The sequence below is a fragment of the Lissotriton vulgaris genome, chromosome 8 (assembly GCF_964263255.1).
Source record: "Lissotriton vulgaris chromosome 8, aLisVul1.2, whole genome shotgun sequence".
NCBI classification, from domain to species: domain Eukaryota; kingdom Metazoa; phylum Chordata; class Amphibia; order Caudata; family Salamandridae; genus Lissotriton; species Lissotriton vulgaris.
Genome location: NC_141696.1, coordinates 1,552,454,216 through 1,552,742,573, shown reverse-complemented (window position 1 = coordinate 1,552,742,573; position 288,358 = coordinate 1,552,454,216). Strand labels below are relative to the sequence as shown.

The following is a 288,358-nucleotide window of genomic DNA, read 5'->3' as shown; positions in this document are numbered from 1 at the left end:
TGCGTGTTAAAGGCTGCGCTGAAAAGGCATGCGTGGTAAAGGTTGCGTTGAAAAGGCATGCGTGGTAAAGGCTGCGTTGAAAAGGCATGCGTAGTAAAGGCTGCGCTGAAAAGGCATGCGTGGTAAAGGCTGCGTTGAAAAGGCATGCATGGTAAAGGCTGCGTTGTAAAGGCTTGCGTGGTAAAGGCTGCGTTGAAAAGGCATTCGTGGTAAAGGCTGCGTTGAAAAGGCATGCGTGTTAAAGGCTGGGCTGAAAAGGCATGCGTGGTAAAGGCTGCGTTGAAAAGGCATGCATGGTAAAGGCTGCGTTGTAAAGGCTTGCGTGGTAAAGGCTGCGTTGAAAAGGCATGCGTGGTAAAGGCTGCATTGAAAAGGCATGCATGGTAAAGGCTGCGTTGAAAAGGCATGCATCGTAAAGGCTGCGTTGAAAAGGCATGCATGGTAAAGGTTGCATTGAAAAGGCATGCGTGGTAAAGTCTGCGTTGAAAAGGCATGCATGGTAAAGGCTGCGTTGAAAAGGCATGTGTGGTAAAGGCTGCGTTGAAAAGGCATGCATGGTAAAGGCTGCGTTGAAAAGGCATGCATCGTAAAGGCTGCGTTGAAAAGGCATGCATGGTAACGGTTGCATTGAAAAGGCATGCGTGGTAAAGGCTGCGTTAAAAAGGCATGCGTGGTAAAGGCTGCATTGACAAGGCATGCGTGTTAAAGGCTGCGTTGAAAAGGCATGCATGGTAACGGCTGCGCTGAAAAGGCATGCATGGTAAAGGTTGCGTTTGAAAAGGCATGAATGATAAAGGCTGCGTTGAAAAGGCAGGTGTGGTAAAGGCTGCGTTAAAAAGGCATGCGTGGTAAAGGCTGCATTGACAAGGCATGCGTGTTAAAGGCTGCGTTGAAAAGGCATGCATGGTAACGGCTGCGCTGAAAAGGCATGCATGGTAAAGGCTGCGTTGAAAAGGCATGCGTGGTAAAGGCTGTGTTGAAAAGGCATGCGTGGTAAAGGTTGCGTTGAAAAGGCATGCGTGGTAAAGGTTGCGTTGAAAAGGCAGACGTGGTAAAGGCTGCATTGAATAGGCTTGCGTGGTAAAGGCTGCGTTGAAAAGGCAGACGTGGTAAAGGCTGCATTGAAAAGGCAGACGTGGTAAAGGCTGGCAATGAAAAGGCAGGCGTGGTAAAGGCTGCGTTGAAAAGGCATGCGTGTTAAAGGCTGCGCTGAAAAGGCATGCGTGGTAAAGGTTGCGTTGAAAAGGCATGCGTGGTAAAGGCTGCGTTGAAAAGGCATGCGTAGTAAAGGCTGTGCTGAAAAGGCATGCGTGGTAAAGGCTGCGTTGAAAAGGCATGCATGGTAAAGGCTGCGTTGTAAAGGCTTGCGTGGTAAAGGCTGCGTTGAAAAGGCATTCGTGGTAAAGGCTGCGTTGAAAAGGCATGCGTGTTAAAGGCTGGGCTGAAAAGGCATGCGTGGTAAAGGCTGCGTTGAAAAGGCATGCATGGTAAAGGCTGCGTTGTAAAGGCTTGCGTGGTAAAGGCTGCGTTGAAAAGGCATGCGTGTTAAAGGCTGCGTTGAAAAGGCATGCATGGTAACGGCTGCGCTGAAAAGGCATGCGTTTTAAAGGCTGCGTTTGAAAAGGCATGAATGATAAAGGCTGCGTTGAAAAGGCAGGTGTGGTAAAGGCTGCGTTGAAAAGGCATGTGTGGTAAAGGCGGCGTTGAAAAAGCATGCGTGGTAAAGGCTACGTTGAAAAGGCATGCGTGGTAAAGGCTTTGTTGAAAAGGCACGCGCGGTAAAGGCTGCATTGAAAAGGCATGCATTGTAAAGGATGCATTGAATAGGCACGCGTGATAAGGCTGCATTGAAAAGGCATGCATGGTAAAGGCTCAGTTGAAAAGGCCTGCATGGTAAAGGTTGCATTGAAAAGGCATGCATGGTAAAGGCTGCGTTGAAAAGGCATGCGTGTTAAAGGCTGCGTTGAAAAGGCACACGTGGTAAAGGCTGCATTGAAAAGGTATGCATGGTAAAGGCTGCGTTGAAAAGACATACGTGGTAAAGGCTACTTTGAAAATGCACGCGTAGTAAAGGCTGCGTTGAAAAGGCATACGTGGTAAAGGCTGCATTGAAAAGGTACGCGTGATAAAGGCTGCGTTGAAAGGCATGCATGGTAAAGGCTGCGTTGAAAAGACATACGTGGTAAAGGCTACATTGAAAATGCACGCGTAGTAAAGGCTGCATTGAAAAGGCATACGTGGTAAAGGCTGCGTTGAAAAGGCATGCATGGTAAAGGCTGCGTTGAAAAGACATACGTGGTAAAGGCTACATTGAAAATGCACTCGTAGTAAAGGCTGCATTGAAAAGGCATACGTGGTAAAGGCTGCGTTGAAAAGGCACACGTGGTAAAGGCTGCATTGAAAAGGTATGCATGGTAAAGGCTGCGTTGAAAAGACATACGTGGTAAAGGCTACTTTGAAAATGCACGCGTAGTAAAGGCTGCGTTGAAAAGGCATACGTGGTAAAGGCTGCGTTGAAAAGGCACACGTGGTAAAGGCTGCATTGAAAAGGTACGCGTGATAAAGGCTGCATTGAAAAGGCATATGTGGTAAAGGCTGTGTTGAAAAGGCATGCATGGTAAAGACTGGGTTGAAAAGGCATACGTGGTAAAGGCTACTTTGAAAAGGCATGAATGATAAAGGCTGCATTAAAAAGGCATGCGTGTTAAAGGCTACATTGAAAATGCACGCGTAGTAAAGGCTGCATTGAAAAGGCATACGTGGTAAAGGCTGCGTTGAAAAGGCACACGTGGTAAAGGCTGCGTTGAAAAGGCATGCATGGTAAAGGCTGCGTTGAAAAGACATACGTGGTAAAGGCTACTTTGAAAATGCACGCGTAGTAAAGGCTGCGTTGAAAAGGCATACGTGGTAAAGGCTGCGTTGAAAAGGCACACGTGGTAAAGGCTGCATTGAAAAGGTACGCGTGATAAAGGCTGCGTTGAAAAGGCATATGTGGTAAAGGCTGCGTTGAAAAGGCATGCATGGTAAAGACTGGGTTGAAAAGGCATACGTGGTAAAGGCTACTTTGAAAAGGCATGAATGATAAAGGCTGCATTAAAAAGGCATGCGTGTTAAAGGCTGCGTTGAAAAGGCATGCTTGATAACGGCTGAGTTGAAAAGGCATGCTTGATAACGGCTGAGTTGAAAAGGCTCGCGTGGTAAAGGCTGCATTGAAAAGGCATGCGTGTTAAAGGCTGCGTCGAAAAGGCATGCATGGTAAAGGGTGCATTGAAAAGGCATGCGTGTGAAAGGCTGCGTTGAAAAGGCATGTATGGTAAAGGCTTAGTTGAAAAGGCATGCATGGTAAAGGCTGTGTTAAAAAGGCATGCGTATTAAAGGCTGCGTTGAAAAGGCATGCGTGGTAAAGGCGGCGTTGAAAAGGCATGCATGGTAACGGCTGCGTTGAAAAGACATACGTGGTAAAGGCTGCGTTGAAAAGGCATGCATGGTAAAGGCTGCGCTGAAAAGACATGCGTGTTAAAGGCTGCGTTGAAAAGGCTTGCGTGGTAAAGGCTGCGTTGAAAAGGCATGCATGGTAACGGCTGCGTTGAAAAGACATACGTGGTAAAGGCTACGTTGAAAATGCACGCGTAGTAAAGGCTGCGTTGAAAAGGCATACATGGTAAAGGCTGCGTTGAAAAGGCACACGTGGTAAAGGCTGCGTTGAAAAGGCATGCATGGTAAAGGCTGCGTTGAAAAGACATACGTGGTAAAGGCTACGTTGAAAATGCACTCGTAGTAAAGGCTGCGTTGAAAAGGCATGCATGGTAAAGGCTGCATTGAAAAGGCACACGTGGTAAAGGCTGCATTGAAAAGGTATGCGTGATAAAGGCTGCGTTCAAAAGGCATATATGGTAAAGGCTGCGTTGAAAAGGCATGCGTGGTAAAGACTGGGTTGAAAAGGCATGTGTGTTAAAGGCTGCGTTGAAAAGGCATGCATGGTAAAGGCGGCGTTGAAAAGGCATGCATGGTAAAGGCTGTGTTGAAAAGGCATGCATGGTAAAGGCTGCGTTGAAAAGACATTCGTGGTAAAGGCTATGTTGAAAATGCACACGTAGTAAAGGCTGCGTTGAAAAGGCATACGTGGTAAAGGCTGCGTTGAAAAGGCATGCATGGTAAAGGCTGCGTTGAAAAGGCATGCATCGTAAAGGCTGCGTTGAAAAGGCATGCATGGTAAAGGTTGCATTGAAAAGGCATGCGTGGTAAAGTCTGCATTGAAAAGGCATGCATGGTAAAGGCTGCATTGAAAAGGCATGTGTGGTAAAGGCTGCGTTGAAAAGGCATGCATGGTAAAGGCTGCGTTGAAAAGGCATGCATCGTAAAGGCTGCGTTGAAAAGGCATGCATGGTAAAGGTTGCATTGAAAAGGCATGCGTGGTAAAGGCTGCGTTAAAAAGGCATGCGTGGTAAAGGCTGCATTGACAAGGCATGCGTGTTAAAGGCTGCGTTGAAAAGGCATGCATGGTAACGGCTGCGCTGAAAAGGCATGCATGGTAAAGGTTGCGTTTGAAAAGGCATGAATGATAAAGGCTGCGTTGAAAAGGCAGGTGTGGTAAAGGCTGCGTTAAAAAGGCATGCGTGGTAAAGGCTGCATTGACAAGGCATGCGTGTTAAAGGCTGCGTTGAAAAGGCATGCATGGTAACGGCTGCGCTGAAAAGGCATGCGTGTTAAAGGCTGCGTTTGAAAAGGCATGAATGATAAAGGCTGCGTTGAAAAGGCAGGTGTGGTAAAGGCTGCGTTGAAAAGGCATGTGTGGTAAAGGCGGCGTTGAAAAAGCATGCGTGGTAAAGGCTACGTTGAAAAGGCATGCGTGGTAAAGGCTTTGTTGAAAAGGCACGCGCGGTAAAGGCTGCATTGAAAAGGCATGCATTGTAAAGGATGCATTGAATAGGCACGCGTGATAAAGGCTGCATTGAAAAGGCCTGCATGGTAAAGGTTGCATTGAAAAGGCATGCATGGTAAAGGCTGCGTTGAAAAGGCATGCGTGTTAAAGGCTGCGCTGAAAAGGCATGCGTGGTAAAGGCTGCGTTGAAAAGGCATGCATGGTAACGGCTATGTTGAAAAGGCATGCGTGGTAAAGGTTGTGTTGAAAAGGCATGCATGGTAAAGGCTGTGTTGAAAAGGCATGCATGGTAAAGGCTGTGTTGAAAAGGCATGCATGGTAAAGGCTGTGTTGAAAAGGCATGCATGGTAAAGGCTGTGTTGAAAAGGCATGCGTGGTAAAGGCTGCATTGAAAAGGCATGCATGGTAAAGGCTGTGTTGAAAAGGCATGTGTGGTAAAGGCTTAGTTGAAAAGGCATGCGTGATAAAAGCTGCATTGAAAAGGCATGCGTGATAAAGGCTGCGTTATTAAGGCACGCGTGTTAAAGGCTGCGTTGAAAAGGCATGCATGGTAAAAGCTGCGTTGAAAAGGCATGCGTGGTAAAGGCTGTGTTGAAAAGGCATGCGTGTTAAAGGCTGCGCTGAAAAGGCATGCGTGGTAAAGGCTGCGTTGAAAAGGCACGTGTGGTAAAGGCTGCGTTGAAAAGGCATGCGTGGTAAAGGCTGCGTTGAAAAGGCATGTGTGGTAAAGGCTGCGTTGAAAAGGCATGCATGGTAAAGGCTGCGTTGAAAAGGCATGCGCGGTAAAGGCTGCGTTGAAAAGGCATGCGTGGTAAAGGCTGCATTGAAAAGGCATGCATGGTAAAGGCTGCGTTGAAAAGGCAGGCATGGTAAAGGCTGTGTTGAAAAGGCATGCATGGTAAAGGCTGCGTTGAAAAGGCATGCGTGGTAAAGGCTGCGTTGAAAAGGCATGCGTGGTAAAGGCTGTGTTGAAAAGGCATGCATGGTAAAGGCTGCGTTGAAAAGGCAGGCATGGTAAAGGCTGTGTTGAAAAGGCATGCATGGTAAAGGCTGCGTTGAAAAGGCATGCGTGGTAAAGGCTGTGTTGAAAAGGCATGCATGGTAAAGGCTGCGTTGAAAAGGCAGGCATGGTAAAGGCTGTGTTGAAAAGGCATGTGTGGTAAAGGCTGCGTTGAAAAGGCATGCATGGTAAAGGCTGCGTTGAAAAGGCAGGCATGGTAAAGGCTGTGTTGAAAAGGCATGCGTGGTAAAGGCTGCGTTGAAAAGGCACGCGCGGTAAAGGCTGCGTTGAAAAGGCACGTGTGGTAAAGGCTGCGTTGAAAAGGCAGGCATGGTAAAGGCTGTGTTGAAAAGGCATGCATGGTAAAGGCTGGGTTGAAAAGGCAGACGTGGTAAAGGCTGTGTTGAAAAGGCATGTGTGGTAAAGGCTGCGTTGAAAAGGCAGACGTGGTAAAGGCTGTGTTGAAAAGGCTTGCATGGTAAAGACTGCGTTGAAAAGGCATGTGTGGTAAAGGCTGCGTTGAAAAGGCAGACGTGGTAAAGACTGCATTGAATAGGCTTGCGTGGTAAAGGCTGCGTTGAAAAGGCATGCGTGGTAAAGGCTGCTTTGAAAAGGCTTGCGTGGTAAAGGCTGCGTTGAAAAGGCATGCATGGTAAAGGCTGCGTTGAAAAGGCATGCATGGTAAAGGCTGCGTTGAAAAGGCATGCATGGTAAAGGCTGTGTTGAAAAGGCATGCGTGGTAAAGGCTGCTTTGAAAAGGCAGGCATGGTAAAGGCTGTGTTGAAAAGGCATGCGTGGTAAAGGCTGCGTTGAAAAGGCATGCATGGTAAAGGCTGCGTTGAAAAGGCATGCATGGTAAAGGCTGTGTTGAAAAGGCATGCGTGGTAAAGGCTGCTTTGAAAAGGCAGGCATGGTAAAGGCTGTGTTGAAAAGGCATGCGCGGTAAAGGCTGCGTTGAAAAGGCATGCATGGTAAAGGCTGTGTTGAAAAGGCATGCGTGGTAAAGGCTGCGTTGAAAAGGCACGTGTTGTAAAGGCTGCGTTGAAAAGGCATGCGTGGTAAAGGCTGCGTTGAAAAGGCACGCGCGGTAAAGGCTGCGTTGAAAAGGCATGTGTGGTAAAGGCTGCGTTGAAAAGGCATGCATGGTAAAGGCTGCATTGAAAAGGCATGCGTGGTAAAGGCTGCGTTAAAAAGGCATGCGTGTTAAAGGCTGTGCTGAAAAGGCATGCGTGGTAAAGGTTGCGTTGAAAAGGCATGCGTGGTAAAGGTTGCGTTGAAAAGGCAGACGTGGTAAAGGCTGCATTGAATAGGCTTGCGTGGTAAAGGCTGCGTTGAAAAGGCAGACGTGGTAAAGGCTGCATTGAAAAGGCAGACGTGGTAAAGGCTGGCAATGAAAAGGCAGGCGTGGTAAAGGCTGCGTTGAAAAGGCATGCTTGTTAAAGGCTGCGCTGAAAAGGCATGCGTGGTAAAGGTTGCGTTGAAAAGGCATGCGTGGTAAAGGCTGCGTTGAAAAGGCATGCGTAGTAAAGGCTGCGCTGAAAAGGCATGCGTGGTAAAGGCTGCGTTGAAAAGGCATGCATGGTAAAGGCTGCATTGTAAAGGCTTGCGTGGTAAAGGCTGCGTTGAAAAGGCATTCGTGGTAAAGGCTGCGTTGAAAAGGCATGCGTGTTAAAGGCTGCGCTGAAAAGGCATGCGTGGTAAAGGCTGCGTTGAAAAGGCATGCATGGTAAAGGCTGCGTTGTAAAGGCTTGCGTGGTAAAGGCTGCGTTGAAAAGGCATTCAGGGTAAAGGCTGCGTTGAAACGGCATGCGTGGTAAAGGCTGCGTTGTAAAGGCTTGCGTGGTAAAGGCTGCGTTGAAAAGGCATTCGTGGTAAAGGCTGCGTTGAAAAGGCATGCGTGGTAAAGGCTGCGTTGAAAAGGCATGCATGGTAAAGGCTGCGTGGTAAAGGCTGCGTGGTAAAGGCTGCGTTGAAAAGGCTTGCGTGGTAAAGGCTGCGTTGAAAAGGCAGGCGTGGTAAAGGCTGCATTGAAAAAGCATGCGTAGTAAAGGCTGCGTTGAAAAGGCAGGCGTGGTAAAGTCTGAATTGAAAAGGCAGGCGTGGTAAAGGCTGCATTGAAAAGGCATTCATGGTAAAGGCTGCGTTGAAAAGGCAGGCGTGGTAAAGGCTGCATTGAAAAAGCATGCGTAGTAAAGGCTGCGTTGAAAAGGCAGGCGTGGTAAAGGCTGCATTGAAAAAGCATGCGTAGTAAAGTCTGCATTGAAAAGGCTTGCATGATAAAGGCTGCGTTGAAAAGGCAGGCGTGGTAAAGTCTGCATTGAAAAGGCAGGCGTGGTAAAGGCTGCATTGAAAAGGCATACATGGTAAAGGCTGCGTTGAAAAGGCATGCGTGGTAAAGGCTGCGTTGAAAAGGCATGCATGGTAAAGGCTGCGTTGTAAAGGCTTGCGTGGTAAAGGCTGCGCTGAAAAAGCATGCGTGGTAAAGGCTGCGTTGAAAAGGCATGCATGATAAAGGCTGCGTTGAAAAGGCATGCGTGATAAAGGCTGCGTTGAAAATTCTTGCGTGGTAAAGGCTGCATTGAAAAGGCATGCGTGGTAAAGGCTGCGTTGAAAAGGCATGCGTGTTAAAGGCTGCGCTGAAAAGGCATGCGTGGTAAAGGCTGCGTTGAAAAGGCATGCATGGTAAAGGCTGCGTTGTAAAGGCTTGCGTGGTAAAGGCTGCGTTGAAAAGGCATTCGTGGTAAAGGCTGCGTTGAAACGGCATGCATGGTAAAGGCTGTGTTGAAAAGGCATGCGTGGTAAAGGCTGCGTTGTAAAGGCTTGCGTGGTAAAGGCTGCGTTGAAAAGGCATTCGTGGTAAAGGCTGCGTTGAAAAGGCATGCGTGGTAAAGGCTGCGTTGAAAAGGCATGCATGGTAAAGGCTGCGTGGTAAAGGCTGCGTGGTAAAGGCTGCGTTGAAAAGGCTTGCGTGGTAAAGGCTGCGTTGAAAAGGCAGGCGTGGTAAAGGCTGCATTGAAAAAGCATGCGTAGTAAAGGCTGCGTTGAAAAGGCAGGCGTGGTAAAGTCTGCATTGAAAAGGCAGGCGTGGTAAAGGCTGCATTGAAAAGGCATACATGGTAAAGGCTGCGTTGAAAAGGCAGGCGTGGTAAAGGCTGCATTGAAAAAGCATGCGTAGTAAAGGCTGCGTTGAAAAGGCAGGCGTGGTAAAGGCTGCATTGAAAAAGCATGCGTAGTAAAGTCTGCATTGAAAAGGCTTGCATGATAAAGGCTGCGTTGAAAAGGCAGGCGTGGTAAAGTCTGCATTGAAAAGGCAGGCGTGGTAAAGGCTGCATTGAAAAGGCATACATGGTAAAGGCTGCGTTGAAAAGGCATGCGTGGTAAAGGCTGCGTTGAAAAGGCATGCATGGTAAAGGCTGCGTTGTAAAGGCTTGCGTGGTAAAGGCTGCGCTGAAAAAGCATGCGTGGTAAAGGCTGCGTTGAAAAGGCATGCATGATAAAGGCTGCGTTGAAAAGGCATGCGTGATAAAGGCTGCGTTGAAAATTCTTGCGTGGTAAAGGCTGCATTGAAAAGGCATGCGTGATAAAGGCTGCGTTGAAAATTCTTGCGTGGTAAAGGCTGCATTGAAAAGGCATGCGTGGTAAAGGCTGCGTTGAAAAGGCATGAGTGGTAAAGGCTGCGTTGAAAAGGCATGCGTGGTAAAGGCTGCATTGAAAAGGCATGCGTGGTAAAGGCTGTGTTGAAAAGGCATGCATGGTAAAGGCTGTGTTGAAAAGGCATGCGTGGTAAAGGCTGCGTTGAAAAGGCATGCATGGTAAAGGCTGCGTTGAAAAGGCATGCATGGTAAAGGCTGTGTTGAAAAGGCATGCGTGGTAAAGGCTGCTTTGAAAAGGCAGGCATGGTAAAGGCTGTGTTGAAAAGGCATGCGCGGTAAAGGCTGCGTTGAAAAGGCATGCATGGTAAAGGCTGTGTTGAAAAGGCATGCGTGGTAAAGGCTGCGTTGAAAAGGCACGTGTGGTAAAGGCTGCGTTGAAAAGGCATGCGTGGTAAAGGCTGCGTTGAAAAGGCACGCGCGGTAAAGGCTGCATTGAAAAGGCATGTGTGGTAAAGGCTGCGTTGAAAAGGCATGCATGGTAAAGGCTGCATTGAAAAGGCAGGCATGGTAAAGGCTGTGTTGAAAAGGCATGTGTGGTAAAGGCTGCGTTGAAAAGGCATGCATGGTAAAGGCTGCGTTGAAAAGGCAGGCATGGTAAAGGCTGTGTTGAAAAGGCATGCGTGGTAAAGGCTGCGTTGAAAAGGCACGTGCGGTAAAGGCTGCGTTGAAAAGGCATGTGTGGTAAAGGCTGCGTTGAAAAGGCTTGCATGGTAAAGGCTGCGTTGAAAAGGCAGGCATGGTAAAGGCTGTGTTGAAAAGGCATGTGTGGTAAAGGCTGCGTTGAAAAGGCATGCATGGTAAAGGCTGCGTTGAAAAGGCATGCGTGTTAAAGGCTGCGTTGAAAAGGCTTGCGTGGTAAAGGCTGCGTTGAAAAGGCATGCATGGTAACGGCTGCGTTGAGAAACCATGCCTGGTAAAGGCTGCTTTGAAAAGACATACGTGGTAAAGGCTGTGTTGAAAAGGCTTGCATGGTAAAGACTGCGTTGAAAAGGCATGGGTGGTAAAGGCATCGTTGAAAAGGCTGCGTGGTAAAGGCTGCGTTGAAAAGGCTTGCGTGGTAAAGGCTGCGTTGAAAAGGCATGCATGGTAACGGCTGCGTTGAAAAAGCATGGCTGGTAAAGGCTGCGTTGAAAAGACATACGTGGTAAAGGCTGTGTTGAAAAGGCTTGCATGGTAAAGACTGCGTTGAAAAGGCATGGGTGGTAAAGGCATCGTTGAAAAGGCTGCGTGGTAAAGGCTGTGTTGAAAAGGCATGTGTGGTAAAGGCTGCGTTGAAAAGGCACGTGCGGTAAAGGCTGCGTTGAAAAGGCATGTGTGGTAAAGGCTGCGTTGAAAAGGCTTGCATGGTAAAGGCTGCGTTGAAAAGGCAGGCATGGTAAAGGCTGTGTTGAAAAGGCATGTGTGGTAAAGGCTGCGTTGAAAAGGCATGCATGGTAAAGGCTGCGTTGAAAAGGCATGCGTGTTAAAGGCTGCGTTGAAAAGGCTTGCGTGGTAAAGGCTGCGTTGAAAAGGCATGCATGGTAACGGCTGCGTTGAGAAAGCATGCCTGGTAAAGGCTGCTTTGAAAAGACATACGTGGTAAAGGCTGTGTTGAAAAGGCTTGCATGGTAAAGACTGCGTTGAAAAGGCATGGGTGGTAAAGGCATCGTTGAAAAGGCTGCGTGGTAAAGGCTGCGTTGAAAAGGCTTGCGTGGTAAAGGCTGCGTTAAAAAGGCATGCATGGTAACGGCTGCGTTGAAAAAGCATGCCTGGTAAAGGCTGCGTTGAAAAGACATACGTGGTAAAGGCTGTGTTGAAAAGGCTTGCATGGTAAAGACTGCGTTGAAAAGGCATGGGTGGTAAAGGCATCTTTGAAAAGGCTGCGTGGTAAAGGCTGTGTTGAAAAGGCATGTGTGGTAAAGGCTGCGTTGAAAAGGCATGCATGGTAAAGGCTGCGTTGAAAAGGCATGCGTGTTAAAGGCTGCGTTGAAAAGGCTTGCGTGGTAAAGGCTGCGTTGAAAAGGCATGCATGGTAACGGCTGCGTTGAAAAAGCATGCCTGGTAAAGGCTGCGTTGAAAAGACATACGTGGTAAAGGCTGTGTTGAAAAGGCTTGCATGGTAAAGACTGCGTTGAAAAGGCATGGGTGGTAAAGGCATCGTTGAAAAGGCATCCATGGGAAAGGGTGCGTTGAAAAGGCTTGCGTGGTAAAGGCTGCGTTGAAAAGGCTTGCTTGATAAAGTCTGCTTTGAAAAGGCATGCATGGTAAAGGTTGCATTGAAAAGGCATGCGTGGTAAAGGCTGCGTTAAAAAGGCATGCGTGGTAAAGGCTGCATTGACAAGGCATGCGTGGTAAAGGCTGCGTTAAAAAGGCTTGCGTGGTAAAGGCTGCATTGAAAAGGCATGCGTGGTAAAGGTTGCATTGAAAAGGCATGCGTGGTAAAGGCTGCATTGAAAAGGCATGCATGGTAAAGGTTGCGTTGAAAAGGCAGACGTGGTAAAGGCTGCATTGAAAAGGCATGCGTAGTAAAGGCTGCGTTGAAAAGGCTTGCGTGGTAAAGGCTGCGTTGAAAAGGCAGACGTGGTAAAGGCTGCGTTGAAAAGGCATGCATGGTAAAGGTTGCATTGAAAAGGCATGCGTGGTAAAGGCTGCGTTAAAAAGGCATGCGTGGTAAAGGCTGCATTGACAAGGCATGCGTGTTAAAGGCTGCGCTGAAAAGGCATGCATGGTAAAGGTTGCGTTGAAAAGGCAGACGTGGTAAAGGCTGCATTGAAAAGGCATGCGTAGTAAAGGCTGCGTTGAAAAGGCTTGCGTGGTAAAGGCTGCGTTGAAAAGGCATGCGTGGTAAAGGTTGCGTTGAAAAGGCAGACGTGGTAAAGGCTGCATTGAAAAGGCATGCGTAGTAAAGGCTGTGTTGAAAAGGCTTGCGTGGTAAAGGCTGCGTTGAAAAGGCTTGCGTGGTAAAGGCTGCGTTGAAAAGGCATGCGTGGTAAAGGCTGCGTTAAAAAGGCATGCAAGGTAAAGGCTGCGTTGAAAAGGCATGCATGGTAAAGGCTGCGTTGAAAAGGCATGCATGGTAAAGGCTGTGTTGAAAAGGCATTCGTGGTAAAGGCTGCGTTGAAAAGGCATGCGTGGTAAAGGCTGCGTTGAAAAGGCATGCATGGTAAAGGCAGCGTTGAAAAGGCATGCGTAGTAAAGGCTGCGTTGAAAAGGATTGCGTGGTAAAGGCTGCGTTGAAAAGGCTTGCGTGGTAAAGGCTGCGTTGAAAAGGCATGCGTGATAAAGGCTGCGTTAAAAAGGCATGCATGGTAAAGGCTGCGTTGAAAAGGCATGCATGGTAAAGGCTGCGTTGAAAAGGCATGCATGGTAAAGGCTGTGTTGAAAAGGCAGGCATGGTAAAGGCTGTGTTGAAAAGGCAGACGTGGTAAAGGCTGCATTGAAAAGGCATGCGTAGTAAAGGCTGCGTTGAAAAGGCTTGCGTGGTAAAGGCTGCGTTGAAAAGGCATGCGTGGTAAAGGCTGCGTTGAAAAGGCATGCATGGTAAAGGCTGCGTTGTAAAGGCTTGCGTGGTAAAGGCTGCGTTGAAAAGGCATTCGTGGTAAAGGCTGCGTTGAAACGGCATGCGTGGTAAAGGCTGCGTGGTAAAGGCTGCGTTGAAAAGGCTTGCGTGGTAAAGGCTGCGTTGAAAAGGCAGGCGTGGTAAAGGCTGCATTGAAAAAGCATGCGTAGTAAAGGCTGCGTTGAAAAGGCAGGCGTGGTAAAGTCTGCATTGAAAAGGCAGGCATGGTAAAGGCTGCGTTGAAAAGGCAGGCGTGGTAGATCCTGCATTGAAAAGGCATGCGTGGTAAAGGCTGCATTGAAAAGGCAAGCATGGTAAAGGCTGCATTGAAAAGGCTTGCGTGGTAAAGGCTGCATTGAAAAGGCATGCGTAGTAAAGGCTGCGTTGAAAAGGCATGCATGGTAAAGGCTGCGTTGAAAAGGCATGCATGGTAAAGGCTGCGTTGAAAAGGCATACGTGGTAAAGGTTGCATTGAAAAGGCATGCGTGGTAAAGGCTGCATTGAAAAGGCATGCGTGGTAAAGGCTGCGTTGAAAAGGAATGCATGGTAAAGGTTGCATTGAAAAGGCATGCGTGGTAAAGGCTGCATTGAAAAGGCATGCATGGTAAAGGCTGCGTTGAAAAGGCATGCGTGGTAAAGGTTGCATTGAAATGGCGTGCGTGGTAAAGGCTGCATTGAAAAGGCATGCATGGTAAAGGCTGGGTTGAAAAGGCATGCATGGTAAAGGCTGCATTGAAAAGGCATGCATGGTAAAGGTTGCATTGAAATGGCATGCATGGTAAAGGCTGTGTTGAAAAGACATACGTGGTAAAGGCTGCGTTGCAAAGGCATGCATGGTGAAGGCTGCGTTGCAAAGGCATGCGTGGTAAAGGCTGCGTTAAATAGGCATGCATGGTAAAGGCTGTGTTGAAAAGACATACGTGGTAAAGGCTGCGTTGCAAAGGCATGCATGGTGAAGGCTGCGTTGAAAAGGCATGCATGGTAAAGGCTGTGTTGAAAAGACATACGTGGTAAAGGCTGCGTTGCAAAGGCATGCATGGTAAAGGCTGCATTGAAAAGGCATGCATGGTAAAGGCTGCATTGAAAAGGCATGCGTGGTAAAGGCTGCATTGAAAAGGCTTGCGTGGTAAAGGTTGCGTTGAAAAGGCATGCGTAGTAAAGGCTGCGTTGAAAAGGCATGTGTGGTAAAGGCTGCGTTGAAAATGCATGCGTGGTAAAGGCTGCATTGAAAATGCATGCGTGATAAAAGCTGCAATGAAAAGGCATGCGTGATGAAGGCTGCATTGAAAAGGCATGCGTGATTAAGGCTGTGTTGAAAAGGCTTGCGTGGAAAAGGCTGCGTTGAAAAGGCATGCGTGGTAAAGGCTGCGTTGAAAAGGCGTGCGTGGTAAAGGCTGCGTTGAAAAGGCTTGCGTGGTAAAGGCTCCATTGAAAAGGCATGCGCGGTAAAGGCTGCGTTGAAAAGGCATGCGTGGTAAAGGCTGCTTTGAAAAGGCAGACATGGTAAAGGCTGTGTTGAAAAGGCATGCGTGGTAAAGGCTGCGTTGAAAAGGCATGCATGGTAAAGGCTGCGTTGAAAAGGCATGCATGGTAAAGGCTGTGTTGAAAAGGCATGCGTGGTAAAGGCTGCTTTGAAAAGGCAGGCATGGTAAAGGCTGTGTTGAAAAGGCATGCGCGGTAAAGGCTGCGTTGAAAAGGCATGCATGGTAAAGGCTGTGTTGAAAAGGCATGCGTGGTAAAGGCTGCGTTGAAAAGGCACGTGTGGTAAAGGCTGCGTTGAAAAGGCATGCGTGGTAAAGGCTGCGTTGAAAAGGCACGCGCGGTAAAGGCTGCGTTGAAAAGGCATGTGTGGTAAAGGCTGCGTTGAAAAGGCATGCGTGGTAAAGGCTGCGTTGAAAAGGCACGCGCGGTAAAGGCTGCGTTGAAAAGGCATGTGTGGTAAAGGCTGCGTTGAAAAGGCATGCATGGTAAAGGCTGCATTGAAAAGGCATGCGTGGTAAAGGCTGCGTTAAAAAGGCATGCGTGTTAAAGGCTGCGCTGAAAAGGCATGCGTGGTAAAGGTTGCGTTGAAAAGGCATGCGTGGTAAAGGTTGCGTTGAAAAGGCAGACGTGGTAAAGGCTGCATTGAATAGGCTTGCGTGGTAAAGGCTGCGTTGAAAAGGCAGACGTGGTAAAGGCTGCATTGAAAAGGCAGACGTGGTAAAGGCTGGCAATGAAAAGGCAGGCATGGTAAAGGCTGCGTTGAAAAGGCATGCGTGTTAAAGGCTGCGCTGAAAAGGCATGCGTGGTAAAGGTTGCGTTGAAAAGGCATGCGTGGTAAAGGCTGCGTTGAAAAGGCATGCGTAGTAAAGGCTGCGCTGAAAAGGCATGCGTGGTAAAGGCTGCGTTGAAAAGGCATGCATGGTAAAGGCTGCGTTGTAAAGGCTTGAGTGGTAAAGGCTGCGTTGAAAAGGCATTCGTGGTAAAGGCTGCGTTGAAAAGGCATGCGTGTTAAAGGCTGCGCTGAAAAGGCATGCGTGGTAAAGGCTGCGTTGAAAAGGCATGCATGGTAAAGGCTGCGTTGTAAAGGCTTGCGTGGTAAAGGCTGCGTTGAAAAGGCATGCGTGGTAAAGGCTGCATTGAAAAGGCATGCATGGTAAAGGCTGCGTTGAAAAGGCAGGCATGGTAAAGGCTGTGTTGAAAAGGCATGCATGGTAAAGGCTGCGTTGAAAAGGCATGCGTGGTAAAGGCTGCGTTGAAAAGGCATGCGTGGTAAAGGCTGTGTTGAAAAGGCATGCATGGTAAAGGCTGCGTTGAAAAGGCAGGCATGGTAAAGGCTGTGTTGAAAAGGCATGCATGGTAAAGGCTGCGTTGAAAAGGCATGCGTGGTAAAGGCTGTGTTGAAAAGGCATGCATGGTAAAGGCTGCGTTGAAAAGGCAGGCATGGTAAAGGCTGTGTTGAAAAGGCATGTGTGGTAAAGGCTGCGTTGAAAAGGCATGCATGGTAAAGGCTGCGTTGAAAAGGCAGGCATGGTAAAGGCTGTGTTGAAAAGGCATGCGTGGTAAAGGCTGCGTTGAAAAGGCACGCGCGGTAAAGGCTGCGTTGAAAAGGCACGTGTGGTAAAGGCTGCGTTGAAAAGGCAGGCATGGTAAAGGCTGTGTTGAAAAGGCATGCATGGTAAAGGCTGGGTTGAAAAGGCAGACGTGGTAAAGGCTGTGTTGAAAAGGCATGTGTGGTAAAGGCTGCGTTGAAAAGGCAGACGTGGTAAAGGCTGTGTTGAAAAGGCTTGCATGGTAAAGACTGCGTTGAAAAGGCATGTGTGGTAAAGGCTGCGTTGAAAAGGCAGACGTGGTAAAGACTGCATTGAATAGGCTTGCGTGGTAAAGGCTGCGTTGAAAAGGCATGCGTGGTAAAGGCTGCTTTGAAAAGGCTTGCGTGGTAAAGGCTGCGTTGAAAAGGCATGCATGGTAAAGGCTGCGTTGAAAAGGCATGCATGGTAAAGGCTGCGTTGAAAAGGCATGCATGGTAAAGGCTGTGTTGAAAAGGCATGCGTGGTAAAGGCTGCTTTGAAAAGGCAGGCATGGTAAAGGCTGTGTTGAAAAGGCATGCGTGGTAAAGGCTGCATTGAAAAGGCATGCATGGTAAAGGCTGCGTTGAAAAGGCATGCATGGTAAAGGCTGTGTTGAAAAGGCATGCGTGGTAAAGGCTGCTTTGAAAAGGCAGGCATGGTAAAGGCTGTGTTGAAAAGGCATGCGCGGTAAAGGCTGCGTTGAAAAGGCATGCATGGTAAAGGCTGTGTTGAAAAGGCATGCGTGGTAAAGGCTGCGTTGAAAAGGCACGTGTGGTAAAGGCTGCGTTGAAAAGGCATGCGTGGTAAAGGCTGCGTTGAAAAGGCACGCGCGGTAAAGGCTGCGTTAAAAAGGCATGTGTGGTAAAGGCTGCGTTGAAAAGGCATGCATGGTAAAGGCTGCATTGAAAAGGCATGCGTGGTAAAGGCTGCGTTAAAAAGGCATGCGTGTTAAAGGCTGCGCTGAAAAGGCATGCGTGGTAAAGGTTGCGTTGAAAAGGCATGCGTGGTAAAGGTTGCGTTGAAAAGGCAGACGTGGTAAAGGCTGCATTGAATAGGCTTGTGTGGTAAAGGCTGCGTTGAAAAGGCAGACGTGGTAAAGGCTGCATTGAAAAGGCAGACGTGGTAAAGGCTGGCAATGAAAAGGCAGGCGTGGTAAAGGCTGCGTTGAAAAGGCATGCGTGTTAAAGGCTGCGCTGAAAAGGCATGCGTGGTAAAGGTTGCGTTGAAAAGGCATGCGTGGTAAAGGCTGCGTTGAAAAGGCATGCGTAGTAAAGGCTGCGCTGAAAAGGCATGCGTGGTAAAGGCTGCGTTGAAAAGGCATGCATGGTAAAGGCTGCGTTGTAAAGGCTTGCGTGGTAAAGGCTGCGTTGAAAAGGCATTCGTGGTAAAGGCTGCGTTGAAAAGGCATGCGTGTTAAAGGCTGCGCTGAAAAGGCATGCGTGGTAAAGGCTGCGTTGAAAAGGCATGCATGGTAAAGGCTGCGTTGTAAAGGCTTGCGTGGTAAAGGCTGCGTTGAAAAGGCATTCGTGGTAAAGGCTGCGTTGAAACGGCATGCATGGTAAAGGCTGTGTTGAAAAGGCATGCGTGGTAAAGGCTGCGTTGTAAAGGCTTGCGTGGTAAAGGCTGCGTTGAAAAGGCATTCGTGGTAAAGGCTGCGTTGAAAAGGCATGCGTGGTAAAGGCTGCGTTGAAAAGAAATGCATGGTAAAGGCTGCGTGGTAAAGGCTGCGTGGTAAAGGCTGCGTTGAAAAGGCTTGCGTGGTAAAGGCTGCGTTGAAAAGGCAGGCGTGGTAAAGGCTGCATTGAAAAAGCATGCGTAGTAAAGGCTGCGTTGAAAAGGCAGGCGTGGTAAAGTCTGCATTGAAAAGGCAGGCGTGGTAAAGGCTGCATTGAAAAGGCATACATGGTAAAGGCTGCGTTGAAAAGGCAGGCGTGGTAAAGGCTGCATTGAAAAAGCATGCGTAGTAAAGGCTGCGTTGAAAAGGCAGGCGTGGTAAAGGCTGCATTGAAAAAGAATGCGTAGTAAAGTCTGCATTGAAAAGGCTTGCATGATAAAGGCTGCGTTGAAAAGGCAGGCGTGGTAAAGTCTGCATTGAAAAGGCAGGCGTGGTAAATGCTGCATTGAAAAGGCATACATGGTAAAGGCTGCGTTGAAAAGGCATGCGTGGTAAAGGCTGCGTTGAAAAGGCATGCATGGTAAAGGCTGCGTTGTAAAGGCTTGCGTGGTAAAGGCTGCGCTGAAAAAGCATGCGTGGTAAAGGCTGCGTTGAAAAGGCATGCATGATAAAGGCTGCGTTGAAAAGGCATGCGTGATAAAGGCTGCGTTGAAAATTCTTGCGTGGTAAAGGCTGCATTGAAAAGGCATGCGTGATAAAGGCTGCGTTGAAAATTCTTGCGTGGTAAAGGCTGCATTGAAAAGGCATGCGTGGTAAAGGCTGCGTTGAAAAGGCATGAGTGGTAAAGGCTGCGTTGAAAAGGCATGCGTGGTAAAGGCTGCATTGAAAAGGCATGCGTGGTAAAGGCTGTGTTGAAAAGGCATGCATGGTAAAGGCTGTGTTGAAAAGGCATGCGTGGTAAAGGCTGCGTTGAAAAGGCATGCATGGTAAAGGCTGCGTTGAAAAGGCATGCATGGTAAAGGCTGTGTTGAAAAGGCATGCGTGGTAAAGGCTGCTTTGAAAAGGCAGGCATGGTAAAGGCTGTGTTGAAAAGGCATGCGCGGTAAAGGCTGCGTTGAAAAGGCATGCATGGTAAAGGCTGTGTTGAAAAGGCATGCGTGGTAAAGGCTGCGTTGAAAAGGCACGTGTGGTAAAGGCTGCGTTGAAAAGGCATGCGTGGTAAAGGCTGCGTTGAAAAGGCACGCGCGGTAAAGGCTGCGTTGAAAAGGCATGTGTGGTAAAGGCTGCGTTGAAAAGGCATGCATGGTAAAGGCTGCGTTGAAAAGGCAGGCATGGTAAAGGCTGTGTTGAAAAGGCATGTGTGGTAAAGGCTGTGTTGAAAAGGCATGCATGGTAAAGGCTGCGTTGAAAAGGCAGGCATGGTAAAGGCTGTGTTGAAAAGGCATGCGTGGTAAAGGCTGCGTTGAAAAGGCACGTGCGGTAAAGGCTGCGTTGAAAAGGCATGTGTGGTAAAGGCTGCGTTGAAAAGGCATGCATGGTAAAGGCTGCGTTGAAAAGGCAGGCATGGTAAAGGCTGTGTTGAAAAGGCATGTGTGGTAAAGGCTGCGTTGAAAAGGCATGCATGGTAAAGGCTGCGTTGAAAAGGCATGCGTGTTAAAGGCTGCGTTGAAAAGGCTTGCGTGGTAAAGGCTGCGTTGAAAAGGCATGCATGGTAACGGCTGCGTTGAGAAAGCATGCCTGGTAAAGGCTGCGTTGAAAAGACATACGTGGTAAAGGCTGTGTTGAAAAGGCTTGCACGGTAAAGACTGCGTTGAAAAGGCATGGGTGGTAAAGGCATCGTTGAAAAGGCTGCGTGGTAAAGGCTGCGTTGAAAAGGCTTGCGTGGTAAAGGCTGCGTTGAAAAGGCATGCATGGTAACGGCTGCGTTGAAAAAGCATGCCTGGTAAAGGCTGCGTTGAAAAGACATACGTGGTAAAGGCTGTGTTGAAAAGGCTTGCATGGTAAAGACTGCGTTGAAAAGGCATGGGTGGTAAAGGCATTGTTGAAAAGGCTGCGTGGTAAAGGCTGTGTTGAAAAGGCATGTGTGGTAAAGGCTGCGTTGAAAAGGCATGCATGGTAAAGGCTGCGTTGAAAAGGCATGCGTGTTAAAGGCTGCGTTGAAAAGGCTTGCGTGGTAAAGGCTGCGTTGAAAAGGCATGCATGGTAACGGCTGCGTTAAAAAAGCATGCCTGGTAAAGGCTGCGTTGAAAAGACATACGTGGTAAAGGCTGTGTTGAAAAGGCTTGCATGGTAAAGACTGCGTTGAAAAGGCATGGGTGGTAAAGGCATCGTTGAAAAGGCATGCATGGGAAAGGGTGCGTTGAAAAGGCTTGCGTGGTAAAGGCTGCGTTGAAAAGGCTTGCTTGATAAAGTCTGCTTTGAAAAGGCATGCATGGTAAAGTTTGCATTGAAAAGGCATGCGTGGTAAAGGCTGCGTTAAAAAGGCATGCGTGGTAAAGGCTGCATTGACAAGGCATGCGTGGTAAAGGCTGCGTTGAAAAGGCTTGCGTGGTAAAGGCTGCATTGAAAAGGCATGCGTGGTAAAGGTTGCATTGAAAAGGCATGCGTGGTAAAGGCTGCATTGAAAAGGCATGCATGGTAAAGGTTGCGTTGAAAAGGCAGACGTGGTAAAGGCTGCATTGAAAAGGCATGCGTAGTAAAGGCTGCGTTGAAAAGGCTTGCGTGGTAAAGGCTGCGTTGAAAAGGCAGACGTGGTAAAGGCTGCGTTGAAAAGGCATGCATGGTAAAGGTTGCATTGAAAAGGCATGCGTGGTAAAGGCTGCGTTAAAAAGGCATGCGTGGTAAAGGCTGCATTGACAAGGCATGCGTGTTAAAGGCTGCGCTGAAAAGGCATGCATGGTAAAGGTTGCGTTGAAAAGGCAGACGTGGTAAAGGCTGCATTAAAAAGGCATGCGTAGTAAAGGCTGCGTTGAAAAGGCTTGCGTGGTAAAGGCTGCGTTGAAAAGGCATGCGTGGTAAAGGTTGCGTTGAAAAGGCAGACGTGGTAAAGGCTGCATTGAAAAGGCATGCGTAGTAAAGGCTGCGTTGAAAAGGCTTGCGTGGTAAAGGCTGCGTTGAAAAGGCTTGCGTGGTAAAGGCTGCGTTGAAAAGGCATTCGTGGTAAAGGCTGCGTTGAAAAGGCATGCATGGTAAAGGCTGCGTTGAAAAGGCATGCATGGTAAAGGCTGTGTTGAAAAGGCATTTGTGGTAAAGGCTGCGTTGAAAAGGCATGCGTGGTAAAGGCTGCGTTGAAAAGGCATGCATGGTAAAGGCAGCGTTGAAAAGGCATGCGTAGTAAAGGCTGCGTTGAAAAGGCTTGCGTGGTAAAGGCTGCGTTGAAAAGGCTTGCGTGGTAAAGGCTGCGTTGAAAAGGCATGCGTGGTAAAGGCTGCGTTAAAAAGGCATGCATGGTAAAGGCTGCGTTGAAAAGGCATGCATGGTAAAGGCTGCGTTGAAAAGGCATGCATGGTAAAGGCTGTGTTGAAAAGGCAGGCATGGTAAAGGCTGTGTTGAAAAGGCAGACGTGGTAAAGGCTGCATTGAAAAGGCATGCGTAGTAAAGGCTGCGTTGAAAAGGCTTGCTTGGTAAAGGCTGCGTTGAAAAGGCATGCGTGGTAAAGGCTGCGTTGAAAAGGCATGCATGGTAAAGGCTGCGTTGTAAAGGCTTGCGTGGTAAAGGCTGCGTTGAAAAGGCATTCGTGGTAAAGGCTGCGTTGAAACGGCATGCGTGGTAAAGGCTGCGTGGTAAAGGCTGCGTTGAAAAGGCTTGCGTGGTAAAGGCTGCGTTGAAAAGGCAGGCGTGGTAAAGGCTGCATTGAAAAAGCATGCGTAGTAAAGGCTGCGTTGAAAAGGCAGGCGTGGTAAAGTCTGCATTGAAAAGGCAGGCATGGTAAAGGCTGCGTTGAAAAGGCAGGCGTGGTAAATCCTGCATTGAAAAGGCATGCGTGGTAAAGGCTGCATTGAAAAGGCAAGCATGGTAAAGGCTGCATTGAAAAGGCTTGCGTGGTAAAGGCTGCATTGAAAAGGCATGCGTAGTAAAGGCTGCGTTGAAAAGGCATGCATGGTTAAGGCTGCGTTGAAAAGGCATGCATGGTAAAGGCTGCGTTGAAAAGGCATGCGTGGTAAAGGTTGCATTGAAAAGGCATGCGTGGTAAAGGCTGCATTGAAAAGGCATGCGTGGTAAAGGCTGCGTTGAAAAGGAATGCATGGTAAAGGTTGCATTGAAAAGGCATGCGTGGTAAAGGCTGCATTGAAAAGGCATGCATGGTAAAGGCTGCGTTGAAAAGGCATGCGTGGTAAAGGTTGCATTGAAATGGCATGCGTGGTAAAGGCTGCATTGAAAAGGCATGCATGGTAAAGGCTGGGTTGAAAAGGCATGCATGGTAAAGGCTGCATTGAAAAGGCATGCATGGTAAAGGTTGCATTGAAATGGCATGCATGGTAAAGGCTGTGTTGAAAAGACATACGTGGTAAAGGCTGCGTTGCAAAGGCATGCATGGTGAAGGCTGCGTTGCAAAGGCATGCGTGGTAAAGGCTGCGTTAAATAGGCATGCATGGTAAAGGCTGTGTTGAAAAGACATACGTGGTAAAGGCTGCGTTGCAAAGGCATGCATGGTGAAGGCTGCGTTGAAAAGGCATGCATGGTAAAGGCTGTGTTGAAAAGACATACGTGGTAAAGGCTGCGTTGCAAAGGCATGCATGGTAAAGGCTGCATTGAAAAGGCATGCATGGTAAAGGCTGCATTGAAAAGGCATGCGTGGTAAAGGCTGCATTGAAAAGGCTTGCGTGGTAAAGGTTGCGTTGAAAAGGCATGCGTAGTAAAGGCTGCGTTGAAAAGGCATGTGTGGTAAAGGCTGCGTTGAAAATGCATGCGTGGTAAAGGCTGCATTGAAAATGCATGCGTGATAAAAGCTGCAATGAAAAGGCATGTGTGATGAAGGCTGCATTGAAAAGGCATGCGTGATTAAGGCTGTGTTGAAAAGGCTTGCGTGGAAAAGGCTGCGTTGAAAAGGCATGCGTGGTAAAGGCTGCGTTGAAAAGGCGTGCGTGGTAAAGGCTGCGTTGAAAAGGCTTTCGTGGTAAAGGCTCCATTGAAAAGGCATGCGCGGTAAAGGCTGCGTTGAAAAGGCATGCGTGGTAAAGGCTGCTTTGAAAAGGCAGGCATGGTAAAGGCTGTGTTGAAAAGGCATGCGTGGTAAAGGCTGCGTTGAAAAGGCATGCATGGTAAAGGCTGCGTTGAAAAGGCATGCATGGTAAAGGCTGTGTTGAAAAGGCATGCGTGGTAAAATCTGCTTTGAAAAGGCAGGCATGGTAAAGGCTGTGTTGAAAAGGCATGCGCGGTAAAGGCTGCGTTGAAAAGGCATGCATGGTAAAGGCTGTGTTGAAAAGGCATGCGTGGTAAAGGCTGCGTTGAAAAGGCACGTGTGGTAAAGGCTGCGTTGAAAAGGCATGCGTGGTAAAGGCTGCGTTGAAAAGGCACGCGCGGTAAAGGCTGCGTTGAAAAGGCATGTGTGGTAAAGGCTGCGTTGAAAAGGCATGCATGGTAAAGGCTGCATTGAAAAGGCATGCGTGGTAAAGGCTGCGTTAAAAAGGCATGCGTGTTAAAGGCTGCGCTGAAAAGGCATGCGTGGTAAAGGTTGCGTTGAAAAGGCATGCGTGGTAAAGGTTGCGTTGAAAAGGCAGACGTGGTAAAGGCTGCATTGAATAGGCTTGCATGGTAAAGGCTGCGTTGAAAAGGCAGACGTGGTAAAGGCTGCATTGAAAAGGCAGACGTGGTAAAGGCTGGCAATGAAAAGGCAGGCGTGGTAAAGGCTGCGTTGAAAAGGCATGCGTGTTAAAGGCTGCGCTGAAAAGGCATGCGTGGTAAAGGTTGCGTTGAAAAGGCATGCGTGGTAAAGGCTGCGTTGAAAAGGCATGCGTAGTAAAGGCTGCGCTGAAAAGGCATGCGTGGTAAAGGCTGCGTTGAAAAGGCATGCATGGTAAAGGCTGCGTTGTAAAGGCTTGCGTGGTAAAGGCTGCGTTGAAAAGGCATTCGTGGTAAAGGCTGCGTTGAAAAGGCATGCGTGTTAAAGGCTGCGCTGAAAAGGCATGCGTGGTAAAGGCTGCGTTGAAAAGGCATGCATGGTAAAGGCTGCGTTGTAAAGGCTTGCGTGGTAAAGGCTGCGTTGAAAAGGCATTCGTGGTAAAGGCTGCGTTGAAACGGCATGCATGGTAAAGGCTGTGTTGAAAAGGCATGCGTGGTAAAGGCTGCGTTGTAAAGGCTTGCGTGGTAAAGGCTGCGTTGAAAAGGCATTCGTGGTAAAGGCTGCGTTGAAAAGGCATGCGTGGTAAAGGCTGCGTTGAAAAGGCATGCATGGTAAAGGCTGCGTGGTAAAGGCTGCGTGGTAAAGGCTGCGTTGAAAAGGCTTGCGTGGTAAAGGCTGCGTTGAAAAGGCAGGCTAGGTAAAGGCTGCATTGAAAAAGCATGCGTAGTAAAGGCTGCGTTGAAAAGGCAGGCGTGGTAAAGTCTGCATTGAAAAGGCAGGCGTGGTAAAGGCTGCATTGAAAAAGCATACATGGTAAAGGCTGCGTTGAAAAGGCAGGCGTGGTAAAGGCTGCATTGAAAAAGCATGCGTAGTAAAGGCTGCGTTGAAAAGGCAGGCGTGGTAAAGGCTGCATTGAAAAAGCATGCGTAATAAAGTCTGCATTGAAAAGGCTTGCATGATAAAGGCTGCGTTGAAAAGGCAGGCGTGGTAAAGTCTGCATTGAAAAGGCAGGCGTGGTAAAGGCTGCATTGAAAAGGCATACATGGTAAAGGCTGCGTTGAAAAGGCATGCGTGGTAAAGGCTGCGTTGAAAAGGCATGCATGGTAAAGGCTGCGTAGTAAAGGCTTGCGTGGTAAAGGCTGCGCTGAAAAAGCATGCGTGGTAAAGGCTGCGTTGAAAAGGCATGCATGATAAAGGCTGCGTTGAAAAGGCATGCGTGATGAAGGCTGCGTTGAAAATTCTTGCGTGGTAAAGGCTGCATTGAAAAGGCATGCGTGATAAAGGCTGCGTTGAAAATTCTTGCGTGGTAAAGGCTGCATTGAAAAGGCATGCGTGGTAAAGGCTGCGTTGAAAAGGCATGCGTGGTAAAGGCTGCATTGAAAAGGCATGCGTGGTAAAGGCTGTGTTGAAAAGGCATGCGTGGTAAAGGCTGCGTTGAAAAGGCATGCATGGTAAAGGCTGCGTTGAAAAGGCATGCATGGTAAAGGCTGTGTTGAAAAGGCATGCGTGGTAAAGGCTGCTTTGAAAAGGCAGGCATGGTAAAGGCTGTGTTGAAAAGGCATGCGCGGTAAAGGCTGCGTTGAAAAGGCATGCATGGTAAAGGCTGCGTTGAAAAGGCACGCGCGGTAAAGGCTGCGTTGAAAAGGCATGTGTGGTAAAGGCTGCGTTGAAAAGGCATGCATGGTAAAGGCTGCGTTGAAAAGGCAGGCATGGTAAAGGCTGTGTTGAAAAGGCATGTGTGGTAAAGGCTGCGTTGAAAAGGCATGCATGGTAAAGGCTGCGTTGAAAAGGCATGCGTGTTAAAGGCTGCGTTGAAAAGGCTTGCGTGGTAAAGGCTGCGTTGAAAAGGCATGCATGGTAACGGCTGCGTTGAGAAAGCATGCCTGGTAAAGGCTGCGTTGAAAAGACATACGTGGTAAAGGCTGTGTTGAAAAGGCTTGCATGGTAAAGACTGCGTTGAAAAGGCATGGGTGGTAAAGGCATCGTTGAAAAGGCTGCGTGGTAAAGGCTGCGTTGAAAAGGCTTGCGTGGTAAAGGCTGCGTTGAAAAGGCATGCATGGTAACGGCTGCGTTGAAAAAGCATGCCTGGTAAAGGCTGCGTTGAAAAGACATACGTGGTAAAGGCTGTGTTGAAAAGGCTTGCATGGTAAAGACTGCGTTGAAAAGGCATGGGTGGTAAAGGCATCGTTGAAAAGGCTGCGTGGTAAAGGCTGTGTTGAAAAGGCATGTGTGGTAAAGGCTGCGTTGAAAAGGCATGCATGGTAAAGGCTGCGTTGAAAAGGCATGCGTGTTAAAGGCTGCGTTGAAAAGGCTTGCGTGGTAAAGGCTGCGTTGAAAAGGCATGCATGGTAACGGCTGCGTTGAAAAAGCATGCCTGGTAAAGGCTGCGTTGAAAAGACATACGTGGTAAAGGCTGTGTTGAAAAGGCTTGCATGGTAAAGACTGCGTTGAAAAGGCATGGGTGGTAAAGGCATCGTTGAAAAGGCATGCATGGGAAAGGGTGCGTTGAAAAGGCTTGCGTGGTAAAGGCTGCGTTGAAAAGGCTTGCTTGATAAAGTCTGCTTTGAAAAGGCATGCATGGTAAAGGTTGCATTGAAAAGGCATGCGTGGTAAAGGCTGCGTTAAAAAGGCATGCGTGGTAAAGGCTGCATTGACAAGGCATGCGTGGTAAAGGCTGCGTTGAAAAGGCTTGCGTGGTAAAGGCTGCATTGAAAAGGCATGCGTGGTAAAGGTTGCATTGAAAAGGCATGCGTGGTAAAGGCTGCATTGAAAAGGCATGCATGGTAAAGGTTGCGTTGAAAAGGCAGACGTGGTAAAGGCTGCATTGAAAAGGCATGCGTAGTAAAGGCTGCATTGAAAAGGCTTGCGTGGTAAAGGCTGCGTTGAAAAGGCAGACGTGGTAAAGGCTGCGTTGAAAAGGCATGCATGGTAAAGGTTGCATTGAAAAGGCATGCGTGGTAAAGGCTGCGTTAAAAAGGCATGCGTGGTAAAGGCTGCATTGACAAGGCATGCGTGTTAAAGGCTGCGCTGAAAAGGCATGCATGGTAAAGGTTGCGTTGAAAAGGCAGACGTGGTAAAGGCTGCATTGAAAAGGCATGCGTAGTAAAGGCTGCGTTGAAAAGGCTTGCGTGGTAAAGGCTGCGTTGAAAAGGCATGCGTGGTAAAGGTTGCGTTGAAAAGGCAGACGTGGTAAAGGCTGCATTGAAAAGGCATGCGTAGTAAAGGCTGTGTTGAAAAGGCTTGCGTGGTAAAGGCTGCGTTGAAAAGGCTTGCGTGGTTAAGGCTGCGTTGAAAAGGCATGCGTGGTAAAGGCTGCGTTAAAAAGGCATGCATGGTAAAGGCTGCGTTGAAAAGGCATGCATGGTAAAGGCTGCGTTGAAAAGGCATGCATGGTAAAGGCTGTGTTGAAAAGGCATTCGTGGTAAAGGCTGCGTTGAAAAGGCATGCGTGGTAAAGGCTGCGTTGAAAAGGCATGCATGGTAAAGGCAGCGTTGAAAAGGCATGCGTAGTAAAGGCTGCGTTGAAAAGGCTTGCGTGGTAAAGACTGCGTTGAAAAGGCTTGCGTAGTAAAGGCTGCGTTGAAAAGGCATGTGTGGTAAAGGCTGCGTTAAAAAGGCATGCATGGTAAAGGCTGCGTTGAAAAGGCATGCATGGTAAAGGCTGCGTTGAAAAGGCATGCATGGTAAAGGCTGTGTTGAAAAGGCAGGCATGGTAAAGGCTGTGTTGAAAAGGCAGACGTGGTAAAGGCTGCATTGAAAAGGCATGCGTAGTAAAGGCTGCGTTGAAAAGGCTTGCGTGGTAAAGGCTGCGTTGAAAAGGCATGCGTGGTAAAGGCTGCGTTGAAAAGGCATGCATGGTAAAGGCTGCGTTGTAAAGGCTTGCGTGGTAAAGGCTGCGTTGAAAAGGCATTCGTGGTAAAGGCTGCGTTGAAACGGCATGCGTGGTAAAGGCTGCGTGGTAAAGGCTGCGTTGAAAAGGCTTGCGTGGTAAAGGCTGCGTTGAAAAGGCAGGCGTGGTAAAGGCTGCATTGAAAAAGCATGCGTAGTAAAGGCTGCGTTGAAAAGGCAGGCGTGGTAAAGTCTGCATTGAAAAGGCAGGCATGGTAAAGGCTGCGTTGAAAAGGCAGGCGTGGTAAATCCTGCATTGAAAAGGCATGCGTGGTAAAGGCTGCATTGAAAAGGCAAGCATGGTAAAGGCTGCATTGAAAAGGCTTGCGTGGTAAAGGCTGCATTGAAAAGGCATGCGTAGTAAAGGCTGCGTTGAAAAGGCATGCATGGTAAAGGCTGCGTTGAAAAGGCATGCATGGTAAAGGCTGCGTTGAAAAGGCATGCGTGGTAAAGGTTGCATTGAAAAGGCATGCGTGGTAAAGGCTGCATTGAAAAGGCATGCGTGGTAAAGGCTGCGTTTAAAAGGAATGCATGGTAAAGGTTGCATTGAAAAGGCATGCGTGGTAAAGGCTGCATTGAAAAGGCATGCATGGTAAAGGCTGCGTTGAAAAGGCATGCGTGGTAAAGGTTGCATTGAAATGGCATGCGTGGTAAAGGCTGCATTGAAAAGGCATGCATGGTAAAGGCTGGGTTGAAAAGGCATGCATGGTAAAGGCTGCATTGAAAAGGCATGCGTGGTAAAGGCTGTGTTGAAAAGGCATGCGTGGTAAAGGCTGCGTTGAAAAGGCATGCATGGTAAAGGTTGCGTTAAAAAGGCATGCATGGTAAAGGTTGCGTTAAAAAGGCATGCGTGATAAAGGCTGCGTTGAAAAGGCATGCATGGTAAAGGCTGTATTGAAAAGGCATGTGTGGTAAAGGCTGCGTTGTAAAGGCTTGCGTGGTAAAGGCTGCGTTGCAAAGGCATGCATGGTAAAGGCTGCGTTGAAAAGGCATGCGTGGTAAAGGCTGCATTGAAAAGGCATGCGTGTTAAAGGCTGCACTGAAAAGGCATGCATGGTAAAGGCTGCGTTGAAAAGACACGCCCGGTAAAGGCTGTGTTGAAAAGGCATGCTTGGTAAAGGCTGCGTTGAAAAGGCATGCGTGGTAAAGGCTGTGTTGAAAAGGCATGCGTGGTAAAGGCTGCGTTGAAAAGGCATGCGTGGTAAAGGCTGCGTTGAAAAGGCATGCATGGTAAAGGCTGCGTTGAAAAGGCATGCTTGGTAAAGGCTGCATTGAAAAGGCATGCGTGGTAAAGGCTGCGTTGAAAAGGCATGCGTGGTAAAGGCTGCGTTGAAAAGGCATGCATGGTAAAGGCAGCGTTGAAAAAGCATGCGTGGTAAAGGCTGCATTGAAAAGGCATGCTTGGTAAAGGCTGCTTTGAAAAGGCATGCATGGTAAAGGCTGCGTTGAAAAGGCATGCGTGGTAAAGGCTGCATTGAAAAGGCATGCGTGGTAAAGGCTGCTTTGAAAAGGCAGGCATGGTAAAGGCTGTGTTGAAAAGGCATGCGTGGTAAAGGCTGTGTTGAAAAGACTTGCGTGGTAAAGGCTGCGTTGAAAAGGCATGCGTGATAAAGGCTGTGTTGAAAAGGCATGCATGGTAAAGGTGGCGTTGAAAAGGCATGCATGGTAAAGGCTGTGTTGAAAAGGCTTGCGTGGTAAAGGCTGCATTGAAAAGGCATGCGTGGTAAAGGCTGCATTGAAAAGTCTTGCATGGTAAAGGCTGCGTTGAAAAGGCATGCGTGATAAAGGCTGCGTTGAATAGGCATGCGTGATAAAGGCTGCGTTGAATAGGCATGCATGGTAAAGGCTGGGTTGAAAAGGCATGCGTGGTAAAGGCTGGGTTGAAAAGGCATGCATGGTAAAGGCTGGGTTGAAAAGGCATGCGTGGTAAAGGCTGCGTTGAATAGGCATGCATGGTAAAGGCTGCGTTGAAAAGGCATGTGTGGTAAAGGCTGCGTTGAAAAGGCATGCATGGTAAAGGCTGGGTTGAAAAGGCATGCGTGATAAAGGCTGCGTTGAATAGGCATGCATGGTAAAGGCTGCGTTGAAAAGGCATGTGTGGTAAAGGCTGCGTTGAAAAGGCATGCATGGTAAAGGCTGGGTTGAAAAGGCATGCGTGGTAAAGGCTGCGTTGAAAAGGCATGCATGGTAATGCATTGTTTTAATGTCACACAATCTTACTAGGGTAGTTACAGGTGATTGCATTGGAATCTTATCGAATATAGCTTCTTTGAGGATGTGCACCTTCACTGCTTTGTAATAAGTCTGATTCCCTATAATCAGTCGAATCACTTCCCAAATGTCAAAAGACATCACAGGTGGTTGTTCCATTGGATTTTCAGGAAAATTATTTCATAGCAGTTCATGTAACTGAAAACAGGTTTCACTTTAGGAGCTTGATATTAGTGAAAAGACAAAGCACAATTCTCACTTAACCTGGTCAACAGGTCTCCTCAAATGTCAAATGCCACTGCTTCACGTCATGCACCAACCCACTTGGTATTCAGTCGGGTAAGATCCACTTTCCCTAATGTTTCCATTCATGCTGCTATATTTATTTACTAGGAAAAACTAACAATTGCACAACCAAGTGTAAGAAGTGTAGTTGATATTCCACCAAACAGATTTGAAAACGAGAAACTAAAGGAAGGAAGGAATCCAAAAATAGTGTTAAAGCCACGCAGCAAGCCAGATCAAATTGTTTAAAAAATGTAAATTATGTATGTTGTGTTTTTTTTTAAATTCTTTTTATTAACATAAGAAAAAGAAAAGCATCAGGTGACATACATTGCTTTCACATTAATCAATTATACATTTCCATGTAGCAAAAATACTTTGAGGATAACATTAGGGATCACTGGGATTCCAACGCTACAGTTTCTTCTCCAACATTCGGTGGAGTACATATAGCCCCTCTGTATCCATTTCAAGCTCCCCAGATCTTCCCCCATTTCCCGCGGCGCCCCCTGGCGACCTCCATGGACCTTTCCCTGAACATGCACCAGTCTAGATCTTCCATCCACTTCCCAAATTGCGGCACCTGGCTGGCGCGCCACAACTGAGCTATGTTATGCTTGGCTATCATGCACGCCAGGGTCACCCATTGCTTCCTTTGTGAATTCAGATCAGTTGTCTCTCAGACATTTAGTACAGAACGTCGGGCCTCCACTACCAACTCCACCCCATCACATCTCAGATTTTTTCGTGAATCTTGACCCAATAGTTATGTATTGCCGCACAGTGCCACAGAACGTGCATGAACGTTCCAGTCTCTTCACATCCCCTCCGATATTCCCCGCTTTCCGCCAAACCCATATGTACCAACCGTGGACCTGTAATGTAGGTTCTGTGTAAAATCTTCAATTGCACCAATCTAAGTCGCATTTGGATGACTACTACTTCCGGGGAGGAAACCGCCTCTCTCTAATCTTCGTCGTCCAAAACTAGGCCATCCACGCCCCACTACTCCCTAATAGTTACCAGGGGATCCCCTATGTGATTAATCCGTTTTTTATATATCAGCGAGATAGTTTTTGCTGAAAGACGACCGACCAAGACCCAGTCCTCCAATGGGGAGGCTTCCGGAAGCACAGTATCTCTGGGAATATTTTCAAGCAGGGCGTGTCTGACCTGGAGGTATCGGTACCATTCGCACTCCTGCATTTGGTGTCTTTCCTGTAGGGCGGCAAATGTAAGGATCCCATCCTTCCCCCACACATCCTTAATCTGTGAGATCGCGATGAGGTCCCATCTATCAAAGCCCTTCGTTTTCCACAGGCTACCCAGTCTCTCCAAGCTCCACAGCGGGGTCGCCATTGTAAGCCTCCCTTCCCACTGAAGACATCGATTAGCGGCATGCCACTCTTGGATCGCATGCGCCGCTGGCCCGACGAGGGGAAACCGACCATTTATAGCGTACAGTGCCCTAGTGAAATCCCCCCCTGGCATCTGACTGCGGTCCATCGCATATCCGGGGTCCAGGGGAGACCCATAGATAGCGTGGTTTTTTGTCGTCAACTGGGAAGCACAATAGTATTTACGGAGGTCTGACAAACCGATCCCTCCGTCGTACCATGGAAGAGTAAGCTTGGAGAAAGCAATACGGGGTCTGCCCTCCCAGAGAAGCTGTCTCTGGAGGGACTCTATGTCTTAAAATACGAGGGGGGGCACCGGATCCATTGTGTTTTGGAGCGCATACAAGAATCGGGGAAGAGCCATAATTTTGAATAACACTGCTCGACTCAACAGGGAGAGCAGTAATGATTACCATCTCGCCACATCCCTGCGGAACCTGGCCAGTGGGGGCTCCAGGTTTTTCTCATATCTCAATTTTGGATCTTTGGTCACATATATGCCCAGATACCGAAAACCCACCGGCTCAATCCGTAATGGGCAGGAACTTGGAATAACTGGGGGGTCACCGCTATGGACAAAAAGCACAGATTTCACCCAATTAATGGCGAAACCAGAATATCTCCCAAATATGGCCAGGACGTCCATAAAATGTATCAGAGAGTCCCTGGGAGGGGTGAAATAGAGCAGGATGACATCTATGTAGAGTGAAATCTTGTCTTCCCACTCGGGCGTCCAGTGCAACCTACAAATCGATCGGTCCCAACGGACCCATGACGCCAGCGGCTCAAGCGCCATTGCAAATAGCAGTGGGAAAATGGGACACCCCTGTCGGGTGCCTTTTTCCAAAGGGAAGTCTGTGGATTTGTGGTTGTTCACCACAACCCTGGCAAGGGGCTGGCATACAAGAGACGGACCCAGCCGATAAATTCCTTACCAATACCCATCTTCCCCAGTACTGCAAACAAATAGGGCCATTCAACCCTATCGAAGGCCATGGTCGAATCTATTGACAACAGGACCACTGGTTCATGTATGCTCAACGCACCGCCCAGAATCCCATGCAGTCTCCGCAAATTGAGGGCTGTATTCCGGCGCGGCATAAAGCCAGACTGATCCGGGTGGACCAGGGTCGTAATGACCTTGACCAGCCTGGTCGCCAGCAATTTCACCAACACCTTGGGTTCAGTGTTGTGTAGTGAGTTTGGCCGGTAAGAAGAGCACACCGTTTTGGGCTTGCCATCTTTATGGATAACAATGATAATTGCTACTCGTTGGTCATATGGGAGCTTGCCCTTTTCTTTCCTTTCGACAAGTATGGCACGAAGAAACAGTGCTAACTTATTCGCATTAAGTTAATATAGCTCTATGGGGATTCCGTTCGGGCCAGAGGCCTTCCCAGAGTTTTTTTATTTATTTATTTTTTTTAATTTTTTTTTATTTTTATAAAGCGCGATAGTCACCCGGAGGTATCCCAGCGCTGAGGAACCCTGAATTCACCAAATCAGCGGAGCAAGAAACTGAGATAGGAAGAAAGGGAGGATGAAGGATCAGAGACAGGGGGGGGGGGGTGCACAGGTTAGGGAAAGAGATGGGTTTTTAACAGCTTCCTGAAGCGCAGGTATTGAGGTTCAAGTCGTAGGTTACGAGGAAGAGAATTCCAAAGGCGGGAGGCTTGTACCGAGAAACGTCTTCCTCCTGTTCGGGTTTTCCTGAATCTTGGGGTGTTGATAAGGTTTTCTGCATTGGAACGGAGGGATCTAGAGTTTCTGTAGGGGGTGACAAAATTACTGAGGACAGGAGGACCTTGGTTATGCAGCGTTTTGTGGACGAGACATAGGGCCTTAAATTTGACTCTCTCCCTTATGGGGAGCCAGTGGAGGAGTTTGAGAGCGGGTTTAGCAGATGATCTGGCCGGGGTGTTAGTAATGATCCGGGCGGCCGTGTTCTGAATTGTCTGCAGTTTAGTAAGGGTCGCTTCGGGGGCGCCCAGGTAAATCACATTACTATAGTCCAGCCTCGATATTATGAGACCTTGGACTAATAGTTTTTGGGATTTAGGGGGGAGAAGGGGCAGGAGAGTGAACACCCTAATAGCCTGCACCACCTCGTCATTCGTGAGGGGGGAGTCCATGTATTTCACGTCCTCCACCGAGAGTCTGGGCATTGGGATATCATGTATCATAGCCGCGTTTTCGGCCTCTGTATAGGTACCTGCTGACTTATATACTAATTTATAGTTAGCCGAGAACTCATCTGCTATCAGTTGTGGGTCTGTCACCTTTCCCGAACCCTCTGTCTGCAATTCTGGCACTAACCGTGATGCCCACTCCCCTTTCTCCAACCACACAATCAATTTTCCTGCCTTGTCGCCATGTTCATAGACCCTGCTCTGAGTGTCGGCAATCTGAACTTTAGCCCTATCCCTAGCCAGACTCCTATATTCATCTCGGAGAAGTCTCAGTCGGTGCAACCCCTCCTGGATGGCATCCTTTGAGACCTCCCCCTCCAATGCCATCAATTCTGCCTCTACTCCTATCACCTCTGCTCGACCCTTCCTCCTCCTCCCCGAGAACAGCGATAACACCTCCCCTCTGATGACCGTATTATACGCCTCCCACAGGGACTGCATCGACTCAACCGTCCCCACATTTTCCTGGAAGTATCGTTCCGTGATCTGTACCACGTCCTTCTTGGTGTCAAGGTCTTTCAAGTGCCATGCATTTATAGGGGCGATCCTACCCACATCTCTCTGTCCCAGCTCCACACTAAGCCAGACCGGGGAGTGATCGGAAATCCCCCTACCCAAATGTCGCACCTATCGAAGCCATGCCGCCTGCAATGCCGGCACCAAAACATAATCTATTCTTGAGAAGGAGTGATGTGCAGCAGAAGTGTGTGTATAGTGCACTCCACCTGGGTTCTTCAGTCTCCACCCATTTACAAGTTCAGTGGTTTCTACAAAATCCGACAACCACCTCTGAGACGGTGTCAAAATTCGGGCTGAGTGCCTATCTATTTCACCTTTCATCACCACGGTAAAATCCCCCCCCCACAACCAGCAGCCCAACACGCAAAGATAAAAAAAAATTGCACAGGTCCCGGGCGGTGTCGGTCTGCAGACCTGGCAGAACATACACGGACAGAAACGTCACAGTTCTACCCATGTGGCCTGAACAGTCAGTGGGAAGGAATTCCTGACTAGTATACCCACCCCCCCTAGACCCTGTGGTGAATCCAGCGTGCGCCGCTAACTTGTCTCCTCCCTTGCATAGCGCCATACAACGGTTACCAAACAGATGCGTCTCTTGCAACAGCACCACATCCGGGGAGTGTCTCCTAATCGTTTGACTAACCATCCCCCTTTCAATCTTGTCCCCTAGACCATTCACATCCCAACTGAGCGCGGTAATCCCCAAACCCTGTCTACCAGTAGACATAGTAATGGTAAATCATGTCAAGGTCACCTGATGCAAGAAAAAAACAAAGACATTGCCAACAGCTTTGCACAGAACAAAATCTCGATTACAAAAAAGCCCCTAAGTCTCAACCCCCCTCCCCCCTCCCTGCACCCCTGCATGTAGCATACGCTCATCCCCAACTAGCAGTGTGTCTGTCGCCCCAACACTAATCTAAAGGTAACTAAACGTAGAAAATAGAGGGAGGGCCCGAGCAAACCCTCCGTCCCCCGCCCCCTCCCACAAACTCTACCACTGTACAGGTCAATACACGGCATTTTTCTGTAATGGCACAGCATGACAGAGGAACCATTATTCCCCCAACCCTGATCTCAACGTACTGCCAGTAAAGCCCCTTGGTTGCCCCATTACATTAGGTTATTGTTCATCCTCTCCTCCTTGGTCACGGGTTTCTGACTCGGCCACATGCGTACTGTCCAACCAATCCGCTGCCACCTCAGGTTTATCAAAAAAACAGACCTTCCCATTGAGTTCCACCCAGAGGCGAGCAGGAAACATCATAGCATATTTCAGTCCCTTGTCCCTCAGTTCACCAGCAAGAAGCGCGGGCGCTGCTTTTGTACCATTTGCGTGAAGTCCGGAAAAAAAGAGAGAATGGCATTTTCATATTTCAAGGGGGGCCCCACAAGGGCCGCCTGGAGGATCACATCCCTATCTCGGAAGTTCAGGACCCTTGGAATGATAGGGTGGGGGGCGCCCCCGGCTTAGGCCTACCCCTCGGGACTCTGTGTGCACGCTTGACCGTGAAGAAATTGCAGAGGCCTTTAGGTTTAAGGTGGTTAAGAACAATGTTTTCAACAAATAGATCCGGTGTCAGGCCTTCGGATTTCTCGGACACCCCAAGAATACGGACGTTGTTGCGCCTGGCCCTCCCTTCATAATCATCAAGTATACGATCCGTGAAGACCCTCGAGGCCTTGAGATCCCGCACCTCCTGCTGCAACAGATTCACATCATCAATCAAGCTAGTCGTCTTAAGCTCCAGCGACTTCACCTTCTCACTTGCTTTTGTGAGGTCTGCCCTTTCAGCCCCATCTCAATCGTGGCAGTGTCAAGTTTGTTGTCAAAGGCCTCCATCTTCTGGATCAGTGTTGCCTGAACTCCATGTATGGCTACCATGAGTTCCGCCAAAGTTGGCTCTGTGGGGGCAAGAGAGACCTTCTCTCCTCCCGACACGGACTTTTTAGGCTCAACCAGGGATCCTTTAGTTACTGTGTAGCGATTCAACCTGTTGGATTGGATGTTCTTGGATCTCTTGGAGGTCCGAGGCTGAGACCTATCCGAGTCCGTCTTCGTCGCCATCACGTCAGCTTACCCTCGGGGGTCCTGTCCCAGTCAAACCCCGCACTTGAGGTCAAAGTCATAGGGCGGCCACCCACACTGCTGCCCACCAGCGATTGGCACCCCCGGGGTCTCTTCCCGGCCCCGTCCAGCCACACGCTCCAAGTCAATCTGGCCAAACACCACAACACCCCGGAAGGCGATCACAAGATCATTGGCTCCACACCACTGCCAGGTTTCCTATCCAGTCCCGTCGACCCGCCAATTCCGATGAGGTCGAGCCGCTCCACTTCGGATCTCCCCTGGCACTCAATGTCAGTAATTGACGTGCCACACTGTGACTCTCCTGTGGTGCGACTGCCCTCAGCGTAGACCTCTCTCTGTGCCCCTTCATTGCCCCGGGGAGGGGTGGGGAGGTAATCCACGGCTGTCCACTCTTCCTCAAGCCTGACGTGTCTCACTCTTCCCCGCCGGGCCAACACCTCCAGTAGGCAGCCCGCAGGCACTCCTCAACCACAACACCAGCAGCCTGTACGGCAGGGCAGCCAATTATGGCCCAGGGCAGTCCCGGCAGCTCCCCTCCTCTGCACCGCCACCAATGCGCCCTGCGTCAATTACGGGCCTGCACGCCGTTTCTCCATGGACCCTGCCACTCCCGAACTCCTCTGGGCCCTGTGGGCCCAACGCCCGGCTCTCGCACCGCTCCTGCGTGTCTCCACCCCTCCTTAGGGCTCTATGGGCTCACCTGCTGTCCCCAGGGCGCAGACCACCAAGTTCCAGGCCGGGCAGGTCGTCGTGAGACCGCGGCCCTAAATATTCACCTCACGGGGCAGAAACCAGTTCAATTGGGGGCTTCTTGGGCCGGGGAAAGCGTCTCGAGCGCCCGCGCCCCCACCATCCAGCCACGCCGTCAGTTGGTCTAAGCGGGGCTCCCCGGGCACTCAGAGGAATCGGCGTTGTTCACCTCGGGCCAGACCGGAGGCAGCCAGTCCACGGCCCCCGCCGATGGCACCCTCTAGGCGGCTGCCTAATTACTCGATTCCCCGGCTTCCGCGCCGGAGAAGGCCCAAAACTTTTGGTCGGTGTAGCACAGCCACCTGACCACAGAAACAGCTCAGGGCAGCACCGACAGACTCCGCGGGCATTCCGGAGCACGGGGCCAGGGCTTGGGCCCAGGATAGGCAACAGGATGTTAAGGGAAGGAACGGAGGTCGGCGGAGCCGAGTCCCTACGCAGCCATCTTGGTTGCTGGCTTGGTTCCTCCCCCTATGTCTGTTGTGTTTAAGGCATTAAATATTGGGTTTAATCCCTTAAGTATGACTGTCGGCCAATGGCCAACAGGCTCACTCCCTCCCCTGTCTGTCTGTCAGCCTTTGGTTAACAATGGGGGGCTATAAAGATCCCCCATATCGACTTTGGTCGGACCTCACCCTACAAAATTATTCAAGTGTAACTGGTCCTTATACAGCCTGACTCCGTAGTAAGGCCTCTACCATGCCGGATGCACCAACAGAGGCTTCATTGTCTTGTCAGCTCTAACTTCGAACTTGATAGTGCTGGTGAAAGAAATGGCGCTCTCCCCCTCCTTATGACGAGGAAGATTTTTACATGGACTTACAAGAGGCAAGTGGGCTTGATACCACCCTCCCGATACAGGGTCAGATTCACCAGTTGGGTCACCAACAGAGAAGAGTGCACCAGGTGCAGTAGTGTCAGAGTGGATAGCTGAGGTCACAAACTTCCAGCTGCCTTAGTTGCAGCCAAGACAAATGTACTCACAGATGTTTTGCAGCATGGGCCGGTCACGTATGAGCCCTAGCTTGAAAATTGAAGGCCCTGTCTGGCCCAGCATGGGGGGGGGGGGGGGGGGGCTGGGGCTTCATCAGAAAAGCTGGCTACACCCCAAATGAGGAAAACTGTTATGCTCCTCCTCCACAACTCGCTCCGCGAGACATGAGTTTGCCTTCAATTTGCACCTGAGGGGGGCAGAAAGTCCTCTACACACTAGTAAATTAAAAATTTCCCCAAAGGAAAACAAATGAGGGTGCACTTACCCTGGCATCAAGCCATACTCCTGTCCCAAAAGAGGCTATAGTCTCTTTCTGCCCCAGGGATGCAGATAGTAGGTTTGTCCCAATTGAGAAGGCTGCCCTAAATATGCCCCCCATGTCAGCCTTTGGTTAACAATGGGGGGGGCTATAAAGATCCCCCATATCGACTTTGGTCGGACCTCACCCTACAAATGTATTCAAGTGTAATGGGTCCTTATACAGCCTGACTCCGTAGCAAGGCCTCTACCATGCCGGTACCCCAACATTGTCTTGTCAGCTCTAACTTTGAACTTGATAGTGCTGGTGAAAGAAATGGCGCTCTCCCCCTCCTTATGACGAGGAAGATTTTTACATGGACTTACAAGAGGCAAGTGGGCTTGATACCACCCTCCCGATACAGGGTCAGATTCACCAGTTGGGTCACTAACAGAGAAGAGTGCACCAGGTGCAGTAGTGGGATGTACGTCGTTACAACGCATGCTGTTAGAAGAGAAATCTTAGGGTCGGCCGAGCAAGGGGGAGAGGCCTCCAGGCCAGGGCCCTCTCCTAGGATCGTACAGCCGAGCAACCACCCCCCTACAGATGGACGCCACACAAAGATAGGTTCTCAACACTTTTATCAGTACTTTTAGGCAGGTTATCGTAACGATACAGAAGGAACAGGATTTAGGGATCCTCTTAAACTTAGTCTCTGTGGGAAGGGGGTAGCGGGACAGTCTTGGTACCAGTCTGGTACAGGGATATCTTGCGCACAGCTCTCAATCCTCGAGCTGGAGGGTTCTTCGGTATGGGCCGCGGCAGCGCCAGCAGGACTCCAAGGATGGTTTCACGAAGATGGGCCGCGGCAGCGCCAGCAGGACTCCAAGGATGGTTTCACGAAGATGGGCCGTGGCAGCGCCAGCAGGACTCCAAGGATAGCTTCACAAAGATGGGCCGCGGCAGCGCCAGCAGGACTCCAAGGATGGTTTCATGAAGATGGGCTGCGGCAGCGCCAGCAGGACTCCAAGGATGGTTTCACGAAGATGAGTTTGTCTCGGTGTCTCTCGACTCCAGGATACAACTCCCGACCTGCTCTGGAGCTGCCCCAGTTATAGGTCTGGTGCCCTTTGATCTCCGGACCCTCGCACTTGGAGGTCGGAGGGTCCGGGATGTGCAAGTCCAGACACCCAGCAGGGGGGTGGAGCCAGCGCCCAGGGAGGCTGGGGGCGATCGAAACCAGGCGGATGGGGGACCATCGAAACTCCTTCCCCCATTGATTCGTCAAGTGGGCTCTTTACCCCCTGTTTGGATTGTGGTGCCTCGATGTCGGGGCTTTGCTGGGTCTGTGGCTGGGGTCGGGCCGAGGCCACGAGGCCTGGTCGTGGAGGGTCCAAGATGGCGGCTGGGCCGGAAACGGTGGTCCGGGAAAGGGTCCGGGCCAGCCGAGGGGGTTGAGGAGAGGAGGTCGAGTTCCACCGGGGAAGAGCTGGGGGCTGCCCGGAGGGGCGGCACTTGTGGAGGGTGGATGGTGCTGCTCTTGGCCGGGGAACAGGGGTCGAGGTAGTCCGGGACCCGCCATGCGGGAGGAGGGGGGCCACGCCACGAGGCCAGGTCCAACACGCGTCCCCCCCAGCTGAAGGCAGGGAGAGTCACCCATCTCCTTGGGGAACAGGCCGTCTGCGTTGGCGTGGTCGTTGCCTGGGCGATGCCCCACAGTGAAGTCCATCCCTTGCAGGGAGATGGACCAACGCAACAGCTTTGGATTCTCCCCTCGCATCTGCATCAGCCATTGCAGAGGTCGGTGGTCAGTTTGTACCCGGAAGTGGGTGCCGAAGAGATAGGGTCGGAGCTTCTTGAGAGCCCACACCACGGCGAAGGCATCCCGCTCGATGGTGCTCCAGCGCTGTTCTCGGGCCAGCAGACGTCGGCTAATGAAGGCTACTGGCTGGTCAATTCCCTCGGTATTGATTTGGGAGAGAACTGCTCCGACGCCGTGATCGGAGGCATCGGTCTGTACTATAAATTCCCGGCTGTAGTCGGGGGCTTGGAACACGGGTGCGGTGCACATTGCTGTCTTGAGGGTCTCAAAGGCGGCCTGACACTCGGGTGTCCAGTGTACCTTCGGTGGGTGTTTCTTTGACGTGAGTTCTGTAAGGGGGCCCACAATACTGCCATAGTCTTTTACGAAGCGCCGGTAATATCCCGTGAGCCCCAGGAAGGCTCGGACCTCTGTTTGGGTGACCGGGGGTTCCCAGGCCATGATGGCGGCGATCTTGGGTTGGAGGGGGGCCACCTGGCCACTTCCCACCTGGTGCCCCAGGTAGGTCACGGTCCCTTGGCCGATCTGGCACTTGCTGGCTTTTATTGTTAGTCCTGCCCGTCGGAGGGCGGCCAAGACCTCCCGGAGGTGTTGGAGGTGTTCAGCCCAGTGGAGACTGTACACCGCGATATCGTCCAGGTAGGCGGCGCTGAACTCCTCGAGCCCCGCCAGCACCTTATTTACTAGTCTCTGGAACGTGGTGGGGCGTTTTTCATTCCGAAGGGCATCACCCTGAAGTGGTAGTGGCCATCAGGGGTGGAGAAGGCGGATCTCTCCTGGGCGCCCGGGGTGAGTCCGATCTGCCAGTAGCCCGCGGTTAGGTCGAAGGTGCTCAGGTAGCGGGCTGCCCCTAGACGGTCGATCAGTTCATCAGCCCGAGGGATGGGGTGAGCGTCTGTTTGGGTGACGGCGTTCAGGCCCCGGTAGTCCACACAAAATTTGAGTTCGGGGGCGACGCCAGGGGTGGCGGCCTTGAGAACCAGCACGACCGGGCTTGCTTATGGGCTGTCGGAGGGCTCGATCACCCCTAGAGCCAGCATCTTGGACACTTCCGACTGGATGCAGGCGCGTACCCGATCGGGAACTCGGTAGGCCCGGTACCGTATAGGTGGGCTATCCCCGGTGTCGACATCGTGGTGGCACCATGGGGTGAACCCGGGGGTGAGAGATAATAGATCGGCAAATTGTCGTAATAAGTCTTGGCAACTTTGGCGTTGTGCTGGGGTCAGGGTGGAAAAGAGGTTGACTCCTTCCACGGAGCCGTCTTTTTCGAGGGTCTTCAGGAGGTCGGGTAGTGGCTCGGAGTCCTCTTCAGCCCCACTGTCGGTAGCCATCAGGAGGCTAAGTTCTGAGCGGACAAAGTGAGGCTTAAGTCGGTTGGCATGGAGGACCCGGAGGGGGTTCCTGGGGGACTCCATGTCCACCAGGTAGGTGACAGGGCCCTTGCGCTCCAGAACTTTAAAGGGCCCAGTCCATTTGTCCTGGAGGGCACCTGGTTCGACCGGGGACATGACCCGGACCTGTTGTCCCGGCTCGAACTCAATGGACGAGGCGTTTTGATCATACCAACGTTTCATGTCTTCTTGACTGGCTTCGAGGTTGGCCTTGGCAAGTTCCCGGAACCGCCGAGTCTGGTTCCGGAGGGTCAGGAGGTACCGGTACACATCAGGAGGAGCATTTTGGGTGGTCACCTCCCATCCTTCTTTGACCAGGCTTAGGGGACCCCGGACGGGGTGCCCATACAATAGTTCAAAGGGGCTGAATCCCAGGGACTTCTGTGGGACCTCCCGGTAGGCAAATAGGAGGCAGGGCAGCAACATGTCCCATTGGCGTCGTAAGGGCTCCGCCAGGCCCATGATCATACCCTTGAGGGTGCGATTGAATCGTTCCACCAGTCCGTTCCCTTGAGGGTGGTAGGGGGTCGTGACCCCGCACTGTTGCCATAGGGACTTCATGTATCGGGTGATGAAGTTCGTGCCCCGATCACTGACGACTTCTCGGGGGAAGCCCACCCGGGAGAAGATTCCCATCAGGGCCCGGCCCACCACGGGCGCTGTCACGGTCCGGAGAGGTATGGCTTCGGGATAGCGGGTGGCATGGTCCACCAGGACGAGTATGAACCGGTGACCTTGTGATGTCCGAGGCTCCAGGGGCCCCACAATGTCAATCCCTACCCGCTCGAAGGGAGTGTTGACGACTGGGAAAGGTTGCAGGGGGACTTTTAGTTTTTTGCCTCTCTTCCCGCTGGCCTGGCAGGTGGGGCAGGCTCCGCAGCGGTTGATCACATCGTTCCTCATCTTGGGCCAGTAGAAGTGGGTCACCAGGCGGCTGTAAGTTTTGTCCTGCCCCAAGTGCCCGGCGAGAGGTACATCATGGGCCAGGTTCAGGAGGAAGTCTCTGAATCGGAGGGGGACTACCAGCACCCGGCTGGCCCCTAGCTCGGCAATCTTCTGCTCACTGTAGAGGAGCTCATTGTCCCAATAGACCCAGTGAGCCCCCGAGGCATCCCCTGCGCTCTGGGCTGCGGCTTGCTGTCGGATCCCCTCGAGGGAGGGACACGTTTTTTGCTCTTGGCGGAACTGTTCTTGAGTGGGGCCACCTTCTTGGCGCCACTGGGCCAGCTCCGGAAGGTAGCGGAGCGGGGCAGTTTCTTCATCATTGGGCCCCGGTGGACCGGGTTCAGGGTTGGTGTCTTCAGTGATGACGGGCGGTGGAGGCTCGGGCCACTCGGGTTCTTCAGTGGAGGGGATAGCGCAGGTGGCCATGGATGGCACCTTATGTGGCATATAGTTATATAGTAATACAAAAGTATAAAAACAATGGACACAATGACAACATGATTAACATTATGACTCGACTGCATCAGTAAAAACAATTTGCACACATTTTATCTTGGAAATGTTGGATTTGTACTGTGTAATAAGCCTCTGTCATTTAAACACACCCACTCACAAACCTGCAGTTTACTAAACACTATTACTGTGTTTAACATTATTTGCCGGATATGGCTTTGGATATGCGAATGGCAGTCGACTATGTAGTGTACCAGAGTTAGGTAGTGGCGGGGGGGTTTGACATCTAAAGAAATTCAGCTGGGGGGGGCTCAACTGAAAGAAATGTGAAGACCTCTGCCCTAGGAAGATGTAGTGCTTGGAGTTGATGGTGATAGGATTAATGAGGTAAGGGGTGGAATTGCAGAAGCAGGAACGTTTTCTTTAGGCAAGGATGCCTCTGATGGTGTTTTTTTCCGTCTTTGAAGTTGGAAATTGAGGTGCTTCATTGTAGGTGGTGAGTCTTCTGTGGGGGTTGTGCAGTAAATGGTGTCCTAGCTGGCAATTCAACCTCCGTTTTTGTTAATTCATTCCTGGTGTGTTATCTTGCAGTCTTGGGTGTGGGCATGGCGATGTCTGGCACAGAGGCAGGGTTCAGCCAGGTCTCTGTGAGATAGGTGATGTCCGGGGTGAGGGTAAGATAGTGTTCCAGATCCCTGTGGAGTGTTTGTTGAACGATCATGCGTTAAATAGAATGCATTGGAGTTGTGCTGTGGCGGTCTCATTTGGAATGTTGTATGCAGTCGTGTTCGCACGGTACTGGTGTTTATGATTGCTTGTGTGTTGCAGGTGATGCAGAGTTGACAGGAGAAAGGTCCTCTGGTGGTGCAAGATGTGCAGTAGCAGTTGTTGTCTTTGCACCCGGTATCCAGGGCTCAGAAATCTGCGGCTGTGTAACTGTGTGCAGCAGGAGAACCAGGGTTCCTGGCGCTGGGCCGGTTCAGAATCGGATAGGCGCAGACGGACTCGCCATTGGCGCGTTGACAGCACAGTCATGATGCGGCCTCCATTAAGTAGGTTCTGGGAGGGGGAAAGGGTGCTGAGAGACGGGAAGCGGGAAGCAGCAGTAGGAGGGTGGGATAAGTGGGGGGCGAGCAGGGGGCACAAAGACAGAATTGTAATGCACAGAAAACTGAAAGAACACAATGGAAACAAAAATGACACTGCAATCTGGCATCAGTAAACCTTGATCGGTCAAACAGCCACACTATTGTCCTGTTCGTTTCTAAATGTGCAATGCACTGATAACTCATAGAGCTGTATTCTAATTTCATTTATCACTCCTCACGTCCTGCCTCCACCACCCCTAGTTCAGTCTACAGTCCATGATAATTTCGATCCCAAATGTGCAGTCCATCCGGGAGCTTCCGGGCCCCATGCAAGAGTGAGGGGGCAGGAGGTCATTGGTGACATCAGGCATCAATTTCTGACAGTGCATGGCACCATAGAACCAGGTACAAATACTGTCCCATATTCGTTAGAAGCATACTCCTGACATTCTGAAGCTCCCATATAAAAGGAGGCAATGTGCATTGATTAGGACACTGCCAGCATCAGCTTGTGAATGAGCCGCCTTAAATGGTATTTGATGAGCTTAATATTAAAGCACCCTGTTTTTGGCAGTTCGGGCTGGATTGTTCCCATGAGGCACAGGGTCAGACTGATTTGCATATGGCCATGTCTGAACTGGGGTGGCTGAGTGAGCTAAAGAATGGTGATGGATTAAACCCAGATCAGTTGACTGGGGGTGAGTGTTTGATTTGCTCAAATGCTCCGTCCATCATCCCCTTTTGTATTGCTTTGTTCGCCCTAAGTTGGCAGGGTATGCTCAGACGTGAGTCCCTTGCTCACTTTGCCACTGGATTCAAGGTAGCCTGGCTGATGACGGCTGAAATGCCAGAAACCGGTCCCAGGATGCTTGTTTCCGGTCCAGGGAAGACATGGCTTTGGCAGTTCAGGCTGGACTGTTCCCATGAGGCACAGGGTCAGACTGATTTGCATATGGCCATGTCTGAACTGGGGTGGCGGAGTGAGCTAAAGAATGGTGATTGATTAAACCCAGATCAGTTGACTGGGACTGAGTGTTTGATTTGCTCAAACGCTCCGTCCATCATCCCCTTTTGTAGAGCTTAAAATTAAAACACCCTGTTAAGCAGTTCTTTACTTTTGGCACAATTCTTTCTCTATTTACTATCAGGAAAGTGCATTTTATTTTACTTGATCTCATTAAAATGGAAAAGTTTAAAAGAGTGGTACTGCCTGGCTTCTTAGGGGCAAGATAACACATATAAACCAGTCTAGAAGTACTACACTACCTCTTGTTTCACACCGCATTCTCTGTAAATGTGTGTTGAAGAAGATGCATGGATCACTTTTTACTTATTATACAGGGCAGCCAGGGATGAAGCTTTGTGGTCAAGGGTTTCTATGAGGCCTCCCCAGCCAACAGATCTGTACTTCTGGGACTGAAAGTTAAAGTAGCTCTGAAAATATTTGTATAGGGGTATGATAGAACATATATTTCATACCTGAGACATGGTAGTCAGACATTCAAACTTGACAGAGTACGCTTTCAGTTTCAAGCAGAGACATTGCTATCCACGGCCTACTTGCAGTGTACCTTTGAGGAGGGTTATATGTATTAGGATTGTGGTTAATACACCTGGGAACATGCTTTAAACCTCACATTTCTCTACCAATTTCATTAGAGAGACAGAGCTTCCAGTGCCAAGTCTAGCCCAAAATGAAAGGCAGAGTCCTGTGCATGCCAACCTTCTTAGTGTCAACAAAACAGGTGATGGACAGAATGTGGATCAATGTCACACATTCACCCCAGTCCAAAGATCTGGGCCCAAATCCATCGTTTTTTTGCACTCCACACCACCCTGGGTTAGACAATGGCGATATGCAAATCAGCTCTGACCCTGTGCCCCATGGGAACAGTCCAGTCCGAACTACAAAAGCCATGTCCTTCCCAGAACGGAATCAAGCATCCGAGGACCGGACCGGTTTCGAGGTAACACCTCTCATCAGCCCGGCTAGCTTGACTCCAGTGGTGTGGAGTGCCTGGGACCCACGTCTGAGCATCCCCAGCGCACTTATGGCAGCAATTGCAAACAAAACAGGTGATGGACAGAATGTGGATCAATGTCACACATTCACCCCAGTCCAAAGATCTGGGCCCAAATCCATCGTTTTTTTGCACTCCACACCACCCTGGGTTAGACAATGGCGATATGCAAATCAGCTCTGACCCTGTGCCCCATGGGAACAGTCCAGTCCGAACTACAAAAGCCATGTCCTTCCCAGAACGGAATCAAGCATCCGAGGACCGGACCGGTTTCGAGGTAACACCTCTCATCAGCCCGGCTAGCTTGACTCCAGTGGTGTGGAGTGCCTGGGACCCACGTCTGAGCATCCCCAGCGCACTTATGGCGGCAATTGCAAACAAAACAGGTGATGGACAGAATGTGGATCAATGTCACACATTCACCCCAGTCCAAAGATCTGGGCCCAAATCCATCGTTTTTTTGCACTCCACACCACCCTGGGTTAGACAATGGCGATATGCAAATCAGCTCTGACCCTGTGCCCCATGGGAACAGTCCAGTCCGAACTACAAAAGCCATGACCTTCCCAGAACGGAATCAAGCATCCGAGGACCGGACCGGTTTCGAGGTAACACCTCTCATCAGCCCGGCTAGCTTGACTCCAGTGGTGTGGAGTGCCTGGGACCCACGTCTGAGCATCCCCAGCGCACTTATGGCGGCAATTGCAAACAAAACAGGTGATGGACAGAATGTGGATCAATGTCACACATTCACCCCAGTCCAAAGATCTGGGCCCAAATCCATCGTTTTTTTGCACTCCACACCACCCTGGGTTAGACAATGGCGATATGCAAATCAGCTCTGACCCTGTGCCCCATGGGAACAGTCCAGTCCGAACTACAAAAGCCATGTCCTTCCCAGAACGGAATCAAGCATCCGAGGACCGGACCGGTTTCGAGGTAACACCTCTCATCAGCCCGGCTAGCTTGACTCCAGTGGTGTGGAGTGCCTGGGACCCACGTCTGAGCATCCCCAGCGCACTTATGGCTGCAATTGCAAACAAAACAGGTGATGGACAGAATGTGGATCAATGTCACACATTCACCCCAGTCCAAAGATCTGGGCCCAAATCCATCGTTTTTTTGCACTCCACACCACCCTGGGTTAGACAATGGCGATCTGCAAATCCGCTCTGACCCTGTGCCCCATGGGAACAGTCCAGTCCGAACTACAAAAGCCATGTCCTTCCCAGAACGGAATCAAGCATCCGAGGACCGGACCGGTTTCGAGGTAACACCTCTCATCAGCCCGGCTAGCTTGACTCCAGTGGTGTGGAGTGCCTGGGACCCACGTCTGAGCATCCCCAGCGCACTTATGGCGGCAATTGCAAACAAAACAGGTGATGGACAGAATGTGGATCAATGTCACACATTCACCCCAGTCCAAAGATCTGGGCCCAAATCCATCGTTTTTTTGCACTCCACACCACCCTGGGTTAGACAATGGCGATCTGCAAATCAGCTCTGACCCTGTGCCCCATGGGAACAGTCCAGTCCGAACTACAAAAGCCATGTCCTTCCCAGAACGGAATCAAGCATCCGAGGACCGGACCGGTTTCGAGGTAACACCTCTCATCAGCCCGGCTAGCTTGACTCCAGTGGTGTGGAGTGCCTGGGACCCACGTCTGAGCATCCCCAGCGCACTTATGGCGGCAATTGCAAACAAAACAGGTGATGGACAGAATGTGGATCAATGTCACACATTCACCCCAGTCCAAAGATCTGGGCCCAAATCCATCGTTTTTTTGCACTCCACACCACCCTGGGTTAGACAATGGCGATATGCAAATCAGCTCTGACCCTGTGCCCCATGGGAACAGTCCAGTCCGAACTACAAAAGCCATGTCCTTCCCAGAACGGAATCAAGCATCCGAGGACCGGACCGGTTTCGAGGTAACACCTCTCATCAGCCCGGCTAGCTTGACTCCAGTGGTGTGGAGTGCCTGGGACCCACGTCTGAGCATCCCCAGCGCACTTATGGCGGCAATTGCAAACAAAACAGGTGATGGACAGAATGTGGATCAATGTCACACATTCACCCCAGTCCAAAGATCTGGGCCCAAATCCATCGTTTTTTTGCACTCCACACCACCTTGGGTTAGACAATGGCGATATGCAAATCAGCTCTGACCCTGTGCCCCATGGGAACAGTCCAGTCCGAACTACAAAAGCCATGTCCTTCCCAGAACGGAATCAAGCATCCGAGGACCGGACCGGTTTCGAGGTAACACCTCTCATCAGCCCGGCTAGCTTGACTCCAGTGGTGTGGAGTGCCTGGGACCCACGTCTGAGCATCCCCAGCGCACTTATGGCGGCAATTGCAAACAAAACAGGTGATGGACAGAATGTGGATCAATGTCACACATTCACCCCAGTCCAAAGATCTGGGCCCAAATCCATCGTTTTTTTGCACTCCACACCACCCTGGGTTAGACAATGGCGATATGCAAATCAGCTCTGACCCTGTGCCCCATGGGAACAGTCCAGTCCGAACTACAAAAGCCATGTCCTTCCCAGAACGGAATCAAGCATCCGAGGACCGGACCGGTTTCGAGGTAACACCTCTCATCAGCCCGGCTAGCTTGACTCCAGTGGTGTGGAGTGCCTGGGACCCACGTCTGAGCATCCCCAGCGCACTTATGGCTGCAATTGCAAACAAAACAGGTGATGGACAGAATGTGGATCAATGTCACACATTCACCCCAGTCCAAAGATCTGGGCCCAAATCCATCGTTTTTTTGCACTCCACACCACCCTGGGTTAGACAATGGCGATCTGCAAATCAGCTCTGACCCTGTGCCCCATGGGAACAGTCCAGTCCGAACTACAAAAGCCATGTCCTTCCCAGAACGGAATCAAGCATCCGAGGACCGGACCGGTTTCGAGGTAACACCTCTCATCAGCCCGGCTAGCTTGACTCCAGTGTTGTGGAGTGCCTGGGACCCACGTCTGAGCATCCCCAGCGCACTTATGGCGGCAATTGCAAACAAAACAGGTGATGGACAGAATGTGGATCAATGTCACACATTCACCCCAGTCCAAAGATCTGGGCCCAAATCCATCGTTTTTTTGCACTCCACACCACCCTGGGTTAGACAATGGCGATATTCAAATCAGCTCTGACCCTGTGCCCCATGGGAACAGTCCAGTCCGAACTACAAAAGCCATGTCCTTCCCAGAACGGAATCAAGCATCTGAGGACCGGACCGGTTTCGAGGTAACACCTCTCATCAGCCCGGCTAGCTTGACTCCAGTGGTGTGGAGTGCCTGGGACCCACGTCTGAGCATCCCCAGCGCACTTATGGCGGCAATTGCAAACAAAACAGGTGATGGACAGAATGTGGATCAATGTCACACATTCACCCCAGTCCAAAGATCTGGGCCCAAATCCATCGTTTTTTTGCACTCCACACCACCCTGGGTTAGACAATGGCGATATGCAAATCAGCTCTGACCCTGTGCCCCATGGGAACAGTCCAGTCCGAACTACAAAAGCCATGTCCTTCCCAGAACGGAATCAAGCATCCGAGGACCGGACCGGTTTCGAGGTAACACCTCTCATCAGCCCGGCTAGCTTGACTCCAGTGGTGTGGAGTGCCTGGGACCCACGTCTGAGCATCCCCAGCACACTTATGGCGGCAATTGCAAACAAAACAGGTGATGGACAGAATGTGGATCAATGTCACACATTCACCCCAGTCCAAAGATCTGGGCCCAAATCCATCGTTTTTTTGCACTCCACACCACCCTGGGTTAGACAATGGCGATATGCAAATCAGCTCTGACCCTGTGCCCCATGGGAACAGTCCAGTCCGAACTACAAAAGCCATGTCCTTCCCAGAACGGAATCAAGCATCCGAGGACCGGACCGGTTTCGAGGTAACACCTCTCATCAGCCCGGCTAGCTTGACTCCAGTGGTGTGGAGTGCCTGGGACCCACGTCTGAGCATCCCCAGCGCACTTATGGCGGCAATTGCAAACAAAACAGGTGATGGACAGAATGTGGATCAATGTCACACATTCACCCCAGTCCAAAGATCTGGGCCCAAATCCATCGTTTTTTTGCACTCCACACCACCCTGGGTTAGACAATGACGATATGCAAATCAGCTCTGACCCTGTGCCCCATGGGAACAGTCCAGTCCGAATTACAAAAGCCATGTCCTTCCCAGAACGGAATCAAGCATCCGAGGACCGGACCGGTTTCGAGGTAACACCTCTCATCAGCCCGGCTAGCTTGACTCCAGTGGTGTGGAGTGCCTGGGACCCACGTCTGAGCATCCCCAGCGCACTTATGGCGGCAATTGCAAACAAAACAGGTGATGGACAGAATGTGGATCAATGCCACACATTCACCCCAGTCCAAAGATCTGGGCCCAAATCCATCGTTTTTTTGCACTCCACACCACCCTGGGTTAGACAATGGCGATATGCAAATCAGCTCTGACCCTGTGCCCCATGGGAACAGTCCAGTCCGAACTACAAAAGCCATGTCCTTCCCAGAACGGAATCAAGCATCCGAGGACCGGACCGGTTTCGAGGTAACACCTCTCATCAGCCCGGCTAGCTTGACTCCAGTGGTTTGGAGTGCCTGGGACCCACGTCTGAGCATCCCCAGCGCACTTATGGCGGCAATTGCAAACAAAACAGGTGATGGACAGAATGTGGATCAATGTCACACATTCACCCCAGTCCAAAGATCTGGGCCCAAATCCATCGTTTTTTTGCACTCCACACCACCCTGGGTTAGACAATGGCGATATGCAAATCAGCTCTGACCCTGTGCCCCATGGGAACAGTCCAGTCCGAACTACAAAAGCCATGTCCTTCCCAGAACGGAATCAAGCATCCGAGGACCGGACCGGTTTCGAGGTAACACCTCTCATCAGCCCGGCTAGCTTGATTCCAGTGGTGTGGAGTGCCTGGGACCCACGTCTGAGCATCCCCAGTGCACTTATGGCGGCAATTGCAAACAAAACAGGTGATGGACAGAATGTGGATCAATGTCACACATTCACCCCAGTCCAAAGATCTGGGCCCAAATCCATCGTTTTTTTGCACTCCACACCACCCTGGGTTAGACAATGGCGATATGCAAATCAGCTCTGACCCTGTGCCCCATGGGAACAGTCCAGTCCGAACTACAAAAGCCATGTCCTTCCCAGAACGGAATCAAGCATCCGAGGACCGGACCGGTTTCGAGGTAACACCTCTCATCAGCCCGGCTAGCTTGACTCCAGTGGTGTGGAGTGCCTGGGACCCACGTCTGAGCATCCCCAGCGCACTTATGGCGGCAATTGCAAACAAAACAGGTGATGGACAGAATGTGGATCAATGTCACACATTCACCCCAGTCCAAAGATCTGGGCCCAAATCCATCGTTTTTTTGCACTCCACACCACCCTGGGTTAGACAATGGCGATATGGAAATCAGCTCTGACCCTGTGCCCCATGGGAACAGTCCAGTCCGAACTACAAAAGCCATGTCCTTCCCAGAACGGAATCAAGCATCCGAGGACCGGACCGGTTTCGAGGTAACACCTCTCATCAGCCCGGCTAGCTTGACTCCAGTGGTGTGGAGTGCCTCCACGGTAAGATGACACATATAAAGTAGCCTGTAGGTATTAGACTGACTCTGTTACAAACTCTATGCTCTTTAAATGTAGAATAAGCTCCATGGATCCCTTTCTGGTTATGATACAGGACAGCGGGGTATGAAGCTGTGTGTTCAAGTGCTTTCATGAGGCCTGCTTGGAAAAGAGAACTGTGGTTCTGGGACTGAATGGGGAAGTAGCTTTGTCATTATTTGCCTTGGGTTTTTGATAGTGCGTATAGTTTTTAAGTTAGGGCCATCAGCTGCACCACAGATGTCAGACAATGTGTAGACGAACGTACATGGCTGAGACATGGTAGAGGTCAGACATTCAAACTTGACAGAATACGTTTTCAATTTCAACCACACACATCATGATCTACAGCCTACTTGCAGTGTTTTTGCAAGGAGTTATATGGATTAGTATAAAGGTTAATTCACTTGGCAGCATGTTTTAAACCTGAGATTTCTCTACCAGTTTCTTTAGAGATGTGGCCCACACCGTGCCAGGCCTGACCCAAAATGAAAATTGCAAAAAACACAGTTGATGGACAGAATGCAGAACAATGTCTTACATTCACCCCAGTACGAAGATCTGGGCCTAAATCCATCGTTTTTTTGCACTCCACACCACCCTAGGTCAGACAATGGCTATATGCAAATCAGCCTTGACCCTGTTCCTCATGGGAACAGTCCAGCCCGTACTACCAAGCCATGTCTTTCCTAGACCGGAATCCAGCATCCAAGGACCGGTTTCTGGCTATCAGCCTTCGTCAGCCTGGATAGCTTGACTCCAGTGATGTGGAGAGCCTGGGACTCACGTCTGAGCATACCCAGCCCACTCGGGGTGAAAATTGCAAAAAACACAGTTGATGGACAGAATGCAGGACAATGTCTTACATTCACCCCAGTACGAAGATCTGGGCCTAAATCCATCGTTTTTTTGCACTCCACACCACCCTAGGTCAGACAATGGCTATATGCAAATTAGCCTTGACCCTGTGCCTCATGGGAACAGTCCAGCCTGAACTACCAAGCCATTGTCTCACTGACTAAGCTGTCCAACACTGCCACTGAGCTTCTGCTTTTACCGTGACTTGTGGACATCGCACTCCGCACCGCCTGGCTTCACATTACCGCCCTGGTATCCCTCACGACACCATCACTGATGCCGCAGCCTGCACAATGACCTGCGGACAGCGCACACAGCACCATCCCGCTTTGCACCGCAGCCCTGGTCTCACCGACGACGCTCCAAGCTGACATCGCTGCTGCCTGCTCCGAGGTGTGGGGGCACCGCTTGCAGGTTACTCGGCGCACCGCCCTGTCCCATACCACAGCTTGGGCCCACCGACGCCAGCACCATCGACTCTAGATCCTCCACCAACACCGATGCCTGCTCCGTGACCTGTTGGCCCCACACACTGCATTTCCTCATCTCACACCGCAGCCTTGGGACTACCAGCGACAGCGCTTCAACAACAACGATGCTGCTATTCAACAGGTACTGGGCACACGTGTAATTAACAAATCTGATAGTACAGTAGTTGGAGACAAACGCGATTGACACTGGTAGTATGGTAAAGCCAGTATATGATGCTTTATGTAGTTCTTTTTTTTCGGATTTTACAAACGCCAGCCGACACGTGTTTCATCAACAGGGCAATGCCTGTGACTCATCAGGGCTTTAAGCGGCGCAATGCGTAATAGGGGACCGGTGATGGTACGAGTCGATGAAGGGATAAATGTAGGTCGATGGTATGAAGAGGATTTAATCTAGCACGCGATGCAGTCGGGTATGACTGTCAGGCGATAACCTTGGATGATGGGTTACGGCGGAGCTGTGAATCGGGATGGGTCCGAGGAGCTGTGAAGCGGGATACTGCTGCTCGCACAGTGAAATGTCAGCACCGCAACGAGCACCGCCCATCTTCACACCGCATCCATAGTCTCACTGATGCTGCTGGATGACCGCCACTGAGGAGTTTTGTGCATCACGACCTGAGGGCACCACACATCTCACCACTCCACTTTACACCGCAGCCCTGGCGCCTGCATAAGCTGCCGCTCCTGGCTTACAACTCAAGGAATTCGACCTGCAACGCGTATGAGTTAAAGGACCCGACAACTCCTGCTCCGACTCTCCGAACCGGCGCCTGCAGCCAGGCAATTATGGGATGCAATTTTTTAGTTAGTGCCTATCTTTTTACATTCTTTATTGTCAAGAGAGAGGTGCTTCAGGAGTGACCCCATCATGCTGATAAAATTCAGTCTCAAAGGGCTTTGGCATGGTGCAGTCAGAACCTATGTCACTCGTGCAGTGAGAAACATCTGTTTTGCGGCAGTCCCTCTTCAATGTTTAACAGATGACAGATGGCCCGCTTTGACTTTGTTGTGGCACAGAATTCATGGCCATCAGAAACCGCCACTAAATGCTTCATGCGTCTTAGAAAAATACACCAGTGAGCATTTTTAACTCTTTCCGTGGTAACGACTGCTCCCAGCCGTCATGAGTCACAGTAGGCGTGTGCTCATGACGGCCGGGAGCCGTCCGAACGTTGCTGCTCCGCCCACGCGGTGTTAATTCCCCGCCTGTGCGAGAGAATTAATCAGTGGGTGGAGTTCGGACGGCTCTCGGACGTCAAGAGCACAAGCCCACCGTGATTTATGATGGCCGGGAGCCGTCCTGAGTACGGGAGCGCCACGCCCAACCCCGCCCCCAGTCGCACCCCAGTAGAATTTGCCCTGCAGTGAAGGGGTTAACAGTAAACGATGCCAGCAGCTTTTTCATTGGCTAGATTGATATAATACAGTTGTTTTGAAGTTGTGTAATCAAACAGAGGATGTGGAATGTGGGTTATGTTATATTGATTTGAATAGCACACTAATCACCCGAGAGTGTATCCAGGCGCTTGGGCAGGTGTGTAGGTTTGTCGTCCCTAAGGTGCTTACACAAAGAGCCAGGTCTTCAGCGTCTTGCAGAACTCAAGATGTGAGGAGAGGGCTCCAGTGTGTCGAGAGAGGTCATTCCTGTCTGGGTGGTTGGTGAAAGTATTTGCGGTTGCTCAAGTATTATGGTCCTGTGTTGTGTAGGGCTATGTGTGCGTGAGAAGTTTGAATTGGCTGAGCTTGTGAATGGGGAGCCAGTAAAGCTTCCTGAGGTGTGATGTATTGTATTGTATTGTAATTATATAGCGTTTACTACCCCTGACAAGACGTTGAAGCGCTTTTTCGGCGAGTAGCACGGTACTCCGGGATCCATAGAGGATTAGTGTTGAATTAGTATAGTGAAACATGCAAGTACATTTTAAGTGGTGGATTGGTTAGGCAGTTAATTGGATTTGGAATGATAGCAGAAGGATAGACGAGGACAAAGGTTTGTATTTATATAACGCTTGTTGACGCACGCTATTCAGGAAGCCTACATAGGATTAGTGGTGAATTAATATGGTGAAATATGAAGTAATTTCAGTGGTGGTTTTTAGTCAGTTACTTGGAGTGAGAAGGATAGCGGAGAGATAAAAGGGTAAGAAAGATTTGCATTTATATAGCACTGGTTACCCCTGATGGGTGTTGAAGCTCTTTTTCTGGCAAGTAGCACGCCACTCCGGAACCCATAAAGGATTACTGTTGAAAATTAGTATATTAAAAAAATATGAAGTAATTAGTGGATATGTTATTCAGTTAATTGGGTAGTATATTGGTGCAGTTTAATATGGAATTTGAGAAGTGAACATGTTAGTCTGTTAATTTTGATTCAAAAGGATTGTGGAGGAATAAAAGAGTGAAGGATTTTTATTTTTAGGTCTTAGCAGTAGGTGGCGGCTTTTGGATGAGTAAAAAGGAGTTTTGGAGGGGAGGACTCAGAGGGAAGAGTTTAGAAAGGTTTGTTTTAGGGGATCGGTATAGTAAAAGAGATGATGCAAGGAGGGGTAGAGCAGGAGAGAGTCTAGAAAGGGGTATTTTGGCAATCCTAGTAGTGATATGGGGTTCGGTATAAATGAGAGAGTGGATGTAGAGGATATATTGATAGATGTATAGGGTGAGAGATAGGGTAGTGCATTGGAAGGAGTAGTAGAAGAAGTTTGAGATGAGTCCGGTGGTTGGGCTAGAAGATATATTGACCGAAGTAGAGGCTGAGAAATAGGGTAGTGCATTGGAAATGCTAAATTCGAAGAAAGTGATAACTATATAGATCCATAATTACATTGAAAGTATATAGATACATAAAGGAGGTAAGTATATGTAGATTAAAGATATTGATAGAGTCTCAGGATGAGAGATAGGGTAGTGCATTGGGTATGCTTTTTCAGGAGAAAAGTAACAGACACACAGATCCAAGTACATGGAAGGTACATAGATGCACAATGGAAGTATGTACATGTAGACCAAAGATGATTTTTATTTAATTATTATTATTATTATTTTTTTCTCTCAACAACATAATTACTTTACATGTTTATACAAAGTAATACACAAAGATAGGTACATATCTATAGTGTAAAAAATGGTTGTATACAGAGGGATATGCTGTAATTTTCTGTTTGCGTATGGTGCTTATGTGGGGAAGAGCCAAATCTTGAGTAGTTTTCTGAAGATACGGTGGTTGTCGGTGGACCTTATGTTGGGGAGTAAAGAGTTCCATAGTTTGAGGCGAGATCTTTAGAGCGGAGGTTCCTTTGTTGAATGTGTTTGGTGATTTTCTTCCTGATGAAGAGTGTTCCCATTCCATGTATTGTTTTGTGGGTGATACAAAGCATCTTGAACGTGGATCTTCTGGCAACCGGTAACCAATGCAGGGCTTTCAAGGCAGGGGAGCTGTGGTCTTGCGGTTTAATATGCAAGAGTAGTCTGGCAGCCGAGTTCTGAATCCGTTGTCATCTTTTCATGATCATTAAAGGTGAACCGTGGTAGACGCTATTGGCGTAATAGAGTTTGGACAGAACAAGGGAGATGGTAGCTTGGACCTTGTGTGGAAATCCCAAATGAGGGAAAATTTGTTGCAGCGTTTTTATAGTAGCAAAGCTTGATCTTGCTAGTTTATCCACTTGGGCATTCATCGACAGCTTGGAGTCCATGGTCATTCCGAGATTTCTTACTTCCTTCGATACTTTAGGCAGTGATCCTAGTTCATCAGGCCATGCGGCAAGCGGGTTGTAATGTTTCCAATCGCCACACGTGAGTATTTCAGTTTTTTAAGCATTCAATTTGAAATGGCTCCAAGTCATCCACTGATCCACAGCTCTGAGACAGCTGAAAATTGGTGATTTTCCAATGCCTTTGGGGCATTCCAGTTGAAGGAGTATTTGTGTGTCATCTGCATAGTTATAGCACATAAGGTGAAATTTATTGATCAGTATTGGTAATGACTTCATGTAGATGTTGAAAAGCATGGGCGAGAGGATAGAACCTTGAGGGACTCCTGCTTTTGTGGAGTATGGTTTGGACGAGAAAGGTGGGGTATGGATGACATTAGTTCTGTTTTGAAGATAGTACGAAATCCAGTCTAGAGCAGTTCCCTCTACGCCGGCTTCATAGAGTCTTTTTTATTTATTTATTTTATGCGTTTTTATATAGCACAGACTTTACCTGTAGGTGTAAGAGCTCTTCACAAAAGGAACAGATCTGATACATGAGGAGAACATTACAAGTGAACAAATTACAAAAGCAAACGTTACGTTACATGAGGCAAAAGTGACAATTGTGAGCAAACAAAATACCAGAGGTAGCAAACGGTGCATTACAGGTGGAAAAAGTGACATGTGTGCAGGTGACAAAAGCATGCAAAGTACAAGTAGAGGTATAATACTGCAATATATGTCAGGCACTCAAACACAAGAACAAACGTTACGTAGTCAATGGTGGCACTTGTGCAAGTATCTAAAGCAAACAAAATGTAAGAGGTAGCAAACAGTGTGTTACAAGAGAAAAGTGACGTGTGCATGTTACAAAAGAGTACAAAACACAGGTAGAAGGATAATACTGCAATGAATGGCAGAACACACTGGGAAGGCACTTCCAAAGTCATGGAGAAAAGGATTGTCTATAATGGAGGGTCTTCCTTCAGATAGCAGAGAGGCTGTGTATTACATTTGGAAGTGTCTTTGAAGGAGGAGAACTTTGAGGTCAGTTTTGAAGGCCTGGGAGGAGGTGGTGGTCCGGAGCTGCTGCGGAAGTGAGTTCCAGATTCTCACTGCGTTGCTTGAAAAGGATTGGGCCATAGATCTTTCCTTCTTGAAAGTGGGAGGTTCAAGCAGTACATGTTCCACATTACGTGATGGTCTAGAGCCTCCAGAGAGTTTCAGTTTATTTGCCAGGTAGCAAGGAGAGGAGAAGTGCAAGGCTTTGTGGGTGATACAGGCAGTCTTGTAAATAGATCTTGCCTCGATGGGAAGCCTTCAGAGGGTGGATAACATGGGTTTGATGTAGTCACTTATTTTGGACCAATAAATGAAGCAAGCTGCTGAATGGAGAACAGATTTAGGTGGGATTTGTGGAGTCCAATGAGAAGAGAATTGCGGTAGCAGTCTGGAGAGGTCCAGAGATTGGACCAGGGTTTTAATGTCTTGCTCCGGGAAGAAGCAGCAAATTCCCCAAATAAGGCGCAGTTGGCATCGAGCAGACTTTGCAATGGAGTTGATGTGGGAGATTAGATTGAGTTTTTTGTCGAGTATGACACCCAGGGATTTTGCGCTGTCGACAATGATGGGTTTATTGTTAAGTAGATTCATCTGATCCATCCATGATTGAACCGGGGAAGGAGAGAGTGAGGAGGAGAGGAGGAGGAATTCAGTTTTGGAGATATTCAGACTCAGTTGATGTGTTGACATCCAGTTTTGAATGGAATCCAGAGTAGAGCTGAGGACGGAGAGATCGTGAGTGGAGGCAACCTTGAGGTAGATTTGAGTGTCGTCTGCGTAGAGATGATAGTGGACCCCAGATTTACTTAGGAGATCTCCCAGTGGTTCTCAATAGAGATTGAACAGTGTGGGTGCAAGTATAGAGCCTTGGGGAACACCTTGACCTCCCGCCAGAGGAGATGAAAGGCTGTTCCCTATTTTGATCATTTGAGATCTATCAGAGAGGAAGGACGCAAACCATTTAAGCACAGTGCCCTCCATGCCCATTCTCTGTTGAAGATTGTTGAGGAGAGTGTTGTGATTGACAGTGTCAAAGACTGCAGAAAGGTCGAGGAGAATTAGAAGACAAGACCCCCCCAAATGAAGTATCCGCAGCGCGTCATCAATCACTTGCAGCAGGGCTGTTTCAGTGCTGCAGTTTTGGATGAAACCGGACTGAAGATTGTCAAGACGATCATTGTCCTTGATCTGATGAGAGAGTTGTTTCGCTACACATCTATCTGTGATCTTCGCAAGAAAGTGTAGGTTAGTGATGGGGCGGAAGTTGTTGAGGTCATTCACATCAGCAGTGGGTTTTTTAAGCAGAGGGGTGAACTGCCCAGTTTTGAAGGGTGCAAAAAACACAGTTGATGGACAGAATGCAGAACAATGTCTTACATTCACCCCAGTACAAAGATATGGGCCTAAATCCATCGTTTGTTTGCAGGCGGCAGACCCGAGAGCAGAGGACGGCCCGGGACCAGGGTTCGATTCCCGGCGCGGCAGGTTTCTGGACCAGGGTCAGCGGACTCGATAATTCTCTCGCCTCGGTGCCCACTCTGATCAGCAATCACACTCGGCAACTCTGGGCATTAGCTTGCCTCATCTTCACTAACGGCCCCACCAGACCGCCGGGGATGCCTGGTCTCACCCTGGAGATACCCATTAAGGGACCATCTCTCAGGGAAGCCAGGAAGGGTTTCACAACGGTCGAAGCGCCTTGGGACCCTACGGGTAAGTAGTGCGCTATATAAATGCCTATACATTTACATATACATTTACTCCACACCACCCTAGGTCAGACAATGGCTATATGCAAATCAGCCTTGACCCTGTGCCTCATGGGAACAGTCCAGCCCGAACTACCAAGCCATGTCTTTCCTAGACCGGAATCAAGCATCCAAGGACCGGTTTCTGTCTATCAGCCTTCTTCAGCCTGGATAGCTTGACTCCAGTGATGTGGAGAGCCTGGGAATCACGTCTGATCATACCCAGCCCACTCGAGGTGAAAATTGCAAAAAACACAGTTGATGGACAGAATGCAGAACAATGTCTTACATTCAATTCAATTCAATCTTTATTCGGTTAAAAAAACCTTGTAAGATACAATACATATAATTAATAAAATACAAGCGGATACAAAGTCACGGTAAAATTTGGGTACAATTAGCAGCACGTTTTTTCTTATAGCAAATTATACAAAGTATGTAATTACATTTCCCTGAGGGTTTTTTAGTTGGAAGACAATTCATCATAGTCAGCTTGCCTCATCTAACGAGATCACTTGATAAGTATACAGAATAAAACAATAAATATTTTCTATATAAAACAAGCACCAGGATCACTAAAAACAAACAACACTTTGCCATTTAGCAAACAATATCATGTTAAACTAACCAGTTCATTATACCTCTGCACCTAACTTATACATTCAATTCTAACCAGCGATAGTGCAGTACAAAGGTAGATAAAATTAGATTTTAAAACCTTTCCTCTTTCTGATCAAAGCTACACATAAGAGGAAACGGCTCAGACTGAACACTATGGAGTGCTGATACAACGTCTAGCAGAGTCAGGTGTCACAGGAGTGGCCCTGGAATGGTTGGCCTCCTTTCTGGAGGGGCGTACCTTCGAGGTTTGGGAAGGAAACGCAAAATCTCCTCCCCTCCCACTTCACTGCGGGGTGCCCCAGGGCTCATCCCTGAGCCCCACGTTATTTAATGTGTATATGGCACCCCTGGAGGGTGTGGTGGCTCCGTTTGGCTTCAAGACCATAAGCTATGCGGATGACACCCAGCTAGTGGTGGGTCTGACACAGCTGGAGAAACAGCCTGAGATGCTCCACTCATGCTTGGGAGAGGTGTTTGATTGGATGTCCAGGTCATCGCTCAAACTGAATGGCTCAAAAACAGAGCTGATGATCTTGGGCCAGTCAAGCTTCGCCCTCTCGCCGAGCAGCTGGCCCAACTGTATGGGCACCCCGCCTGACCCAAAGAAGGAGATCAAGAGCCTGGGGGTCTGGCTGGAGCCGGATTTGTCCTTTAGGACACACGCCAAAAAGACTGCGGGCGTGTGTTATGGAATGCTCCGGTCGGCCCGTAAGGTTCTTCCCCTGTTACCAGAACTCTCTCGGAAGCTGTTAGTCCAAGGTCTAATCATCTCGCGCCTGGACTACAGTAATGCGCTCTTTCTCGGAGCGCCGGAGTCAACGTTCAAGATCCTGCAACAAGTGCAGAATGCAGCAGCAAGGTTGCTGCTGAACGTTCCGGCCAGGCAGTCAGCCAGGCCCGCTTTAAAAGCACTCCACTGGCTCCCTATTCGAGAGAGAGTCACCTTTAAGGCCCTCTGTATTGCCCATAAGAGCATACAGGGGACAGGACCAGCCATCCTGAAGGATATGATCCGGCCTTACAAGCCTACAAGAGCTCTACGCTCTGACAACAAACACCTCCTTCAGACGAAGAGAGTTAGGAGAGCTCGTTCAGGCGGCAGGAGCTTTTTCATCCATACAGCGCGGGCCTGGAACTCCCTCCCACTCTCATTACGTTCTGAACCAAATCTTCTCAGGTTCCGGAAACTTTTAAAAACCTATCTATTCCCGGTATAACTTTAGCTCTTTTGCTCTGCATGTGCAGCTCGCCCTAGGTCTCTATAAGCGCTGGGATGCCCCTGGGTAACCGTGCGCGGTACAAAATTCGTTAATAATAATAATAATAATCGGTTGAGAGGTGTCTCCCTTAAAAATTCTAAGCCCAACCCCAATGTGGCGAAGGCCTAACATTTTGCATATGGGCTTTAACCATTTTTTCCTTGCATTAAGATATGCAGGACATATAAATAAAACATGAGACTCATCCTCTTTCAGCCCCATTTCACAGAGCTCACATAAAACTGAAACAGTATTCCTGTCTGCACCCTTATTACAGTGCCATTTGATTGTCCTGTCCCTAGTTTGCAAAATGCTGTACCGGAATTTTAGATATAGGCTTTTATCCAACGGGGGGTAAATTTCATCCATAAGGGGCTCTAGTTGCATATTCATTTTTACTTCAAAAAATTTTGAAGTCAAAGTCCCTATATTGGGGTTGGCTAACACTGAGTCACTAATAAACTCCCAGTACCTTTCTTTGAGAAGCTTTTTTGAGCTATTAGTGAGGGAATCTGGGTCTGACCAAAAGTTACTCAGCCCCAGTTTTCCAAACCATTTTTCGACGTACGCTAACCATGGCAGATAAGTGATATTTTTTATAGCCATTATCTCTTTCAGTGCTTCTCTGTAGTCTACCAGCTCCTCTGTAGACCACAGACGGACCCAGTAAAGCAACCGGCGAAGAGAAGCATAATCATCTGTGCGTCGAAAATTGAGGTCCCACAGTAAGGGGGTCAATGGTGTGGAACCAGGTACACCTAGGAGCTGTCTAATGAAGGAATTCTCGCGTACTAGAAAGGTATCCTTCAGTGCATAACCCCAAAGATCTGCTCCATAGAGGGAGGATGATTGTGCTTTACACTTAAATAATTCAATGGCCGGTGAAACTGATTTAAAATGACTATTCTTGTGCTTTTTTAGAATCGGGAACTGGTTTTGAGTCAACCTCAGTTTTGTATTTTCTAGTTGAGTTTTCCATGATATTTTGCTATCTAAAATAATACCAAGGTATTTAAAATTAGGGACTTCTTCAATAATTTCATCATTTATTTTAAAAACTTTGTTAAAACCTTTATGTGGGTTGATTGTCATGACCTTTGTTTTTGAGGAATTAATTTCCAATTTCCTGTCATGACAATACAAACTATATTTATTTAAAAGGTTCTGAAGTCTTCTGGGTGTCTGAGAGATTAAGATGGTGTCGTCTGCAAATAACAATGCCGGAACGGCTTCACCACACAATTTGGGAGAGTCATGCTCGCAGCCCAAAAGGGTGTCGGGAATATCGTTGACATAAAGGGAGAATAGGGTAGGTGCCATTACACACCCTTGCCTAACCCCTTTGGATATTTTTATTTTCTCACTTAGCTCCCCATTTGGTCCCCATCTGACTCGTGCATAATTATTCTCATGCAGTCTAATTAGTAACTGTAGAATGTTTCCGGGCACGCCCATAATATTTAGTGTCTTCCATAGGTCTGCCCTTGGAACCATATCGAAGGCTGCTTTCAAGTCGACGAAAGCCACATATATATGGGAGCTCCTTATAATAGTATATTTCCAGACTAAACATAAAAATCTAAAAACCTGGTCCACTGTGCTTATTTTTGGTCTAAAACCAGCCTGGTACTTCGTAAAAATAGAATGGTCTTCGATCCATAAGGCAAGACGACTAAGAAGTTGGTGGGCAACATTTTTTTGTAACACGTCAATCAAACTGATAGGACGGTAATGCGAGGGATTCGACCTATCACCATTTTTGAATAATGTTACAATCTCCCCCCCCTTCCAAGTTTCGGGGACAGGAGCTCCACTAGCAATTTCATTAGATAATACATTTATGTAGGGAGCCCAAATGTAATTCTCATGTTTCCAGAGGTCCCCAGGTATTCTGTCCGGGCCTGGGGCTTTTCCTGGCTTAACAGCTTTAATTGCTAAAATTGTTTCGTTCAAGGTAAATACAAGAGGGGTTTCACGCAATGCCAAGTCCAGATACATATTAACCCGGTCTTCATTATCACCTGGGTCGGCACAAGCATATAGTAAAGAGAAATGCCTAACCCAAGTCCTTTCCTCAAGAAATCTATCTTTGGTTTCAGTGACCCCTTTGGTGCCTCTAGCAATAAGGCTCCAGAAAGAAGTCTGATCTTTGCGCTTACAAGCATCTAGCAGGTCAGACCATACCCTCTCGTCCCATTCTTTTTTGGCTGAAAGTAAGCTTCTTTTGTACTGAGCTCTTTTGATTTTAACATTGTCTGATGAATTTTCCCGGACTGCAATAATTAAATCTGATTTGGCTCTCCGGCATTCCTGATTGTACCAAGAATTACCCATTTTTTTACTCTTGTGAGCGGCATTTGGTCTTTTTACCACTCTAGTCAAGATCTCACTGAGCTGGCCAATTAAATGGTCATGGGATTCTGTCAGACAAGAGCTATGGTTAGCAGTACTATTCTCAACCAAGGGGGACATATGTCTAACGAAGACGTGGTAGATCTGGCTCATAGTGTTTGTATTTCCTAAGACTGCTGGCCACTTTAAGGACCTACGATTGTTTGCTTCTAAGGGATCTTGTAATTGGTAAATATTTTGTCTGGCACTCTTGTTGGTAGGATTGGAGATCAAATTTTGGATAGATAAGATCAGAGGATAATGATCGCTCTCCATGCGGTCATCCACTTTTAAATCCACTACCATAGGCCATAAATGTGAGGAAACTATAAAATAATCTAGATGGCTAGAACAAACACCTCTAATGAATGTTGGCTTACTGGGGCAATCTGAAGGCAGACGCCCATTACATGCACGTAACCCATGCTCAAACGTTAAGCTCAGTAATTGTAGGGCACTCGCAGTACAGGCTACTTTGTAAGTCGTGTCAACCAGGGGTATATTGTTGACACTATCCTCGTCTTTATAGATGTCTTCAAGACCCAGTATAGGCTCAAAACTTCTGTTAAAGTCGCCACCTATAATTACCGTTGCATTCTGATCTAACCCTGCCATAATGTTACCTAAATGGGTTATGACTGGCGACTCTTTGCACACTTGATGTGGTCTGTTATAGACATTGATCACATAAATGGTCTGTCCCTTGTTTTTTTTTTAGTTCAATCATCAGAAGGTCGGGATTGTTTGTATCTATTTGCTTTAAGCTTACCCCCCCTGTAATTTTGACCCATACTGTTAAACCACCAGAAGGTCTACCCTCATTTGTGTTTATTGCGGGAATAAAAAATGATCTATAATCAACCTTGAAGTAGTTCTCCAACCCCCAAGTTTCCTGGAACAGGATATGGTCCCCACTGGCAAGATATTGGTGCCAAGCTGGATCAGAAAGATTTTTTCTCAACCCTGCAATGTTCCAGCAAAATATTTTATCTATTTCTAACGTTTCTTGATTTGCCTGGGGTTGTCTAGTAGTCCCGGAGACAACTGTATTCAATGTTTGAGCCACTGTATTTTGTCTATTAGAGTGGTAGTGCGGCAGTACTAACCTACAGTCCAGTACATTTTGATTGAACTCAGCTTCGGGGTTATCCCTGGGAATGGCATCCCTTACTTCACTGGAAACCCCCCCCCCCCCCCCCTTGAGTCAATCACAGTCATTAAGACCAGCCAAAGCCCCAAACCTATTGGAAGTGCTAATTCCCCAATTATAGGACGGAGCCCCAAAACCCCATCCGTTTATAGCTGTATTCCATCTAGGCACTGGGGTGTTAGGGTATGGCAAGTTCTGCTGGTCACCTAACCATCCTCCAACGTAATTGCCATTACGTGTCACCCCATACTCATTGACATGATTACACGGTCCCCGTCTACTCACTAGATTCCAATTTGGCCCTGGGGTAGTAAAACAGGGGACATTTTGGTGGTCACCTAGCCATGCCCCAACCCTATTACCTGGGACAATATTAGTATCAGTTACCATGGGTCTCCCACCCCATCTGTTATTTCTTACCAGCCAAGCTGACTTCAGGGCATTTTGTTTGGGTTCTTTTTGCAACTCATTATAGAAGAATTCCAATGTAAGGGGGATTATGGTGCCACTTCTTCGTTGCGGGGGAAGAATATTGGACAAAATATTCGGAAGTGCGACTAGGTTTGAGAGATTTAACACGACACAGTCACCCTTCCATTTTTTAAGCCTATTCCCGATCCATGTAACCCTCCTTGACATTTTAATTTCATCAGCTAACTGCTGTTCTCCCCACTGCGCCATCCTCATGTTATTTGACAGCCAGTGTAATGCCTTACTTGTTAGTGATGATGTTGACTCTGTTTGGCCAGGTGGTAGGGTAGGTACATTTGCTAAAACTAATACCAACGGTGAAGCTTCTACTACAAATTGTGATTAGTCTTTCTCGAAGCTATAGGGTGCTGGTACAAGCGGTGGGTCTATTGGGACCTCTTTTGCTAATTCATGGGTGATTGGACCAGTTTGTGGGTTCTCCGGTGGGGTGGCCTCTAGTGGAATCGCATCTGATGCTGTCCCACCCACACTAGGTATCTTCTGACATTCATGCTGCTTAGTAACACTATTTGAAACAGTGCCTATCACATCAACTAATATATCTTGAGTACCTCCCAATTTCTTTATGACCGCAGAGAGTTTGTCAATTTTACTGATAAGTGGCTTAATAAGTGTCTGAATTTTTAACTCTAACAAGTCTGATATTTTAGACAATAAAACTTCATCCAATGACTCCCTAGTATTTTCCTCCTCATACTCCCGACATTTGCCTTTAGTTTTTAGCGGTGGAGTAGCTTTAAACTTCCCTGACCGTGCCCCCCCACGTTTATTTTGCGTCTTGCGACATGCTCTAACTGCCCTAGTCGCCCGCTTTGCAGGCGATATTTCTTCTACCACAATGTCAATATGTGTGTCCGGATCAGTATACATATGCATCTCCATGTCAGCCACATTTAGTCCACTTATATCCATACTGACATTGACTAGGGAGTTAGTTTCAGGGGCATCGCTGCTAGGATCTTGTTGTGTTGCATCGGTTATTTGTGAGTTAAGAGAAGGGCTCGTAGAGGGGAGGGTAGGTGACTGACTCAGACCCAACGACTGTCTTCGTTCACTATTTATCTTATTGACCACCTGAACGAGATAATTATCCATAGTGTTATTTGGTGTTTCAGGTGCCACAGGAATATTTCTTTTAGGCATGTTTGTGCTACAGTTAGGGTTAGTCTTGTACCCACAAGTAGATAAAAGGAAATGAAAATTGAATAAAAGATGATCTTACTTCAGCGCCAGATACAATTGGTATATGTTCCTGCGATTTCCTCTTCCTGTTTAGTGGTGGTGGAAGGGCTGTTAAAGACTTCTCAAAGCAAATCCCCTCCTCTTTCCAAGCTCCTGGGCGATTCGGTGGCAGCTCTAACTAGCTGGAAAACAAAGGTTAGGGAGGGTCAAGGGGACTATGTTTAGAGACCTACCAGACTCAATACCCCTAATCAAACTACCAAGAACAAAAAGAGTCGGAAGGTCTGTTAAGCTACGTAGCTGAGTTTATAAGGTCCTGATCCTTAACACAACCAAGCATCACAGTGATTATTTCACACTGTCCCACACTCTTTTTTAATCTGGCGTCTTGGTGAATATTTTCAATAAAAACATTTTTTCTTTACCTCGACCGTCATTTTAAGATCACTTATTCTTTATTCCCTGTTTTGCACTGCATTTTCTCAGCACCATTCAGTGGCACGGACACGTTCATATGATGAACCAGTAGTGTGTGGTGTCTAGCCAATACATCTGGGCTTGGACTCACCACCTGGTCAGACGTCCTACATGACGAGGCTCCGCCAGATGGGTGGGCTGATAGGATATCTAATACATTATCGTGTCATGTTACCATTTGGTCTGGTTCAGTGCAATCCAAAAGGGTCATTTTAGAAGGACCTTATAAACTCAGCTACGTAGCTTAACAGACCTTCCGACTCTTTTTGTTCTTGGTAGCTCTAACTAGCTGCCTGCCGACCCCCGTCTGGTAACCAGGGCTTGGGAGGTGGTCACTAGAGGTCAACAGCACATACACTGTTATCTAGTTTCGCAGGTGATATTACTTGATGCTCCTTAATAGATGTTATAGGGGTGGCCTAGCCTAGCCTCTTCTTGCCTCTGAGGGCCTTAGAGGGCCCGCCCTTTGCCCGGGCTTAGCCCCGGTCTTGGTCCCGCGCGCGGTCCCGCGACGCGGTGGTCTTTCCCCGCTAAGTGCGCCTCCTGGCGCGTTAGCGGCGTGGTTTGGGCGCGCCGCCGCTGAGGCTGCCGGGTGATGTAGTTCCCGGGGCGGCGGCGACGCTACTGCGGTGTTTCTTGACTCCTGGCGGTGGCGGCAAATGAGTAGGACCCCCACGGGATCGAGCGCTTCCTCTACAAGGTCAGTGTCTCACACAGGATCTCCCCTGAATGTCTTACATTCACCCCAGTACAAAGATCTAGGCCTAAATCCATTGTTTTTTTGCACTCCACACCACCCTAGGTCAGACAATGGCTATATGCAAATCAGCCTTGACCCTGTGCCTCATGGGAACAGTCCAGCCCGAACTTCCAAGCCATGTCTTTCCTAGACCGGAATCAAGCATCCAAGGACCGGTTTCTGGCTATCAGCCTTCTTCAGCCTGGATAGCTTGACTCCAGTGATGTGGAGAGCCTGGGACTCACGTCTGAGCATACCCAGCCCTCTCTGGGTGAAAATTGCAAAAAACACAGTTGATGGACAGAATGCAGAACAATGTCTTACATTCACCCCAGTACAAAGATCTGGGCCTAAATCCATCGTTTTTGACTGGGTGTGAGTGTTTGATTGGTTCAGATGCTCCGTCCATTACCACCCCCTTTTGTACCGCTTTTGGCCGCCATAAGTGTGGCAGGGTATGCTCAGACGTAAGTCCCTATCATAGTGCAAAGACGCCCATGGGCATTCACGCGCTTTACAAGTTGACAAATCAAATCAAATCAAATCCGTGCTCACTTTGCCACTGGATTCAAGCAAGCCGGGCTGAAGACGGCTGGAATGCCAGAAACCGGTCCTCGGAAGCTTGTTTCCGGTCCAGGGAAGGCATGGCTTGGCAGTTCGGGCTGGACTGTTTCCATGAGGCACAGGGTCAGACTGATTTGCATATAGCCACATCTGAACTGGGGTGGCAGAGTGGGCTAAAGAACGGTGATGGATTCAACCCAGATCGTTTGACTGGGTGTGAGTGTTTGATTGGTTCAGATGCTTCGTCCATTACCACCCCCTTTTGTACCGCTTTTGGCCGCCATAAGTGTGGCAGGGTATGCTCAGGCATGAGTCCCTTGCTCACTTTGCCACTGGATTCAAGCAAGCCGGGCTGAAGACGGCTGGAAAGCCAGAAACCGGTCCTCGGAAGCTTGTTTCCGGTCCAGGGAAGGCATGGCTTGGCAGTTCGGGCTGGACTGTTTCCATGAGGCACAGGGTCAGACTGATTTGCATATAGCCATGTCTGAACTGGGGTGGCAGAGTGGGCTAAAGAAGGGTGATGGATTCAACCCAGATCTTTTGGCTGGGTGTGAGTGTTTGATTGGTTCAGATGCTCCGTCCATTACCACCCCCTTTTGTACCAGTTTTGAAGGGGACAGGAAGGGAGCCTTGACAGAGGGAGAGGTTGCCCAGAGTGGTCCAATAGGGAAGAGAATGGGTATAGAAGTCAATGTCAATGGCACTAGGGATAGGGTCAAGAGAATAGTTGGATGGCTTTGTTTTGCGGATGCAATTGAGGAGGGCATCTTGAGAGATGGGGTCAAAGTTCTGCCAAATGGCTCGTGATTTGCGCTCCTTTGTAGGTATAGGATAAGCGACCTGATCCAACAGTGATTTCACTTTTACGTCAAAGAATACAGCTAAATCCACTGCTTTCTTTGTAGAATCCTCCAATTTGGAGGTTGGGGGAGAGCAGTTAGTATTCTTGATGAGATCAAACCATTTTTTTGGGTCTATTTTTGGCTGAGTCAAGGAGGGTTCTGAAGTGCATCGCTTTCCCAAGGAAGATGTGCTTGTGGTACTTGGACTTTGCTGAACGAAGCGTGGTTAAATTATCGGTGGAGGGCGCTTGCCTCCATTATTTCTCAAGGAGTCTTAGGTGTTTCCTTTCTTTATAGAGGGATTTGTTGAACCAAGGTGCTGCGGGAATGGGCCTTTTCTTTTTGCTTTGGAGAGGAGCGATGTTATTGATTTCGACTGCAAGGACTGAGAGGCATTGGGAGGTGAGATCGTCAACATCTAGGTTCGGGTCTAGCCTTGGAAGTGACAGCAAAGCTGATTCACAGAGGGAACCAGTGTCAATATTTTTAGTGTCACGGAACCAGGTGGTAGCCCTCTTAGGTTGGCCTAGTGTTCTAAAGTGTGATAGGTGAAGAGAGAATGGGATGAGGTGGGGGTCAGACCAGTCTACATGAATAGGGGTAGCGATAGAAATCATGCCTGCTTTAGAAATAACAAGGTCCAGGATTAAGCCCTTGGAGTGTGTTGATTCTTGGCAGTGTTGGATAAGATCGTTTGCAGAGAGGAAAGTGGCCAGCAAGCAAATTCGCAGAGTCTTGCGGTGAGCCCCAGTGGAGATTGAAGTGACACACAAAAGTATGATTGTCACTTTGAGAGTATAGGTCGCTGATGAAGTCAGTCAGTTCCTCCATAAACAAAGGGCCACTGCCAGGCGGGCGTTAAATGGCATGGAATCTGAGGGGTGAGCGGTGGTGTAGTTGAAGCTCAAGATATAGGCATTTAAAAGTGCGGAAGGAGCTGTTAGGAAAAGCCTTAAGTTGAAGGGAGTTTCTAAAGATGACTGCAACACCTCCCCCATCTTTGTGAGTTCTGTCATTCCTAAAAATAGATTAGCCTGTGGGTAATAGGAGATCAAATATAGAGTGAGAGGTATCGTTGAACCAGGTCTCTGTGAGGAAGAGCATGTCAATATTGTGAAAGGTGATTGTATCGGAGAATTTGAGTTTGTGTTTTATTGCAGATCTGCAGTTGTGGACCTGACAGCGCAGCTCTGTCAAGACTGTTTTGGTGACGGGGCACTTGGGCTATGAAGGGTGATAGGGATATTGTACTTAGATGGGGGTGCACGGGAGGGTTTAGGTGGATGCTTGGTTCTGACAGAGGAGATAGTGTAGATAGTTGGGTTACTCAGAGATTCACGTTGAAGAAGAGTGGCGTTCAAGGGCTTGTGTGAGTTTACGATGTTTGCAGACGACTGGTTATTCTTGGCTATACTGGGGTGGGGGGGTGAGGTGCATCTCGTGGGAAGGTGAGAATTTTCCAAAGGAGTTGAGGTGTAAGGAAAAGTGAGGATCTTGGAGCTTAAAAGTGAAATGGTAGCTACAAGCTGGCAGATGGAGGTGATAAGAGAGCCTAGCATATTTTCCAGAGAGAGTAGGGCTGAGCACGGAAGGTTGGGTGGCTCGATGGAAACAGGAGGGTGTGAAATTGGAGGTGAAGAGTGGGGAGAGGTTGGGGGACAGGAGGATAAGTGGAGGTTGAGAGCAGGAGTTGGTGTATCAGAGGTGAAGGGCGGGCTGTCTTTGTTGGCGTTGCAAGAAGGAAAGGAATTAAGGACAGATTTAGGGGGAGATGGGTGCGATCAAGGCGGTGGGGTAGAAGGAGAGGGGAGGACTGTGTGGAATCATAGGGATGTAGGAGGTTAGGGCGGAAAAGAGGGGAGGCGGTTGGAGAGGTCGTGTCAGCTAGGAGAGGTGGCTGTGAGGGAACGGGCATCTGGCAGAGTGAGGGGGGGTTGGGAGAAAGGGAAGTTGAAGAAAGGAAATGGTTCTGCTGGGCCAGAGGGAGGGAAATGGAAAGGGTTACCAAGGGGGTAGCATGGCAATGCTGGAGGAGTGGGGGGGAAGGAGAGAGATGCAATGGGTTTGTGGAGAAATCGGGGTAAAAAGCAAGGGGAGGAGGGTGTAGAGAATAGGGGGAGAGGGAGGAATAAGGGGAGCGTAAGGGAAGTTAACTGGGGGAGAAGGTAGGAGGAGAGGTGGACTAAAAAGGGCGGTGGCAGGTAGGAATAGGTGGGAGGAAATGAGATTGGAGTACCGGGACGGTGCAGATTGGACGACGAGTGTATTAGCTAGAGGTAAGGCTGAAGTGATGAAGGGGGGTATACTGTGGGGGGGAGGAATGTGAGAGGAGGGCACAGGAGAGGAGGAGGGTAGATGGCCGACCTGTGCTTCTCGGGGGTGCAGCCTATTAGAGTGTAGGGGGTCAGGGGAGGAATAACGAAGTAATGGGTGGAGCTAGATGAAGAGTCAGGGGATGACCCGTTCGCTGAGGAGGTGAGTAGGGAGGGGAAGAGGTGGTCAAAGAGAGAGAGACAGGTGTCTTTGCCTTGGATCATGACAGTACCGTTGTTATAGAGTGAGATAGTGAGGGAGCCGTTGAAACACGCAGATGGGGACATTTTTAGTTGTTTCCCATGAGGCATAGAAGAGGAGGTGACGTTAAGGGAATTATATATGCTGGTGGACCAAGAGGGGGTGTCGTGAGTGAAGAAAATGAAATCGTTTATGAGCCTCCCAAAACGACCATTGTAAAATTGATCTACAAAAAGGGAATCAGGGAAACGTTCAATAGTGTTATGCTTCAATAGTTTTACTGAAGCTTTTGTCTGGTTGGGAGGATACATGATTTTGTAGCAGTTAATTCCAGCCTTAACTCGAGTGGTGGCCATGTTGGGACAATGAGGAGGAGGAGGGTGGGGGGGATAAGAGAAGGGTGTTGCTGGAAAGCAGTGGTGAGGAGAAGTAAAAGGACATAAAGGGGGCTCATATTCCAGACGTCGGGTGAAGATATCTGAACTAATGTGCCGTCCGGGAGGTGAGGGGATTAGGAACAGAGTGTTAGCAGAAGAAGATGGGGTGCTTGGGAGTCTCTGTGATTCCGCTGGTATTTGTTGGGCCCTTCATCTAGGTATACATTATGCCACCTGGCACTAGTTTATATTTACAAAGGAATTGTTTACAAATGACAGGGCCAACTGAATCACTGTCAGAAACATCACAAAGCAAATTTAGTAAAAGTAAAGCTGATCATAAACGAACACCCAGTATCCACTGGTGATCCCTGTACTTAGCATCAGCCTGTAGCAAACACCACAATCGGCACCAACCGCATTGTACGCCCATAATCTCAACAGATTAATATTGGACCATAACCTCCTAAGAATCACTAACATTAGGGGCAAAAAGCACAGGGTGGAACAAAATCTCACTAGCATAACCAAAATATGCAAGACAACCTCATCATCATAAAACCACCTTTAGAGGTACTCAGAACAGGGCGCGTAAATCATACTGCATGAAAACATTTCCTAGCACCACAAAATCGTAATAGGACCTGGCGCCCAACAAACCTCCAGTCTCCCTGGCCAGCTGGCCATCTCAGAGGGGGGCTCAAATGCCCTTTTCCAGAATGTTAGAGCTGTTGCCAATGCAGCGAAGTTAAAGGATTCGCACTTGCGCGAACCTAAGCGATGCAGCTGGCACTAAGTGCTGCACAGCTGTGAGGGAATGGGGCGAAGGAGTGATCATAATAATATACTTTTATTTGATTTATAAAAATCATAAAAGGGTGGGTCTTACCACCATACAAACAGCATGTACATCGTAAAATCGGCATAAAAAACAGCAATAAAATCACAGAAAAGGGGAAAGAAGCATTATCTTAACAAACTTACGCAAGTATACAATCGCAGTGTAAAGTTTTAAGGAAATGGCTAGGGGGGGATATGACTATCTCATAGGAACTGCAAAACGACTGATGATTGTTCTAAGAAAAAGTGCAAATACTTTGGGGAATAAGTGAGTTCGGTGGGAGATACACATTTTGACTCAGATTAGGGAACACAGACTGAAAAAGTGAAAATAAGGGGATGTCCATCAAGAAGAGAAATGGGGGTCCAGGGGCAGCCATGATAAGGCCGGTTGGTCAAGATTGTTTTTAATTACTTCCATGTTTTCTAGCTCTTCTGTGGCATGAGCCAGAAATTTTATAGTTTTGCAGGCTAGTTGTATCCGGGTCCCGCTGAGGCATTCTATCACAGCCGCCCTGCAAGTTCGCACCTGTGCTTCTCTTAGAAGGGGTAGCAATAGCGTTTTCCTTTGTTTATGCAGTGCCGGGCATATGCATATTAAGTGCAATAAAGACTCTATGGCGTTGCCACAGAGGCGACAGGCGGAAGTTGACCAGGACCGTTGCCACTTGGGGTTGAGGTCCTTACTCGAGAAGCTTCCCAACCTCAGAAGGCTTAATTTCCTCTTATAGTGGTCCCTGAAACAATCTTGCAGGTATGGCTGAGGTTTCAGATATTTATAAGTTGGCAACACAATCCAGGCATAGCTTTTTCCTGCCACTGTGGCTTTGTCCATTAGCAGCAATGCTTCTTTGATGGCTTTATTGGTAAGATGTTTAAAAGCGTTGTATGATAAAGGTAAGAGCCAGGATTCTTCCAGCTTTAGTGAAACGAGCACTTGCCTTAGGGATTTGTATGTTGAATTGGAGGACCCGGCATGTTTTTCGACCTCTAGCCAGCAAAAATGGGCTAGGGTGTTATCTTTAGCGTCCCTCATGCGCCAGTAGTACTTGGCCAGAGCGCCTTGTCTAGCCGGAGTCTGATTGGTTAGTCCATATTCCAAACGTATTTGGGCTTGTGACATGTGTCTCGGGATCAAAAAAAGACTTTTAAACAGTCTGGATTGGGCTTGATTTAGCACTGTGGAGTCCCTGGTTGCCATCATTTCCGAGCCATATGTGAGCGATGGCAAAAATTTGGCGGCTACGATCTTTAACATATAGCCGGTAGAACTACCTCTTAGGTGTGTTTGTATCGTTTTAAAAGCGAATTGGAGCTGTTTGGCTTTTGATTTCCCCAGTTCTGAATGGTGGTTGAACTTTAATTGATGGTCGAGGGAGATGCCCAAATATTTCTATTTGTCCACCTGTGTCAATGTAGAAGTATTTATCCTCCATACAAATTTAGATTTTTTCTTTCTGGAGCTGGAGAAGCATAAGATGTTTGATTTTTTAAGGTTTATTGTTAATTGTGCTTTGGTGATGTATAACACGAATTTGGAAATCAAACGTTGTAAACCGATCGGGGTTTTTGAGAGGAGTAAATTGTAAATTGATACATAGGAGCACTATGTCGTCTGCATATTGTAGACTGACTATAGGTGTTTGGCCCAATTTTGGTGGGTCTCCCTGGATTGTACGTAGCTCACTTTCTAGGTCTGCGGCGTAGATGTTAAAGAGGCTGGGAACCAACACGCAGCCTTCTTTTAGGCCGTTCAAAGTTGTGAATTTCTTAGTTAGGCATCGGCCATCTCCTTTTTTTATTTGAACCCAGGTGTGCGTATATAGCTCTATTATTGCTCCAAGTAGCTTTGGCGGCGCGCCCCAGGCTTTCATTTTGGCCCAAAGTTTAGATCTTGGCACTTTGTCAAAGGCCGCTGTCAAGTCTAAAAAACAGGTGTAAAGCGTGGAGTTGTCAATTGCCTTTTTAGCCAGGAGAGTTAATGCGGATAAGTTTGTGAGAGTGCCCATTCCGGCCCTGAAGCCTGTTTGTGTCGGCGGGATTAGACTTTGCTGCTGACCCAGTATTCCAATTCTATCAAAAGATTTGATGCATAGATCTTAGCCTCTACATCTATTAAGGCTATTAGCCTATAGTTATTTGGGTCTGAGCGGGGCCCTGATTTGTGTATCGGATGTAAAATACTGGGCGAAGGAGTGCATCTCACTCCTAAGTCAATCAGAACTGTCCCCAGGGACTAAATGGTGCAGCTGGCACTACATGCTGCACAGCTGTTAATGTCCTAAAAGGTGCAGCTGGCACTACTTGCTGTGCCGCTGTAAAGGAGGGAAAGGTCGCCAGGGCACTCAATGTGCCCTGTAGATGGATAGTTAGAAACGTTGCAACTGCCAGCACTTTTGGGGCGCAGCTGTACTTTATCTATTGTCCGGTGGAAGTGTTATACCAGTGGCACATGGATGAAGTTAAGAGGGGAATTCCTGAACCAGATCAGTGGGAAAATGTCATTTTCAATTTGTCCCTTCCAAGATGGCCCCCAAATGCAGAGGGTGGATCCTGCCCATTTCACTCTCTATGCACAGCCAAGCATAGAGACCGGTGAGGAGGAGGCACCCATCTTCAGTTTCTTTGACCAAAGGACAAGATGGATACCCAGAAGCAAAAATAAAGATAAAAAAAGTTAAACAAAGTGGGTGTCGTCCCTCAATGAATAAAGGTAAACAAAAATGGGGTCGTCCCTCAATGGTAAAGCGCTTAGGGCCGCCCCCACCCCTCCGACACGGATAAAGATGCACAGTGATCTATGGGATCCTCCCTTTTCACCTGTGCAATCTGGTCCGCGCTCCGTAGTCACCTGGTAAGGGGCCCGAGGATCACAGGAAGTAGCAAAGAGCTGGCGGGCGTACCCCAGGTGGAGAAGCCAATTCCACTGCCACACGCTCCCATGGGACCCGCTTACTGAACCCAAAGAAGTTGTCCTCAGCATGGCCGCACCCTCGCCCGCAGGGGGATATCTAGGGAGTCATCAGTCAGGGCAGTTAAATTCAGGGCAGCGTCCCCAAGGACAGGAGGTGACGCGCTGTCTCCCGGGGCACTCAGGGCTGCTCCGGTCAGGCCCTCCGCCCACACGAAGGCCTCGCAGGGCACCGTGTCCCTAAGTGCACAGGGTCCCGCGCCGTACTCGATGAGGCAATTGCAGGTGTCCGGGGCTGGCGCAGCAGATGAGCGGTAATTCCGGAGGGACTCCTCCCGGCCCCCAGGCAGGAGCACAAGATGAGGCCGCAGGTACTCCCCCGCTGTACACGGAGCGGGCGCGCAGCCACCAACACAGCCCCACGCCACGGCCCAGGTTGAATGCAGCTCTCGGAGGCCTCAGCGCAGCCACCCTAGGCAGGATTACACCAGCCGGCGCCCAGCATTCAGCGGCATCTCAGGTGCGTGTTTGTGGGCTTTTAAATATTCAGATTGCCAGGATATAATCAGCGTGGCACCGATGGCTCTCGGAGCTCTTCCTCTCAAGCATTGGGCTCAAGCATTTGTTTCAGAGTGTCATGGTCAACCGTGGCAGTTAACTGAGAGGTCCAAGAGGAGTAGCGCAGCAACCCCTTTGCGGTCAACTGTATTCTTTAGGTGCATGTGCGGCATAGGAGGCCTAATAATAGTTTTGTAGTGGTGTTTTGGATGGTCTGGAGTCTTTGTAGAAGTAGTTTGGAGATTCGGGTGTGTGGGGATGTTGACGTATTCCAGTCTATTGGTGATGAGTGCTTGCGTGACAATCCATCTGTTGTTCTTAGGCAACCATTCGAAGATTTTCTTGCAGTGTGTGGAAGCAGGAGGTGCACACTATTTTGATTTGAGCCATCGTGTTGAGCTTATCATCTAGGATGAGCCCTAGATGTCCTGCGTGTTCTGTGGGTGCTGGTGTTGGTCCTAGCTCTGACGGCCACTAGGTGGAGTCCCATGGGGAGGCCTTGGTGCCGAAGACCAGTGTTTCCATCTTGTCAGAGTTGAGCTGCAGGCAGTTGGTTCGCATCTAGGCTGCTACCATGGTCATGCATTTGTTGAAGTTGGTTCTGGGGGTGGTTGTTTGTCCTTCAAGGAGAGGATGAGTAGAGTGTGATCGGCGTAGGAGATGACGATGAAGCTGACAAAATAGTGTCATGTATATGTTGAAAAGGGTGAGGCTGAGGGTCGATCCCTGTGGGACTCCACATATTAATTTCTCTGACTCTGTTTTGTTTGTTTTAGTTCAGTAGCACAGGCCAACGGCAAGGCTCTCTGAATAATTACATGTTTTATTCTCCATTTATCATATAGACTCAAATTCTTTGGAGAGTCTGTAAAGATCTCACATGATTGTTTTTTCTACTTTCCTTAGGCTTAGACCACTGCAGTCTCCCTAGCTCCAGAGGCCGCATGTGGCTCCATATCCATTGTCCTCAGATTTAAGGAAAAGGTGAGTGTCATTTCAACACAGGTAATATAAAAAAAACTTAGATTTATTGGATAGACAATTCTTATTAACTCTCATCTATTGCTGTCCTTCCTAGCTATATCTTTTCCAGTCCTGTTCTGCTTTATTTGTCACACTTGTATTTCTTTCTCTTTATTTCACCTGTCTGTGTTATCCTTGCTTCTGCTTTGTTTCTTATTTCTTCACTTTTTTCTCTTCCACTCCCGATCACAAGAATAAGACCCTTACTTAGGCCATCAAAACTTTGTTCTAAAAGAAAAAAACCCCAGGTGATTCTGGGACTCACCCGGTAAGCATGATTCTATACACGATTGTTATGGTTTCCTCCCAATTGTCCTCCAGGGCTCGGCACCAGCCTGTTAATAATTGGGTTTCTGGTTGGCAGGGATATGCACCCTGTACACGCAGGAACAACAGTCCTAGTCAGGTTAACTAACCTGTGCTCACCCTCTGGTAGCTTTGCACATAGCAGACAGGCTTAACTAAGACACAATGTGTAAAGTATTTGTGCATACAACACACAGTTCAGGGATGTGAAATTACTAAAGCTCGACACCCAGAACATATTGTTTGGGGTCAAGGACAGCAAGTTTTCATGTGTATTTTGTCCTTGGGACAGGTAGACCCAACCCTCTGTAGCTCAAACCCTTTGGCTGCCAGTTTGCAGTACCACATTATGTATCGCAGCAGGGCACTGTCTCCAGTTAAGGTTATATTTTTGCCCAAATGTTAATGCTGTTCAAACTTGTATTTACGGTTCATTAATTGAAAGCCTTTATTATTAGGGTGAGCACTCTAAGTAAATGTTGTAAGCTCTGACTGCACTACTGACAGTGGTTCCAGTATAAAAATGTGTGCACGTTTTCAAAGTTTAGCAATATGAGGCTATGTATAATGCTCCCAGAATACACTCTGATTTGATGCAAATATTTGCAGAAGCTTGAAAGCAAGATTAATGATTCCTTGCTTTCAAACAAGCCTTGAAAATGCAAAAGGTCTTGCCTTTGATTAAGTTAAAGCCATTTGCTTTGCTAATGGTATTGTATACCAAAGCAAATGGCTTTAACGTAGTGAAAGTCAAGACCTATTGCATTTTTAACGCTTGTTGGTGTTGTAAGCACTATTTTCTTTATTGAGTTTGTCCTACTTTGGGCAGGACAACGTGCTTTGTTTATATTCAGTGCGCTGTGCGCTCTCTATCACTTTTCAAAGCTGTCGGGACAATCTCGACCGCATGTTGTTTTTATTGCTTTTTCTTTGTAGCTAAGATTTAGGTGTACTCCGGTGTTCTCTCTCCATGCTTGGTGTTAGTCACTGGTACAAGATGGCCGTGGTTTAAGTTTGATGAGCTGAGCCCCGAGCGGAGGGACCGGCAGACAGAAAATATAATAGAATTAAAAACCATGGAAACATAAAGGACTGTCAGGCTGTCAGCAACAGTCCCTTTCTCCCAATGAGGCGTGTGAGAAGGGGCACTACAAATACCCATGCACTTGGCCAGGTAAGGGAAAGAGGTGAGATTGAGGGGGAAGAGGGCTTTGTAAAAGGTCCGCTGTGGCTTCACAATGGCGACTGGTACTCAGGCGAGTGACTGTCGGTGACGTGGAATCTGCAACCTGATCGGAGATGTGCCTGATTGCCAAAAGACTGTTTTAGCCTGGTGCTTTTGCAATGAGTAGGTCGCTTGGCAGGTATATGTTCGGTACCATGCATTACCAAGTATTGTGCTTGTAAAACTCCCCTCTTTGCGATGTGCGATTCTGCAATGTTTGGAATAAATTATATTTTTTTACTGTTATGTGCAGCTGACCATTTGGGAGGTGTCTTATATTAAACCCATTTCTAAAGCACTTGCGCATCCTGAGGTTTTGTCGCGCTAGCTGGTAGGTTGACTGCATGAGGTTTTCAACACTTGAAACGCTAGGTGAAGAATCAGCACTTAAACCCACAGAGTCGGCTGTGGGCGGTCCTTCACGAGATGGGGTTCCCTCCGCCCATCCTGCACCTGCTGGCCCGCATGCACGATGGAACCTACGCACGCATTCGGTGGGGCACGAAGGAGCAGTTAACAGAAAAAATTCCGGTGAACAGAGGTGTCCGCCAAGGATGTGTTCTGGCGCCGACCCTCTTTTCCCTATTTGTTAATGGGGTGGTTTCTTTTTTAACTGACATCGATGCTGACGCCCCTAGTCTGGCTGGTGTGAAGGTCCCCGCCATGCTCTTTGCCGACGGCACGTTATTAGTTTCCAAAACGCCCATGGGGCTCCAAAAATTGCTAGACCGATTTTGTGACTTCTGTAAATTTAGGGGCTTGGTCATCAATACTTCCAAAACAAAGCTCCTTTATTTCAATCCCAGCAGAAAAGCTAATCGCACGCTCACTCTCAATGAAGAGCCGCTAGAGCGGGTCAAAACGTTCGATTATCTTGGGATTAGGATATCCGACCAACTCAAGTGGAAACCCCTAATTGAAAAAATGGCCTTAAACCACAAACGGGTTGTGGGCGCCATAAGCAGGGAGCATAGATCTTCAGTTTCTAGACCTATAGTCCCTGCCCTAGAGATGTATTCAGCAAAAGCAGTAGGCAGTGCACTGTACGGGGCAGAGCTCTGGGGTTTTAGTAATGTTGACCTGCTAGTAATGGCTGAAAACCAATTTTATATAGAGCTGTTGTCCATCCCCAGGAGTTCCCCTAGCAAGCCCATTCAATATGATCTTGGACGCAGATCTATCAAAGACCTTATAATTCTGCATCCCCTTCTTTATTGGGCTCGCCTGTCGTGTACACCAGAGCTAGAGAGCTATGCAGACGGCCTCAAAGAAATCATGAGCTTGCAGGGGTCACACAAAATAGCCTGGCTTTCCAAAATAAAGGAACTCCTGTTGGCCATCGGCCTTTGGGTGGCATGGGAGTCCGGTGCTTCATTGCCCAAACTAGAAGTCAAGCGGGCTTACTGGCGGTGGGTCGACGCCCAGGAATCTAGAGCGGATAACTTGGGCAGGCTCACCGATGAGTTTCGACTGCACAAAACTGTTCCCTTACTTGAACCCTGCATGGACTTTATTAGAAAACCAAAAGATAGGGCATTGTATGTACAGTTTAGAATAGGAACCCTACCAGTCCGTGAACGCACCTCTAAATGGAAACCCCCTTACCAGACACCTGCCACCTGCCCGCACTGCAGCACCGAACTGGAAACTATCCCACATGTTTTCTTTGTCTGCAGTGCCTATAATAAGCCCAGATCCAAATGGTTAAAACCTGTTTGTCTCCTTCTTGAGACCAGATGTTATGCCCCAGCTTTAAGAATTTTGCAATCTGATCCAAACACAGTACTGGCGTGTGGGGTAGCCAAATTCCTTAGTTGGGCGTGGGTGATCAGATGTAAAGCTATGTGACGAACCCTCTTTCAGGCAATCCTTGGCTTCTTGTTTCTTTTAAATTCAAAGCTGTAAATTGTTTAATACTGTTTTAAACTGTCTTTTTAATTATTTATTGAGTGTTTTTTAATAATATGAATTGTATTTTAACTGTCATGTGCTTTTAAGATATTATTATATCGAAATAAAGCTTTGTACCACAGAGTCAGTCTCTTCCCTTAGCGAAAAAAGAAGCTAGTTGTTGACCTTGGGGCGGAAAAGGAAAAGCTACTGCCTCCCGCTCTGGTTTTCCGTATCTTGGGAATCTCCTACCCTCTTGCGTAGATCACCTCAGTGTATGTCTGTATACTACAGTGCTGTCTCCCCCACCCCACCCCAAGATTAAAGTCCATCTGTACCAGGTCGTGACGTCTCCAGCCCCACCGGTTCACAACACCTATTCTGTAGCCGCACGACAAAGATTGTGTATCCAACAAGAGAGCAGGGTGTGTGGTCAACCCTTAGGCCTACAACTGCGCCTCAGGACCTAATACTGTCAAACCTTGCTCCTGCCAGTGGAAACATTGAAAACGTTGAAAACGTCACTTTGGCATTGAAAAGATCACCTAATTGACATGCATAGGAGAATTTCAGCTACACATGTGCATGTTAACCCTCTCTATGGCATGGTGCTCGCCACAAAGTGCTTCAAAAGCCCCTCAGGGAGAGGAAGCGCTTTATAATTATAATTTACAATTACAATATTGTTTGCTAAAAGGCGGACTTAGAGGCTCGGTGTAGGCACACACGCACAGGCACACATATGGCTAGACTAGTGCAGCTGCACACACACGTGCACACGCAGATGCAGTCACACGCACATATGGGCACAGACATTGGCATGCGTGGAGAGACTGATACAACCACCCGCACACATTTAGACCTACATGTGCAGAGGCGCGTGTGCACACAGGTACTTGTAAATACAGACGCATACATGCGGTGGGACATCTCAGAACCTGACACTATTTATACTCCCGGCTTACCTCTGCCCCACATCCCCCAGCACAGAAGCCCCTGGGGTCTATTTGATGCTGAAAGATGCGCCACTTCGGGTCAGTGAGTGTCTGAGTTCATGGATATCCCGAATTGGACCGAGCATTCTGCGCTGCATGCTACAGTCAGGCTTCGATACGCCTGTCTGCCCATAGAGAACAAGACTGCGCAGCGAGATGTGTGCTCCTGGGCGCACAAGTAAAGAAAAGGGTGTGTATTGTCTTTTAAAGGACAGTGTGTAAAGCCACCAGTAAAAGATCAAATCCCGGTGGGCGGGGCCAAAAGCGGACAGGGTGGCAACCCTCAGTGTAATGATTGCCTCCGGTGCAATCATTACACTGTGTTTTGTATCATCCATGACGTAAAACGACGCACAACAATCATAATTAGAGGCAGAGCCGCGATACGACTTTTGGGATCGTATCGATTCCAAGAAGCCCTCGTATGATGAGTGTAGCGCATGCGCTGCTTTCGCCAGGCCGAGACCTAATAAAATGCTCATAAAAAAATTTAAGTAGGGAAAAAAACATTTTACTAAACTATGTAAAGTTTCAGGTACCATTTCTTTGCAGCATCATTTATTAACATGTGTTGAAGCATGCTAGTATTTCCCAAAAATATTCATAATGGAATATCAGTGCAACCGGTTTCAATAGGAGCATGGGAAACAAAAATAAGTAAGCATTGGCAAAGCCAGTCGGTCTGAAATTGGTGGTCATCTTTTTAGTTTTGTCAACGTGTGACTTGTTTTGGCTTGGTTTTTGTAAAACCTTTTTAGGGTGGGAGCTGCTGGGCCCTCACCATTATAACAAACATTGGCAAAAACAAAAATAGTTTTTGGTCTTAAAAAGCACACCCTGCCAAAGTAGTCACTGGCACTGAACAAAACTACTTTGTGTGCAGATATGCTCCTTGTGAAAGAGCAGAATGCTGTCCCTCACAGTGAAGCCAGCCGATACAGAGAGAAACCGAATTTTAATAAACACAAAAGGTCATGGTTAATGCCAGTCCAAATTAGGGGCCCAATTATTAAAGAAAGTCTCAAACGTTCACCCATGGTATATGTTCTTGCATTAAGTGCAGCTATACGGCTTTTGTGAATTCCCAAGAATTTACGGAAGAAGGATAAGAAATAGTACTCGTAGAAAATATTTGTAAACTGCATTTTTTCCCAACTGCCATTGTCAGGAGTAAATATTTCCAACATTTCTCACTATGGGAAAAGATTAGAGAAGAGTTGTTGAAACCCCTTAAAACATGCAAGTTATTAGGTTATCACAGACTCAAAAGGGCATTCTAACCCTGGAGCTATTGCTCACCACTACCTTCAGCCCCAGTATGTAGATCAGAAGAAACTTGGCAACATAAGGGGATTACAAGTATTCAAACACTGCTATGGTATGAGCCCTGGCATAATCAGAGAGGCTATATCAGAGCTCTTACATAATGAGATGGCTGCCATAATTTGTTGCAGCACTACATGGCACCAAAGGGACAGGTGGATTTTGTTACCGGACAAGTAGATTTATGAAACAACCTGCCCCATCGACAAGTAGATATTTTATTCAATTCCACACCCCTGACAGTTACACAGTAAAAACAATGCAAAAGGACTCCACTCCAGTTTAGAAAAGTAGCAAGTATTTTATATGTAGAACAAGACAAAAAAGACACAAATGTAATAATCAGAAGTAAAGTTATGACATTTTAAAATAAACAGTTCTGTTGTGCCTAGAAGCAGATAGCTCCAACCTTGTCACACTTGACCGGGTCAAATCCAAAAGTTCTGACCCCTGGTGATGGATCACAGGCTGGATACAGGAGCCACGCAGTCCCGCTAAACAGTACCGTGGATGCTTCAACATCGAATACGATGCGTGGAGCAAAGGAGACGATGCTTTGCTGTCGATCTCATAGAGGAGACAGTGCATCGATTCTGAGCTATGAAAGTCGAAGATGCATCAGGAATCAAGATGCGGTGAACATCGAGGTGATGTGTCATCATCTAACTGCTTTGCTATCTGTGATGTGTGCAGCACAAGGCGATTCATTAGTGTTGAGCCATGCAAAGTCAGAGATGCATTGGAATCGGGACGATGCTTCACCCCGTTGGCCCTGTGGTGTCCATGGTTTGTACAGCAGCGGTGACGCGGCGGTGTTGAAGGAAATGTGCTGGTTCCAATCTGCGCAACATCTTCGATACATGGATCTTCTTGGGTTACAGCACAAGCACTCACTTCCAAGGGCCCAGGAATGGATTGCCACCACTTGGCAGAACAAGGTTCAAAACAGACGGAGTCCAGGTGCTGGTTGCTGGCTGCAGGGTGAAATCTTTCATATCCCTGAGACTTCAGAAACTGGTGGCAAGCCAACAAGCCCTTGGAGATTCTTAGGTTCTGGGATGTAGAGATGCAAGTCCAATCTTTCTAATTCCCAGGCAAGAAGCAGCAGGCTAACAAAGCAAAGCAGTTCAGCAAAGTGTCAGCCCCTCTGGGCACCGCAGCAATCCTTCCTGGTAGAATGTCCTCAGTTCTAGAAGTGTTCTGAGTTCATGTTGTCAGAGTTCCAATACTTATACCTGTCTTTGCATGTGGTTGTTACAGTTTGAAATTGCAGTTTTGACCTGCTTGTGATTGCATATTTTATCACCTGTTTTGTGTTTTAAACTTGTGGTTTTCCCTGCCCATGATTGCTTGCATTTAACGTGTTGAATTGTGGGATTTGCAGTCCAACCTCTGTAGTTTGCCCCTCTCATTCCTTGGTGACAAATCTGTTTTCCCTCCAAATTTCTCCTTTGCTCTGTGCTAAAACCTGTGTATTAAAACAGTGCACCTCCAGCCACCATTTTGTGTTCATAAGCCAGTAAGGCCAGCCCCCCTGCTTCGCCCCCCCCACCCCCCAGCAACAGGGATATTTTACATCAGAGGGTGCTTCTGTGAGCTGTTTAAACTGTATGTACTGGGGCCTGTGCATTTCCTTTTTTGGCCAGCAGGGGGAGTAAAGTTTCATTCAAACAGTATTGTTAGATTTAGAGTTAGTGAAGCTTTTTCCTGCAGAAGTCCAAAGTGTGGATTGAGCCTGTCTGTCTCCTAGGAGATTCTGAACAGGAGAAGCAACTTCCAACTCCTTGGCCAGCAAACCTTGTCTGAGGTCGCTGGGACCTTATATGGTCTGCTAGTTGTTGGCACATGTGTACACTGATTGGCTTGTATCTAGTGTTTCTATTGGGTTAGGGTTAATGTCCTCATTGGTTGGGTATTTGAGGGTTCTGATTGGTTTCTGGGTCTGTGATTCAATCATTGTAGGGTTGGGGCTAGGGCTAGGGTTAGGATTTCTTTTGGAAGTAGGGACTAGGGCTACCTGTACTATTGGCTGCTTGGACTTGGGTTGGGACTACTGGTAGGGCTAAGGCCTTATTGGACGTAGAGATCAGGGTTTTTGAACTGATTGGGTGCTTGGACTAAGGCTAATATTGGCAGTAAGGTCCTGGTCTCCAATTGGTTCCGGATTTTAGGGCTAGTGTTGTAATTGGATAGTGTTAGGGCTAGGGTTCCCATTGGCTGAAGGGGTCACCTGATTACTAGGGCTACACGAGGCCAGGGTTAGTGCGTCTCAGACCGGGCATCGAGGCTAAGGGCGGAGAGGACAAGGGTAGTTGCCTGTTTGAGCCTGTTTGGGACTAGGGCCAAAAATGCTGCCCTTTTTTTCATTTCTCTTCCTACTGCTAAGACCTAAAAAATAAATTAAAAAAAGTTCCCTCTTTTATCCCTCCACTATCCTTTTCAATCAAAATTAACAGACTAACATGTTGACTTCTCAAATTCCATATTCAACTATACTAATATACTGCCCAAATAACTGAATAATATCAACTACTCAAATTACTTCATATTTATACTATACTAATTTTAAAAACAAATCCTTTATGGGTTCTGGAGTGGCGTGCTACTCGCCAGAAAAGCGCTTCAACACCCATCAGGGGTAACAAGTGCTATATGAATGCTAATCTTTCTTCTCCTTGTATCCCTCCGCTATCCTTCTCACTCCAAGTAACCGACTAATATCCACCACTGAAATTACCTCATATTTCACCATATTAATTCACCACTAATTCTTTGTAGGCTTCCGGAATAGCGTGCGTCAACAAGCGATAAATAAATACAAACCTTTGTCCTCCTCTATCCTTCTGCTATCATTTCATATCCAAATAACTGACTAACCTATCCACCACTTAAAATGTACTTGCATTTTTCACTATACTAATTCAACACTAATCCTCTATGGGTCCCGGAGTAGCGTGCTACCTGCAGAAAAAGCGCTTTGACGCCTCGTCAGGGGTAGTAAGCGCTATATAAATGCAATTACAATACAATACAATGCATGGCTGTATGCAAGGCTTTGTGTGGGGACAGGACACGGCCCTTTCAGTGTCAGCCCCACCCTCTCATCCTGCTCAGGATGACCCATTGGTATGCAGATGGCCAAATTCAGTCCAAAAACCAACTTCACTATAAGTTGTGTTTTTAAATTGTAATTTCATAGACACTAAATTCGGGGTCCCATCTCTTCCCATTTGGAAATTACGCTTACAACCTGTAATATGGCAATCCAAATGTTATCCTATGTGTGAGATAGATCTTGAAGTAGTGAAACACGAATTTAAGTGTATTTCACTACTGGGACATGTCCCACTTTTTAAATTCACTGCTACCTGCCATGGGCTGTCCATGGCCTACTTTAGGAGCAACATGTATGTAATAAAATGGAACATTTGGGCCTAGCAAGTAGGTTAACTTGCTACGTCGAAATGGCAGTTTAAAACTACACACAGGCTCTGCATTGGCAGGCCTGGGAAATTTTTAAAGCGTTACTTGAGTGGGTGGTAAAATCAGTGCTGCAGTCAGACTTTTCAGAGGAACGTTTGGCGCAAAGCTCTGGTTCACTAAAATGTTAAGCCCTCTGTAAACCTTTGTAAATAATTACATGTGAACCACAAGTACTTTGTAAATACTATCACTATTGCTCACTTTGTTCCATTCATTGCTGTGTCACTTGCGCCGTCCACCCTGTGTGTCACCAGCACTTATGTGCACAAAGATTTCTCTGGTTACTCCCACATACATTGTTAAAAGTGCTGATACTACTGTTTTCACTTTACCTGTTCTAAATATAATGTGGTTTTGGCACATCCTTGAAACTTTGAGTCTCCCTGCTTGCTCCTTTTGCAACTAAATGTGCTTGTGTATTTACTAGCCTATCAAATAACACCTGTTGAGATATTGTTTTTTGTTATACACAATTACCACCCTGATCTCAACTGGGTTTATGGGTGTACTTCTGTTGTTTATTCTTTGGGCTACTAGTAGCATTTTATTTATAGGCCCTGGGCACATGTAATGCTCTCTACTAGCTACTTAGAATTGAATCAAATAGGCCAATTGTGGATAAACTAAATGTTATCATGCTGTAGGAAAATAGCTCATGCTCTTTAGCACTTATTAGCAGTAGTAATGTGCTCAGATTCCTAAAGGCAGCAAAATAAATTCTGCAAAGCAGTCAAAAACATGAAATCAGAAGGCAAAAAGTCAGGGGAAACCACAGCAATGATGCCAAGTCTAACACAGCTTCTATGCCTCTACTTTTCCTGACCTGTTCTTTCCCTGAACTACCCCAGTCGTGCACCTGGTCAGCCACGGTCCTTCAATAAACCATGGCGGGGCCACAGCACTTCTAGGTGGAGTGCAGGCTTCCATCTCTTTCGTTTGTCTGTATTTCGAGGTGCGCCTCTTGGTTCTGTGGTCCTCCTCCCTCCAACAGCAGCTCCTTGGTTTCGAATCTTCCTGACTGCCATCTGTGCTGTAGCTCCGCATCTTGTTCCCTGTGCAGCAGGATATCTTCTTCCATGAATCGACTCCTTGTTGAAGGTCCTCTGCTTCCCAAGCCTTGGGGTCAAAGATTGCCAGCATGTGATAATCTTTTATAGTCCTTTGTTGGTTTTCCCTCTCCATGTCTCTACTTTCTATTGCTCTTTATGTCTTCCACGTTCTTTTCTTCTTTCCCTGTTTGCAAGTCTGTTTTCTAGTTCTACGTCTTCCGCTCTTCTTCCTTTGCAGGTCTTCATCCACTCTCTGTATGCTGAGTTCGTAATTGGGACTCCTCCTCCTTGGGTAAGTACTCCCATCCACGTCAGGGTTTACGATAGCTTATTTTTTCCCTGTGACCAAAACTGCTAAATCATAAATTGTTCCGTTAGCTCTCTGTAACCGAAAATACAACACTATACTTCGCTCTCCACAACACTGAATGGACGTAATTAAAACCATATGTTGGAAAAATTAGATCATAATCAACTCTAGGGCTAGTTTTGTATTTATGTTATGATTGACACAGAAAAACATGAAACCAATATATAGGCATTTTCGTTTACACTGGCACTAATGACTGCATATTTCAGACCCTGAGTGCTCTACAAATGGTTTACATTGCCTGGACACACATGTACTTTTCTTTCCGCAAGACTATGCCAAGAGTTAATTGACAACAAATTACTGCCCACAGCTCAGAAGTCCTCTGGGGGACACATGCTGTTTTTTTTCTTCAAAATTACTGTACTGTCCTCTATCAGCTCCTCATACAAAAAATATGATGCTCTGCTTTACTATCCACGCTACTAGCAAGACCTAATGAAACCCAAAGTTCATAATGAAACCACACTTTATTTCAACAGGATGCTTATTGTCAAAAGCAAAACCTGAGGTGCACTAATACTTCTTTTTTAAGCAACAGTCCTGTCTTACCATCAGTTCTGGTTTCTTCAGCAACAGAACAGGCTGCAGAATGTTAGGGTGCTGGGCTTCGCTTTCACTCTGGCAATGCCAAGTTGCCAAGGAATCGGGCAGATACTTATTCAGTGACATGTCCGCGGCGGTTGATTTGTCTCAACAAATTCTGAATCTTACTTAGAACTAGTTGTTGTCTAAGGCTTCCTATGCATTCTCCAACCCACAAAAATCTTCCCAAAAGCAGCCAGTGTTGAGCTCAAATACCCAACACATCTGCACCCCAATAAACAGGCCTTTTACTGGATTTTGGACCTGACAGCTTCTGTTCATGCAGGCTGTAAAGGAATATTGCATCCAACTGCATACTAGAAGAAATTAAGAATTGAGAAAGCCAGTGGATCTCCCTTTTGGGACCCATTGGATGTGCCAGTGCCTCTGGGTAATGCTGTACAGCTGTTGCTGTGCAGCATTGCCAAAAAATAAAGCCTATTATACCCAGGAAAAGAGCTGTAGCACAAGTGTAGCACAAGCCGCAGTAGGAAAAGGCCTGTGTGCCAGCCACCTTGTGGTGCCATGAAAAGGCGGACGTAAACGGACTTCCCAATCACGTGATTTGTCACATTACCCTCCCTGCACTTCCTTATATACCCTCCTCCCGGCTCGCCCATTCCCCAAGCGCACCGAAGGATACACAGGTAAGCCTGGTCACCGTCAAGACCCTATTTGCATAGATATCCTTTCTCACTCCCTTGACATGCTGTTATCTCCCCACACAGGTCATTGTACCGGCTCAGGAGTACTCGCATCATTGTTGCGTGACTCACAGCACCTTTTATATTTCCAAATTGGATTGGTTGCTGCTGTTAGTGTAATTAGGTAACCCCTTCAGCAGCAGGTGTTTTTATCTTTCACGTGCCTACCCCCTCAGCACTCACTGTCTGTGCGCATGCTCTCTTCTTAATATGTTACTGCGCCTCTCCATACCAGTACCCTCAATTGGGAATTGCCCCAATCCCACCCTACCTCCTTTACTATGGTACGAGTTAACGCATGCCCGTATTGGTTTTAGACCATAGAATTAGTGGCTATTTCTGAAATCTGTTTCTTTTTACCAACCTCAAGACACTAATGTACCTCATTGCTTGCCCCCAGCTATTACACTGCATTTCTTTATACAAGTTACACACATTTTTGGTCCTGGCTGAGCCTTTTTCTGAATTTGTGAATTTCTGTTCATTTGTGTCTTTGTTATATATGTTGCGTTGGACGCAGGATGGTGTCCCACTTTATTCTTGTGCTTTATGTGATTTGATACATTATTACATTTTCTGTCCGGCTGGACAGCTTTAATATAGCACTGATTTCAGGCCTATATTCATTGTTTTCTGTGTGAATCTCCCCTGTTTGGGACTATTTTGTAATTGTAACCAATGTTCCCTCTAATTATTTTCCTCTGTGTGCGGCAGAGTAAGGTCTATGTGCGCTGCAGCCAAGGCTATGTGCGCCAAGAACCTGACCGCGCGTGTAGACCAGGGCTTTGAGTGAGATGAAAAAACTCTTAACTTTCACAGGGGTGTAACCGATGCAATTAACGGTGTGGCTTAAAAGCAGTTAAGCTAAAAATGTGCATCGCATAGTGTGCCACCCGACTGATATTTTGCTGCTTCATTCATTGCATCCAGATATATAATACAAGTAGCATTACACCTACAAGAAGCCAAGCCTATTGGCTTTGACTATAGTTGGTTTTTTTTGCATCAAGTTGTATATAATATTGAAAATGATTCTGCACTTGTGGTTGAGGTTGTGGCTTAATGCTCCAGCTGTCGATTTAGGAGATGGGTTTTTGAGTCTCGGGTCAGCTTAACATCCTGTGATTCTGGGCAAATCAATTATTCTCCCCCTGCATACAAAAAAAATATTATAATAAATCATGTAAAGCGCTCCAATACTTTTGGGTTGAGTTTGCACTATATAAAAACTTGCTGTATTTCTTTTCGAAATGCGGGGTAGAAACCATAACAGATGGAGAAAGAATGAGGAAAATAGAGGGGGAAGCGAAAGGGAGGGCAGAAAGGAAGAATTAAATATAGGAAATATGAAAAGAATGAAGAAACTGCGACAAGAAGTAGAGGTCAATAAAAAGATGGATATAAAGGTGAAAGGTTTGAGAAATGGAAGAGTAAAGTTATATTTGCATGGGTGTGTAGTGCAGGCCTCAGCCAGACCCGCTAGTGCAAGGGGTTCGCCCTTCTGCGCACAGAGTTCTCAGACCTAAAGGAAAAAGTTGGCACGGAAACTGAAAATACAAAACATAGAGTTTATTACACCTCATGAGGTGGTGCTAAAGTTCGGACTGTACCCTTCTGCACTGCGAGAAGTAGCACAAAGGGCTACGGAACACAAGGTTTATTTATACCCACACAGGGGCTCATAAGAAGGCGGAACAAACACAGAAAGTACATTTTATGTCCATACAAGGTAATATCGAGGAGCACAAATGATCAGTGGGTGGAGTTAACAGTCTTGGGGTCTCGGCTAACACATTCCAATCTAGGGTTAACAAATAGCAGATGTGGACCCTAATGGTCAGCAGCAAAGACAGAGATGCTATTAATAGCCTGTTGCCGGGCAGACTCAAAAGGCCATGAGCAGGAAGGTAGGACAACTCACATGGTCAACACGAGGTAGTGCGTGGCAGACAAAATGGCCGCCATGAACACAAGATGGACGCCGTTAAATGCTAAGCTAACGGCAAAACTCATATGTCTTTCGCTAATTCTCAACTTAATCGCTGTCAAATTACAACAGGTGGGTGCACGTAAGAATGGATTGAAGGATGAATGTTTGGATAGCTGGATGGAAACCTGAATGGAAGTGTGAAAGGATGGGTGATAAAAGGTGGGTGAAATAATGGATGAATGGATAGATGGATGGGTGGGTGGATGGATGGGTGGATAGATGGATGGATGGAATGGTAAAGGAAGGATGGATGGATTAGATGAAAAGACAGACAGATGTGAGCATGAATAAACAGGTGAAATGGACGCTGGATAAAAGGCTTAAAGGATTGAGAGATTAATAGATAGAAGGAGGGATGAAAGGACCTCTTCTAGGGAGGTCAGGCCTTACTAGCTTCACTCTCCTGATAGCATTTGAGCTACCAATCGAATTGGGGAGGGGGGTATTTTAGTTTGCTTTTTGGCTACCCCTGTGTCCACAATATGTCTTCGACAACAGCTAAAGGCTGTCTATAGGCGAGACCTGGAAAGGCCTGGCTAGGGAAAGGTTTAATGTTAGTGCCCCCTAAGCCCAGGGGCATGAGGGGCCCACAGTACCTCAACTACATCTCTCTTTTACTACTAGATGACCGTTCCGGGAGTTCTCTTACCTCCTTGCTGAATGGTGCCCGTGGGGTTCTTGCTTTACCATTGTGAACTGTTATTTCAAGCAATCCTTTGTGGTGCTGATTATATCGAAAAAACATTTTTATTGCAACCACAACATGGCAGTATCTATGAATAAAATCAGCTGTGAACAATTAAATACTGAGAGCCAAGCACCTGGTTTGTCTGGTATAAATCCACTAGAAAACAACTAGAGTGAAATTTCACAAAATGTTAGGGTAGTTACTAAGCAAGTCAGTAGGAGTGGAACAACTGAAGCGTCACAACTGGGGCACTAGCCGCTAGACTGCCCCCGCAAACAATGATGTTCTTGTTGAATATTTGTACAAAGGGAGTTGCACTGAGAGGGCTGCTATGTGATGCTTTGTAAGACATAAAAATTAAGAATTGCAGCTGTGGCCATCCGTTCAATTAAGCTTGGAGGGAACCTATTAAGATAACACCTCCCAACTGCAAGCATGCACTTTAAAGACGGTTGGGCCACTTTTGCACTTAAGCCAGATGAATATTAATGTTTACACAACGGGAGCTGCAGAAAAGGACTGCCAGTGAGGCTCCTTAATACCATAAAAAATGAAAAATGGCAGCTGAGGCTATCCATGCTGGAAAACCTGGAGCGGTTAGATTGACCTGAAGTGGCTTAATAGAACTGGAAATATGTACTTTACGGATGGTTTGCTACTTTTGCATGTATGCCAGGTGGTCATATATTGTAATGTAAATAATCATGGCAAGCACTTAGGTTTGGAACCTTGCATTTTTTTAGTGTTTTGCTATTTTGCATATAAGACATCTCCGCCAATAATAATGCCCATTTGTTGGACCATTGCTACTGTGGGAATGGTTTTAGATTAACAGACTTTTATAATGTGGTGTTAATGTTGCACAGGCTTTAATTACCTATGCTAATAAATAAACTTGAAGCTTGAAAAGTAAAATAAAAAAAAGAATGGCTTATAGAAATCTTTTGCCTTGTCTTTGCTGCATGTCTTCTCAATAGAGAGAGGTTCATAGCTGCCAAGGTTTCAGATTGCTAAGTGTGACATTTTCAGAATTTGAATGCAATTATGAGTGACATTCAACGATTATGATACTTTCTCGCGAACAAAAATCAAACAGAGACGAGGAAAATATATGCATTTCAGAAATGACACCCATTTGAATAACGAGAAACTCTAAGATTATCTTAAAACTGCTGCAAAGTACCAGAAAGGGAAGGGCAGTCCTCCTCTCCTCCACAGGTGCCAAACGCAATACCACTTCCTTCTTTGGCTTTCTCCCATGCACACACTCCTTCAAAACACCAACTCTCCGCCTAAAAAACAATCTCATACACTAGCTTAATCTCCTCTCATCCTACACTTTACACCTGTTCGCACTACATTAGCGCAGATAATTGACTTCGCTCTCTCAGTGTAAAATTGCCATTAATTAAATGCTACTAAGCCTTACCAGTGTATTCATTAAATCCAAACTTGAACACTGTGACCAATTGGGCAAAGGCAGTGCTGCGAGTAGTAGCTGCCGGTCAAACGAAAGTAAAAAATTCACAACTGCCACCCGCTCGCAACCCGGCCCCGCCCGCCTCAGGAGTAACTTAACGTCCAGGCTGTCTCCCCTCTCAGGAAAAGGACATACTGTTGCAGTTGTGACGCCATGTCACCTGAACCCGTGAATGCAACAGCAGTCTAATGTTCAGCAGCCCGAGCCTCCTCCCTCCCTCCAGGCTAAATGTAACTGGAGGACAGCACTCTGCAGCAGAGTAGTACAGTGTACGCCCATAGTCTGTCCAGTGCATCGGCCTTGGTCCCGAGTAAGCATGGGCGAATTTTGCGAATCTCGCGTTCGCGAATTTTGCGGATTTGCGAACTCGCAATCCGCAAAACCCGCGAATTCTCGCGAATTTGCGGATTTTTTTTGTGTGTTTGCGCGGGTTTCTGCCAGTTCGCGAGGGTTTTGTACAATTTCGCAAATTGCGAACTTACCTGTCGGGTCGCAAGTTTCGCGAACTTGTTGTTTCTACGTGTCCAGCCTGTTTGGGACACTCTTCTTCATCACTGCCACTCTCTGTCACCACTGCCACTCTCTGACTACTCATGCCACCCTCTGGCCCACCCATGCCACCCTCTGTTTCATCACAGCACCCTCTGGTTGTCCAGTCAGTGTACATTATTGTGGCAACGCAAGCACACCTTCCCTGCCTCAAGTGACCTGAATTAATTTGGGGCTGATTAATGTGTCACAGAATATTTTTTTAGCTGGCACCTGCTTCCTTAGTGCTTCCTGATTAGTGATCTTTTGCACTTGCTAAGTGCTTTCATTGTTGCAAAATTAGTTACAACACCTGCCCTGCCCCAACTGACAATAATGAATTAGGGGCTGATTAATGGATTTGAACTTCCAGCCTGGCTCCTGCTTGTCTCCCTTAGCTGTAATTCAGGACCTTTGTGGCATATGTGTAACTATTCTGAGGTTCAGAGCAGGGTCACATAATAGTTGCAACTGGCAACTGAACTCTGGAGGGGCCCCTCAGGAAGCACTACAGGAAATGGCTACTAATGATGAGCCTGAACTTTTGAACCTGGTAAGTAGTTTCAGGTTTGCTAAGATCGTATTTCTGCAATTTTGCACTTATTCGCGGGGCGCGAAGTTGTACTGGGAAGCCGCAAACTCACGCGAACAGTGCGAGCAAACCATAAAATCCGCTGCTCGCGGATTTGCGGATTTTGCGGGAGATTCGCGAATCTCGCGGATTGCGAATTTACCGAAAATCCGCAAAATCCGCGAGCAAAACGGATTTTCCGCCCATGCTTAGTCCCGAGGTCAGCCAGGTCAGGGGCCCGATGCCATATACAATACATGCGTCTGAGGTCCGCTTGCGCGCTGGTACACTTTGAGGCTCTCCATCAAAGTCAGATACACATTGAGGGTCTCTGTCAAAGTCACGTAGATCCTCAGAGATTGTCTCTTGGCCCACATGACACCACTCAGGATGTGGGAAATGTGACATTTCGCTTTGAACCCTCTTTCCTGTATGGTTACTGTATGTGTACATAACATTAACTGTAACAAGTGAGAGGTGTTTTTTTTTTTAATCGATCACAACTCAAACCACACAAATGTTTTGACAACAAACCACAAAAAGGGCCTATTGTAACAAATTCTGTCTTCATTCTATGTGTGAGGTAAGTCTGCCCAGTAATGATTGCTGTAATTAGCAAAAGGATTTGGCACGCATACCAACATTTTTTTTCTGAAATAACCTTTCGCCTCCTTGGCTGGAGTAACCTTTCACCTCATTGACTGATCTGCACTAAATCTGGAACTATTGGGGAGGACCCATGCGGCTGCAACATTTGGTGCAGATTGCTTCAAGGGGTTAAGTGATCAGACGCATCCATGGTGATTTGTTATAAACTGAATCAACCTTAACTACAGAGGTTTTCTGTATATAGTTGTCGGGCTCCGAGCCACATTGCATGCCCCGCCACTCCTGCCGCCTCCACTCTGCTCCCACCCCTACCTCCCCCCCTCGTCCCCCCGCCCACCTTCCCCCCTCTCTCTCGCGCAGTCTTGGCCTCGCGGCCCTTGTTGTCATTCCATTGGCCTCGCCAGGCCTCTCTTAAAGTGTGTCTTACAAATTGAGGCATACCGAAGACTGACAGACACCGCCTCGCAGTCCGTGGGGGGTAAGAAGCGCCAGAGATCCAGGGGCCTGAGAGTGCTATTTTATTCTTTTTGCTTTGCTGCTGAAACTTTTTTGTGCTTTTTTTTCCAGAATTGGTTTGACTTCCATAACAACCGGTGTCCCGGAAAAGTACAAATGCATCATCACAGCGAGGCTTGTGATGCTCTGGCTTTCGGCCTCCCCTCCCTCCCGGACTTGGTGAAGATATCTTAAGCGGTGCCTATTACACAGCTCCGCGCTCTCGCCACGGGCTCTGCTCTGCACGGAGCTTTCTGTCTCGAGTGCCCTATGCGCCTGCCCCTCGTGGAAGTTACCAAACAATGTGAAATAACCATTAATCTTTAGGGGGGGGGCTCCGGTTTAGCAGTCGGTTAAGCAAGCAATGCATGGCCAGTTTGCTTTTTTCACGTAAATATTTCTACAAATTCGCCTTATCTAAAGAGGGCGGGGTTACCTATAGAGCCTTATATGGGCATGGGGGATTCTGCAACAATGCCTTGGTGAATGCACATACTACCAGCTTTCGTTCAGTCTTTCACTGCTAATTAATAGTAGCATTTCGAGAGTCCGTGAGAATCATGGATCCTGGCTGGGGCTGATTGTGCGCCGTTGTGAAAAGATTCCTGTTAATTGCAGTGCCAGACGGTGCTGTAATTAACATAAATATTTTCACAACAGCCCACAATCAGCACCCTGCTACGCTGTATGTAGAAAAGAAATAAAGCAAGTCCGAAAGCACGACGTGTAAAGCACACGTCGTGCTTTTGGACTTGATGCATGTCTTTTCTGACTAGAGAGAGAGGCTGCGGGCTGATTGTGGGCATTTGTGAAAGTATTCCTGTTATTTGCAGCGCATAGCGGGCGTTATGATTAACAGGAATACTTTCACAAAGGACTCGGGCAACCAGGAAATAGACGTTTTTCTCCGCTGGTGTTTTAAAAGCAGGCGGTGCACGAATGTGTGCGCGCTTCACACGGGACACTGCACACTCAGTACCTTAAAGGTGCGCCGGCGAGCAGCCACGCAGGTTACTGGGAACACTGATCGGAACGTACTATTACCCAATGTCCCTGACCATTACAATTGGGTTCCCTAGTTAATCAAACACAGTGACCCTGCAGATATCGTACACTTTGTCATGCCACCCAATTCTCATTTCCCCTCAAGGATTTAGAAGTTGTCTTACAAACGGCCATGTTGTGTTGTATTTTCATTATAACATTATTCTGTCCTAAGCTATAAACATGAGAAAGCAAAATGTATTAATTAATTTTCTTGCTGTGCTGTATGACTTACGCGACAACTCACTGACCTAGGCCATCATGTGTGGTTGCTTATGTTACTAGTCAGATGAATGTGGACTCTGGTACATACTGGGCTCTTTTTTTGGAGCAGGACCAGTGCCGATTTCCATAAGAATGATTACTGTCAATAGTTGCACAGTGAGCTGAAAGATAGACTGAATTGCCACTGAGATTAATTACCACTGGCTGAGATTTATTGAAGTGTTTCTTTTAATGTTTTTTTTACATTTCATCAGATACATGGCGTACACTTATAGATTTTGACGAGTATTTTTGTATCCACAGAGAGGATATTATTGTGCACATAATAATATGAAGAAAATATGACAATACAGGAAAGGCATCTGATGCTCATGAAGAAACATAAATTATGCCTAACAGTCATCTGAAAAAGAACAACTCCTTAGGAGACACTGAATCTCTTACATGAACAGACGTATCCTGCAAGAACATCCAGCGGCTTCAAGAAGCCGAGTACATCCATGCTGCCAAACCCAAAACACTCCAATAAACATGCTATATACCACCCTTTATCTCAGATAATCATCAGGTACTTGCAATCATATTCCCCTCTCTAGCATGCTAATAAAAATGTTGTGGTGCTAGTTTATCACAATGGCTGTTTTAGCTGGACCATACAGTCAGTAAAAAGAGGCCATAGGTATACAAAACATGAATCGTGAAGCAGACATCAGAAGGTTCAAAGAAAGACGTATACAGCTACTTGCCATGGAGAACATTATTCTAATACAACAAGACTTAGTTATGAGTTTTGTTATTTGTATGGTTGTTCCATTAATTATTTACAAGAAACCGACTGTTTAGCTAAACTGTGAGTTTTATTCTTTGTACTTGAAAGTTCTTAATGCAGGTTGACCATACATATGTTATCAGTCTTGCAAGAATTTCAGTTACTATTCAACATTTTTATTAAGAACAAAAACATACACATATGAAGTGAATATTAAAATATAGTTACTGATTGAGTAAGGTAACATATTATCAGGATGTATGCCAAAATATAACGAAGACATAACATCTAAACCACAAACAAAAACAAGTCATACACACGTTTGACAAGCTTTGGCTTCTCTGTACTAAAGCAGCATCACCAAGCATGAGCAGGGAAAACCTATGAGGACAAAGTGACTGTGGCAAGAGTGTTCATCAACCATCACAGCTAGGAGTTAATTAACAAATAAAAAAACTGAAGAAATAACATAAAGGTTCTGCGTTTGTGGGAAGAGTTTTAATCATTCATCATCCCTACACTGCCACCTGTAACATCTCAACAGAAAACTTATTTAGGTGTAATGAATGTAAGATGACTTTTAATGAGTCATCGGCTCTATGGGGCAAATATCATACACAGAGAGCAGAAAACACAGACACAAGCAGTGAAAATGGAAAGAGCTTGACACTGTTAGCTAACCCAAACATCCATCAGCAAACACCCACAGGAGAAAAACCATACACTTGCAATGAATGTGGAAAGAGCTTTAGTCTCATAGGAAAATTAAAGATCCATCAGCGAACACACACCAGGGAAAACACATATCCTTGCAGTGAATGTAGCAAACATTTTACTGATTCATCACAACTTAAGATCCATCAACAAACACACACAGGGGAAAAGCCATACAAATGCAGTGAATGTGGAAGGAGCTTTACTCAAGCATCCCATCTAACAATCCATCTGCGAAGGCATACAGGAGAAAAACCATACACTTGCAGTGAATGTGGAAAGAGCTTTACTCTTTCAGCGAGCCTAAAGATCCATCAGCGAACACACACAGGAGAAAAACCGTACACCTGCAGTGAATGTGGAAAGAGCTTCACTCAAGCATCACACCTAAAAATCCATCTGCGAAGTCATACAGGAGAAAAACCATACCCTTGCAGTGAATGTGGAAAGAGTTTTACTGAAGTATCACACCTCATAATCCATCTGCAACGGCATACAGGAGAAAAGCCATACACATGCAGTGAATGTGGAGAGGGCTTTATTGAAGCATCAGACCTAACCATCCATCTGCGATGGCATACAGGAGAAAGACCATACACTTGCAGTGAATGTGGAAAGAGTTTTAGAAGCATTGCACCCTCTTGTAACTTAGTTTACAATGGCGAAGACAACCCAAACCTAAATACTCTCGAAATGTTACCCAAGATTGACCATAAATCCTTCCTTGAACTGCTTACTCGGGTTAAATCAGGTTCACCCAATGACATATGTCCACCACACATTATCAAGGAAATTGGCATCGCATTTCCACAAGCTATTCTCCCGATTCTTAATGAATCCCTTTCACAGGGCAAGATTCCTACAGATTTTAAAAATGCCCTCCTTATCCCATTGACAAAGAAACCTGGAAAAGATCCTGCCGACATGTCTAACTATAGACCCATTTCCCTCCTGCCTTTCCTCTCCAAGATCCTGGAGGCTCATGTTTCCAACTGTATCTCTAATTTTATGGAGACATCAAACTATCTGGAACCTAATCAAGCAGGTTTCCGCCCGGGCCACTCAACTGAGGCAGTGATTTTGGCGGTGCAGGACACACTCAGGGCCAATGCAGACGCAGACGTACAGCAGGCTCTGATACTGCTCGACTTGTCGGCCGCGTTCGACACGGTTGACTATAACATCTTACTCAACCGTGTCGAACAGGCCGGCCTTAGGGGTTCTGCTCTGAGGTGGATCGCATCCTTTATTGATGGCCGAACCCAAGCAGTACAACTGGGAACATTCACGGCTACCAGACATCACTCCATTTGTGGGGTCCCGCAGGGCTCGTCACTTTCCCCTCTGCTATTTAATTTGTATCTCCGTCCCCTTTTATTCTCTCTCAAAAAATTCAAAGTCACAGCGTACAATTACGCTGATGACTTACAATTGGTATTCACTCTCAATACACCTGATGCAGTGACTGAATTTCAGAAGACCATGAGGCATATCCAAGGTTGGATGAATGATAACCACCTTAAGCTGAACCCTGGCAAGACGGAACTACTCTTGCCCGGGAAAAGCGAACCCAGCTGGGGCCCCCATTTTTGGCCCACCGATATGGGAACTCCTCCTGTTAGCTCCGCCTCAGTAAAAAGCTTGGGGGTCACTTTAAGATCAGATCTGTCGCTGCACTCTCAAGTAGGTGCAGTGGTGTCAGCAAGTTTTTTTCAGCTCCGCAAAATAAAAAAAATTGCGCAGTTCCTTACACACTCTGCCCTCATTCAAGTCACTATAGCCCTGGTGCTGTCCCGTCTAGACTTTTCAAACAGCATTTACTTAGGCTTACCATTGGGACTCTTGAAAAGACTCCAATTGGTCCAGAACCAAGCAGCCAGACTCATAACTAAAACACCCAAGAGGCACTCAATCAAATTAGGCATGAAGGAGCTACACTGGTTACCTGTGGCCCAGAGAATAGCTTTTAAAACCTGCTGTATAACCTTCAGAGCCTTAAATAATTGTGGACCAACTTTTATTAAAAACCTAGTGACAAAATATGTCCCCACACGACACCTCCGTTCTGCCCAGAAAACACTAGTGGTGGTGTCTCGATTCAAAAGGAAACGACAAGGGGGCAGCTGCTTTCACCACCTCGCTGCCACCCTTTGGAATTCGTTACCTCTGCCACTCAGACATAGTAAAGATCTGCTCACGTTTAGACATGCCTTGAAGACCTGGCTGTTTGAGCAAGCCTATTTATAGTAGTCTTCACAGCAACATGTATTATTTCCTCCTTCCGACAGCGCCATGAAGCCCACGGGCGTACGAGCGCTTTAAAAATGGCATATAACATAACATAACATAACAAGATCCTCACATCTAAAGAGCCACCACCTAACACATAAAGTTGGAAAACCATACACATGCAGTGAATGTGGAAAGAGCTTTACCCGTTCATCAACTGTAAAGATCCACCAGCGAATGCACACAGGGGAAAAACCTTATACTTGCAGTGAATGTGGAAAGAGCTTTAGTAGATCTACGCATCTAAAGGGTCACCTGTTAACACACACAGGGGAAAAACCATACTCATGCCATGAATGTGGAAAGAACTTTACACACACATCACATCTAACAGTCCACCTGCGAGGGCATACAGGTGAAAAACCATACAACTGCAGTGACTGTGGAAAGAGCTTTACTCGTTTATCAACTGTAAAAATTCACCAGCGCACGCACTTGGGAAAAATCCCACACAAGGAGTGAATGTGGAAAAGTCTGCGCTTGAGCATTAACACTAACCAACTATCTGCATAGGCATGTAGGAGTAAAACTATACCTTTGCAGTGAATTTGGAAATAGGTTTACTAAATCCACTCACCCAAAAAGCCACCATCTAACACTCGCAGGAGAAACCATACTCATGCAGTGAATATGGAAAGAACTTTGGTAAATCCATGCATCTAAAGAATCAGCAGCTAACATAAAAATGGAAAAAACATCCACATGCATTAGATGTGAGAGGGCTTTACTCAAGCATCTGTCCCAGCCATCCATCTCTGAAGGCATACAGAAGAAAAAACACAAATGTAGTGACGGTGCAATGGGCTTTGCTAGCTCAACATACCTAAGATGCCACCCCCAATCACACACAGGAAAAACAACATAAAATATGTAGGATGGTTCAGTCATTCATGAATCGTAAGATACCTCCGGCACACCGACAGATTTAGTAAATGAGGGAAGAGCTTTTATGATTTATTATGCCTACTGGTCAATTAGTGAACACACAAAATGGAAATAGCATTCTGTTTTAATGGATGTGGAAAGAGCTTCGATGCATTCTTACAACTATTTATGCATCAGCAAAAGTGCACATAGGAAAACTCAAACATAACCATCAAATAGGGTGGGTTTAAGTCTGTCATGAAATTGTGTCACTGACTCCAACACATCCAAGAAGATAATTTTTGCTCCACCAAATGTGGGAGGGTTTAACTTGCCAATGTCTGGTATTATTCAATTACTATGCTTTCTAGGTTTGAAAAAACATAATATTATGTTGAAACTAATTTCCCACTGGAAGTTGTCTTGTGCAGGCTGTAAGGAGAGATAGCTATTTGATCGTGTTGCTCAGTATATTGGTTACTTCGACATTGTTGACCATGGGGCACATTTCTCTGTTCTATTCATACACATGTGGATGATGGATGCCTTATTGAGCTATGTTAACATCAAGGTCCAGCTATATATTGAAGTAAAACCTTTGTTATTCTTGTAGAATAATATGAGGTAACCATGTTTTATGGTTCTATATTTCCTTCATGGAGTTCTGATGATATCGTAAACCACAAGGCCAAAGGGTATGTGGTTTGTAAATAACACCATATCCCTCAGATGGGAATGTTGGGTCATGTTATGAATTTTTCCCAGTTTGTATTTATTATCTTAAATCATTTTTTATGGAAGTAGGATTGAAAAATGTATTGTTTTTCAAATTTGAATGTTTAATTAAAATTGTGAGTGATGACTGCATAAAGGTGAGATTGGTAATGCTATTCTCAACAAGCTGTAACTAAGAATTAGCATTTATTAAAATGTGAATGGTCAGGTTTTCATTTTCACAATTGAACTATTGAATCACCAAAACGCAATAGTAGAGTTCTGTAGACTGGTTTGAGGCTATCCACTTACTGGTGAACCCCATGTTTCATAGGGACTCATGAAATGTCTCCAGAACCCCAAGAAGTCAGTATAAGAGCATATTATAGGATTACCTGGTGTGTGATTTTCTTCTATGGTATGATTTCAGTGCTCTGATCTGGAAATTATGTAGGCTTTTAAATAGAAGACTACAAGCTGTTAAGGATAGGATACATCAAGCTGTTTTTATGTATGTTTTTTAGCTATTATGATGTGTAGGGTGAATAGATGGTATCATCTCGCAAAAGATTTTCAAGTCTTAGACTTTCTTTTAACAATAATTTTTATGAGATCTGTCACTTTCTATTGAAAATTAACTATAAATATTATAAATAATATAAATATTATATTAAATGAAATCCAGACCTGTCAAGCAGTGTTCACATGACATTGATTAATGTGGCCATCCTCATGGTGTATTTTTATTTGATAGAAAAAAATAATTCAGAATGCATTTTTTAACAGTGTTTGATGTCATATTTGTAAGCAACAATCCAGTTTAGAAAATGTTTCTCTACATTGTTCAAGTATTACACTTTAGCATAGTTGTTGTCTTATTTCTGCTTTATTGGGTAATAACACTCAAATAATTTCTTGTTAATACATTTTACCTTATTAAACAGCAATGTTCACTTTTATAGCACTCAGTCTGTAGTGCACACTCTGGAACATGAATCCTCTCTGGGACATAAACACATTTCATGTATTTCTGATAAACTAATGGAGAAGGAGTGTGTGCTTTCCAGGTTCAACAGATTAGATTATAACATACATGAGATGGGGGAAGTAAATGAAACTTACTTTTAGAAAAGCAGAACATGATATGGGAAGCTGTAGATACTTTACCACTTCCTAAGCATTATCCTTTGTTTTAAAAATGCTAAACTGACTATGGAAGCATGCATGATTCACACCATGAACTTCCAAGCTGACTTGATAAGTCTGCTCTCAGGTGAAATTGATTTGTGGGTTCCAAATAAGGATCCAGAATGGAGATCTTCCTAACTGTCTGCCACACTGTGGCGCTTTACTCTTTCTGGAAGGTGGCTCTATGAAAAGTCCAATATAATGTACAAATAATTAATTTTTGTTTGATTGTATTTATTTGATTAAGAAAACTGTGTTATATGGCAAATATTTCATGTTGATGAGGCCTTTGTTCTGTAATGTAGCTTTTGAAACTAATACTGAACTTGAAATATAGAGTCCCAATCATGTAAATAAATAAGACAGTATGTATATTGATGTACAGGCGGTAATATGTTGTGTATGTTGGAAGAGGGCGTGGCTTTCAAATAGAGAAAGTTTAAGTTCGTTATCCATCAGCAAAGTTAATAAGTAGCAAATTATTCTCGGCAGCTTTGCATTGTATGATTTGTCACGCTGTATTCTCATGTGTAATAGTTGTTTGTAAAGTTATTTAACCATAACCAAAGCACAAGTGGTTATATTTGTGCAATGAGGGCAGGGAACTGAGGCCCAATGTGGCCACACTGCACTAACCTCATGCAGCTGGAGTCTGAAATAGGCCTTCCCTGCAGCTAACCTGCTCAAAAACACCAAACAATGGCATACCTAAATAGTGTTTTGGTGTCTGCTGTTAGAGCACAGCAAATCTGCCTAGATCATTGCTGTCCCAGTCTAACCGGTGCGTGCTGATGCTGAGGCCAAGGAACGTACGTGGCGTGACTGCGGAGCTTAGCAGAGTACGGGATGCCTGAAGCCAGTCCTACTGCGATCACTCATGCCGGCTGTAAGGTCTAATGGAGTGAAGAGGACCATGCTGTAACTCCATTTTGCTGCAATACACCTTCATGTGGGTTCCAGCAGAGGAGGCACCATTATTGAGTGACCCTCTGGCAGAAGCCTGCACCAATGATGTCCTGTTTGGGCCTTGAAGAGCTCGTGTGTGGACTGCACTGGCCTCCTGGGCAGTGGCAAGGGCCAACCACCATCATTTGGCATACATCGATGTGCCCAGTTGAAGGTGGAAGACAAAATGCATGAGAACACAGCTAGAAAAAGCCAACGAGGGAGGACTATGTTATCACTGGGGCGTCCTGTCCCCAAGTAAGGTGTGGCGTGACAATTCCAGCATGCTCATTGGAATCCCCAATTCATGTTGCATATCACAAAACCAGACTCTAACAGCAGCGGATATTCATCTGTCCTCCCATACAAGTGCTAATGAGTATAATTACCTACTTTAACTGACCAAGTAACCGGGCATTGCTGGGCCTGTATCCGCAGCGCTGAGGCTTGAGTTGGAGGACCAGCTGGGGGCTGCAGGGATTATAACATGCATAGGCAAAAGCAAGATCGAACTGCTTAACCCAACATTTCCACACTCTTATGTGTTGTGTTTAGTACCAGTATCAACTAAGAGACTCAAAGCCTGGTTCTGAGAGGGTCCGTTTATTTTGACCAATTTGTAAACCCATGTTTATGCACAGGTTGGAATTACGAGTTAAATGCTATTGAATATATAGAATAATTATCTAATGTGTTAAATACCTCAAGCTTCGTTAAATTTAGATAGGTAAAACATGCTGAAATTTAACAGAGGAAATATGTATGTTATTTAATGTACCATATTATACTGTTCCTACAAATTCAGTAGGACTGTGTATTTGCACAGCATAAACTTCAAAATACGGGAATTCAGTTCACACGTATCTATCAGCGAATATGGGCCTGGTTTCTAACTAACGTGTCCAGGGTGACTGATGGTATTAGCAACCTCAAACGCCCACCCCATTATTGCCCATGGAATCGTGGAAGCCGACCTACTGTTTCTTTGGTTTTACTTTTGCATACCTAAGGTAACACAAGAAAGATGTGAATTAGGTTTTGAAACATTTATTAAAACAATTGCATTCCTTCATAGAAAGAGTGTGCTGCAATTCTTAGGTAGAAGAAACAAAGTATTATAACCAGCATTACACAAATGGTAAAAAAGGTAAACAACTCAACCATTATTTTATTTTTTTAAACCTATTTTATTGGGGTTTCCAGTAACACATTTGATATACATAGCGATCATTTTTGCATCTTACCTACATTTACGGATATGTTTTCATGGTACAGGTGCTAATACACATCTCCTTATCTACCCTAAAGTCCAGCTCCTCCCTCTCTCCTCTCTAGCAACTCTCCAGCAGTCATCCTATATCTGTAAAAACCATGAGGTTGTAAGTTTAATATAGTCTTCGTGGCCTACTCCCCTGCTCCCCTGCCCAACAGTTCTCATCTCTGCCATCTTCTAGTGTTGGAGTATATCAGAGGCCCTCCTCTAAAGCCCTGTGTCCTCCCCCAATGCTCATGGTTCCGGGATACCTCGTGGGAACACTCCGGTCAGTTATCTCCCCTGATGTTAATTCAGGCTCCTTCAGGCTATTGGCCAGGGCCTCCCAGGCTTGAGCTCGCTCCAATGCCCCAACCCCTTTATTGACACTTCGAAGGAGTACCCTTCCCTTGCAGGCTGCCCGTTTCTCTAGCTCAGCCTTCCAAGTGAGACATTTTGGTACCCCCGGGGATTTCCAAAGTTGCATAATCTCACGCATCGGAAGGGCCAGGGCAAATCCTGAAGTCGACTAGTGACCAGATTCTTAGCATTGTGTGGGGACAGCCCCAATAGGAAGTCAGCAGGATTGTTTGGGATCGGGCGTTTTATTACCCCCCCTCCTCAATGGTGGTTGTTACTGCTTCCCAAAAGGTCTGTAACCCAAGGCATGTCCAGAGCATGTGAATTAGTTCCGCACCCACGTCTCCGCATCTCAGGCATTTCGCATCATCTCTATAAAAAAACTTGTTTATCATCACGGGGGGGAGGTAGGCTCTGTGCAGAACGAAAAAATTAATTAATCGGAAGCGGGCATTTCTCGAGGATTTTGGGATACCCTCCAAAACTTTTTCCCAGGATAACCACTCAACCATTATGAAATTACTCGGATTGTATTCCTACCTAACACTACCTATACTATCGAGAATATAGCGGGAGCCCTCTCTGCCAGATCTTCTGGGATAACCTAACTCCCCATACCCAAGTGTGATGTATCAGGAAGCCGGCCTGTGCAGAACAGGCTAACATCCGTAGCAGGATAGGGGTCAGAGTCAGCAGGACTACATCTTAGTCACAGCACATTCTGTCCAGGACAATCCCAGCCATGGTGCTCTGCTGCCCAATGTGGCACATAGCAAGTTTATGTAATAAAAGCACGGTCCCAATAGCACTGTGTCAAAGGTGCAATGCTGATACTATGATTAGTCTAGAGCTGAAGGGCTGTCTCTAGCTAGACATAGATATTGCGTTCCATGTATTCTAGTCTTGTACAAAGTGTATGAATAACATGATAATAAAGCTTGCTAAGAAATGTACAGTGTGTAAGCGCCAAGCATGTTAAAAGTCACAAGTAGAAAAAAACTGCCAAGCTAAAATATGGAACTAAAATAAGACTGAGCCTCTCTCTGGCCAGAGGGCGACTCACTAAAAGCATAAAACCATGCCTAAAATGTATTTAAATGCAAATAAAATATACTCAGCATCCAAACCTATTTAGTTTGCCCTTGTACCATCATTGGCATTTAGTTGGCAGCAGAATCTGTACTCAACTGCCCTGCTGGCAGTCCATACCATCAGAGAAAGGGATACTTCAGATTGTTTAGCAAGGTTACTCTATCTCCTTCTTAGAAACCCAGCCACCAATGCCACCATCTGTGGACCGGCTGACGGAATTCCATTTCTACCTGCTCTTTCAGGAAGTTCAGGCCATAACACCCATCAAGAGGGTACCGGCATCAAAAGTAGGTTGTGGTTTCTATTCCTTCTACTTTCTGGTGCCTGAAAAGGATGGAACCCTCTGCTCTATGTTAGACTTATGCCCTCTCAATTTCTTCTTGAAGAAGGAGAATTTCAGGATGTTCACATTAGCTCAGGTTCTGTCTGCCCTAGGCACTGGAGACTTTGTGGTAGTCCTGTACTTGCAGGACACCAACTTCCATATTCCTGTCCTGTCTACATATGTGCTACCTCTGGTTTAAGGTGAGCCACAAGCATTATCAGTTCGTTGTGCACCATTTTGGCCTTACAAGCACCCCATGGGTGCTCACAAAGGTGATGTCAGTGATTGCCACACACCTGCAGAAGTTGATGGTTCCAGTCTTCCCCTATCACTGCAATTAACGATTAAAGGTGGGCTTGCCCCAGGCAGTCATCTCTCTCCTCCAGACTACAGCAAAGCTCCTTCAATCACTGAAGTACACTATAAACGTACTAAAGTTGTACCCAACTCTTTTTCAGATGTTCCCTTTCATTGGAGCTGTTGGGGATACAATACAGTTTTGGGCCTTTTCTTTTGCACAGCAAGTTCGGGATAGTTGGGCTGTAATTCTGACAATTCAGTCTCTATCCTGGATTTCAGTGAGCCTGAGGCTACTAGGCCTCATGCCCCCCTACTGGTAACACATGCCCACAGGCAAATGGACAGATGCCTCACTCTTGAGCTGTTACGACCATCTAGGGGAGGTCAAGGTCAGAACATGATAAAGGTGGGGAAGGGAATAATGCTCTCCGCCTCCTTAGGACAAGGATCATTTTTACATGGACTTACACGAGGCAAGTGGGCTTGATACCCGATACAGGGTCTGATTCGCCAGTTGAATCACTAACGGAGGAGAGTGCACCAGGTGCAGTAGTGGGACAGTGCGTGGCTGAGGTCACAGAGTTGCAGTTGTTTTTGGTTACAACCAAGACTAATGTCCTCTCAGACATTTTGCTACTTTGGCCAAGCCACTTTCTTCCCTTTAATAAAGCCCTCACTGATACCTTGAGAGGGACATGGTGATAGCCCTGTTGCTGCCCAATGGGTAACCAGGCAGGTGGCCAGGAGTCAGAGACAGGCTGGTGATCCTGAATATAAGACTAAACACCCTACCCCAAACAGCCTGGTGGTTCAGACTTCAACCTGCAGTATGAGCCCCAACTCATTCCCTACAACTCCTCTGCATCGGAAGCCCAAGAGGATTGAGGTGTTTGGAAAATAAATGTCCTCCTGGGCTAGCTTGGCTGCGAGATCAGTCAATGTGTTCTGTTAGGTGGGTTGCTACATGCTTCCCTTATAGGACATGGGCAGCAAGATGTTGCTGGCAGTACGGGAAGATCTTAGCAGTGCCGAGGCTTAAACAATTCATGATGGACAGGATGCAGCCAAGTGCGTGATTCATTATGGCATAGATATGACCAAGGGGCTTGCAAAGGTGTTTGTTGTCAGGGCTGTGCTCCATTGCTGTGCATGGATGGATTGCACAGCACTTTCTGGAGATAAACAAGTCTCTTTTATGGATGTCACTTTTGGTGAAAAAGCTGCTTCTGCCCTGGAGTGTTTTAAAGACAGTAGAGCCACTGCACACTTCCTAGAGCTGTTGACCCAGTTAGCTGTTCCCACATCAGTTGGGACAATTCAGAGGCTACTCCAATAACGTATTGTGAGAAAACTGACCTGCTTGTAGGGGTCTACCCGCTATTTGCCCCCCATTTGGACTACTAGCTGCTGATTTTGGACTTACAGTGCACTGAAGCCTGCTAACCAGGCGCCAGTGCCAGTGCTCTCTCTCTAAAACACGATGTAGCAAATTGAGCACTTATAGCGCACTGGCTAAAAAGATGCCAGAATGCTGAGTTAGGACTTTCTGGACAAAAACATTTCAAAGCTGGCTCAAAGCACTCTGCAGTCACTTCTTAAATTCAAGCAATGTTTTATTATATACAGTTTGTATGCATGGACTTACCATATTTTAAGGTCAAAGTAATTTTTGCCGCAAGGGGGGTTACCAACAAGGGCTATACCTACAATGCTGCACACTTTTACACCAAGACACATTCTGAGCACTTATTGGACAGGACGTCTGCCTGCTCACACAGTATCTCATCACGTTGTAAGGATGTTAATGCTTTGTTTCTCTTATGCAATGGTTTTAAGTAACTATGCAAATACATTTTGACTTGACTGTTGTCCTTGTCGGGGGCCTTTGGATGTTCAAGAAAATGGCGTTGGTGGGAATGGTACAGTTTCTAAGGTTGGGATTACCAGTCTTTCCCTACTTCAACAACTTGCTGTTAAAGGTGGACTTGCCACATTCAATCAAAGGATACCTTCATATGACGGTGAACCTCTTCACACGTTGGGGTTCACAATTACAAAGCCAAAGTTGCATCTCCCACCTTGGCAGAGAGGGCAGTTCATTGGAGCTATCCTGGATACAATGCACTTCCAGGCTTTCCCTCCACCGCTACGAGTTCAGGACATTCGGGCTATGATCCGATGTTTCAGCCGCAGCTCTCAGTCTTGGTGAGAGCAGCTCTGAAAGTTCTTAGCTTCCTGCATCTTTCTGTTTGATTATGCTAGGAGCAAAAGCGGGCTCTGCAATGGAATCTGAAGTTCAAATGGGTCCGACACAAAGAGACTATATTGGATGCCATGAGTTTTCTGAAGAGACAGCTCAGGATCTGCAGTGGCGACTTCTCAAATAAAATGTGTCCATCTGCACGGCTCTCTTCCTTCCCAACCCAAAGCTGGTGGTTGTGATGAACACGTCACTACTGACATTTGAGAGGTTATCTGGGGAAGGCGGAGATCAGAGGACTGGTTTTCATACTCCAGGCTGTTTCCATATCAGCCTGTTGGAGTTGAGGGCCATTCGTCCCCCGAAAGCCTTCAGTCAAAGGGAGGCTTATACAGGTGCTCATGGACAAAATCACTGCATTGTAGTATTGTAAGAAGCAGGGCGGAGTGGAATCCTCCAACCTGTGGTAGGAGTCTTCACGCCTCCGCAGTTAGTTGAAGCATCAGGGCATTAACCTCATTGCAAACCACCTGGAGGCATCCTTGAATGTAAGAGTGGATTAGCTAAGATGGTAGCACTTGGCAGATCAAGAATGGTGTTTACATCCTGCTTTGGCACAAGGCATCTTCCAGCAGTTAGGAGAACATTGGTTAGATCTTTTTGCCACTGTAGTGAGTGTACAGTATCAGTAGATTTGCACTTTAGAATCTCTGTGATGGCACTCGCTAGGTGATGTTTTCCTTCTGGTCTGAATTAAAGATTCCTTTATGACTTCCCACCTCTGCCTCTCCTTCCCCAAAATCTGTAAAAGATCAGGAACGACCAGGATGATATCATCATAGTGGCTCTGAGTTGGGCCAGGAAAATATGTTTCTTGCAACATCTAGACATGAGCATCTACTCTTTAATCTACTACCACTTTGTTCCTTTCTGCAGCAGCAGGGCATGGTCCTTCACTTGAACCTGTGCAATCTACACCTCCATGCATGGAGATTCAGGGCCTCATTAATGAAAACACTTTTCATTGCACCCTGCTGCGACACCATGAATGGGCCGTATTTACACAACGGTGCTCCGTGTCGCAAGGAGTCAACAGATATGTCAGGAATCCTGACAAATCTGTTTGCGCAATAATGATGCAGGAAACTGACGCTACTCCAGCAATGTGCCATTACCCACGGGCGACTCTCATGTAAAAAGCTGAGCGCCCAATCCTGATGCAGTCAAGTCGTAAAAGTGGCGCAGTGAAGTCTCCTAGATTTCACTGCATCACTTCTACGAGACCTTTTTACGTGGGAACGCCCACCCTGCATTCATTATACCTGACATAAAAAAGTGACGCAATGACACTGCAAGCCCTTTATAAATAAAGGCCTCGGCATCAGCATTCATCTGCATTTGATCTGCCACCCAAAGTGGTGCATGCCATCAATGTCTTTTGACACACTTCTTACAGGCTATACATTAGGATGTTCTTTCGTATGTTTTATCTTTGACCCAGCAAGGTCTTCTAGTGGCTACTAGTAAAGGTTATTCGTCAGCCCTTTAAGCCTTTTTATGTTTACCAACTGCCCTTGTTGAAGTCACCTGACATTAAAGGCTGTCCTGTCAAGGTGGAGGGTCCTCTGTAATATAATTTGCTACGCACTGGCCAAGAAGAAGTCACTGAAACATCTGAGAGCATATTCCACCAGGGCTCCGGCTACTAACAATGCATTGGCATGTGGAGTGTCTGTCCTTGATATCTGCCAGGCTGCAATACATTCAAGACACCCTACTGCCTTCAAAACTGGATCTGGCAGCAAGACCATTTTCCCCTCTCAGTGCTGTAACATTTTCTGGATTGAGTCCATTCCACAGACCCTCCATCTTGGAATGTACTGCTTAGGTGAAGAGTGCAATTAGAAGTGTCCATGAGGGAAACAAGTTACTTACCTTTTATTAATGCTTTTTCTGGTGCATACTTTATCTATTTGCAGATTCCTTACCGTCATCCCACCTCCCTGTTCTGTGGAGTGACTTCTTTAAGAATATGAAAAGGTTCCAATTTAGGGATTGACACACTGGTACCACCAATTGTTCATATTTCGTGTATGAGGGCATGTAAAGGGAGAAATAAGAAACTGACTTCGGTGCGCAGGGGTGGCACTATGCCGCTCTACTCCGTCATGTCTGGGATGGTACAGGGCTAACGTGGAGCTGCACTGCATCACTGAGCCCCGCACAGAAGTGTTCAAGGAATGGTAGTGTATAGGGATAGTAAGGTGTTTAAATGCTTCAGGTATGCTTTTGTTTAAGGATAGTAAGGAATGTGTAGGTTTCAAGAATGGCTAGTGTGTATGAGTTGGTATAGAGTTTATAGGCCTCTACTGGGTAATGTATAGATGTAGTATTGGAGTTCTAGGGTTCCGGAGTGGATAGTAAATAGAGGCAGTAACAAGTTTTAGTCCTCAGGAATGGGTAGGTGTGTTGGAGTAGTAAGGAATTTTTAGCCATCAGGGATGGGTAGCATGTAGGGATAGGAATGCATTTTTAGTATCTGAATGGGGAGTGAATAGTGTATTTAGGGGCTGATTATGATGGTGGCGAGACCACCACTGACATCTAACTTACCACACACGGAGCCACCTTCACCGCCCGCGACATCAGGATGGCGGGCGGTGTGATGGCTATCGGAAACACCAACCTCCACGCATCCGACGGGTTCCTTGAGCCTGCCGGTGCGATTCAAAGCCTTGCAATCCCTGAAATTGTGTACTACTTAGGGGCCGATTCCGATGTCGTCAGGAAACTATTCCAATCAAATCGATTTCACAATCGTTTACAAATGATTCAGGTTCTGCGAGTCCAACCGAACGATTAGGATGCTTCCAGACATCATTCGGTCGGACTCTCATTGACTTCAATAGTATCCTGTTTTACAAAGGAGAACACAGGCTTCCATTGACAAAAGGGGTGGTTGGGGAAAAAACTTGCACTGTGAATGCATGCGAAAGGGGGGCCCACGGGTACCCCCACTGGCTCGATTCAGAGGGCCACAGGTGAAGGGGTGCCTGCTACGGGCCTCTAAGTCAGATTTCGACAGCCGATCCGTGTCCGAAAAACCAATTTGGAAAGGTTGTGCGAATCTGACATCCTAATTATTTGGCTGGGAAACGCGGTCTGTAGATCGCCACGATTTGGCTCTTGACTGACTCGGTTACTCCCAATGCCTTTCAAAACCGAGTCAGATAGTCTGAATACTTTCCAGCTATCGTGATTGGTCGGTCGGAAAGGCGACTTCCGAATCGGATTCACACAAATAGAATGCCGTTCGGTGCCTAATCACAAACCTTTTTTTTTAACTCCCTGTCGGAGGGATGGTCGAAAGCAGAAGCGAGGAGGCCGTATGGGTTCAATATTGGAGATTTATTAAAGTAATAGTTGAACTTAGATGCGCACTGTCATTGGCATAGTCAGTTCTTAGTCTTTAAAGAAAGAAAAATGACGCATTAGCTTTTTCACGACTGCTGTAGACAAGGGGATCAACAACTCTGTGAGAGTCCAGAAACCTATTACGGGTTTCTCATGCTGTGCTGGGCTTCAGAAACCTGTTACGGGTTTCCACAGGACATTGGGGTTTCCAGAAACCTATGACGGGTTTCTTCCGGCGTGGTGGACTTCAAGAAACCTATTACAGGTTTCTTCCGACGTGCTGGACTGTAGGAAACCTATTACGGGCTTCTTCTGGCGAGGTGGTCTGTGAGAAACCTATTACGGGTTTCTACAGGGATGTTGGGGTCCCGAGAGAGTCTCAAAAAACAAAAAAAAAACAAAGTAGTGGTCAATAGGTGGCTCTTTATTGGTGCAGGTACCGTTACCAAGATCCCCACGTGTTAATCTAAAATGTGCATTCAGAGTCGCATCAGTGCCGAGGTTGTAAGGGGGTGCAGGTTGGGGCAACAGGTTATAGGCTTGCGGGTACAGTAATATCTCCGGGTTGGCTGGGCTTCTGCTAAATATCCTTAGGGAGCTACGGCACCTTGAAAACCCCAGTGTCCCACCCCTTCCCTCAATTACACTACCCTCCCTTTAGTCCCCAGTCCCATACACGTACCACTGGGAGCCACAACTCTCCTGAGTTGTGGCGGCATGAACGTCCTCCGGGACCCACCACTCCTCGCTCCACGTTTCGGCGGCGTCTCCCTCGGTTTCTACTCCTCCGACGTTGTCGTTCCTCCTGGACTCTCTCGTGTTCTTGGCAGTCGGGTCTGGAGTTCCTTTAAGCTGGCGCGCCTTCTGTGTGGTATCCGCCCTTTTTCTGGTCGCCGTGACCTTCTGTTCGAGCTCCTAATTGGAGAATCGGCATCCTGTCCCGCCTTCACCCTGTAGGATGACTTCCGGGTTCTGCAGGAGGAGGGGAGAGGCGTCCATTAACGGCGTAGCTCCGGGAACATCCTCGTCCTGTATAAGGTAAGGGTTCCACATATGATGTAGCGGGGTTCCTTGGTCATAGGTAGGGCTGGCATCGGGGACTTCCTCACACTCCCCAAGGTGTCACTGTCAAAGCTGTTCACCTAGTATCTTTTACATCGGCCACCCACACAAATCTTTTCAGGTGCCCGTCTGGGGTGCCTATCTATTGTCATCAAGGAAGCACCCAGATTGGAGGCCACACCATTGGATCCCAACTGAAGGGCAGCACAAGCAATCCACATATGGGGCCTGAAATTTAATTGGAAGGATGTGGATTTGATACTGGTAAACTGTTATCTCAATGCACCAAGTAAAACAATGCTGGAGACGGTAAGCAAATTGCTCCACAGCCTTGAATCCCTCATCCTGGACTTACCATGCCATAGAATCATAATTGTAGGAGACTTTAATACCAGAGGGCAGGAGGTACCCCCAGAATGCACCATCCAGTTGAGACCTGGCTCTAAGATAAATGACTTCCTGTCAATTAATTGATTATATTTTTTTATCTAAGGGTCTGATGGCCCATTTTGAAAACTTTGATATAACAGTCAGAACAGAGAGTGACCACAGGCCACTGAAGTGCACACTGAATATAACCTCACAACTCACTGACTAAAGCAATCATGTCGGCACTTCAATGGGGAAGGAGTCCATGAATCTAGTAAGACAAATAAAGTGGCGGCCAGGCATGCAACAACAGTCAGTACTTAGGGGGTCATTAGGATGGCGGATGGACTTTTGTCCGTCCGCCATCCAATCGTATTTGGGACCGCCTGCCTTCAAAGTGGCAGTCCCTATGGGCAAATTAGGATGTGATGCCACTGTAGCAGTCGCATTGTCCATGTTTTGTACTGCAGGGTGGTGATGTGGTCTGCAGCAGCTGCCACAAGACAAAGCAGACACCCCACACATATCCCTGCGCTACATGGCAGGCACGCTGTGCTGCCTACCACATGGTGTAGGAATATGTAGGGGGCACCACAGGTGACCCTGGCCCCAGGGGTTAGAAGAGGCATTACGGGTGCCCAAATCCATTTCCGCCTTCCGTTTTGCTGCGGTTTGACCACCGCAGGACAACTGGCAGACAGGGATATTGTAATCCCTGAGGCAGTGCCTGCCATTCTGCGACCACAGGGTGGTCCGACAGGGGTTTGGATAAAGACAGCCTGTCGGGACTGTGGCGGTCGGTGTTTCTGACTGCAACCCATCCAGAAGCCATTTTAATATGGTGGATGGAGATTCATATTACGATGGCTGAGGGACCGACAGCCTGTTGGCGGTCCTTCGGACATCGAATCAGACCCTTAGTTAGGGATACTTGAGCCTGCATTAAACTTAAATCAACCAGAATCATGTGGTAAAAATATGTGGAGGAGCTTAGAATGCATTTGACGAGCCACAAGATTAAGCCCAATTTCCAAATGATGGGTCGGAGCAAGAAAACTGCAGTCCAATATGACAAAGCCATAATTTTTACAAAAATAGCTTTCCTCAAAACTCAGCGGGGTCAATGGCACAAGCAATCTGATATTACAGCAGTGGCAGTAAAACTAACTAGAATAACCTACAAAAAACACAGTATTGGAACATCAGATGCAAAGGAATCAGGAAGAGTTGGCTACTTTCTTCCCCTTTCTCAAAGATACTAAACAAGCATGCTTTTGGGACCATGTCAACAAACTAAAGAATGGCAATGTAACCAGATAGAACAGGGTCTCTCTGAAGTGGCATGGGTATTGCATGCTTCTGAGCTTTGTGTGGATTGGACAGTAACTTTTCCAAAAAACAGTCAGGACGTAGCAAAAGATATTTAGTAGCACCGCTGACAGAAGCCTGTGCTAAATGGCCATGGCAGTTTCAATAAGAGCAACAGCGGCAGCAGAGAGGGACTGTAAGGCTATTTGCCTCCTTACGGCAGCCATCTTGAAAAAAGGCTTCAATCACCAAAAGAGGCACATTACACATTCACTTGAGGTAAGGTGTAGGTAAGAATTATATGAACTAGAATGTTGGCTAATTTTTTTCAAGTAAATATTTTTTGTGCAAAAGAACGCCACAATAAAAATAGAAAACAAATGATTATTCAAAAATTTGAGCTTCCAAGTATTTAAGGTTTACTTCTCTAGATCATACATACTTGAGTAATGAGATGAGTCACTTAATAAAAAATGTTTCTATTGCCAATAATCTTGACAGAGCATAAAGAGTTGTTTCTTGTGTAGGCCATTAAGGACAACACCCGCCAGCTCCTAATCAACCAGTCACTCTATTAGCACCTTGCATTTAAAGCAGTTGGAAGTGGTACTGTTCATAGTGTATCATTGTGTTAAATAACCAACGTGACCATCATGTTTTAATCAATGTGTTGCTATCTTAGAGAGAAAAAGAAACACTATGCACAGTACTTTTCCAAGATGATGATATCCCAGTAAATATCAGACTAGTCGCCATCTTGGCATGGTATTGCCCTTAGTGTATCATTGTACCACTCTAAGATGGCCTGCATTCCTTTTAAATGTGTCACCCATCTTGTAGCCTTAAAACATTAACAAACTTTAGACAGTTTTGTTCCAAATTGCCATTGTGGTTTGAAGCATTTTCTGTGCAGGAGACAATGTACTGCAGAGTAAATGAGTCTCAAGCTGGCTGCCTGGTTGCACTGGTTGAGGAGCTTCTGGGTGTTATTTAAACAACCTTCAGGAAAAGGGAGAAAGAAAGAAAGTGTAGGTGGTCTGTCACCATCATTCTCATTTCAAGCATGCACTAATGTGTCCCACATCCCTGTAATAGGTCTTGTATGTACCCCTCGCTTTTCCTACTTCTTCGCCCACTGCACCACTTCTTGCCTTTAACTCTCTAACGCTGGTGGCACCACTGTCTTTCACCCAATAGTTAAGGTCTTCATGGCTAAGAGTAGGGCATGGTCCACAAATTTAGTGACTAACTTATTCTTTTTTTGCTCTATCTCCAATAAGCAGCCCTCCATGCTCCACAGTCAGTTTTTCCCACTGCTTGCCTCACACAGTCTATGGTACCTTGCTATTGCAGGGCAGCTCCACACCATCTGCCTAAAATGTACTGTGTCTTCATCACACATAGAGAGGCGGAGGAGGTCCCTGGGCATATCCGACTGATCTTGCATGGTGTGAGGTATGCCCTGTGTAATATATTAAACTGATTACATGAAAACTGGGCATTGAGGAAAACTTTTTGTAAGTATTCTAAAGCTTTGCCACTCCTTGTCATTGAAGGCTTGGCCCACTGAGAGTTCTCAATTGCCCCTAAGTGTCTCTATAGTGACACGTGTGTGTTCTTGTATAGATTTGTAGAGCGAGGAGAACACCCTACAGCCCATCCTATTCTATATAGAGTCTGCACCATTGCATGGGTAATGGGCTCAGTATTGCCTATGTTCCACTGTTGTCTGAGAGCATGCACCAATCTATTGCATGGTAGGGATTGCCCTATCGGAATGTCTCATTCATCTGCTACTGTCTGACAGCCTATGAGGGTATTGTCTTGATATAAAGCTCCTTCAGTGTCAATCCTTGCTGTGTACCACTGGTGTAAATCTGTGGGAGTAAGGTGTCCCCATGTAGCTGGAAGCACCTTCAAGGGGATCACTGCTGCGTTTGTAAATACCAGCCTTGTATAAATAATGCTCTGTCTCAGACACCCCTTTGAAGTCCGGGGCCACCATTCAGCCTTTGTCGGTCGGCAGCTTCAGCCAAGCCAGTGCCACTTTTGGCCTCCCTGCTCCCCCACACCCTTTTTATCTAAAAATAAGACTGTACGCAATATATTTGCAAACTAGAACAACAATCTGTAAGGCATTATTTGGCCACTGTTATTTGCCCCACCGCAGACAGCGGGAGCTTGGATCTTAAGGCCACTTTTCAAATTCAAATTCAAAGGATTTATATAGCGCGCTACATACCCAGAGGGTCTCAAGGCGCTTGGGGAAGGGTGGGGAGTTACTTGTCGAATATCCAGGTTTTGAGTTGCTTTCTGAATGCTAGGTGGTTCTGAGTGAGGCGAAGGTGAACGGGAAGTGAGTTCCAGGTTTTAGCCGCCAGGTAGGAGAAGGATCTTCCTCCCATGGTGGTTTTGTTGATGCGAGGTACAGCAGCAAGGGCTTGATTGGAAGAGCGTAGCTGGCGGGGGGGGGTGTAGAAGGAAAGTCGTGTGTTGAGGCATTCGGGTCCAAGTTCGTAAAGTGCTTTGTGTGCGTGAGTTAGGAGGCGGAATGTTATCCTCTTATTGACGGGGAGCCAGTGGAGGTCTTTCAGGTGACCAGAAATGTGGTCTTCACGCGGGATGTCTAGTATGAGTCTGGCTGATGCATTCTGGATGCGTTGGAGTTTTTTCTGAAGTTTTGCGGTGGTACCGGCGTATAGGGTGTTTCCGTAATCCAGGCGGCCTGTAACTAGTGCGTGGGTGACCGTTTTTCTAGTTTCGGTGGGGATCCAGCGAAATGTTTTTTTGAGCATGCGAAGAATGTTGAAGCAAGACGATGAAACGGCGTTGACTTGTCTGGTCATCGAGAGTGAGGAGTCCAGAATGACGCCCAGGTTCCGTGCGTGGTCCGTCGGGATGGGTGCTTTTCCAAGGGCCTCTGGCCACCAAGAGTCGTCCCAGGCGGAGGGGGAGGTACCTAAGATGAGGACTTCTGTTTTGTCTGAATTCAGTTTCAGACGGCTGTGCTTCATCCACTCGGTTACTTCTTTCATTCCTTCATGTAGGTTGGTTTTGGCGGTGTTAGGGTCTTTGGAGAGTGAGAGGATCAGTTGAGTGTCATCAGCGTAGGAGATGATGTTGAGGTTGTGTTGGTGTGCGATGGCCGAGAGGGGGCTCATGTATACGTTGAAGAGGGTGGGGCTGAGTGAAGATCCTTGTGGCAGGCCGCAGGTGACTTCCGTGGCCCCCGACTTGAAAGGTGGGAGGCGGACTCTTTGAGTTCTTCCGGCAAGGAACGAGGTGATCCATTCCAGTGCTTTTCCTTGGATTCCGATGTATCTGAGGCGTTGTAACAGGGTGCTATGACAGACTGTGTCGAAGGCTGCGGATAGGTCGAGGAGGATGAGGGCGACTGTGTCTCCATTGTCCAGTAGGGTTCGAATGTCGTCTGTTGCAGCGATGAGTGCGGTCTCAGTACTGTGTTTGGCTCGGAAGCCGGACTGTGAGGAGTCAAGGGATTTGTTGGTTTCGAGGAAGGCGGCGAGCTGGTTGTTGACGGCTTTCTCGATGACTTTGGCTGGGAATGGGAGGAGCGAGATGGGGCGGTAGTTTTTGAGTTCGGTGGGGTCAGCTGTGGGTTTTTTCAGAAGGGCGCTGAGTTCGGCGTGTTTCCAGCTTTCCGGGAAGGTGGCGGAGTTGAGGGAGCAGTTGATGACGTCTCGGAGGTGTGGTGCTATGATGGAGTCTGCTTTGTTGAAGATGTGGTGAGGGCATGGGTCTGTGGGGGATCCTGAGTGGATGGAGTTCATCAGGCGGATGGTGTCCTCAGTGGAGATTGGGTTCCAGTCAATAAGGATATTCAAGGGGGGTGAAGGTACAGCAGAAGGTTGTGTGGGTTGGTCTCCGGGTTGGTTGTCGAAGCTGTTGTGGATGTCTGCGATTTTGTCGTGGAAGAACGAAGCTAGGGAGTCGCAAAGGGTTTGAGAGGGAGTGATGTCGTTGGAGTTGGCAGTGGGGTTAGTAAACTCTTCGAGGATGCTGAATAATTCCTTGCTGTTGTGGGCGTTGTTGTCTAGTCGATCTTTGAATGCGGCTTTCTTTGCAGTCCGGATCAGTTGGTGGTGTGTGCGGGTGGCGTTTTTGAAGGCGTCCCTGGTGCTGGTGTTTGGGCGTTTTTGTCTTTGCTCTTTTCCAGGTGAAAATTGAGGTCACCCAATAGAATGTAGTCCTCGGAGGGGAGGGCGTGAGGAGTGATAAAGTCAGTGATGTCTTCAGTGAATTGTACTCGGGGTCCAGGTGGCCTGTAGAGGAGGGTGCCTCTGAGTGTGGTGTTGGGGTCGGTGTGGATCTGGAAGTAAAGGTGCTCGGCGCTAGCGAGGTTATCCTCTGAGCTGGTTGAGACGCGGATGGTGTTCTTATGGAAGATGGCGATGCCTCCTCCTGTTTACTTGGTGCGGTCTTTTCGGATGATCTTGTAGCCTTCCGGGATGGCAATGGTGATGTCTGGGGCTGATGAGGCGTTCATCCATGTTTCTGTTAGGAAGACGACGTCCGGGGAGATGGTGTCTAGTAGATTCCAGAGGTCGATGGCTTGTCTGTGGACCGAGCGGGTGTTGAGCAGGATGCATTTTAGGTGGTTGGTGTCAGAAATCTGTTTGGTGTTGGTGGATGGGGAGTTGGTCTTGGTGCCGTAGTACTTGCAGGAGTTGCATGTGAAGGGTCCATGGGTGTGTCCAGGAGCGGCTTGGGCGCAGTTGGGGAGTCGGCCGGGGTTTAGGGCTAAGAGGGTGGAGGGGTCGTATGTAATGCGGGTGGGGTGGGTGGTGCGGGGGCCAGGGGGTCTGGCATTGGGCGCGGACGGGCGTAGACGGGCTTACCTTTGGCGCACCTTCGGCGCGGCCGCAGTGCGTGGACGCTGCGCGTTGGTTCATCTGATTCAAATGGAGAGTGGAGGGGGGCGGAGCGTGGGAGGGTCAGCTGGGAGGCGGGATCTAGGTGCAGGGAGGGTCTGGGACGGGCCAAGGGGTCAATACAAAATGGCTGCAAGGTAAACAAATGCACGTAAGTAAATTATCCAAAGCGCTACACACCTCGAGGTGCACCACAATGAAAGCGCTAGCGGAGATTAATGTGAGGCAAGTAGCGTTATCGAGCGCTGCACACAGAGCTATTTATTACCAATGTCAGTTGTCCAACAACACGAGCGCTGCATACAAAGCCCAATAAAAATCTCTTGCACTGCTATCAAATCACGCAGGACACGAGCGCTGCACAGAAAGCACAAAAACAACTGTTTAAGTTCTATATAAGGCGCGTAGGTCACGAGCGCTGCACAATGCTATTCAATGATACAAACAGTACAGCTGCACAATGCTATTCAATGATACAAACAGTACAGCAAGTGGATTAGCAGTAATTTATACAATACCACCAGGAGAGGGAGGTGAGGGGAGCAACCGTTTCTGTTAATGTGTCCCTCTACCATGTTCATTTCGCTATGATATATATTTATACCCAAATATAAAAAACACGCAGGGTTATCAGAGTAGGTGACACTGGGGTTCTGACTTTCTCAAGTGACCATCAGCTCCACTAATACCCCAAATTCCTGCGTGGATTGTAGTCCTCCTGAGGCTCCGCCGGCAGAGACCACCGCATGAATTGATGTCCGGTCTTTTTTTTTAAATTACCGTGTTTTTAAACATAGTATTTGCTGCCACTACTGCTGCTATTTTGTGTGTTGGGCACTGTTTGGGACCAATCTCGTTTTTAAATTTGCACCTCACCTGTTACTGGGAGCCTCTGTCAGGGCTCGGTGCAGGACTCGCAGAGGGGCTGGGCATTTTTACCGGCGCCCACCATCTTGGGAGGAGGCCAGGTTAGCGCACTAGTCACGCAATTGTATTGCTCATAAAAACGGCACTAGCGTGTGCGCGCAGAGGGCGCGCTCAGCGCGCCGAAGCCACACCAAAGGCAAGCCCGTCTGCGCCCGTCCGCGCCTCGCACCCGTTCAGCGCCAGCTCCCCTGTTTGTTCGGCTGGAGAAATGGTCAGGCTGGAGCCTTATTCGAGTGGTAAGCTCCTTAGCCTTAATGCTTGTATTCCAGAACTGAATTGGACCTGCATTAGCCCCAGCTTAGAGGTTCAACATAGCGGTTTGGTATGTCAGGGCTGTAATACCCGCCTACCAGAAATTCTTTTTCTAAGTAGGGTAGAACTGGCTAACAATTCTAGAAGTCATTCGCCTGTGGATACCAAGCTGTAAGGGGGCGGGGCGGCCGCGCGGCGCGCCCATGCTGGTGACGGAACCGCTCCGTCACCAGCCTCGGTTGAGCTGTGCTCATGACGGAGCAGTTCCGTCATGACCCGCCCGCTCAGTGGAACGCCCAGCGCAGGCGCGGAATCCGCGCCGCGCAGGCGCAGTGAGCGGGCCATGACGGAACCGCTCCGTCATCAGCACAGCGCTACCGCGGCTGATGACGGAGCGGTTCCGTCTTCAGCCTCAAAGGAGTTAATAAACGCCAGATCTTTAGTAAAGTATAACACTGAATGTGCCACCTTAATTGAGAATGAACTTATTAGTATTGCTTTTATTACAGAGTCCTGGACCGACCAAGCTTCTGGCCCAGATCTGGTAAAAGCAGTTCCCCCCAATTATTTAGTGCACACAATAAACAGGTCCCATAAAAAGGGAGGCAGTTTAGCTATCATCTATCATAGGTGGATTGGTGCGTCTTTTGCTAATTCTACCTGGGAAGACAGTGAAGCATTTGAATTCTGTTTCCAGCTTTTGCATCAGCATTCCTTTAAAGGGACGCTGATCTATAAGCCGCCTGGTCCAAGGAATAGATTTGTGGCTCAAGCTTGTAATTTACTTGAAAGCAAACTCTGCTCTGATGCCTACACTCTGCTAGGCGATTTTAATTTTCATTTGGAAAAGGTGGATGATCCTGACACCTGTGGCTTATTAGATTTTATGAATAGTGTCGGCCTTAGTCAGAAAGTCAGAGGGGCCACGCACACAGCAGGTCATCTGCTGGATGGTATTTTTTGTAACAACATCAAGCTTGACTTTGTGATATGCTCCCCCTGGCTTGGTCAGATCATAAGGAGGTACTGTTCAATGTAGCGGTACCCGATAGGGATATGAAGAAACCAGTGGCAAAGTCCTCTCTTTGTAAAACCTGGAACAAGATAATTCCAAAGGACCTGGTGGACCTTTTGTCCTCCTCAGTCCCTGAACAGTCCTTGGATTTAGACCAGGCAACTTTAAAATACAATAACTGGCTGACGTCCGCCGGGGACAGTCTAGCTCCATATAAACTTAGACACTTTACTAGATAGCGCCCTTCGGCCCCTTGGTATTCCCAAGAGCTCAGGGCCATAAAATCGGTCTGCAAAAAAGCGGAAAGATTGTGGAGACAGAATTATTTAGCTTCAGCTCGAGCAGAATATAAGAAGACCCTGGCAAAATATAAATTACTAGAGAAAACTAAACAGGAATATTTTGCAGATCAAATCAAGGAGGCTAAAATCTCGAGGAAGGAATTATTTAATACGGTAACTAAATTGGCCTATCCGGCCCCCCCGCTTATTGAGGCCAGTCAAGAGCTGAGCGATGACATCGCAGAATTTTTTTATAACAAAGTGAACACTATCTTTGTTTCGCTGGAAAGTGCTATAACACAGCACCAGCCTCTGGATAGTTACTGTATTTCCTCACCAGCTTGCGAGACCATCAGTTTTGATAAATTCCTTCCAGTTTCAGTCCTCAAAACCTCCAAAATTATCATGTTGTCCAAATCTGGCTCTCCGTTGGACACTGTTCCTTTATCCACCCTTAAATTAGCGGCGCCTCCTATTGCCTCATATTTAACTTCTACATTTAACGCAATGTTTGAGGTAGGTTATTTCCCTAAGATCTGGAAAAACGCCTCCTTACTGCCCCTACTAAAGAAGCAGAATTCAGATCCAAAGGACTGTAATAATTTTAGACCTATCTCCAGACTTCCGGTACCGGCCAAAATAGTGGAAAAAGTCATGAACATCCAACTTAGTGCTTTCCTAGAATCCTCGCATAGCCTTAATCACACGCAATACGGGTTTCGGGGTGGGCACAGCACGGAATCGGCCCTTTTGAAATCCACAGATGAGATTAGAGTTAGTATAGATCAGGGAGGACATGCTGTACTGATAATGTTGGATCTCTCTGCGGCTTTTGACACGGTCCATCACAGTCATTTGATGGACAGACTGCATGAGATTGGAGTTGAAGGGGCAGCCTGGAGGCTGCTTAAATCCCTTCTCTCCGATAGGGTTCAAATGGTGACATTGGGAAGCTATACTCCCAGACCCTTCTCGCTACCCTGTGGGGTCCCTCAGGGATCCTCAATCAGTCCGACTTTATTTAATGTATATGTGGCTCAATTGGCTCCTCTGATCGAACTGTTTGGATTCAATTTGACGTCATACGCAGCCGTAGGTTAGTCGATGAATCAAAATTGCTTGAAACTTAATTCAAGTAAAAGGGAGGTGATCCTCTTCGGCAACAATGCACATTTCTGGTCACCCACTTGGTGGCCAGCAGAACTGGGTCCTCTCCCTCAACCAGTGTCAAAAGTAAAACATCTGGGAGTTTAGATAGACAAGAAACTTTGCCTTAAGGACCAGGTAAATGCTGTGATGTCCTACACCTCCTTTATCATAAGGCCCTGTAAAAGAATCCTTCCTCTTCTTCCTTCGGCCAGTCAAAAAACCATTGTCACAGCACTTGTTATGTTAAAATTGGACTATTGCAATCGCCTGTATTTGAACATGCAAGAGTGCCTTTTAAGAAAACTTCAGCTCCTGCAGAACGCGGCAGCCCAACTATTGACGAAAACACCAAAATGTGCGTCAATCTCAGCAGAGCTAAAGAAGCTTCACTGGCTGCCCGTCAAAAAGCGGGTCCGCTTTAAGGCTCTATGCATAGTTCATAAATCTCTTTATGGGCTGAGCCCTCAATATCTTAGACAAAACCTTCACTGGTATGTGCCGAGGAGAGCCTTGCGTTCATCAGAAGCAAAATTGGTCCAGGTTCCCCGGGTTAGAAGAGCTAACTGGGGAGGCAGACGCTTTATGCTTGGAGCATCTAAGGCATGGAATGAGTTACCACTGACTATTAGACACATCTCGAACCATCTGGAATTCAGGAAAACAGGAAACACCTGGCTGTTCCAATCCTTGTAAACATGGTTATCTCCCGCTTGGTCATGCCTCGGTTTGGACACTAATCTTTAAGCGCCAGGACACCCATTGGGTAACAGTGCGCTCTATAAATGGCAATAACATTAACATTAACATATTAGCTTTGGTGTCGGATCCATCAGCACACTCTCCCAAACAACATCAAGTCGTCTGCATATAGAGACACAATGTGTGTTGTATCCCCCAGGCTGGGCCAGGCTGTCTCATTTTGTACCCCGGGGGCTTCATTGCCAGTTCAGACAATAAATTGGATGGTGCGTAGCTGTAGCTCATCCTAAAATGAATAACTTATATAAGTCTGTAGTAGCCCATTGTCATACATTTTCATGCTAACCAGACCTGATGTATGGCTTCCCCACATAACCAACCCAGGCCTTCTGTATTGAGCATTAGCTTTCTCACTAGCAAAGCATCAGTTGCAGTCATAAAATGATAGAAACACACAGATTTAAACGTCGCAAAACTAAATACAACTCCTCCCAAGAGATCCTAACAAGGATTCGTACAGTGCAAATATTTTGCACTCAGGGTTTGTAGGAGGCGTCAAGAAAAGTAGAAAATGACTCAGTCTCCCCACCAGGGATCTATCCAGCAGTTTGCATAATAAAGCAGCAAAGGAATTGACAGCCAATCTGTAAAATTAAAAGACATCTTTATTATAATTAATTATGAGGCTTCGTCGTCCAACCGTAGTTTTACAATTGAAAGAGGGAGCCTGCCTGAGCTTTCTCAGGCAGGCTTTTTATACAAAAAGTTTGCCCCTAGGCTCACATTCTTGCTGTGTCACACATCATTGTAGGTCGCTCCCATGGTACCATAACAAAGCAGGCTATAATTATGAATTCCATTCTACTTGCCCAAACTGACCAACCCATCTTCCATCATGAACATATGTCAAACTTCACATATTTTCCTGTGCAGGCCGGAGAAGCTCACAATAGAACTGGTTTCCTCCCCATCATATAAACAGTCACCTCCCCATTGTAAAAGCCCAGAAGCAGAGAAACAGAGCCAGGTGTGGAAGATAGAAGTGTAGGATAAGGGATGCTTGTGGGTCATAAACAGGCATGGCTACTGTATTCGGCCTTCTAATCTTGCTCAGGCCAATGTACACAACAAGTTGCTCAGATCTTTAATATAGATTGACTAGAGGGCATGGACTGGTTTGGTGAGGCCAACATCACGTAGGCAGATTCAGCCTGTTCAGGTCATGGAGAAGTCAGAGAAAGGTGGACGTGTCCTTTGGATCAATATTCAGCCTTTAATCAATTGACTATATGAGGGCAAGACACAAGATGGATGCCGTGGGCTCAGGACAAGAACAGTGGTTTAAGGGTGATAGCATCACTCGATCGTGACGCAAATACACAGGCATAATGTCCTGATCATTACCGGTCTATTGATACCAAATTCGTTGTGGTATGATGATATTTTCTGCACGAGTGTTTAGGCCTTGGTACACCATTATGGCGGGGTCCGGAATTTTCAGAACCACAGACGCTCCTTTTGCCCTTATATAGGCAATAACCTAAACCCATGTCAGTCTGAATCTAGGTCTATACTTATCAGATCATCAAGGGGTTGCTGTAGTATTATCTTACTACTTAGCAACTCTCTCGGGACAAGTCTTCTTACACACGTAGTGGTACAAAGGCCATATATGGCAGGACCAAATAGTGAACACCTCTATCTGTAGTATGTGGTATAAGATCACCCACCCAACAATTAGTGGTGTTCTAGTGTTGATGTAGAAGCTGTACAGAAGGGTCTATCAGTAAACTCTGGCCTAACCAATGTATGTTCAGGTAAAATATGAAACTCATGTGAAGAAACAGTAGAAAAAGAAAGAGTATGTTGGGAAGTTGGTGCAGACGTCAATTGTGTAGAAGAAACAAACCAAAATATAGTAGCCAATAAAATACATAAAAGTATTAAAATAGATAGAGCTATACCGCACTTAGAGAACAATATTCTATAATGTCTGTTTTTCATCTCTTGCTTTTTATCGTCATTCCTCAATACAATCTCCATTTTCTAATGTCGCTCACGCAATCTTGATAGAGTACTTCAGCTGTGATTATTAGCAGGTCATAGGGACACTGCAAGTCCTGCAGGCCTACTGCCACTACTCAGGTCACAAACTGAACCGTTGGTACTCCTACGTGACCCTGCAACTGGCAAATGGTAACCAATCAAGAAATTTAACAGAAAACCATAATACAATTTCAGAAAAAGCAAGAGAGAAAAGGAAAAGCAAAAGTCAAATGCAAAGAAGTAATAGTAGGAAGAGACATAGGTTGGGAGGTGGGTACAGATGTCAATTGGGTAGCAACAAAAACAATCCCACCCATAAAAGACAATGTCATTTTAGAATAACACTAGAAAACACGTTTGTGAACATATAGACCACGGGAGGAAGTAGTGACCCTTATTACGAATGAAATCATAATTTTCCACAATCCTAAACAGAAGGCAAATCCTAGAATTATCTAATAACATCCTATATAGCTTCCTATGCATTTCAGTAATCTATTATATGTTCAAGTGAAACAGTGGCGTTCCTGATCAATGCTCTCAGATGAAAAAGGGATACACTTCCACAGAGAGACTTCATTCTGCTTTTACTAAACGGAATAGTACTTTAAAACAAATGCCAGCAAAGCAGTAAAAATTAGTTTCCAAACTCCAATTCTATGCAAGCTCACAGAAAATACCCAGAGTCTGTCAAAGCCTCTCCTGGCAGGCTTCTATTATCCATCAAATCCGCTTCCAGTGTCTTCTTCGCGTTGGGCCTCTTGATCCAGGCCTTTTCATGCTCAGTAGGAGTGCCCTCCTGGAACACCCACAGTTCATTCAAAGTCTCAATGTCTTAAAACAAATGCACCAGTGTCTCTTCTCTGTGACACCTCAGGAAATGTGCTCTTCATTGATCAAGGGCACAAAACATCTTGTGCAGAAACAAGCACCACTGAGAATCAACCTCTCAAGATCAGTAGCTCCTTTCAGACTCCAACACTCATCATTTAGTGTCAGAGGACGATCAAGCTGCTCTTCTCATGGGCACCGGAATGTAGTGCCTTTTCCAAACTTGGATTCTCAGGTGCACTGCCTTTCTGCTGGAGCAAAGGGAAAAGAGGTGTGTGTGGGGAAAGGCCAAAAACTCAGGCCAAGGGGGTCAGGGGACCGCGCGCTGCCAGAGGTTCAAGCACATGACAGTTTGAACAAGTTGAACAAAGTGGATGACAGTCCTGCCATCAAAAGCAGGGATCCTTCGCATCTTTGCACTGAACTTCTGAGGCAAAACAGAAAATCAGCTCCTTTTTTCTTTTCTTTTTACAACGCCTTCCGATGAAACAAATGGCTTGCTTAGGAGGTACCACTGGAGGCACGCTGATGATCGCTGTCCATGCTGATGACCGCTGCCCACGCTGCTGATTGCTGTTCATGCTGCTGATTGCTGTTCACGCTGCTGATTGCTGTCACGCTGCTGATTGCTGTTCATGCTGCTGATTGCTGTCAGGAATTGCAAGGCCAAGAAGTCTGTAGTCGTCTGCCATGTTTACTGATGGGGACCAGGCTTTTTTGATCACCGGTCTGCAGGGTAACATTCTTCCTTTTTGACTCTGGAAGATTCCCGCAGAACCTAGTGATATAGGAAGTGTAACACAATTGTTAGTTTCCTTCAAGTCAGATATAAAAACAGTTCATGGGTTGGCTTTTTGACAAGAGGGCTGCAAGCAAGTGGCCTGCAATCTGCAAAGGAGTGGCAATTCGTCATGGGAACCTAAACGGATGCCCTCATACAGTGGCATTATCTAATAGGATACATTATTTAATGGGGTAAATACATATTCTCCTTAATGATGAAGCCTAGGTGTTCCTAAACTCCTTATCTAGAACATCTTAAATAGAGCAATGGCATAATACACATTATCAAGGACATGAAGAAAAGTCCCTTTTTAAAACAATGTGCATCAAGTGCACTATGTAATACAAAGGCTAATGATCAACTGTGCAGACAAGAGGACAAGAACTAGAGAGTCCTGGTATCTGCATGATTAGAACACATCTTATTAAAAAATTGAAACAGCAGAAACAGAAGGGAACTGAAAAATTAAAAATAGACATAAAAATATGCCGTACTAAAAAGAATGTAAACTTGAGATATCTCCTATTGAGATGGAAAATCTCCTATTGAGATGGAAAACTTGTATTGGGTCAATTAACCAGGCTATCACTATCCTGACAGTCAGTCTGAAAAAGACATTTGAAGTGGGCCTAAAGAAAATTCTCGAAAACTAGTCTGGTCACACAAAAGGGAATGGTATGTAGCATAAGGGGGGTTCCTAATACATCACTGCAGTCTAAAAGTGTGAACATGAACAATACACCCATAATAATAAATGGGCTGACTGGTGAAAGGAAGATGGAGAAGGGAAAATGGAAGTAGAACACAACAAAAATCTTCAATAACTAAACATGATGCAACATTGGTCAGGTAAAAAACAAAAAGAAAAATCTATAGGAAGGACAAGAGTTTGCTTGGGTGGCCTAAGGCATGTGACACAGCACCAAGAGCACAGGGATACATGAAAGACCAATGTTACACCAATTTAACTCTACCGCTGACAATCTATACCCTACACAGTAATTCTAACTAATGTTCAGTTGTCTCTTCAGGGAAAAAATGAATCCATAGGCTTATTCAGGAATCAAAAAGTGCGATCAAAAAAAAAATGCGATATCGAAATTAGGCCACCTTTAGTCACGGATCTATAATTCCATCCTTAGGCCCAATCAAGGATACATAAATGCAGAGCTGCCTGTCCTTAAGGAAAAAGGTAGTAAGTGACTAAGAACGGATAGCACACTTTAATCCAGTATTTCATTTTAGTTTTCTTAAAAAAATCATTACAGCCAAATTTAGGCATGCACTGGAAAAACTGCTGCCTTACTCGCTCACAGTATGAGGTCCATATCTGTGAAATTTATCTTAATACAATATTCATCCAATTTATTGTGAAACAATGCATATCGTCATATGCGTTCCTTCACAACACAGGGGAACTTGTAATTCAAAGTAGCACCATAGAACAGAACATACACACAAAAATTAAAAAAAATACACATATCAAGCCATCTCAAGCCATAAGATATACTTGCTGTATATCAAGCACAAGGAAAAACAGCCCAGACAAACAAACAGCATATATGAAAAAACGGTCATACATAATACCATGGCACATGTACTGTATACTATAAACCTGCAGCCCAATCTCAATTGTCAAGTATTCCCTTCTTTTGACAGCAGGGCATCAGGTAATTGATACTCTGCTGTAAAATATAATGTCGCTGTGTCAAATAACGCGTTTCAGTGGACCAAATGTATAAATGAAACATAAACACACACATTTTTTCTTGAAGAAATGATGCAAAAAAAAACATTTCTCTTCAACCAGCCAACTCACGTGTCTTGTGAATTAATCCATGAATTATCTGTAGGAAGAAGCAGAAAAGATACACAACACACACATTTCTCATAATACAACAATTATAACCCTTTTTATCAGACTGCAAAACATGACACAATGTGACATACAAAAAAAAAACTTTTCATTATTTACCTGTAACTTTTTGTCCATGTACCTTGCAAAAACGCCCATTCTCACTCAGGCCTAAGGCCTTTAAGTTGCAGAATTTTGGGGAAGGGCTTCTACTTATTGCCTATCTAAAACTTAATGTAACACTTCGTTTTTCTTTTTGTCAAATAAACTTAACTAAAAAAAATTAGTTCCTAGCATGGAGACACACATATACCATTTCTACAGATCATTTAGCAGAATGTTTGATTTTTTTCAAAGAAATCACTTTTGCATTTGCCCTTTTGAAATCATGTTCCCTCATTTTACACAGTGCTTAATTTGTAAGACATGAAGTGCAGGTGCTACAATTTTGCATGAGGAATACCTTTCCTATTTGTTTATTATCTCAGATGTGCGCTTTTAACGCAGATGTAATGTGAATGCGGCAAATGAGAACAAGCCAGCCTGCAATGAATGAAGGTTACAGATTTAAATCATATACAATCAACTACATCTCATATAAAGCGCTTGTGTGCAGCATTTTGAAAGCAACTGGGAGCTAAGTAAACCACGTGTGGGCTCTACAATCCTTCAGGGCACTGACAAATGAGGCTGCAGTTTTACAAATTAAATAGTGTTCCTTTTATTATTATTAGCGGGATGCAATGCTGTGTCAGCCCTGCCGTATTTCTAATTTGAGATAAATGTGTTGATGACATAATTTACCGAACAACAAGCGTTTTGTGGGAAACATGCTGGAGCTATTATTTATTCTTTGGCTAAAATGCAATCATCATTGCTGTACATGGCCCTGCATCCTTTGCTCATTTTAGTTCCCAAAAACGAAAATCCCATCCCAGCTAATGTCATATTTGTAACACTCTAAGAAGATACTTTTAAATAATAAACATGAGCAGGAATTAAATTTATCGGAGCAAGTCAGGCTATTCAAATGACCTCAGGTCAGGACCGTGGCAGGGATTTAAATACAAGGAGGCAGCTGAAGTTAGCATCAGATGCATGTTTAACCATGTCATGCTGCATTCCACAGGCGAGGCCCTAATTAAAAGGTCACAAGTGTCAACAAGACAGCCTTACAAGATAACATCTCGGCCGCTACTGCTGGAACACGTTATACAGGTTCTGCCAGTCCCCTGCTCGTGGTAACTGAAGCTGACAAGGCCAGTAGGTTTAACCACTTCCACATAACCTGCAATATTTCACTATATTTAAAACAATTTCTATGACACATTGACTCGCTGAATCATAAGAAGGCACAACCTGCAAACATATATATTAAGATCTAAATATATGTATTTACTAAAGAGACACTTTAAAAAGGGGCCCTGAAACTATTCAAAACAGTCTATTTATCTGAAAATCGACTTTGGTATTCTAGATACCAAGAAATACATATCCTACAATTTTTTTGCATAATGGGTATTACTAGAATGTATAGTACCTAATTTATGAGTCATACATTTGAAAATAATTATTTATACCTTATAGAAATGAGCTTGTTTGCGCCTAGGGTAAGGGAAATTGCGCACAGAAGTGTTTGGTCATTTTCGTGGTACAACATAACTTAAATCAAACATTTTAATGCTAGGGGGTCATAGTATGAGTGTTAAGCTTCACAAATATTAAAAAACGATTTTTGTAGCACTTGTTTTTAATAATTATTTTTCATAATTAATAATTATTTTCTCCTAATGAAGCCTAATTATTGCTATTTGTGACTGTTCTACATATAAAACGCTCACTACATCCCTAGCCTATTATTTAGATATATTTTAACACACAAGCCTAGGTGCAGCTGCCTAACTGGGAATGCGTGAGATTAGTGAACAGGCAATTTCGTTTTTTCATTTTTTTTCTTTGGAGCCTTATTTACATCTATTGAACGTGACCCATACACATACATACATTGAGCTCATTCCAGACACAAAACAGAAGGGGGGTCAAACACCCAGGACACACAAAACAGCGCGCTATAACCATTTCTTGTACATAGCGCCGTTCTTGTACATAGCGCCGTCGCAATTTACAACAAAACCCACAAACAACATAGACATTTAAACACACATTTTAACCCGTAGGTCAACACTTAGGACAGGAACAAGGAACAGCCTACAGACTGTGTTAAAAAAAATAACCTGCCAATACTAGTTGTAAACCATATTTACAACAAAAACGTTTTAGTTCCTATTTTTCTCTTTTTTTTAAAATTCTTCAACAGATTTCCAGAAGGCTGCAAAAGGGACAGCCTCACAGACCTTTTAGAGAGAGCTCATAAATTGGAGTTCCAACCGGAGGTATCAGACGCGAATCCTCCAACCGGGAATCCTTTGTTGCAACCTAGTCAATACTAATACAAAACAAAATACCGCGACCAGGCATCTGCGCTCACTAGTCGGGTTTCAAACTTCATGGGGCTATCTCCAACGATATACACGCAAATGTACGTGACCCACGGTTTTTGAATACTGCAGTGTTCAAATAAAACTAAGGAACCAATACTGAGGAAGATTATCCAACGATAATCTGAACCACAGCAACCAAAGGCCTACCAAATGAACCAAATGTACCGGTACCCAAACCAAAGATTATCTTAACAAAAGCAACCAGTGATAATCTACAAAAGCAACCAAGAGTATCAATAAATACTAAGGACCGCGTCACATTTCTGCGACCAATAAATAACTAAGGACTCAGAACCACAACGAACTGGGAGCGACCCACTTTAATTCTTCAACTAAAGCAGATGGAGAAAATATCTCTTCATTAACTGCCTATAAAAATTGCAATTTGCATATACACAAATATTTGTCCAAATTATAACTGTCAATTCCCCACTGCACTAACAGTCTGTTAAAAAAATACTTACAGCAAAAAAAGAATGGGTTCCTTAGTTAGGAGTGGCATCTTTAGGAGAGTTTTAAGTCAGAAAAATCAAAAAACATACTGGGCCACAGAGACAGATAATCCCCCAGAAAACCCTGTGCCCAGAGTACCTCTTTTTGGTAGAATTCTGTCTTGTCTTCCCCAGTAGTTTTTCCATCCCTTGACAAAACACTCCTGTAGATAAGCACTCCATGATAAGGCCCACAGTTGGATGCGCCATTTGAAGAAAAGTCGAAAATGACTCACTCTCCCCACCAGGGATCTATCCAGCAGTTTGCATAATAAAGCAGCAAAGGAATTGACAGCCAATCTGTAAAATTAAAAGACATCTTTATTATAATTAATTATGAGGCTTCGTCGTCCAACCGTAGTTTTACAATTGAAAGAGGGAGCCTGCCTGAGCTTTCTCAGGCAGGCTTTTTATACAAAAAGTTTGCCCCTAGGCTCACATTCTTGCTGTGTCACACATCATTGTAGGTCGCTCCCATGGTACCATAACAAAGCAGGCTATAATTATGAATTCCATTCTACTTGCCCAAACTGACCAACCCATCTTCCATCATGAACATATGTCAAACTTCACATATTTTCCTGTGCAGGCCGGAGAAGCTCACAATAGAACTGGTTTCCTCCCCATCATATAAACAGTCACCTCCCCATTGTAAAAGCCCAGAAGCAGAGAAACAGAGCCAGGTGTGGAAGATAGAAGTGTAGGATAAGGGATGCTTGTGGGTCATAAACAGGCATGGCTACTGTATTCGGCCTTCTAATCTTGCTCAGGCCAATGTACACAAAAAGTTGCTCAGATCTTTAATATAGATTGACTAGAGGGCATGGACTGGTTTGGTGAGGCCAACATCACGTAGGCAGATTCAGCCTGTTCAGGTCATGGAGAAGTCAGAGAAAGGTGGACGTGTCCTTTGGATCAATATTCAGCCTTTAATCAATTGACTATATGAGGGCAAGACACAAGATGGATGCCGTGGGCTCAGGACAAGAACAGTGGTTTAAGGGTGATAGCATCACTCGATCGTGACGCAAATACACAGGCATAATGTCCTGATCATTACCGGTCTATTGATACCAAATTCGTTGTGGTATGATGATATTTTCTGCACGAGTGTTTAGGCCTTGGTACACCATTATGGCGGGGTCCGGAATTTTCAGAACCACAGGCGGTAACAACACCATAACTCATGTCTACTCCAATAATCTGTGTGATTCCACCCAACAAAATACCAGCCCCAGGCTTTATCACAGCATAACAATCAACTCTCAAAGGACTATCGGCTTTGATATTTGCTTTTACGCAATATTGCGTTTGTTGTAACATTTCATACTAAATTCATTAATTTAAGAAAATCTGACATACGTTTTAACAACAATGAAATCAGGCAAACGAATCAGGCCTATTGCCTTTTTCATTGGCTTTATCACCTTTAGAAAATCCTGAATCAGGTACAAGTTTTTCCTAAAGACAGCCATGCAGCAGTTATAAAATTACACAAATGCACAGAGTTACAGCTCGCTAAATTATGCACTACGCCTCTGAAGAGGGCCTAACAAGGATACTCAGAGTGAAAGTCTCTGATGCTTGCTGCGGTAATCTGTGAGACTCAATGCAAAAAAACACCAGTGCACAGGCATCATCTCAGAGTAATAATAATCCATTCACAGACGTGTGTTGCATTTGACACATGCGATTCACAATAATTGTGTCCGGCCTAGTACCAAAAGGGATTGAAATCACAAATATTATTATACTTATGATGTTTGGTAAGCCGTGCATGATGAAGGTTGTGTTGAAAAGGCAGGCATGGTTAAAGGCATGCATTGTAATGTCACACAATCTTACTGGGGTAGTCACAGGGGATTCAATGGCAACCTTACTGAGTATAGCTTCTTTGAGGATGTGCACCTTCATTGCTTTGTTATAAGCCTGATTCACTATAATTGATTGAATCACTTTCCAAATGTCAAAAGACATCACATGTGGTTGTTCCAATGGGTTTTCCAGGAAAAACAGGTGCTGCAAAGAGTTTACAAGCAAGGTAGGGGTATCAAAGGGTTACATGTGCTGCGCAAAGTGATAGAGTCACAGATGAGATATGTCCCTGCGGGTTAGTGGATGCTGATATGCTAATGAAAGCGTGATTGTATTTCTTCTAGCAGCTGAACTCAAAATGGAACATCCAGGTGTGTTCAAGAAAAGCATTGTGTGTTTTTTCATCCCAATTCCAAGATGTGTTTTAGACAATCCTAAAAGTGAAAATCAGTAATTGGCAAGAATACTCCATGATGGTGCCACATAATATAGCATGCTCTCTATATGTTCTAATGACAGCAGTTGTATTATTTGCTTTGAGGTTAAATTGTAAGTGACAAACAGATGATTCATTTATAAGCTCCATGGCACGTAATGCTTTTTTCAAAATTTGTAAAGCCAATTTAATTATGTTAATGCTCACATTGAGCCTGTCCTTTTTGCAGGAATTCAAGACTTATTTTAAAAGATTGAAGGCAGAAGAAATAATGGCTGAGATTACATGTATATGTTTGGAAAGTGCTTACAAATCATTAGGCGTTGCGCTGTTTGTCAGTTACTCTAATTCTTTCCGGAGCTTCTTTTTCAGAGTGTGCCTGCTCTTCTTTTATAATCATATTTATTTGACTATGTATAGAAATCTATTATTTGTTTTACAGGATGCACCCTAGAAGAAAAGCACTTCAATCCATGTCTTCAGTAAGCTTTAACAGGTGTTTTTTACAGCACTCAAACCAGAATGAGACAGCTACTTCTGGAATAGCTTTCCCGCACTGTACATTGTTGTAGTCATGGAAGATATATGTTATTCTTTTGATCTGGTCTGTTTGCCAATGGACCAGCATCTTTTGATATTATTCACTCAAAGTGGCTGGTGGAAATGCTGCTATATTGCCTTGGCTTGAACTGAGAGTGTAGCTTAGGCCTATCAGCAGGAGCCAATTGATGCACAGAAAATCTAACGGGCCTTTAACAGCCTATCAAGGAACAAAGCCTCTGGCTAGGCCAGTCTCTCTGTAGAAATTGATAAGGCATTTAAGACAATTCTTGTGTTGGGGCTAGCTGACCTCTATCAAGAATCAATAGAAACATCTAAAGACCTGAATCAATCAAATCACTGGATCATTAGCGCCAGGAAACCCTTTGTTGGGTAGCTGTTACGCTATACAAATGAACCAAATTAATAAAATAAATAAATATTAACTGGACAAAATTTGAAATATTCCCCTTCACTGACTCCTCCCTTAGGCCACAGGCCAACTACCCACTGCACTGGTACAAGAGTTTGGGTAGATACTTGGAGTACTTATAAATAAAGAGAAACACCTGGTGGCCCAAATATAGAAAACTTTAATGAGCAGGTTGAACAGTGGATAACACTTGCACTATTAACTCAACTCACACAATCTTTATTTCAGCCAAAGACCATAAAAGAACAAGTTTAAAATACATAAAGCGTAAAAGGATCTTAGATAAAACAATATCAAGACAAGAGCAAATATACATATCAAGATAAAACCTTAAGGTACATTATATAACAAGCATTGGAAATGCAATAGGTCTCGGATTTATTTGAGTTAGAGCTAATGGCATTGTAAATGGCAATGTCTTTTAGCCATGTGTTATGGAGTGTATGCATGTGGTGTGTAATGGAATTATGTGGTATGGATTGGAATTGTTCACCCTGCGCACTCACAGCTCTGCACTCACTGCTCTGCACTCACTGCTCTGCACTCACTGCTCTGCACTCACTGCTCTGCACTCACTGCTCTGCACTCACTACTCACTACTCTGCACTCACTACTGTGCACTCACTACTGTGCACTCACTACTCACTACTCTGCACTCACTACTCTGCACTCACTACTCACTACTCTGCACTCACTACTCACTACTCTGCACTCAATACTCACTACTGTGCACTCACTACTCACTACTGTGCACTCACTACTCACTAGTGTGCACTCACTACTCACTACTGTGCACTCACTACTGTGCACTCACTCACTACTGTGCACTCACTACTCACTACTGTGCACTCACTACTGTGCACTCACTCACTACTGTGCACTCACTCACTACTGTCCACTCACTCACTACTCTGCACTCACTCACTACTCTGCACTCACTCACTACTCTGCACTCACTCACTACTCTGCACTCACTACTCTGCACTCACTACTCTGCACTCACTACTCTGCACTCACTACTCACTACTCTGCACTCACTACTCACTACTCTGCACTCACTACTCTGCACTCACTACTGTGCACTCACTATTCACTACTCTGCACTCACTACTCACTACTCTGCACTCACTACTCACTACTCTGCAATCACTACTCTGTACTCACTACTCTGCACTCACTACTCAGCACTCACTACTCACTACTCTGCACTCACTACTCACTACTGTGCACTCACTACTCTGGACTCACTACCCACTACTCTGCACTCACTACTCACTACTCTGCACTCACTACTCTGCACTCACTACTCACTACTCTGCACTCACTACTCACTACTGTGCACTCACTACTCACTACTGTGCACTCACTACTCACTACTCTGCCCTTACTACTCACTGCACTCACTACTCACTACTCTGCACTCACTACTCTGCACTCACTACTCTGCACTCACTACTCACTACTCACTACTCTGCACTCACTACTCTGCACTCACGATTCTGCACTCACTACTCACTACTCTGCACTCACTACTCTGCACTCACTACTCACTAGTCTGCACTCACTACTCACTACTGTGCACTCACTACTCTGCACTCACTACTCTGCACTCACTACTCTGCACTCACTACTCTGCACTCACTACTCTGGACTCACTACTCTGCACTCACTACTCTGCACTCACTACTCTGGACTCACTACTCTGCACTCACTACTCACTACTCTGCACTCACTACTCTGCACTCACTACTCTGCACTCACTACTCTGCACTCACTACTCACCACTCACTACTCACCACTCACTACTCTGCACTCACTACTCACCACTCACTACTCTGCACTCACTACTCTGCACTCACTACTCTGCACTCACTACTCTGCACTCACTACTCTGCACTCACTACTCTGCACTCACTACTCTGCACTCACTACTTAGCACTCACTACTCTGCACTCACTACTCTGCACTCACTACTCACTACTCTGCACTCACTACTCTGCACTCACCACTCACTACTCTGCCCTCACTACTCTGCACTCACTACTCTGTACTCACTACTCTGCACTCACTACTCACTACTCTGCACTCACTACTCTGCACTCACTACTCACTACTCTGCACTCACTACTCTGCACTCACTACTCTGCACTCACTACTCTGCACTCACTACTCTGCACTCACTACTCTGGACTCACTACTCTGCACTCACTACTCTGCACTCACTACTCTGGACTCACTACTCTGCACTCACTACTCACTACTCTGTACTCACTACTCTGCACTCACTACTCTGCACTCACTACTCTGCACTCACTACTCACCACTCACTACTCACCACTCACTACTCTGCACTCACTACTCACCACTCACTACTCTGCACTCACTACTCTGCACTCACTACTCTGCACTCACTACTCTGCACTCACTACTCTGCACTCACTACTCTGCACTCACTACTCACTACTCTGCACTCACTACTCTGCACTCACTACTCTGCACTCACTACTTAGCACTCACTACTCTGCACTCACTACTTAGCACTCACTACTCTGCACTCACTACTCTGCACTCACTACTCACTACTCTGCACTCACTACTCTGCACTCACCTCTCACTACTCTGCCCTCACTACTCTGCACTCACTACTCTGTACTCACTACTCTGCACTCACTACTCACTACTCTGCACTCACTACTCTGCACTCACTACTCACTATTCTGCACTCACTACTCTGCACTCACTACTCTGCACTCACTACTCTGCACTCACTACTGTGCACTCACTACTCACTACTGTGCACTCACTACTCACTACTCTGCACTCACTACTGTGCACTCACTACTCACTACTCTGCACTCACTACTGTGCACTCACTACTCACTACTCTGCACTCACTACTCACTACTCTGCCCTCACTACTCACTGCACTCACTACTCACTACTCTGCACTCACTACTCTGCACTCACTACTCTGCACTCACTACTCACTACTCACTACTCTGCACTCACTACTCTGCACTCACGATTCTGCACTCACTACTCACTACTCTGCACTCACTACTCACTAGTCTGCACTCACTACTCACTACTGTGCACTCACTACTCTGCACTCACTACTCAGCACTCACTACTCACTACTCTGCACTCACTACTCTGCACTCACTACTCTGCACTCACTACTCTGCACTCACTACTCTGCACTCACTACTCTGGACTCACTACTCTGCACTCACTACTCTGCACTCACTACTCACTACTCTGTACTCACTACTCTGCACTCACTACTCTGCACTAACTACTCTGCACTCACTACTCTGCACTCACTACTCACCACTCACTACTCACCACTCACTACTCTGCACTCACTACTCACCACTCACTACTCTGCACTCACTACTCTGCACCCACTACTCTGCACTCACTACTCTGCACTCACTACTCTGCTCTCACTACTCTGCACTCACTACTCACTACTCTGCACTCACTACTCTGCACTCACTACTCTGCACTCACTACTCTGCACTCACTACTTAGCACTCACTACTCTGCACTCACTACTCTGCACTCACTACTCACTACTCTGCACTCACTACTCTGCACTCACCACTCACTACTCTGCCCTCACTACTCTGCACTCACTACTCTGTACTCACTACTCTGCACTCACTACTCACTACTCTGCACTCACTACTCTGCACTCACTACTCACTACTCTGCACTCACTACTCTGCACTCACTACTCTGCACTCACTACTCTGCACTCACTACTCACTACTGTGCACTCACTACTCACTACTCTGCACTCACTACTGTGCACTCACTACTCACTACTCTGCACTCACTACTGTGCACTCACTACTCACTACTCTGCACTCACTACTCACTACTCTGCACTCACTACTCTGCACTCACTACTCATTATTTTGCACTCACTACTCTGCACTCACTACTCACTACTCTGCACTCACCACTCACTACTCTGCACTCACTACTCTGCACTCACTACTCTGCACTCACTACTCTGCACTCACTACTCTGCACTCACTACTCTGCACTCACTACTCACTACTCTGCACTCACTACTCTGCACTCACTACTGTGCACTCACTACTCACTACTCTGCACTCACTACTCACTACTCTGCCCTCACTACTCACTGCACTCACTACTCACTACTCTGCACTCACTACTCTGCACTCACTACTCTGCACTCACTACTCACTACTCACTACTCTGCACTCACTACTCTGCACTCACGATTCTGCACTCACTACTCACTACTCTGCACTCACTACTCACTAGTCTGCACTCACTACTCACTACTGTGCACTCACTACTCTGCACTCACTACTCAGCACTCACTACTCACTACTCTGCACTCACTACTCTGCACTCACTACTCTGCACTCACTACTCTGCACTCACTACTCTGCACTCACTACTCTGGACTCACTACTCTGCACTCACTACTCTGCACTCACTACTCACTACTCTGTACTCACTACTCTGCACTCACTACTCTGCACTAACTACTCTGCACTCACTACTCTGCACTCACTACTCACCACTCACTACTCACCACTCACTACTCTGCACTCACTACTCTGCACTCACTACTCACCACTCACTACTCTGCACTCACTACTCTGCACCCACTACTCTGCACTCACTACTCTGCACTCACTACTCTGCTCTCACTACTCTGCACTCACTACTCACTACTCTGCACTCACTACTCTGCACTCACTACTCTGCACTCACTACTCTGCACTCACTACTTAGCACTCACTACTCTGCACTCACTACTCTGCACTCACTACTCACTACTCTGCACTCACTACTCTGCACTCACCACTCACTACTCTGCCCTCACTACTCTGCACTCACTACTCTGTACTCACTACTCTGCACTCACTACTCACTACTCTGCACTCACTACTCTGCACTCACTACTCACTACTCTGCACTCACTACTCTGCACTCACTACTCTGCACTCACTACTCTGCACTCACTACTCACTACTGTGCACTCACTACTCACTACTCTGCACTCACTACTGTGCACTCACTACTCACTACTCTGCACTCACTACTGTGCACTCACTACTCACTACTCTGCACTCACTACTCACTACTCTGCACTCACTACTCTGCACTCACTACTCATTATTTTGCACTCACTACTCTGCACTCACTACTCACTACTCTGCACTCACCACTCACTACTCTGCACTCACTACTCTGCACTCACTACTCTGCACTCACTACTCTGCACTCACTACTCTGCACTCACTACTCTGCACTCACTACTCACTACTCTGCACTCACTACTCTGCACTCACTACTCTGCACTCACTACTCATTATTTTGCACTCACTACTCTGCACTCACTACTCTGCACTCACTACCCACTACTCTGCACTCACTAATCACTATTCTGCATTCACTACTCACTACTGTGCACTCACTACTCTGCACTCACTACTCACTACTCTGCACTCACTACTGTGCACTCACTACTCTGCACTCACTACTCACTACTGTGCACTCACTACTCTGCACTCACTACTCACTACTCTGCACTCACTACTCTGCACTCACTACTCTGCACTCACTACTCTGCACTCACTACTCACTACTGTGCACTCACTACTCACTACTCTGCACTCACTACTGTGCACTCACTACTCACTACTCTGCACTCACTACTCACTACTCTGCACTCACTACTCTGCACTCACTACTCATTATTTTGCACTCACTACTCTGCACTCACTACTCACTACTCTGCACTCACCACTCACTACTCTGCACTCACTACTCTGCACTCACTACTCTGCACTCACTACTCTGCACTCACTACTCTGCACTCACTACTCACTACTCTGCACTCACTACTCTGCACTCACTACTCTGCACTCACTACTCATTATTTTGCACTCACTACTCTGCACTCACTACTCTGCACTCACTACTCACTACTCTGCACTCACTAATCACTATTCTGCATTCACTACTCACTACTGTGCACTCACTACTCTGCACTCACTACTCACTACTCTGCACTCACTACTGTGCACTCACTACTCTGCACTCACTACTCACTACTGTGCACTCACTACTCTGCACTCACTACTCACTACTCTGCACTCACTACTCTGCACTCACTACTCACTACTCTGCACTCACTACTCACTACTGTGCAATCACTACTCACTACTCTGCACTCACTACTCTGCACTCACTACTCACTACTCTGCACTCACTACTGTGCACTCACGTCTCACTACTCTGCACTCACTACTGTGCACTCACGACTCACTACTCTGCACTCACTACTGTGCACTCACTACTCACTACTCTGCACTCACTACTGTGCACTCACTACTCACTACTCTGCACTCACTACTCACTACTCTGCACTCACTACTCTGCACTCACTACTCACTACTCTGCACTCACTACTCTGCACTCACTACTCACTACTCTGCACTCACTACTCACTACTGTGCACTCACTACTTACTACTGTGCACTCACTACTGTGCACTCACTACTCACTACTGTGCACTCACTACTCACTACTGTGCACTCACTACTCACTACTGTGCACTCACTACTCTGCACTCACTACTCACTACTCTGCACTCACTACTCTGCACTCACTACTCTGCACTCACTACTCACTACTCTGCACTCACTACTCACTACTCTGCACTCACTACTCTGCACTCACTACTCACTACTCTGCACTCACCACTCACTACTCTGCACTCACTACTCTGCACTCACTACTCTGCACTCACTACTCTGCACTCACTACTCTGCACTCACTACTCTGCACTCACTACTCACTACTCTGCACTCACTACTCTGCACTCACTACTCTGCACTCACTACTTAGCACTCACTACTCTGCACTCACTACTCTGCACTCACTACTCACTACTCTGCACTCACTACTCTGCACTCACCACTCACTACTCTGCCCTCACTACTCTGCACTCACTACTCTGTACTCACTACTCTGCACTCACTACTCACTACTCTGCACTCACTACTCTGCACTCACTACTCACTACTCTGCACTCACTACTCTGCACTCACTACTCTGCACTCACTACTCTGCACTCACTACTCACTACTGTGCACTCACTACTCACTACTCTGCACTCACTACTGTGCACTCACTACTCACTACTCTGCACTCACTACTGTGCACTCACTACTCACTACTCTGCACTCACTACTCACTACTCTGCACTCACTACTCTGCACTCACTATTTTGCACTCACTACTCTGCACTCACTACTCTGCACTCACTACTCACTACTCTGCACTCACTACTCACTACTCTGCATTCACTACTCACTACTGTGCACTCACTACTCTGCACTCACTACTCACTACTCTGCACTCACTACTGTGCACTCACTACTCTGCACTCACTACTCACTACTGTGCACTCACTACTCTGCACTCACTACTCACTACTCTGCACTCACTACTCTGCACTCACTACTCACTACTCTGCACTCACTACTCACTACTGTGCACTCACTACTCACTACTCTGCACTCACTACTCTGCACTCACTACTCACTACTCTGCACTCACTACTGTGCACTCACGACTCACTACTCTGCACTCACTACTGTGCACTCATGACTCACTACTCTGCACTCACTACTGTGCACTCACTACTCACTACTCTGCACTCACTACTGTGCACTCACTACTCACTACTCTGCACTCACTACTCACTACTCTGCACTCACTACTCTGCACTCACTACTCACTACTCTGCACTCACTACTCTGCACTCACTACTCACTACTCTGCACTCACTACTCACTACTGTGCACTCACTACTCACTACTGTGCACTCACTACTCTGCACTCACTACTCACTACTGTGCACTCACTACTCACTACTGTGCACTCACTACTGTGCACTCACTACTCACTACTGTGCACTCACTACTCACTACTCTGCACTCACTACTCTGCACTCACTACTCTGCACTCACTACTCTGCACTCACTACTCACTACTCTGCACTCACTACTCACTACTCTGCACTCACTACTCTGCACTCACTACTCACTACTCTGCACTCACTACTCTGCACTCACTACTCACTACTCTGCACTCACTACTCTGCACTCTGGAAACTCACTACTCACTACTCAGCACTCTGCACTCAGCTGATGGTGTCTGTGGTGGTGTGCGTGTTTGCATGGCAGTGGTGGTGGGGATGCAAGACATTTTACTGTCTTCCATGTAAAAGGAAGTGCGACCGCGTGCACGCTGGGTCAAACGGATGAAAATACAGAAAAGTACGACCAATTTTTCTAATGTAATTATCAGACTATGCAAGCCATAGTGTATGGAAAATACATTGAATGTGAAGGTTTTTGTCTACATCTTCTTAAGTGGTTATGGTTCATCTGCACTAAGTGGGTTAGCATCCTACAACAAGTCGAAAATGTATAAACATATACACTATGGGGCTTTTTACAAGCCCCTTGCGCCACCGTTGAGTCACTTTTTCCCGCAATTAAAAGTGGCGCACCGGCAGAGCAAGGGGCTTGTAAATAAGCCCCTATGTACTTCTGGGTAAAGCAAGGGGACGAGGGTGCGCAAAGTAAAATATTTGATAAGTTACAGCTCAGGCTTTTACATAAATGGGCAAGTTTGCCCAGAGGGCACACGTTCCAAGCCTTAAACCCCGCACGGCACCTCCGGGAAAGGGACGTTTATAGTTCCTGTGTATAGATTACTGCGTCACAACATTTCGCATAAAATTCAATGTTGTTTAGCACCATGCTACTTGCATTAGAATAAATAAAACAGTATAAATAAAACAGTTGAACTGAACAGCCTCCCCCAAGTATAGTTCTTGTTCGAGGACCCCCACATTCTTAAAATGACCCTAATTTAAAGAAGTTGACGAAACTACCACAAAAGACTCGATATGAAAACGCTGAAGTGATAATAGAACCGGTAACCACAACGATGCATTAATGTACAAAATGGAGTTGGCGTAATCACTTAGCACTTGGCATTTCCAAAATACCAAAACATTATCTTTATTTTTTTCTCTGACCCAAGTGACAAAGGGGAGTAGCGCATGTTTATAGACAAATTAAGTGGTGTAATTAAACAAACATACATTCAATACCCAAAAAGCATAACCCGTTAGTGGCAACGTTAAATCAAATATATTCGAAGGACACATTTTATGGGACACAAAAACGTACAGCCGTGAACGGCGGCTGCGCGCGAGCACTAGCACGCAATCTGAGAGGCAGGGACGGCACGCGACTGGGGCAAGCCGGTGTGTCCTGTTGAAAGAGGGTGCCCCTCCTTAGGTGCTCGGTGACTTGTTGGGGGCCTGTTGACGACTGTGCACCTGCCCGTCCTTGTGCAAGACAGTCTGTCCAGTGCTCACCCTCATTTGGCGAACGTCACCATGGAGCGCAAAGACACGCCGAGACGAGGTAGGAATGTTCTGTATGTGTGTGTGTGAGTGTGTGTGGGTGAGTGTGTGTATGTGCGGCGAGGGGGGGGTCTGTATGTGTGTGCGTGCGTGTGAGTCTGCTTCCAAGGAGCCATGGGAGACAGGAAGCGCGCGCGACCTGATCCCAGTTCCAAGTTTGCGCGTGCACCTCACTTGTCTGTCTCCCTTGACTCCTTGAAAGCCAGAATGATTACAATAGAGTCTCGGAACGACAGATTGCTTCGCAATCTGTTCGCAGTTCCGAGACCTAAAAAGCAGGCTTCAGGTTAGCACCATTCTCTCTCTTAACCTTCGAGTGTATATTTAGGGGCAGATATACAAGGAACCGACGCATCTGCTTAAATGCGTCAGTTTCCTTCCGCAAGTGCCAAATGTCCTTGCGCCACCATGGATGCGTTGTATTTACAATACAGTGCTCCATGGCGCAAGGATTAACAGATGCGTCAGAAATACTGACGCATCTGTTGGCACAAAAATGACGTATCGCTGGAGTTGCTCATGTAAGTGACGCAACTCCACCATTGCGTCACAACAGATAGTGAGTCCCATACAAAAAGCCCTGCATCATTCTTTACGCCAGGCGTAGGGATTTTGACACAGTGAAGGCATAGAGTGACTCAGTTAAATGTTGTAAATTTCACTGCATCCGTTCTACATGGCTTTTTGCGTGGGAATGCCCACCCTGCATACATTATACCTGGCACAGGTATAATGTGATGCAGGGCTTTACAGCGTGACGTTGTAAATTGGCCACATTGTTAGCGCCACCGTTGCGGCAAAAAAAGTGAAGTAATGGCAGTGCAAGGAGGCGCAAGGGTCTAGTAAATCTGCCCCAAAATATCTTGAGACAGCGAAAAAAATACAATGCCTAGTATCACTTCTAAGTATTCGGAATGCAATCTTATATTCTCTCGCCCCCAGGCTGCGACTGAGTGAGTGTATCCACTTCCTCCTGCAGCTATGATAGACTGGGCAAAATAAGATAAGATGTTCAGCTGTTTCTGCCTCTCCAGGACAAATTGGACAGGTTTTAACAGGAGCAGGGTTTCCACTTTTCCATCTGGCAGTAAAAGAATGTGTTGGTAGCGTCCCTAGGTGAAATTTAATAAACAAAGTCCTATCCTGGGGGGCTCAATCTCATCCAAACATGGCTCGAAATTATACTCTATTTTAAACTCAAAAAGAAGGCAGTGAGGGAGCCTTCCTTGAAGAAGCTTAGAGTGGGCAAATCAGGACCTGCTTCGAGACTGATGCAACTTCTGTTGGTGTTGACCAAAGATTACCCAGCCCAAACTTTCTCAGGCAATCCGCTATTGACTTAAGCCAGGGGATTTTACTGGCCCTGGGGATTCCCATAATCTCCTCTAGGGCATTTCGGATAATGGGGAGTTCAAGGACTCTCCATATTCTCTGCCAGTACAATAAGGTTTCTGAGGCTACCATATCATTAATGTGCCTTAGCCTGTAGTCTAGCCACAATGGGTGTAGGGGAATACTTATGGGAGATTATTTAGGCTTCTCATAAGCCGACTTTCTAATTACAGAAAAGTACCAACATCTGCTGTACCTCATAATTCAGCTCCATATAAGAAGGCCCCCATTGCCTGGCACCTATATATTTTGAGTGCTGGAGTAATTTGGTGATATGTGGATGCACCAAAAGCCCTAAATCCCCCCACAACCCCCCCACCCCCCACAGTATTTTAAGTTTAATCTTGCACTTTTGGATGATACCAATCAAATGGATCAGAGAGAGTCAACCCCAGGTAGTTAATCAATCAATAGAAAGCTTTATTCGATTCTTACAATAAAAATCATAAACATTCTAACCTGTTCCAAGCATTCTCTATTAATAGCAGGAGTTTGACGTGGTGGATAAAGCATCATATATTTGGTTTTGCCAAAATGAATCTCCAGTGGACACTGTTTGTAAAAAAACTCCGAAATGGTGCAGAAGTTTTTGGGCACCCATCAGTGTTCTGGAGATCAAAAGGGTATTGTCCATAAACAGGAGGGCTGGTACTTTATTGCCCGCCAAAACTGGAACATCACCCTCATAACTTTCTAGATGAGATACTAAACCATTGGAAGAGGGTTGGGGCCAGCACGCACCCCTGCATCTCTCCCCAATTTACATGGATGGGGTCCATTAGCTCTCCTTGGGGGTCACACCTAACTGGAACATAAATATTCGTATACAGCCCAATGATAATATTGAAAAGATAGGCAGGGCCAGGGGCGCAAGGTGGCGCTGGATCGGAATGGCCGCTCTAGCGTAGAGCTCTCGCCCTGCCGGGAATAAAAACCGGTTAATAAAACAAATGGTTCTGTCGGGTGAAAACCAAAAGTGATTTTTAGAATATTCTTGACTCTATTGGAGGAGCCCCCTCTTATGACAACACAATTCAGAACCTCACAATTAATGACTCGATGTCTTATTCATTGCATTTCCATATTTTTATTAATTAAAGTCATTCAGTTATTCCATGAGTACAAATAAAAAGACTGTCAAAGTGAATTCATGTGCAAGAAAGTGACAATAGTGAATAGTGAATAGTGAAAAGAGACTTCCTATATATGTACAGTGGAGATTCAAATCTATACAATCAATATATACATATATACACAGTTATTCTTTCCAAAGCCGTTCTTGACAAATTTCTAGGGATTTTCCAATGTTTCTTTAAGTATTTAAAAATCCTAGATGTCAAAGGCCTGTTGTGGGGTGTCGACGTTTCGACCCTTCTGCGCTTGTGTCTAAAGTCGCGGCGGGTCTTTTTCAAGACAGAGATGTGTTGCACAGCAGTCTGCGAACAAAGTAACAGGGTGTGTGTCAGGGGGGTACTGTTAATTAAGTTTGAAAAATCAAACCTGATTGTGGGATGGGTTGACTTACCCAATTGAATAGCAGGTCGTGTTGAATCGCCTGTAAGGACTGTGGCCCATTGGCCGTAGAATCTGTGAAGGACAAGGGTAGGACAGGTCACCCTCTCCTGTTCAATTTAAAGATACAGAAAATTGCATCTGAATGTACATCAGAGTGAAGGAGGTGAACCCTCTATACCCCGAATGATTGTGCATGCTATTATGTTGATGGTGCAAGTTCACGAGTGCCCAGGGGTGAGGGCCTGGTGACTAGGTCTTTTGCGTTTAGCTTATGAAGAAGGGGGGGAAGGGGGGAAAACCCTTTTTATTGCCCCATCATAGTAATAGCCGATAAAACGGGCCCAATGAGTCTAAAAATCAGTGATTGCAGGAGTAAAGAGACAGCGTTCATTAAAGATTATATGCATTCCCTGAGTGAAAGTGGGTTGTACGCATGCATGCACCAGGGTCAGAATATGCAACAATGTCTAGTGAGCCTCCCGGGGATCGAGCGTATTAACTAAACACACGCCTGATGTTGAACTGGGTTATAAGCATGCATACACCAGGGTTAGAATATGCTTCATTGTCTATTGAGCCTCCCGGGGAATAAGCAATAGGCGGTGTTCGTAGTAACTACACATATGCCTTGGGCGAAGATCGCGTTACTCAGTTTCACCAAATGTGGTGAACTTACCCGTTTGCAATGAATGTCAGAAACGATCACTGGCTCAGAGGTCCCGGGATCAGCTGCAGAGTGTCAGCTTACTATGTGCCGTTCATTATTTCAAAGAGCCTCGAGGACGCCGGCACGCCGGAGCTCGAGCGTCATTGCATGACAACCTAATAGTGTCATCTAGTGTATCACGCAGTACGCGTGTGTACCGGTGACGTGAAGGGAGTAATAGCAGACAAGAATGAGGAGTTGGAGGCGCACTCCCGAAGAAACAATGTCCGCATGCTTGGTTTGGCAGAATCCACCAACACAGGCCGACTAGAAGATTACATTGAGCGCTTGCTGAGCGATCTCTTCGGGTGTGAGTCTTTCTCAGCACAATTGGTTATCGAGCGAGCACACCGCTCCCTGGCGCCCAAACCCCATCCGGGGGCGACACCTCTTCCGATCATCATGAAATGCCTCAATTTTCGCGACCAGGATACCTTACTGCTCCTGGCGAGAGAGAAAGGAGAGGTGCATTTCGAAAACACCATCTTGTCCTTTTATCCGGATTTCACCCAGGCAGTACAGGATGCTCGGCGAAAGTTCCTAGCTGTGAAGAAACGGCTCCAATCCCGCAGTATCCAATGCGCGATGCTCTACCCTGCGAGACCTCGGATTCACCATTGAGGCCGTCAGCACATTTTCCAGACACCCCAGCAGGCCGAGGAATATTTGAAACGAGACAGCAGATTGTCGGCTGCCCGCCGCCGCTCCCTTTCCCACTCACCCATGTCAGACCCTTCCTGAGACGCAATCTCCACACAGTGTCAACCAAGAGCTGGTGATCCCCCCTGGTGACATGATGAAGACCAACTGACTGGTGATGTATAATAACCCTATTGACTTGAAGGCACTCACTCACTCTGGCCGCTCACCTCCGTCCCATCAGTTCAACCCCTGTGACCCAGGTGGTGGTAGATGGGTGAAATAAGAAGATGGAGCGGAACGGGCATGAGCCCCTTGTGGCCCCCATCAGAGGGCATTACCCATTGATATCTAATGACTGTTAAAGTTTGGGGCTTTTTAAGCTGGGTGCAACGACTCAGCGGATTGTTTAGGGTGGGTGGGTAATTCTTTCCTGGCAAGTTGGGGCTGCCAGTGTGGGAGTGGGGGGAGGGTGGAGAGATTGCAGTATCACTGATCTACATATTGTACATACCGTGTGGCGCCATTTCCTCAACTGCTTACTTAATCTACCATTCACCACAGACCTGCCTACCGTTTCATACGCCTATGTTCACTATGACCAGTCCTGGGACAAGTCAGATTATCAGATTAACCTCCTGGAATGTTAGAAGCCTAAATGACCCTAGGAAGCGTAGACAGATTTTGGGATATTTAGATAGGCATGGCATAAATGTGGCTCTCCTACAGGAAACACACCTGGCCCCAGGGCACGCTCCGCAATTCGCAACCAGATGGGCCTCCAGTCGCACCTTCTCGCCCTATTCTAATTATGCTAGAGGAGGTACAATTCTGATAAAAAAGGAGTAGCCTTTACACCTACAGGGTTTGACACCGATAGAGAGGGCAGGTTTTGTCTAGTATGGGGACGCTTGTACTCACACAATGTTCTCTTTGCTAACTTCTATGGCCCCAATGTTGATAACCCCTCCAATTTGCTGACATTGTGGAGTAAGATACATACATTGGGCATCACGCACGTTATTTTGGGCGGAGACTTTAACACGGCGCTGCAGCCTGCCCTTGACAGATCTAAACCACTTCCTTCACACTATACTAATACACAACGCACGCTCTGCGACATAGTTGTGGATAATCACTTGACAGATGCCTGGCGATACACACACCCCGCACTACGGGAAGGCACACACTATTCTACCTTACACTCCCCCTGGGCACGTTTGGACTATGTCTTTGTCTCGGTGGGTGTGGCTCCCTGGCTACGCCACGCAATCCACCTTGACCGCACCTTTTCCGACCACTCACCAGTCCTCTTGGAATTACAGTTTCCCCTGGATAGTTCCCCTTACCTGTCCTGGCGTCTCAACCCGGCACACCTCCGTTACGCAGCCTTTAAGGCCGAATTGGAACAGGATATTCAGGACTTTTTCGAACGCAACATTTCATCTGTGGATAGCATTGTCACCGTTTGAGAAGCCTTTAAGGTTACCATCAGGGGCTGGTGTATTGCTAAAGGAGGTGGTATTTTAAAATCTTTGCGCACTGATTTGCATAAGCTAGAGGCCGAGCTGAGAGATTCTGAGCGGTCCATTGATTGCTGCCCTGCGGACCTTGAGATCCATGTACACATGCAAAATAAACTTTCTGAGTACACGCAACTAGCTGTTAAAGAGAGCAAATTCCTTGGACTCCCATACTTGGCCCGGATATACGGGGAGGGCGACAGACCCGGGAAAGATTTGGCAAACGTGTTTAAGCCCCCTAGATTCACTAACTACGTTGATGATGAGTGTGGAGATATTCATAGGAACCTCCCTGACTAATTCGCATTTTCCGAGACCACTATCAGGCGCTATACTCCTAGCACAGAACAGAGCCCCTCGACCTCCCCACATACTTTGAGGATGTTGCGCTAGCATGGTTTGGGGACGCCCAGCAGAAGTTTCTCCACGCTGAACTAGAATTGGATGAAATCAACGAGGCCATTATGAGAATGCGATCTGGTAAGGCCCCGGGCCCAGATGGCCTCCCTATTGATTTTTATAAACTCTTCGCCCCCATTCTGGCCCCCATTCTGAAACAAGTGTACTATACCGCTCTGGAAGAAGGTAGCCTGCCCCGCACTATGCGTGAGGCTCTTATCACTTCCCTGCTTAAACCAGGTAAGCCTCCCTCACAGTGCGACTCCTATCGCCCATTATCACTTTTAAATTGCGACACCAAGATCCTTGCCAAGGTGTTAGCTACACAACTCAACCTACTCATGGAGCGCCTGGTTCTCCCTGACCAAGCCGGGTTTGTGCCCAACCGCGCTACCTCCCATAACCTCCGCACCCTTCATGCCGTGCTTCAAGACCTCAACTCTAAATGTGACGCTATGGCAGTGTTCCTTGACGCCACCAAGGCTTTCGATTCACTAGAATGGGATTACCTGCTTGGCACATTACAACATAAAGGGCTGCCCTTCAGCTTCCTGGACTGGGTGAAATTGCTATATCATCAGCCTACGGCTACTGGGCTACTCAATGGGTCTATGTACACCCCATTTAATGTCCAAAGAGGCACCCACCAAGGCTGCCCTCTATCCCCCATCCTATTTGCTATAGCGATCGAACCCTTAGCCGCAATGCTCTGGCAAAAACATAATCATCGTTCCCTCATTTATCGTACCCGACCACTCCTTTTCTCGCTTTACGCGGATGATCTTACACTTTATATAGAAAAACCTTGCGAAACTTGAAATCCAGTCCTATGTGAAATTACAAAATTTGGGGGTATTGCCGGAGTACAAATTAACTGGGCCAAATCGGCAATTTTTCCGCTTATGGACAACACACATCCATTCCAACTCGACTACCCGCTAGTGTGGGAGCAGGATGACTTGAAATATTTGGGCATCCACATCCACAGGGATAAGGAGGCACTGATGCGTGCCAACTATGTCACTACACTGGAAAAAATCACGGACAATGACACTAAGTGGCTGCACCTCCCTCTTTCCATGGCAGGCCGCATTGCGTTAATTAAGATGAATATACTGCCAAAACTGTTATTCCTTTTTGTAAACATTCGGTATAATCCAGGTAATTTTTTCTTTTGCTCTCTCAAGTCCCAGATCACGAGATTGATTGGGGGTGGGAAACAGGCACACCTTAGCCTCGACACCCTTATGCTTCCTTTTCACCTAGGCGGGTTTGATGTACCAAACTTTGAAAGATATTACGATTGTGCCCAGGCGCACTTCGCCGTCTACTGGTATCACCCACCACCATATATGGCGCACTTGGCTGTCGAGGAGGGCTACATGGCTCTTATAGTCCCAACTGGCTATATTCACACCTTAGTGAGCCAAAGAAGCCGGGACCCCTCCACTGTGGATTGCACGGTGTAGGCCTGGAATCAACTTGTGCGGGCCCTTGATAGTCCATTTGTCTATTCACCCAATCTTCCCTTGTTGAATGATCCGAGATTACAAGTCACCTGCGAAGTAATTTGTCACAAACTGCTTCGGAAACTAAAAATTTGCTGCTGGGGAGACTTATAAGTGCTGGGCACCTTCCAAACAACGGAACAGTTTTTGGGGATGTGTCCCTGTCTTGTATGGACACCTTCCTGTTTACTAGACTGAGGCAAAATGTCTGGGCCCTAACCCCTTCATTCCCCACTGAACCAGACATGTTTGCTCCACTTCACGCCATAGTACAGCCCGACGCCCCGCGGCACGTAGTATCCATGCTTTATAAACATGCACAGACCACACCTAGAGTCACTCCTCTTAGGGCTAGAACCGAGTGGAATAGAGACCTTGACTAACGGACGAACAATGGGAAAGTAGCTGCACTCAAACACAGGTGATTACAGGCAATAATAGATTGCGGCTCCTACATTATAAATTTCTTCATAGGCTGTATCATAACCTGCCAGGCCGAAAAGAATTCACTTACGCAACTCGGACTGCTGCCTTTGCTGTGGCACTGCTGGTGCCGATTTTATACATTTAGCGTGGTCCTGCCCTCAGATTGCCAGGTTTTGGGAACACGTTTTTTCTGGCCTCGCGAGCATGCTAGGCGTGGCGCTGACTCCATGCCCACTCCAAGCGCTGTTTGGTTTGACGCAGTCCGTGGTTACTAACCACCAAAAGTTCCTGGCCCTCAGTCTTTTACTCGCCAAGCGCTTAATAGCATGCCGCTGGGGTAGAGGCCGTGCCCCAAAGTTTAAGTGTTGGATTCGCTCTCTGTCTACTTGGCAAGAGAGTTTACATGATTATGCAGAACTCTGCCCCCTAGCTCGCAGCCTAAAGACATATGGGCACCTTTCACGGCATATCTCCTCAAGCTGAGGGTAGAAGAGAAAAATGACCAGGTTGAAGAGGCTATATCCACTGAAATACTACCTCAAACACTGAGTAGGTAATGCTTTCCTTTGCATGCACTTCACAACTGCTCACCGGCTTGTTACAGTGTAACTGTGTGGCCCTTGCTATGCCTGACTATATGACTGGGGTCAACTAGTGAACCTCTATCTGAGATGTTATTTGAATGTTGTACCTAAAGGCATGCCTTGCGGAATCGCTCAGTTTGGGTGGTGAGGGTCTCGCTCTCCCAGATGAGGCTTCAGGACTTGTCTATGCTGTTCTTTGATTACTTCGGACATTTGACCACTGTATTAGATTACTATGTTAAGGGGGGTGTTTGCGGTCATTCATCGGACATTCTTTTGTGGTTCCAGATAATTGCTCAGCACTGCTCTGCATGGGAAGATGCCACTATTCTGCTCAACAATACTATGTATACCAACTTGATTTTATTGCATTGATGTACCATGCTTTCATGACTCAATCGGGGTTTTTGAAATTTAAAAAAAAAAAAAAAAAGATCGGCAGGGACACCCAACTCTGCCAAAACCCTCCATAAGGATTATCTAGGTACTAAATTAAATGCTAATCGGAGGTCAACACAAATTACATAAAGACAACCTCCGCTCAGCAAAACATACCTACAATATAGCAATTAGAGGCAAATGACCTGATCTATTGGGATGTATGATGTTACAACGTATACCTTTACAACGCATGCCATTACAACGCATTTTTTAGAACGCAAAATCCTTTACAACGCATTCCATTACAACGCATGCCATTACAGCGAATTTTCTAAAAACTACCATTACAACGCTTTCCATTACAACACATACACCCTTACAACGCATACCATAACAATGCATACCATTACATTGCATGTATGGTAAGTATTGGATAGTATAGGGGTAAAAATTACTATTCTAACTCCAGGGGGTGCTACAGTGGGGTAAGTGTTGGATAGTGTAGGGGTAGAAATTACTATTCTAACTCCAGGGGGTGCAACAGTAGGGTAAGTGTGGGATAGTGTAGGGGTAAAAATTACTATTCTAACTCCAGGGGGTGCAACAGTAGGGTAAGTTTTGGATAGTGTGAGGGTACTATGCGTTGTGATGGTATGCGTTGTAATGGTATGTGTTGTAATGACTGCGTTGTAATGACATGCGTTGTGATGGTATGAGTTGTAATGACTGCGTTGTAATGGCATGCGATGTAATGGATCTTGCGCTGTGAAAGTTTCGTTGTAATGGTAGTGCGTTGGAAAAGTTGTGTTGTAAAGGTTGTTTCCCATCTATTGTACTATGCCTTTTCTAATTCCTGCTTGGAATATGGACTCAACATCTGCATCTAACCATCCATTTAGTCAGCTTGTCCATAATAATACATCTGAACAGTTTTTGGGAACTCCCAGTAAGACTGATCTACAGCCTTTTTTAAAAATAGGGATTATCTCTGAAGTTGAAGGCAGGGGAGCACCAGCAAATAAGGTGTTGAAAACTAAAACAAAACATACAAAATAGCAGCACCAAATATCCTTAAAAATCTGAAATGTTTCAGCGCTCGGTCCATCATCTCCTCGTGTTTGCTTTGTTCGTGTCTTTGTTTGTGTGTGAGTACATCTGTCTGTTTTGCAGTTGGCACAGTATGCCCAGACGTGGGTCCCTTGCTTACTTTTCCATTGGATTCAAGCTAGCCTGGCTGATGATGGGTGTAACCAGTCCCAGGATGCTTGTGTCCGGTCCAGGGAAGACCTGGTTTGGCAGTTCGGGCCGGGCTGTTCCCATGAGGCACAGGGTCAAGACTGATTTTCATATCGCTGAGTCTGAACTGAGGTGGTGAAGTGAGCTAAAGAATGATGATGGATTCAACCCAGATCTGTGACTGGGGGTGAGTGTCTGAAAAGTTCCAGCGCTCTGTCCATCATCTCCTTGTGTTTGCTTTATTCACCAGAAGATAATAAATTACAAACTGCTACACCATAGTTCCTGGATAGCTGATTTTCAGCAATCTCAGTCTCCATCAAGACAACACCTGCTGCTCAGACTAGTAATGAGTCTGAAGTTGTACCACTTAATTAGGGAGTAGGAAGAAGGAGCTTATCCCCTGCTGCTTTCCATTTAACCATAATTGTAAGAGGCCCTCAAAGAGATGACAAAATAAACTATAGTGGCCAGACTCAAAATAATTCAATTCATCCCACATTTGCAGACTCTTGAAATTGTAACATTGGCTAATTAAACCCTATCATCGGCCCCCTCAAAGGTCCCCAAAGTCACAAACTGCAACTGGGAGTTACAGTAAGAAGATCAAAAGTCCAGACTCACTGGGGCCAATAGTGGCTTGAGCTTTGAAGCTGAGGACAGCAATGATCCGCAGTTTGAGAGGATAGAAACATGCGCATAAGATGGTGCCCAGAGGCCTTCAGAAGCAAGCCAAAGGGAGTGACCACGCCACACCTCTTCCTAGCACTGACAGGTGCAGGATGGGCACTCGGCTTAGGCCCGGGCTTTGCCACATCGCTGCCCATGCCCACATCCCGTGCTGTGAGAGCTCAAAGGGCCAGATTCATAGAACCAACTTAAGACAAAATCCTAAACGTATTACTTTTGGTATTCACAGAAGGCATTTAGTAGTAGTAAAGTTAGGATTTTTTCTTAAGTTTGACTTAAGACAACGTAAGACAGACATAAGACAGACTTAAGACAAACTGAAGACAGACTTAAGACAGACTTAAGACAGACTTAAGACAAACTTAAGTTAGGATTGTGTCTTAAGTCTGTCTTAAGTCTGTCTTAAGTCTGTCTTAAGTTTGTCTTAAGTCTGTCTTAGGTTTGTCTTAAGTTTGTCTTAAGTCAAACTTAAGACAAAATCCTGACTTTACTACTACTATATGCCTTCTGTGAATACCAAAAGTAGTAAGTTTAGGATTTTGTTTAGGATTTTGTCTTAAGTTAGTTCTGTGAATCGGCCCCAGTGTGCCTTAATGCAGTTAATCAGGCTCAGGTGCTGGAGAACAGGGTATCGTGGGCATGCAGTCTGTACCCCGTGGCAGCAGGTAAAAACTGTGGTGGCTCCCCCCAACAAAATACAAACAGGCAATGTCCCCCAGCAGTACAGGTCAAACACTCTCCAGTCCTCCAGAGTGTAAACCGTCAATATTCTAACTATTCTTCATGCAGGATCCAAACAGGCACAGCCCTCTCACTGTCACTATCAATGGCTGGCAGAGTTGTTTTGATTAAAATGATAGTACTGCCCAGATTTGTGTCCCTGTTCAACAACATTGCATTCCTCTTGGTAAATCCATTTTGTTAAGCTAAGGTCTCTGTTTTCCAAGTTGGTATTGGGAGAAGGAAGCCATGTATTGAACTGGGGATTGCTCACAATGCCATATGATAAAGGGGGCTTGTGGTCCGCAAATTGGAGAGATAATATCATGCAGCACAGTCCAGCTATGTGTGGTTGAATCCAGTTACTGTGCACCCCATATTCCGACAACAAATAACCAGGTAGATGTGGGAGACAAAAAACAGAGCTACCTAAACCATCACAGCCTGTATAAATTGTTCACTGTACTAACTGGTCGTGTGGTCCATTACAGGGCGGCCGGAGTGTCGCAACTATACTCCCTGACCAACCAGCTCCTTAACTACAATGCCTTTCCTTAAACACAGGATAAGGGTGTTAAATCTAGACTAGAGAAGGCTGGCCTGGTGTGACTGTCCCAGCTGTACATAAACAATACATTTATAACACTACAACAATTTAAAGGAACCAGGGTGCTGAATGCCATAGAAATGTTTGATTATCTGCAACAGTGGCATGCGGTGTCAGCTAGGCGGCCCTCTTTCCCGGACAAACCTATAGACTTTTTCCCACTAACTCAAATGATCATGAAGCCTGGAAGTAGATGTTGGATTACTTAACTGTATGGTTTATAAAACAAATACTGTGCTAAGGCTATTAACAAGGCCATTGAAACATGAGAATTGGGTTTGGAGAGGATATTAAACCTGAAGTGTGGAAATAATGCTGAGCTCAAACTAAATGAGTGAACTACAGCCATAAAATGCTGCACTTTAAATTTCTAACTAGATTATACTGCTCTCCCAGTTTCTTGCTCAGAATAGACCCAAGTAGGTCTTAGTGTGAGTGCTGTATGGGCGACACAGTTGGATTCTTTCATTTGCATGGGAACGACCCCTGTTTGGCTCATACTTGTTGAAGGTATCATAGACTACTGTAAACATAGTTAGACTCAGCTCCTTAGATAATGCTTTTGGAATATACTAAACTCTTCCCTAAATCAATTGATTGCAGTGTTGATTCTGCTGGATAAGCACAGACTGCTTTGATTTTGGATGATAGGGCCGACCCCCAAAGTAGAGGATTGATTACCAGTGAAGAGGCACTGGTAGATTACACATCGATGCAGGTCTCACAGTCATGACGAAGGGATGTCTGAGGTTGCTCACACACTACTCAACCCTCCAGTCTGAAGAAATGTTGATACTTAGGGGCCTATTACGTGTCTGCTGGTCCGTGGCCCGCCAGACTCGTGGTGTCGCGGTGGTGGCAGTCTTACGACCGCCCCATTATGACCCTAGTAGTCCTGCCGCCCTGATACCTCCGAATCTGCCAGGGAAATGCCATTCCCTGGCCATGGGGCAGCGGTCCAGAGACACCTAAATGCTTAGCCGGACCACCTCGGTCCCGTCAAGCATATTACGACTTTCATCACCACCACCGTTTTCATAGAGGTCTTTCTTACATGAAAACAGTGTTGAGGAAAGGAATGGGGCCCTGCAGCACCCCCTTGTGTCTCACGCCTTGTGGATGTACACGGGGGCACAACATGTGCCCTCCTGTGTGCATGCACAGAAGTTCCAGCACGGCATGGACTTTTTAATCTATGCTGTGCTGGAACATACTTTGATGTTCCCATTGTGGTGCCTTTTTTATAGGCACCACTGATGGAACACCAAAAGAAAAGCCCGCCAAAAAGTAATAGAAGGGCAGGCGGTCTCCACACGCATTTGGCGGTGCGGCGGCATGGAAGGTCCACCGCCACACCTTCAAACTCATAATAGGGCCCTTACAGAGTGATACACAGCTGTCAAGGTTTCCAATCATTAATGTGTGACATTTCTATAGTTTCAGTGCAGCAATAAATGAAATGCAACTGTCAAATATATGACACTTCGAGTGACGCTTTCCCACAAGTTAAAAAAAGCAATGGACAGTATTTAAATGCCTCTCTGTGAGTTTTCAGCCACTGTATTCAGACATATCACACTACATCGGACATTTGCCTAAAATAAGCCAGACCTATTGGTGCCGCCAAAGCTTATTAGCAGAATCATATCAATTATTAACAATTTTGCTAACAATGAGAATTGAAATGCTTCAATTCTGAATGTATTGGACTCTGAATTGAATTCTAGTGCTTTAGAAGAGGTAGTGGTATCTGAAGTATCGCAAACATGCCAGTTTTCCCCTTAACACCATTTTCCTCTATAGTTTGTCACTCTAGTAGCCAATTATTTTCCTGCAGACTGTGGTGTACCTTACTGTGCTGATTGTAGGCAGCCTGAGACTTGTGCTTGCCAGGGAAGAAGCCTGCTTTTGGACGTAATTTCTGGTCTAGCCACTGCACGATGTCACAAAACTACTCCATCGTAAGGCCATTTCTCTGTCGTGTAGTTCCTATTAATCCGTAGAATCTGTGTATTTGTTAGACAACATAAAATAAGGGCTTGGTGCCTAGACTGATTCCGGACAACCCAGCAGGACATGTTGGCCTGTGGGCCAGCTAGCTCACAGTGCCACCATAAGCCCCCCTAACGTTACCAGGGAGCGAACGGCTTCTAGCAACCAATGAACATGACAAACCTGACCCCTCCGGGATCGTGAACACAGTACAGAAACTTTCACTAAGTCACTCATGCTCACTTATTCTCAGAAAAGTATACAGAGAATACATAGTTGGACATTGTCAATATATTTATTGAACTAGCGTTACTCTTGTAAGAATATATGTGCTGCAATGATTAATAGACAGAAGCAGATAAAAGTGATTTCAAGCACTACCATGGTACTGGAACAGTGTATATATGCAGGCATATAAAACAAGGCAGTAATCGAGCGTACTCCTACTATGCATACCCTACTTTAAGTGTACCTAGAGTGTGTGTAGGTGTGGAGCCAAGATTCTCCCAAGGGATGATCCAACCCCATTACCTGATGAAAGAGGATGAAGGACTCAGTTTTGGTCACAAACTGGACACCCCTCACAGAGATGTCAGACCACTGTGCGGTGAATTCACAGTATGCAAGGACCTCTGGTGTCAGCTGGAGTGCCTCCTCTGCTAATCTATTGGGATGCCATCTTATATAATAGAAAGCTCCTTGCAAAGTGCATATAGATTCATGATGTTATGGACATGTGGCTAGCCCTGTTGACCCGTGGATGAAGATAGAGACAACCTTAGTACGTGGTCTGAGAAGGGACCTTGTACATGATGTTCAGGGCATTTTGATAATGTTGTGCATAGCTAAATGTGTAAACAAGTTCAGTTTCAGAGAAACTAATCCAATATTGTCACATACGCAATATGTGCAAATGGTCAAAGCTAAAATGTCATTGTGAAATATAGGATAATGTAAAAATGAGCAGCATCGTTGCATGGGCCTAGTCGGGAACATAACACCCACTCCTCATACTAAGGGTCAATATATAAAAAGCTATGTAGAACAAGAATAAAAGCCAGAATAAAAATAAAATTAAAAGTTCGAAAACCAGTCTAAAATCCTCTAAATTAAGCTTCTCTTTTAAATATTCATTTAAAAAAACCTTAAACGTCACTATAACATTTGAAATCCTAAGCACTCAGAAAGCCATGGTGCCTAGAAAAATAGGACAGGAATTTATGTGACACGCTAAAAGCATCCTTACAGTCGGAACTGCTAAGAAAAACTCCTGTGTCCTCCGTTGTGCATTAAACCTGAACAGTAATTCCCAGCACTCATGTACAAAACCTTCTCCAAGCGCTTCGTACCTGCCTACCTGGTGATATTGGAGACAGTATTGGAATTGGAAAGTTGTGACCGGTAGGTGAATGTAACTATGGATTATCCCAGTTGGTGTATGGTGTCTCAGCCGCAGTAAAAGGTAATTGGTCTAATTTCTCAATGTGCAGCATGGTATATTGCGCATCTCTTCATGCCATTACAATCTGTCTTTCAGTTAGATCTTATGCTGGAAACAGACTTGTGCTGCTGATGTTACAGCACGTGGCCAGAACGCAGTTTTTGCAACATCCAGCAAATATTAACACAATGGAACGCAGTTGTGATTGTCTACGTTGCAAGATTGATATATCTTGTTCTATTTTGTCAATTGCAGAAGACACAATGTTGCCCAGTGAATAAATTCTGGATGTTAATGTGACTATACCATTGTCAACCACAGCCGAAGCCTTTTCTAAATTAACCCTATCAATCTTGCACAGTCTCTCAGCAGCCTCCTGTTGAGAAACTTTCCAAAGCTCATTGCATATTGCATACCAGAAGCTCTGTTGACGTGGCTTCTTGGGACCCAATAAAAAAACCTGAGATCCCATCCATGTCATCAGAAAGAAGGGACACGTGTTGCTTCACCTGAGAGAGTGTTGAGGTTTTTAGCCAATCAAGGCACAACATCCCAACACTATATGATGCCACCACCCGAGTGTTCTGTACATATCTCTGATCAGGCACATAAACCCGAAATCCTTCAGTGTTACCCATGAATATGGACTGGCACCCATTTGTGTCCACAGGACAAACCAACCATCCCTTCCAATTGGGGTCTGATGAATTGTAAGAACCATTTTTTAACATGGTGTCTAGTGTATCCTCGCTGTATTTTGTTAGTTGTTGCCAACCCTCAAAGCTTGTAAAGGAAGAAATCCTAGGTGAGTTCAAATCCTTTATCTTGGCTATTCCAAGACAGGAGACTGTTGCACTGTTTTATTCAGGGAAATTATCTGATGAGGTATGAGGCCTGCTCTGAATAAAACCTCATTTACCTGAACCTGCCAATCTTTCGCCCCCCCAGACAGATTTTGTGTCAATGGTGTCCTTCCAAAAGTCGAAACCATGTATGGACAGTTGGGAAATAAAGGAAGCAGAGTATATCTGCTTGGTGTTTGTCAGTATATTTTTCTTTGCAGGTGTAGGTGCAAGCCTATAATAGTAAAAGGCAGGATCTGAAGTATCATAACCAGAAAAATAAGTAAACTTCTGCGCAAATGTTTTTAACTACCTTTGAGTGTAATTGTAAGCAGCACGTGGAATACTAGCTTTGTGAAGAAAATGGTGTCCATAATGTTGGTAACAGAACATATCACCGAAATTAGATGTAGCATCATACATTTCATCATTACAAAATGCAAGTGATTGCTCTCAATCAAGCACATTGTACACAGTTTCAATGTCTTAATCATCAGAAAAATTGATTTCATTTAATTGATACAATTTAAGGATATTTTAAACAGATATGAAATTTGTACAAGTTCAGTAGGACCATACACATCATACGATGATACCCTATCCCAAATAATTCCTACTGGAACTGCTGTAATGTTCACCAGGGACCGGTCCCTCAATTCACAGTGTGAAGGTGCATGTGGTTTCAGAACCAAGTTCACAAGTTGTACTGTAGAGCGTTCTGGGAGAAAGTGTCCATTCAGAAGTAGGAAAAAGACAGTCACCAAACCAATGCCGAGGACCAGGAAAAGTAAACCCATTGTAATCCAGAGATGTAACCAGGGAGGGATGAAGTAAGTATTTTTCAGCCAAAGGCAGAAAACATACAAGCATAGCTTGAAATGGAGAGGCTGTGGTGGCAGCTCAGGTTCACTGGAATCCAAATGAGAAGTTTTCATAATGCACGAAGTAGCCAGACGCCGTCCGGCCTATTTTTGGCAGCTCAGCAGGTTTTGTAGAACTGGGAGATTACTCAATCTGTGGTAAATTTACATAGACGTCGTTGATGTTCCAAATAGAAATTCGTTATTTGTGTCCATGTTTGTTGTACAGTAATAGGTGTTTCAACAGGGAAAAGTAGAACTTCATTAACGTGTATGGCTTTACTTTGGAGAGTGGAATCATCTGTAGTTATTAAAGCTTCCATCAAGCTTCCTAAATGGTTGCAAAAGGAGTGCGTCGGCTACTCAGGATCTGACACAGGGACTACTGTTGAGAATCGGCCACACAATGTGGTGTGATCAGACTAATAGAGACAAACCTTCTGTCCCAGCGACCGGCAAGGGGCGGAAGAAGTACAGTTCTGGTACCTTCGACAGCCAGGACCAATTATTTTTTGTCCACTCTTTTCTCTCCAATCAGGTCTCCAATCTTCTGGACCCAGGCAGGTCTTTCAGGCACAACCCTCACTTCCAAAGTGATGGTGCGTTTTACTTGGACGCTGCTTTGAGTTCCTGTAAAACAGCCAAACGTTCATTGATGTCAAATGGTGTTTCAGCCACCACTGTTTTGACACTATCGAGGTCGGGTACCCACTTTCTCACATCAAACAGGAGTACATAAGGAGCACGACCCACTAGGGTTTGCCCTCTGGACCCCATATATGTGATTGACTCAACTGCAACCTGAGCCTAATATCCTAGGTGTCAGGGACTGCTTTAAGTCACGGTTTTTCCACTCAGTGACCGAATTACCCTCAGGATAATAATAATATTAATAATAGTGTCATTTATAGAGCGCGACTACTACCTCTTTCCGAGGTGTACCGGCTCTGAGTGGATGAAAACAGGGAGGCTTGCCTTGTCTAAAGAGCCAGGTCTTTAGGATCTTCCTGAACTTGTTTTCTGATTCAACTAAGCACATATGAGACGGTAAGGAGTTCCACAGCCTGGTGATCCTCACTGTGAAGGACCTGCCTCCCATTCAGGACTTAGCATAGCGAGGTACACAAAGCAGGTTCTGGGAGTTGGATCTCAGAGTGCGTTTATGTTGATATGGACATAGCCTATGTCTGAAAGGGTCTAGGTCCTTTATCATGCAGGGCACGAAAGGCCAGCGTCAGGGACTTGAACTCTATCCTTTTCGCTACCGGTAGCCAATGGAGTTGCCTGTTCTGAGGGGAGATATGACAAACAGAACGGGACCCGTCGGATTAATCTCGCTGCCACATTTTGTACCGTCTGAAGTCTGTTGATCACATAAGACCGTAGCCCTAGGTACAGACTGTTTGCATAGTCTAGCTGAGAGGTCACAGTAGCATTGACTATGATCCTGCATCTTTTCTCTGGTAATAAGTGCAGGAATTTCCTTAGGCTTCTTAGCTTCCCAAAGCAGGATGAGGAAATGTGTCAAACTTGGGTCGCAAAAGATAGGTCTGAATCTCATTTGATGCCCAGATTCCTCGCTGTATTTGCTGGAGATGGTGGTGAGCCCAATTCTGCTGGCCACCATAACCCAGCGGATTGAGGGAAGGCCTGACCGAAGAACTGTACCTCCGTTTTGTCTGCATTTAGTTTTAGGCTGTCGTTATTCTGCCTTTATAATCACAGAACAAGGGAACCCTTATAGTCAGAAGGGCCCAAGGGTAGTAGTAAATTATTAGAGACAGCGGTCCCTTTCAAGAGAGATACTTAAACATAACCACAAAACTTCAATCAGGATTCGGTCTATTACTATCCAAATTCCAAATGGACAGTATTGTGTTTTATTTAGCAAACAGAATAAAACATGGAAACAATACATTAACATAAAGTGAGCAGGAAGTGGCGGGGTTTCTGGAAATCAACACATTTCCTTACCTCAGGCATGTAACTTAACAGTGACTCTAAGTGAGATGAGATATAACAATATTCACAATAGGAAGAACATCTTGTACTCTGCATAAATCATAACTAACGGTTAGAGTTAAGATGTGGTTGTCGACGAGGTTTCGATCCCCAACAATCGTTATGGGATCATCATCATGGGTACTGAATCAGAATGACTAAGAAGTTGCTTTAGGTACAGGTAGTGGCACAAGATTCTGAAGGGAGAGAAACGGTGTCCCATCCAGGGCTAATGATTTGAGCGCAGACTGCAAAATTCGGGAAGAATGCTCAGAATGGGGTTGTGGAGGAGAACAAGGTCTTGACCTCAACTATTACATTAATTTTAAGGCGTATCGCTGGAGGTGCGCGATAGTACGGTCGTCGCTTGGGGAGAAAAGGATCACGCACCCGTGGCACTGCAGAGTAGGGATATTTCTTGTGAATGAAAGGCCTAGACAGTGACTGCGATGATCTCGGTCCGTAGGCGCCCAGACGTTCAGGCACAATGGAATCATCTTCATTGGGACCCATTGTTATGGGTAGACAATTCTGCAAATACTGCACAGACTGCCCAGCAACAATCCACATTATCAACTTCTCATTGATTCAGCCGGGCCCGGAGAGAAGCTTTATATCATTGGTGCCAATTTAAAATGAGACTTGGTTATTTTTTGTGTTACATTTCCATTGTCTTCTTATCTTTGTACGGACCTTAAAATCCCTTAAACAGGTAGTAAGTTCCAAGAATGTAGTGTATTAATCCAGTTCCAAGTAAAGTAGAAGGTAGAGGAGATGGTAAAGGGCCCCACCAGGAGCAGCCTCCCTGCTGCTCAGCCTGCATCCATCAACTGGCACTCCACACATTCCAACACTCATCCTGGCTGAGCAGTGGGGAAGGGGGGAATAAGGAACAAGAAAGAGGACAACCAAGTCACAACATTAATCCGCCTTTGCAGCACGTTTGCAGAAAATACTTAATTGCTCCGGCCTCTCTGGGCCATGGGACTGGTGTCAGTCTACCTGAAAAGAAATGTAATTTGTCGCCACTTTGATGGTGCCTTGTTTTCTGTCACGCAACTTTCAGTGATTGGCCCAGGCAGAGAGTTTTTGTTTTGCATTTCAGGCTACTGTACCCGTGTGATACGGTGGATCCTGTGACCCCTGTGCTCTGTGTGGCACCTGTAGTGGCCTGGGGTGAGGAGAACACGACATCACCGGTGATCATGGTGGAAGGCAAGGCGGGGGAAGGGTGGGGGAGGTTTGGGAAGGGCTGCACATGATGTTTTCTTCAGTAACTCCCAGGCATTGTTTCTCTTCCCTCCAGCCAAACCCTTCAGGCCACTGGAACTATGGCTTTGACTGCTGGATGCTGTTGATTTAAAAGTCAACAATTTGTAGGCCTCATCTGCCGTCCTGCCTCGTGTGTGGTTTCCCTATAGTCTGGTCTGATCTCGGCAGTCGAGCACACACTTTAAAAGAGCTAGTCAGCCTGCCCTCAGCTGTCACATGTCCCCTCACGTACCAGCGCCTACAGCAGTGTGACCGCGCAGCAGCGCCAGAAAAGAGCCTGCAATGCTGCACTCATGGGAGCACGAGCATCAACAACAGTACACAGACAGTCCACATCTCATGCCCCTCAGCACAGCCCCAGTATCAATATTCTCCCTCCTGGCAGAGTCTGAGCCTGCCATGGCAGGCCCAGGTAAGCCCGGTGTTCTGAGAATCATTGGGTCCCCGTGAGTGGCTGCCCCCCCCCTACGTCACAGGGTACAATGATTCTCAGAACCAAGCTATTATCCGTCGCTCCCCCATGGCGGTTTGCCCCCCCTACGTCACGGGGGCGGAGCCGTCTGTGGAAGGCTCGGTGCACGAGGCTTCATGGCGGAGCCAGACAAGTCCAGGCGTGAGTCCTCATATTTCAAGCACGCTTCAATAGCTCAGTTGGGAGAGCGTTTGACTGCAGAGTTGGAGGACCCGGGTTCGGCATAGTTGCAATTTCGGCTTTTATTTTTATTTTATTTATGTATGTATTTATTTATTTATGCGATTTTATATAGCGCGGACTTTACCCGAAGGTGTCAGAGCGCTTCACTTTAGGACCAGTAATGATACAAGAGGAAACAATTGCAAATTAACAAATTACAAAAGCAAACGTTAAGTTACATGATAAAAAATGACAATAGTGAGCAACCAAAATACATGAGGTAGCAATCGGTACATTACAGGAGAAACAAGCACTGGCGTTGCCAATAGGTTTCGCCTTTGGAAAGTTGGAGCTATTGGTTTTGTAAATGACATTTTATATTTATATATTGTTATTGACCATGCCAATAACGATATATAAATATAAAATGTCATTTACAAAACCAATAGTTCCAAATACGAAACCTATTGGCAACGCCAGCGCTTGTTTTAAATGACGCGGCATGGCACAGCTAAATTGGCCGCAACACCCCGCTGCGCCATTTCCTTGTAATTATAGCCCCCTGTTCCTTCCTTCCCTCCCAGGTGATGGTCGTCCCCTGCTGATCCTGGCGAGTGCGCGGGGTCAAAGGTTGCGTTTCACTCAGTGAAAGGCAGTAAATAAACTGAAACAGCCTCTAAATCAGCTCCCACCAAGAGGTGAGTGACGGGGGGAGGGGCTCAGAAGGAGGGGGCCAGCCCCGGCAGGGGGCCCACGGAGCGCTGCAGGACAGGCCTTCCGGATGGAGGCCGGAGCCAGGTGAGCAGGGCGAAGATCGTGGTGTCAAGGTGCATTATGGTATATTTAGTGGATTGCATTGTTTGGTTCATATTTTGTAAACGGCCCGTGAGATCCCCGGGGCCAGTGTGGCGGGAGGAAGCCAGGCAGGACTTGCAGTTAAAGTTCACCATCAGGCATCCGATCTCTAAACAGAAACAGCAGGAAAGCCCGTCGGCATAGCTCAGTGGGTTAATGCGCCTGAAAGTGAGATGTATCTGCAACCTGCAGCTTACACGCTGGAGGAGCCACTTGGGCCTTTCATCCTTCTGAGGCTAATAAAATGCTGCGCTCCAAGTTTGTATTATAAGATGACTCGCTCTTTGCAGCATTTCAAAGATAAAACTTGTAGCTGCGAGCACTACATACAAAACCTTCCATGCTGCACCCAATTACCCCACAGAGGCCAATGTACAAGCAACAGGCTACGAATCCTGCACCACGAAAAGCGCCCAGGGGGTCAGTGAAAACGGTAGCGCTTCCGTGACCAGGACAGGGCCAGGAAGCGCTAGACATACACAGAGTAGCCACTTAAGAAGTGAGGAAGCGCTTCAGGCCACAAGGGGGTACGGGTAGCGCTATGTAAATAATATTAAAAATGCATCTGATGCTCTGACGAACGGGGCAGACTTGGGGGGCAGGTGGGGGATGACTCCGCCTCCTTAACGTGGCACTGGGGGCAGTCGGTAGGTAGGCGCCAAGGGATGTGCTGAGAGCCTCCCGGGCACTGTGGCCCTCACGTGGGCACCGGCTGCTGCATGGTGTTCGGGCACAACAGAACGGAAGCCATGCCAGTGCAGAGTCGACTCTAGTCTATTGTAGGCAGAAGGGGAGACTGGCCCTGCAGAGGGGGAGTGGGGGTACAGACAGGAGGATGCTCATGTACCGGCATGATGGGGGCGGGGTAAGAAGAGGGGTGACGGGCACGAGAGATGCAGGATAATCAAAATCAAAAGGAGCACCGCCAGCTGGACACAGGAGGAGAGGGTGACAACACCCGCAGACAGACAGCGGGACAGCCAGAGATAGGTGGGGTGAGAAGGGCACAGAGTAAAGCAGAGGGGTGAGAGGCACGGGCGCCCTCAGGGACCCAATCACTCACCACGTAGGAGGACCCGCCCTCCCCGCTGTGGGTCTCGGTCTCTGGGATGGAGAAGTGCATGTCCCCCGGTCTCGCGCACCATGCTCCTCTCTCCAGGCACGGCACGCGCCGTCTCGCGCCTGCCCCTCCCACACACCTTCCCCTCTCCTCACAGCATCACAGACAGTGGGTGGGAGGGCGGGAGGTGGCACGGAGAGTGGGTGGGCGGGGGGTGGCACGGACAGCGGGCGGGAGGGAGAAGGCAGGACAACGGGAGGGAGGGGGATTTTATTTATGAAGGCATCGGAAACGGACAGTGGGCGGGCGGGAGGGAGGAGGCACGGACAGTGGGCGGGCGGGAGGGAGAAGGCAGGACAACGGGAGGGAGGGGGATTTTATTTATTTCTTTTATTTATGAAGGCATCGAACACGGACAGTGGGCGGGCGGGAGGGAGGAGGCACGGACAGTGGGCGGGCGGGAGAGAGACGGCTAAAAAAACAAGGCCAAGGGAGAGAGGAAAATCCCTGAACATCGTGAAAGAAACAGGAGCCAGTAGTTGATGTATCTAGGATGTTTCTGTTTTGCATGTACTACACTAAGGGGATACTCTCATCCATCACTCTGCCAGGTTTGTAGGAGGATATTGGGTGGTGGTGTATAAAACAACTGAGAGGGATAGGGAAGGTTCAAGGTTCTATAGATGAGTTATAGGGCCGAAGGGAATGGGATAATATGACTGGGAAACTACACAAAAAGTGCCTTTGAAAAATCATGTGCTGACTGGCTCAAAGTAGCGGGCAGAGCGGAGCAACAACGTGAGTGTGTACAGGAAACAATTCTCCAAAACGTAGTGTGCTGGCCGGCTCAGCTTGAGTACGTGAGCGGAGCAGCAAAACATACGATAAAAAGAAATGATGGGAACTCTGAGGAGTGACACCTATGACACGGCGTGCTGACCGGCTCAGGAATTAGGAGCGTAGCAGCAATGCGCGTGCAGGCAGAGCTCACGAGCAAAGAAATATGAGGCTGGGGGGGGTCGCGTGCTGGCCGGCTCCAAGTTCACAGGAGCGGAGCAGCAACTCGAATAGGGAGATGCCAAAATTAAAGGTGTGGTGCACTGACCGGCTTAGAAGCGGGCGGAGCGGAACAGCGACGTGCACGCCAACAGGAATGTACCTCTCTTGAAAGGGGGCCAAGGAGGTCCGCAGGAGTCCGGGGCCAAGGCTGGATAAACCCATAATTAAAGACGGGACGGAGAGCTGGACAATACACCAAACGCGCAGCAACCAGGAACCAAAATGAAACAAGGGGGGCGTGGTCACGTGTCAAGAACAGTAAGCCAAGCAATGGCTTACGTAGGAGATGGCCTGTTACGAGCCTCAGGGACCATCTCAAAAGTACTCGCATCAGTGGATTTCACAATCCCTGGCCATGCATTAATGTTCTACCAGTTTGTAGTCCTCTGGAGGCATGGCGCTAAACCTAGTTCCTAACACACTAGAGATGTGTCATAAGTGTAAGGTGGTCCTGCTTTGGTGAGGGGGCGAGATAATAAAACAAGTCAGGTCCTGGGCCGTGCTGTGATTGGCTGAAGTCACGGGGGTGTCCCGGACCGGCAGCCAATCACAGCGCGGCCCGTGAAATGACGTCACGGGGGTGTACCGGGCCGGCAGCCAATCACAGCGCGGCCCGGGACAAAGGGGCGGGACTTAAAAAAAGCCCGAGAAACGCCCCCGAATCGCGTTTTCCCGAGAAAGCGTGATTGACAGCCTCTGTCTCCCAATGGCTAGCCTCCATTTATGGAGCTAGCCAATGGGAAACAGAGGCGGTCCGAACATCCCTACTGTACTGTACTGTAGACAAAAGTTTTCGATCTGGGAGGGGCACTGTGTGCCCCTCGCCAGGTCGAAACCTAAAAAGTGATATGTGTGCAGGCTACAAAAGCATACAAAGTACAAGTAGAGGTATAATACTGCAATAAATGGCAGACACTCCAGCACAAGAACAAACGTTACGTAGGCAATGGTGGCACTTGTGCAAGTATCTAAAGCAAACAAAATGTGAGAGGTAGCAAACAGTGTGTTACAAGAGAAAAGTGACATGTGCAAGTTACAAAAGGGTACCATACACCGGTACAAGGATAATACTGGAAAAAATGGTAAACATTCAAACTACCAGAACACACTCGGAAGGAACTTCCATAGTCCAGGACAATAGACTTTTCGATAATGGGAGGTCTTCCTTCAGAAGATAGCGAGGGTGTGAATTAGATTTGGAGGTGTCTTTGGAGGAGCAGTCAGTCTTAAGTCAAAATCAAAATCAAATTAAGATCAAAATACGGCGGTCTATCCTCAACGCGGGTGGCCTTATTAGACTTAGTTTTTATACCCGTTCTACACCCCTTTTACAATAAAGGCCTGACGGATCTCTGTTATATGTGTTCATATGTATTTCCACCTGTAATAGAAGGGACCTTGCAGCTTTTCTGTGTTATTTACTGTCCCTTGGTTTCTCACGCTTACTAAGTGTTCCCGACAGGAATTGTTTTCGCCCACGGGCGGGATACTTGAAATGTTCCTTGACCGGTGGAGTTTTACCAATGTGCGCTTCTAGTTGCAATGCCTGTGCAATTTGCATTATAAGCTTCATGCCTCAACTGCCTAGACGATGTCTTTGTGTCATAACACGAAATGGTTAACACTTCCAGTCACGCAGCCTTAAGACGCTCACGTTGGTGTGGAGATGGCGTGCTCTCATGTTATAGATTGACTCTACATACGATGGCCCAACTGGACGCTAAATCCAGATGGGGCTGGGAGAGCTTGGCCCCGCTCTGGGGTTCCAGCGTTACTACTACACCACTGTCGGGTGATGGTAAGGTATCTTACTAATGCCAAGGGTTACGTATTCAGTGCAGGTAGGTACTATATATTGTCCCAAACTAGTACCTTCACAATGTACTTCCATGAGTACATCGGGGACTACTTCCTATCATGGCGCAGTTTCTCGCGTATCCGCGACAGGCCTTCCCAAGTGGCTGAGTGCGGATTAGAGACGATTACGAGCCGGGGGGCGTAACCCAATCAGGTTCCACTTATACCAGTTTGGATTACGCCCTTCGCTCGTGTTCCCAAATTGCTCCTAGGCTCCTAATGCTTCAAGTTCAGACGGAGCAATTTTTTGACTTACGCCTTACCGGCTGTAACAACAGGAGGGCCCTCGGAGTGCGCACACGCTCCTTATAACTAGACATGGCTCTTACGCCCTTGTGGGCTGCAATGATTTCGACTACAGCTCTGCTGAGGAGCCGGTTATATTATTAATTTCACTTCTGGTGTGCAAAGGGTTGGCTCCCCCTCTTACTCCTCCGTGATCGGTGCCTTGCACTACAATATTACATTCTGACACCCTTACACGGGCGTGATTGGTGCTTGGCACTACAATATTACATTCGGACACCCTTACAAGGCTGGGTGAGTTACAAGGAGGATGAAACGTACATTAAAGGAGCATTCGCCCCAGAATGCACTTGGTGCCAATCGGGATTTTTCCATCCCAGTGTCGGTCACCAGGGCCCCAGGTATACAGTCCTCAACACGGTGTGGTAAGCCCTATGACCGCCCATCATTATTATTTACGCATATCCTTTGGGCGTTGTTGTTTTGTCTTGTTTCTTATCCTTTTTCTTTTTTCCTATTTCATTTCTCCTACCGCCAAGGTCGGTCTTCTTCCTACCATTGACATCCACTCCCGCCTGATTCTAGATCTTAAATACGATGGATTTATCCAGCACTGTCGTACTAGATAGTTCGGTCTCTCTGGGGACTCCGCGGGTTGCAGGGTTCACGATACGGTTTTGGGTACGTTTTTCACCCCTTCTCCTCCAAGAGATGTAAATCCCTTTTCTGGGAAATGGATGATTTATCCATGCCACATGGGGGGTCGTTCACCATTAACTTTGTGGCAAGGTATCTGGAGTTTTTGGGGCAAGTTTAGCCTTCCCCTAGACCCCCGGGGATACGTCATAATAACGGTCCTTTACGTTTGCACCTTCTTATCGCCATTTTCGCCTATAACCCCTTATGCTTCAGGGTTTCTGCTTCCGGTCCCTTTTCGGGAATACACAATATCAGGGCCGGTTCCAGCTGCACTTCCGTTCCCCTATGCCTCAGGGGGTTCATCCATTATCTCGTTCTCTGGCATTGTCTGAGGGTGCAATTTTTCACATACTTCCCCTTGAAGCTCACTCTGGAGCTCTCCGTGCAAGGGTTCCTTCAGGCGCTTTGGTGTGCTGGTATTATTACCTTCGTTCCCATTAGCCTCTTTGGCTCTTTCCAATATATTGTAAATGGAGCTACCGCCAACTTAGGAGGTTCCTGTTCCTCCTACTAAAGGAGGGGTTGACTCCTTTTCCCTTAGACACCCTTCTAAGGCCTTATATTGGAAAGGGGTGTGGCGTTAAGGCGACTGACGCTGGAATCTGGGGATCACGGTTCGATCCTCGGCGCCAGATTAGCCTGGCACCATGTGACTCTGGCAATAGCTTGCTTAATCTTCCTGACGACCCCTACAGTGGAGGGGTGGAGTGGAGAAGCGTGGCTCAGTGGTTAGAGGCGGCAGACCCAGAAGCTGAGATCAGCCGTGGACCAGGGTTCGATTCCCCGCCTCGGCGGGTCTCGGGCTCAAAAAAAAAAATTCCACGGGGTCGACAATTCTCGCTCTGGTGCCTACTCGACTCACAGGGTCACACTCTGCGACTCTGGGCAATAGCTTGCTTAATCTCCACTACGGCCCCTCGCGGCGGGATGCCTGGCTTTCACCTTGTGGATACCCGGCCGGGGTATCTCACAGGGGAATACCAGGACGGGTTCCCTAAGCAAGCGCCTTGAGGCCCCTGGGTTAAAGTGCGCTATATAAATCGAAACACATTTACATTTACATTTACAGCTCGAGACCCTTACTAGTGATCGTTTGTGCTTTGCCAATGTGAATTATTATTACACCTTCACTGTCAGCAGAAACAGATCCTATAATTTCTGATGTATGAAGACCTCCATGCCGACTTCAACACCCATGGCCAAGGGTTGTGTCCTGATTACCAAGGTTTCTTGCATGTCCGCCGTCAAGTAAGCAATCACCTTTTTTGGGTTCAGGGTTTCCGATAAAAACTGAAAATTGTCAGGCGCTTAACTGCGTGCTGGCGCTCCCCTATAACTCCAGGTTCTTCAGTCCCTTGCGATTCATTCAACGTGGGAGTGCCAGGTTAGCTGGTGGATATATGACACGGGACTCTGCTGTGGGGTTAATTTTCCCCACATGGCGGGCGCTCTTATACCAAATGTGTGCATATTGATTTTTCGCTCGGTTTTTCCAATGGACCGGGTTTTAGACTATTATTTTCCAACAGAGGGTGAATGGATAGGCTTGAGCCAATATTTCTCGTTAGGTATTCCGTTCACTCCCTCCCAAATCAGAATATTCCTCAGGGGAAGGGTTTTTCTCTACTTTCCCTTATTGATAATGGCCTTTTCATACATACTATCCAGTGATGATAGGCCTAATCTACTTTGCCAGTGTGCGTTGTGTACGGTTTGGCTGGTGTGGATGGGGAGCAGGTAGTATTTCTGCTCCCCGTGGTTTTGTGTACCCCCTAACTCAAAAGGGAGCTTATACAGGCCTAATCTACTTTGCCAGTGTGTGTTGTCTAGGGTTTGGCTGGCGTAGTATTTCTGCTCACTGTTGTTTCCTGTACCCCCTAACTCAAAAGGGAGCTTATACAGGCCTGTTCTAGTTTGCCAGTGTGCGTTGACTAGGGTTTTGCTGGCGTTGATGGGTAGCAGGTAGTATTTCTGCTCCCCGTTGTTTTGTGTACTCCCTAAGTCAAAAGGGAACTTATACAGGCCTAATCTTGGTTGACAGTGTGTTTTGACTAGGGTGATGGTGTCTGTATACCCTCTTTGCAGCTCCTTAATCATTCTAACATATAATTTCTGCACTATCTTTTCAGTTTTGGACAAAAGAGTGTTACCCCAGTGTCTTCTCATCAGGTACGATATCTTTTTCACCTTTTTAGGGCTTGCAAGCGAAGCGAGCGAAAAGCACTTTTACTAGGGTTTCAAAAATGGACCTTGAAATTCCACATAGGTCGTGCATGTGCATTTCAAGGTCCATTGTGATTGGGCTTTGCATGCGTGCTGTTATATAACAAAACACGCAATAGGCCATAGGCGGTCGCTTAACTCCGCCTACGGCCTATTGGTGTTTGTTATGCGCACCAAAGCCCATGTGTCTTCAATTATGGCAGCCAGACACGGCGCCACTCAGGAGCTTATTTTTTTTGTTTGGGATCCATTTCACTGTCGAAGCAACTAAACGCTGGATGGTGCCTGGTTGCCCAGGGTGGTCACTCCTTGGCCACAAGGGAGATTCTTCAGTCTTCAGCTCAGGTGAATGTCGAAGGGCAAGGGACTGTGGGAAGTAGTGCTGTCAGAACCATTCGGGAACATGAAATGCCCCGTGTAGATAATCCAACCCTCTACAGTGCGTGGGCACAAGATAACATTTTACCTGGTAGTACTCATGCCCACGCTCTGATACCCACAGATCAGCCTGATCCGTTTTCAATATCTTCTGCCTCACATAATCAGGAACTAACACAATCACAAGGCTCCTCTGTTGCGCAAGTGGTCACTCATCACGCTAAAATTAGGTCATTGGCCTCCAAATCTAAAACTCTACTCGTAATTTTGAAGGTTCTGTCCTGGAACGTTGCGGGCATTGCCAACAAAATATATACTGATGACTGGGATGTCCTAGTAGCTAATAGTGATGTTTGTCTCTTTCAAGAGACTTGGGCTAGGGAACCCCTGTACAGAATGGGATATGCTACCTTTGAAATCAAGGCCAGTTGGAGTGGCAAGGGGAGACCCTCGGGCGGCTTGGCGGTGTGGGTAGCCAGCCACATTGGATGCACTGTGGAGAATGCAGTTACGTCCTCCCAGGACATACAGTGTGTCTTGCTCGAATGGCCCAATGCCCCTAAGTTAGCAATCATAAATGTGTACTTTCGTCCAGTTGGTCCCACCATGGAGTCACCTACACTTGATGATCTCTCGTCCTTTCTGGGCCAACTACCCAAAGACTGTAAGATACTGATGGGTGGAGACTTCAATAGTCACTTCGAACCACTGGAAGGGTTGAGGGAAGGCGCACTCACAGCAGAAGATGACTTTTGGGGTGTTCCGGTGTGTCAATCTCCACATCCCAAATCTTGGTCTCCTCTTGCAGTGCAAATTATGTCTTTGACACTTAATTTTGCTCTAAGGGCTTGCAATGGGCGAGCAATCTCAGACACCCCTTCAATATGTACTTTTAACAGGAAGGATCAGGAATCGCGGCTGGACTACATTTTCGTAGATATTAGCCTGTGGTCCAAGGTTAAAGATTTTAAAGTAGTTGCACGAACGGACAGTGACCACAATTCACTTTTATTAGACATGGTGTATCCTGTAGCTGCAGTGGGACCGCAGCCCGCTGAGACCAGGGAGGACCTAAGTAACCTGGTTCTCACCTTCAACAGGCGTAGGGTAAAATGGGAGAAACTGGTAAATTTGCAAGAAAGCATTAGGAAATTGTATGAGCTAGCACTCCCTAAGTTAGAGGACTTGGATAATTTAATTAACCAACCCAGACTTCAAAACTTTAATAATAAATTAGCTTTAATCCACGAAGAGTTAGTGGGCGTTCTGGGTGAGGTTCTTTTCCCGGAAGTAGTGCAGCGCAAGCAAAAGACTCGAACCTCTACCTGGTATAACTCAGACTGTAAAAAGTCCAAGTCTGAGTTAATAACAGCAATAAAAGCTGGAACAGACAGGGGCAAGGTCGCTGAGCTTAGGCGGGAATATAAGGACATGATGGCGCAGGCAAGGTCAGAGTGGGACTGGGACAGATGGCAGGATCTCTCTCTCGCCCTAGAGACGAGGGATTCTAGGAGATTCTGGTCTTTGGTAAACATTGGTACCGGCGAACCAAAAACTGCAGTGGAGCCCAACATTGCAGCCTCTGTGTGGGAAGACCACTTTGGTAAGCTCTACGAAGATATCTTCGAAGGTTCCAATGATGTGGCTTCTGCCGTCCTATCCCAATCTGGCGACGGATTGGAATTTAGCCTTGGGGAGGTGGTCAGCGCAATAGAGAGACTGGCACTGGGTAAAGCACTGGGGCTGGATAGATTGCCTGGTGACCTCTTTAGGTCCCATCCTGAGATCTGGGCCCCGTATCTTTGGAGGGGTGTTTGTGGTGCTACAGCCCCCTAATAAATGCTTTTTCTGGTAAATAGTTGGGTACAGATGCTTTAAGTCGGGTATGGTGAGGTGTCGGTCGGATTTCACCAGGAATGTTTGCATACATGCAGACAAAAAATACACTGTCTCCTCTCTGTTTTAAAAGTCTTCATAAATGTTGGTTATTTTACAAAATATTGTGTTTTCTCTCACTTAGTACCGCTACCCATCCTCATTTGTCTCCCTTTCCACTGCCACTTTAGCCCCTCTCATGCACCCTGCTTGTTGTATAATGTATTATAACATTAAATGCCAGCGCAATTGTTGGGAAATCTGAAGCTCACACCCCCAATCTTACTGACCAAACTACACCTCTGTGACTGCAAACCCGTATCCCCTGTGCTTCAGCAGCATGCTGTCTCACAGCTTCAAGGAACTATAAACAGCCAGGTTTGAAGGCTTTCACAATTTGAGGTGGATGTCAATTCTTCTTGCAAGAATTGAGTTTCAGAGGTGCCGCCCTGGACTGAGGAGCTTGCAGCAGTGCAGGACATCCTGAAGGAAGTCATCCTGTGTGAAGTTTATACATTTGTGGGTGGGGGGGCGCGAACTAGACCTGAAGGCATCAGAGCGCTTTACATGAGCACCAGTTGTGTTAGAGACGAACACATTAATTGTTAGGTCTCGCTAAACCAATGCGTAAGCATTGTTCGGCGAGATTATAGTAAGGCTTCCGAAAAGTCTCCCCAAACTGCGGATTCAATTCAGTTCATGTGAGCCAGGCGCGTGCACATCGCCAGCCACATCCCACACCATGCCTCGGCATCAGACTTGAAAGGAAGCCGCTCCCCCGCCCCACTCCGCGCAATGCCAGAGCTAGTTTTTCTCGCTTTTTTTTGGTGCTTCATTCCACCTACCACTTTACACTAACTTGTTCACTTTCCTCCCATTTCTATCTCCTTCTCTCAGTCTCCTCCTTCATGTATTTCTCTGTCAATCTCCCTGTCTCCCATTCTTCATCTTCGATGCATCTTTTATTTTCTTACATGCTTTGGTGTACTTTCTCCTTTCTTCCCCTTCCTCCATATTTTCTACAACTTCATCACCTGTATTCTCATATCTTCTTTATTACTGCCTTCCTTATTTGATTTCCTCTTCTTCATTCCACCTTCCTTGTTCTCGCTCCGGTTTTCTCTTTCTTACCTCATTCCTCGTTCTTTCCAACATTGCCGCATCCTCTTCAGTCTCTTTCTCTGTCCGTCTGCCTTTCTCCGTCTCTACTTCTGCTCATTATTTCTTCTGTCCCCAATGTGCAGCTTCCAGTCTTTATTCCTTCCATTCTCTTCTTTCTATCCTGTTGATCTTTCCCCTCTACTCCTTCCACCCTGCATGCCCGCCTCTACTGCTTCCTTCGTTTTCGCGCTTTACTTCCGTAGTCTTTATTCTGTAATCCACTTCTGTTCTCCTCCCTCATAACCAATGTTCCCTCTAATTTTTTTCCTCTGTGTGCGGCAGTGGAGGGTCTCTGTGCGCTGCAACCATGGCTATGTGCGCCAGGAACCGAACCTCGCTTGTCTGCGGCGCCAAATGCCACTCATTTTTGGTGCTCTCCTGCCCTCTGTCCCACTCTTTTTTGGTGCCCTCCTGCCCTCTGCCCCACTCGTTTTTGGTGCCCTTCTGCCCTCTGTCCCACTCGTTTTTTGTGGCCTAATGCCCTCTGTCCCACTCGTTTTTTGTGCCCTTCTGCCCTCTGTCCCATCGTTTTTGGTGCCCTTCTGCCCTCTGCCCCACTCGTTTTTAGTGCCCTTCTGACCTCTGTCCCACTCGTTTTTGGTGCCCTTCTGCCCTCTGTCCCACTCGTTGTTGTGCCTTTATGACCTCTTGCCCTCTGTCCTATCGTTTTTGGTTCCCTTCTGCCCTCTGCCCCTCGTTTTTGGTGCCTTTCTGCTCCCTGCTCCCTGGTGTCCGTCCCTCCTCCCTAGTGTCCGTCCCTGCTCCACTGTGTCTGTCCCTGCTCCATGGTGTCTGTCCCTGCTCGCTGGTGTCTGTCCCTGCTCCCTGGTGTCTGTCCCTGCTCGCTGGTGTCTGTCCCTGCTCGCTGGTGTCTGTCCCTGCTCGCTGGTGTCTGTCCCTGCTCGCTGGTGTCTGTCCCTGCTCCCTGTTGTCTGTCCCTGCTCCCCGGTGTCTGTCCCTGCTCCCCGGTGTCTGTCCCTGCTCCCCGGTGTCTGTCCCTGCTCCCCGGTGTCTGTCCCTGCTCCCCGGTGTCTGTCCCTGTTCCCTGATGTCTGTTCCCGCCCTGGTGTCTCTCCCTGCTCCCTGGTGTCCGTCCCTGGTGTCTGTCCCTACTCCCCGGTGTCTGTCCCTGCTCCCTGGTGTCCGTCCCTGGTGTCTGTCCCTACTCCCTGGTGTCTGTCCCTGCTCCCTGGTGTCTGTCCCTGTCCCTGGTGTCTGTCCCTGCTCCCTGGTGTCTGTCCCTGCTCCCTGGTGTCTGTTCCTGTGTCTGGTGTCTGTCCCTGATCCCTGGTGTCTGTCCCTGCTCCACTGTGTCTGTCCCTGCTCCCTGGTGTCCGTCCCTCCTCCCTGGTGTCCGTCCCTGCTCCACTGTGTCTGTCCCTGCTCCATGGTGTCTGTCCCTGCTCCAGGGTGTCCGTCCCTGCTCCCCGGTGTCTTTCCCTGCTCCCTGATGTCTGTCCCTGCTCGCTGGTGTCTGTCCCTGCTCCCTGGTGTCTGTTCTGTGTCTGTCCCTGCTCCCTGGTGTCTGTTCCTGTGTCTGGTGTCTGTCCCTGATCCCTGGTGTCTGTCCCTGCTCCACTGTGTCTGTCCCTGCTCCCTGGTGTCCGTCCCTCCTCCCTGGTGTCCGTCCCTGCTCCACTGTGTCTGTCCCTGCTCCATGGTGTCTGTCCCTGCTCCAGGGTGTCCGTCCCTGCTCCCCGGTGTCTTTCCCTGCTCCCTGATGTCTGTCCCTGCACGCTGGTGTCTGTCCCTGCTCCCTGGTGTCTGTCCCTGCTCCCCGGTGTCTGTCCCTGCTCCCTGATATCTGTTCCTGCTCCCTGGTGTCTGTCCCTGCTCCCTGGTGTCCGTCCCTGGTGTCTGTCCCTACTCCCCGGTGTCTGTCCCTGCTTCCCGGTGTCCGTCCCTGGTGTCTGTCCCTACTCCCTGGTGTCTGTCCCTGCTCCCCGGTGTCTGTCCCTGCTCCCTGGTGTCTGTCCCTGTCCCTGGTGTCTGTCCCTGCTCCACAGTGTCTGTTCCTGCTCCCTGATGTCTGTTCCTGCCCTGGTGTCTGTCCCTGCTCCCTGGTGTCCGTCCCTGGTGTCTGTCCCTACTCCCCGGTGTCTGTCCCTGCTTCCCGGTGTCCGTCCCTGGTGTCTGTCCCTACTCCCTGGTGTCTGTCCCTGCTCCCCGGTGTCTGTCCCTGCTCCCCGGTGTCTGTCCCTGCTTCCCGGTGTCTGTCCCTGCTTCCCGGTGTCTGTCCCTGCTCCCTGGTGTCTGTCCCTGCTCCCTGATGTCTGTTCCTGCTCCCTGATTTCTGTCCCTGCTCCCTGGTGTCCGTCCCTGGTGTCCGTCCCTGCTCACTGGTGTCTGTCCCTGCTCCCTGATGTCTGTTCCTGCTCCCCGGTGTCTGTCCCTGCTCCCTGGTGTCTGTCCCTGCTCCCTGGTGTCTGTCCCTGCTCCACAGTGTCTGTTCCTGCTCCCTGATGTCTGTTCCTGCCCTGGTGTCTGTCCCTGCTCCCTGGTGTCCGTCCCTGGTGTCTGTCCCTACTCCCCGGTGTCTGTCCCTGCTCCCCGGTGTCTGTCCCTGCTTCCCGGTGTCTGTCCCTGCTTCCCGGTGTCTGTCCCTGCTCCCTGGTGTCTGTCCCTGCTCCCTGATGTCTGTTCCTGCTCCCTGATTTCTGCCAAACAACTCTCTCGTCATATCAAGGACAATGATCTTCTTGACAATTGTCAGTCCGGCTTCATCCAAAACTGCAGCACTGAAACAGCCCTACTGCAAGTGGTTGATGATGCGCTGAGGATACTCGACTCAGGGGGGTCCTGTCTGCTAATTCTCCTTGACCTCTCCGCAGCCTTCGACACTGTTAATCACAACACCCTCCTCAATATTCTTCAACAGAGAATGGGCATGGAGGGCACTGTGCTTAAATGGTTTGCATCCTTCCTCTCTGACAGATCTCAAATGATCAAAATAGCGAACAGTCTTTCGTCTCCTGTGGCGGTGGGTCAAGGTGTTCCCCAAGGCTCTATACTTGCACCCACACTGTTCAATCTCTACTTAGAACCACTGGGAAACCTCCTAAGCAAATCCGGGATTCACTATCATCTCTATGCAGATGACACTCAACTCTACCTCAAGGTTGCCTCCACTCATGATCTCTCCATCCTAAAATCTACTCTTGACTCCATTCAAAACTGGATGTCATCTCATCAATTAATTCTGAATCCCTCCAAAACTGAATTCCTCCTCTTCTCCTCCTCACTCTCTCCTCCCCCGGTTCAATCATGGATGGATCAGATGAATCTACTAAACAACAAACCCATCATTGTCGACAGCGCAAAATCTCTTGGTGTCATTCTAGACAAAAAACTCAATCTAACTCCCCACATCAATTCTATTGCAAAATCTGCTCGCTACCAACTGCGCCTTCTTTGGGGAATCCGTTGCTTCTTCCCGGAGCAGGACCTTATAACCCTGGTGCAATCGCTGGTCCTCTCCAGACTAGACTACTGCAATTCTCTTGTTACTGGCCTCCCCAAATCTCACCTGTCCCCACTTAAGTCTGTCTTCCATTCAGCAGCTCGTTTCATCTATGGGGCCAAAAGAAGCGATCACATCACACCGTTGTTATCCACCCTCCGCTGGCTTCCCTTCGAGGCTAGAGCTATCTACAAGACCGCTTGTATCACCCACAAAGCCTTGCACTCCTCCTCTCCCCGCTACCTGGTGAATAAACTGAAACTCTCTGGAGGCTGTAGACCTTCACGCAATGCCGAGAATCTACTGCTTGAACCTCCCACTTTCAAGAAGGAAAGAACAATGGCCCAATCCTTTTCAGGCAACGCAGTGAGAATCTGGAACTCGTTTCCGCCTGAGCTCCGGACCACCGCCTCCTCCCAGGCCTTCAAAAGGGACCTCAAAGTTCTCCTCCTCCAGAGACACCTCCAAAAGTAATTCACGTCCTCTTGCTATTCGGAGGAAGACTTCCCACTACTGATATTTTTTACTTTCCATGACCATGGGAGTGCCTTCCCAGTGTTTTCCTGTGGTGGGAGTGTCTGCCTTTTTGCAGTATTCTCCATGTACTTGTGTTCGGTGCCCTTTTGTAACATGCACACAACACTTTGCCCTTGTAACCCACGGTTGCTACCTCTCACATGTTTTTACCTTTGATACTTGCACAAGTGCCACCTTGCCTACGTAACGCCTGTTCTTGTGCCTAGCACTTATTGCAGTATTATACCTCAAATTATACTCTGTTTTCTCTTATAACTGCCCACTTGTCACTTTTCCTCTTGTGCACTTTTGACTACCTCATGTATTTTTGGTTGCTCACAATTTTTACTACCTCAAGTATTTTGTTTGCTCACAATTGTCACTATTACCTTTACTACCTCATGTATTTTTGGTTGCTCACAATTTTTACTACCTCAAGTATTTTGTTTGCTCACAATTGTCATTATTACCTTTACTACCTCATGTATTTTTGGTTGCTCACAATTTTTACTACCTCATGTTTTTTGTTTGCTCACAATTGTCACTATTACCTTATGTAAGTAACGTATGTTTTAGTAATCTGCTCTTCTGTAATGTTTCTCATTATGTTTCATTTCTGTTCCCAATGTGAAGCGCTCTGACGCCTCCGGGTAAAGTCCGCGCTATGTAAAAATGCATAAATAAATGTAGGACATCTAAGTAACTAGCTCCGCACCCCCGCACCACCCTAGTGACGCCACTGTGGCGTCTTCCCACGGAGCGCGACCTGCGAGCCTGTCGGATCTGCCACCCACGAGAGGCACCCCCGCACCACCCTAGTGACGCCACTGTGGCGTCTTCCCACGGAGCGCGACCTGCGAGCCTGTTGGATCTGCCACCCACGAGAGGCCGCGGCACTGCCTAGGGAAACGGGCCGCATAAGTACAAGGCCTGGAGGGGAGACCATCCTTACCTAGGCTGCCGCATTCACGGAGGAGCGTCCACCTCCTGGCAACGTAGAAAATGAATGTGCGCATGCGCATGTGCGCACAAACCTTAATGTGCGCATGCGCATGTGCGCACAAACCGGGGGTGCAGTCCCTGATGGGCGGGGTATTGAAACGTCATAAAAATTAATGTGCGCATGCGCACCATTGGTGCGCATGCGCACAATGACAGGGGGGGCGCTCAATCATGGGAGCAGCGGATTATAGAACACCGGCCGCAGAGCACTGAACTGAGTACAATGGCGACAATGTCAGAGAGGGGGAGAGTGAGGGGAAAATACGTGTTTGAAAGGACGAAATAATTTTGGCTGTGGTTTTGTTTGTCTTTCACCTTCAGATAACTACAAATAAAATAACGCCCACTCTTTGCATGAACAGTAAATGTAAGTTCAAATATTGGGTGGGAAATGCACTCTTACATTCTGCAAACTCAAAGGGGTTTGGCAATCTCTCTGCAGTTGTCTTTCTGTGTGTAGTCTGTAAAAAATCTTGATTGGCAGAGTATGCAATAGTGACTTTTCTACTTATAGTGCTATGCGGTCCCCTCTTGGGACTGCAAAAGCACTTATGACTTTGCAAGCAATTAATAGTATAAAAGTCAGTAAATGATAAGTGTCACTCGTTTGACTGTAGAATTTCACAACTAAGTACACAGAACATATGAAAATATGAGACACCAGCAATCTGAAACCTTGGTAGCTATGCATAAGCAAGATGAAAACGTGGAAATGTCACATAGTCAAACTATACATCTGGCAGCTCATGTATATAAACGCTGCATTACAATGCACTGCAGGCACCACTCGAAGCTAATGTGTATTTTCCATGCAGTATAAACGTCCCTTCCTAGCGAAGTCCTCTTTGCTGACTACAGAGAGGAGAATGTTGAGAGACGGCACAAACTCCACACGAAAATATTCTTTCATTTTGGTGTTTGTTGGTTTATTCTCGTTTGTGTTCATTACAGTTTATTTATCACTTCTCATCCAGCCTTCGGTTTAGTCGGTTGTCTCTTTCAAATACGCTAAACCACCAGTGACGTAACTTTCTTTTCCGGGTTAGTCAGAGCAGAGACAGTACCAGCAGTGAATACAGTCGGTTCTAGCCTCTTGGCTCTTCCTCGGCTCCAGGAGCTGTAGGGGTGGAAGGATCCTCGGTCTGTGCGGTGACCTTCACCCTCTGACCCCGGACGTCACCCCCGGCCTCGGATTGTCATCTTCACCCTCTGACCCCGGACGTCACCCCCGGCCTCGGATTGTCATCTTCATCGACCGAGGGGGAGAGGCCTCTGAGCAGGTGTCTGCGCAGGTAGAGTCTACAGACCAACCCCCACCACCCCCCCCCGCTTCAGACAACCTGAACTCTGCACCCCCCCCCCCCCCCCCTTCAAGGCATGTCCCCCCCCCCCCCCCCCCCGGCTGAGGACCTTTCATCCCTCCACTTCCCACCTCTCTTGTGCAGCCTCTCCCCTCCACCTCTCTTGTGCAGCCTCTCCCCTCCACCTCTCTTGTGTGCAGCCTCTCCCCCTCCCACCTCTCCTGTGCAGCCTCTCTCCACCTCTCCGGTGCAGCCTCTCCCCTTCCTACCTCTCCTGTGCACCCTCTCCCCTCCGACCTCTTCAGTGGAGCCTCTCCCCTCCCACCTCTCCTGTGCAGCCTCTCCTCCCCACCTCTCCTGTGCAGCCTCTCCCCTCCACCTCTCTTGTGCAGCCTCTCCCCTCCCATCTCTCCTCTGCAGACTCTCCCCCTCCCACCTCTCCAGTGCAGCCTCCCCATCCCACCACTCCAGTGCAGCCTCCCCATCCCACCTCTCCTGTGCAGCCTCTCCCCTCCCACCTCTGTTCTCTTCCATTTCTATGTGACTCTTAGAGTATATCCATGTGTTTCCCTTCCCTATGTATATAGAGATAACTCTAATCACTAGTATATGCAGTAGACCGTATTGCTATCTTCCATTTCTACGTGACTCTTAGAGTATATCCATGTGTACCCCCTCCCTATGTATATAGAGATAACTCTAATCACTAGTATATGCAGTAGACCGCTGTGCTCTCTTCCATTTCTATGTGACTCCTAGAGTATATCCATGTCTATCCTTTCCCTATGTATATAGAGTAATCACTAGTATATGCAGTAGACCTTTATACCATCTTAGAGTATATCCACGTGTATCGCCTCCTCGTGTGACTTTACATCTTGTACATTTGCAATTTTTTTCTGTGTGTATCCAGTCCTTTCCCTTCCCTATGTATATAGAGATAGCTCTAATCACTAGTATATGCTGTAGACCGTTGTGCTCTCCACCATTCCTATGTGACCCTTAGAGTATATCCAGTCATATCCCTTCCCTATGTATATAGAGATAACTCTAACGACTAGTCCCCTATGTGACTGTTAGAGTATATCCATGTGTATCCCCTCCCTATGTTGATAGAGATATTACTAGTATAGGCCTAGAATATATCCATTTGTATCTCCTCCTTGTGTGATTCTATCTCTTGTACATTTGCAATTTTTTTCTCTGTTTGTACCTTTTTGTAACGCATATAATCCTAAATTTTTTATAACGCATGTAATCCTAAATCCGTATGTTTTCAACTGGTTCTTATGTAAGTCAAAATTTTGCAAATCTGTTTTTCCGATTGTAACCATCAGTCCTTATGGTTGAAACTGGGTCCTATGTGAAGCGCTCTGACACCTTCGGGTAAAGTTCGCGCTATATAAAATCGCATAAATAAACCTCTCCTGTGCAGCCTCGACCCGTCCCACCTCTCCTGTGCAGCCTCCCCATCCCACCTCTCCTGTGCAGCCTCTTCCCCCCCCCCCTCCTGTGAAGCCACTCCCCTCCCATCTCTTCGGTACATTGTTTATGGACACACTCTGACACATGTGGCGCCGGATCAGTTTGAGGAGCCTTTAAATACACAAACATCAAGCGCCGGGTCCAATCCCCCCCCCCCCCCCCCCGTGGATCTTGGCACCTTTTGTTGTTTTCCAGCTCCCTGAAACTAGTAAGGTAGGCGCCAAACACCGAGCTGCCATTGGACATACAGACCCCTGGCCCCCACTCACTCCTGTGCCCCTTGACCCTGGATCCAGGTGGTGCATTACACTCTTGCAGGGCAGCTAAGGTCATCCGCGGTGCTGAATTTGTGCCGGTGGTTGCCAGTGGGCACCACTGCTACTCTTTCTTTGGGACCGGAACTCTTTGCACACAAGCAGCAATCCCGATCATAATTGTGCTCATTTTATATATTGTAATTTTAGAATGTTTTTTCTAAGGCCCCAGGCCCCATATCCTATGTGTTATGTTATTATGATGATTCATTCCCTCCTCCTTTGCCTGTGAGCGCCCTGTCTAGACAGGGTCTCTGCAATTGCAACACAGCCCACCCGTGAAGCTTCACTGCAAGCAGTCATCAGGAAGCATTGACCGGTAGAACAACCACACCATTGTCCTGTTCATTTCTACACGTGCAGTGCACTGATAACTTTACCACTGCTTTGTAATTTCATGTATCACTCCTCACAGGCGCGCAACACCCATGGAACTCACCGGGCTTCAGCACCCCCCCCCCCCCACCCCCCCCCCCACCCCACGTCGTGTGTGGCAGCCCGGGATGAGACAGATCCCGGGCACACACACAGCCACACCCGAACGTTTAACAGGTCTTTAAAAGACAATTTGAATGTTAATTAGGCCTTTCTGTTGTTTCACCCCTTGTTGGAGGCCCTGCAGCTCCACTCTGCCTACTGATCAAAAGTTCAGCCCCACCCCCCCCCCCCCCCCCCCCCCCCCCCCGAAATTTGGCTCTAGTTGCGCCTCTGACTCCTCACGTCCTGCCCCTCCACTCCTTGTTCACTGTCCAAAGTCATTTCAATCCCAAGTGTACAGTCCACCAAGGAGGTTCTCGACACCATACATGAGTGATGGCTCAGGAGGTCATTTGTGACATTAGGCTTCATTTCCATAGATCAGATGGCACCCTGGAATCAAGTACAAATACTGCCACGTGCATTGCCTAGCAATTGACCCATGATGCTCTGCAGCTCCTATATAAAAGGAGGCAGTGTGCAATGATTAGATTGGCACAGGGCCAGTATCAGCTTGTTAAGGAGCTGTCTCAAATGGTATTTGATGACCTTAAAATGTAATCACCCACTTAAGCAGTAAGTCACATTTGACACAAGTCTTTCTCTTTTTACTAGGATGTGAAAGTGTATTTGTTGTGCTTGATCGCAGAAAATTGAAAAGGTTGAAAGAGCGGCGCTGGCTGACTTTGAGAAAGCAAAGAGATTGTTGTGATTGAATGCAGTCCTCTGTTCATGTTAGTTTGTTTTCCTCAATTTTGATATTTCCTAAATCTAAACATTTGGGTGGAATAAAAGGCTCACACATTTTACTTGCTTACACAAAAGAATTGAAATGCACATATACACACCCAGAAAATATGGAAATGTCGCTCATAAGGAAAATAAAAACCTGGCAGCAATGCTGACATGGACTATGCACAGAAACTCCCTCATCACCCCTCCCCATCCTGATGCTGTGAGGAGCAGGCAGGACAGGGTCTTGTCTTTCCCAGGGTGGTAGTTCATTTATATAGCTCTTGATAACCCTGACAAAGTGCCAAAGCACGTTTTCAAAGACCTAGCACAGCTTCCCTGTGTTGAGCTATGGAACGAACTTCATCGGGTATATATATGGGTAGTATTTTGATGGACATAAGGACCAGAGTTATATTTTTATCTTGCTTGTCATTGCTACTGTGCATGGATTTGAAGCCAAAATGGGCGAGAAATAAGAAACTTAAGCCTTGGGTGCCAGTGTTTGAATGGGTACAAACTGTGTGAGTGAAGTATAGGTTGTGATGTAATTGTTGTGGTGTTCTATCTGTATGCAGAGTCTGCTTAAACCATGCCAGAGCAAGTGTGTAGCTTCATCTGTGCATCAGTGTAGGGAAAAGTGAGAAAGAACATGCGCTCGTTCCTGGAGGTGGATACCTACCAGTTTTGGCCTGGTCTCTCTTGGATGTGAGCACAGGAAGGGCACAGATATGGGATGATACTATTCTTGGGGCGGGTACAAGCTTTCATTATCTACAGAATGGGTGCTCATAAATATCTGAACAGGAGTGGACGCTTCTGCATTGGGGTGTTGGGACTCCACCTTTTTCAGTTTGAGGTCTGGATTCTTTTCCATTTCTTATTACACTTAAAAAGTACCTTCACTCAGAGCATTATCCGTCATCCAGACAATTATGGGATGGCCATTGTGGGTGTGTGGGAATCTCACTAATTAGGCTTTTCTTCGTACTTTCTTGATTGTCAAGAGAGAGGTGCTACAGAAGTGACCACATCAAGGCTGATGAAACGCAGTGATGGCTTTGGCATGGTGCAGTCAGACCCTATGTTACTCAGGCAGTGAGAAACATCTGCTTTGCAGCAGTCCCTCTTCAATGTTTAACAGATGACAGACTGCCCACTTTGACTTTGTTGTGTTGCAGCCTTCATGGCTGACAGAAACCTCCACTAAATGCTTCCGGCATCTTAGGGCAACACCTCAGTTAGCATTTTTCACAGTAAATGATGCCACTAGCACTTTCACTGACTAGGTTGGTGTGATGCAGTTGTTCCGAAGTAGTGTAATCAAACGGTGTCACCTCCTGGAAGGTTGCAAAGTCTTTAATTTTCTAATGAAGTTAGTGCAACTCTTTGTGAAATTGTTATTACGGCATGAGCTAACATGCACTGTTTCCATTGTATTTACTGGCCTAGTTTGAAAACACACACTAAGCAGCACTGTGCAGTGCTTGTAGGGGTTGTTTATTTCCTATTCCTCTTGGTGTATGTCCATGGTCTCACAGTAGTACTTTTATGTGGGAGAAATCTCCCCACCCCAGCTAAACCTTCTCCTAGTAGTTGAGGGTTGCATGTTTTGTTTGCTTACTTGTTGCATTTAAATGTGTGTTTTTTCTGTTCTCTTTCAAATTTCACCAGCTACCCCTGGTCTGTTTCAGTGCCCTAGTAAAATGTGGGATTAAGTTGCTTTTTCTCTACTGCCTTATCTTGGGTCTATCACCTGTCTGTGTATGAGGTCACATCCTTTTCTACCTGCAGACAGAAAGAAAATAATACACAAGGCTTTATAGCTGACCATTTTGTGTTTTATTCCAACTAAGATGCTAGGTTTGTATATTTCTCTTAGACTTCATAGATTAAATAAAATGCTAGGTGCAACCAAGATGTATCAATCAACGACGACTGGAGATGGCAGGAGGACAAACAAAAACTGCAGGAGGCAACAACTGGCAAGCAACAATGACAAGGAAGCAACAATGACTGGGGGGCAGATTAAAAAAAATAGGAGGATTAAAAAAAATAAAGTGCCTGAATCCAAAACCGAGTTGTGGAAGGGCACCAATAAAGCAATTAATCAGTACCTTGTCTGGGGTGTGGCCAAGACTCTTGCTAGCGGAGCTCCATGCTGGGCCCAAACACTAGGCTGTCACAATTGCAGCCATCCTGTCTGCCGCTGAACCCGCTTACTGGAGGATGTCCGAAGTCCCTGTCGTCATGCTGTGGGACTGCAAGATGAGGCAAGGGCACCGCCTGAAGCCTAACTGCAAAACCAAAGGGGATGATGGACGGAGTGTTGAACATTGCAAGCACTCACCCCCAGTCATCTGATCTGGGTTTCATCCATCATCATTCTTTAGCTCACTCCGCCACCCCAGTTCAGACATGGCCATATGCAAATCAGTCTGACCCTGTGCCTCATGGGTACAGTCCAGCCCGAACTGCCAAGCCATGTCTTCGCTGGACCGGAAACAAGCATCCTGGGACCGGTTTCGGGTTCATTACCCTCATCAGCCAAGCTCGCTCGAATCAAGTGGCAAAGTGAGCAAGGGACTCACGTCTGAGCATACCCTGCCAACTTAGGGTGAACAAAGAAAAACCAAAGGAAATGATGGACGGAGCGTTGACAATACAAGCACTCAGTAGCTTAACAGTGGCACAAACATTGTGAGTGGTCTCCGGCGTTCCTGGGTCGCTTGGGCTTCTGATTGAAGCCTGCTTCACACACACGGGCTGGGGAGCCCTCTGGAGCCCGGCCTGAGGGGCACCGTGCTCAACCTGAACCCTGCTTCTGCCCATAGGTGTGCCCACTGTGGCTGGTGCTGGCTGGTGTGAGTCAAGGCGCGGTACCCACCAATGAGTGCAAGAAGCTCCAAGGCAGCTCCCTCCCATCTGGCACCTGGGCCCCTGTTGTGTCAATACTGCATGTCGCCTACCAGTTGCTATGGAGGTTGCAGGGATGCGCGCCCCTCCGAGTCCTGGCAGCAAGCATCCCGTGACCTCCTGTGTCCCCTGGGCGAACAATACAACTGAAAATAAAATAATAGATAAATAAAAAGCCCCACCTGAACTGCCTAGACATGACGTGGGCCCCTGCAGTTGAATGAGCCTTGCAGCTGGTGACATCGCATACCCGCACCAAAAGAGCTGCTTGTCGTACAGACCCCCTTTGAGTCGTTGGGTCCCCTCTGCACCACCACAGCCAACAGACCTTCAGTTACTTCTTGGGGGGCAAGGGGTTGTGAGGACGTGCCCCCTGCCACTCCTCTGGCAGAGACACTGCACTGTAGTGAGTTCCATGGGTATTCACCCTTGCACAGCTGCTGCACGATGCAGGCCCTGGTGAATTGCTGCCCTCTTGACTGCTGCTGCCCATTTATTGCATCATATGAGCGTATTGTGGGCTACTGGCCTTGACTTGCAGTGGCATTTGGGTCCCGTGCTCAAGTGTGGGATTGAGCCGGCAGCATTACTGGTGGCTTTACGTGCTGCATGGACCAGTGGGGACTGAGCTCTAACTTTAAGCAGCTGCGCAGGAGAGCTACATCACCAGTGAGGAGAACCTGGGGCTTGTAGGCGTACCTTGAACCCATAGGCTTTCTGTTACCCACTCATTGCGCCCTCTAGAGAGAAGTGCAGGTATATCTCCCCGTGCAATGCCGGCTGAGCTGGGTGAAATTAGCACAAGGGTTCTCCCACTGACCAGAACAATTGTTTGCCTCATGTCTGCTCACTACACACAACAGTTGTACTGTTATAATCGGGAGGTCCTGGCCTGGATGCAACCAGCACATCTTCATGTCTGCTTACCATCTTCGAAAAAAATATGGGGAAAAAATGGACTGCTAAGAACTCACTCCCTGATCCCTGTGCCTCGGGCCACTCCCGTCCTCTGCCAACCACACATTCGGGGTCCTACAACACCTGGAATGCACCCTAGACAAGCACTCCATGCAATTTGAAAAGATTCTCCATGCCATCCTGGACACTAAAACATCCCTTGAGGTGAAAATAGATGATGTTTCCTTGGATGTGAACCTGTTGAGAGCAGATCACCGCAAGCTGGTGGACCGAGGGGACGTAATGGAATCTGCCTTGTCCTACACAAACCCTATTGTGAAGGACCTGCAGGCCAGTATGCTCACCATGCAGGAAGAAATGACCTCTATACTTTGCCATGCGGAAGACGCTGAAGGCCGCTCAAGGCACGACATCTGCTTCCTAGGCTTCCCGGAACATGCTGAACATCCCAGCAGCGAGCTCTTCTTGGAAGACTGGCTGATGTCCACTGTGCTGGAGAGCAAGGTCCCCAAGCTGTTTTTGGTGAAGCGCACACACAGTAACTCAGGCCGACCACTTTTACCTGGAGCCTCACCTCGCCCACTCGGTGCTTGCTTTCTTTTTTTCTTTTTTTAATTCTTTTTATTGAAAACATCGAGAGACCACGGCATCACAGTAAGGAAATACCATACACTGATCCTCCACAATACAAATATAGCAAGTCAAGTTTCAATATCACAGTGTAGTACATCATCATTTTTTCGACTCAAGAAGATAGGTCCGAATCATCTGTTTGTACTATGGGTGCCTCACATATATCTCCTCTATAGGCATTCCAGGCGTCCCAAATTGAGGTCCATTCTTTAAGACATCCCCGTGCAGCGTACACAGTCTTCTTCCTGAACATACACCAGTCGATATTCTGTTTCCATTTTGACAATGTTGGTGGTGTGGCAGACCCCCTGTTTTGCTATGCAAAGAAATTAGGGGACCCCCTCTAAAGGGTATTCTTTTTGAGGTCAGGGAGAAGAGGGAAAGACAACAACACACTGTGGGAAACTCCCTTGTGACCTATATTTCTTTTCCTAAGATTCAATTATGAATTACAACATGGGCTGTTCATAAAGTAAACCAAAATAAACTCCATGAACATGTACACATTTATAGTAGTTTAACTTTGTTTATTTTTTTTCTTTTATCAGGATTATTTTTATATCATTTTTTATCATTTGAACATATCAAAAGTACATATTTACAGCATAATCAAATATTTTTACAATATAAAATTGTTTTTCCATGTTACAGCATCTTCAACCCCAGGTAGAGAAACAACACAAACATACCAACCAACTCTAATGCATTCATATCTCTAATACTACATTTATACCCCAATCACAGCTGCATATATCTGTACAATCTGAGACATAATGTTGGTTTCAGTCTCTGTGACCCTTTAGGGCAACTGCATATAGCAGGATCTAAATAGCCTTGGTCAACGCGTTTCGGAGGTTTACAAAGCAGATAAACACCACCTTCATCAGGACCCGCCAGATAACAGACCAGTGCTCTCTACACCCTGGGGATTCCTAAGAGAATATATAAATACAATCAATTAGCAGTCCATGATTTAACAATAAAATGACATTGATTGGACCAACTAACAAAGCTGCAAAGTGCAAGTGACATGTGATTAAAACTAAATGTGCCACATTACACCAAAATAGTGCCATCGCCGAAAAGTGTGTCCTAACCATTGTGAGTTCTCCGTTATTATTACACCCCAACTTACTAAGGACAGAATACATAAAAGAGAAACCTACTAATCGTCACACTATCAAGAATAGTTTTTGCACCATCACCAAACAATATAACATATAAAGAAGAAACATATTTTTCCTTATTTGAGATGAGAACACATATAAGGGTGCACCGGTCATTACTCCTAAGTGTCATCAGTGGCAGTTACCCCTCTCTTGTTATCTCTAAGGGACCCACTACTGAATCAGACGTCTTACCAAAAATGTTCAATACTGTGTATCAAAGTCAATCTAGATGCCAATCTGTCATCAGTAAAATAGTCCTACATAGGAAACATGAAATATGTTTTTCAATATAGGCTAACATAAGGTTTAAAAATTTGCCATCAACTACCATTATTCTATGTAACATCATGAGTCCTAACATTATACCTTTTGTGTTTGCTTTCAAGGTGCCTTAATGTAATTTCTTCTCATCATTAATAAAACCATTTGGGCATCTTCTTGGAATGGAATATAAAAGCATGTCTCATCTAGTGTATTCAATCAAAGCTGAAAGAAAAGAAGTATGGTACGTGCTATTACAGGGCATTGCTATATTGTACCCTACTTCCACCACTCCAATCCATGGTTGGTTTTTATTAAAAAGGCTATACATGTGTTTAAATGTCTGTGACTCTGATTTAATTCTCCAAACTGTCCTCACTATATCAGACATTAGGTTAACATAGTCTACATCTATCAGCCGACATATAACCAATAACCACCCTCTGCAGCGTTTTCCTGTCTGGATTTTAAGTCCCAAGTGCCGAGACACCCCAGGATATTTGCACGCTATACAAATCACCCAAACATAAACATAAACATAACATGTATTTATTGCCAGCCTGCTACTTATCACCGTACTCAGCCTTTTTTACAGACCTGGTGTGCCCTGCCGGTGTTCAAGATATACTGTACCGGTACATGATAGTGTCCAATGCTGCTGTGAACAATATACAACGCTGTTACCTATTACCAACATAGCTTACACTCCTTAAGTTGTTAATCAAAACCTCCCTTAAGCAACACAACAATAGCATCTAACGCTTTATCGAGGCTTGATGAATTGCTCAAATTGCAGGGTCCCAGAGGCATTTTGCCTCATATTCATTGGCCAATACAACCCCTCGGTTTTAGTTTACAAAAAATACAGGACGCATGAAAAAGCCCATTAGAACTCGCATACATGGCTCCCCTTAACAGAACGACACCGAATGTGCAATGTTTCTTTTTGCCGTTGTAAGAGACCCAGTGTCACCCAGGTTTTTTTGGAGGTGGTAAGGTTAGTAGAGTGCTTGCTTTCTTAATTATTGAGATCTGATCCTACAGCTCTTTCGCACAAAGGTCCCCTGGCGTTTCAAGAACACAGATATTTCCACATACAAAGACTTCACAATCAAAGTCTATTGCCAACAAAGTTCTTACCTAAAAGTGAAGCAACTCTTACATGAGCTACAATTTCGTTATGCCTTGCTATTCCCTGCAAAACTTAAGGTGATAGATGGTGATTCTCCCACATTGTCTACTCATTGAAGGATGTTTGGACTTGGCTCCACGCAAAAGGCCATGTGGGTTTGGCAGAGGCTGATCGGACAGATGGGTAATAGGTAACTCCACAACCCAAACTCAGACTAGACCCACCTAGGGCTAGGTGGCCAATGAGCAAGCCTGGTGAACCAAACTGATCTTGGAATCTAGCTTTGACACAGGTGCCTCCGGGTCCTCTACCATGAGGGGCAGACCTAAAATTCACATCACGCTTGCCCGACGATCTCATGTGACTTTCACTCATTTGTTGATTCCTCGTCGATGAGAAGAGGTAGTGCACCCTGGCCCCACTGCGACGTGTGGGCTGTAGCTGGGTTTGGAGGCCTGGTAGCTGGGCTTTTTTGGAATGGGCCTTGAATATGCACAGTGGCCTTTGCTGCTGCCTCACACCTGCTCCAATGAGGACTTGTTTGTATGTTTTTCGTTACTGTGTATGAATGAATGAAGTCATTTGTAAAGCACTGGCTATCACTCCAAAGAAGCATCTTGGCGCTGCAAGTGGGAAAGCTCAGTGTCAAGGAGTGTGGTCTCTGATGGCGCCGTTATAAGATGAGAGATAAAGCCAGACTATCTGGTGCTGCGGAGGTCCAGGTTTTCAGTCTTTTCTTAAACATGGACTCCAATTGTGTGAGTCTCAGTTGGGTGGGTGGATGGTTCCATGATTTTGTTCCTAGGACTACCATAGACTTTCCTCCTCTGGACGTCAGACCGAAATGTGGGGGTACTAACAGATTTTCCGTGGAGGATCTCCAGTTGCATGCAGGTACATAAGCTTTTATTCTAGTCCTGAGGTATTTAGGGCTGCTTTGTTTTACAGCTCTGAAGGTTATTACCAGGATCTTGAAGAGAATCCTCTTGTGTATTTGCAGCCAGTGGAGAATTTGGAGGGCTTCAGAGGCAGATGACCCCCTTGGTAGATTCAGTCCTATTTGGGCTGCTGCGTTTTGAACAGTCTGCAGCTTTTTCAAAATACTCTTCTTTACTCCTGCATAGAGACTGTTACAATAGTCTAGGCATGATAAGATCAAAGCCACTGCCACGGCCTTACGAGCTGTAGCTGGAAGGAGGTCAAAGAATTTTTAGAGTTTTTATTCAAGGAAAGCAGGCTCCTGCCACCGACAGTGCCTGCTGGTGAAAGGAGAGGGATGCATCAAATCTGACCCCTAGGTTCTTAACATTGTCCACTGTATTGGGGGGGGGGGGGGGGAGGGGGTCTGTATCAGTTGGCCGCCACCGTTTTTTTAAACATATTTCATTAAATAAGCATGGCACAATACCATAATGAGCATCGCACCACACATTGCCACATCTTACCGATTCGCCACCCCCGGTGGGGAAACATAGCGAGGATATAGCTGCCCATAACTGTCAGTCGCATAGTCTGTGGCGCGGATGAGGCCATCGTCCATTATAAAAGTACTGTGCCCATAGGCCTTCAAGCTCCATCGGGTCTACTTCACGCCAAAGGAACTGCCCCAGCGCCGAGTTCACCTGCCAAAACCACTTGTGTGTCGGAAATGGGTGGTTCTGCAGCTGGTATAACATCCGGGGAAGCGTGACCATTTTAAAAATCACTGACCGGCCATAAGTTGTGAGGGGCATGCGCGACCAGAGCTTCATATCTGCACGAGCTCGGTCCCACATCAGTGCTAGATTCCTTTCCCATGCCACCTCCGGCCTGTCCGTCAGGAACACTCCCAAATATTTGAGGCCTCCATCGGCCAACTGCAGCGCCGAGGCCCAGGAACCCACCTTCCCGGAGTCTGCCAGGACCCACAGAGTGGACTTCCGGGGGTTCGTGTACAGCCCAGAGGACTCCCCGAAGATACGCATAATCTCCAGGATCCTAGGACCCGACCTGTCCAGCTTGGTCAAAAAGAAGAGGACATCGTCAGCGTATAACGCAATCCTATCTGAGACACCAGGTGCCCAGCCCAGCCCCTTCAGTTGCGCATCTATACGCATATCCCAGGCCGCCAATGGCTCCATCGGTAGAGCAAATAAGTATGGCGATAGGGGGCAGCCCTGCCTAGTTCCGCGCCTCACTGAGAAGGTAGATGACACGGCCCCAGCCACTCATACCGATGCTGTCAGGTCTGTATATAGAAGGAAGATATATGACAAAAACCAGGGGCCAAAATTGAGTCTACGCAGCAGGACAAATAAGCAGCCCGATCCATGTCCGCCAATAGGAAGGCTGCGGGGACCCCAAACCTCCAGGCTGCCGCCAATGCCACATAGACCCTCCGAATGTTATGCCGTGTCGCCCGCTGGGGCATAAAGCCCGCCTGGTCTGGTCTGTACCAAGGCTGATATATGTGGCAAGAGGCGATTCGCACTTTGGCCTCCACATTCAAAAGGGAAATTGGACGGTACGATGTGGGTTGCTTCAGGGGCCTGCCCGGTTTCTGAAACACAACCACCTCGGCATGCCTCCAGTCCGGGGGAAGCCTGCCCACCTCCCTGGACTCCTCCACCACCGCTTGGTAATGGGGGGCTAGCTGAAGAAAGTACCTCCTAAAAAATTCGCTAGGGAACATGTTAGGGCCAGGCGCCTTACCCGCATTAAGCTCCCCAAGGGCTCCACCAAGTTCCTCATCCGAGAGGGGGAGGTCCAGTTGTCCTCATGTCTCGTTAGAAATTGCCCTCGGCGGAAGGTCCGCGATGAACCTCTCCACTCACTCCTCCGCAAGGCATTCCTGCGGGGGCATATAAGGCCACATAGTAATCGGCGAAGCTGTCTGCTATAGCCTGGGGGTGCACCAGCGGCGCTCCACTCATGTCAAGCACTCCCGGAAGGGACTGGGGGTTAATGGTACCCTGACACAGCCTATGGAGCATTTGACCAGATTTGTCTCCCCATTGACAAATTCTGCTGCGCGTTGCCAGCCGGATTTGCCTCGCTTCCTCCAGGAGGATGGTGGCGTAGGACTGCTGCACCTGAAGCAGGCGTTGCACCCCCGCCCCCCCACCCCCTTCTGCCTCCCTACTCTGTTGGTCCAGTCGTTCAATCTCTGCCTCTGCCTGGACCAGTTCCTCTCTGCGCTGCCGGCGAGCCGCCGCACACCAGGCTATATCCACTCCCCGGAGGGTGGGCTTCATTGCTTCCCAAACTGTTGCCGCACCAGATACCGAGCCCACGTTTGTGGTTAGGAAGTTCGAGATAGCTACCCTCATGCTATTGTCATATCCTTCATTCGATAGGTGCCACACCGAGAGGCGCCAACGGAAGGACGACCGCCTCCTGTCCAGCTGCAATACCACATAGATTGTCCGCCACAGTTTGGGCGTGAAGATGTTACATTTTCCTAGCAGCATAATCTCCGTCTTTAGCTGTTGCACTTGAGGTGATTGGCCTTCATCCATTCAAAATCAGCAGAGAGACATTGTTGGAAATTTTCTTCTGCTGTTGCGGATTTTTTATCCAGGGTTAAAATAAGCAGTGTGTCGTCAGCGTAAGACACAGTCTCGATGTCAAAAGATGACAGAGCCCTGGGGCACACCCGAGAGCAACTGCTTCTCTGTTGAAGTAAAATTGCTGAGTGTTACTGTTTGTCTTCTGTTCCCCAAGAATGATGTTAGCCAAGCCAACACTGTATGTGAAATCCCAACTCTTCTTAACTGTTCACCCAAGATGGGAGATGGTGTTGATGCGGCCGAGAGATCCAACAGAATCAGCACTGCCACCTTTCCTTGATCCAATGCGAATTTTAAAGTCTCAGGAGTGTGTAGAAGTGCTGACTCAGTTGAATGCACGGCCCTAAAACCTGATGTTCCATTTTACATTTGGGGATTTTCGGAAAGGGACACATGACCACTGTCCTGGGTGGTGGCTCCAGCCGTTACACCCAGCTGCTGTCCACTTATGAAATATATTTTTTTGGGAGTCTGCTGAAAAGGTGGGTATGCACAAGGGAGTCCCCAATGAGCATCCGCTGTGGTCCCGGGGAGCCTCTTTAGTGTGACGCGCTACTTTCACTGGGCAGGAGTGGGCATCACATCCTCCACCATGCATCTCACTGCTAGTTCGTAAGAAATGACTGACATTCAAACCCCAGAGTACTACATTCTCATGTAGAATGTGCATGGCATGGCTACCACTGCTAAACTCTTATTGCGTGTATGCTTATCTTAAGCGCCGCCACATGCCCACAGCCATGTTATAAGAAATCCCTCATGCCGGCGGAGTTACAAAAGGTTTGCATGAAATGGAGGGGCAGGTAATTGGCACATCAATGTCAGCTTATGCCAGGGAAGTGCTCATTTGGAATGCCCCCATGGTGCATTTCGAAGAAGACACACAGAGTAGATGCAGATGGTCGGGTTATAATATTGGAGGGAGAACTAGAAGGCGCTCCCCTCACATTGGCAGCGTGGGCATATACAGCTACTAATCAGTCAGGCTTCCCGGACATGCTCACCCCAGCCCTCTACTGTGATGCCCTCTATGCGGGATTCTGTTTAGGTGATTTCAGTTGCATACTGGATGTTGCAGTTGATCGTTCCCCCCTCCCCTACACATCTCCACATGTGTTTCAACCCCACAATAATTTTGTACGTGGACCAAACACTGGTTTACATGATGCTTGGCGACTCGGACATCTGACCCACTGGGAATACTTTTTATATTCCCGGTACATGACATTCACACTAAGATCGACTTAATTCTCTGCACGAAACCGCAGTGCCTACAAATGACCCAGGCGGGGTGCTTGGCATGTACTCTCTCAAACCACTGCCCATTATTGGTCACCCTACAATGGTGAAGCCAACGCCCCACAATACCCACTTGGCGGTTGCAGACGGAGGCACTCTCCAATCCTCCATTCCGACAGGAGTTAGCACAGTGTATCACACATTACTTAGAGCTCAACAAGGGCGCTGCCTCACACAAGTTGTCACACAGAGCTATACACAACTTACTGGATGTGCTTCCGGAGGCCAAAACGCTGGGACACCTTCCGTTCTCACTCCGTGAGGCCCTGATCATGTTCCTGCTTAAACCGGAAAGGGACCCCTCGATGTACCCTCATACCATCCTTTATCATTCCTGAATCTTGATTTCAAAAGGCTGGGCAGAGTGCTGGTGAATTGCAGGCTTCCCAATACCCACTACCCTGGTCCATGTCGACCAGTCAGGTTTCATACCGAGGCGAAGCACTTTCACCAACATTCGCTGCCTCCTGCATGACACCCTCAGACGCTTTCAGACAAGTCTGTGTCACTTGACATCAAGAAGGCGTTCGACACCCTGATCTGGGACTTCTCCTTCTCACCCTTGACTCCATGAGGTTTGGCATGGCCTTTTTGTATTGGGTTTGCATGCTATTTGGCAGTCTGTCGGGTGGGTCAAGACTGGCCAGATGATCTGGCGGCTTCGTTATTCAAAGAGGCACCAGGCAGTGGTGTCCACTATTCCTGCTCATCTTCACCCTGGCCATGGAACCGCTTGCTTACCATCTTTGCCAGCATGCAAGATGGGGTTATCCCGGAGCTGGGTATCCTGTCCATTACATCATATTGCTTTATGCAGATGATGCCCTGGTCTATTTATGCAATGTAGAGGCTTTGCTGCATGGCGTTGTGCGGTTGCTAGACAAATTTGGGGATGTCTCAGGGCTCCTCATTAACTGGCCCAAATCATGCTTTTTCCCTCTGGTGCAGCGCCCTCCTTCGCTTTGTGCTGAACCTCTATGGGCCCGTCTCAAGTAGTGTTATGACACTTTTAAATACCTGGGTGTTCTATTTTATCTCTTGGACAAAGACCTCTAGGAGGGCAATCTAGGCAAAGCGATCAGCTCCATCTGCCGGTCCTTGCCCTTTTGGCGGCTGCTGCTGCCCTTTTGGCGGCTGCTGCCTCTATCCTCGCTTGGTCGCATTACAATATCCAAAATGTTGATGTTCCCTCGCTTACTGTACTTTTTTTGCCACGCTTGGAGCTTCCTCGAACAACACAGCTTACTGCTCAAGATGAAATGAAGCGATGGACGAGGACCAGTTGCACTTACCCCCCTGCAGCATCCACTAACGGAGGGCGGCCTAGGCACACCCAACTTTGAGCTTTACTAAGCAGTGGCAAAGCTGCAATGGCCCCTAGCCTGGTTATGCATACCCGCAAGTCCTGAAGTTGTCCTGAACTCTGGGCACCGTGAACATCTATACATGGCTGTCAGACTTGAAATCCCACTCAAACATGCCAAATGGTTGTGGCCCACTCCTGCTGGTGTGAATTTGTACACACGGAGGGAGCCCACATCCCATACTTGCTGTTCATTGCGCTTTAGGACCTGCCCCAGCTTCACAAAGTGGCACGACAAATCGATGTTGTTTCCTGGCGAGAAGTGGAAGTTGAACAGGTAGGGGAATTCTACGCTCAGGGCTCCATTATGTCCTTTTAGGTTGTTATGGACACCTACGGCATAAAAGCTGGCCAGTTCTTAACCTTCCACACAATACAAAATGCACTACGTACTGCATGGGGTGGCAGCAACATAGAACCTCCTTTATCTGCCATGCTACACATAATCTTGACTGCAGATAACTCGCGCCACGCGGTCACCACCTTCTACATCTCTCTCAACTCCACCCCGCCACACTACTCTGCGGGAGCACACACCAGATGGAGTGCTGTACTACCGCAACTCCTAATGAACAAATCCTGGTCCCGCACCCTACAAATGGCGATTGGCATATCCTGCAATCCTACATTTTGCTTCAAACAATTCAGCTATGTAGACCAAGCCTACATCTCCTCCCAGCACAACAAGAATATGTATCTGTCCCTCTTCCCCTGAATGTCCCTGCTGCAAACAGTCGGACGCCTGATTCTACCACATGGTTTGGGATTGCGCAATGCTACATTCTGTGTGGTAGATAATCCCTGCCATGCTCTTGAGTCCACACCTGAATCCTGCCTATTGGGATTATGCTCCTAAACGAAAGGTGACAACACCTCCACTAGTTCATAGACCGCTTTTGTGCTATTCAAAATACTGATAACCATGGCATGAAAGACGCCCATTATCTCTGAACTCCAGCACTGGCTGCCTGCACTACTGGTATGGACGCAGGCAGAGGCCACCACTCTGCTTCTTCTCCGCTTGTGGGAGGACACAAGGACCATCAGTGAATACTGGGACATCTTCTTACTTCAGGTAGATGTCAAAAACCATACGTGCCTGTAAACCATTGCACTCTATTACACACTGTACCCCACACCTGCACGACCACGGACGGACTTCCTGCCTTGAGCAACGCAGTTGCATCACCCTCCCGGTACATGACTCGTCAGCCAACATGACCATTACTTCAAGGTCCCCTTGGGACTCGAGCACCGCTCCCTCAAGCGCACTAAGAAGACGAAACCTGGCTGCAACCTCTGCCCTGTTTTTGGTACTGCTTACTAATGCCCCGCCCATCCACATCTCTCTCAAATCCCTTGGCAGGTGACCCACTCAAGAATTCAACCCTCTACACCATGATCATGCAAAATACACCGTCACTCTCTCACACTAAAGTTGGCCTTGAAAAAATCTACTTGCAACTGAAGTCAAATTTAATCAGGATGAGCTATTTTTAGCACCTACAAGTCCCATCTGTTGAGTGAATTTAGGCTGGAAAGGAACAGGTGTTCTGTTCATTCAGAAAGTGAATGAGCAATAAAGATGCCATTAAATCTTGCTTTATTCTTGCCACATTTGCTGTCTGTTCAAGGAAAGAGATCAAATGCCAGTGCTTGGAAAATGGACTTTATTTTTCTCTCTCATGATAGAGTACAAGGTTTTTGTTTAGTGAGCTGTCTGTAGATGTCAGATATTTTTCTCTAACATATAACATTTAAATAAATAGCCTGTAAATTAATATTACTAACATTTCAAAATACATTTCAGGAATTACAAAATCACTTTGTTTTGTAAACAAGAAGTGTGATGCAAACAAAGAGTTAAATTGGAGCAAAACAAACCAGAACACTTTACTTGATGATGTGCAAATGGCCCATATTTGCATAAACTCTATTTTCAAACATTATTGCATAAACTATATAGTTTTATCTGTAAAGCTGCATGTCCATTGGAAAGTTTGTGGCCATTTCAATGTAAAATCTGCTGATTAAACATGGCAGTGTGCTACCTCTTCATGCTTTAATTATTTATTTGTTAAAAATTATAGTTTTTAAACATGATTCGAAAAACATTCCTGACCCCGCCTTGATGACAATACTGTTAATGAACTAAGAGGCAAGTCAGGGGTCATGTGTATCCTATATGTGGCTAGCTCTGTTATAATTGGAAATAAAGTTTTGTCTATTAAATTAAACAAAAGTGTTTTTTGTACAGTAGACATACTGAACTCACACATTTGGAGGTGCTCTCAAATGTAAAAATGAAGAAATTGGCAGCTTAATTAATTAAAATGTTGCCCACAATCACGTAATTTGAAACCAGTTTATGGATCAAGAGTGTTACAAATAGGTTGAGTAGATTATTTAAGTCACTAGACCTGTAGGTCTAATAATATTTTAATGATTTTTCGAGGCCTGTAAAGTAGACTCCATAATTGTATCAGGTGTTGAATAACTGTTTAATTGTAAATGTGTTTAACATGTTACTTCAAAACACAGGCCTATGTTGATGGATGTAATGGCATGTAGAGCTGATATCCTACACGTGCTTCACTGCGAAATGTCATTATTCCCCCAATTATCCCTGTTACTAACACTGTACAATGCCTATGAAAATCAATAAAAGCCATTTAAAAAAGTGCTTCATACATACTCCATCGAAGGGACAAACAGACGAGGAAGCAAGTGACAATGAGAAGCAAGGAAAGGAACAAACAAAAGATCTTTCAAGCCAATCTCGAGTGAAATGTAAAAAAATACATAGGGGAGCAGGGTGAACATGATGGGGATGTTCATGGATAGATGTAGACCTCAAACACCCCTTCATCAAAAATATCAAAAAACAATACTTGCCTCCAGACCAAAGCCTAGACTGCTCTTGTATCAAAAGCCCCAGAGATCTGAGATAATTACAGAGACAGACAGACTAGGATAGGTGCAAAGACACACACACACACACACACACACAGACACTGTTAAACCCACTCGCAGACACTGTTAAACACACTCGCAGACACTGTTAAACACACTCACAGACACTGTTAAACACACTTGCAGACTGTTTGACACACTCGCAGACTCTGTTAAACACACTCACAGACACTGTTAAACACACTCACAGACACTGTTAAACACACTCGCAGACTCAGTTAACACACTCGCAGACACTGTTGAACACACTCACAGACACTGTTAAACACACTCACAGACACTGTTAAACACACGCAGATTCTGTTTAACATACTCGCAGGCTCTGTTTAACACACTCGCAGGCTCTGTTTAACACTCGCAGGCTCTGTTTAACACACTCGCAGACACTTTAACACACTCGCAGTCACTGTTTAACACACTCGCAGACACTGTTTAACACACTCGCAGACACTGTTTAACACACTCGCATGCACTGTTTAACACACTCGCATGCACTGTTCAACACACTCGCATGCACTGTTTAACACACTCGCAGACTTTGTTTAACACACTCTCAGACACTCTTTAGCACACTTGCAGACACTCTTTAACACATTCCCGGGCACACTTTAAAAACACACAGACTACATGGAACAGATGATCTTGGGGCAAAAGAGGGTGTGGAATGTAGTTTTGTCTTAGTTCAGTAGCAAAGGCTAACTACAAGGCTCTCTGAATTATCAAATGTTTTATTGTTCTCCGTTTATCATATGGGCTCACGTTCACTATAAAGTCTGTAAGGATCTCACAGACTCGTTTCTTGTATTTTCCTTAGGCTTAGGCCATGCAGACTCCTTCCTAGCGCCAGGGACCGTCTGGAGTTCCACTTCCTGTGTCCTCAGATTAAAGTAAAAGGTAAGTGTCATTTTAACCCAGATAAACATTTTTAAAATTCTCAATTATTGGAGAGACAATTCCTCTCAACTTCTCATTTATGGTTGCTCTTCCCAGCTATAATTTTTCAGCTATGTTCTTTTTTCTCAGAACACTTGTATTTCTGCCTCCTGCCTCTTATCCTTCTGCTTCATTTCTTATTCCTCAAGTCTTCTCTCTATCCCCCCGTCTCCCCGCACAAGAATAAGGCCCTTAGTTAGGCCATCAAGACTTGCTAAAAAATAGAAACCCAGCTGATTTTAAGACTCAACCTGTAAGCAGGATTCTATGCACAGTTGTCCTGGTTTAGTCCTCAGTTGTCCCTCAAGGGCTCTGTGCCAACCTCTAATCCTTTACTCTCCCTGTAAGGCATTGTTCTGCATTCTGTCCATCAACTGTGGTTTTTGCAATTTTCACCCCGAGTGGGCTGGGTATGCTCAGACGTGAGTCCCAGGCTCTCCACATCACTGGAGTCAAGCTATCCAGGCTGAAGAAGGCTGATAGCCAAAAACCGGTCCTTGGATGCTTGATTCTGGTCTAGGAAAGACATGGCTTGGTAGTTCGGTCTGGACTGTTCCCATGAGGCACAGGGTCAAGGCTGATTTGCATATAGCCAGTGTCTGACCAAGGGTGGTGTGGAGTGCAAAAAAAACGATGGATTTAGGCCCAGATCTTTGTACTGGGGTGAATGAAAGACATTGTTCTGCATTCTGTCCATCAACTGTGTTTTTTGCAATTTTCACCCCGAGTGGGCTGGGTATGCTCAGACGTGAGTCCCAGGCTCTCCACATCACTGGAGTCAAGCTATCCAGGCAGAAGAAGGCTGATAGCCAAAAACCGGTCCTTGGATGCTTGATTCTGGTCTAGGAAAGACATGGCTTGGTAGTTCGGGCTGGACTGTTCCCATGAGGCACAGGGTCAAGGCTGATTTGCATATAGCCAGTGTCTGACCTAGGGTGGTGTGGAGTGCAAAAAAACGATGGATTTAGGCCCAGATCTTTGTACTGGGGTGAATGTAAGACATTGTTCTGTATTCTGTCCATCAACTGTTGTTTTTGCAATTTTCACCCCGAGAGGGCTGGGTATGCTCAGACGTGAGTCCCAGGCTCTCCACATCACTGGAGTCAAGCTATCCAGGCAGAAGAAGGCTGATAGCCAAAAACCGGTCCTTGGATGCTTGATTCTGGTCTAGGAAAGACATGGCTTGGTAGTTCGGGCTGGACTGTTCCCATGAGACACAGGGTCAAGGCTGATTTGCATAAAGCCAGTGTCTGACCTAGGGTGGTGTGGAGTGCAAAAAAACGATGGATTTAGGCCCAGATCTTTGTACTGGGGTGAATGTAAGACATTGTTCTGCATTCTGTCCATCAACTGTGTTTTTTGCAATGCACGTCATTACATGCCTGCTAACTGATACCGGGGACATTTTCTTTACCTATCCTAGATGCCTCAAGAAATGGAAATAATAACAAGCATTTGCAATGCAATAGGTCTCGTATTAGGAAAGTTTGAGCTATTGGTATTGTAAATGACACATTTTTTATTTAGGTTTTGTTTTTGAAAATAGCGAAATTAATAGATTTGTCATTTACCATGCCAATAGTTATAACTTTTGCAAATGTGACACCTATAGCATTTGTAATGCAATATGTGTTGTATTTACGTGACTTACATGTATTGATATTACAAATAACAATGGTTTTTATTTTTTTTAAATAATTAATACTTAAATAAAAGTTATTGTAATTTATAATGGCAATAGCTTAAACTTTTGTAAATAACATTTTTGAAGATTATGTTCAGTGTATTTTATTGTGACGAAAATCCAAGAACATATGTCAAATATTAACATCTTTTTGTTACATTTGTAATAAAGCTTGAAACATTGAGATAACATATTTGAACCAGTTGTTGTTGAATGGTTGCACAGAGTGATGCTGTGGTGGAGCTCAGTGAAGTTGTGGTGCCACAGAGTGATGCTGTGGTGGTGCTGAGTGATGCTGTATGCTATGCTATGTTTTGTTTTGCTATCCTATGTTTTGTTTTGTTATGCTATGCTATGCTGTTTTGTTATGCTAATCTATGTTTTGTTATGCTATGCTATGTTTTGTTTTGCTATGTTATGCTATGCTATGTTTTGCTATGCTATGCTATGCTTTGTTATGCTATGCTATGTTCTGCTCTGCTATGCTTTGTTATGCTATGCTATGTTTTGTTGTGTTTTATTATGCAATGCTTTGTTTTGCTATGCTATGTTTTGTTATGCTATGCTATGTTTTGTTGTGTTGGTATGCTATGCTGTGTTTTGCTATGCTATTATGTTTTGTTATGTTTTGTTCAGCCATGCTATGTTTTCTTTTGTTAAGCTATGCTATTTTGTTGTGTTTTGTTATGCTATGTTTTGTTATGTTATGCTATGTTTTGTTATGCTATGCTATGTTTTGTTTTGCTATCCGAAGCTTTGTTTTGTTATGCTATGCTATGTTTAGTTTTGCTATCCTATGCTTTGTTGTGTTACGCTATGCTATGTTTTGTTGTGTTTTGTTATGCTATGCTATGTTTTGTTGTGTTTTGCTAGGCTATGCTTTGTTATGCTATGCTATGTTTTGTTATGCTATGCTTTGCTCTGCTATGCTTTGTTCTGCTATGCTTTGTTATGCTATGTTTTGTTATGCTATGCTATGCTTTGTTGTGTTTTATTATGCTATGCTTTGTTTTGCTGTGTTTGGTATGCTATGCTGTGTTTTGCTATGCTATTATATGTTTTGTTATGTTTTGTTAAGCCATGCTATGTTTTGTTGTATTTTGTTATGTTATGCTATGCTATGTTTTGTTGTGTTTTGCTAGGCTATGCTTTGTTATGAGATGTTTTGTTATGCTATGCTTTGTTATGCTATGCTTTGTTTTGGTATGCTATGTTTTGTTATGCTATGCTTTGTTATGCTATGTTTTGTTATGCTATGTTTTGTTATGCTATGCTAAGCTTTGTTTTGTTATGCTATGCTATGTTGTGTTTTGTTATGCTATGCTATGCTTTGCTGTGTTTTGTTATGCTATGTTTTGTTATGTATGCTATGGTTTGTTGTGTTTTGCTATGTTTTGTTTTGCTATGTTTTGTTATGCTATGTTTTTTTATGCTATGCTTTGTTATGCTATGCTTTGTTGCATTTTGCTATGTTTTGTTTTGCTATGCTATGCTTTGTTATACTATTCTATGTTTTGTTTTGCTATGCCTTGTATTGTTATGCTATGTTTTGTTATGCTATGGTATGTTTTGTTGTGTTTTGTTATGCTATGCTTTGTTATGCTATGCTATGTTTTCCTATCCTATGCTTTGTTTTGTAATGCTATGCTATGTTTTGTTATGCTATGCTGGTGAGGGTGAGTGAGGGTGGGTGGGTGAGGGTGGGTGAGTGAGTGAGGGTGGGTGAGTGAGTGAGGGTGGGTGGGTGACGGTGGGTGGGTGAGTGTGTTAGAGCGAGGGTGAGAGGGTTGTGAGGTTGTGTATTCTATGCTTTTTTTGTTATGCCATGCTATGTTTTGCTATGCTATGCTTTGTTGTGTTTTGCTATGTTTTGTTTTGCTATGCTATACTTTGTTATACTATTCTATGTTTTGTTTTGCTATGCTTTGTTTTGTTATGCTATGCTGGTGAGGGTGAGTGAGGGTGGGTGGGTGAGGGTGAGTGAGGGTGGGTGGGTGAGGGCGGGAGAGTGAGGGTGGGTGAGTGAGGGTGGGTGAGTGAGGGTGGGTGAGTGAGTGAGGGTGGGTGGGTGAGGGTGGGTGGGTGAGTGAGTGAGGGTGAGTGTGTTAGAGTGAGGGTGAGGGTGAGAGGGTTGTGAGGTTGTGTATCCTATGCTTTTTTTGTTATGCCATGCTATGTTTTGTTATGCTATGCTTTGTTGTGTTTTGCTATGTTTTGTTTTGCTATGCTATGCTTTGTTATACTATTCTATGTTTTGTTTAGCTATGCTTTGTTTTGTTATGCTATGGTATGTTTTGTTGTGTTTTGTTATGCTATGCTTTGTTATGCTATGCTATGTTTTCCTATCCTATGCTTTGTTTTGTTATGCTATGCTATGTTTTGTTATGCTATGCTGGTGAGGGTGAGTGAGGGTGGTGGGTGAGGGTGAGTGAGGGTGGGTGGGTGAGGGCGGGTGGGTGAGTGAGGGTGGGTGAGTGAGGGTGGGTGAGTGAGGGTGGGTGAGTGAGTGAGGGTGGGTGAGTGAGGGTGAGTGTGTTAGAGTGAGGGTGAGGGTGAGAGGGTTGTGAGGTTGTGTATCCTATGCTTTTTTTGTTATGCCATGCTATGTTTTGTTATGCTATGCTGATGAGGGTGTATGAGGGTGAGTGAGGGTGTGCGAGGGGGTGTGAGGGTGAGGGCGAGGGTGTGATGGTGTGTGAGGGTGAGAGGGTTGGGAGGGTGAGGGGGTGTGAGGGTGAGGGTGTTTGCGGGTGAGGGGGTGTGAGGGTGAGGGGGGGTGAGGGTGTGAGGGTAAGGGTGTGTGAGAGTAAGAGAGGGGGTGTGAGGGTGAGGGTGTGAGGTTGAGTGAGGGTGCGTGAGGGAGTGTGAGGGTGAGGGGGGGTGAGGGTGAGCGGGGGTGAGGGTGAGCGAGGGTGAGCGGGGGTGGGTATGTACACAAAAATCAATAAAAATATGTTGAAATAAAAAAAAAAACGGTGACGGTCTGCAGGCTGCCCAGGGATTCACCGTAACTCAAAAGCCTGCCACCGAGGGTCCCCTGTGGACTTTTACTATATGCCTTCTATAAACCGTTTTATGAATTATAAAGCTTGAAGTTATTAATGCATTATTAGATTGACCAGGTTTTAATACCTTCTCACTTGTGGCCAGGTTGACGTACCGTTCATAATTAAAACACAAATGTGGCTGTGAACCTCCAGCTAATGGGCCCGTCTCAGTGCAAATTACTTATTACTTTGATCAAGGCAGAGTGCTGTAAGTCAGGGCACAAGTCCTAAAAAAAGAAGTGGGGGGACGCTGCCACCGGAAGTGATGTCACAACAGGAAGTGATGTCACGAAAGGTGGCTTGCACCATCGGGTCCATTGCCTATCCTTGCTCACCCCGTAGATGCTGCTTGACACAGCATGGAAGTACTTGAATATATAAGGAGTGCCCTGGCAGAGCTTTTGAACAAATTTAATTGAAAATGATGCTCTAAAATGTTCAATTTTATCCCATTTCATCAAAATGTTCGAGCCAGGGATGGATGGAGAGAACATCCCCTCTCCCACAGAGCCCTCCTCAGAAGACGTCAGACATGCTCCCTTACTTCGGTAGATTTGTGACAAGTATTTCACCCCCCTGCTTTCAAAGATGACCAAGCCGATGACCCATACTTACACCGCGTGGTTAGCTGTCACAGGCCAGGGTGAAGCTGCAGGTGCTCTGAGAAGGGGTAATAACAACAAAGCCTCATTCACAAGCAAATGGTCTTTTAAGGACCTGCGAAGTACTTGGGTGGGGCTGTGAACGAGCCCGGGAAATGTCTCATCCCTGGCTGACACACACGAGGGGAGGGCTGAAGCCCTTTGTGCTCGATGCCAATAGCAAATTATCCGTCTCGGCCTCCCAGTCATGGACACTGCAGAGGGCAGCCGCATAACTTTGATGGGTAGCGCATTAACACGCTACACAAGATTGACAGCCAGCCCTGTAGTTCGGAGATGGATGGGTAAGTATTTTCGTAAGTTAGGGACGGCTGTGCAGGCAAGTAACTCGCCATCTTAAATGGTCCAGCTTTTCAGCAGGGGGGACGGCGTCCACCCTGTAAAATAAGTGGGGGGACGCCGTCCACCCGCGTGGTCCCCCGACTTGAGCCCTGCTGTAAGTGCTTGGGTTACTGGCCAGTACATGCACAGTATGATCGATCCCGCCCCATAGGTCTTGGGATAGTACCGTGGGCCTTAAGCATGGGCAATGTTGTGTGGCTAATGCACGCCCCCTCCTCCCAGTCTCCGTCTGGCCCTCTATGCGTTTGTAACGGTTCTAAAAGTGAACGGGATGGCGATTCCTGTGTGCTGGCAGCCCTATGATGTCAGCAGCTTCACGATCGAGTGCGACATCTGCAAGGACTGGTTCCACTGCAGAAGAAGACCTGGGCGAGCTAGGGGTACGGGGAGGGCGCCGGGGCTCGTGATAAGACCCAGCGTAACTAACCTCCGCTTACCTGCTGGGATCGATGTTTGAGCAGGCCGCTCTGCATGTGCACACATGACACAACAGTGCTGTAGTGAATGTTTTGATTGCTGTTTTCGCTTCAAGGTGTTTCTTGTTCACACTGGTGGCTGATTTAAATTTCACATAACTGGATCTGTGCACCTATTTGCCCTCTCATTCTAACTTCTGAGTGTGAGTTGTACCAAAGAGTGAGTTATACTTGAGAATGTGGTCCCACATTACTCTTCTGTGAGTCATGTGATCCCACGACAGACCCAATCCCACCTGCGCAGGTGAGCTGCTGGCACACACTGGATAAAATGAATATCACATTGATTGGCAGAGCAGCTCGTCCACGCTGCTCGAACGCCTCCGTTAGCGAGCTTTAGTTCAGTGACTTACTGTCTTTTTTGAGTTTCTTATTGCTCAAATGGGTGTGTTCTTATATCTATTTCCCTATTTGTTTCATTGGGAAAGTGTCACTCATAGTCGTTGAAATGTCACTGATAATTACACGGAAATTATGAAAATGTCACACAGCAATCTGAAACCATGCCAGCTATCCCTGTAGCATGGTTACCGAGGAATATTACCTCGTCCCCATTAAGCCAGTGAATGGAATGTGAATAAAGCAGTTATCGGACAGAACTAGCATATAAATATTTAAAAGGAGTGCATGACTGCTCGCCTTTCAAAATGTTTGGAGTGTTGCATTTTCTGTAGGTTTAGACCTTGAGATTACCCCCTCCCGCGCCCTTTCCTTGTTATCGCCACCACAAGTCGTCATCCACTCGAATATCTGGAGTTTCTTCGTAACACTGGTAGAAAATGTACTTTGGGATCTGACTCTGAGATGAAGGCGAATCCAAGCCACAGCAAAGCTTTCCAAACTGGTCACATTGTGTCATCTTATCAGGAGCGTTTCAGCACAGGCCGAAGACCAATTTATAGTGTTTTACATCCTGATGGAACCTCGGTCCTAGGTAAAAAGTGGGTCATAAATATACCCAGTATTTACAGTGCATAGAAACTGGTAGTGTCCTATTAATCGATAAACAAAAACCTGGTATTATAAGTAGCAGCGAATGTAATTAACTCATTCGCGTAAACGGCTAAGGACGTGCACTCCCCTCGTCGGTTCCAAAAATATATGTTTAAGACGTGCCGAAAACCTACGCGCTCAAAGCAGACACACCGTTAAAACGATGGTATTTTTTTAGCGCCTATTTTCTAACCTGGTCCTGGCAATTTCGGCGGACAGCTGGTCTTGATATAAACTCACCGTGAAGACCAATTTAAACCTGCAAAAAAAAAATATATATATATTTGTTGGTGAGGCGAAGCCCCTGTGTTCTTATGCTCTAATCCACAACTCGGTGGAGGAGCTGGAAGCAGCCAAGCAGTCAAAAGCACTGGAGCCAGAAAGTCTGTGCCGGAGCCTAGTGCGCCCCGAAAAGTACGTCAGGCGAGGCGCCGTGGAGGGGAGGGGCCGAGTGATGAGGGGGTCCGACTCCCAGGCTGGTTAAGGAACTGGCGCGTAGCCAGCGGAGCAGAATTTCCCAGTACGTGTTCATGAAACAGAATGAAAGATGAAGCCATAGGTCGCGCATTCCTGTCGTATGCTTTGAAAAAATGGCGTCTTGGATTTTTTTTTTTGTAAATGTATTTGTCTATCAATTTAGCAACACAGTAAAGAATATCCCTATTTCCAGCCTCACCGTGCAAAAATAAATGAACCCAAACGTTTGTTGTGCTCTTGTTGTAACTTTAAGGGCATACAAAGATAAAAAGTGGTTTCTCCATAAAACTGACGTGCTCATGTTTGTGCTATTTATGTAGCTGCGCAGAATGAAATGTGCATTTGCGTCTTGACTCGCGAGAGCTAGAGCTACCGAACAGAGGTAAAGAAGTGTGGGGAAAGAGGGACGGGTTGCCGGGAGAGAGAGAACAGCACCAACCCTAACGAAAACGAAACTAGCATCTGGTGGAGAGCGAGGGATAGAGAGGAGGCGGGGTGGGGAGCAGAAGTACATGCGCGTCACGGCCTGCGGCCGTGAATAAGTGACGGTGGGGCAGCGGAAGCCTTTGATGTGGCAAATGCTGCTGGCAGGGAGAAGTGGATCAGCGAGGTGGGAGGGAGGCTGATAGGCAGAAGGCTCGGGGAAGATGTGGGATTAGAGGGAGGGGGTGGGCTGCCTGCAACTCGAGCGACCATATGGAGAGCGAGGGGGGTGGGCTGCCTGCTGGGAGAAGCTTGTGTGCCTTTGATGATCGAATGCAAGCTCGTGCACGAGGAGCTTGTGGTCACGTGATTTCTCGTGAACTGTTGAAAATCCTCATCGTAAAAAGTCAGCTTTGTGGATGGGCGGCATTAGGTCTCTCTACGAGACCTAAAAAGGAATAGCACAAAAATTATTTTACTTGGCAGGGGCTTCAGCAGTATTTCACTGCCAAGTTCTAGCCACAAAAAAAAACATTTTTTTCAGGATTGCAACCAAGGAGCGTGTAAGAAGGTTGAAACAGGGAGTTAATGGGGAGAGGAAAAGCAGAGCATGAGGGAAAGCAACACGGGCGGGGAGAAGTACAGACTTCAGAAAGCAACAATGAGTATAGAGTTTATGGTAGTTTGGTTGGGAGGAGAAACACACAACAGCACAAAGTGGGGGGGCATACAATAGAGAATGCTGAAAGACATATGCACTCTCATGAAGTGCTTAAGTAAATAAAAAAAGTAGTTCCCTAAAAGTGAGCAGTGGAAGGATAGAAGCCACCCAATCAGAGAAATGGAGAAAACACTATGCTCCAGGGGAGGGACAAACTCAAGATGGACAAGCTGGAACAAGGAAAGTTAGCAAAATGTAGCTAGCAATTGAGTAACAATTGAGCCACCCTTTGGTAAACAGCTAGTGGGATATAAGCCCAGGTAAATTCGTGGTAAACCCACTATAGTTCTTCTTGCAAAGCCCACATTAGTTCTTCTCAGCTTGACCTAAAAAAACGGTCCACCACTTACAATCATGTTTTTTTTAACTTTATTAACAACACATAACCATTGTAAAATTGCATTTCTATCAACATGTTAACAGACAATTTGCATTTTAATCTAACCTTAAAGAGTTTTTGATTCAAGCTACATTTTTTAGCACATGCATTAGATTACCTTCATACAAGAGGCATGCATAAAATAAAATTTGTACCACCAAACACAAATAAAATAGACTTTGCAGAGCTTTGCTAGTTGTCCTAGATAAGATTAACACATATTGTAATTAAATTGTGTACAGCTTTGCAATCATCTGTTATAATTTACCCTTTTCAATGTATGCTGATTTTGTTTCACAAACTGCATGGATTATTGAATACATATTGAATACATATTGAATTCCCCAGCGCCTTGAGACCCTCACAGGTATGTAGTGCGCTTTACAAATTCCTTGATTGATTGATTGAAAATGCGTTTGAAGTCTATCCCTCTGCAGCTATAGTGGAAATAACATAAACAGTATAAGCACGTTATAATCTGTAGCACTTTTTTTTTAAAGCTTGGCGGATGGGATATTCACCATTTTTTCATGCAGTATCAATCACTCAGGGATTTGTGAAGCTCACTACTCACCCGCGAGGGTCTCAAAGCCATGTGTGAGGGGTGGTCGAGCAGCTATGTCTCATACGAAGAGCCAGGTCTTGAGGCTCTTCCTGAAAGCCTGCAGTGTATCTCGTCAGGAGTAAAAGAAATGAGTCCTTTTCGCTAGAAATATTGCTAATCAGTACCAATTTCTCTCATTTTGCTGATCTGTGTCGATACTTAGGTGTAGCAGTATTTGATGTTCACTCAGTCATAGCATCTGCTGCAAATGCGCCCATGAAAGAACATTGAAAAGAAAAGAAAATACATTGTCCATGCATTGATTACATCAAGATGTAACTATTCCAATGTCATTTTCCTTGAGGCACCGTTGGAGCTGATTATTACAAAAAGATCAATTGATGGACAGAATGTAAAACAATGTCAAACATTAGTATGTTATGTTATGTTAAAATAGTCTTCTAGAGCGCACAGCTACTCAAAGAGTGTCCCGGCGCTAAGACAGAAAAAATCCAAAAGCTAATAGCACAAAAAGTTCACCCCAGTACAGAGATCTAGACCCAAGCCCATCCGGTTTTGCTCCCATGTTATTCCAGTTTAAACCCAGCCATATGCTGATGTGGAGTGATACCACAAAACCGGTCCCAGGATGCTTGTTTCCGGTCCAGGGAGGACCTGGCCTGGCAGTTCAGGCTGGACTGTTACTATAAGGAGCAGGGTCAAGACTGACTTCCATATGTCATGTCTAAACTGGGGTGACCTAGTGAGCACAAGAATGATGGATTAAACCTAGATCTCTTGACTTGGGGTGAGTGGCTGAAATGTTTCAGCACCCAGTCCATCATCTTGTGTTTGCTGTGTTTGGCGTAAGTGGCCAAGGATATGCCCAGATGTGGGTTCCTTGCTCGCTGTGCTACTGGATTCAAGCTAGCCTGGCTGATAAGGGGTGTTACCCCGAAACCAGTCCCAGGATGCTTGTTTCCGGTCCAGGAAGCACCTGGCCTGGCCGTTCGGGCTGGACTGTTTCTATGAGGAACAGGGTCAAGACTGATTTGCTTATGGCTGAATTTGAAATGGGTTGGGGAATTGAGCAAAAGAACGATGATGGCTTCAACCCAGATCTGTGACTGGGGGTGAGTGTCTGAAATGTTTCAGCGACCCGTCAATCATCTCCTTGTGTTTGCTTCACACAGAACACACCCATTCCATTGGCTGTTAAGAATTACATAGGATTAATTAGGGAAGTTTGGGATGTAGGGCACTCCGAAATCACATTCTAAACTCGGTCAGTATACAATGGGGGGATTGCATTAACCAACATTAAACATACTATTGGGTGACCCGAATCTCTCTAATAAATGCCTGCACATATGCACATAGGGAGGAACTGTCTATTTGGTTGTAGAGGGCAATGATGGAGAAACCTACTTCTGATGTATACATTAACCATCAGATTCCTCACCTTTTCAGTATCCCAGGCACAAGACTTGATCCGTAACCTTTTCTCCGATAGTTCTGCCACACTGCCAGGGGGCGCAGTTCCAAGTCGGCTCCGCACACAGCTCACTTGACGTCACTGGAGCCATAAAGTGCCCCTGTCTGCGCACTCATGTCACTTCCCTGAATAACTCTCCTCAGAGTAAAAGGAAATCTTTCATTCAAAAATTTCTCATTCTGATGATTCTTTTATTGTTGTCTAAATGTCCCAAATGAAGCGACCTGGATTCAAACCATGCAGGGACTTTGATGGGCAAATGCTAACTCCTGACCCTCACGAAATCTGCCTCTGGTTCTTGGTTTTGGGCTATGATGTAGACAGGTGCAAATCCTGTCAGAAGATGCGTCCCAAGGCTCTGAAAGAAAGAAGAGTCAACATGTTTATGGCCAGAGCTCAGGAAAAAAAAGTTGTAGGAAGTTGTGTCCCAGATCAAGATCACATCTCCTCCATCCTCAAAATCATCCCAGAGAAAACATAAAAAGAAGAGAAGGCATGGATCAAGACTAAGATGAACAAAAGCAGGTCACCTTCCCTGAAACTGCCACCTGCACCTCCTCCATTGTCTGACGTTGAACACCCTGCGGAAGATTAAGACACATCAGAGCCGACTCCATTCGACCCATCACCAGCGGCACAAAAGGAACCAATAACCACTGTGCATCGATTTTCACCAAGGCCCAAGTCAGGAACCCCGTACCCTAAATTTGAGAATTCGTGGATAGATCCTTCAAACTTTCTGAACACCATGTTAAGTGTATTTATTAAAGACATGATCCCCACTGGTATGACGGAACCCCGCATGCATTTACCACGCATGCCGGGTCTGGTGGCGTATTGGACAAATGCATCCACTGCAGGGGCCTGTGTTCGACCTCGTGGTCACAGGTTCTAATCCCGGCGGGTCCACTCAGCCTTTCATCCATCTGAGGTCGAAAAAATGAGTACCATTGAGTTGGGTAACAATATACATCTGTTATTCAGCGCCTGGAGACTTTCGGGCGATATGTACGCTATACAAAAGTACATATTTTTATGTTATGTTAACGCAGTCACTATCCTGACTGTGACTTCACCACGCGTTCCTTTACAACACAAGTCATTACAATGACTTACCTTAGGGGGGTGGAAGACTTATAATCCAACAACGCGCCCCCCTAAAGTAAGTTGTGCACTGTAGGGCTCTTGTGTCTGGTGAACTGGTTGGTCAAGATGCTGAATTTGTAAGATTGAATGGTGTCTGTCGATCTGCAGGATGCGTATTCCCACATCCCTATCCTCAGGTCAGACAGGAAGTATTGCCGCTTCACTGCAGTATCAGAGCACTAGCAGTTCAAAGTCCTACTGTTTGTCTTCACTTCTGCAGCACGAGTTTTCACAAAGGTTATGGCAAGAATTTCTACATTCCCTAACCTGGACGACTGGCTAATCAAAGCCAAGACTCCAAATTTGCTGATTCACATGGTGAATCAGCAAATCTGGAAGAACTCTACTGTTGTACGAACTCTGCTTTTAGGTCAACAAAGTCTCACCATGTGCCCTCTTAGCGCATGCTATTCTTGGGGCAGTATTAGATACCACATCGAGTCAAGCCTTCCCTCGACCTCAGAGGATTTAAGACGTTTAGGCTATGATTCCAATGTTTCTGAATGGAGCGATCATTCCAGTTCTGATGGTCTTGCTAGTTCTTCTATCCTCCTGCATTCTGTTGGTCGGGGGATGCATGCTTCCACGCGAGCCCTCCAATGGTGCCCTCACAGGCAGTGATTTCAATATGTTGAAGATCTATATGCATGCATAATGATCTCAAGGGACCCAGCAGTGGATCTGCAATGGTGGGACATAAATGTCAACCTGCATCAAGGAAAACTGTTTTATCCTCTTTATCATGTATGCCTCTACCTGCTCATCTGGAGGAACAGGAGACCAAAATTCAATCAGTTGTAATTTCAGGCAATATATCTTCCCTTCCCTTCCCTCCTAGCCCATGTCGTGATGCACAAAACAACAGCAATGTGGTAAACCAGCAAACGGGGGGAGTGGGGTCATCTCTTCTCTGCAGAAGCTCTGCGACTTATCCTGTAGGATTAGACCGTCGCAGTCATCGTCATCTGGCAGAACACGAGTGGCGTCTTCACCCAGAGGTGATCCAGGGCATCTTTCAGTTGCGAGGGACTTTTGTGGATATTTATGTTTTTATTACATTGAATGTCATGATCCAGTTGTGTATGTATCTTGAGGAAATACTGTCTATATTATGGGGACTGGGACCTGGCTATTCCCTTCTTTGCTTGCGGCTTCACCCTCACAACCCTGCCTAATGTGTTTTTCGTTGTTTGCACACCCCGGCCCTCTAAGCTCCTCAAGAGCTTCTCCTCTATTCACATCCCACTAGGGCCCCATCCCTACGTTACAATATGACTCCATGTCTTCAAACACACCATGATCCAGCCTTGGACTTTCCTTTTACTTATCTCTTTTTCCACAACGTTGATTCAGCTGAAAGGAACCAAGACTACAACTCTTAGAATGCATCATTTTGTTAACGAAAATGTCACAGATGAAGAATGGTATCCAGTGTATGACCATCCATGTGAGTGAATCACATGCGATTTGTTGAGGGTGTCGAGGTTTGGACAGCTAGCTTCAATTGTTAAATCCTTCCTGTCAACCCTAATTTCCAGTCCTTGTAGGATGTATAGATTGAGGTAGGTTAGTATAGTCTTGGTCATTGCATCTGGTAAGGCACCCTTAAATCTTCCGTTGTTGCAAGTTGGTCTGCAGATCAGAAGGAATGAAGCACAATTTACAGGAAAGTATGCCTATTGTTAATGAATAGAGATTACAGGTTATACAGTATCCCATGTAGTTACATGATTTATACCATGATATTGCTTAGTTTTATTCCACTGTTTGGGCCTCATCTACTCGCTATATTTATGTATAACTTGAAATACTCTGTGGTTCCAATCTAGTAGGTCTCCAGTGTGACTTGGATGAAATGTATTGCTATGGGGCAAACATTTTAATGTTTTTAATGAGCAGGATTGTGGATTTCATAGGACAGAGGTAGTATATTGTACATAAATCGGTGTTTGGTCATAAAAGAATTAAATGTGTAAGAATGTTCTCTTATTTATGTAAAGTGCTTTATTCTGACCTGAAAATTATGCATCACATTAAGCTGAAGGCTAATAAAGCTTTGCCCTATCCGGCAGTGGAAGGTTTAAGTTCCTTTTATAAATCAAGTGATAGGCACTTGAAGCATTGAATTCACACCGTTAAGGTAAACATTCTTGTCATACTGCTCTATGTAGTAGAATATATACCATGTGGATCATATGTATGTGTTTTTTTAACGCAAAGTAAAAGGGTAAATATTGCACAAGTTTTGTTCCTTGGGGCACTCAGCCCCTATATGCGACTAGAATTTGGACTGGCAGGCACGTTTGCTAAAACCCTAGATGCTGCGATTCACTATGGTTATCACCTGATCCATTCTACAAAGGCATCACTGAAAGCGATTCTAAATGAACACTGCTGGGTGGAGAGCTCTGGGGCTGGGGATAACCAAATTGGTTTAAATCCCCTGACCAACCCCGCCATCCACCCATCCGGCTCACCCATCTTGCCACAACCAGCCGGACTGCAGGGAGCGGAGAAAAAATCAATAAAGAAGAAATCTTCGCTTACCCCAGGAGGATCGTCCAGCGCGCCATCCCCTCTCCTGCCTCGATGCGTGGGCTAAGTGCAGGGAGTTGCCTCATTAGAAGAGGGTCGCATGTTAGCCAGCTGTCGACCCGCCTGCATCAATTTGGAGCCGCAATTCAACCGGGGTCGTCCGGGCGGCATCGGCACGGGAGACAATCAGGCGTGGTCCCTGAACCGCATCCTTTGTCTGGCTAGCCCCCCCGCTGGATGCTCCGCACACCCACGCACATCCGACGATGAGTGAAGTTTTCTCCTGCGGGGCCGGGCACCGATGAGTGGATCCTCCAGGGAGCTCTAGATTCGGTGGGGGCAACGCTGAACGAACTGCCCATCAGCCGACCTGCAGGCCTCCTCGGACGAGAGTTTAACTGTTTTTCTCCCCTGGAAAGTGGCATTACACCGCGTTGCTGGCTGCCTGACTCTAAAATGGCGGCCGCCGTGGATATAGAAGCAATATGAGGAGGCTCAATCAAAATAGTGTAGCCATCAGCTGCTCTTTCTCAAGTTACCCAGCGCCACAATCAGCCCAATGCAACCCCCATTAATGAGAACTACACTGCTAAGGGCTACAGAAAGAGGACTGGACACGGCAAGAGTAAAGGCCCTCGCAGCCATGAGATGAACCTAAACTACTAGGACTGTGGTCATCTTGGAAGGACCAAGCTTTAAATCACTTAAAGGGAAGTATAAGAGGATAAAGAGGATACCACTACGACTAATAGACCTGCAAGCTGTGAGAGACAAGAAATAGCATACAAATGAGATCACCACTGTAGGTACATATATATATATTATGGCAGGAACCAATTTAGAACCAGCAGGCGCACACTCTTTTATCATAAAATACCCAACTAGCCTATCCAACAATGCAACCAAAAAATTCAAACACAATCTTATTAAAAAATACCCAGACACGCTGATTTCGGACCCCTACTTCAACATAAACAAAGGCTTAATTATTAATGACTAGATATTTTTCACCAGAAAAACAGCTAAATGGCGCACTATCAATTTGAAGATGCTTAATGTAAAAGTCACTTTTAAAATATGCATGTTGTGCTTTTATGAGTCTATAACTCGAATAAAGCTTTTCTACTACTACCGTAAAAGTCACTAACAACATTTCACATGGCACAAAATATAAGATCATTTCATCGCCAAGACTAAGAGCGGATCTATACATATCTACAAGAACAGCGTTGTACTTATACAAGCAGCTAACAATGAGTAGAAAAGTTTTACAACCTATTTTCAATGCTAAAAGGGTGGGTAGATGACTCTAAACTCTCTAATCTACAGCAGACCACACTGCTCACCTCCAGCAATCCCTCCACAGACGTTGCAACAATCAAATACCCTATAGACCCACACTCTACAATAATACCCGGAGGCACAACATTATCAGGAGGCTCATTAGATGGAAATAATACAGAGACAGGTAAAAATTCCACACCATATGCCAATACCGCCCGACGCCACCTCAGCAAGATACCGCTCCGATGCCACCTCAGCGAGAAGAATCAACGCTTCTATTTAGGGATTTGATGCCACATCAACAAGAAGAATCAACGCATCCATCTCAAGATTGGAATTCTCCTACACGTAGGACAGTCAACGGGACACCATTAACACGGAAATGATACAGAGACAGGTGAAAATGCTACACCATATGCCAATACCACCCCAACGCCACCTGAGAGAAAAGAATCAACGCCCCTATCTAGGGATACAACGCTGCCTCAGCGAGAAGAATCAACACATCTATCTCAGCGAGAAGAATCAACACCTCTATCCCGGGATCGGATGACTCCTCAGCGAGAAGAATCAATGCATCTATCTCGAGAGCAGAACTATCTTACACGTAAGACAGACAACATGAACCGCCTTCAAGAAATAAAAGATATGAAAGCTAACAACCCTAGTATATCTCAACCAACATACTCACAAAGTACATCAAGGACCTTAAGAATATCATATCCTCGTAACGTAAGATCAAGAGCACAGGTCTCAGGGAGCGCATCCTACCACTCAAACAGAGAAGACACTAACTCCTGAACCAATGACACAAATAAGAAAAATGAAGAAACCAAAGTTCATAAGCCCCAGGACAAAAGCAAAATTCAAAATAGGCAGACACATATTCCTAAAATATTTTCACAATGTCAGAAAGAAATCGAAGCTCTTCAAATAAAAGTGGATAATGTGGCACAGGATATTTTTAATGCATTACAATCGCTGGAAAAAATTAGGGAAATCACGGTAAGCACCCACGCCAAAGTTGAATAAGTTAAAAAACTAGTGCATAGCTCTCAAGAACAGAGTAGAGAGACAACCATGCCACTGTCAAATAGGCATAACCGACCAGACAGAAATCTTGAATACCTATCAGATGAAGAAACCTTAACCATAATACGATCATATGAGCCAGACTCTAGCTGCAGAGGGGAAGAAATTAAGTCAGTCCCGGTCGATGCCAATAGAATATCTTCGCCTAAGAATAGGAAATCCAACCATAACAACCTACAACAAGTCCAGCTAACCACCAATTCTCAAGAAATGAACACTAGTAGCGCAGGGAAACTACTACTATGCCTCCTGCTCAACTGTTTGCAGCAAAACATGCCTCGGACATCGCTGCCCTCCTTGTTAGTCAGAAAATAGATGTAGCAATCCTAACAGAAACATGACTCACGTAATCCTCTTCCCAGTTCATGGATCTTCTGGTTCCACCTCTTTATAACATTGTCCGATTAGACAGACGAAAAAAGACAGGTGGCGGTATAGCCTGCATTCACCGATCGGAAATAGAGATCAACCATATACAATCTGACCCTCTCGAATCTTGTGAATACCTAGGCCTCAACATAAGAACTGCAGACAATCAAAGATACAACCTGCATGTGCTTTACCACCCACCAGGAAATAACGCTAATTTCATTGAACAGCTAACGGAGATCATCACTGCCAACTCTAACAGTCACACTAATAATATATTCCTCTGCGACTTCAATTTACACTGGGATGACAATAAGGACAAACAGATCATGGGACTAAAAGACTTTCTAACAGATCTAAACCTTATTCAAGCCTGCACACAACCAACCCACTCGAAAGGGGCAACCTTAGATTAGATAATTTCAAGGAGTAAAGACGTTACAGTCCAATCAATTGTTCCTTGTGATTGGTCAGATCACCATGCCATAACCTTCCTGAAAGCCACAATAAAAAGAGCAGAACCACACAGCCTGTCAAAATTAGAAAATGGACCCAGGACACCAAAGAACCTAATATTGAGCTACTAATAGCAAGATGTGAGAAGGAACTAAATCCGCCCAACAGCTTAGTGAACGATAACAAACTCACTGAGCACTTGTTAGACCTGTCTGGCTTCTTGCGTAGTCGCTCCAATTTATTATTTATTTTGTCCCCTTTTTGCCCCTCATACCCTTGATAATTTTTGTCCACTAACTTTTTTATAGGTGTTGGTCAAGGGGATAGGTGTTCTTTTTCCCCTCATAGTTTTTCACCTCAGGCCCAGAGGCCTGTTCTGACAGGAAAAGTTGGAACCACAAAATGGTGGCTACCAACTGCCCTAACTGTCAAATCCAGAACTTGCCCATAGCCTAGTATAAACCTTCTGGTCCTTTCTGGACCACTGAGGGTCAGCCTATATAAGGCGGAATGCTGGGCAGCCATTTTGTCTGTCAGTGAGGAGCAGCTAGAGTGAAGGCTGAGGTCTGGTAGGGGTAGGATCCTGAAGGGTGGTTTCCTCTACAAGAGTAGCCCTCTGTCAAGGCTTTCCCACCTCCCATTTCCTGTTGTCCTAGCCAAGTTAGTTCATCCTGCTGATCCTGGACAGATAGGTGTAGGGGTTAATTCTAGTAGTCTTGGGAGCTGAGAAGAACCCTGCCCTGGGAGCTGAACTACGAGTTCCCCTGTGCCCCTAGTCTGTCCAGTAAGGAGGGATAGGGGGTTAGTGCTGAGGAAGAGCTCTGTGGCTTTATTCTGAGGGAGCCCTCCTGTTTATCCCCCCTCCTCGCTATAGTGTGGAAAGGAAGTACTTCCACTGGACAATTTCAAGATTTCCTTACCACTGACTGGTCCTGTGACGTGTGGCAAACCTCCCCGCCTGTTAGGTAGAAAGTGTGGGGTGAGGAACTTGTTCACTACCTTGAACTGGGAGCGGGACCCCTGGGGCACCGATCGCGCTCCGTGGCAGCGCCCCGGCAGGATCCACTGAGCTTGAGAAGCCTTGCGAGGCTTTCCCTCGTGAGCGGGACCCTGGGGGCGCCTTCCGCGCTTCAGTTGTGTTGCTGTGTAGCGCCCCGGTTGCCAAGGGGAAGTCGGGACGAGACGCTACTAAAAAGGCGCCTTCACGCATGCCCAGTACGTTATAGACATCCCCTCAGGAGGGGCCTAGGACCGAGCAGGCCCGTGAGTAGCGCGTCCTTTCTGTGAGCGGGCGCAGCGAGAGGAGACACCAGCGTGAGCGCCTTCCGCGCATGTCAGCTGGAGTAGCAGCCCCCGCCGGACAACGCTGAGGAGGAGCGCCGGCTTCCACAGCTCGCCGAGAGATCCGCCCTTTCCCTCCTGCTCGAGCGCCACACTGAGGAGCTGGCCCGAGCAGGGAGGGAGTGTTTAGAGGCCCGGTAGGGGTCGGGGGAGCATCGTGATATCTGCCTTGGTTGTCCTCCGCTCGAGCCCCACACTGAGGAGCTGACCCGAGCGGGGGAGTGAGCATAGTGGAGCCTTCAGAGGCGTGAGGGCCTCGCCTGCCTCGGTTCCCCGACCCCCTTCGTCTGCTGTTCCCCTTTTAAGCCTGGCGCAAGACGATTCCGGCAAAATCATTCACAAGTAAGGAGGTGTATTGCAGGGGGAAGCGGCGCTAGCACCTACAGTGAAGTAAATAAGGCACTGGTCGTTTTCATCCCTGTTTAATACAGGTTGGGGAGGAAAACAAAGGAACCTGCTGGTTAAGTGAAGGAATAAACTCCTCATGGAGATTGCTGGTTTCTAACTAAACTTCTGGCTAAATTGAATCTCCTCGTTGCAGTCAAAACTGGTCAATGTTGGGGACTGTTGAATGTATAGTTGATGACAAATACTGAAATAAGTTAACATCCCTGAAGATAGAGCTACTGATTATAAGTCATTTAAATGTAATGTGTTGATAATTTAAGAGTACTGTGCTTTTGACATTATTTGGCAATTCTAAACGTACTGGTGTTTTCCCTGACAGAATGCATTACATTGAACTGTAAATTTTAGAACTAAGAGAGCAAAGAGATTATTTTTATAAACAGCTCATATTTTCCTAACAAATTGGTGTAGTGTCCTTTTTAAGTGTTATTGCGTGGATTTACTGCTGGGTGGTCTGCAACCTTCACACTTGTGCCTCTACAATTGCTTGTCTTACCCCTAGGCCAGGCTACCCTAGGTGACCTGACATCCCAGGTTCTAACAGCACTATACTAAATTAATGACGATTCCCTGCATCGAGAGAGCGTGTGGTGCTCCTGAACTCTGTGCGGGCTGCTGCTGGACTGTTTAAACTGCTCCCGGGACTGTGAGCCAACTTCTCGTGGCACCCGCTCAGCGGGTGACGCTCGTGGAAGAACTTTGTGGCAGTGATCAAGATCCTTATCTGACCCTGCGGGACTGCGAGGACCAGCGGGCTGTGCGGATTCCAACTCGCCACAGCTGGTCCTCTTCCCGCCCCCACCTCACAGCACATTGAAAGGAGTGAGCCAATTTCCTACCTGTGGATTCCCTGCATCGAGAGAGCGTGTGGTGCTCCAGATCTCTGTGCGGGCTGCTGCTGGTCTGTGTAAACTGCTCCCAGGACTGTGAGCCAACTTCTCGTGGCACCCGCTCAGCGGGTGCCGCTCGTAGAAGAACTTTGTGGCAGTAACCAAGATCCTTATCTGACCCTGCGGGACTGCGAGGACCTGCGGGCTGTGCGGATTCCAACTCGCCACAGCTGGTCCTCTTCCCGCCCCCACCTCACAGCGCATTGAAAGGAGTGAGCCAATTTCCTACCTGTGGATTGCCTGCATCGAGAGAGCGTGTGGTGCTCCTGAACTCTGTGCGGGCTGCTGCTGGACTGTGTAAACTGCTCCCGGGACTGTGAGCCAACTTCTCGTGGCACCCGCTCAGCGGGTGCCGCTCGTGGAAGAACTTTGTGGCAGTGACCAAGATCCTTATCTGACCCTGCGGGACTGCGAGGACCAGCGGGCTGTGCGGATTCCAACTCGCCACAGCTGGTCCTCTTCCCGCCCCCACCTCACAGCGTATTGAAACGAGTGAGCCGATTCCTACCTGTGGATTCCCTGCATCGAGAGAGCGTGTGGTGCTCCTGAACTCTGTGCGGGCTGCTGCTGGACTGTGTAAACTGCTCCCGGGACTGTGAGCCAACTTCTCGTGGCACCCGCTCAGCGGGTGCCGCTCGTGGAAGAACTTTGTGGCAGTGACCAAGATCCTTATCTGACCCTGCGGGACTGCGAGGACCAGCGGGCTGTGCGGATTCCAACTCGCCACAGCTGGTACTCTTCCCGCCCCCACTTCTCCGACCTATTTGAGACAACAGGGAAGCGCGCACGCGGGACGCGCGCGGGTCGCAGCCCGGGGCAAAGCCCGGGCAAAGGGCGGGTCCTCTGAGGTCCTCAGAGGCCGGAAGAGCCCGGTCCGCCCCCCCCCCCCCCTTTTTTCTGTGTGTTTTGGCAAATCCCACCGGTGTGTGAAAGCCGATTTAAGTTCCCCCGGCAATACATGTATAGCAAGCATTATCTTGCAGCTCATTGTTATTTATAAACCTCAGGTAACGGCTATTGCGACCATTTCATAAATATTTTGTGTTAGTGCATTCTGAGTGTTAGGTGGGCGAAATGACCTCTCCGGTCCAGTCCAATCCTAATATGGTGGGCGGTAGTGAAAAACAGGCAACCTTGGATAAATAGTTCAAAAAGACCTCAGTGGGAACGGAGAGAAATATTACATTAGCTGAACGACGGGCTGAAAGACGTCGTTCAATCGAACTAATAAAAAATAAGCGGTCCTCATTGGGCCCTTTACAACAGGCCCTGTCTCCACTATATTCTACTGATTGTGAAAGTGTTGGTAATGAAGTTTCTCCCACTAATAGTAACGGTATCCCACTACTCTTACAAAACTCTCCCATACCGATACTTACAACCAACGACCTCCTTATAGATCTTTTGTTTTCCCCAGAACTCATGTCACAAGCGGCTGGGGGTTTGTTAGTATCACCACCTCCGGAGGTCAACACTGCCAATAGTGACATACAAGTCCCGTCAAACCCCAGGCACAAAGGACCTCCCTCCAAAAAAAGAAGGAAAGGAGGAAATAGACCCAGAATCTATAAATCAAATCATATAGATTGTACCAAATCAAAAAGTCCTGCTTCCCCTATACCAGTGCCACCTGTCCTGCCCTCCGAACTACCCCTCCCAATACTCGACCAATTAGGCGCCGTCTTAATGGGAAACATCGAAAAACTAATCAGATCATTCATATTACCCCTTGTAGAGAGACTACAAAAAATAGGCCAACAACTGGGGAACCTGGAACAAGCATTAACCGACATTAAGGGAGTAATGAGGACTCCCGATCCTCCTCCTGTAGCACTGATTGCGAAGGAGGCTCTGTCAAATATTATAGACCTATCAGCTACTACATCTGTAAAGACCCCTACTTTGGAAGTTCAAAACCTAACACTAAGCAAAGTACCACTCACAACAGATAAAAACAGCGCTAGCGTAGGAGTACAAAAGGGTAAGCAAAACTCTCAAATTAGTGCTGATAAAACTACCGTCCGTGAAGCTCCTGTAAGGTCTACCATCCCTAAGAGGCCAAACGTAGAGCTGCCTCCAGAAGCACTACCATTAGTGGTGGTGCTTACTAGAGTCCCGCCCTTGGAGGAAGGTCTAGATGGCAAAAAGAACATTAATGAAAACATAATCAATTAAAGAATAAGGTAATTTTTTGGCTAAGGAAAAATCGATCCCTTCCCCCACATGTTAACGGCAAAATCTTACATGTGAGGCGTCTCCCTTGGCTAGGTCCTAGCACAAAAAGTATTACGGGGGACATTGTTATAATAAACTTTAGAGATCCTAGGGCAGTTACTCATATTCTTGATTGGTCTTCCCCAAATGGTGCAAACGAAATTACAGCCCGAGACCTTATGTTTTTTTACCCCAAAAACCTGGTCTTTCCGACTAATACTAAGCATTTGACTAAATTTCAGGCAGATGAAATAAGGTCTATATTTGACGAAGTAATTCCCCACAATAGATCATATTCTGATATGTCCACGGAGCATTCCAGATTTCTACCGTATCAGCAGGTAGTTCCATCTAGGCCTTTTTATCCTTATCAGGCAAATTGTCATCGATCCATCCCTCAGCATTTTCTGATCCGGTCAGGACTTGTTGGGATCAATATTTCCTGCCATGGTCATGCTCTCACACATGGGAAGGGAGATATACCCACCCTCCGTCTGTGAGACCCTTTATGATTCCCACCCAGAACCGCTATGACACCCTGTCAGGCCTAGATGATAACGAGTGACTACATATCCCCCCAACTCTATTAAACAGTTACAACTCACATTTTCAGGGTAAGCTGATCACGGCGGTAAAGTGCAATTTGAAGGAGGCATATCCTAACGTGTTTACTGTTAAAATGGACCCCTTAAACAAAGTTTTGGATAACTGTGCCTTGACGGCCGAACCCAGCAGTAAAGTCCGGGTCCCCCTCATACCATCTCAAGGGCAGACCGCGGTGACGGTCCCTCCCTCTGAAGATCTTAATGTTAACACTCTATGTAAAACTGATCCCCCATATAACATCAATGATGCCGGTCTTCATTCCGAAGGGCTCCATATCTTACAACATAACGCCCCTTCGTCGCCTCAAAAGCCAGCTGAACTCCAGATCACAAAGCAGCAAAACTCTACTAAGATCTCAAAGCTGAGTACCCTGACCGTTTCAATTATATTCTGGAATGTCGCAGGTCTGCGGACTAAAATTGAGCAACCTATTTGGCTAGAAATAGTCAGAAATCATACTGTAGTATGCTGTCAGGAAACATGGTCTGAAACCGAAATCCAACTACAGGGTTACAGACTGTATTTCTCGAGTGCCTGTCCTTCTTCTTCAGGCAGACCGAAGGGCGGCTTATCAGTTTATGTAGCTAACACCCTTCTACTTAAGAAAATCACAGTAATAGCATCTGAAGAGAACTATCAAATAGTTAAATTGTCAGCAGATCGGGGACCCAAGTACTTAGTGATAAACTTTTATAACAATATGTTACCCCCAGAATTGGTGAAAACTGTCAATAAGATAACTGCCACCGTAGAGCAGCAGCGGGAACATAGCCTTTCTCACCCAATTAAGTTAATCTGGAGTGGTGATTTTAATACTCCCTTATGTAGTGAACACTCCAACTCTGAATGTGGTATTGTGGATGAGGAGGGGAGCCCTTTAACTCACTTTGCTCATTCAAATGTTGGGAATGCTTTAAATGAGAAACTTTTTACGTTAGGACTGGGTTTTGCCAATGAGTTGGTTGTACCACCTATCAATTTCTCACCTACTTTTCATGGCAGGGGATGCAGCACCATAATTGATTTCATTTTGACTTCGAACCACATGAGGGATGATCTGCAATCATTCTGTACAGGAGATGACGCGAGCAGCGATCACTTCCCAAACAGCGTGATTATCAGAGCACCGTTTGGATCCTCCCCAATTGACAATTTGGGCCTGCTGAACCAAAAAGCCCTAAACCTGAATAAAAGTAATGGGTACTCGGTAAAATGGGCAAAAGTTGATCCACTTCACTGTAAAGGGGGTCCGGATGCACACCTCGTAATCCTCATTCCTCAAACTTGTCTCCAATATTACTAAAGAGTGCGTGCAGATTGAATTGAGTGCCATGCCCTGTCGGCACTGGGAATATATACATCACTGTAGTGGGGCTACGTCTCGCCCCAGACAATCGCACTGCTAAATGTGCGAATTGCGTAGTTGTAAGTTATTTTATATCACTTTAATCCTTGTATTCCATATTCTTGTCAACTTCTATATTTTTTCATCAACTTAAATGCGAGTGCGCACGCTCAGTGTATATGCCATTTACGATTTGTTACTGCTCCCACCATGTCCATCCAGACCTTCAGTGTGAACAGGACTGACGCATAAATTCATTTCAGACAGCATTTATTAAAAAACCCAATGCATTTCGGGCTCAACGCCCTTCTTCGGGGGTTACTGTGAATAAATAACAAATAATCACAATCACTGATTATGTTCTTCATTTCAGTATGACATTGCCAGTTTAACTCAATTATAATTATTTGGCACGATATCAATAAACAGTTTTTACCACTTTTAAAACGTTGTGCTATAACTGGATGCATTGACAATGCCTGCATGACAATCAATCAGAACTACTACTTTCCGCCTTAGTTTGTCTACTTCTCCTCCTAATATACAAAAAATAACTTGGAACATTAGAACCAATCCCTCACCTAGCGCTGTACATGTAATTTTCTCAAATTACTTTCCTCCGCGTTTACTGTCTTTCAGCCATTGCTTAACTTCCCTTTCTATCCCTTCGGTTTACCCATATAATTACAAACCTTCTTCCCTGTGTGGCTTGCTACGCAAACACCGCCGTGATCCTTAACCTCTATCTGTATTCCCTCCTTCGTGCTCCAGATGGTCATTATCTCACAATCCCTCCTCCCTCTATGCACACCCCTCCTCCTTCTAGTTATTCAGACGATAAACCGGGCCCTTTCATTGTATTCTGTTTTACACGTACCTGCCGTCTGATGTTAAAAACAGTCCTTCCTTCCTCCATCATTACTTCCCGTCAAACTACCTCCCGTCCTCGCTCTCCTATTTAACCCCTGGTTCTAACCAATTAGGCTCCATGTGTCAAACCTGCCGCCCTCATTGCTTTACTTTTTGGGTATGAATAACTACATCTCCCATCATCCAGTTCAAAGTCAGTTAAAAACATCGACACATTTTCCAATGCTTTAAACAAGTGTCAATCAGTGATGAATCGCGCAGTGTGTGCAAATCCTGGGTATAAATCCATTCAATGTCATTTTCTTTGAAAAGTGAACTCTTTTGGGGCCTCCAACGTTGTCCTTAATGAACCACTTTTGTTGTTTCCGGCGTGCTGGCTCGTGTTTTATGCCACAGTTAATTTATTTTAATCTTCTTCATCTTCGGGTGCTATCCAGATGTAGGGCATATATGTCGAACTTCACTGTAAAGGGGGTCCGGATGCACACCTCGTAATCCTCATTCCTCAAACTTGTCTCCAATATTACTAAAGAGTGCGTGCAGATTGAATTGAGTGCCATGCCCTGTCGGCACTGGGAATATATACATCACTGTAGTGGGGCTACGTCTCGCCCCAGACAATCGCACTTCTATATTTTTTCATCAACTTAAATGCGAGTGCGCACGCTCAGTGTATATGCCATTTACGATTTGTTACTGCTCCCACCATGTCCATCCAGACCTTCAGTGTGAACAGGACTGACGCATAAATTCATTTCAGACAGCATTTATTAAAAAACCCAATGCATTTCGGGCTCAACGCCCTTCTTCGGGGGTTACTGTGAATAAATAACAAATAATCACAATCACTGATTATGTTCTTCATTTCAGTATGACATTGCCAGTTTAACTCAATTATAATTATTTGGCACGATATCAATCGCTCTCCTATTTAACCCCTGGTTCTAACCAATTAGGCTCCATGTGTCAAACCTGCCGCCCTCATTGCTTTACTTTTTGGGTATGAATAACATTTAAGTTGATGAAAAAATATAGAAGTTGACAAGATTATGGAATACAAGGATTAAAGTGATATAAAATAACTTACAACTACGCAATTCGCACATTTAGCAGTGCGATTGTCTGGGGCGAGACGTAGCCCCACTACAGTGATCAAAAGTTGATCCAGACATAATTACACAAAAAGTTATTGCTAAATCTCTCCCTATGCTAGAAGTATGTCTCAATCCCTTTTCCACCGCTGAGGAAACTTTGAATAATTTCATTGACATAACTAAAGTAATCAGTAAGGAGCTCCTCCGTAAACAAAAACAGAATACCCAACAAGAATAAGGTGGTTTAACTCAGACTGTCGCAAAACCCTATCTGCGCTAAAATTAGCCCTACATAAAACAAAGAGGGATCAAATAGAAATTAGCAGGTTGAGAAAACTCTATAACAAGGCGAAAAAAGAATGTAAAAAGAGAGGAAAAAAGAGCTCTGGGAGAATCTCCATGAGAGCTGTAATAGGAAAGACAGCCTACAGTTTTGGAAAGTGGTTAACTCCCCCTTTCTGAACATAGCTAAAAATGGCCCCAGCGTGGAAGTAGCGATTCCCGCAGAGGGATGGGTTTCCCACTTTTCTCAGATCTTTGAGGGTGACAATTCACAATACTGTAAAAACCCTTATCTATCGCCCTACCCCATCGAACTTTCCTTTAGTCACGAGGAAGTAATTAAGGCTTTGTCTTCCTCAAAATCTGGCAAAGCACCTGGGCCGGACGGTGTGCCACTGGACATCTATACGCACACCCAGGAGCTCTGGTCACCGGTACTAACCAGAGTAATCGAGGCCGCTTTAAAAGGAGGCCTTATAAAAACTTGGTCTACTTCCATCCTGCTCCCTATCTTTAAGAAGGGAGACCAAAATAATCCAACATTCTACAGGCCATTTCCCTTCTGGATTCCCTTGGTAAAGTGGCAGGTCGCTTGATCCTGGAGAGATTGCAGGTCTGGTCCAAAGACAATAACATCATGACAGACCTGCAATATGGTTTACAGGAGGGTTTGGGTACGGTAGAGCAGGCTTTGAATCTCTCCCTTCTAATTTAAAAATATGTCCAGGCGAAGAAAGGCAATCTCCACCTGGTATACGTGGATTTGACCGCAGCCTTTGACTGTGTATCACACTCTAGGCTGTGGTCAATCCTGGCGGAAATGGGTGTGGACCCCCGTATAATATCTTTTTTACGTGAGCTGTACTCAGGTGCCTCGGCAAGGGTAAGATTTGGGGTAAATGGGGAGCTCACACAAGGGAGTCAGACAAGGGTGTGTCCTGGCTCCTTTTCTATTGAACCTATATACAAATGGCCTTGAGAAGGCCATGTTAGAAGGGAGTCAGGACCTTCCAACAATCGCCCGTCGCCCGATTCCTGCGTTACTCTATGCGGATGATGCAGTAGTTATGGCCGAACCCCAGTCCAACTCCAGATCCAATTAAATTCATGCTGCAAATTCATGGCCTCGTTGGACCTAAAGGTCAACATAAAGAAAACATTAGTCATGCATTTTGGGAAAAAGAGATCTAAGCATAAATCGATTTGTATTGATAATGCAAAGTTGGATTGTACCAAGACTTATCCCTATTTAGGTATACTTTTTGATGATACCTCCTGCTGGAAATCGGCCACTGATAGTAGATATCTCCTATTCTTAAGAGCCTCCTCTGCATTGATTGCCTTCTCCCGTAAAATAGGTAAGCCGCCCCCAAAGAACTTCTGCAAATATACTACGCCAAATGCCATAGCTTAGCTATATATGGCGCTGGGGTGTGGTGCTATGTACCTGTGGCTAATTTACAAAGGGTTGAGAACATCTTCATCCGCTATCTTCTGGCCGTTCCCCAGTCCTCTCCAACCTATGCCTGTCACATGGAATTAGGCATGGACTACATTGATGACCACATAAAAATCCAGCCAATGCTATTGTGGCATCGCATTTGGACGACGGAGCAGTGCCACCTAACCCGTACATTAATTGAAGACTGTTTGGTTTTAGATAATTGGTCGAATGTTCCATGGCTGTTATATGTACATAACTTTTTAAATGACCTGGGCCTCTCTAAATATTTTAAAGATCCAGCAGTCTTAAATACTATTACTAGAAAGGCCCTACGATTGCTGTGCTTATCTCATCTGGGGGAAATCCGCTTGGCTCAAGAATCCCAAAAAGCCACAAACTGCCATATTTTAACCATCCAACGTTCCTTGGGCATCCAGCCGTATCTTACTTTCTGTCTGACTACTTAAGAGAAGTATCTGTTGACTCGGTTTAGACTTAATTTGTTTTTCCGTTTGGTTATATTTCCAGGGAGACAGGACTGGTCAATCCCCATCATCCAGTGTCCCTGTGATGGTACCTCTGAAAAGTCGAATATACATGAACTACTGTTCTGCAAATATTATGTAGTACCACGCAAACGATGGATTATTCCTATCCTATCGTCCCTTGGTTTGAGAAGATGTCGTCCCGCCTTTATGGCACTACAATTCTTAGATACAGCATCAAATGCCAAATGTATAGCCATGTATTTAAAAACCTTTCTGAAAATCCGAGCCACTTTGCAGTCTAACGGTAATTTTATAGAACAATTAGATCATTGTTGTTAGATCATTGTTGATCGACATGCTTGACTTTGTATTTTTAGCTGTTAGAATTATAGTATGGATGTAAGGCTTTATTGTACATGTGTTCACACACTTTGTTTAATACTATTTTTATTGTGTAATTATGATGTATATGAAATTGTATATACTGATTGTCGCTTTTATGATTTTATATTTGCTCTAAAATCGAATAAAGCTTTCTACTACTACTACTAGTCAATTCCACCATGCCGCTAAAACGAAAAAGAATATCTGAGAAGGATAAAAATCCATTGTTTAATGAGTCTTAGAATGAAGATTGGCGTGAACTGAGATTGGCAGAAAGAAAATGGAGACAGCACCCATCATCACCCCCAACTTAAAACACTCAGAAAGATCAGAAACGAGTACAAAAAAAAGGACTCAATTCCAAGAAGGAAATCTTTAGATCAGAACTAGACAGCGCCAAAAACAGACCGCAGAAACTATTCGAGATTTTTAAACAACAGTCAAACAAATTGGCTAAATCTGCACAAGAAACCACTAAAACTCAATTGAGCTGCGAAGAATTCTCAACTTTCTTCAATGACAAGGCCAACACGCTAGAAAGAGAGCTCAGGTTGGCAGCGACAACCTTCCTAGACAACCACCAACACAAAACATTGTCACCACGACAAACGATCAGGACAGATTGAAAAACAACGCACAATGGGCAACCTTTGCGCTATATGACCAGAATACCATTGACAAAACGCTATCGGATATCAAACCTAATAACCACTACAATGATCCCATCCCCTCTAAATGCCTGAAAAGAATCAATCATATCATCGTCCCAGTATGGACAAAAATAATAAATGCCTCACTATCACAAGGGATCCTTCCTGAATGTCTAAAAACTGGTTAAGTCATCCCCATCATCAAAAAACCTACAGCGGACCCAACAGAGCCGAATAACTTTCGCCCAATAACCATTATTCCGATAATTGCCAAACTAATCGGGAAATGTGTACAAAATCAACTGAGCAAACACATTGCCAATTTCAAGCTGCTAGACGACTGCCAATCCGTATTCAGATCAGGCCACAGTACAGAATCAGCAATCTTACACATAGTGGATGATGCGCTGCAGGCCCTAGATCACAATCAACCTTACCTACTAGTCCTTCTTGACCTGTCGTCTGCCTTTGACACGGTAAACCATGAAAAATTGCTAGCCAGACTTCAATACAGGATGGGACTATCTGGAATTGTTCAGAAATGGTTTGAATCCTTTCTCCAGAACAGAACCCAAAGATTCATAGTCAACCAGTCGCTATCCGCATCTTGCCCGAATTCGATTGGAGTCCCTCAAGGATCTACACTATCCCCTTCACTATTCAACCTCTATGTTGAACCCCTCACAGAAATTCACGGAGACTAAAACATATCCTATCACATGTACGCAGATGATACTCAGATCTACATCAAGATAACGGCACTGGTAGACATAAAGAAAATGAATGAGGCCTTGAGAATGTCACTACACTGGTTAACTAGTAATCATCTGAAACTTAACGCACAAAAAACTGATTTCCTATTAATTTAACTACCTAAGAAACCCACAGAAGTTATGGAATAGACCAAATTGATCGCAGCACTAAATTACACCCCTGCACTAGTCGAATCTGCAAAATCACTAGGAATCACGCTTGATAAGAACCTTGACATGAAAGCCCACATCAAGTCAATGACAAAAAGTGCCCGGTTTCACCTGAACTATATTAGAAAAGTGAAACCACTCATCTCTACGGCGGACCTCAAACTGGAAGTTCAGTCATTAGTTATTTCAAGGATCAAATATGGATGTACAACACTAGCAGGTCTATCGAAAATTTCCACAGCGCCACTAAAAGCATGTCTAAATACGGCAGCAAGACTCATTACTGGAACCAGAAAACACGACCATATCTCCCCTCACCTGAAAGCATTAAACTGGCTACCAAACGAAGCCAGAATTCAATTCAAACTGGCATGTACTACACACAATAATTGGTGTTCAGCTTTTTGTGATCCTGTGGCACCCCATATCCTCCGAACTGCTAATTTCTCGGTGCTGGGAGATCTTACGCCCCATCTGGAGAACCCTGAAGACAAATCTGAGGAGACAAATTTGCATACACATTTACAGAGGACATTCTTAATCTTCCATTGCTAAACTCACTTGCTGGTCATTTACTAGACCCTATTTTTTCTAATCTTGCTACCTTATTTGTTGCTTCACCTATCCAGCTTTGCAGGCCTGATCATTTTGCAGTCCCCTTTTCCATCAAATCTCCCTTTATTTCTTCTACTTGGCCGACTTAAAAAATCAAATCGGAACTGGCCCAAACTTAATATAATGGCACTCAACAAGCACTTCGGGACAGTATTCCATTTCTTGGCTCCTTCCCTGACCTAGCCTAACCTACCATTCACCAATGGCTCACAGCGGCCACTGATTCTATTTTACCCTCTATCTACAAAGCAGCAGTGTAGAACCCATCTCCCTGGTCCATGGTTTACTGATTCTCTTAAACAAGAGCAAAAATGCTGTAAAGCCTTAGAAAGGCACTGGAGGAAACACCATCTGCCTGCTGCTAAGCTGGAGTACTTAAGAGCTTTAAAGAGATATCATGTTCTTTGCAGGTCGGCTTGTGCAGCTTTTTACATTGAAAAGATCTCTAGCTCCCAACACTGTCAGAAAACTTTGTTAAAGGTTATTATTAAACTCTCAGCCGCAGTCCATTCCTGGCTTCTCCCTCGCTCTCCCAACTTCAATGCGATGAGCTAGCGTCCTTCTTCTACAATAAAGTTATGTCTATTCATGACCAACTTGCTGTGGATGCCCTCCAACAAGGGAATCTAATGTTTCCAATTAGCCCCTTGACAGGGTCCCCTGAATTTTCCTCCAAGGCTTCTGCTCCAACTAGTTTTTGGCCTTCTATGGATTTGCCTTCCTTGAAGCTGTTACTGAGATATATCAAGTCTGGTTCACCTCTTGATCCTCTCCCCCATCCAAACTCATCCTCCTGCATGACTCGATTCTTTCTGTGATTCTTAACCTTCTCAATACTTCTCTTAGCACACGTTTGTTTCCTCAGAAGTGGATACATGTACTTGTTCTCTCTCTTTTAAAAAAGGAAGGTCTGTTGGTCTAATTTTCGTCCTATCTTTTGGCAGTGTTTTCTAATTTTTTGGACTGACACATTAATACTCTACTCTCTTCCTATGTTACTACTCACATTTTGTTAAATTTTTCTCAGTCTAGCTTTAGATCTGGCCATAGTACCACATCTGCTGTTCTTGGGGTTACTGAACACCTCAGGCTACAACTTTACTCCGGCGGTACCTCTGCCCTCATCCTGCTGGATTTAAGCGCGGCTTTCAATACAGTGTCTAATTCCATTCTCTTAGACCGTCACAAAGCCTCTGGCACTGTGGATCTGGCTCTGAGGTGGCTGAACTCCTTTTTAAAGGACCGTACCTTTCAGGTCTTTTTGAACGAAGTGAGGTTAAACACTCTAGCCTTAACCTCCAGAGTTGCTCAAGGCTCTATTTTGAGCCCGTTACTTTTCAATACATATGTCCACCCTTTGGCTGATCATAACTGTGTGTTTCCAAATGACATTTGGTCACAAGCCCAACAGGGGCACTCCTTGTAAGTGATCACAATAAAGGCTTCTTGTTTTTACTCATTGAATTTTATTCATTCAAAAGAAAGAGTTCATTTCCTTCACTTGATTCTTAATTCATTTCAAATATTTCAAAAACATCCTGAAGTTATATTCCAACCTCCAATGCATTTCGAGCGGGTAGTCCGCTCTTCATCAGAGAGTGCATTGTAATCAAATTTGTAGAGTTTGTGGTAAATCTGATAATGAGATTAAAGACGCGCGTTCAGGGAAACGTCCGGTACACCGAATCAAGTGAAGGAAATGAACTCTTTCTATTGAATGAATAAAATTCAATGAGTAAAAACAAGAAGCCTTTATTCTGATCACTTACAAGGAGTGCCCCTGTTGGGCTTGTGACCAAATGTCATTTGGAAACACACAGTTATGATTTAATGTTACGTTGTACTGGACGGATAACGTACCCAAGGGAGCAACCTTAAACTCTTCTTAAATACATTACTAAACCAGGATAACTTTTGCTAAAAACTGGAGGTTGTGCACTTGTCCTACTTGTTTGTTTACACCCTTTGGCTGACACTGCTGAGAAGTCGGGTTTGACTATATTTTCCTATGCCCACGATACCCAGATTGTTTTCTCCCTTTCTGCTGGCCAGCACCAAGATCCTTCTTTATTGCAGCTTGGTTTGAGGAATGTTTCTTTGTGGCTGTCTAGTAATGCTCTTAAGCTTAATGGCACCAAACCCGAGGTGCTCATTCTGGGTAATAACCCAGAGCTTTAGGGAATTGCAAATTGGCCTGATAATCTGGGCCCCGTACCTGCCTCTGTCCCTAAAGTCGAAAACCTGGGTTTTATCATTGATAAAAGGCTCTCCCTTAAGCCTCAGGTCTCCATGGTAGCGGCATCTTGGTTTTGCTACTCTTAGGTGGATCAAAAATATCCTCTGGTTAATTCCACCCAAGCTCATAGAATGGTTCTGCCGGCTTTGGTGATATCCAGGCTGGACTACTGCAATTTGCTGTGCCTGGGCGCTGACAAAGACTCAATACATAGCTACAGGTCATTCAAAATGCTACTGCTAGTCTTCTTTTCCATCTGCTCAGATATGCTTCTGCGTCTCCTCTGCTCCACCAACTCTACTGGCTTGGTGCTAACAAGCGTATTCAGTTCAAGGCCCTACGTTAAATGTTTCGTGCCAAATGTGACCTTGCCCCGTCTGGTTACACCTTATGTTCCGGCTCTACAGTTGAGATCTTCCAGCCTCTAACTGTTTTCAGTAGCAAGATTAAGACTTGCCTGTATGAGAGTTCGTTCGTTTGCCTGTCTTAGCCCCAGCTTTGGAATTCTCTTCCAATTGCCCTTAGGAACTGTCATTCCTTGTTATCTTTTTGTAAAGGCTTAAAGATGTTTCTGTGTAGTGACTCGGCTTGATCTCTGTGCTCCCTTTTGCCTGTTGCTTAATTTGGTTTCTGCCTCCACATGCTCTCAGCGCCGGGAAACCCTGTTGGGTAGCTGTGCGCTTTACAAGTGCAATAAATAAATAAATAGACGGGGAATTGAAGCAAGCCAGGCCATGGTGGATACATAAGTTTGCATGATCGCCCACACTTCTGCCAAAAGTTCTCTGACTTAGAAGGGTTCCATGTCCACTTCAGGCAGCTGCACCCTACTCTTGGCAATTCAACTCTACGCAATGCTAATCCACAATACGCAATGCTAATTTTTTCTACACAACTCCAGTCCACTCTATACAATGCTAATCCACTCTACACAACGTTAATCCACTGCACCTAACACCAATGCACTCCACACAACTACACTCCATGCCACTGCACTTCACAGCACGTTACTCTACACAATGTCACTCTACGCAACGACATGCACCTCCAGGCAATACCACTCCATGCAACACCACTCCGCTCCAGTGAACGCCACGCCTCTCAATACTACTCCACACAACTGCATTCCACGCAACGCAATGCAACTTTGTACAGCCACACTCCCCGCACTGCAACTCCACTCAACACAATTTCAATCCTCTCTACACAATACCATTGCCCTTTACACAGCGTCACTCCACACAATTCCACTCTATTCAACGCTGCTCGACTCTACTCTACACCACTCCACACCACTCAATGCCATGCTGCTCCACGCAACACCACTCTGCTCCAGGCAACACCACTCTGCTCCACGCAACGCCACTCTGCTCCACGCAACGCCACTCTGCTCCACGCAGTGCCACTCTGCTCCATGCAGCTCCACTCTGCTCCACTCAGCTCCACTCTGCTCCAAGCAACGCCACTCTGCTCCACGCAACACCACTCTGCTCCAGGCAACACCACTCTGCTCCACGCAACGCCACTCTGCTCCACGCAGTGCCACTCTGCTCCACGCAGCTCCACTCTGCTCCACGGAACGCCACTCTGCTCCACGCAGCGGCACTCTACTCCAGGCAGCGGCACTCTGCTCCAGGCAGCGGCACTCTGCTCCAGGCAGCGGCACTCTGCTCCAGGCAGCGCCACTCATCTCCACACAATTCCACTCAGCTCCACGCAGCTCCACTCTGCTCCATGCAACGCCACTTCACTCTACGCAGTACAGCACCACTCCACGGCTCGTTACTCTACGCAACTCCACGCAATGCAGTGCCACATAACGAAACTCTAAACAATGCCAATCCACTCCATGCAACTGCACTCTACGCAGCTGTACTTCTCTACTTTACTCTACACTATGGCACTCCACTCAATGCAACTCCAAGCAATACAACACCATTCCACGCAACACCACACAATTATACTCCACTCTGCTGAGAGACCCACTGGAGGTAATTTGAGTGCTTTACAAATATCAATAACGTAACATATATCACCCCACACAATGCCACCCTGGGCCACTCTGATGCACTCCATGCCACTCTATGCCACTCTAACCCATGCCACTCCACGCCACTCCACGCAACGCCACTCCACACAACACCACACCACTCCACTCCATGCCACTTTATAACACTACACTCAACTTTAGAACATTTCACGCCCCTTTACACCAGTACCTTTTAGTCGTACTGAATAGCAGCCACACTAGAGTACAGCATGGCTAAACATATTGGCAAAGCCATAGGCAAGACCTAGCGGCTATGCCAATGCTTTTTATGTTTCTGGCCCAAAGGTATTGTGTCCCTAAATCACTGCCTGTTGCCATCTATCTGCCCTTCTGTGATTTATCTCAGAGCATGTCTTACGCGGCTGCATCTTAAACCTCAAATCAGCCCATGCATTTTTAAATTTGTTTAGTTGGTGGTTGGAGTTGGTTGTGTCAGTGCTGCCGGGTCTGCAGGTTAACATTCGAATGTAGTATGCTGCCATTTGGTCTGGTATGGTGCTCCATGTTTAAGGTGTCATTGTGGTTATTTTAGAATATTTTCAGATTCATCCCTTCGTTCACATGCTGCTGTTCTTCTGAGTAGCATTAAAATGAGTTCTAGGTTGAGTTGGGAGAAGTTTTTATTAGCAATATATTTTTATAGGCGATAAATATACTGAATGCATCTGTGAGAAGATGCTTGTTTCCTTCAAAGTACTAGAAGTTTAAGTATTGTGAGCTCTGTTTGATGATCTCTTAACTCCCAATTTCTGGTGCATTGACAGAGTTGTTTGTATGATGTTTTAATGATCTTTAAATACAAGCAGCAGACATGATGAAGTGCATGATCTACCAAACAGTCAAGTAATCAGTTATAGTATAGTACAAAATTACAAAGTGTAATTGTTCTACATCTGTTACTCTAAATGTCTACAAGGGTACTCTACAGAAAGGCTGACAAGTATAGACTCAAGCTCTGTTGTGTTTCAGGAAAGCAACATTTTTTAGACATACATCAAGTTGCACCGCTTTTTGTGTTATCTTCCCAATTGCTCAATAAGTAAGGGTAATTTCCTGTGCATGCATATAAAGTTTTTCGGCAGCACTCTAGACAGCAACAGCTTTAACCCACTTGCTGAGCCTGAACAGTCTAATCAGTGCACTGCAGTTCTTCCCCTACCTCATAGCAGGGTCTAAACATACATTTTTCTTGTCTCTTTAATCATGTCTCAATTAGCCTATTATTATCTTACAGCTCAGTGCTAGTATTCAGTGGGGCTACAATATATGGATAAAAATCTGCTCTGCCATTTCCATACCTGGCACAGGCATATCTCATGCCGTTATTTGTGAGTCAAGTATACTGTGAGTCATTGAAAATCTGGCTCTTCCAGAACTTGTTTTAACTTGTGCACAAGCTCTGTGCAAGTTAGCTTCAGTTACCCTATGCATCTTAATTGGATCTGGTTAGCAGTGGTTGACAGCAGTTTGTTCAAAACTGTGGACTGTTTTGACAGAAATTTGCACATGCCAACTTAGTTTTCTAGATTAAGGTTGCAAACACCAACAACTGCCCTCTGTGTAAACTGTATGTGTTGAAGCTGGTAAACACATGAAGCACCTGGCCAATCGCTATACATCCAGCAAGTAACATTAACACACTGAAATTGTTACATTATTCTTTCCTAAGCAATGAACATGATGAAGTGAAATTTATTAATTAACTGTCTTACTCTGCCATAGGACTTAAGCCACAGCTCACTGACAAAGCCTACAAGGTCAATACCATTATATGTTGTTACTATTCCGATTGAGGACTCTGGTACATGCTGGGCTGTTATTTTTGGAGCAGGATCATTGCTGAGTGTCATGAGAATATTTATTGTCAATAGTGGCACAGTGAGCTAAAAACATGTACTGAATTGCTATCTAGAATAATTACCAGTGGCTGAAATGCATTCAAGTGTTCTTTTCTGTACATTTCATTAAAGACATAGCTTACACTTTACTGTTTATAGATTTTGACATTACAAGTATTTTATATCCACAGAGAGGAAATTCCTGAACACATAAGATGAAGAGTAATTAAGAAAATATGACAATACTTGAAAGCTATACTATACTCAAGAAGAACCAGAAATAATGGCAAGCAGTAATTTGAAATAGAACAACTCAACAAAAGACTGAGACTCTTGTACATGAAATGACATATCCTGCAAGTACATAAAGTGAAATCTGGCATCTTTTAGAGGCTGAGGCATCCATGCTGCGGACCCAAAACATCCAAATGAATTGAAATCACAACAATTACACTGGCGCAACACATCCAGTATGAAAACATGTTAGATACCACCTGTTATCATAGATAATTATCAGGTAGGTAAAACAATTCTTCCCTCTCCAACATGATAATATAAATGTGGTGTCATTGCACTTCTACTTGAAAGCTCTTAACATAGGTTGAAGACACAGGCCCTGATAGAAAGACCTTACATATGTTATCAGTCTTGGAAGAATTCCAGTAACTGTTCATTATTATTAACAACAGATGCACTGGAAATACTACACATATGTAGTGAATATTATAATATAGTTAGTGATTTAGGAACCACAATTGTTAGTCAGCAAACACATTAACATGATTTATGCCAAAATATAACTGACATCTAGACTAAGAAAAAAAAACTCACAACGTAACAGCTTTGGCTTCTCCTCAGTACTAAAGTAGCATCACTTGACATGCACAAGTGAAAACCCATGAGGACAGAGTGAATGTGGCAAAAGTGTTCATCAGCCATTACAACTAAGAATTAGTTAACAAACAAAAAATAATATTAAGGCACTGTTTACAAGAAGATTTTAACAAATCATCCCTTCACTGCCACCAGTAACAACTCAACAGAAAGCTTATTTAACTGTAATGCATGTAAGATGTTTATTTTATGAGTCATCTGCTCTGTGGGGCAAATATCAAACACATAGAGCAGAAAACACAGACTCATACAGAGAAAATGGAAAGAACAAACCGAAAGAACCATCAGCGAACCTGCACATTAAGAAAATCATACTCCTGCAGTGAAAATAGCAAGCGCTTTACTTTCTCAGAAAAACCAAAGATCCATCAGCAAACACACACCAGGAAAAAAACATATCCTTGCAGTGAATGTAGAAAACACTTTACTGATTTATCAAAACTTAAGATCCATCAGCGAACACACACAAGGGGAAAACCATACCCATGCAGTGAATGCAGTAAGGGCTTCACTCGAGCATCAGAATTAACCCTCCATCTGCGATGGCATACAGGAGAAAAACCATACACTTGCAGTGAATGTGGAAAGAGCTTTAGTAAATCTTCACATTTGAAAAGCCACCAACATACACATACAGTGGAAAAACCATATACATGCAGTGAATGTGGAAAGAGTTTTTCTCGTTCATCAGCTGTAAAGCTCCACCAGCGAACGCACACAGGGGAAAAACCTTACTCTTGCAGTGAATGCGGAAAGAGCTTTATTAGATCTACGCATCTAAAGAGCCACGAGTTAACACACACAGGGGAAAAACCATATGCATGCAGTGAATGTGGAAAGAGCTTTACCCATGCCTCATACCTAACCATCCATCTGCGGCGGCATACAGGAGAAAAACTATGCACTTGCAGTGAATGTGGAAAAAGCTTTACTCGTTCATCAAATCTAAAGAGCCACCAACGTATGCACACAGGGGAAAAACCTTTCATTTGCAGTGAATGTGGAAAGAGTTTTAGTAGATCTACTTTTCTAAAGCTCCATCAGCGAACACACACTGGGGAAAAACCATACACATGCAGTGAATGTGGAAAGGGCTTTGTTCAGTCATCACACCTAACCGTCCATCTGCGAAAGCATACAGGAGAAAAACCATACCCTTGTAGTGAATGTGGAAAAAGGTTTAGTAAACCCGCACATCTAAGAATCCACCATTTGACACACACGGGGGAAAAACCATATACATGCATTGAATGTGGTAAGAGGTTTACTGAAGCATCACACCTAGCAATCCATGTGCGGCGGCATACAGGGGAAAAGCCTTACACATGCAGTGAATGTGGAAAGAGCTTTATTGAAGCATCATACCTAACCATCCACCTACGATGTCATACAGGAGTAAAACCATACACTTGCAGTGAATGTGGGAAGAGCTTTAGTACATCTAGAAATCTAAAATGCCACCATCTAACGCACACCGGGGAAAAACCTCACAGATGCTGTGAATGTGGAAAGAGCTTTACTGAAGCATCCGCTCTGAAAATCCACCAGCGAATGCACACAGGGGAAAAACCTTACACTTGCATTGAATGTGGAAAGAGCTTTACTAGCGCATCAACTATAAAGAACCACCAGCGAATGCACACCGGTGAAAAACCTTATCCTTGCAGTGAATGTGGAAAGAGTTTTACTAGACCTATACATCTGAAAAGCCACCAGCTAACACACACAGGGGAAAAATCATAAATATGCAGTGAATATGAAATGAGCTTTACTCGTTTATCAACTGTAAAGATTCATTAGCGCATGCATACACGAGAAATCATACACATGGAATGAATTTGGAAATGTCTTCACTGGAGCATCAATCCTAACCTTCCATCTGCAAAGACGTGGGAGAAAGGCCATACACTTGCAGTGAATGCGTAAAGAGCTTTAGGAAATCCACATACCTGAAGACCCACCATCTAACACACATGATAAAAACATACACATGTAGAGAATGTGGAAACAGCTTTACTCAAGCATCAGGCCTAACAATCGCTCTCCAATGGCATAAAGAAGAAAATACACGAAAATGCTGTGAATGTTCAAAGAGCTTTAGTAAATCCATGTGTCTAAAGAGTCCGCAGCTAACACATAAATGGAAAAAAAACACATGCAGTGGATGTGGAAATAGCTTTATTCAAGCATCAGTGCTAACCATCCATCTGTGAAGACATACAGAAGAAAAACTATATAAATGCAGTGAAGGTGGAATGGGCTTTGCTATCCCAAATACCTAAAATGCCACCAGAAATTAAACACAGGAAAAACAACATAAAATCTGTAGGATGTTGCAGTGATTCATAAACTGTACAACACCTGAAAAAATCCTCAAATATAGTAAATAGCACAGCTTCGGTGATTCATCATGCCCAGTTGTCAGATAGTGAGCACATAAAAGCGAAAATAACATTCTGTTGTAATGTATGTGGGCAGAACCTCCATGCTTTTTTGCAACTACATGTGCATCGGCAAATATACACACAGGAAAACTCCTACATAAGCTTTGAATAGGGTGTGTTTCAGTCTCTCATGAAGTTATAAGTCACTGTCAGCAACACATCCCCAAAAACATGTTTGACTGTGGTAAATGTGGGAGTGTTTCATTTACTTTTCAGCATATAACGTTTTAACGTTAATGAAGAACCTTCCAATTTCAGGTAGCAGTCAATAATTGCACTTTCTAGCTTTGAAAAAATACAATAATATGTTGAAACTTCCCTCCCACTGAGGAAGTTATACAATATATTGGTAACCTTTGACATTGTTGACCATGGGGAACATTTGTTTATTCCATTCATGCACATGGGGTTGATGGATGCCCTAAAGATTTATATAAGCATTAAGGTTCAGTTATATTTAACTGTATATCTGTTCTTTTTTTTTTGTAGGATAATAATAGGTAGCCATGTATTATGGCAGCATATTTCCACCACAGGGTTCTGATGAGATCATAAACCACAAGGCCAAAGGTCATGTGGTTTGTAAACTATAACCAGATGCTTTAGAGGGGAATGTAGGGTCATGTCATAAATATAAGCCAGTTTGTATTTTTTATATTACATTTTGTGGCATTTGTTTTGAAAAATGTATTGTTTTTCAAATGGGAATGTTTACTTACAATTGTAAGTGAGATTGTTCATGCTGTTTTTCACATTTATTTATTAAAATAAGAATGATTGAAATAATAAATCGTCAAAACACAATAGTAAAGGTCTGTAGTCTGGTTTGAGGCTAGCCATTTGCAGATAAAACCCTTATTTCATAGAGACCCATGAAATGTCTCCAGAACCCCATGAGGTCAGCATAAGAGCACATGCTCTTATGCTGACCTCTTAGGATTACCTGCTATGTGTTTTTTCTGCTATTAACGTATGATATAATTTCATCACTCTGATCTGGGAATTTTGTATGCTTGTAGAAAGAAGAGTGCAATGTGTTGCGGATAGGAAGCATCAATCTTTTTTATGTATATTGTTTTTTCTTGTTTTTAGTAATTTTGATGTGAAGGGTGACCAGGTGACACCATCTTGCAAAAACCTTACTGTTGGTAACCTTGTCATGTCTGTAAATGGCAATCTAGATTAAAACATTATTCTGAACTTTGAACACAGATTAAACTTTAGAATAAATACTGTCTTCTCTTTGCTTTATTGGGCAATATTGCGAAAACGATTTTATGTTACTACATTTTTCCCATATTTAACAGCAATTTTTACTTTCATAGCACTCTGTCTGTAGAGCATACTCGGGCACAAGACACATGCATTTCCTTTATTTCTGATAAACTCTGGGAGAAGCAGTGTTAGCATCTCCCAACTTCAACAGATTGGACTGTAACCAACTGACGTGGGATGAGGAAAGTAAATGAAACTTATCTTTAGAAAAGAACATGCTATGGAAAGCTGTGGATAATTTCTGCCACTTTCTAAGCATTCTCCACTTCTTGAAAAACTAAATATGGAAGCATGCATAATTCACACCATGAGCTTCCATCCTAACGTTATACAGTCTACTCTCAGTTGACATTGAATTGTAAGCCCCAAATGAGCTCTTGCTAACTCTGCCACACTGGAGAGCTTTACTCTCTGGAAGGTGGCTCTGTGGAAAGCCCATTATGAGATGCAAAGGCTTTCTTTTTGCTTCATTGTATTTATTTGATTAGGTAAGCCGTGTTATATGGCAAATTTTTCATGGTGATGATGACTTTGTTTTGAAATGTACTCTAAACAAAAAGTCCTAATCTTGCAAATAAATAAAACAGTATGTATGTTGATTCACAGAATGTTGTGTATGTTGTAAGGGAGCATGTGGTTCAAGTAGGGAAATCTGAAGTTAGTCATCCATCAACAAAATTAATAACTAGCAAATTACGCTCAGCAGCTTTGCACTGTTTGATTTGTCATTGCTGTATGCTCATGTGGATTAGTTATTGGCAAAGATATTTAACAATAACTAAAGAACAAGGAGTTAAATTAGTGCCGTGGTGGGTGCCGGAAAGCTGCTGCCCAAAGTGACCACGCTGCAGTAAGCTCCTGAAGCCAGATACTAAAATCCACCTCTCCCCATCCTACAGCTAACATGTTCAAAAACACCAAACAACAGCATAGCTATGTAGTGTGCCGTCTGCTGATTCTGGAGAGCAGTAAATCTGCTACCGTGGACAGGCAGGTTGGCCTGGACCCTCGCTGTCCCAAGTCGCAATGTGACCAGTGCCTGTGCTTAGGCCATGGAGGGTACTTGGCATGACCGCAGAGATTAGCAGAGTATGGTATGCCCCAAGAAAGACCTGCAGTAGTCGCTCATGCTGGTTGTAAGGTTGGCCATTCGGAAGCAATACACCTCCATGTGGGTTCCAGCAGAGGAGGGGTGTTAGAAAGGGGGTTTCTTGTTGGCATGCTATGCACCCTGCCCAAGCAGGAATCACAATCCTAGTCAGGGGGAGTCACTACACAATCTAAATTATCCTGTGCTCACCCTTGGTAGCTTGGCACATAGCAGTCAGGCTTAACTTAGGGGGCAATGTGTAAAATATGTGTGCAACAATTAAACAGTAAAATAGTGACAACACCACAAAATGACTCCACAACAGTTCAGAAAAACAAAAGTATGACTTTGTTAATAAAACAAGACAAAAATTATGAAACTTCAATATGTCAACGTTGAGATGTGAATTTGAAAGGAATACATGTCAAAATAGCACTTGAAAGCATATAGTGCTTAGAGGGTTGGTCGTGCCTGACTGGAACAAAAAATAAAGTTAATCCAACCATGGGATACAGGGACCCATTTAGGCTTGCTGAGTAAAAGTACCTCGACGTACGTCAATAGATACAGAGTGTCAGAAATGGGGTTACCAATTCTACGGGGGGTAGCATGGAGCAGAGCGGGCAGGCCAAACTCCTGAGGACATGTGTAAAGCATCCACGCAGTACCCACAGTCGACACACCAGGTACACTACAAAAGAGACACAACACCACTTCTGGTTGGAAAAAGAATACGTTCTGTATTGTCTCCAACCTGCAAAGGTAAAACACAGTAAAGCCCAGTAATCACAAAAGGGGGCCAACGGGCACCAGGGCAATGGATGTCAGGGGGATTATTTACAAGGAAAATTGGAAAACGAATAAAAGGTAAGTAAGTCCATTAGTGTCCACCTGAAATAAAAAGAATGTCAGGAAATGCATAAAACATAGGATCCATATTGCAGGGCGAACTCAGACCTTAATCCTTGGCCTCACCTAGAAGTAAGCTGTAGGCGTAAAATAAATCATTAGGCGTGAAGACCCCTCATGCATGGCATCAGCCTACAAGCAATCAATAGGCGTAAAATATTAACCTCAGGGCATAGAGCATCCTCCTCGATGCGAGTATACCATTTAATACATCAACCCTAGGCATCTGTTCTATTGATGCCCAGCTCAGGAGCCTCAGTTCCTTTCGGGCTGCTTCAATTTACCAGAGGCCAACGGGGCCCAACTACAGTCTCCAGGGGGCAGGACGGCCTCCATTGCAGCCAAACACTAGCCCCGGGTGCAATGAGGGGTAGGCTCCCTCCTTGAACAACTCTGCATACAGGCGCCACAGCTCCTTGAGGGCACAATCCTCCCAACACGGCGCTCAGCAGGTACAGCGCTTAGAGTACACAGCGGCGCTTTGGGGGCAGTCACAACAGCCCTGACAGCGCTCTGGCCAGCAGCAGGCAGTACAGTTCAGGCAGTTTAAGACCACCCAGGGCTTCTGCAGTACAGCGATTCCACGATTATAGCGCTTAGCAGTTCAGTACTTTAACAGGACAGCGCTTCCCAGATTATAGCGTGTGGCAGGCAATCAGCAGGGCAGTCTTGGTCACAGTGCTTTGGGAACACGAGGCAGTCTCCTGCAGGCCAGCGCTTTCAAAGGCAGAGCAGGCTGCAACAGTCCTGGGCAAGGTTAGCGCCTTGCAGGCACACAGCGCTTCTTCTAGGCACAGAGCTTTAGGATTGTGGTGCTTAGGCAGGTACACATCAGGCAGCACTCATCCAGGGCCAGGCAATCAGTTCCTTAGCAGCACAGTGCTTCCCAGATCATAGCGCTTTAGCACACAGCACTTCTTCTAGGCCCAACACTTCCAGGTGCACAGCGAAAGGGGGGCAGACAGTCCCAGCAGCAAGCCACAGGGGCCCCAGGGTAACACTCCTCACCTCCTGGTTCTTTCCTTCTAGGTGCTTCTTCGCGCAGCGCTTGCGTGGCACAAGGTCCCGGCCTTCCTCAGGGGCCCGGGGGACAGAGCAGTAGGCACTACTGGGTCAGGTCAGCAGTTAGTGGGGGCATCATCAAAACAGGGTGGTAGGCTTTCAGCATCCCCACTGCAGTGTGGCCCTCCTTCTGAACAGCAGCCTGAACTCCTGAAGTGGGGCTTCCACTAGCCCTGGGGACAGTAGGGGGGTCCTAGATGGGTGCAGGGTCCAGCACACAGGCCCAAGTGGCGGTATCCCCTGACAGCAGGTCCCCTCACATTCCTTTCCAGCTCTGTCTCTGCACATCACATCTCTACTGCTCTCCCTATACCAGAAAGGCTGGCAGCTTCTATAAGGTCCCTCCAAATGCTGGGATTGCTGGGTACCAGACAACTAGACCACTAACCCACCTCAGACAGGCGAACTACTTCTAACTGGCTCAGGGGGAGGAGTAGAGCACCCTGGGTGCCAGGCTTTCCCTCCAAATGCAGGGGTGGCTGGGTACCTAACAACTAGACTACTAACCTCCTGCCGTGAGGTGGCACAACACATAGCCTTGACAGCCATTTTAAATGCAAAACACAAATGCAGCATTTCACCAGGGTACAAGTTTACAATGGGGGAAAATAAATGTACACACCATTGCATTGCAGTTAACATTAACATGGCGTCTCACACCACACATGGCCTATTCGGTAACCTTCACCATGGGGGATACATCTCAAATTAGGGGGGCAAAAAGCGAAAAAGTTTGGGGGAAAGGGGCCAAGTCCAACACAGAGTGTAGTCAAGCGATGCCTTGGTGATCCCCGATACAACTGTGGCGATGGGATGAGGGCCGTGAGCTAAGCATTGGTCCCGGAATATGGTGGGTCCAAGTGCGGCGGTGCGGCTCTGAGGGTGATACGCCAATCCAATTCCAGAGACATCAGGTAGTATATCAATAAAGCTGCAGCAGACACGTAGGTCCACATCCAAGGATCCAGGACTGGGCTGGCACCTCTTGGCAGGACAGATGCACCAGCAGATGAGCCCAAGGGCTGGAAATTAAGATTCTAAGTCTTTTGTCTTCCTGAGACCTAGGCAACAGGAGGCGAGCTATTGGAGACACTATGGGTTGAAGTAATGCAGGTCCAGTCTTTTTCACCAAGGCAGAGAGAGTGCAACAGCAGGGAAACACAGCACGGAGAGCAGTAGATCCAGCAGAGTAGAAGTACTTAAACAGCACAGCGGTTCTTCTTCCTGGCAGAGTGGTCACAGGTCCAGAAGTGTACTGAATTGGTAGGGTCAGAGACCCAATACTTGTACCCAAATGTGGCTTTGAAGTGGGGCCTTAAAATGAGCTGGTCGCCCCTTTCTTCTAAGCCTTAGCTTCAGACTAGCTGGGAGGGGGGTTAAATCAACCCTTTGAGTGGGGTCAGGCCTCTACTTATTGAAGTGTATCAGCCCCTTCCTCTCTTCCTCCACAGTAAGTCATCAGAATGCAGATGTATGTAGATAGGTACTCCTACACACATTTCCTTTCTGTGTTTGTGGCTGTCTAGAGGAAATTGACAAAGTATAGCTGTCACCCACCCCAGATGAATGTTGGAGACAGGCTGTACGGCACACAGAGCAGAAAGAGCAGAGAAAAGTGGTATTCCTAAAGCAGTAATGTTAAAGCCAACTTTACCAGTAAAGAGTGTTTCTTATAACCATTCCTAAGATATGAAACCTAATGTACCTACTCCTTTCTGATCAGAAATTACTGCCTAAAAGTATATTAAGGAATTCCCAATAACAACCTATGAGGGGAATAGTCCTCACAGTAGTGAAAAACAAGTTTAGCGGTTTGTTACATGTCCTACTTTTTACTTGCACAGCACCCTGCCCGTAGGGCTACCTAGGACCTAATGTAGGGGTGACTTAAGTGTAATAAAGGTTTTAAGGCTTGGTAATTAGCTTTAAATATGAAGTGGCATTAAACTGCACACACTGGTCCTGCAATGGTAGGCATGAGACAAGGTTATGAGGCTACTTATGTGGACGGCACAATCAGTGCTGCAGGCCCACTATTCACATTTAATTCACAGGCCCAACACACATGTAGTGCACTTTACTAGGCACTTATATGTAAATTAAATTAGCCAGAGGATGAACCAATATTACCATGTTTAGTGGCGAGCGTCAAAGCACTTTAGTTCTGTTTAGCAGTTGTAAATTCCACAGAGGATGCCAGCAAACACAGGTCACAAACAGGGGAGGAGGAAGGCAAACATTTTGAGGTGATCCTTCAGAGATGGTAATGTTCCAACAAGGGGCCATTTTTGAGTGGTATGCACTGGTAAGGTAAATTTATTATGCATGATTAATTAAAACCATTGCATTCAGAACGTTAAAGGTAAATTAAAAAAATATTGAATAAAATAATTTCAGATAAAATACAAGGTTAAAAATGCTTTGGTTTAGTGTTTAAAAGACATAAAATTGTTACAACTGTGTTAGCCCTGTTGGCGCAGACATGAAGGCCTGTGTAAAGTCAAATATGGAAAGTTTCTTGGTTGTCCAGTGATGTGGTCCAGAACTACATCTTCGACCGTCTGTGATAGGTCTTAACTGTTGGCAGCAGGTTTTTTTCAGTCTCAGTGCTGTCAGATGGAAGTATTTTGTAAGGCGGTAGTTTAGCTGCACTAAGGTTGGATTAAAGCACAGCATCACTGCCTGCCTGCAGGACCTCTCTCTATGCTGGTTAAATATTGGTTTTAACAGTGCCTTCCGAATGTCCTCTAGTTTCTTCCATATGCATATGATGTGGATCAGAGACTCAATGTCTTTCACACACAGACGGCAGATCTGATCGCTTCCTCTTCCTTCCACCGGTGGCAAAAGCGGGCTGAACGGACTCCCAACCGAAACCTTAGGAATTTTTCTTTGATCACAAGCTTGGATCTGACCTTGAGGAAGGGCTGAGATTTAAGAACTTCGTAATTGTTAAGCACGACCCAACCATGAGCTCGCTTGGATACCGCTTCCTTCTCCTCTATGACCGATATGAGTCTTATTGTTTTGTGACTATTTTTTTGAAAACCAAGTGGGCCATTGGTGTGCTCCAGGCTTCTGTCAGACCAAGAGCCTGCAAAGATTTCTGAAGGTAGTCATTAGCCCACAACTTTCCAGTACGAGTCAGCTCATCCCAGAGCTGGTAGTTCAGGGACCCTGTGTCGGCAGCTCTGATTTTGTGCAAGCTCCTGCCTTTCTACTTCCTGTTTTTGAAGACTGAATTCCAGTCTTATTTGGGCAGCTGAAACAAATTTGGGGAGTTAGAAAATCGCACGATAGGAGGTTGTAATTATGCAGTTGAGGATAGCAGCGTCTCTTCCTGTCGTGGATTCGCTCCCATAGGTGACTGTTGGTTGTAGTTTCGCTCGCAGGGCTTTTAAAAAAGGGTCGAGTGTTAAGTAGGGGTTTTAATGCCCAGCAGGTCATTACTCCCTTCCTTTTTAAGGATTCTAGCTGTGGCTTAAAAGAATTGTTTTTGAATCAAAGCACGCCCAAGTATTTATAGGTTGTCATCTGATCCAGACATTTGCCGTCCAGGTGCCAGCGAGGTTTTGGCTTCTTGTGGTGGTTTACGCCCATAACTTATGATTATTTGAAATGTATTTTTAAGGCATTCCGGTGTAAAAAAAATTGAGCGGCATCTAGAAGGTGCTGGAGACCTATCGGAGTTCTACTGATCAGCACTAGGTTTTCGGCATAGAGTAGGTTTGTCAGAGTCTTGCCACCTAGCTTCGGGGCATGTGAGGAGCAAACATCCAGTTCTGCCGGCAGGTCGGCCAGGAAGAGTCTAAAAAGCAATGCTGCAAGGAAGCACCCTTGCTTTAATACCTTTGTGGTCATGATTTTGTTTGAGACGTGCTTTCCAGTGCCTAGTTTAATTCTTATCCATGTGTCGGTATGCAGCTGTATGAGTTGATCTAGGAGGAGTGGAGGTATTCCCCATTCCTTTGGCTTTTGCCAGACCTTGGATCGGTCGACATGGTCGAAGGCTGCTGAGTAATCTATGAAGCAAAGGTATAGGGGATATGTACCTTGCTTTGCTGCATCCATGAGCATGGTTAAGGCCATAATGTTGGTTATGGTTCCTTGCCCTTGATGGAACCTGTTTGTGTTATTGGTATTATGTTGTTTCTTGTGGACCAAGCAAACAAGACTTTGAGTATAATCCCTGCATAGTATTTTGCCTCAGTGTCTATCAAGGCTATCAGGTGATAGTTGTTTGGATCAGATTTTGCTTCTTGCTTAAATATAGGAATGATGATTGAGCCTCTCCCTGACTCTGGGATTGCTGTAGTTCTTAATTCCTGTCCTATTACTGGGACAAGTGCATTGCTCCAGAAGTCAGAGTCCTGTTTGTATAACAACGGAGGTATGCCGTTTGGGCCCGGTGCTCCTGCCCGTCTGGCTCTAGACATTTGCCTGCTTTTTGCTTCAACTTGAGTTCCATTTTGCATGTCTCCTGTACATGATGGGTGGTCGTGACTTGAGGGGAGAGCTGCCTCTAGCTGCGGCGGATTAGGCGGTTCGATGCCCACATCATTTAGACGATTGCTATTACTTCCCACCCCAATTAGGTTTGTTGTGTTAATGTAAATTGATGAAGCCAATGCGACTCCTGTTTCTGGTTCATGATTGTTTATGTGTTCTAATAAATAGTCTGTCCAGGTGGCTTCAGTGATATTGGAGTTGGTCCCATGATGATTGGGATGCTGCAGTTTGTTTACTTATTGCCAGAATTCGGCACTTTTTCAGATTTGCATCGTGTATAAGTTTCGCCCAAAGATCGTTGTCCTTTGTTCTTTTTTTTCTCCCATCTCCTTCGTTTTAGTGAGGTCTTTAGCTCACGGAGTGTTCGTTGCATTCTCAGATTGGTTGGAGATTTGCGTTGTTGATTTAGAGTGCTATTTATAGTTTGCTTTAGTTTTTTAGTGATAGGGCAATTTTGTGAGTCAATAGTTGCAGCTGCCACTTTCCGTTGTTTCCAGCCGTTGCTATGTGAGCATTTGTCACCTAGAGTTTTGACAAATATTTCCCAGCTTTCTGTTGGTTGTATTGAATTGACTTGTCCTTGGTTGTATAAAGCTTTGACTCCTGCTGCCATTTCATCTATATTGGAGTTGCACGTTATTCTTTTTAGGTTAGATGTTTCCTCCAGCAAGATGGAATTGCAGATTTCAGGGGTTTGGCTTGGTCTTATTTGAAGACTCGATTCTTGTGGGAGGTGGTCACTAAATACGTTGCTGCCGATCTTGAAGGTGGCGATTTTGTTAAACAAAGTCAGAGTTGTGAAGGTGAAGTCTATATGTGAAGGTAGATGAGTGGTACGTGGCTGCTGGTGGGCTGTCGTCCTTGAACCATCCGTTCAAGGCTCTCATATTTAGGAATTCTAGGCCCTCTAGTAATTTATTTGCAGTCCTAGATGGCTTGATGGACTGAATTTGGCCTTGTGTTGGTATTCCCCATGCGTTTGAGAGTTCCTGCGTTGAATCTTCTTCCTTAGAACGTTGCAAAAAAATTTGTCACTAAGCAACAGCTCCACTATGAGTATGGGAAGGCGAGTGGCAGGTGCCAAGCCGAAAAACTTAGAGCAAAAGAAGCTTCCCAAAGAATTAACAATATTATGGATTCGAGTGGGCGTTCCATTGAGAGCGAGTGTGGTGTATTTGCGGTTTTAAACATTTTTACGATACACTTTACGCTGGAGATCACTATGATATTGATTGAGCAGATGTACTGGTACATCAGTACTGTGAACAGGGCCTCACTGATGATGAGGCAGAAAGGTTGAACGCCCCAATTACGTTGGATGAAATGGAAGCGGCAATAAATGGGCTAGCAACTGGTAAGACGGCTGGCCCGGATAAATTACCGTTGGAATTTTACAAATGCTTTTTTGGAGTGTTGAAAGGGGATATGCTAACAACAGTTAGAGAGGCCCAAAAAGGTGCGGCTCCCAAATCTTGGGATGAAGCCAGCATTGTCGTGTTCCGCAAGAAGGATAAGCCTGCAAATCTCCCGGCCTCTTACCGGCCAATATCTCTACTGAACACTGATGGGAAGAATTATTCAAAGATATTGGCCACTAGGTTAGCAACAGTCATCACTCCATTGGTGTCAATCCGGCAGCACGGATTTATCCCAAATCGGGGCATGACAAATCATGTAAGCCGGGTAATTACATTATTAGATCATGCCAATGCCCCAGGGGAGACATTCAGCCTAATTCTATTGGATACCGAGAAGGCTTTCGATCGAGTCTCATGGTGCTTCTTATGGGATGTGATGAGGCGATGTGGGTTTGGGCAGCAGTACATCACAGCTGTACCGGTTGCCAGGATATGCACCATGGGACTCGAATCGGAGGCGGTCTTCATTCGGCGTGGCACTAGACATGGGAGCCTATGCTCCCCATTACTGTTGTCACTATACATCAACCCATTTTTAAAAATGATAGAATCAAGTACCACGATTCAATCAATAGCCATAACAGGCCCAACAATATAAGGTTCTCGCCTATGCCGACGACGTTGATGTTTTATCATCTAAACCAGCAGCAGCGATGCAGTAGATTGAGTATCTGGCAACAGAATTTCGGGCTGTGTCTGTCTATAAGCTAAACACAGCAAAAACCCAGATTTTATGTGTGAATGTGAGTGCATATTCGGATCAAAGGGTCTTACAAGAAGTCATCTATTTGGGAGTACGGATCCGGACCTCAGCAATAGCACTGGTCAAGTCGAATTGGGGAGAGCTGGTGATGGGGGTTCAGCGGCAGCTTGATCGATGTGAATGTTTACATCTTTCTTTAGTAGGGAGGTGTAATGTATTAAAGATGATGATCCTCACAAAAATCTTATATTTCTTCAGGTGTGTACCCTTAGAAATCCCAAAAGCCAGCCTGGTACAATTACAATCTATTTGTACACGATTTTTATGGTCTCGTGGGAAGGCTAGGAGGGCAATGCGGTACATGGTCCTACCTAGAATGATAGGGGGATGGTCTGTACCTGATTTTACCCTGTATTATTACGCTTGTATGATCCAACACATGAATATATTACTCACAGGGGTGGGGCCCTCAGATATAGCGGAATGTCCTTCTATATATAAGATGTTACTCGGTGTGAAAGCTAAAAATTATTTGTTTTTAAATTTAGACTGGAGCTATTACAAACGTACTAGATTTAAGGTTCTTGAGGCAGCATACAAAGTATGGAAAACAATTAAGAAGATGTGCGTGTTCGATAAAATATCTTGGTACACACCATTGGCTGCAACAATTTTCTTCCCAAGTACCTTCTGAGATCGTATTGTGTATACTTGGAGATCCAAAGGTATTACTTTAGTGGGGGATCTTTTTTCGGAAGAGGGTCTCAAATCATTGGATCAACTCAGGGAGCACTATCATCTGCCCCGGTCTGATTTTTTCAAATATCTGCAAATTAGGAATTATCTTTTGAACACTTGTGGTAATATCCAACCTAACCTTTTGATAGAAGCGAACAGAAAAGCTGCAAGAATTGGTACATTATATGCGCTTATGCTTAGCACGAAGCCTAATGATTTGGAGGAGCAAAGCCGTAAATGGGAGCATAGACTAGGATGCCAGGATATACATTTAGAGGCTTCTATTGAATTAGCTATGCAACTATTTTTATCTGCTAAATTAACTGTGCAGCATTATAAATCCGCCTTCAATTTGTATTATAACACCGGATACGATTTCTCAATGGAGTGGTGACCAAGCGGGGAAATGTTTCCGATGCGGGAATCCCGCTGCTGATGATGTACACATTTTTTATGCGTGTCCTTCACTAATTACATTGTTAGAGCAGTTGGACAAGTTCCGAACAGAAATATTAGGAGCTCCTATGCATTTATCACCTGTTCAGATTTTGTATGGGGTCGAGATAGGGGCTGCAGCTGAAGCAATCCCAAGTAAGAATGTATATTTATTTTTTTTAGCCACTGCTGTACCAAGATTATGTATAGCCTCTGATTGGCTGCAAAAAGAACCCCCTACATTTGAGGCCTGGAGGGCAAGGTTCTTTTCTATGTTTAATATGGGGCATAGTTTGTATGCTCTTAAAGGGCGGCGTAAAAAGAAATTGGGTTTGCAAATCTGGAGCGCAGTTATGACTTATTTGGATGCAGATATGTAAAATGTGATTATTTGGCTCCCCAGCTGCTTGTTTTTCTTTTCTCTTTTTTTCTTTATTCGTCATCTGTGAAATTTCTACTGTAAGAAGATATGTGTTTCTACGCTGTAAGCGATCAATTTGAATTCTGTTTACTCATGTATTTTCAATTAAAAAAGAGGTGCATGTTGAAGTCGCCAGCCAGAATAATGAGATCTGTTGATTCTTCTTCCATTACTCTCTGCAACTCCAATAGCAGCTCCTCAGCTGCCTTTTGATTTTTGTTTTGGATGCACATAAACTTTTATTATTATAATATCCTGTTTGGACTGGTGCGATTGTCAAATTTGCCTCAGTTGTTGTGCCTGGTTCTCTGCTTCTTGCTCCTTGCTCCTTTCAAGACTGAGTAAGTCGTCTGGCATGAGTTATTTACTTCTGCTTTAAGGAAAGGAGTTGGGTATAAGGGTTTGGGGATTGATTCCATGCCTATCCCCTAGTTTAAAAAGCTGTCTCTTTCCCGAAGGATTCTACCTGCAACCTCAGCTGTTCGGCATTTTGTTCTAGTTGCTTACGTGCACTGACTGTTGTTTGTTGACAGAAATTCTACTGACAATAAGTTTGTGGTTTTGATGGTTGCTAAGGTTGTGGTGGAATGTAAAAGCCATAGAATATTCCCTCTATTCAGTGTGTCCACACAGCCTCTAGATTTATATTGAGGGTGAAATATTATTGTGTCTGTCCCTTCAGCCTTAGTTATGCCTGGCCTTGTGACTGTGTGTTATTGCTAGTGATTAATCTATAAGCAAGAGTTTCTTGGTTTTGAGAGGGTCTGCTTGTGTTGATTTTTACGCTATTAAGAAGGAGCCCTTGATCATAGTGATTTGCTGTGAATCTTTCAGAGTTATGACTGTGATGGGAATTCTTCATGTGGTCAGGTAAGTTCCTGTCTGCGGCATGTGCTTTGACCTCTTTCTCATGGTTATGACTTGATGATTCTTGGCACTTATTTGGGACCACTCTGTCGGCTGCGCCGTGCAGTTTTGATTAGTGCTGTTCTTCCCGTTTGGGGGGGGGGGGGTGTTGGCGACTCTTTCCCTATGTTTGCACTTGATTGCATCTTCTTCTGGGCGAATGCAGTTGGTGGTGGGATCTTGTCAAGTTGATTCCCTTTCTGTTCGGTCTTGTCCTCTTGTTTATTACTAGGGCTAGCTAGGCTGCTAGGTGTTTTTTGCTGCTGCTTTGTATTTTTGATGTTTGCGATCAAGATCTTTGTGCTGTTTGCCGTAACTAGCTCGTCTAGAGTGTCGCTGTTTAGTGATGTTAGCACTGTTGGTTGTGTGGTCAATTGTGTCACGTTTTCCTTCGGGATGCACTTGTTGTCTGTTTGCTGGGATACGGTTATTGGTTTCAGAGTCGACAACAGGTCAGCCAGTGTTGTTGGTAGCGTTTGCAACTTGTCCACGATCGGGCGCATAGGCATTCTTGTTGCACAAGCTGTGTTTTTGCGGCCGCTGCCTGCCCTCTCCTTATTAGACGGTTCAGCTACCCTAGCTTTTTATCGATCTCCGAAGTAAAGTCGGCAAGCCTCTGCAAAACAGTGAGCTGGAGGTCCATTTTATGGGATTGATATTGCTGGGCCACGGTTGAGTATTGCATGGAACTTAATAGTGATTCCCAGATTATAATTTTGTTGTTATGACCTGAATTACTTCCTCCAATTTGCAGGTCATTGGGTCGATCACTGGGAACGTGGGTGTAAGAAGCGACTAGGTCTTCCCACTCTTGGGAGGCTAGGAAGGTCATGTCGCAGTTGGAGGCTGACTGAGCATTGATTTGTGGGAACTGCCTTGCACTGATTGTGTTGTTCCCTTAATTTTACAAGAAATGGGTGAGCCTGCCTGGGATAGTTTGTCAACCGAACGGGTGATTGATAAGGTAGGTGATAAGATCAGTAGAGGGGAATTAATTGTTTGCGGTGTCTGTTTCATCTGCTTTTGGGAGTCCGACTTGTCTGGAGCTGATAATGGACATTGATAAGGCATTGGGTCTGGTCCCTTATCAACCATTGCTTGTTGGGGAGAGAAGCTGGCACCTTGGCCTAGAAGGTTCTCGGCGGAATAACTGGAAAGTTGAGCGTTCAGAGGTTCCATTCCTTGTCCTGAGCCCTATTGCTGATTAAAATTCGGTGCTGGCACTGATAAAGCCCCAGTTCTTGACCTAATTTGTTGAAGGTCTGGTATGCTGATTTGAGCAGTTTGTACTTTCCACTTAGTTATGTTGTGATTACGCTAGATTAATCATAAGTGATATCCTTTTGGAGGTTTTGTGGGGGATCCAATAGTCCCTGTTGTTCGGAATTGTCAACCTTGGTTGCACGAGATGACTCTGTGTCTTTGGTTGCTTGCTTGGATCCCTGGTAATCTTTGCTTTTGAGTTGTGGACTCAAGTCAAGTCAAGAAATACTTTATTCGGTTCAATTTTCAAAACCACAAAAGTACAAAAACACACAAAATGGTCCACAGGGCACCATGCAGCATAATGACATAACAATACAGTATAGGGAGTACCCAATTAAAAAAAAAGGCTAAAAAATGCTAACACACGGTCTAAAGATTTAAGAACAGCAATATGTACATCATTAAATAATTAAAAAAGGAACATAAGAAAATTAGTTTAAAATTTGATTCAAGTTACGGGGATTGATATTTACGGTAATTCATCTAGGGCCAGTTAATCTTTTTGCTAAGTCTCACCGCTATGCTTAGAAAACTGGCTACATTGTAGATCTCCCAAACGTTTGATAATAATTGTAAATATAATATAGCTGGCTCAACTTGCCTAAACCCCTTCCCCTTCAACAAGGGTATGATAAACTTTTTCCTAATAGTTCTAAAATAATCACAGAAAAACAGGAAATGTGCAGTATCCATGATTGAACAGCCATCACAATTACACAACTCTAGATCGTGTTGCTTGGTCCAACCAGGACGGCCAGAAATTAGCAGGTGAAATTTGTCTAACCGGAACTTGGTTACAAGGAATCTATGATTTGGATTGTTCACAACCTTTAAGTAAAGTTCCAGAGTATGTCCAGTGGATACGATCAGTTGATGAGTCCTGACAGATGGCTTTAACAGTTCCACCCCTTCTCTGTCCATCCCTCGGTTCAACAAAAAAGTGTTTTTAACCCACTTCAGGTCACCTTTATCAAGGAGGTTAGATGGTTCATTAAACAATTCAGGCCGACCTAACTTTACACATAGTTGATGTACGTATTTCAACCAGGGGATCTTGTCCCAATGATCTAGAGTTGTGGACTCATTTGAGATGTTGCTTTAGAGTGGATTTGTGCTACGGTATCTTTCGCTGCCAGTGAGTCTGGTTTGTGATTAAGGCTGTTTGTAGCAAATGGGAAAAGTGGTAAAAGAGGGGATTACAGGCCTTCTGTATAGCGCTTTTAGAGAATATTGCTATTCCAGTGTTTTTTAGGAAGGAGAACTTTGTGTATATTTTTGGTTGGAATATACAGGGATTTTTCCTTTTCGGTGCTCCTTCTCCTTCTACCCCAATTAAGTCCTGCTCCACCAGTCTTGCGCTCATTGTGGTTTCTTCATCCCTTGCTTGTGCTGTGATTCTGTCATCCTGGGGCAAAAGGTTGCTGTTGTTATGAGTAGTGATGGAAAGTGACCTGTTCAGGAATCCGTTTACCATATCTTCCATTAAGCAACTTTGTATATCTTCAAGTCTTTCGCTGTTTTGAGTGACTTCAAGTTTTTTGCGTTTTGTCTTGTAGCATGCGTGGTCAAGATCCTGTGGCTGCTGCCTCTAAGCCATCTCGTACCCTCGCTCTTCTTAATTGGCTTGGTTTAGATTTTGTTTGAGCTTTTCTTACTCTGCCAGATCTCATGACTCCTGACTCCTAGCCTCGATGTTTAGTTCTATTGATTCAGCTGGTTCGATCAGTTAGACCATTGTTAGACCATTGATCTTGGCCCTCAGAGTGGGAGGCAAAGTAGTTGGAGATGGAGAAAGATGGAAGAGAAAGTGGTATAGATGGCACAAGTTGCTGGCTGTAAAGCTATGGCTGGCGTGCTCAGGCCCTTCCCCTAATTTTTCTATGGGGGAGGACTGGTTACTAATTGCTGTTGAGAGAGCACAGGTACGCTAGTGTACTATTATCTGATGGGCTTGTGAGGGCGCTGGTTGGAAGACCCTCCTCCTTCTGCCCTCCCCCCTCTATAGAGGGTCTGCAAGGGGTCTGTTAGGCGCACTCGCTCACACTAAATAGAGTTTTGGCAGCAGCTAATACCGTTAGACCTGTTGCACCCACTCACAGAAGCCACTGTTCTCTGCTGTTTGCTATTTGCAGCCGCTTTGACACACCAGAGTGGGGCGAAATAGGGAGATAAACTGGATGGTTGAGATGGTTGGTTGGGAGGGGCAAAGCGAGGATGGTGGAGCAAAATTGAGGCAAATTGGAACCACTCTATGCCGCTGCTCGACCCACCTTGCTCCAGTCGGTAATTAGGTGATTAGGCAGTCTGTGGCAGGCCAGTGGCAGACAGCGACAAGCTCGCAGTCGAACATCCACTAGTATGCCCGAGTGGTGGACAGGCGATGAGCAGTACTGAAGCTAGCACTGCGACGCTGGCCTGGTTGAACCTTGGCCCTTTTGGTCTGCCTGCGTCCGTCCTTTCTTCCTCCTCGCCACAGGCTCCACTCCGCACTGCTTGTTGCCCCTGCCCCAGCTCCACACTGCTCAGTCCTTGGTGCTGGCACTCGCACAGGCGACTCAGCCCCCTTTGCAGCTCCTCGCAGCTCCTTGCAGTGCGCATGGAGCCAGTGCCGATTTGACAGGAGCGGGTGGGATGTGACTCGGTTGTGCTCTGCACTTTGTCACCCCCAAGGCACCACGATGACAGTATAGAGGTCAGCGGGGTCAAGGATTAAGGACTGGCAAGTGGTAACCGTCAAGACGAGAGCAGGGAGCAGCAGTTGGGCGTCCTCCTTGCGCGCACAAGCTCAGGCTTCGGCTAATGCAAAAACACGGCGACTGGAGTACAAAACAAGTTTGGTATGCACTGCTGACTGCCTGATCAGGCCTGGAAGAGCTTGTGGATGGACTGCATTGGTCTCCTGGGTATTGGGCCGTACCACCATCATCATCTGACCTACAATGACGTGCTCATTTGAAGGTGGTAGACAAAATGCATGAAAACACAACTACAAAAAGCCAACGAGGGAGGACTGTGCTATCACTGGGGACTACTGTGTCCAAGTAAGGTGTGGTGTGACAAATCCAGCATGCTCACTGGGAGCCCCAATTCATGCTGTGCATTACAAAACTGAATTCGAACATCAGTATATTTGCGTCTGTCCGTCCCTTGCAAGTGCTAATAAATACAATCACCTACTTTACCTGACAGATTAATAGTGGACTGCTGGCCCTGTGTCCACAGCCTTTAGGCTTGTGTAGGAGGACCAGTTGTTCGCCACAGGGATTATAATACACCTAGGCGAAAGTGAGATTGTACTGCTGAACCCAATGTTGCCACACTCTTATCTGTTGTCTTTAGCACCAATATCAACTAAAAGACTCAATGCCTGGTTACAAGTGGGTTGGTTAATCCTGACCCATTTGTGAACTCCTGTTTATGCATGGGTTGTAATTATGAGTTTAATGCTATTTAAGATATCCAATAATAATCAAATGTGTTAAATTCCTGAAGCTTTGTTAAATTTCAGTATGTCAAACCTGTGAAATTTAACAGAAATTATGGACGTTATCGTGCCAGATGTATTGTGGCGCAATAAACACCAAAAGCCAAATGTTATTCTGCACCAGCTCATAATAGGTGCTGGTTATCGCTTTTTTCAGATGTCTTGATTGTGGAGCATGTGCATCGAGCGTATTATGTGGCACCAACCTCCAGGTGCTCCACCATGTGCCATTATTGTGCGCCTCTTAAGCTATCATGACAGGGGCTCTGCACTTCACGTGGCCCAAGGAAGAAAGGATCTCCTATACCAGAACTACCCAAAATTTTTTACTGACTTCACTCTTTCTCCAATGCCTAATATGTAAACTCTGTATAACTCTGTGTAACTCTGTGCATGGTCAAATGTGGCAGAGACAATAGGATAGTTTTGATATAATGTTGAGTTGCAATAATTTGTTAGTTGTTTCCTATCCACCTAGAGTGACTCCAGGGCTGCAGGAAAAGGCGTGGGGCTACGGTAACAGGAAGCCCCCAAGGATACACGCCATTTGGTAGTTTCATGTGGCTTTCTTGGGTGATTTAGAGAGTTCACCAACCAATTGGAGGTGAGGGGAAGGATCATTTGGGCATTTTTAAGTTTTATTCACTGAACTGAACATGTCGTAGCAGATTGAGAAACATGCCAGTCTATCGACATGGGATTACAACACTTGTACATGATATCCATACTCACCCGCCAATGATAGTGCAGTCTGCGAAACAGTAGCTTAGAATTCATATTAAGCTCCTCTCATGGAATGTAATAGAGTTTATCTGATTGAGACTTCTTGCTGCCGATTCCTTACCTTAGAATATTCCTTAGGCATCACACTGGACCCGGAAGTTTTTTCAAGCAATACCTCTGTACGCCGTAGGTGCACCGATTGGCTCCACATTGGCCGGAAGTGTACTGCGCAGTACCTATAAAAGTTCCACCCTAGCACATTGAGCTCAGATCTTTTCTTTCTGCAACATCCTCTCCAACTATGGAGAGTTATTTCAGTCCACCTTTTTTCATCATTTTGTCGACCTTTTCTTTTTTACTTTGTCTCCGACTGTGTCCATGAATGTCTACCAAATATCTGGTGGGTTGTAAGCCTTTTGGGCTGTCTGTGATAGACCCCAACCTGGTTTGCCTTTGGTGCTTTGATCGGACCATGACTCCAAGACTTATGAGGTCTGCTGACCATGGACCCTAAAGCACTGAGGGAGCTTTCCTTGAAGCTCCTGGTCATTTGATGCCAGTTGCCTCCACAATGTTCCTGGACGCGACAAATGTCGCGGGGCCATTTACGGAGCTGTTCCAGGCACTCATCATCACTCTCGAAGTTGTCAGGTTACAAAACAAGTCTAAAAAGTCGAAGAAGGGACATGGCCAAGATGGCGGAGAGAGATGATGAAAACTTTGGTCCCTCCGCTCTGACCAATCTCCGTGTACCCCTGGCACCCATGCTCATGAGGGGTGAATTTAAAATCTTGCCGTCCCCGGGAACACTTGTGCAGAATCAGGCACGCAGGGCAGTGCCCATCCAGAGCACAAGCAATCAACCCCCGAGGTCCAAGGGAGTGGAGCAGACTCTGCATCGGCAGTCGGCGGGCAGGGGGTTGTGCCCAATCCAGGTGAGAGGAGTGGGCAGTGGCACGTGACCCTCTGCCCACACAGGAAAACGCAGAGAGGAGCAGCCTTGATCATATTCGAGGAGGTAATCTCAGCCATTTTTTGGCAGAAAGCCTTGAAATCTCCAGGTCCGGACGGCTTCTCTTCAGGTTTTTATAAAGCCTTCTGCCCAGAGTTAGCCCTAACCATCACGCTGCTATCGCAAATAGGGCCACCCTCAATGCACGAAGCAGCTATAGTTGTAATCCCTAAACCTAGGAAGGACAGATGCTCATGCACCAATTATCGCCCCATCTCACTCCTAAACATGGACTCAAAGTTGTTTACGGAAATCCTTTTATGCAGTGCCTGATAGGTCTGGACCAAGTGGGTTTTGTCCCACAGTGACAATGCACGGACAATACCAAAAGGTTCCTACGCATTTTTGATAAAGCTCATCATAGGGAGGAGTTTAGCATGTTGCTTTCAGCCGACGCGGAGAAAGCTTCTGACCAGGTTCCTGGAAGCGACACTGGTGCACTTCTGGCAAGGGGAATGATTTAGATCCTGGGTCCTAAGTGGCTATGGGTCCCCAGGGGCCTCGGTGTGAGTGAAAGGACATCATTCAGAGAACTTCCCAATATGTTGGGGCAAACAGCAGGGCTGCCTTCTCTCACCTCTCCTCTTCGCCCTCTATATTAAACCCTTCATGCAGGGAGTGAGATACCACCCCGGGATTAGGGGAATTCCTCTCAGCAGGGAGGTGCACCAGGTCAGTTTATATGCAGAAGACATAATGGTCATGCTAGATAACCCCCACGAGAGTCTACCCCATTTTCTAAAGGAGTTGGAGGACTTCAGGGAGGCGTCTGGGTTCCTTATGAACCTCCACATGTCCAAAGCTCTCATAATTTCAGTTTCCCCTCTCATAGTTGAGACCTTGAAATGGGCCTAATCGATTAGTTGGGTGACCGAGTCCATCCCTTACTTGGGAGTCCAGTTGGGCCCGATCCTGTAGCGAACGAATGTCCTTAACTAACGAGAAATGACAAAACGAGTACGCACCGAGCTGGAGCAATGGTGGCTCTACCCACTCTCCCTGCTGGGCAGCGCTGCAGCCTTAAAGATGGCCACCCTGCCCAGAATACTCTATCTATTCCAAGCTCTGCCTTTAACTCCCCCGCCTGGTACAATCGCTGCCTGGCAGGCTATGCTCTACCACTTTGTCTGGGTGGGCAAAGAGCCCAGGATGAGTAAGGAGCTAAGTTGGCTCCCTTCAATGGAGGGTGGACTCGGAATACCTTGCTTACTCCGATATTTTCAGGCAGCCCAGCTTCGATACTTAGTTGAGTGGTCTAGAGCAGAGGCAGAGAAACACTTGCTTGTTATGGACAGGGCCGTAGCCGGTACCTCATTGGAGAAAGTTCCCTTCCTTCAGTGTCCACATCAGGCCCCCAGCCTCTATATCTCCCAGTCACGAGCTCCCTTTTGAGGGTGTGGGAGCGGTGCACCCACAGAGGATGGTTGACTTCCGTTCCTTCTCCTCTGACCCTGGTAGTCGAAAACCCCGCTGTCGCATTTACGACCAGGCCTTCGTTTCGAGTGAGTTGGGGAGCAGCTTGCAGAGCAACAGGGATTTGTTTTTATCTGGATAGCTCTATCCCCTTTGACACGCTCAAGAAGAATTACTCCATCCCTGAGGACAAACTGTTGCAGTACCTCGGAATTAGACACTGGTTACTGCACCCATCAGTGTGGGGCGGAGCAGATCGAACATTGACCCCTTATGAGAAATGGCTCCTCGGCAAACACTCAGACAAAAGCTTCATCTCAGAACTATATGTTTTCTCGGACCCACAAATGTCCAGCCCAGCGACGCTGGGAAACAGAATTAGGACGCCAACTCTCCCAGAAGGAGTGGCGAGACATATACCACAGAGCATGACATACCACCTTTACTATATCAGGTACGGAAACAGCCATGAAAATGACATCATATTGGTACCTAACCCCAGTAAGCCTCCACCGGGGGGAAACCCACCTTGTAGTGACGAGTACTTGCCTCAATGTGGGGTGAAAGGCTTGCTCACCCATACTGTGGGATTGCCCAAAAGATAACCTTGTTCTGGGACTCAGTTTTTGACGATATCAACACCCACTTTTCAACTCAGCTATCTAGATTTCCATCGTACACTCTGCTTGGTCTCCCAAACCCTCTCACTTATCCCCTCGCATCACTAGGGAGCACCAGATAGGTATTGCACTTGGGGCCGCTCGTCAGACCATCCTATCACTCTGGGGGTCCTCCACCACAACAACACACCTGGGATGGCCACATTGTCTGTGGGGCTTCCTGGGGATGGAGAAACTCACCCTTACACTCACAGTCCAGGCGACCCATTCAGAACTACCTGGTGGCCTTTTGTAGCCCTGTCATCCCACGACTTTAGAGAGCTGACTTGCCCCCGTTACTTGCGATTATTAAGACTTACTGACCAAGCCTTAGACGAAGGAAAGGTGGCTACCTAATGAACGACTCACATTCAAAACCCTTGACATTGAACACAGCTATTGGTACAGGGCAGGGGTTTGGGGATGTTATGGGAGGGGGATTCCTTTTCTTTCCTTTTCCCCTACCTTTTGCTCGAAAGTCACGCTCTGTACTGGTGCCAGAAGAGGTTACCTCTAGCACCAAAGATGTGCATTGTATTTTGTGCTGAAGTTGTGACAATAAAAACGATTTAAATAAGTCATGGGAATGACATAACTGTAGGCACCACTCCCATGCGGAAACGGCATTCGCTCCATTCCACGTCTCCCTGAGTTTCCTGGTGCTGTTGCACCGCTGCCCAACTACCGAGATTTTTATCTCTTTGCATCTCTTTTTTTGGACAGGCTGATCCCTCTGGGTTTGGTGCCAGTCTGTCCCCTTGATCTGGAATGACTGTGATCGCAATACTACGACCTTCCCTGCAGCCCTCTCCAGTGACGACATTCCCCAGCTGTGCCGAACCCATAATCCTACCTGATACAGAACTGGATTTGCTTTGCCTTACGTCGACTCTGGCGCCACCAGAACTCGACCTTCGAGTCTGAGACCTGGCCTGCTTTTTCTTTTTTAAACAGGCTTGGAGAGGAGTGTTATTGGGGAGCATCTGAGGATCCTTATGCTTACTTGAACTCCCTTGATAAGGCCTGAGATAACTGGTATGAGGAAGTGGCAGTTGGAGACTCACTTTTGGCTTTACAAGCACCAGGCGAGTGCCCCTCAGGGGCTCACCAAGGGGATGGAAGTGAATGCGGCACACCTGTGGAAGGCAGAGGTTCCAGTGTTCCCCTATCAGAACTATCGGCAAATGAAGGTGGGGTTGCTCCATGCAGCTGTCTACCACCTCCAGAGTAAGGTCAACCTGCATTTGCTGGAGTTCACTACTTGGTATTTTTATTAACTGTTCAATTAATTAAAATCATTACAGTAAAAGTACTCAGCATATAGCGGCTAAAACAGATAATTAAAAACTGTTGTTTATGACAGAAGTTCAAAACATATTTTGATAAAAAAGAGTTTGCCTCCCCTCCCCAATTTCACCAAAGTCAATCTTCCCCAGGGTTTGTGTTTAACCCCTTCGATACGGCCGCGATTCCCCTGGTGTGCTGTAAACAGCACAAACAGGGGCGGGCCGTGACGAACCCCAGCCGTCATCAGCACACGAGCACCGTAGTGCATGACGGCTGGGGTTCGTCATCAGCATGGAAGAGGTTAAGGAGGAGTGGCTTTGGTGGTAGTCCGGAATCCCGTGTTGTTCTACGGGTAGCATTATAGAGCTATGATTCATTCCCATTAGCCTCTGATCCATTAACAATGAGAGGCACTTTCCGGGAGGGGTTGCTGGAAGTGCAGACAGGCTTCAATACACTGTCAAGGCCACCTCAGCACCCTTGCGCTGGTTTTGTAATGTACTTCAGCGTTTTACTGTGTTCATTTGCCAATTTTAGTGCAGTTTTGATTTGGTGAATACATTTCCCCAGCCTGGCTAGGGTCATCGTGCTAGGCTTGGAAAAACACATGGCTGACACTTCGCTACAGGATTTTGTTCCATTGATGTTGCAAATCGGACTAAGTAGTACCTTCTTTCCTTGATAAGATTGGGGCAACAGCATAGAAGGTGCAGCCATGATTCCCTCTTGTATGGACAGAGTCTACAGTTTGTGGTTTCCCCTCTTCGAGTCCACACAGGGTAAAAATCCGCAATTCCTAAGGTGATTAGTCTCATGAACAGAATTCTGCTTCAGGCTGATGGTGTGATAGCTTCACTTAGGTAGGCCTGGGCTTTGCCTGCTGTGTAAGATCTATTCAGCTGGTCTAAGAGTCGGCTTGAACGGAGGGATTTACATTCCAGATCAAATGAGATTTCGAACACTTGTTTGTTTATCACTTTTTTCCATGTGTTCAGAGGGATCTTGGGCCTCAATATGCTTTCTTCCACTATTTTCAGGGCTTCGATCGCTTTATCAAGGGCAGAGTGCCAGGACGTACATGGCTCTTTGAAGATTGCTCTTAATTGGTTTTTAAGGTGTTAGCTGGGGCCCTTAAAATCCTGAGATAGAGGTTTATGATGTTACCCTGGCACTTCAAGTCCAGCCTCGCCATTCCTAGCTCCAGCCTTAGCCTTGTGTTCCTTGCTGACCTTGGAATTTGAAGCATTGTTTTATATGCTTTAGACTGCTCGGAGTTTGGGCAGACGTGCTGTGACCTGGGGAAAGCCTGGTGGCCTTAGCTGATTGCTGGTAGCAGGTTCACTTTCAAAACTTTCAGTATTGGCCCGGCAGTCGGGCTGATCAGATGATGGTTTAGTTGCTTGAGTAGATGTATGACCCTGTTAGCCTTGATTCTCTGATGTTTCAAATGAGCAGTCAGTAGTTAGTTTACAACAAGAGGGAGAGGTATTTGAATAAGGGCAATGACCACTCGTAATGAGTGGAAGGTCCAGCCTCAGCAGGCGCCCTAAAGTTGTGAGTGAAAATAAAGAATGCTGGGCTGTTCCTCGAGTTTCAGGAATGTACGTGTGTAGTGTGTAGGGTGTTGTAGGAACTCATAGAGTACTACAATTGGGCATCCCTTTTGTTGGATGTAATGCCCTCACACACCCTTTCAGGTGTCAGGCTTCATCATCTGGGCTGCTCCTCGTTGGGTCGGCGGTGCAATACCCAACGGGTGACACCTCAAAGAGGGGCTCTTTAGCGGAGATCTTCTATCCAACTACCGTTTGGTGAAGTGTGGGTCTGGGGCCAGAAGAGCGTAGACATGTTAGTGTGGGTTAAAACAAAGCTAGGAGTACCAGGAACAAATGTATTCTGGGGGTCCCCTGCTCTAATTAAAAATAAGACTGACCGGTCCTGGGCTGACTTTATGGGCAGCGGCGGTTGCATAAAGCAGTTTGACATAAGTCAGCCAGTCTTTTTCTGCTACTCCATTCTCTCTTGAAATTCCTCCTCTGCTCAGTTGATTTATGTGTCTCCACAGGAGGACTGGGTTCTTCTGCTTTATCAGGGCGAAGACTTTTAGCCATGCCCTTTCCGTGCTGGCGTTTTTATGTTCCTAAATTTTCTTTCTTAGTGCTGCCCTCAGAGAGGCGACCGTCGATCCCTCCGAAACGCCGCCCCCTCCTTTCTTTTTTTACTAGGGACTTACGCAGGAGCATTTGCAGACTTGTATGTTTTTGTTTGGCCCTACGCTACCCCCTCTTTGTTGTCCTTCGGGCCTGGGATGTTTTGTCTGGGGGTTCCCAAGCTTTACTTGTAGGTCCTCCACGATATCGTCCCAGTCCTTTATGAGTGATAGCGGCGTTGACATATTGCCTTCCTGTTTTTCTTCCAGCCATGTTTCTAACGCACTGCCTATCTTATCCAACCACTTGATCCTCCTCAAGACATTGTATTTTTCGTCCCCTCTTGATGATCCAATGGTTTGATGGTGAAGAGCTGTCAGAACTGTAATCAGGTAGACCGCTCTCAGTGGCCTCTGATCGCTTTCCGTCGTATCTTCAACTTCAAATTCGTTCGATCTGAATGCCAATGCTTCGCTGACCATGATGTAGTCAATTCTTGAGATGTCTCTGAAGGTGGGGGGAGGGTCCCATGCGTGTGAGTGGGCTTTTTTCAATGCATGAGTTGAGGTGAGCTTATGGTCACTGATGAAGTTGAACAAGGGTGCAGCCCTGCCGGAACTCAGGGGAGGGGGTTTGATAATGTCCAAGTCTCTCAGATTGAAATCCCCCACTAGGATAACCTGGTGAGATTTATATTTGCACAAGAGGTCTTCTAGTTTCCCCAGCAGCCCCTCCAACTTTTTTTTCGTCGTAAGCTGGGCCGGATTGATGTAGCAGTTAATGATTAGAAGAGGCGTAGGATGTAAGTTAGTATTCAAACCTCTGAATTGTAGAGCTTGCAATCCAGGTGTGTTTAAGTTGATAGCTTTAGCTTCAAGAGCACTTTCGTGCTTTATTAAAATTGATAGACCACAGCCGGTCGGCCAAATAGATTATTTTTTATGGCTGGAATAAAGTGTTCATAGTACACTGCCAATGCGGTGCTGGACAGGGCCCAGGTCTCTTGGAGGCAGAGTATGTCGGCAGTTTCCAGGAACTGCTACAGATTTTCATTGTCACTGATTTTACTTATTCCTACTATGTTCCAGGAGATTATAGTTAATTTCTCTTTGTGGACTACTCTTCGCCTTATCCCTTCCCTTGCCAGCCTGGGTTCTCTGATGTTAGGCATACTGGTGCCCCTCATGTATGCTTCCTGGTTGATTAAATGCAGAGGGGACTGCACTGATGACCCAGTGGTTGTTTTGGCATGAAATCCTGATACCCGTTGGGACCCTAGGGGCTGTCTGAATTATGCCCGAAGAGCCCAAACTATTTGTCCAGTCCAAGATTGACCATGGGGCCTTTGCCCTGTTATCCGGTGCCAGGACATGAGGATATTTTGGATGCGGCACCGCCTGAACATCTATGCCCCACTCGGCGAGTTGTATTTTTATATGATTTAAACCCACCACTGTTGAGTCACCGTGTGTGTCCCCCTTCGTACTCAGGAATTTCACCCATACTATGTCACCCATTTGTGTTTGGTCTAGGGTTCCCAGATGTTTAAAAAGGTGGAGTATATTGCTCCTGTTCAAGATGTCGTGCTGGCCCATGATGTAATACCTAAGGGTGAGGATTACCTCTTGGACTACTGATGGTGAGCCCAGGATTAGGGCCACTTTTCCCCTGTATGGGGAGGGGTCTGCCTGCCCCAGTCCTGAGTTTTGACTTCGTTGTTTGCTCGATGAGTGTCCTGCTTGGGACCAATTGTTGTAACCTTGATTGGTCCCAGCGTTGGCCTCTTCTCCCGGGTCTACCTGAAATGAGGAGAGGTCCAGCAGTTGCAGCTCTGTTGTGGCTGTCACTGTCTGGGGGCTTGCTTCACGTGGGGACAAGCTTAGTGTGGCTGTTGGGACATGTCCGATGGGATGGTCTGGCTTTACAGGAGATTCTGACCTTGCTAAAGGTTTTTGGTCCATCACAGCTGAGGTACTCAGAGAACTTGGTTGGCATTGCTCTTCTGCCTGGGGGTGAGCAGTATGGGCAGGCTTTTTGCCCCAGTTTTTAGCAATGAAAATAGGATAGGTCTGGGGAGGATTGATGTTCCCATAAGGGGGCTAGGCTATGCTCCTCCTCAACTGCAGTTGTCTCCCTCTTGTCTTTGTTTTTTTACGTTGTTTCCTCAGCTTCTTATTTGCTCGCCTTGATAGAGTGGAGTGTTGTTCGTTAGTTATACTTAGCCTTTCCTGTTTTCAGTTTCTATTTTCGGTAAATTCTGGTGGGGTTTTTTTCAGTGTTTTCAAGTGACTTCAATACCTTAAAAACAGTTCTTATCGGTGGTTACACATTTTTACACCATTAAAAACAACAGAAACAGTGTTTTTCAGGTGTTTATGGAACTTTTTGCTTTTATTATTGTTTGCTTTCTGCACTGATAGTGCATGGTATATAGAGTGTTTGTACTGTGTAAATGAGGTACAAATACATTTTTGCAAATCAAGCTTATCGTAGCACACCATACAATACTTATTCAGTGAGTCTTTGGTTATGTATGGTCACTCTTTCTTTCCGATGTAAACTTTTATCTGTGAAAAGGACTTCTCTACATTGGCACTTGAGACAGGCAACACCAAAATAGCCAGTATACAATTTGCTAACTTTGGCCACTGACATAGCTTTCCATGCCACTACTGGTGGACCTGAAGATTGTGATTCTCTGCAACAGGTTCTGCAACATATGCGTTGAACTGGGCACATATGCCCTCCGAGTTATTGAAGCAGTCAAAAATGAGGAAGCACTTTTAAAACTCCTGAGAAAATTTCCCTTTACGGAAAGGATCTATAACTTATGCAGAGTACCACAGTGAGGCTTCATTGACTTCAAATGCCATGGTTGGTTTTCATACACTGTAAAATAAAAGTTCCTGAATTGCTCCTCAACATTTCTTTGCTTACCAAGTGGCAAGGACTCTAACATGGAATATGTTGTAGCGCCAAAGTCACTAAAAGTGTCGCCCCGCCTACTCTCAAAGGGATGTTTCACACCTACACCAATTATGCTGAACACTTGGTAGACAATGGTGTTTTCAGACTCTAGTTTTTTTTACTATGTCCACTACAGCAGTCATGCTTTCCTGTAAAAATCTAAGAATGGGGGCGTGGCCAAGATGGTGGCCTGACAAGACGTGCTATTCCCGGCTCCCCGGCCCTGATCCCCTTGTATCCCCTCCATCAGCCGGCTACCTCCCTAAAACTCACTGAATCCGGTAGCGCAGAGTGGCGGGTTATGCCGCAACATCTTTGGCGGGAGCACAGCATTGGCGTGGCGGCTGGAGCCCCTCTCTGGCCCTCTGTGGTGATCCCGGTGCGACGGAGGGCTATAATGGCGGCCGCGAGCTTAGACGACCCGCCATGCTCCGTGGAGGACCAACGACAGTCTGAGCATCATTGGTGGAGGGTAGCGGGCTGCACACGGCCGGGGCTGGGCCCCTGCAGAATCAGACGAGCCTCCAGCGCGCGTGTGGAGCGGCCGGAGACGGCCTAGCTGCCCCCGGTGGGCCACCCACGGGATGGGGGCCCGGGCGCTGGGCCTGGCCGGGTCCGGACAAGAAGAGTACCCGCCTACGACCGCATTCCCGGGCGGAGCTTCCAGCGGTGCACCCGGGCCAAATCGCCCGCTCTGGAGGCGGAGTGGCGACTCCCAAGCATCGGCTACCCGACCTAGGAGGTGACGGCAGGAGACAGAGGTGAGAGGCTGGAGCTCGGGCGATCGCCTAAATTGAGGCCCCGGCTTCGGGCCTTGTCCAGGAGGGGAGGGGGGGCCCACCCGCCACTGCTCAGCTCTCAGGACACTCAGCCCCCCCCTGAGTTCACCACTCCGGGGGACAGCGACGAAGGTCGGGGGCCTGCACACGCGACGAGGGGGGCCACCAGACTCGGGCCCCCGGAACCGGACCTAGCTCTTAGCCCTGCCATCGAGAGCGGGGCTCTACTACACCGGCCCGCAGCGCTTCCACACCTTGACTTGGGGGGCCCTGCCGCTGTTGCCCGTGGGCCACCCACACACTCACCCACCGGGGCTGGTCCTGGGGCCCTGGCTCTGGACCTAGGGTGCCCTTATCATCAGAGGTCAGGAGGAATTTAGGAACCAGAGGTCCGGCATTACAGGGAGCTGCAGCTCTAACTGGCCTGAACACTGCTGGGAGGCCGAGCGGCTCTAGTGGAGGACACCTACGACCCCACAATTGATGGCGCGATTTCCCAGTGACATTTGGGAGCCAGAGTGAATACAGCGCCATGGCCAATGCGGGGCGCAGGAACAACTGCACAATCATGGACATGCTTAGCAAGGTTGCCCCCAGAGGGGAAAAAAAAACAGACCCCTCCCTCACCCACGTCAACCCCCAAAGTCCAGCGGCAGGATGATGAAGGGGCACCCATCACAAAGGCCTTCCTTGAGTCACTCTTCAATACTCTGAGAGATGATTTCCAGGCCCTGAAGCAAGAGCGGGCGGGAGAGCAGCGTGAACTCCGCAGGGATGTTGATGACCCGGGGGAGCGCGTGGCCACATTGGAGGCATGGACCACACCCGCAGCGCAGAGGTCGAACTTCTACAGCAGGAAGTTCTTCGCCTCCGGTAGCAACAAGTGGACCTCCAAGCCCATGCGGTGGACCTCGAAAACCGCTCCCAGAGGAACAACATACAGGTCAGGGGAGTGCCATTAAAAGCGGAAGGGCCAGCGTCACCTGCTACCTACAGGAGCTATTCAGAGAGATCCTCGGGGAACCTGCGGAGTTTGACATTCGTATTGACCGCGCGCACAGAGTTGGCATGGCGCGGCGAGCATCTGCCCCACCACCAGACATTCTAACCTACCTACCGGACTTTCCCTTGAAAGAGCTGATCTTAAAGGAGGCCCGACAGAAGCAGCCTCTGCAATTCAGGGGCAGCCCCATAGCCCTTTTTCAGGACTTATCAGCTATCACGCTGCAGAAGAGAAGGACCTTTAAACTAGCCACAACATTTTTGCGTGATAAAGAAGTGCCCTACTCCTGGGGTCACCCATTTCGCCTGGTCTTCAAATGGAACGGGGCCCTGCACCAACTCCGATCTCTCCACGAGACCTGCGAGTTACTAGGCATCGATCTACCAAGAGATGGGGATTCTAGAGAGACTTCACCGCGACAATCGCAGAATAGGCTCATGCAACAAGTCGGAGGCGGATGGCAACAGGTGCGACGATGCCGTTCTTCAAACACGGTTCTCAAACCTGACCCGGCGACTATGGCCCAGGGACAGGCCGCGGCCATCCAGGTGGTGGTCAAAGACACTGTGGTCCAGCCCTGAGATGCTTTGCTTAAGGCAGATGCCTCTATTATGCTACCTTTGGAGGGGGGGAGGGGTCGGGGAGTCACTCGGGCTGCCACCACCACGTTTCCTCCACAATGAAACTGTACTGACCTGATCTCTGTTCTGATAGGCCCGAGACTATGGTTTACAATTTGGGATTTCATGTTGGGGTAGGGGAGAGGGGAAAGGGGGGTCAACGGGAGAGCGGTTGGGGTTGGGGAGTTGCATGGATTGTGGGGGTTGGTGGGTTGGTGGGGGGGAGTGGGGAGCGGGGGGGATCCTCCTTGTCCACCGATTTTTGAGTTCCCTTTTGCTTCTTCGCACCTCGCACAGAGACAAGCAGACTCTACTACTCCCCTATGGCGCCTCTTAGATTGAACATCCTCTCTCTTAACCCCTTAAGTGCTGCCTCGGTGCATTGGCCGACGGCAGCACTACCTCCCCAGTGCTGCGCACGACCATTGGACGTCCATTCAGCACTAGTTCCAATGGACAGCGCAGCACTTTGGAGGAATGTTTAATAGCATCTATGAGGTTAATGTGAGGGGACTGAATAACCCTATCAAACGCCGGGCGATACTTTCCCTCATAGAGCACTCCACAGCGGACATCTGCCTCCTACAGGAGACGCACTTGCTGCCAAAGGACCACCACCGGGCCTCCCCCCTGCAGTTTTTTTTTCGTCTGCATCTCAGAAGGTAGCAGGGGTGGCGATTCTGGTGTTCAAGTCCTTTAAGGGTCAAGTTCTGCAGAGGGAGGCAGAGATCAAGAGCAGGTTGCTGATACACCGGGCAGACACTTTTAGTGTGCACCATATACGCGCCTACTGAGGGTCAGGAAAAATTCCTACATACGGCCTTAGAGACAGCCACAGCGAACACTCAACCACACCTGCATTTGGGGGGTGACCTCACTTTGGTATTCCGTAACATGGCGGATCGTTCATGCCAACGCTCGGGGCAGTTGGGATCACTCTCCACAGAGGGCAACGCACATCTCTCCGACCTTGGCCTGGTCGACCTATGAAGACAATTCCACCCACACTCCACGGCATACACCTACTACTCAGCGGCCCATAAATCATATGCTAGGCTTGACTATTTCCTCTGCTCCTCACAATTGGTGTCCCGAGTGCAAGATGTTGATATACTCCCGACCTCCCTGTCGGATCACTCCCCAGTGATGACCACTTTCCTCCTCCCGGATGTGCCTGCCCCGCCTCGACATTGGCGCCTGCGGGATACCTTGCTCCAGAGCCCTACAGTGGTGGAGAGGATTAAAGACGCCACCACCCAATTTTTAACTCACAATGCCAACACTAACACCACTAAGGCCACACAATGGGCTGCGCTCAAAGCAGTATTGTGGGGAGAGTTCATCTCTATCGCCACAGCCAACAACAGAGAACGCACCCAGAAAAGAGCAGAAATTACCCAACGAGTAGCGGAGTTGGAGCAGATGCACCAAAGAACGGGGGCCGCCCATGCATGGCGCCAGCTCTGTACAGAGATGAAGATGCTGGCGGCACTAGACCAAGATGTGGCAGAATATGCAGCTCTCCGCCTCCGACATGCATACTATAGTGGGTGTGACAGCTGCGGAAAGCTCTTGGCGATCAAATTGAGAGAGCAACGCCAGAGGCAGGGTGTTACAGCCATACAGACGAATCAGGGACCGTGCTGTCGACGGTGCTGACATAGCCGCAGCTTTTGGGGACTTTTATCAAACCCTATACGCAGCTGAGTCACTCGACCTCCAGACTGGTCGTGCATACCTGGGAGGCACACCCCTCCCGTCCCTAAACGAGGCGCAAGCGGAATTCCTAGATCGGCCCACTGGCCTGGAGGAAGTGATTTCGGCAATATCCCGGCTCAAACTGGGGAAATCACCTGGCCCAGATGGCTACTCATAGGCCTTTTATAAAACGTTCTGCAACCAGGTTGCCCCGCTACTGCGGGATCTCTTTAACACCTTCAGCCAACCCGGTGCCATTCCGGAGGACCTTCTGGAGGCGGCGATAACGGTTATACCCAAGCCTGGCCGTGACCCCGCACGCTGTAGTTCCTATAGGCCGATATCCCTTTAAACCTGGACCTTAAGCTTTACACGGACATCCTCGCGAGTAGGTTGGCACCATATATGCAGCAGCTGGTGGAACCAGACCAGGCTGGTTTCATTCCCCAACGGCAGACGAGCGATAATACCAAACGGGTCCTCCACCTCATCGAGGCAGGGTCTCGGATGCGGCCAGACTGTATGCTGCTTACCATCGATGCCGAAAAGGCCTTCGATAGGGTGCACTGGCCCTATCTGGAACTGGTGCTCCAACACTTCGGGGTTGGAGAGGCTTTTCGTAATCGCATACTGAACTGCTATGGCTTGCCCAATGCTACGGTCCGTGTCAATGGCCACACCTCCCCACGCTTCCCAATCGGCAGGGGTACCAGGCAGGGGTGCCCTCTCTCCCCTATCCTTTTTGCCTTGTATATGGAGCTGTTAGCGCAACGGGTCAGGCAACATTCCCTCATCAAAGGCATTCCTTTTGCCGGCGATGTGCATAAGATCAGCTTATACGCGGACAATATCCTTATTTCCCTTACAGAGCCGATGCAGTCGCTCCGAGCACTTTTTATCGAACTCCACACCTTTGCACTAGCTTCAGGGCTTAGGATCAATGTGGAGAAATCAGAAGCCCTGAATATCTCCCTGTCGCCGGAGACTCTCACTGAGGTTCAAGGCGAGTTCGACATACAATGGTCAAACACTACCATCCCGTATCTGGGAGTTCTGCTGGCCCCAACCGTCCAAGCCACCGCTGAGGCGAACTACGCCAGGCTCCGCTCGCAGCTCAGCGACGAACGGAGGTGGAAACCTCACTCGTTCTCCTGGCTGGGTCGGATAGCAGCCACTAAGATGACCCTACTTCCACAAATCCTTTACGTGTTCCAGACCCTCCCCCTGCGCCCACCAGCGGGCTGGCTCCAACGGACACAGTCCGACCTGGCGTGCTTTATCTGGAACGGTCGTCGCCCACGCTTCAAGCATGCAATTGCGATTCTTCCGATCTTAGCGCTCCCACGGGTCGGGTACATCATCGCCACCATCACACACGAGCCCATAGGCCACGCCCACTGACGTTAGCCACGCCCCTTTTTAAGCCCCACAAATAGCCGCGCTAAATACAAGCCCGCGCTAGAGGATTAGACACTCCTGAGGCGGAATCCGGGAGAGACGCTTACTATTTTAAAGTTGTACTTTGCACTTTGTGTTTTTAGCAATCTATTTTCACCTAGCTGCTTACTTGTTTATGGTCTCCATTTACCCAGGCTTTTGTTGGACACTCCCGCGCAGCGGATCTTAGCGCTGCCGCGGGTCGGGTAAATCATCGCCACCATCACCCATGAGCCCATAGGTCACGCCCACTGATGTTAGCCACGCCCCTTTTTAAACCCCACAAATAGCCGCACTGAATACACGCCCGCGCTAGAGGATTAGACACTCCTGACGCGGAATCCGGGAGAGACGCTTACTATTTTAAAGTTGTACTTTGCACTTTGTGTTTTTAGCAATCTATTTTCACCTAGCTGCTTACTTGTTTATGGTCTCCATTTACCCAGGCTTTTGTTGGACACTCCCACGCAGCGGATCTTAACGCTGCCGCGGGTCGAGTAAATCATTGCCGCCATCACCCACAAGCCCATAGGCCACGCCCACTGATGTGAGGCCACGCCCCTCCTCTTACCCTATACCAATGTGCATTCCTCGGACGAGCAGCCCGTCTGCGCCCGTCATTGCCTGCACATCGCCTCTCGCCAGGACCCCTGGCCGATGTCATCTTGGCACTATCCGCTATGGCAGGGAGGAACTTCTGGCATTCAACCTCGACCCTATCCTCTGCTCAACCAACCCTCCTACTTTAGGAGACTCTCCATGGGACTGCCCTGCCTGTGGCTCCTTTACTATCCCGACCCCCACTCTTCTGAAATGTGTTTATCAGACCAAATCTCAGACACAGCTTAAAATACTACAGCTCAATGTCAGATCTTTGGCAAAACATCACGCCGAAGTTCTTGATCTCATCTCCGAAGAACGCCCTGATATATTTTTTATGTGTAAACCTGGTTAAATGATGACCTGATAACGGTTACCAACCTAGCTTTACCTCCTGGTTATTCCATATGCACATTAAACAGGGCCTCCAGGGGAGGTGGGATAGCGATCGTCTTTAGATCACACTATTCTTGCCTATTTAATAAAGTGCAGGTGGCAGACTGCGAAGCGGCGCATTTCCAGGTAGCTGTGAGTGCACAGTACTCACTATCAGGCCTCCTTATATATCGTCCCACGGGTACTGCAACCACATTCAAAAACGTGCTTCCCGAGGTTGCTAGTGAGCTTGCAGCAGGTTTTGCTAATTTTAGCATCTTTGGCGATCTCAATCTCCACTTGGACCAGGCTCAAGACAACGCCACCTTCAAAGCAGACCGTGACGCTCTTGAGCTGGACCAATTAGTCCCTGGAGCTACGCACTCAGCAGGACACCTGCTGGATCCATTATTTACCAACCATCATTCTGTTACTATGGATCAACCAACCCCCATGGGCTGGACAGACCACTTCCTGGTCAGATGGTTTGTCCCTCTCATTGAACCCCCTAACAACGGAACTCCTAGGTCGATCTTTAAACGGCCTTGGCATAAGCTGAAGCTGGATGACTTCCACCATTTTCTTAATGCCAACCCTCTCCGCAACTACCAAGACTTCGCTTTTGCAAATGGATCTTGCGAGGTTTGGATGCCCTAATTCCAGCAAAAGGGGTGAAAGGTCGTAGCTCTACCTCCAATCCATGGTACAACAACTCCTTAACCATTCTGCGGAAGGCCTGTAAAAAAGCGGAACACGACTGGAGGAAAGATTACCTACGAGAGAAAAAAAGGCATTACTTGACAAAGATAAAATTCTATCATAAAGCGGTCTGTAAAACACGTGCATCATTCTATGCCATGGAGATTAGCTCTAGTCCTAATCCCACTAAATGCATTTTTAAAATTCTTAAAGACCTCAGGACCAGAAAAGCTGGCACCTCAGTGGTAGCCTCCACGACCTTATGCAACGAATTGGCAAATTTTTTTGTCAATAAGGTGCGCACTATTTACCTATCTTTTCCTGCGTCTGCACCCTCATCCTATGTTAGACCCATAGTGGAACCTAGGGTCTCCCTGACATCCATCCCGCCCGGCTTAGTGGCAAAATTAAGTCAGGCTCCCCCTTAGACCCCTTACAACCATCTCAATTTAAGAACTCCCTTTCAGTCTTCAAGGGGCCTCTCTGTAACATAATTAACAGTTCCCTATCAACTGGAAACTGTACCGACGCCCTGGAAGCATGCTTGGGTGTTTCCAATTCTAAAAAAACCCAATGCAGACCCCAACAAACTGGAAAATTTCCGACCGATATCCCTTCTGCCCTGGGTGGCAAAAATTACGGAGGCTCATGTTAACAATGTACTGACCCAATTTGTGAATAAAAACTGTATCCTAGACCCTTCTCAGAATGGATTCCGAACGGGTCATAGTACAGAAACAGCCCTTCTAGCCACTACTGAGCAGATCAGGTATCTTGTGGACAAAGGTCAAAGTGCGGCGCTGATTTTATTAGATCTCAGCGCCGCCTTTGACACGGTGTCCCGCGAGATTTTACTCCAGAGACTCAAGGAAGCAGGGATAGAAGGCTTAGCCTTTGACTGGCTTCGCTCATTCCTGACTAATAGATCATTCCGAATCTCATTACCCCCATATACATCTCAGACCCATGCCATTGGTCAAGGGGTACCCCAGGGTTCGGCCTTGAGTCCACTGCTCTTCAACATATACCTCCAGCCTCTAGCTGCGGTCGCCGAGCTGTGGGACCTTACGAACGTCTCTTATGCCGACGATATGCAGCTAGTGGTCACCTTGGCGGACGGTGCCTCACCCTCGGCCTCCAAATTCAAAGACGGCATGACGGCAGTGGCCAATTGGATGGCAGCCAATTGTCTACAGCTAAATGCCAGGAAAACTGAGGTTTTGTTGGTGGTTAAGCTCGTCAATCTATGGAATGATCAGTGGTGGCCGGCAGCCCTGGGATCAATTCCCACCCCAAAAAACGCCAAAAAACGTAGTGAAGAACCTGGGGGGTATGATGGACTCTTCACTTTCCTTTCAGGCCCATACCAAGCAGTTAGCCACATCGTGTTTTGGCATCTTGCGAAGCTTAAGACCCATTCTAAAATATTTTGCCCCCTCAGTCCGTCAACTCATCATGCAAGCTACCATCATCTCACGTCTGGACTATTCAAACTCTCTTCTCCTGGGGGTAAACAAAGTAGAAATAACAAGAATGCAACGCATTCAAAATGCGGCGGCCAGAGCCTTGGTGGGTCTGCCACATTTCTGCTCAGCTTCCAGCACTATCCGTAAATTGCATTGGCTCCCCATTGACAGACGCATTCACTATAAAACACTTTGCATCTCTTTTCAAATTCTGAAAAGCGCTAGCCCAGCCCTGCTGAGCAACTTGATCTCGCACTATGTTCCTTCGCGCCCCCTTCGCTCAGCAGAGCTACACTTAGCAAAGGTGCCTAGAATTAAGCTTTCCAGGACAGGTGGTCGGGCTTTCTGATATCTTGCGCCCAAGTTATGGAATTCTCTTCCGGTTCACATCCGCGCTATTGACTGTTTGACATCCTTCAGAAAGGCTATCAAAACCTTTTTGTTCCCATCGCCTTAGTCTCTTCTGGTATTTCCTTTAGACTGGCCTTCACTGTTATCATTTCCTCTTGTGCTAGCGCCGGGACGCCCCTTAGCTGGGGCAGTTGTGCGCTTTACAAAACGGATCACATAACATAACATAACATAACAAGCACCGTCCTGGATGTATGGGATCAGGTAGCGGTCTGGCACAAACTCACCTCGTTCCCCTCCCTGATGACCCCGCTCTTCGATAATCCCGATTTTCCCTGAGACTGGACCTCAGGGCATTTGTAGCCTAGAGGCGTTCGCTGTGTAGAGTCCTGGGACATATGTTCGACTTAAACGGTATCCTCTCCTTTCAGCAGGTGAAGGAGGACTATGGCATACCGGAGTCTGATCGTCTACACTATCTGCAGGTCCGACATTGGGTTTTGCAGCCGGAAGTCAGACCGGGTGCGCAACATTCCCTCACCCCGTATGAAAAATGGCTGGTTACCCGCACCTCTGATAAGAAGCTGATCTCCGACTTGTACCAGCAGCTCCTCCTCACAAACATTTACACACATAATGCAGGACGGAACAGGTGGGAGCAGGACCTGGGGAGATCACTCACACACAAAGAATGGGGCGGCATGTACCATAGGGCCAGACACTCAACCACCCCCGCATACTGGTTGGCTACACCGGCTTTGGATGGTTCTGCGGATGGAGAAGCTGTCCTTAGCGAGGGCAGGAAGGGGAGAGGAGTTGCGGAACTGGCGACCATTCCTCACTTTGCTCATGGGGGAGTTTAGGGAATTGAGCTGCCCTCGCTACTTGCGATTACTGCGCCTAGCAGACACTCCGATCAAGGAGCCGAAAGCCCCTGACGCGCAGGCGCAAGACGCAGGATTGCTGACCGGCTTACTGCCTTCCATTGGTGGCGTGGTGATTCCCATTTTCTTTTTCTTTTGCTTTGTGGACAAGGGGGGGGGGGTCGGACGATATTTCCCCTTTGCAGAGACCCTACATGTCTGGCGTTGCCATTATTCTCTCTGCCGCACACCTTTGATTGGGTCGCACAGGAAGAGCTCGACATTGTTCCATATGATGGGGAAGTGTTGTCTGTATGTTTTTCCTGTTTTGAAAATGTAATAAAAGATTTAAACCATAAAAATCTAAGAATGTAGTAGAGTGTACTTTTTTTTCAAATCACTATTAATATGTGACCAAAGATCCTCACATTTCTTGCCTTTTGCATCATCACTCAGCAAAAGTTCTGTAAATGGTTGCCACATGGATAATATAGCATTCATGGCCTCTAGGACTGAGAACCACCAGCTAAGTGACACAGTTGGGATGACTCTTTCTTTGATCCCACAAAGCACAAAGTGAGAAATTTTTTCGTTTTAGTTTCCGTGCATAACAAAACAGTGTACCAGAATGGACTAAAAAGTAAATAGCATTCTTCATTAACTCTGAAGATTGTGAAGATGCTTTCAGCATACCATCTAACAAGTGGCAAGGATCTCTTACAGGGAAGCACTTCAGCTCAGATATCAATTTTGACAGGTCATCACACAACTTATTCATATATTTATTTATTTATTTTATTTATTTTTTGCTATTTTTAAAGCGCGCAAATACCCATACGGGTGTCTCGGCGCTAGTGATCAGAAACTCCTTACTCTTTGAGGGTAGTTAGGCAGAGGAGAAAAGCCATGTCTTGAGGTTCTTTCGGAATTTGATGAGGGTGGGGGCAGTTTTGATATGCAGAGGGAGGGTATTCCATAGTTTGGCCGTAGCTGTATTAAAGCACCTGTCTCCCCAAGTGGCCTTTTTTGTCCGAGGGACAGAGAGCATGCAAGTAGTAGAAGATCGAAGTGTTCTACTATGCTCCGGAGGATGAAGAGCTATTTTTAGGAACTTAGGCCCTGGGTAATTAAGGGTCTTGTAAGCTATACAAAGAGCCTTGAATTTTATTCGGTTCCTGATTGGGAGCCAGTGGAGCTCTTTGATGCGGTGGGATACCGATGTGAATTTGGGGATTGAAAGTAAAATTCTTGCAGCCGCGTTTTGAACGGTCTGGAATTTGTTAAGGACTCCTTCCTGCGCATTAAGAAGCAGAGAGTTACAATAGTCCGTTTTTGAGAATACAAGGGTACTAATGAGGGTTTTGCCAGCTGACTGAGGTAGATATGGAAGAAGTTTCTTGATTTTTTTGAGTACAAAGAATGCAGATGATGTCACGGCATTGGCGTGGTGGTGTAGCTGAATCACTGCAAATACAAACAAAATCTCTCCAATCTTTGTTGAACTTAGTAAGAACATTTTGCAGCAGCATTCCAAGTTTTCTAAAAGTCTAGTGTCATGTTTTCACCAGTATCTCAGATGCTTGGTGACAGCTCTCTTTTCACATATACCTGTCACTATAACTTGCATGGAATGCTTAATGCATGGGAATCCTTAATTCACCTACTGACTCGCTAGAAAAGGGGGCTGATGTACCAAGGGTTTTTACACATTCTCTGTGGGTAAATGTGATGGTACATATTGGGAAAGATTCCTATGCAACCTACATTGTTCCTATCAATGAAAGACTCAAGCATAGTTAAAAAGTAAAATGTGATTTTGATATTTCCTGATTCTCTACAGTTTATAACATAAATAAACAACACCTAAAGCATGCTTCTAATCCCTTTATATTTACACCAAAGACCACAAAACTGAAAAAAGGAAGAAGAAACTATTTTAGTGACATCCCTAAACAACAAAACTCAAGCATAATAATGTATGCCCAGTCTTTCTTACTGCTACCTTATATAACAAAGTTACATTGTATTGGCCCCTTCAGGAACAAATAAAAATGACTCTTTCACTTTCCTTTTCCTTTCTTTGAATGACATTTCAAAACCCGAGGGGGCAAATCCCTGGCGGTACTGGGAGCAAAAGCATGGAACACTCCCCCCCCCCCCCCCCCCCCAGCTGAGAATATTGGACAAAGAAACAGACTTCCGCAAACACCTAAAAACCTGGATCTTTAATCTCCAAGACACAACTGCCAGAAGCCTAGTGTAATCCGGGTCTTGGTCAAGTAAGCATAGAGACTACCTAACATCTGGTGGTCCTCTTTTGGGCGCCTAGATGCTCCTTGGAGCGATTGTCGCGCGATACAAATTGGCATTTACATTACATACAATTCAATTCAATTCAAAGAAAACTTTATTCGGATTGCAAAAAATCCATGAAAGTCACATATTACATAAAAAGACATCTTTAAAAATAGTTTACACAATTTCCATAAAATAGTTAAAAGAAAACAGCAATGTTGATGAAAACAATCAAAGTCAGATTATTAAAGTGCGTTCCAATGTGCATTACAAGTAGCTAAAGTGCTATTGCATAGGAAGCATTTTTTGGGCGCGTGAGCATTTCAGGGAGGTTCCATAGATTTCCGTGCATAAAATATGACTTTCAAGAATGAGCTTGCGCGAAAAATCAGTTCATCATTATCTAAATTTAAAAGCATAAGATGTGATTGAGTTAGGGAAACTGGCCTTTGTTTTTTAAAATATGGAGCTAAAAACCACTTGATATATTTCATAAAAAATTTACAGTGAAAGAAGAAATGTACTTCATTTTGTCTGCTGTGTCCATCACAAGGGCAGGGGCTTAGCTCGTGTCCAAATTTCAGCGTGCTGTGGCCCATGGGAAAGCAAAGTGAGTATTTTATAGATCCAGCTCTTAGGAGAAATAGTAGCGACCTTTCCCAGTTGGTCATAGGGAGTCTGAGGTATAGTGGTATTTGTTGTGGAGATAGGTCATTGTTTATATTCAAATTCAAAATTAACTTTATTCGGATTTCAATATGAAAACCACAATACATTGTTTATATTAATCACATATGATTTGACAGTTTGTTTTTGTAGTTCTATCTCCAACCTCTTTTCCCTGAAGAGGGCGTAAAGTTCGATTTGTATGTCCTTCTTTTCCGAGCTCTTGATCTGGGCAGGATTGTTAAAAAGATGGATTTTACCAATACTGCCTAGGCTTTCCTTT

The 288,358-nt window shown here is 46.5% G+C and overlaps 1 protein-coding gene across 1 annotated transcript; it reads left to right on the top strand.

Annotated features, from left to right (window-relative positions):
- The first annotated feature begins 98,170 nt into the window (after positions 1-98,170).
- On the top strand, positions 98,171-247,915 carry LOC147700368 (uncharacterized). The gene is given in 7 exon segments (XM_086936311.1): positions 98,171-98,954; positions 100,726-100,730; positions 100,766-101,011; positions 192,510-192,866; positions 229,247-230,446; positions 244,463-244,620; positions 244,622-247,915. Coding segments are annotated over 7 exon segments (4,317 nt in total). The 3' UTR covers positions 246,189-247,915.
- The last annotated feature ends 40,443 nt before the right edge of the window (positions 247,916-288,358 follow it).